Source organism: Glycine soja, chromosome 17 (assembly GCF_004193775.1).
Source record: "Glycine soja cultivar W05 chromosome 17, ASM419377v2, whole genome shotgun sequence".
In the NCBI taxonomy this organism is placed as follows: domain Eukaryota; kingdom Viridiplantae; phylum Streptophyta; class Magnoliopsida; order Fabales; family Fabaceae; genus Glycine; species Glycine soja.
The window spans coordinates 40,154,498-40,370,078 of NC_041018.1; the positions used below are offsets into that span (position 1 = coordinate 40,154,498).

At 31.3% G+C, this 215,581-nt stretch overlaps 17 protein-coding genes, 1 long non-coding RNA gene, 1 other non-coding gene and 4 pseudogenes across 29 annotated transcripts; 12 read left to right on the forward strand and 11 right to left on the reverse strand.

The window, feature by feature from the left end:
- The first annotated feature begins 1,704 nt into the window (after window positions 1-1,704).
- Window positions 1,705-4,673, forward strand: LOC114391978 (peroxisomal multifunctional enzyme type 2-like). Its single transcript, XM_028353001.1, has 4 exons — window positions 1,705-2,142; window positions 2,228-2,288; window positions 4,084-4,186; window positions 4,288-4,673. Exons 1-4 carry the CDS (start codon window positions 2,011-2,013, stop codon window positions 4,367-4,369), a joined length of 378 nt encoding a protein of 125 aa, XP_028208802.1. The 5' UTR covers window positions 1,705-2,010; the 3' UTR covers window positions 4,370-4,673.
- Window positions 4,674-10,574: 5,901 nt separating this feature from the next.
- Window positions 10,575-13,194, forward strand: LOC114391883 (alpha-amylase). The gene is made up of 4 exons (XM_028352882.1): window positions 10,575-10,747; window positions 10,990-11,119; window positions 11,557-12,341; window positions 12,787-13,194. Exons 1-4 carry the CDS (start codon window positions 10,664-10,666, stop codon window positions 13,030-13,032), a joined length of 1,245 nt encoding a protein of 414 aa, XP_028208683.1. The 5' UTR covers window positions 10,575-10,663; the 3' UTR covers window positions 13,033-13,194.
- Window positions 13,195-17,048: 3,854 nt separating this feature from the next.
- LOC114392223 (UDP-glucuronate:xylan alpha-glucuronosyltransferase 2-like) lies at window positions 17,049-22,454 on the reverse strand. 2 transcript variants are annotated; one of them, XM_028353273.1, is made up of 5 exons: window positions 21,963-22,454; window positions 20,965-21,350; window positions 20,478-20,719; window positions 18,111-18,633; window positions 17,049-17,714 (listed from the first exon to the last, which is right to left on the reverse strand). In XM_028353273.1, the coding sequence occupies exons 1-5, from the start codon at window positions 22,152-22,154 to the stop codon at window positions 17,279-17,281; spliced, it is 1,779 nt and encodes a 592-aa protein (XP_028209074.1). In that variant the 5' UTR covers window positions 22,155-22,454; the 3' UTR covers window positions 17,049-17,278. The 2 variants fall into 2 exon arrangements, with proteins under 2 accessions (XP_028209074.1, XP_028209075.1); XM_028353274.1 differs by having other exon boundaries at window positions 21,958-22,077.
- Window positions 20,168-20,240, forward strand: TRNAR-CCU. The gene has a single exon. It is a non-coding gene; the product is annotated as a tRNA-Arg (tRNA).
- Window positions 22,455-37,520: 15,066 nt separating the features above from the next.
- LOC114391959 lies at window positions 37,521-47,147 on the forward strand. Its single transcript, XR_003662216.1, has 2 exons — window positions 37,521-38,110; window positions 46,635-47,147. It is a non-coding gene; the product is annotated as an uncharacterized LOC114391959 (long non-coding RNA).
- Window positions 47,148-70,470: 23,323 nt separating this feature from the next.
- On the reverse strand, window positions 70,471-76,094 carry LOC114392375 (phosphatidate phosphatase PAH2-like). 2 transcript variants are annotated; one of them, XM_028353494.1, is made up of 11 exons: window positions 74,934-76,094; window positions 74,212-74,286; window positions 74,017-74,090; window positions 72,534-72,618; window positions 72,114-72,200; window positions 71,938-72,010; window positions 71,683-71,726; window positions 71,463-71,591; window positions 71,262-71,363; window positions 71,027-71,153; window positions 70,471-70,834 (listed from the first exon to the last, which is right to left on the reverse strand). In XM_028353494.1, the coding sequence occupies exons 1-10, from the start codon at window positions 75,777-75,779 to the stop codon at window positions 71,091-71,093; spliced, it is 1,578 nt and encodes a 525-aa protein (XP_028209295.1). In that variant the 5' UTR covers window positions 75,780-76,094; the 3' UTR covers window positions 70,471-70,834; window positions 71,027-71,090. The 2 variants fall into 2 exon arrangements, with proteins under 2 accessions (XP_028209295.1, XP_028209294.1); XM_028353493.1 differs by having other exon boundaries at window positions 74,212-74,505.
- A 4,784-nt stretch (window positions 76,095-80,878) lies between these two features.
- Window positions 80,879-82,444, reverse strand: LOC114391869 (BRI1 kinase inhibitor 1-like). Its single transcript, XM_028352859.1, has one exon. The coding sequence runs from the start codon at window positions 82,247-82,249 to the stop codon at window positions 81,287-81,289; it is 963 nt and encodes a 320-aa protein (XP_028208660.1). The 5' UTR covers window positions 82,250-82,444; the 3' UTR covers window positions 80,879-81,286.
- Window positions 82,445-94,626: 12,182 nt separating this feature from the next.
- Window positions 94,627-100,254, reverse strand: LOC114394206 (probable protein phosphatase 2C 12). The gene is made up of 10 exons (XM_028355860.1): window positions 100,065-100,254; window positions 99,317-99,647; window positions 98,607-98,778; window positions 97,284-97,437; window positions 97,136-97,199; window positions 96,650-96,757; window positions 96,180-96,305; window positions 95,748-95,983; window positions 95,461-95,660; window positions 94,627-95,368 (listed from the first exon to the last, which is right to left on the reverse strand). Exons 2-10 carry the CDS (start codon window positions 99,512-99,514, stop codon window positions 95,340-95,342), a joined length of 1,287 nt encoding a protein of 428 aa, XP_028211661.1. The 5' UTR covers window positions 99,515-99,647; window positions 100,065-100,254; the 3' UTR covers window positions 94,627-95,339.
- A 5,106-nt stretch (window positions 100,255-105,360) lies between these two features.
- Window positions 105,361-108,913, reverse strand: LOC114394084 (annotated as a pseudogene).
- On the forward strand, window positions 106,238-115,735 carry LOC114394085. Of its 2 annotated transcripts, none has more exons than XM_028355652.1 (7): window positions 106,238-106,413; window positions 111,305-111,393; window positions 111,483-111,642; window positions 113,359-113,454; window positions 113,873-113,995; window positions 114,214-114,476; window positions 115,049-115,735. In XM_028355652.1, the coding sequence occupies exons 2-7, from the start codon at window positions 111,337-111,339 to the stop codon at window positions 115,157-115,159; spliced, it is 810 nt and encodes a 269-aa protein (XP_028211453.1). In that variant the 5' UTR covers window positions 106,238-106,413; window positions 111,305-111,336; the 3' UTR covers window positions 115,160-115,735. The 2 variants fall into 2 exon arrangements, with proteins under 2 accessions (XP_028211453.1, XP_028211451.1); XM_028355650.1 differs by lacking the exon at window positions 106,238-106,413 and adding an exon at window positions 110,422-110,936.
- A 5,208-nt stretch (window positions 115,736-120,943) lies between these two features.
- On the forward strand, window positions 120,944-122,468 carry LOC114393164. The gene is made up of 2 exons (XM_028354430.1): window positions 120,944-121,444; window positions 121,778-122,468. The coding sequence occupies exons 1-2, from the start codon at window positions 121,211-121,213 to the stop codon at window positions 122,240-122,242; spliced, it is 699 nt and encodes a 232-aa protein (XP_028210231.1). The 5' UTR covers window positions 120,944-121,210; the 3' UTR covers window positions 122,243-122,468.
- A 208-nt stretch (window positions 122,469-122,676) lies between these two features.
- LOC114393166 (succinate dehydrogenase subunit 5, mitochondrial-like) lies at window positions 122,677-125,271 on the reverse strand. Its single transcript, XM_028354431.1, has 4 exons — window positions 125,078-125,271; window positions 124,055-124,365; window positions 123,785-123,970; window positions 122,677-123,046 (listed from the first exon to the last, which is right to left on the reverse strand). The coding sequence occupies exons 1-4, from the start codon at window positions 125,199-125,201 to the stop codon at window positions 122,990-122,992; spliced, it is 678 nt and encodes a 225-aa protein (XP_028210232.1). The 5' UTR covers window positions 125,202-125,271; the 3' UTR covers window positions 122,677-122,989.
- Window positions 125,272-127,784: 2,513 nt separating this feature from the next.
- Window positions 127,785-129,213, forward strand: LOC114393162 (probable carboxylesterase 13). The gene has a single exon (XM_028354428.1). The coding sequence runs from the start codon at window positions 127,936-127,938 to the stop codon at window positions 128,947-128,949; it is 1,014 nt and encodes a 337-aa protein (XP_028210229.1). The 5' UTR covers window positions 127,785-127,935; the 3' UTR covers window positions 128,950-129,213.
- A 140-nt stretch (window positions 129,214-129,353) lies between these two features.
- LOC114393163 (26S proteasome non-ATPase regulatory subunit 14 homolog) lies at window positions 129,354-133,692 on the reverse strand. The gene is made up of 6 exons (XM_028354429.1): window positions 133,366-133,692; window positions 133,077-133,254; window positions 132,859-132,940; window positions 131,504-131,680; window positions 131,239-131,406; window positions 129,354-129,862 (listed from the first exon to the last, which is right to left on the reverse strand). The coding sequence occupies exons 1-6, from the start codon at window positions 133,505-133,507 to the stop codon at window positions 129,671-129,673; spliced, it is 939 nt and encodes a 312-aa protein (XP_028210230.1). The 5' UTR covers window positions 133,508-133,692; the 3' UTR covers window positions 129,354-129,670.
- Window positions 133,693-135,422: 1,730 nt separating this feature from the next.
- Window positions 135,423-138,201, reverse strand: LOC114392339 (annotated as a pseudogene).
- A 3,319-nt stretch (window positions 138,202-141,520) lies between these two features.
- LOC114392002 (patatin-like protein 2) lies at window positions 141,521-144,618 on the forward strand. The gene is made up of 7 exons (XM_028353038.1): window positions 141,521-141,830; window positions 142,103-142,284; window positions 142,464-142,656; window positions 143,283-143,444; window positions 143,568-143,870; window positions 144,032-144,207; window positions 144,313-144,618. The coding sequence occupies exons 1-7, from the start codon at window positions 141,690-141,692 to the stop codon at window positions 144,383-144,385; spliced, it is 1,230 nt and encodes a 409-aa protein (XP_028208839.1). The 5' UTR covers window positions 141,521-141,689; the 3' UTR covers window positions 144,386-144,618.
- A 1,073-nt stretch (window positions 144,619-145,691) lies between these two features.
- Window positions 145,692-148,317, reverse strand: LOC114392789 (annotated as a pseudogene).
- A 3,444-nt stretch (window positions 148,318-151,761) lies between these two features.
- On the reverse strand, window positions 151,762-155,896 carry LOC114392788 (patatin-like protein 2). The gene is made up of 7 exons (XM_028354013.1): window positions 155,614-155,896; window positions 154,958-155,139; window positions 154,475-154,661; window positions 153,426-153,584; window positions 152,815-153,123; window positions 152,398-152,573; window positions 151,762-152,134 (listed from the first exon to the last, which is right to left on the reverse strand). The coding sequence occupies exons 1-7, from the start codon at window positions 155,755-155,757 to the stop codon at window positions 152,065-152,067; spliced, it is 1,227 nt and encodes a 408-aa protein (XP_028209814.1). The 5' UTR covers window positions 155,758-155,896; the 3' UTR covers window positions 151,762-152,064.
- A 7,518-nt stretch (window positions 155,897-163,414) lies between these two features.
- LOC114392801 lies at window positions 163,415-172,038 on the forward strand. Of its 4 annotated transcripts, XM_028354027.1 has the most exons (11): window positions 164,356-164,462; window positions 164,886-164,952; window positions 165,103-166,239; window positions 166,355-167,506; window positions 167,672-167,713; window positions 168,316-168,392; window positions 169,373-169,457; window positions 169,528-169,611; window positions 169,703-169,804; window positions 169,887-169,985; window positions 170,971-171,500. In XM_028354027.1, the coding sequence occupies exons 2-11, from the start codon at window positions 164,923-164,925 to the stop codon at window positions 171,079-171,081; spliced, it is 2,919 nt and encodes a 972-aa protein (XP_028209828.1). In that variant the 5' UTR covers window positions 164,356-164,462; window positions 164,886-164,922; the 3' UTR covers window positions 171,082-171,500. The 4 variants fall into 4 exon arrangements, with proteins under 4 accessions (XP_028209827.1, XP_028209825.1, XP_028209826.1 ...); XM_028354024.1 differs by lacking the exon at window positions 164,886-164,952 and having other exon boundaries at window positions 163,417-164,462; window positions 165,100-166,239; XM_028354025.1 differs by lacking the exon at window positions 164,886-164,952 and having other exon boundaries at window positions 163,418-164,462.
- LOC114391759 lies at window positions 171,569-176,603 on the forward strand (annotated as a pseudogene).
- Window positions 176,604-177,442: 839 nt separating this feature from the next.
- Window positions 177,443-180,411, forward strand: LOC114392561. The gene is made up of 6 exons (XM_028353744.1): window positions 177,443-177,657; window positions 177,802-178,037; window positions 178,273-178,531; window positions 178,781-178,960; window positions 179,503-179,658; window positions 180,088-180,411. The coding sequence occupies exons 1-6, from the start codon at window positions 177,628-177,630 to the stop codon at window positions 180,250-180,252; spliced, it is 1,026 nt and encodes a 341-aa protein (XP_028209545.1). The 5' UTR covers window positions 177,443-177,627; the 3' UTR covers window positions 180,253-180,411.
- An 896-nt stretch (window positions 180,412-181,307) lies between these two features.
- Window positions 181,308-192,085, reverse strand: LOC114392560. 5 transcript variants are annotated; one of them, XM_028353738.1, is made up of 16 exons: window positions 191,959-192,085; window positions 190,216-190,612; window positions 189,886-190,111; window positions 189,466-189,711; window positions 189,235-189,350; window positions 188,516-188,614; window positions 188,319-188,406; window positions 187,343-187,572; window positions 185,805-185,986; window positions 185,365-185,564; window positions 184,206-184,538; window positions 183,973-184,074; window positions 183,477-183,774; window positions 182,242-182,390; window positions 181,874-182,158; window positions 181,308-181,745 (listed from the first exon to the last, which is right to left on the reverse strand). In XM_028353738.1, the coding sequence occupies exons 2-16, from the start codon at window positions 190,512-190,514 to the stop codon at window positions 181,533-181,535; spliced, it is 3,066 nt and encodes a 1,021-aa protein (XP_028209539.1). In that variant the 5' UTR covers window positions 190,515-190,612; window positions 191,959-192,085; the 3' UTR covers window positions 181,308-181,532. The 5 variants fall into 5 exon arrangements, with proteins under 5 accessions (XP_028209539.1, XP_028209542.1, XP_028209541.1 ...); XM_028353741.1 differs by having other exon boundaries at window positions 191,994-192,077; XM_028353740.1 differs by having other exon boundaries at window positions 191,951-192,069.
- A 10,209-nt stretch (window positions 192,086-202,294) lies between these two features.
- LOC114391899 (precursor of CEP5-like) lies at window positions 202,295-202,814 on the forward strand. The gene has a single exon (XM_028352902.1). It carries the CDS (start codon window positions 202,369-202,371, stop codon window positions 202,693-202,695), a length of 327 nt encoding a protein of 108 aa, XP_028208703.1. The 5' UTR covers window positions 202,295-202,368; the 3' UTR covers window positions 202,696-202,814.
- The last annotated feature ends 12,767 nt before the right edge of the window (window positions 202,815-215,581 follow it).

Sequence of the window (215,581 nt, forward strand, 5' to 3'; positions counted from 1 at the left end):
TTTATAACTTTTGTATTTAAGTTTTTGCTATAATACTTTATTTGTGACTTTGTGTACATACTGAAATATATTAAATCAAACTTTTGCTCCTTTCTCCTTTCGTCTATGTTTTTTTTTTATTTATTTATTGATATTATAGGGTTTTTGAAGGAGAGAAAAAGAATCAGTGTCTAATTGTGAGAGAAAAACTAGTAAGAATCCCCCTCAAAAAACTTTGAAACATATTGACATTCACATTTTTTTACCTCCACTTCTTATATTTAAAGGGAAGAAGTCTCATTTATTGGTTACGATAATCATGACCTATCTAAAAGCTCAAAGTTTATGAAATATAGTAAATAATGGAAGCAACTCACCTCTTCTACCGAACGACCCAAAGATCAAATAAGGAATCTCAATGATGAAGTGGCAAAGGAAGTTTGAGTACTTGCCATTATATAGGTAGGTTATGTTGTGCAAGACAATTAAGTTATATTTTAATTTTTTTTATTAGATGAAAAACTTATTTAATTATTTAGTAAGTAAGTTTTTTTTTTAGTTTTTATTTATTTTTTTAAAACACAATTTAAAGTAAATATTTTTTAAAATGTTAATTTCTTTTTTTAAATTTTATTTTATTTTTATCCTTGATATATTTATTAATTTTCTTATTTTCCTTTTAAAATAAATCATAATATTATGTTTTTGTCATTTTATATATAGTTAAATAACTAATTTTATCGAATATTTTTAATATAATAAGTTAATTTTTCAGTTTTCAATTATCAACTAATTTTTCAATTAATTTTATCAAATATAATCTTAATATCTTGAATCTTGAGACTAAAAAAGAAAAAAAGAAGTTAGAGATAAGTTGAAGGAGGAGTTCTAATGGATTGAAAGAATTAAAAAAAGAATGCAAGTTATGAATAAATAATTTGAATTATAATAAGATTGATTTTAAATTGAGATGAATAAATAATTAAAAGAAATAAACATATAAATAATAAAAAAAAAGAATGACAATTTAAGATGTTTGCATCAGAGATAACTCAAGCAGTTTTATTCTTGCTAAATCCTCTTAGATGTTCCCATTCTTACCTGTTTTTGAAGGCGAAGCTTATGGTCTGCTCCAACCCCTCCTTTAGGTGGAAGAATTAGACATCTCAGACGTTATCTTTGAATCTGTTTGCAAAATCATTGTCGACAAGATAAGCGATCCAAAGCCAGGTTACTCCGAAGTTAACTCCACCCTTAAAGGTTGTTGTTGCATTCTTTTTCACAATCTAGACTTTTGTGTTAAATTTGTTAAAAGACAAATTGCTCATATTCTTGGTAGGACAACCACAAATAATGCTAGTTCTAGTTTATATTATGTTACACCCCATTGTGTTTCTGATTTCATTCTCCATGAAATAATGAGTTACTGTAAAAAGAGAAAGATGTTTGAGATATGTTTCTATTATTTATGAGAATGATGTGCATAAAATGTACCTCCTTATAATAATAACAATAGATAGTGTTGAGAATTTCAAACTAAGAAAGTGAAGAGAGTAAGAATTTTTAATTTAGAGTAAAAAAATAAAATAATATATATTAACACAGATCATTGTTTACTAATATTTCAGTTTATAATTAAAAATATTGAATAAAAAACTATACTTTAGTCTATGCATATCTTTGACTCCAGTTAGTAACCCATGTTCTTCTATGTCAATGAGAAAGGAGAAGCCATATAAAACACATACTAGTCTGTTTTAAAACAGAGTATGGGTCTGATCTGATCCACATTGAGACGCGTGCGGCAGATGGGCCTGAACCCAATCTTATCCTATTCTCACAAGCATTAAATACATCACTCTTCTAATCAAACGCTTTCAATGCACAAAACTGTAACGTGACGAAACAGAGGGATTATAAAAAGAGAAGTTACTCGATAGTTCAAATCAGAAGATGGTTCCTGTCACACCAACTCAATAACAGATCAAACCAAACCCAAACTGTTAGGTTTCCTTTGTTTGGTGTGAAGCCATGGCTGATTCTTCTTCCAACCTGAAATCCGACGCGATAATGGAGCAGATGAAGCAACACCTCGCCACCGACGCTGGCAAACAAGTCACCAATAAAATTGGACTCGTTTATCAGTTTCACATTGCTCCTAAGGTAATTAGTTTTCATTATTCGTTTAACCTAATTAATTAATTACTTTATCATTATTTCGGTCTCATTGAATGAGTTGGATTTCTAGAAACTTGGATTCGACGAGGTCGTCTACACCGTTGATCTCAAGAAAGGAGAGGTCACCAAAGGTTAGCTTTGCCTTCTCACTTCTCAATTCTTTTCTCGCTCTCTCTTTTGTTTAATTTGTTCTTAGGTCTTCAATGTAAAATTGCTATCAAAGACACGCATCTCGATCTTAACCTTTTAATTCACTCTGCGACCTAAATTAAAATGCTGAATTCTGTGATAAGCAATATATTTATATGGTATTCTATGCAGGGATGATGGTGAAATTATGCATTATAGAGATAGATCAGGATTTCAAAATTTTCTCTTACTTTTTTGGTGTTTGGTTGCTGACTTGCTGTCAAATATTTTGTTATTAGTAACAACTAGCAAGAGCAGAGAAAGCTTTCATACGCGATCTTAACTTGCCGGGGAATTAAAATTACAATTAAGATAAGATTAAAATTTTATTGTAACAATTACTACTGAACTTTTATATTAACTTTTAGTTAGATCCTGATTAGATAAACTTCTACTCCACAAGTACGTGACAAGATTAGTCATGTGTGGATTAAAGTTTGCAAACTTAAAAACTCAATTTGGTATTGCTTTCAACTGAAACTGGGTTTCAGGCCAAATGTAGTGTGTTGATGTACTTTTAGAAGGTGTTTGGTAGGAGAATTTTTTTTTCATATTCGGGAATCATGTTTCCTGGGAATGAAGACAATTTGTTTGGTTGACCATTGAGAATTTTTAAATAAGGTTTTTAGGAATCAAAGAGTTACTTGATATTTTAACTATTAACTTTGATAATTCACCACATTAAATAATTTGATAAGAGTAATATGATGTTTTTACTATAGTAAAACAAAAATTAAACTTGGGAAAGTATGATTCCCACCCTTCGATGGGAATACTTTTTAGGGAATGTGAACTAAAAACGATTTGCAGGAATCATAGTTTTCCAGGAATGTTTCTTAAAAATGTGTACCAAATGGCGCTTGGTTTGAGCATTTATTTTCATTTTCTGAAAATGGTTTTCATTTTCAAATTTTCAAGATTTAAAAAACATGTATTGATAAGTATTATTCTAAGGTGTCATCGCAGTTTAACTTCTTCAAAAAAGGATGAAAATGTTGATGTGTTGTTTTCAGTTTTGGGCCTGTTTTTAAAAATATTTTCAGAGAAAATGTTTTATAAATTTTTTGCAAATGTATTTTCACTCTTATTTTTTGTTTTCTTTGAGAATGAAAATAGAAAACACTCAAATGAAGTGCCACTGTTTGCCAAGTTAGGATTCTTGGGAAAGTGAAAAAAATTTCCATTCCAATAGCCATCTTAAGGGAAACCAAGCATATTACCAAAATGAGTTTACTAGAGTAACTAAACAAAAAGTTGGAAGAGTCCAAACAGCAAACCAAATGTAGCCTAAGAAAGCAAAATGAATTGAGATTTTCTCAAGCTAAAATCAACTCATACATCTCTTAATTTATTTCATATTCTTAATTTCTTCTCAAGTTAGAAGAAGGAGTTTGTTCAAACAAGACTGGGTAAATTATTGACATTAAACTTTAATTTTAATGAAGGAATAACATTAAGGATATTTGAAATACTACATTTGAATTGTCTAAGGCTAACTAAATAGCTTCTCTACACCAGCCTCTTGAACACATGATAAATGGTTTTAATCTTTTTTAATATAGGTTGTTGTTTTGGCAGCCAGAGATTAATCAACAAATTTTGCAGTTTTGCTACGTTAGATGTTTCCTACAATCTTATTTCCATGATTCTACTCAATTTGGCCAATTTTATTGGGTTCTCTGACAATGCTATCGTGTCATGTATGAGTAATGATTATTTGGGTTTGCATGTATTTAGGGTCATATGAAGGAGGAAAGCCTGATGCATCTTTTTCATTTAAGGATGAGGACTTTGTTAAGGTTGCCTTAGGGAAGATGAATCCGCAGATTGCTTTCATGAGGTTCGACCTTTCAATGGACTTTTTTCTTCCTAAATGTCTTCTTTGTTTATGCGTTCATGTGTTGATGTGCTTGCATTTGATGTGGTGGTTAATGGATGTAGGGGTGCGATGAAGATTAAGGGAAGTTTGAGTGCTGCTCAGAAATTTACTCCGGATATCTTCCCAAAGCCTTCTAAGCTGTGAGCTGAGATGTCTGCAACTACCTGCACAAGGTTGCTAGAATTATCGTTTGGCTGCAGTCAAACAAAATAGATAGCAATCATAGTAGCATCAAAAGCTGAGGATTATAATTATATCTTTAGTTAATGCATGGATCATCATTCCTAAGGTTGTTGGTGGTTCATGATTTTAATATATCTCTGAACACTGAAGGATATTTTTAGATACTCTTCTGCAAATCTGTCATAGGTTTTTATTCTACTGTGACTGGATGTTTCAAGTTTGAAAATAGTTAGTTCATCGTGCATTATTTAGAGCTACTTTTCCATTCTTTTGTCATAAATTCTCACCGAGCCAATAATTGTGGGATGGATGTTAGGAATCGTGTTTTCTGACTAAATGCATTTTCAATATACATGAAATCGCTCTGGCTGATCGAGTTTTTTTTTTATCAATAAATATTAATTGTTAATATGTTAGTTTTTGTTAATTGGACCGATGGAGATGGGTATTTTGACCAAGTAGTGGTTAAGGTTGTTGATTGTGCATACCTTTGTTATTATACATGCCATTATAGGTGTGCATGGACTGGATTTTTTCAATCCATTTAAATGGGTTGGATTTAAAATCCAAATGGATATGGATTTCAATATATGGTTTGAATTTTTTAAATCTGGCTTGAAATTGGTTTTGAACCATAAAAACTAGTTTTAAAGTCGATTCATGGTTTAAAACAGGTTTAGAATTTGATCAAGTCCAAAATCAGTTGGTTTAAAATTGAATATAAAATCGATTAAGTCCAAAATTGTTATACAATCAATTTTATGCATCAAATTTCACTTTGCAGGGTAGGCATTTTTGTAGGGTGAGCATATTTTAAATGGATTGAATTTAAATTCCCATCCATGTTTTCTAAAAAAAATACTCTAAATTTGTTGAAATTGATTTAAAATTGGTTATTGGTATATAAAAAAAAAACAATTCGGTTTTAAAATTGATTTGAAACAATAAATCAATTCCAACCCACATAGTTTCTTCACACGGGCCTCGTAATTTTACCTTGACCTTGGATACAATTACTTCTTGAAAACGGTTTAGAATTAACTATATCCTAACAAAATTATTAAAACTCCAAAATAGTCTTTATTAACATGATTAGTTGCACAAATAATATCAATTCACATTAAGTTATTTTAACTTAATTAGTAATCTCAAACAAGAATTGTGTTATACAGAAGAAAAAGTTACTTTAAGGGGAAAAAAGTTACATTAATAAAATTAATATTAGGATCAAAGATTTGACTCCTTCGATTTATATACCATTCGAAAAAAAAAACCGGTAAAAAAATATTTGATAAAAGACATTCAATGATGTAAAAACAATCCTTTATTGATACACTTTTATAAGATAATTTGACAATATTCGGTAAAACTAGTTGGAAAGCTAATTGGAAGTTGAAATATTAATTGGTAATAGGAAATTGAAAAATTAGTTTATTAAATTAAAAATATTTAATAAAATTAATTGTTGAAGTAGCTGAAAAATATAAAATGATAAAATTTAATAATATCATGATTTATTTAAAAAGTAACAAGAAAATCAATAAATATATCAAAGATAACAATGAAAAGAAAATATAGAAAGTTAGAAGCTAGTATTTTAAAAAATATTATTTCAAGTAACGTTTTAAAAAACGTTAAAAATTACAAAAAAATTATTAAAAAAATTTGTTTACCAAATAATTAAATGAATTTTTCAGTTAATAAAAAAAAGTTAAGACCTAATTGAAATGTTTTGTACAACATAACAAACATCATTCTTATTTACTTTAATAGCTTTTTAATAGAAAATTTAGTTTATTATAAGCTAATTTTTTCTATCATATAGATCACGTACATTTCTTAAATTTTATACTAATATAAATTATTTAGTGTTTCATTGGTATACGTTAGCAATACAAAAAAGGGGTTTGTTGAAAGAGGAAAGAAATATTTATCTTTATGCTTTGAAAGGATTAATCTTATTATGATAAATTCTTGGTGTAAAAAATGATTATTGTATATGCTTTTGAAAAATATAAAAAAAATATTTGATTGTATTTTAACTATCATTTATGTTTCTTTAGAAAATTTGATAAAAGACAAAATCATAAATAATTATAATTCAGCGTTACATTGCTAAAAAAAATTTAGTAAAATTATTAATTAGTATGAAAGTGTTGTTTCTTAAAATAATATAAACCGTTCCTTATTGATAGACATTATATAGTGTAAGAGATCATTTGTGCGAATGGAATTGTGAATTGAATTGGGTAACTAATCTTGTGAATATTGCTCAAGGGGAATCATAGGGTAATATGAAAATATGAACACTATTTGATAGTGTAAGAGATTTGTGTGAAGGGAATTGTGATTGCATAAGGGAAAATCAAAGAGCAATATGAAAAGATGAACACTTGGTCTTGCCGCCACTGTGAAAAGGAGTGTTGTCTGAGCTACGGAAGATTTTGATAAAGCCACATTTGTCTTTCTCACCCCATCCCTGTCATTTCATTTTATTGTCAATTCATTCATAACCTTATTCCATTTGTTTCTTTCTTTATTCTTCATAATTTTTTGTTTATATTCATACTAGCTACTATATATGTTTCCGTCGATCGACAGTTAACAAAGGGTATTAATAAAATAGGTTAAAATGGATTTAATTAATTTTGTACTTATTTGATTTAAAATTATTTACTAAATTCAAATTCATTCCAATTAAGATTTGATATTTCATGGAATGAAATTGAACAATCTAATTTTATTGATGTTATAATATATATAATACTAAGATGAATAAGTAATAAGGACATTCTCTCATATCTACAATGTATTTCTTTACATTTTCTGGTAATTTTCTATAAAGATAGGTTATTATTAAAATACACCTAATTTCTTTTTCATCTCATTTTATTACTTTTTTTTTATCTCCCTGTTTATTTTATTTATTACATTTTCATTTATTTTTCTTTCTTCATTTTATTTTCTCCATCTTTCCCACTCATACACCCCCCAAAAAATAATTTACATTGATAATTTTTCCATCTGGATATTATTGTACATCAATCCTCCATCGTGCTAGCCCGTAATTAAAGGTATCATTCTTCGATCTGTCCTATAACTTGTTTGGTTACACATCAGTTTAGACAATATGCGTATCATACTCTCACGTCTAATTAATGTAGAAACAAATCTATAATATAGAAAACTCAGTACAAATGTTTTAGAAATGCCTCAATATTTTCTGGTTTGGTTCCTTACTTGCTGTCCCAATGCCTAATACCTAAGTCGTAAGTTCTAAGTCCTAGCTTTCATATTTCATATTTCTGATGGTCAAACTTATAAATCTCTATGGAAAGGTTCTTTGAAAAATCAAGGTACCCCAAGGCCTAGGGCATATATACCAGCTGCAACATACAAAAATAAATACAAACAATTGCTTTCTTTAATTTTACATATAGCATCAGCGGATTTACTACGGCATGCACAAGCTCTTTGCTGACGGTTGATGTATGGACATATCACTTGTTCTCTTGGCCTTATCTTCTAATTAATTAAAAAAATAGCATGTGGTTAAAATATCCTTTTCTTCCTGTGAAGAACCATGAATGCAACACAGAGAATGGAGAACTTTTAATTTGGGTATTGAAATTGAAAGTGATTACTAATTTCACAGGAGTTTGTTATAGCTAAAGATCTAACTAGCTGGAAAATGGTAGGGAAATAAACCAACGAAGCTCACTATCCCTCTATCGATCTCATTATAATTATCACTTAAATTATTTCCCACTTTAAAATATCAACACCAAATTAGGTTTTCTTAGTCGATAATACTTTCAAGTTTCAACAAATAAATACAATAATAAATGTATAGTTTATAACTAGTAACTGTATAGTACAGTTAATCATTTTTTAATAAGGATATTTTATTTGAATAATATTATTTTGTTATGAAATTGGCATAGTATAATAAATTATTTCTTCAAGACATGCATAAATTGAGTCTCTTTTTCTTAAATTTATTTGTTAAAAAATGATTATTTTAAATAAAATAAGTAATTTTTGTTTTTAGTATGTTTGTGTAAACAGTCTTTTATTTTTAAAAAATAGTTATTTATTTTTTTAATAAGTAAATTAAATCCGCTTAAAAAATATAATTTTTTTTAAAAAAAAATTCACGATTATTTTTTTGAGTTTAGAAAAGTTGGGCAAATAATTACCTTAAAGGATAATTAAAGTAAGATGAAGGGAGTGATAAATTAGCTTCCAGCTTAATAACGAGCATCTTCAGTGAGTCAGTCACATTTCTGGTGAGGCTCTTGAGTCAAGATCACCATTGGAGGAGGCTGACATGACTTGCCGTTTTAAGAAACGGTTCTTTTATAAGAATTAATTATTATCATTAAATTATTTTGTGAGGTAATCAGTGGGATTCATTTTAACTTATTAAATGCTTGTATCATTGAAGTAAATTATTAGTATTAAAGTTGTTAAATTTGATTTTGCATGATGATAGAACTCACAAAATTAAGAACCTTAATTTGAAATAAGTTATTATTATTAAGAATTTTTTTAATGCATAGTTGATTAGACGAGTTGTTTATTTTAATTTTATGGGTAGTTTGATTTCACATAACTTTAAATATTATATGAAAATTCATTCCAATGTTAAATTTTTTAAAATGGGCGTTTAACCTAATTTTACGTGTTTTATAATACTAAAAAATATGTTATTTATAGTATAAACTTGTTAAATAATAATTATTTATATAAGCAACAATGCTTATATTAGCAACGTCATTAAAAAAATTAAGCAACATCAGTTAAAGTTAAAGAATTCATGTAAGTATTTCTATTAAAGATGTCTCTAATTCATATAGCATCCATGCAATGAAATTTGTAATACTTTTTTTTTGTCATGTAATTCTGTCTAAATTATAGATCACTTTTATCATTTATCTTAAATTCAAAGGTGAGTTTTGAATTGAGACAGAACATCAATATTATTACTCACAATCTTGTAAGTACATCAATTTTTCATGTTCATGATTTTTATTATATTCTCTCATGTATTTTCTTATCTATTAATATTATGAAGTAAGCTTCTTTCCGTAAAAAAAAAAAAAGAACACTTTTTTTAATTCCTTTTTTCTCATTTTATTTGTCCTTTAAAATAATGCACCGAGGTCTTAAAAATGATTTTTATATCATTCTCTCTCTCGTTTATTTATAAATACAAAACAGTATTCTCTTTATTGTTTATTGGGCTATATTCTATATTCACTAAAAATTGATTATACGCTTTATAAGAGAGAAAACACAAAATGAATTTTTTTGAAGTTCTATTATAATGAAAAGTCAAAATACACACTAATGATTTTTCATTTTTTTAGAGACGTCATTTTTCTATTAAATGAGTTTCACAAGGTCATCTTTGGTACTAACAATGCCTAACTTTGACTCTCTGGAATCTGTTTTCCACTACGCCAAGACTTCCCAATTTTCCAAATGATGCGTGTTTGGAAACGCATTCTTACCCCCAAACAATTAGGCTCCAAACATAAACATTTTCGGTGGGAACGTCATAAACATAAACTACGTCAAACCTATTTCCCAAACAGTTTCCAAACACGGCAGACATCAGTTTTTCTTTCTTTTAAAAAAAAATCTCATACTTTTTCACTACAAAAATAAAAACTTTCAAAAGTGGTATGTATGTGTATATCTTTATGTTCATCATGACATTCCTGCATAAGAATTTAATTAGTTCTAGTGAGATTTTTTTAAAATATTTATTTTTTCAACGATAAACCTTGAATCAAAGATCTTATTTAAACAAAAAGACTGACTCAATATTATTTGGAACAATGACTTTGGTATATACATCATATTTGAGATATTTTTGTGATTCTTGTCCAAATTTAGTATCTTACTATTAACTATAATTCATGATGTCTCTTCTTCTTTAGATCTTATCTCTAATTATTCTAAATTTTCTATTCCATATTCACACTGTCCTGATTTCCACTAGCTCATGAGTCATGAAACTTCTCAATTTAAGTGTCAGTACCTTAATCATCTTCATTTGTCATTATTATCATCACCTTATCTTGTGTGATATATCTTGATGACATAAATTTCACCCTTTTAAGTTTTAATTTACCTCACTCAAGACTCAACCATGATTCTTTTGAAATGCAAAATGAAGTAATGGTTGCCTCTATATAAGGCACAGCTAACAGCAGAAACACTCAACACCAAAACAGAACCAAAGTTATGGATACCCTCTCTCAGCTTAGCCTTCTTTGCCTTTGCCTTTCCTTCTTTCCCCTTTTCGCTTCCCCTGCTTTGCTGTTTCAGGTTTCACATTCTCCCCTCCCAATTCTTTGATTTTGACCCACACAAATGCACACAACACACTTAACAAGCAACCACCTTACATTAATAGTTATCTTAAAAGTATTGCATCTTATATTTTTCAAGAAATTGACATAGAATTGCATCGAATACGTGTCATATCCGATATTTGTATCGTATCTGTACATCATAGACCTTATACATTTCTAACTAAATATGCATGAATATAATAAATGTTGTCACAGGGGTTCAACTGGGAATCAAGTAAGAAAGGTGGTTGGTACAACTCGCTGAAGAACACTATTCCTGACCTTGCAAATGCTGGAATTACACATGTTTGGCTCCCTCCTCCCTCTCAATCTGTTTCACCTGAAGGTTCATCTTTCTACCTGCTTCACTCAAAATAATATATTAACGGACGACAATCAGCATTTGTCATTAAATTTCCTGATAAATGATTAAGTTTCTGGCAGAATTTTGTCCATATAGTTTAAGGTTGCCGTATGCAAAAACATGGTTGACATGTGTCAATTTGAGATATAGTTTGCAAAACATGATTTGGCTAAAAGAAAAGTAATTTTTGAGTTTAATTTTCATCCATAGTCAATCAATCAGAAAATATCTTTAAGTAAATTAGTTATTTAGTTATGATAAAAGTGAACAAAACTTACTATGTATGACAATGATAGTGTAAAAATTCTTTATAATACATTCTAATTGATTGTTTTTGAAAAACATGTTATTTGTGTACCATAAATTGTACCAATCATGTTCAAATAAACTGATTAGTCTTTTGTAACTTCTGAATCTAGGTTATCTTCCAGGAAGGCTATATGATCTTGATGCATCAAAGTATGGAACAAAGGATCAATTGAAGTCCTTAATTGCTGCTTTCCATGACAAGGGAATAAAATGCCTAGCTGACATAGTGATCAACCACAGAACTGCAGAAAGAAAGGATGGAAGAGGCATATATTGCATCTTTGAAGGTGGTACTCCAGATGCACGTCTTGATTGGGGTCCATCTTTCATTTGCAAAGATGACAATACTTATTCTGATGGCACCGGAAACCTTGACAGTGGTGAGCCCTATGATCCTGCTCCTGATATTGACCACCTCAATCCACAAGTGCAAAGAGAGTTATCTGAATGGATGAATTGGCTCAAAACTGAAATTGGTTTTGATGGATGGAGGTTTGATTATGTGAAGGGCTATGCCCCTAGCATTACCAAAATTTACATGGAACAAACTAGGCCAGATTTTGCAGTAGGAGAGAAATGGGATTCTCTTTCTATTGATAACTATGACGGTCATCGTGGGGCACTGGTGAATTGGGTTGAATCTGCTGGTGGGGCTATCACTGCCTTTGATTTCACAACAAAAGGAATTCTTCAAGCTGCTGTGCAAGGCCAACTTTGGAGGTTGAAGGATTCAAATGGCAAGCCTTCTGGAATGATTGGTGTGAAACCAGAAAATGCAGTAACCTTTATTGACAACCATGATACTGGTTCCACTCAGAGAATTTGGCCATTCCCATCTGATAAAGTCATGCAAGGATATGCTTACATTCTAACACATCCTGGCACCCCATCAATAGTACTATTCTCCAACCCCTCTAAAATAAAATTAAAACTTTCAATATATTTTTGTTTGACTAAATTACACACTAACACCTATAAAGTTTTGTCAAATTTCTCCTGATACTTTCATGTTTTTTATCCGGACACTGACCCCTTATTTGTTTAAAATACATTACACACCTCGTAAATATCATATTGACAGTCTACTACTTACAAAACACGCATTATGCCGTGTACTCTTACAAGAAGGTTACTGTAAACATTAGGAAACAGGAAATCATGTACGATCTTAAGAAATCTTAAGGGGTGTTAGTATAATTTGCTTTATTTTTTAAAATTTAAAAAGATGTTGGTATCATTGAGTAGGAATAGCATGGTTTGCTACTTTGCTTTGCTTGTTGGATGAGTTTCTTTTTCTTTAATTGTTCCTCTTATTGTTGTTATTCTTTCTTGTTATGCAGTTCTACGATCATTTCTTTGATTGGGGCTTGAAGGAGCAGATAGCCAAATTGAGTAGCATAAGGGTGAAGCATGGGATCAATGAGAAAAGCAGTGTGAATATTCTGGCAGCTGAAGCTGACCTTTATGTTGCAAAGATAGACAACAAGATCTTTTTGAAGATAGGGCCAAAGATGGACCTTGGAAACCTTATTCCCCCAAATTTCCACGTTGCTACCTCTGGCCAAGACTATGCCGTGTGGGAGTGACTCAATTTATTACATTACAATAAGTTACCATTGGAATAAGATCATCTTGTAAAAAATAATTTCAAAGCTTGTAATCCATTATCGGTTTAAATATGTTTTTAATCTCTATAAAACGAGTGGATTTTGATTTTAGTTGAAATTATTTCTTTTGGTCAATAATTATGTGACACTTGTTAATTCTCAAGGCTTCATGCCTTCACTTCCTCTTTACATTTCATCTTCTCTGGTGATGAGCATCACTTATCAAATAACAAAGAAACTAGATCACAAGAATTTTCTTGTCTAGAAACATGTTGAACATGTTCTTAAGGCACATCGCTTGCATCAATTTGTTATAAGTCCTCAAATTCCTCTAATATTTTTTGTCAGCAATCAGATTGTGATACTGGTATTGAGAATCCTGCATTCTTACTTTAGGAGCAATTGGACCAAATCTTACTCTATTGGCTCCAATCTTCTTAATCTAGTACAGTAGCACTATTCTCTCCAAAGTCATACATAGGTTGCAGTGTTATTGGCATCTTTGGGAGAAAGTAGGCAATCATTTTCATGCCAAAACAAAGGCCAAAGCTCGCCATCTGCGCATTGGACTTCGAAATATGAAGAAAAGATACTGTTCAATTGCTGAGATTTTTATGTGAATTGATTACTTTCCAAGGAACAATGGGATGCCATTTCTAAAGGTTTACCTATATGGAGTACGAGTCTTTGATGATTTAGATAAATAGTACATCTGAACTGTTTGATTTTGAAGAAATTGACTCATTTTTGCTAGCACAAGAACAAAGAATTTAGAAATATAGAAAACTTGGTGTTACTCAGTAATTGACGATTTGATGAATTAGCCTCCAAAATAGTCCACTTCTAAAATTTCATATTTTTATTTATTATCTTTAAAAAATAAATTAAGGATTAAACTCTCAACCAATTCTATTATTATTGGCTAAAAATAAAATAGCATGACAATTCTAACAAAGATAAAAGAAATGCTAGTTTTCAATTTTATATATATTTTTTAAAATTAATTTTACTACAAATTGTGAAGACAATAGTAAGATGAAGCATAATATATATATAAAAAATATATTAGAATAAGAAAAATTGAATATTTTTTAAAATATATAATCTTCCATCTTATATACATCAAAACTAATAAAAATAATTAAATTAATTCATTTTAATTAATGAATTAAATTGTAATTTTAATCTCTTAGCTTCAAAAATCAATGATTATGACCTCTTCAGAATTTAATGGATACATCTGGTTTCTCTTATTTTTAAAAATTTAGGATTTTGGTTCATGCATTATTTTTCATGCATCGACTGATAAAATCAAACTTTGGTGAATGTTATTTGCTTCCTTGCGTCTTTCAAAAGGGATTTTTTTTACTACTCTGCTTCACCACTCCTCCTTGGCCTTTCTTAGTTCTTGCTCTATCCATTGCCATCTTCAGAGATTCCCTTCTCTCTATTCACATCATTCAGCTTCTCCAAGGTTTTCAATTCACACTCCTTAGCTATCTCAATTTCACAATTAGCAGCTTCAACCCTTGTGTTCGCTTGCTCTTCTGCTTGGTCTGCTTCTTTGCTCAGATTGTAGTACTCCTCCACCCAAGAGGATGATGAATCCAATTCATTGTTTCCAATGCCTCCTTTGTGGCAATCAGCTCAATAGTCAAGTCTTCCCCTGTATTTGTTAGAGTCTCACATCGGATGGTTAACGAACATCATAAGTGTTTATATAACTTTAACTCTATTAATAATTTCATCTTTTTCTACAACTAAAGAAGCATATTCCCCACGCAATCCTTCCAATGATTGCATCATAGAAAAAGTAGTAAAATGATAATTTTGATTTACATATGTCATTTACTTCATTGAAAAGTTATATGAAATTAGATCAAGGTTTATGCAAATTGCCTGAAACACTAATTCACAAGGCAAAATAGAATTCTAAAGCTACAGTAATTATATAGTGCCTAAACATCAATCAATTAAAGAAATGTTAGTGTTTAAGAAAACTTAAAAATGGTTAATAAAATAAAATAGATATCTAATGAATGATAAGACGCATGGATCATTAAAAATGATAATAACTTAAATTAAATTATTAAAATCAAATTAAAGTTCTATTATCAAACTGAATTGTTCTCTTTGGTTCTAAGTAAGACACAAGTATAGGTGGCCATCATCAATCATCACCAATTCACCGAACGATACAATTAACGACCTCTTCAAAACACTTTTGGTTCCAGACATTTAGGGGAAAACCCCCTATCCTGATCCACAATAACCTGTTGTTACTATGTGTATCAATAGACTCAAACATACCACTTAGCCATTCCTCCTCTCACTTCAACATTTCCTGCAGCTCATCCCCTTTTTGTTGTGTCAACAATAGCTAGGTGCCTCGTTTACTGTTTTAAGGCCTTCCATGAACAACAACTCTTTGATGTTTTGTATCATTTTGAGACCGTTAGGTTATGCAAAAACTAGTTTGATAAAAAAAAGTTAAATCGAATTAGTTTTAAACTGTTTTAACTGATTGAATTTTATTAAAATAGTCAAACTAATTTAAAAATTGATTTAAAATCGAATTACTTTTAAAAAGCTGATTCTGAAATAGTTTTAAACTAATTTTAAGTGTACAACTATTTTTGACATTCCTAACGGTTGCCACCATACTCCCCCTGCTTAACCATTCCATGTGACTTTCTTCAAACATTTATACACTGCCCTTGAACTTGCGTTGTGTTTCTAATGTTCTTTCTTTGCCACCCACACTATTATGCATTTCGTTTCTCCTTAGTAATGTGTCATTATGCTCCTTCCTCTTGTCTCTGTAATCAGTCTTAGAAACTTAGGTTGGTTTGGGAAAACCCATTATCCAACTCTACTAAAAAATCTCATGTTGGATTCGGTCAGGTTCTAATAATTTTACTATTAAATTCAATCCAACTCAATCCAATAATAATTGGATCATCAAATTTAAAAATTAAAAACCATAATTAATGATCCCTCTCCTTCAAATCTCTTGTATGCAGATTGTCTGGAAAACGAGTGAAGTAGTAGCTTGTTATGTTTTCCGATCGTCCTCCCTGACCTCCTCCCCTCTCACCACCATCAACATAGTGGCCACTCTCCTTCCCTTCTGGCTCCTCTCTCCTCTCATTTTTCCAAAAGAAGCTAAAACAAGATGTCCTTGTTATCTCACCGCAATATTGGGTCAAGCTACCTCTACGGCTCTACGCAATGCAACTGGCCCTAGTTCTTCTAGCTAACTTCACTTCCAAAATTTCCCACACATTCTGTTCATACCTCGTTAATTTCTTTCCAAATACATACCCTAATTTGCTTGTATATAGCTAGCCAATACCTTTAGTGTGAGATTCCAACCACTTTAACTGAAAAAGTAATTAATAATAAAAGTTAAAATTTAGTAGTTAAAAAGTTAACTTATTAGATTATAAGTTGAGTGTGTAAAATAATTAAAAAATAATAAAATCATGATTTATTTAAAAAAAGATAACAAAAATAAATAAATAAATATGTTAAGAATAAAATGAAAAGAAAATACAAAAACTAGAAATTAGAAATTAATATTTAAAAAAATATTATTTTAAGTAACGACTAAAAAATATTAGAAATTATTAAAAATTTATTTATTAAATAATCAAACAAATTTTTTAATTAATAAAAAAGTTAAAAACGAAGTAAAATATCTTATTATCAAACATACCATAATTAATCTTTAATGCATGGTTATTTAAGTGGAAAAAAAGGGATTAATTTGAAAGTTTCTCAGGTAAAAAAATTGATAGAAAGACATAATAACAACTAACCGCATGTTAATTTATATGTCTATCGAATGCAACTTATAGCTTTTACGTCTTTTTCTCCTTTTGACACAATTAATTTTAGTGTGAAAACGAGCTTGTTGAACGTGATCCAAACACATGCTAAAAGAATTGATCAATTAAATTTGATGGAAAAAAAATTATATTGAAGAATCAAGATCGACAAAAACTGTAATGAATTTCTTTTTATTATTCCCGTTTCCTTAATTGACTAACCATCTAATGCTCTACCCTATTCACAGAAATAAATAAACCGCATGGAAAGCCCCTCCACAAATGTCTCAGTACGTAAAATCATGAATTAAAACAAAAACAAATACCCCAAATCCAAAAAAAAAAAAAGAAAAAAGAATGTGGTGTAATTGTACAACAACTAGAACCTAATTAACCTAACCAATCAACATCGAGCCAGCTCTTCTGGGATCCGTGACATTGATCTTCCAATGCATATCTGGCAACCCTAATTTCCCAGCCTTTCTCCTTTCCCAGTTCAACTCCATTCTTCGTTGCCTCGTTAACCTACACAGCTTTTGCAAGTTCTCGTCCATAGCATCGTGCACCTTCCACCACCGTCGATGTGCCACGTCGCTCGCGTACACTCTCTGATCCTCCACATCCCAGTTGCAGTCGTAGTCCCTATAACAATGCCATGGCTTTAGCCCTAGATAGTGAATCGCGTAGAGCTTCGGCGGCTCCGCCCCGAACATTGCATTTTTCCTACCTGCCTCTATTGTCGTGTTGGCCCAAAAGTTCTTTAAGTAGTTCACCCGTCGCGGAAGCCTGTGCCACCACATGAAGATCTCATTCAGGAAACCCTGGTCGCCACTACAACAAATCAAAACGAAAATTAGTGATGTAGAATAATAAGGTGGTGCTTGATTTAAATGTTCTGTTTTTTTATTCTTTCAAGATTTAGAAAATATGTATGATGGTGTTATCATGTTTTTTTTTTCAGAAAAAGTTAAAAACTTTGATTTATTAATGTTTTCAATTTTAGATCTATTTTTAAAAATATTTTTTAAATTTCAAACAACCTTAGTTTTATTCTTATTTTTTTATTTTCTTTGAAAATAAAATAAAAAAAAAACAACAAAATCTAAATTTTAATAATCCTAAAATGAACAACTTTTTATGTTTCAGCCTATATGCTACATCTTATAATATAACGTAACATCTTTTTATGTATATATATAGAAGAAATATGACGGAAAGTTTTTGTACCCGTTGTAGGAGATGACATCGTGGCGGCGCGACATGAGAACGTGGAATGTGCAGTTGGAGGGCTCGAGTACCATGATGCCGGAGTTGAAGATGGACTGGTCGTTACCAGTAGCGGACATCTGTGGGAAGTGGAAGAGAATATCAAGGTTGCGGAGGACGATGATGTCAGCATCAATGAAGATCACTCTCTCATAATCCGTGAGCTGCCAGAGTCGGAACTTGCTGTAGTTGTACTCGTTGTAGGTGCCATTCTCGGCCCGCGGATTTCGGATCCGGGTTATGAGTCGGATCTTCCAGCCGGAGAGTTCGAGGGCGCGGCGTTTCGCGACGGAGATGGAGGTGTCCAGGAGGAGGATTAGGTCACGCTTGGTTCCGGTTTGGAGCAGGGTTTGTGCTAGCGTTATTGCGCCGCACACGTAGCCTTCTGAGGAGTGGAGCACTGTTGCATAGGCCTCACGTTTTGCTCGCGCTTCGCTTTTAACGCTTTGTTCCAGGTTCCACGTGTCGTACACCTTGTCGATTCCTGAAACATTAAACAAAATTTAAATTAACATATTAATTAGCTACTTTTTAAACATTTTTTGTAGGTTTAGTTACATATTGATCCACCAAATAATTTATTATTATAATATTATTGTTATATTTAAGCAGATTTTCTCCTCCTATCACATTTTTTTATCCTTTTGAATCAATTTAATGTTACTCAAATATCATAAGTTGTAATTGTTTCAATTGAATATCTAGATATCACAAATGTATTCTTTTTAATTAAATTTTTCATATTTCAAGTGTGTCAGTCGGATCTTCAAGTATTACAATTATGGGAATTTAGTTTCTCAAATTTCATAATTGTGTTTGAAACTAATTTTTTAGGGACACAAATTTCACAATTTCAGATTTTTAGTTCCTCAATATTCACGTAATATACGTAGTTTGCTTATACGAAAATAGCTAGTGTAGAAAAAAATAATGTATATGTAGGCCATTTAATTTCCTTATTTCCTACGAGAGAATGCATGATTGAGCCTTTGATACGGTCATAAGTAAAATCTTATTATGATTTTATAAAATACTCAGTGCAGGAAAAGTTGAAAGCTAAATGGTAACTAACTTTGATTGTAATGCAAGGCAAGGGTTTCTTAAAACACGATACTTCTGGTACACAAGGAAATTGAAGATATTATAACAAGCATGCATTGAGAAAAATAAAAAACAAGATTCATGCTAAACTAGAAGTAAACTATTATTATGACAAGTCAATATATAGACAACTAACATTACTTTTTAGGAGAAGAAAGACTGAGGTAGCCATCCAAGTGGTTAGTTCACGTCTATTAAAATTATGTAGTGGTTATCAATTGATATGCAAAAAAAAAATTCTAAAATTAAGAAGCTTGTACTATAATTTTGACCGTTCTTTACTCTCTCTCAAACAGAATAACTTGTGGACATGCAATCAACAAAAACTTCCTCAGTAAACTGAATACAATATGATTAACGGTTAGTACATGTTTCGTTTATCGTTTGCACAACTCTAAACATTAGTTCATGTGTTTCAGAGTAACAAACGAAGAAATAACTACACTGTTTGATTGGATATATTTCACCGGACAATTGCTAATGATGATCAAAATTTAAGATTAAAAGAATGGATAACTTTGCTTAACGTACGGGAAAATTGAGTATGAAATTTTGTCAAACATATATATTAATTAGAAAAGAAATACTATATAGAAAAAATAAAATAAAAGAAAGACGTAAAAGAAAATAAATATATAATAATTTATAAATACTCTAACCCTTATCTTCATTTGAACAGAAATGCTACCTAAAAGGCTAAAAAACCTTGCTTCATGGGGAAGATATATATTAAAATATTTGGTAAAGATCTACCTGATGGTCTGCGTTGATATTCATGTCTTGTGAAACAATTTTAAAAAGTTGTTAGCTATGCTTGATGTGAGGTATCAACTAATTCACAAACTTTACCTACAACACAAGACTACTTACAATATTACATATAAATAATAAATTATTTGTCTTGAAACAATATATGGGCGCCTGTAGCTCAGTGGATAGAGCGTCTGTTTCCTAAGCAGAAAGTCGTAGGTTCGACCCCTACCTGGCGCGCGAAGCAATGTGTCTAGTCTTTTTATGTTTGCGAATGTATGCTTTAACGTGTTACAATGCGCAAAACTTTTATGGAAAAACCAGAAACAGAAAGAGAAGAAGTTTGTTTGCTAAGCAATTATTTTAATGTTCATTAATTAATAATTACTAGTCACATGATGTCACCTTTGCTTGATTCAAGTAAGGCAAAAATAACATAAAACATAAACATTTGAATGTGCAAGCAACTAAGCATACCTTGTTCCCATAGAGGCAGAGCCAAATTGCAGGACCCAACAGGCAAAGAAACTTTCTGCTCCAACCTCATTGCATCAACCTCATAATACCACCACTCATTTTCCTGCTTAACCAAATCGTTGCATCGAAACAGCTCCAGCATTGGCCTACACTTGCTCCACAAAACCACTTTCGTCTTCCAATTCCAATCCCTCTTCCCCTTCTTCACTGCCAAATTTGCCACAATAAGATGAACTTGTAACCTGAAAAAAAATAAAAAATGATCATGCATGAACACCTATGCGCTATTAGACATCTAAAGATACATCATAAAGATGGAAGAGAGAAAGAAGTGTATATACAATGAGTGATTCGATGTGAAAGAAACACATAGATAGAGAAAAATGAAAAGTATCAACTAAGTGTTGATGTGATACAATGTGAAAGGAATGAATAGATAGAGAGAAATGAAAAATATCAATTAAGTGTTGACGTATCATTACTCGACCTGAAAACGTTTCTTCCCCACCCTTCCTTTGGGTAATTGCAAGGCAACTTGGCCACGATCACGTCCATGCCTTCATATGCTGTGAATTCCGGCATTGGTATCTCGGGGCACGATGGAACATCGGTCTCTTCCTCTTCATCTATCCATTCGGGAAATAAATCTGTCCAATTGAAAAACTGTGACACTTTCTCGAAATAAACGTGGCTTGTTTCTCCAAGGGTGCTCCATTCACTCACATCATCTTCTTGCATGTTCACCATTCCTATCTTCATTCCTTTCCCCATTTCGCCAAAGAAACTAGGCACTTCTATCTTACTCGCGTTCTGCTTTGCCCTCCTATCTTCATTCCTCTCCAACACTGCTTTCATCTTTATGCTTTTTTCTCCCTACAAGTTTGAAGATCATATACAAGTTATACAATACACATACATACACATCTATGATGTATATAACTTATCAAAACACTACAAACAAATATTTATATGAATTTTTGTTGTTGTTGTTCAGAGGAATAATGAATAATGTCGTGTGATCCATGTAATCAATTTCATTCAATGAGATAAAACTTTTGTTGAAAAATGTAGTTTAGTATATGATACTTCCACCTGATAGGTCAATCTCATTCGGCTAAAGTGAGCAATTCAGTTTTTTTTTTTATGTGTATAAAATGGTAGAATGAGGAGACACTCTAAAATTACTCGCCAAAGCCAATGATACGTTCAAACTATTGGCATAAACCTAGCTACTTAAGAGGATTATTGAACAGGCATAAACAAATATAACTACTGGCATAAACCTAGCTACATTAGAGGATTATTGAAAAGGTATAAACTAGGAGATCATCCTAAGGAGGATTTGTAATTTTCTATGTACTCTCTTTAATATAGATTTTGTCTAAGAAAAATTAAACACAGTAAATTATACCATAAGCAAATCACACAAAGAGAAGAAGAGGAACAAGAATAGAATGCCATTACATTAGAGTAGGCTCACCTTACCTTGTGATGGCACTCACGCAAGGAGCACCGGACAAGGGAGGCTGCATTCTCGAAATAGACGGATGAAGATGGACGGAGAAGAAAGGTTGCATAGACGACCAGAAAGATGGCAAGACAGACCAAGTTGATTCTGATGACCAATGCTTTAGATGGTGCTGTCTTCACCAACTTTTGAAGACTCCAAACATCCATATCCCTTGAGTAATAACGTTAGGAAAAAACAACAATGCCTGAAATGGAGAGGGTACCTGAACTATGTAAGTACAAAAATGAATTCCCCACTAGGAAATTTAGATCAAGTAGTGGTTAAATATGATGATTAGTTCGAGTGGCAATGGATTTGGAAGGAGTTGTTAGAAAATTATGAGTAAATCTCAAAGCAAGAAAGGCCATTTATGTAGCTCCATTTTTCCCTTCCTTGAGGATCAATTTCCTTTTGCAAGAGATTATAAAGAATGGAAGCAAAAATTGTTTTGCTTATATTTTTAGGTTTAGTTGACAGTGGGCACCTATAAATATTTCAAGACAAAATTTTCAGATGACAAAATGGTCACATAGTACTTTTTCTCTTGTCCCTTAATCATTTCTGAACCAGAAGGAAGGGATAGAGTAGTAAAACAGCAATCTCAATAATTCATTGGAGCATAGAAATATAAAATTGGAAAAAAAATTTAGGGCAGTTGAGCAGGCTCACCAACACCTAATCGGTTGCCCTGTCAATTTTGATTCCTAAATGCAAAGAAAGTTCAAAGAGTTATATTTGGTCACAAACTACACTGTGAAACTAGCTCCACTAATTTCTGATATATAATTATATATAAAGTCCTTTTTGGTTATTATGTTGATTGTTGTTGGTACATAAAACATGTTTATAGGTTTCACGTCAGAACATCATAACTGTCCAAATTAAACTATTTGAGAACACAATTTTTGCACGGGTACAACAACAATGAGAATGGTAGACCATCACATTTTGGTTCCCACGTAATCCTTTTGACGATTGGACTAACTCAAGTGGGTCCAGGCCAGCCAAATGGACACTAACCTTCGTTCCTTGCCAATCTCAACAACAAAATAGAATACGCTATGAATTTTTATTGGACCATGATACATTACTTTACTCTCCTAGCAAGGAGGTGTTCATTTTTTCCCCCATATAAAACATGCAAGGAATGCAGTAATCCATCGATGACCCAATACTTTTGAAAGGGAGGTGAATCATTTACAATAATCGTTCTTCAACCATTAAACCCTGCCAAACCCAACCATCCCCCGAAAAGAAAGGAAAAAATTATATGGCTCAAATACATTTTAATGCAAATATATCAGTCCCTGTAAAAAAAAAAATTGTTAATAACATTTGTAATATTTAAACCTTTCATTTTTTATTCCTCTCGTTAGGGATGAAAATAACTGGATTAAGCTAGTTAGTAAGGTCTTATCAAAACCTGATTTGATTTACTTTATAATTCCATAGCCTAAGCTTGGACATGTTAGGCCTTTTGTTAAGGCTCGACTTACTTTTTACATAATTATGATCACTTTAGCCCACTATTATTTATCAAAAGATTTAACTCATTTAGTTAAATATGATGTATGAATACGATAAATTTCTGATATTATGATTTGTTTCTCCAGGTAAAAAAAAAATTAAGCTACAATTATTATTTTAGAATGACAAGTGATTTTGAACTCGAGTTCTGAATGTATAATTATTTAAAATATTTATAATAAAAAATTTATTACCTATAATAATAATCTTATTTAACTAATTTTCTCTTAAAAAATACATGTAATTTGTAGTCAAAAAAGTAAATATCTACAATAGTTTAGGAAACAACTTCTTTCCAACAACAAATTTGGAAAAGTACATAAATTTCTAATATAGCCTATATGCAACAAAGTAAACTATATAGAAGAGTGCCAAGTTAGCCCTGTGTAATTCATCAAACAAATTTGGTAAAGAGCACTATCTTAACTCGGTTCCATTGGCAAGCAAACAGTAATAGACAAATTCCCACGTGCAATAATAACAATTTTAAAAAATTTAAAGAATATTTCCAGTATAAAAACGCTTATGTGACTCCATCTTATTATATATTTATGCATAAATTTTCTATAAAAAATTTAAACCAATTATATATTTATGCAACGATAAATAGTAGTGGTTTATCTTCCTATAAATCATGATGTGAATCTTCATAGTACTTTATAAAAATAGTATTAAATATAACTTCCAAATATAGTGATAACTATAGAAGTAGGATTCAAGAAGAAGGATACGGCTATTAATTTCCAAAATAAAGAAACTTCACATAGAAGAGTAGGATTGTAGGAACGCCCACATTTTACTTACTGATACACTCCATAATGAAATTCCATCACTCACTTTAATTGAAATGGATGTTAGCGGTTAATGGTTATGTCCTCTTACCTATGCCTACATCTAAACTTGCATCCATTGAGGATCTTAAAGCACAATCTGTGATTCTGTATAGAAAACAGTTCTATCGAGTGGACAAGGAAAAGGAATACACAACAACTATAAGGCACAGTTCCTGACATCTTACCATTTATTGACTTAAATGTTACAACAACATCATCATCAAAATTTCTTGAGGGAAACCACATAAAAAACATGGTAGCTTGACTTTGAATCCTGGGAATCTAGCATTAATTAATTTATTTTCTTGTGTGTTGAAAGTGAACTTTTCCTTGGGGAATGAAAATAAATTCTCCCATCCAACCAAATTGGATATCCCCAAATTTAATGCATCTGATCCAATCAACTTGCTGTTTAAAGCAAAATCAGGATTTTGATTATAAATTATGAATATTCCTTATGTTCAACGTGTAGTGATTATTTTAGTTCAGAAGGAGAGTGATATAATATTATAATCCCCTGGTTTCAAATGCTAAATGAATAGAGCCAATTTTCCACCTGGCATGCCAATTTTAGTTCAGAAAGGACTTACTTTAAAGATAATAAGAGATAATTTTGAAAGAAAAAGAATGAGACTTTTTTCTTATTCAACAAGCACAGCACAGCTACACTCCCTTCTTTTACAATTTTAATCAATGGCTATAATTAAACATAGTACCCTGACCAATGGATTGAAATTTAGAAGTGGTGTGTAAATTGTAATGGCTTCCAAATTGGTCCAACGCATATCAAGAAAACAAGCAGCAGTAAGAATGGGTCGATTCAAGCTATCCGAAAGGGGTGCTGCTATTCCCACCAAGAAAATTGCTTTTCCCACCAGATATATTTGGAATTCTGCTAATACCCTTGATAGAGACGAAAATCCGGTTTTGATACATATTGGGAGTGCAGCCCAAAGACACACCCAAAATGCTATTTTGCTGTGTATTTAAAGTCACATAATTGCATTTCCATAATATTTTTTGAAAAAATAAAATAGTAGAAATACACTTATGTTGCTTTTTTTGATAAAAAAAAAAAAATGAAACCACATGTTGTGGATTGTTTTAAAAAACACATACAATGAAAACCTGTTTTTATTATGTTGTTTGGAAAATTCAGAATAAAAATGTGATTTATTATGTATTTTTTATAAGCACAACAAAAGCTTATTTTTGTTGTATTATTTTATTTAACTTTTAATGATTGATTGACGTGTAAATAGTATCCTTGACATTCATGCCAAGGCTTTTTTTATTTAAAATAATAAAAGTACTTTTAAGTTCTAACACAACTAAATTAGATACGGCTACTATCACAATAACTATAACTTAATTTGAATATTTAATTACATTATTATAAAAAAAACTAACTAAAAAAACTAAAATACAATTTCTAGCATTAACTAACTAAATAAATATTCACATAATTAAAACATATACTACTAAGACTTAATTTTAAAAAATTACCAAAATTAAAATTAATTAAATTAACTAAAAAGCAAATATCTAGTATTAAAGAAACAAACAAAGAAATAAACAAAATGATACACATACATGATGGAATCTCGTTTATGTTGTGTTTTTAGTTTTAAATACACAACAAAATTACATTTTTGTTGTGTATGTGAAACTAGATACATTGTATTTTGTTGTGTATCTATTTTTAAATATATAATAGAAATGTAATTTTGTTGTGTATCTCAAACTAAATACATTGAAAAAAAATGTAATTTCGTTGTTGTAGGGGAAAAACTTATCTTTTGTATCAATTGTTTTCGTGCAGGAGGGGGTGATTGACTTCTTGATGCGGTGGCAATGTGACGGAAATGGGGTCAAGGGAGGCAAAAAGTGAAGCTAAGGGGGTAAGGGTGCTAGAATAGGAAAGTGGAGAGTGAGAATGGGTGGGGAAAGGCAAGGGAGAAGGGGAATAGGAAATTAGTGATAGAGGTATAAATGTCTTGCTATTTGTTTTTTTAGAAGTTATGGGACCTCGCCTTCGCTTCCGTTGCAACGAGCACCCACCATTTGTTGGTCACGCACCAAGCCCAAGAAGTGTTGTGCGTGAGGGGGTGTGTTGGGAAATATCCAAGTCCCACATCGGCTGCCTCACTCATTGGAGTGCAGCTTATATACCTGTTGGGCAACTTCACTTAATGCCAATTGGTTTTAAGATGAAATCTAACAGTAACCCTCTTTCTCTCGCACAGTTCTCACACACTGTGGTTGTTCACTTGTTTTGGACGTCATACCTGTTGGGCAACTTCACTTAATGCCAATTGGCTTATTGATGTGATTAAGAATTATTAATTTTTGTGTTCTATTCTGTGAATTATAGTAATGTAGGAAAAGGCGTCAACACACCTCTTGACTGAGAGTGTGTTAATACTTAGAGTCGGAGTATGGTGTTTGATTAAGTTTTTTTATAAAAAGGTCTTCTCAACTAAATAGGTATTCAATCTTCAATTGTATGAAATATCTAAATTTGGGAAAGAGATAAAAAGAAAATTGAAAATGTGTTCTCAATTATGATTGATTACCTTTAATGACTAACAAAAACTCACTGTATTGTTAAATTAAAAAATTCCTATGAAGTTCTTTGATAACTGCAAAATTTGAGTTAAATTGATAGTCAATTTTGGCTAAGAATGATTACAATTTCTTCACTTTAACGTTATTTTTAATGAAATAATGAAGAAATTGATATCATTGTAATTTTTTACCAGTAGGATTCAAAAGAAGAAAATTTCAAGTACTTTGGAGGAAAATTGATGCAAAAACATGAAGAAAAAGTTGAAGATTAGACAGGCCCAACATGTCTCATCACTCAGGAGTCAGCTCAGGCTTAGCACGAAGAATGTCAATGAAGAAGCCTAAAGGCGCACTCAGCGCGAACTTTGTACTAAGCATGTGATCAGCGTCATACTCGCTAAGCCAAGAAGACCCGCTTAGCACAAGGTAGTGTGAATTTTAAGCTACCTTAGGCCTATAAAAGGAGTAGGAAGCATAGGAGAAACATCGATACACTGAGACTCAGAGCTCTCTAATGAATACATCCTAAGTCTGAGCATCTCTAATAGGAGAAACTCTTTTTCTATGTCCAATATTCCCTTCTCTTCCTTTATTCATCCCTCTTCTTCTATCCACATCAGCCCCTAAAGTGTAAAGTCTCTCATGACAATGAGAGGCTAAAACCTCATTGTTAGGAGACTAGCAGCCAATGCCCTTGTAATGTAATTTTTTCTTACCATCTATTAAATACAATGCCAATTTTTATTGTTTCTTTCCTACGCTTTATTGTTATTATATGGCATGATCATCCATGCATTTGTTCAGGGATTATACATTGGAAAATGATAATTTCTAAAGAACTGGAAAATAACATCTAAACAATTCATTGCTAGGGTATACTGATCTTGTTTTGCCTATGTATATATCTCCAAATTTCATGCAATTTACTGTTTTACCTCTGCAAAGGGATTTGAGAGAGAGAATAGATAAATTAGACTCTTCATCGTGAGGAATCATGATTGAGTTTCTTAGTAGATGTGGGTGGGAATTGAAAAAACATTAAATAAAGAAACACATTAACATTGCATCAAGGGTAATTAGGCATGGCCCCAACATATTTTCATTACGAATTCATCTTTTTATCGTCATCTTTATCTTTTACATTAAAATTTCTTATATATTTTATCTTCTATTTTTTTTCTTTAAATCTTTATCTTATCTTTTACCTCTCTTTATCTTCTATTTTAAATTATTTATCTCTTGCTTGTAAATTGGGTTTGCATCAATCTAAGTACAAACAAGTCCTTATGGATTGAAAACTCGAACTTTTGAGTACTTTACTACTTTAGACAATTTGGTGCACTTGCCAAAACAAGTTAACAGTCTTCAATTTTCAATTAGGACTATTGTTAAGTTAAAAAGGTACATTATGTTCTTTTAATTTAATTGAATTCAATAAGTGTATGCATTATCATTCTACACAACTAATAGGCATATAATTCACTCTTTTTTATTTTATTAACTTATCCTCAATAAATCAGTTTTCATTTATTGTGTGGCTACTAATAGGTACATTATGTCTACTCCCATGGTTGGTGATGAATGCAATGAACATGTACCTCTAACAACTAATAAACTTGATGGTAACAAGAATACAAATCAAGAAGGAGAGGAGAATGTTATTAAGAAAAAAAGGAAGAAAACATCAAGTGTGTGGAAGGATTTTGATGAAGTTGAAATAGTTGGAGTAGGAAAGAAGGCAATATGTAAGCATTTCAAAGTTAGATTATCTACTAGTGGGCCATGGGGTAGCACAAGTCATCTAAGAAGGCATTCAAAAAAATGCAATGAAAAGAAGTTGCACATGGCTAAAGAAAAGAACCAATCTGTCATTCCTTTTAAGTCTTTTAATCCATCAAACCCATTCCTAATTCCTGGGGATAAATACTCCAATGAGAGGATGAGAGAAATAATTGCTACTACTGTGATGGTTAATGAATACCCTTTTAGCATTGTTGAGAATGAAGTTTGGATGTGGGCTTTCCAATATGAAAATCTTGACTTTCAAAAAGTAAGTCGTAAAACAGTGAGAAGCGATTGTTTAGCAATATATAATGCAGAAAAGAATTGAATGAAGACTTTGTTGAAAACTATCAACAAAATTTGCTTAACAACTGACATGTGGAAGTCAAGTCACCAAGTGCTTAAGTATATGGTTGTCACCAATCATTTCATTGATGTGGAGTGGAAACTTTAAAAGAGAGTTTTAAGTTTTGTGAAGGTGCTTGCTCCAAGGCGAGGAATTGATGTAGCAGATGCCATCTTTAAGTGCTTGAAGGCATGGGGGATTGAAGAAAAGGCGTTGTCTGTGTCGTTGACAATGCTTCTTACAATGACTCATGTTTGAAGAATTTGAAAGAGAACTTATCACTTAGCACAAAATTAGTTCTAAATGGAGATTTGTTTCGTGTTAGATCTTGCGCACATATATTGAACTTGTTGGTACAAGATGGGCTTGGTAAGATAAAAGATATCATTCAAAATGTTCGTGAAAATGTGAAGTATATTAACCATAATGATGTGAGATTGAAGACCTTTAATGATGTTGTTGAACAAAAGCATCTAAAAGAAAGAAAGTTCATCCTTGATTGTCCAACTAGGTGGAATTCTACATTCTAAATGCTGTCAACTGCATTGAAATTCAAAGTTGTCTTTTCAGCTTATGGAGAACAAGATCCTCTTTATACTTATGCACTTTCAAATGAAGATTGAGAAAAAGTGTTGAAAATATGTAAACTTTTAGAAATATTTAACTTAGCTACACATATAATATCAAGCAGTATGTATCATACTGCTAATTTGTATCTTGTAGAAGTTTGGAAGGTCAAGCAAGTAATTGACAATGCATCAAAGGATGAAGATTTTTTCATAAGAGATATAGCAGCCCCAATGAAACAAAAATTTGACAAATATTGGGGGCAATGTAATTTGTTGATGTCCATTGCTAGTGTTTTAGATCCTAGGTGCAAGTTTCGTATAATTGGCATTTGCTTCCATCTGTTGTACAAGCCTAAAGAAATTGCTAAGGAAAATATGGAGAATGTATGAAGTGCTCTTCAACAATTATATGATGAGTATGTGGCTTTAAGCAATGAAGAGTCATCCTCAAATTAAAGGAATGTTGGTGGCATAAATTCCTCAAATATCCATTCGCTTAATACATCTTCTATGACTGGGTTTGATTAATTAATGAGCCTTGTGCATGAAAAGGAAGCAGTCCCACCAATGAAATTAGAACTAGATGCTTATCTTGAGGAGAAAAATACTTATATTCCTAATAATGGAAACTCCTCTTTTAGTGCCTTGGAGTGATGGACGAATAACAACTTCAAATATAAGATTTTATCAAAGATGGCAAGAGATATACTAGTTGTTCCAATATCAACCAATGCATTAGAATCTTCATTTAGTATTGGAGGTAGAGTAATTGATGAGTATCGTTCTAGATTGAATGAAGAATCTCTTGAAGCTCTCATATGCGATGGGGATTGGATTCGCCATAATTACAATTTGAAGCGAAAAACAAAGGAACACAAATTTTATTTTTAATTGACTCTTTTGTAATATATTATTTTTCTAATAACATTTTTCCTCATTATGAAGGTGGATGATCAACCGCTTGAAGAAATCACCTTGAGAATCTCATAAAAATAATTATGATTTATTTGGAAATATAAGTAAGATGTTGAGACATTTTCTGTTTAAAAAATGTTTCTTTAACTTTCCTAAACTAATTTAAAGTGTTTTGTAAAATTACTTTATATTCTAATAACATTTTCCCCCTCAAAATGAAGGTGGATGAACAATTTCAAGAAATTACATTGAAGATTTGATGATATGCTACCTTGTTGCTTCATGTTTGGGAGATGACTTGGGAATTAAAAATTTCCTTCTTTTTTTGTATTTAACTTGCCTTGGTTATTATTTCTTATTTATTTTAGTATTTGACATTAAGATTAGATTATCAAATGGAACTTATGGTATTTTACTTAGCTTGCTTATTTTGTTTATAATATTTTGTTAAATACTTAAAGTGCTCTGATTATAATTCTTACTTGGATCATTGTGATTAGGAAATTTTAATCTCATATTAGAGAGCTCGAATTAATTTTAACTTGATTTTTTTTCGCACAAATTAAAAGAGAATTATTTTTTTTCTTTAGATTAAATTTTAAAAAATATCATATGAATTATCAAAGTTTCACTGTATAGTCATATATAATATTTATTGTATAATAAAATTTTTAATAGATTTGTATTTTAAGTCAGACTTTTAAATAGGTCAGACTAAGCCTAAAAAAGCCTATGATGAGTAAATAAGTCAAATCAAGCTTTAAATTTTTAATTCAAGCCAAAATCAGACCTAATTAAGCTTGACCTGACTTGTTCTATTTTCACCCTAAACACGATGTCAATATATGGCTTTGGAAACATGGGCTCTTGGTTTTCCTCTATTAAATCAGCCTATAACTTTTTAATGAACCATATATAGATGTTAATTAATGGCAACAATTTTTAACAATTGGTGGTCTTTACTTACTTTTGGAAGCGTAAAGCTCATTTAAAAACACTGATCTTATCATGGGGGTTCCTTCTTAGGGTTTGTCTACGGTGAAGCATAATTTCTTTCCTTCTTAAAAGAAACATCATGTTACCAACCTGGCAAATCTAATGCATGTATATAGAAACATCATCATAAATCTAAAGGGGGTAGCATATGTTCTTTGCTTCTAGGAAACTGAGGTTGTAAATCATTTGTTTTTTTCCGTCCGATATCTCAACAGATTTGGTCTAGTGTCTATGCATGGATGGTAATCTCTACGATTCTTCTTGTTGAAGCTTTAACTCAATAGTTTAATATGAATTTAATAAAGTTTTATATTCTTTTCAACTTTTGATTATATATTTTGAAAAATTGAAAAAAAAATACATGAAAAGGGGAGTTTTTTTTTATATTTTCTTGTCAAAATTTTCCTTTCATTTTTATTAATATCTTACCTTATTATTTTTCAAATTTATTAATGTTTTATAAATGTAAAGGTTCACTATTTTTTTCTACCTATATCCATGTTTAATAGTTATTACTAATACAATGAATGACATAATATTAAATAAAATATTCTTAGTTTAAATTACAATAATATAATATTTTGCATTCGTTAAATTTTGCTTAATTTCTATGTATTAATTTTGCTTAATTTCATCAGATGATTCAGGTTTGAATCCTCTTTTATCCTTAATCAATACAATGTTAAAAAAATCTATAAATATAGAATGTAAGAAGCAGTAAATAACAATAATTAATCACTTACGTTTCACTTTAAATTATTCCTATTACAGATCGTTATTTTAAAGCACGGATTCTACTTTATATCGGGAAAAAAACAGGGATTCTACAATGATATAGCAGCATTAACTATCACAACTTTCACTCAGTTAGTTCCGTAATTGTTTACGGACTTTAACTCAATTTTCATTAATTATTCTATTTCTTGAAAACTAATTAAAGTATAGATACAAAAAATATACGGGAGAATAAGAATGCATACTTATGGTTAAAAAGTATCATTACTTTATGGTTAAAGTAGGATCATAATAAAGATCTTTTCATTAATAACGAAAATATCAGTTTTAGATAAGTTTCAACGTTGCTTAAAAAAAGAAGGTAAGTTTCAACATTGCTTAAAAAAAAAGGTAAGTTTCAACACACTTTCACTATTTGACTAAACTAACCTTGTGGAGTATTTTTTTTTTTATTTCTTTTATTCTCTAGGGAATATTATTTTCGTTTCTTTTTATTTTAGAAAGCAACAGACAGGATAAGAAATTTAATTAATATCTTAATATTTTTGCTTATATTATATTTTTTATTTTTAATATGATTTTTTATTTATGATAAATATATAATTTTTAAAAGTTAAATTAATAATTAATATTATTTAAACTTTTAAATGAATAAAACAAAAATATCGTCCAAAAAGAGACAAAATTTTGAGTAAATGGATCACACATTAACAATATAAAAAAATTCCTTAAAAATAAATAATTTTATACACTTATTTAATTATAAATTTATATATATATATAAGTTTGTAAATTTTTATAATATTTATTTTAATATTAAATAATATAAAATGATTATAAACTATCATTTTATATAATAATTAAACTCTAAAATTTTATCTAGCTCCATCTCGATGTCAATTTATTTCTCCTATATTATATATTAAATAAATGTTCCGTTCAAGGCAAAATTCTTATGGTCTTGTTCACTTTTGTTATTCAATCTTCATAATCACTAAAGCGGCGAAACCAGAAAGAGAGTAATTTTTTTTCTCAAAAATTACTATAGATGGGTGGTGACCGTTTGGTAAGTTTATCAAAATGTTCCAGTAGTAAAGATTCAAAGGTGTTAATTTTTATAGAGATTTTGTTTTATATTTATATTGAATAATTTTCAATTTATAAAAAAAGAAGATGAGATGAGGTCTAAAAGATGAGTTTAAAAGAACAGGATATAAAATAATAGCTATTAATAGAAGACAAAGAAAATAATAGGAAAGTCAACGAGATGAGAATATTAGGATTTAGCATGTTTTATTTGCTTAAGATGCATTATTTTATATTTTTTTCTACTAATTAGGTGAATTTTTTCTACTCACATGTATTAGAATATTTGTCTCTGATGTCTTACGATGACCAATCTATTTTACCTATTTATCTCCCAAATGTCTTTGCAAAGACTTAATAGATAAAATACATGAACTCTTAATTCTAGATGTTTGTTTTCATGCATGGGCATAACGCAATCATTCTATGTCTAGCAATGATTTTATTAAGGTATCTTTTCCTTTTAATTCTATTAGAAACTATCCTTTATCGAGCATGAACTCTTAATTCTAGATGTTTGCTTTCATGCATGGGCATAATGCAATCATTCTATGTCTAGCAATGATTTTATTAAGGTATCTTTTCCTTTTAATTCTATTAGAAACTAATCCCTAAAATTGATGCATGTAAGACCTTTATTGTATTTCTATTAAGGATTATCCTCTATCGAGCACTTAATCCCTAAAGATGATGCAAGGATGAATGATACATGAAATTAAAGTAAGAAAGGATAATAGAAAAGAAAACACCTATTTGCATTGATAGATATGAAGCATACAATACATCTTTTGATTTTTTAGGCCTGTCAGACCGTAACTAAGGGTTTAGTCTCTCATAGCCATAAGAGGTCTTACACTTGAAAAGAGGTATAGAAACTGATAAAGGAGAAGGGATGAAAAAAGGAAATAGAAAATAATGGAAGAGAAGAAAGAATTTCCTAAGGGAGACTTCTCAGGCTTTAGGTGTGTATTAGAGTGCTTTGATATGTGTCTCTTCCCCTTGGCTTGACTTCCTTTTTATAGTTGTGGAGTGGACTTGGGCATGTGCACTCGCGCTAAGCCTGCGCTACTCGCTTAGCGTCAATGCGTGTTTTCGCGCTGAGCGCGTCTTGAGTCGAACCTTCCTTTTTTATATTTTGATATTTTCTGCATCTTTTTTACTTTTAATCCCTCCTTTTTCATATTTGCAAGTCATCAATAAGAAAAACATCAATTCTTAACTATTAAGTATAAATAACTGCTAAATAAATATTTTTAAGATTATTTTCATTATAAAAAATAGCTCATATTTAATTGTTATCAAAATTCCCCAAATTAAAAATTTTGTTTGTCCTCAAGTAAAAAATAAGAATAAGAGTAGACTTCGAATGCTCCAACAATTTCAATAACTGCAATATTTTCAAATTTCCTTAGTTGGACCTTCTTGCATTTGTCATGATCTTGCAATGGAAGCATGAACAAAGATTGAAATAGAAATAGTTAGTAATAGAAGTTAATCAAATTGATTTATCTCACTTTTTTCTCACAAGGCTTTAGTGTTTATCTTTGTACACAAGTATCTTGAATGAGTGTTTATAATTTCTACGACATGCAATTAAAAATTATTTATGATTTTGAAGTCCTAAATAATTTAGGACTTAAAAGAAACTCCCTTATGACTTTAAATTCGCGTGGCAAAAAAAAATTAAAGTCACAAAATATTTTACAATTTCAATGAAAAAAAGAAAAAAAAATAGAATGAAATTTACGATTTTTAACTCAGAAATAATAGATTATCCTGGTACTCAATCTTTTCTAAAAACTAATTTAAATTTTACACCATTTAATAACCGTTTTCATCATTTCCCCTGCTAAGGCCAATGTATCCTTCGAGCCGGTCTTTTGTGCCCAACAAGATTAATATTCTCTTACACGTGGAGTTAGAGACTCTGTTTGATTCTGTTTAATTTTAAGGTTACTTCTTTTCATTTCATTTTGTCTGGATCACATAATTTTCGAGTTATATATAATTATTATAAGTAGAGAGAAAATTTTCTCACTAAATATTTAATGCAACTTAAGCCTTAAATATAAATTTTTTAGTTAAACTGAAATAATTAATCTCATCTCAATTAATTCACACACTTAGTAATGGATTATTCTTTTTCTACTGTTGGGAGAACTTCACGTTTAAACCTTTAATCATTTTAAGAAAAAAAAAGCTTCTATATCTTTTTTCCTTCTATATTTCTTTTCCTCTTGCACATAAAAAATGATTCTAATTTTCTTTTTCCAACGTAGCATTTTTATTAACTAAAATTGTGAATCGATCCGGAACTAAAAAACAACCATTTTCCAGATTTATTTTTGAAGAATTTATAGATTTTATTGTCAATATTGTGTAAAAAAAATGCATCCCAAACTGAAAAAAAAAATTTACTTTTAAATTAACTAAGAATATATTCATTCTTATTTTCCACTTCAGATATTTTTTTTATTATAGTAAAACTAAAAGTCTGTGCTAATTGGTCGGATATTCGCAAAATTGATTTTAATTTTGAAATGAATGATTTATAGTTGAATTATTTTAGCTTAAATTAAATCTTATATTTAAAGAACCTATTTTGTAATTGTAACATCAATAATAATAATAATAATAATAATAATAATAATAATAATAATAATAATAATAATAATAACTAAATAAATAAATAAACCTGTTGTACATTTCTATTGAAAATTAATGAATTGATGATTAAATTCAGTGACAATTTTTCTGATAAAATCTTTAAAAATTATATTTGAAATATTCTATCACAGATTTCAATTTTCTTTTAGAAATGTTTGATTGAAAGTGAAAGAGGTATTTTCTTTTTTAATTTTTTGTTCAATACTTAGTTTCAGGATAGAATCATTCAAAGTTTTTTCCACCGCAAAACAAATGTCGAACCAGCTCTTTTTTTTTTTTCACAGCAAAAAAGGTATATATATATATATATATATATATATAAAAGAAAGTTTGTAATTTGTCACAAGGAGTGAACAAATTGCCAAACACACAGAACATTGAGGAATCAGCAAACATACGAACCCAGCAGAAGTCATGAACCTAATCATGAACTTCTGATACAGCAACTAGGGTTCCAGACTTCCAGCCCCACCCCAATATAACACTATCATTGAGCAGATCAAATCCTATGATGATGGCCGCGATCAAGAAATAAAGAAAACTATAAAATTAGATGGCCTTTAACTAATAAAAGCATCTCTAATGAGAGTACTTCTTAAGTTGCTTAAAATTAAACAACATTGCTTATTAAATTTTTATTTTTGGAACAAATGATTTGGTAGTATGTTACTTAAGTGAATTACTTATATAAAAAACTATTGTTTAATCGATTTTAATTATTTAAAGAATTATTTTTCAATTAAAAAATTTAATATGATTTAAATTAAATACTCGTCCTAACAACTTTAATATTATTTCACATTATAGAACTTATAAATATAAGATAATCAACTCATTTAAATAATCATCCATAAACATGCTATTGAGGACAAAATTTGAGCATTTCCTCAATTTGTCAAGCATGCACGGTCATCTTGTCGCACACACACTCAAATACCTCTGCCAAGCTCATTTAAAACAGAGAAATCATTTTGTTTCCAATATTGTAATCGCAAGATGAGTGAATAAGACCATTTCCATCAATTGTTATGTATTTTAATTTTAATAATTCATAATAAGATTTTTTTTTATCTAATTTCATATATATTGAGATTTTTTCTCTTCTTAATTATCCTTCATCTTCCCTTTGAAGATTTTAGGAATAAAAGATAAGGATATGTATGATGCATTATGAAAGGGCGACGGATCCCAATGACCAGAGAATCATATACTACGTACATTTGACCCAAGAATCTGATTTGGACAGGGTGAGAATAATAAATAATGCAACTTTAGAAAAACAAAAATAATTACATAACTATAAAATCTTTTGCTACGAGAATGTTTTTTTTATATAAATAAAAACAGTTACTTTAATTAGCTAGAATCGATCATATCTACCAGGTGTCATTAATATATATATATATATATATATATGAAAGCATGTCTACCATACCAAATAATACTAAATAATAATAATAGATTTATGACTAGACCCATGAGACTCTTGCTAGCTATATAAATACTTTCATCTTGACATTTCTAAAACCATAGCCCACTCATATCCATAAACACAAATAAGCACTGGTGACCTTGGAGAGAAAAAAAAATTAAGATCAAAATGCCTGTGTTCATCCCTAGGATTGAGTACAAGACTCTGGGTCCGAATACAATCGTCACCGAAAATCAAATAAGGGAAATATTGAGAAAAGCAGATAGTAATGGAGACGGTCGTTTGAGCAAAGAAGAACTTAAGAAAGCTTTCAAAGAATTTGGATCCAAGATGCCCGGATGGAGAGCATGTCGTCTTCTAAGGAAAGCTGACACCAACCACGACGGAGTACTCACCATGGAAGAACTTGACACCATTGTTGATTTTGCTCTTGCTAGGTACACATTCAGGAAGTAAATATATATGCATGATATGATATCATCACGCCCATATGCCTTAATCCCAAAGCATCTAAATGAGGCGCATGTACGTCTATAACTAATTATTTATGGTAGAATAATATGAGCTAGCAGGCTATATGATCGGCCTCTACTTTGTATAATCAAAACTAGGATATAATGGAAGCATGTTTGCTTCTTGGTCGGGTAGATATCTTTACCAGTATTAGGTTTAGGTCATGTCTGATCGATCAAGTTTAGTCTTATTTACTATGGGTGCATTTGGAAGTTGGATCAAGTTAAGTCTAACTTATGCACACTTTATTTGAGCTTCTCTTATCATAAAACACTCGTACGTGTAAGTGTTTATTTGTGATTATATTAATAAGTTATTTTCAGTTGTTTTTTTATTCATATATTTGTTTCTTTTAATTTTTATATTTTAATTAATTAAAATATTTCTTTGATACCTTAAATAAATCTTAAGTCTAGAGTTCAATTGAATTAAAATAAAATAAATCAAATGTATGTGAAATTAAAAGATTAAATTAAAATTATAAATTTTTTAAAATTAAAGACTAAAATCATACAAAAATAGTAATAAAAAGATCAAAATTACGTATTAGAAACAATAAAAAAATCAAAATTGTAATTTACACTTTTAAGATTTTATTCCTATTACATGTGGTTATTATTTTGAGCCAACAAAAGCACAAATTCTACAATGATATAGCAGCATTAACACTGCAATTCCACTCATTAGTTTTGTAATTGTTTACGGACTTTAACTCCATTTTCATTATTTTATTTCTTTAAAACTAAATTAGTTTATTGACAAAAAATACACGGGAGAATAAGAATAATTTCGTTACTTTATGGTTAGAGTAAGGCCACAAAGAACATTTCGTTAAGTTTTAGATAAGTTTCAACACATCTTCACTATTTGACTAAACTTTTTGGTCACCACATGTTGCATTATATCTAATAGCTTTGTCAATGATCATTTTTTTAAAAAAAAAATTAATTGATATCAATAATTTTTAATAGAATCTTTCTTGTTAATTATGTTTTCATTGCATATGCTTAAATCCGAAGTCTTGTTAATTTAAGGAATTCAAACTATGAACTCAATTTCACTAGGATGAACACATGTTGATTTTACTATTTAATTTGACTAATTGACAAATCTGGTGGAGTATTATTTTATTCTTCTTTGAAACACTACTGTCGTTTCTTTTTATTTAGAAACCAACACACAGATTAAAAGTTTTAATTCATATCTTAATATACCTTTGTTTATATTTAAAAAATTAATATTTTTTATAATAACTATATAATTAAAAAAATTAAAAATAGATAAAATTTAGTTGAGGCGCCCCCCCCCCCCCCCCCCTCCCCCCCAATTTATGTAAATTTATTTCTACTATATAATATCCTTATATATACATAAATCAGAATAACTATCATAAGCACAAACATTTTTAGTTGCTTTTCTTTTGATAAAAGAATTTTTCTTAATATCTTAACTCTTTTACTCTATCATTTTAATACTTTTAGTTGTAACTTAAGTTTTAATATTTTTAAAAAATGAATTATCAATAATTAAAATTAACATTGGATCACAATTATTTCTCATAAATCTAAATTATAATTTAAATGTTAAAATAATATTTATTTAAAATAAATCTAATTATAATATATTTATATATTTAAAATATTTATTTATTACAAGTTTTACTTACATAAAATAAATGTTTATTGTATGTAATGCAGAACCTAAAATACTAATAGTAAATAAATGTCCCATTCATATATAACAAATTCTTATAGTCTTCTATCACGAAGATTTAACTCAATTAGATACGTGAATTAGTGTAAACTTTTAATACTTGTGCTGGTCATGAATTCTTAAGAAAAAAATAAATATTCTTATGGTCTTCTTGTAATTTCATTTACTTTAATTTGGTTATTCTTATTCCATATATCTTCACAACCACTAAAGTAATAAATGATTACTGGAATCTCAGTCATGGGAAGAAGAATATATATCTTTTGGGCCGGTCTTATGTGCTCAAGATTACAATGCTCCTACACGTTAGAGATTCTGTTTGATTTTGAGATTACTCCTTGTGTCTGAAGCTGGAAGAGCAGAATGTGGTGTACGTCCATACAGGTGTGGATAGAATCGTACGTGTATGTCAAGGATGGATAAATTTGCTTTGAGTATGGATTTTTGTTATTCTGTGGGCAATTTGGCAGGGACGTAATGAATGGCTATAACAAGTAAAACAACTAACCAGATATTGCTATATCACTCTTGATATCCTATAATCCAGAATTTTTGAAGGTGAACTGAATATTGATGCATCAGTGAAAGAAGGAGTTGGCACTGGCCGGTCTTATATATTCGTGATCACTTTGGTCAGGATTCTTACGCAAAGGAGAAAAGGATACACAGAGAATGTGTAATGTATATCAGAAATATAAAACAGGCCAGGCAACAAAAATGGAAATAGGTGATTGTATCATAAAAGGACACTGATAATTTTCATAGTATTGCAGAATTCGTTACAGCAAAATGATTAAAAAGGGAACTAGTAGCAGAAAAGTATGGACAGAAAATGAACCAACAAGAGAGAGAAAAGGTTCTTAATTCGTTACATCCTCCTCTCTACTATTCTCATGCTTAGCTAATTATACTACTACCTCACACCCAATATCCCTTCAGACGTGTGTTTTCCCTTTTGTTGTGGGCCCCTCTTTCCCAACCATGTAACTAATTCATTTTGTGTCAAATTATTTCCCTCTTTTGTCCCTTCAACTTTATCCTTGCTGCTAGCACTTGTTACAATTCCCCCTCCATCAAAATTAACCTTGTCCTCAAGGTTAAAATCTGGAAAAGCCTCACTTAGAATTGACTGATCTTCCCATGTGGCATTAGAAGAATCCAATCCCTCCCACAAGATGAGATGTTGTTTGACCTGTTGATTTCCCCTGATAATGGTTCTTGTTTGCAATATGGAAACTGGTTGGATCATTGGTCTGGAATCAGTAGTTGTCATAGGCAATGGTATGTATGGTTGAGCATGGTTACCATGGCAAAGTTTCAGTTGTGAAATGTGAAAAACAGGATGAATTTTGGTGTTCTCTGGTAAGTCTAACTTGTAGGCCACTTTCCCAATCTTTTTAACAATTGTAAAAGGACCAAAGTAATGGAGGCTAAGTTTTTTATTCTTCCTCAGAGCAAGGGAATGTTGCCTATATGGTTGAAGCTTCACTAGAGCCTTGTCACCAATCTGAAATTCAACATGTTTTCTTTTCAAATCAGCATTCTTCTTTTGAATTTGTTGTGCCCTGAGTAAATGAGTCTTAAGCTGAGCCAAAATTTGATCTCTAAGCAGCAGTTGTTCTTGTACAGAGACTGGTTCATCATTAATAGGTGCATACCGAAGCAATTTTGGTGGGTCCCTTCCATAGACAGCTTTAAAGGGAGACATACCAGTGCTAGTATGGTAAGCAGTGTTATACCAATACTCAGCCCAGGGTAATAGCTTGACCCATTCCTTGGGGTTGTCAAAAGTGAAACATCTGGGATACATTTCAAGGCATTTGTTGAGTGCCTCAGAGTGACCATCTGTTTGTGGGTGGTAAGCTGTGGACATGGTCAAAGTTGTACCACTTAATTTCAGAAGATGTTGCCAAAATTGACTTGTAAATACCTTATCCCTATTAGAAACTATAGTCTTAGGGATACCATGTAGTTTGACTACCATGTTCATGAAGGTTTCTGCAACTTGCTTACTGTTATAGTCACTTTTTAGTGTTGCAAAGTGAGCATATTTAGATAATCTGTCCACAACTACATAGATCACTGTATAGCCATGAGATGGAGGTAACCCTGTAATGAAGTCCATAGCCAAATCCTCCCAGATTTGGTTGGGTATTGGCAACGGCTGTAGGAGTCCTGAGGGAAGAACAATAGCTGTTTTGGCTTGTTGGCAGACCAAACATTGTTGAACAAAGTCCTTGATGTCACCATGCATTCCAGACCAATAAAATTGGGAGGCAATTCTAGCCAAAGTTCTGGTATAACCAGCGTGTCCACCCATAGTAGAACTATGAAATTCCTTTAGTATTTGTTGGATCATATCATGGTTTTTGGGAACAACAAGTTTACCCTTCCACAGTAGTAGCTTGTCTTGGACTGAATAGTGTGAATTGACTGACCCCTTTTAAGTGCAAGATGAAATAATAACTGCTAGGTCAGGGTCTGCAGCTTGTGCTTTCCGCAAGACCTCTATAAAGTGTATTTTTGTAGCTGACCAAGCCATGAAAAATGACCTGGATAGTGCATCAGCAGGGATATTCTCTTTCCCTGGTTTGTATTCAATAGTAAAATCATATCCAAGGAGCTTAGGTAGCCATGACTGTTGTTCAGGAGTTTGCAAGGCTTGTTCAGTGAGTGTTTTCAGGCTCTTTTGATCAGTTTGAATAATGAATTTATGGCCCAGCAAGTAATGTCTAAATTTGGAGATAGCCTCAGTGATAGCAAAAGATTCTCTAGAATAAGCAGATTGTTTCTGCATTCATGATGAGAGTTTCCTAGAGAAGAATGCAATGGGGCGTCCTTCTTGACTTAGGACAACTCCAATGCCATTTCCTGATGCATCAGTTTCCAAAATGAAAGGCTTTGCAAAATTAGGCAAGGCTAATTAATACAGGAGCCTTAGTAATTGCCTGTTTTAATGCTGTAAAAGCTACAGTAGCAGTGGGGTCCCATGTAAAACTGTCTTTCTTAAGAAGATTTGTGAGTACAGAAGCTGTGGATGCATAACCCTTTATGAACCTTCTATAATAACCAGTAAGTCCCAAGAAGCCTCTTAATTGTTTTAGATTCTGAGGAACTGGCCAATCAATTACAGCTTGCACTTTGTCTTTATCCATAGCCACACCTTCACCAGAAACAGTATGGCCTAGATATTCAACTTCAGTTAAACCAAATGCACATTTAGACAGCTTAGCAAATAATTGGTTATACTGCAGCACCTGTAAAACTGATTCTAGATGTTGCAGATGAGAATTCCAAGTAGGGTTGTATACTAGTATGTCATTAAAGAAGACAAGAACATATTTCCTCAATAAACCCCGGAACACATCATTCATCAAACTTTGAAAAGTTGCAGGGGAATTAGTGAGCCCAAAGGGCATCACGAGCCACTCATAATGGCCTTGATGAGTCCTAAAAGCAGTCTTGTATCTGTCCTCTTTGTTCATCAAAATCTGATGAAAGCCAGATCTAAGATCCAATTTGGAGAAAAATCTAGCTCCATACAACTCATCTATCAATTCATCTACAGTAGGTATAGGAAAACTATCTTTGATGATGATAGCATTTAAAGTCCTATAATCAGTGCAAAACCTCCATGTCCCATCTTTCTTTTTCACTAAAATGATAGGTGAGGAAAAAGGGCTTGTGCTGGGTGAAATAATACCTTCATTGAGCATGTCCTGAACCATCTTTTCAATTTGTTCCTTCTGACTATGGGGGTATCTGTATGGTTTGACTTTGACAGGTTGGGATCCTTGCATCAAGGGAATAGAGTGATTTTGAATTCTAGGAGGTGGTAATCCAACAGGAACAACAAAAACATCTTTGTAAGTGTGTAACAGAGTGGTTAGTGCAGGGTCCATATTTGGTGGAAGCTCCAGTAAGTGATCCTGAGGACCATGAAATCGTGTAAAGCAAAGGGAGTATAGTTCTGCAATTGAATGTGTATGCTGCAATCTCCTCAATTGATGGCATTGAGCTACGCTTGGTAACTGTAATTGATCTCCTTGCAACGTAATGAAGTGGTTGTTACTGAAGAATTTTAGAGTTAATTTGCTATAGTCTGAGATGTGTGGACCCAATGTAGACAGCCATGATGCACCCAGTACCACATCTGCTCCAGCTACTGGCAATAAGTAAGCAGGTAAAACCACGGAATGGCCTTGAATCTTAACCTCCAATTCTCTTATAAGTCCTTCCACAGTAAGAGCATTGCCATTCCCCACCAACACCTTGAACTCAGGGATAGGTTCAATTGGTAATTTCAGACAATGTGCAATTATGGGTTGTAAGGAGTTATCTGAACTTCCACTATCCAGCAAGATCTGTACCTGCATTCCATTAATCAATCCAGTGAATCGCATTGTTCCCAAACCTGATGATCCTTTTAAATTAAAGGATAAGTGCGGTTCAGTTTGTTGAGGCCGCTCCAGAGTAACCTCATCCAATTTCTCAATGGCACTTTCATCAAAAACTTCATCATCTTCTACTTGTAAGAGGAGATATTGTTTGTTAGGACATCGGTGAGCAGGAGTAAACTTGTCATCACAAGTGAAATAGAGTCCTTTCTCGCGCCTAAGCTACATTTCAGCGGCTGACATTTTCTTAATTTGGCTAGAGGTTGGGGGACTAGGGAGTAATGGTGGTAAACTTGAGGATTTCAGGGATTGAGAGACATTTTGGTTTGTGGTTGGATTTGGTTTTTGGTATGTGTATGGGCTTGTAGGTTGGTTATGGTTAAAATTGGTATGATAGTTCCTGACTTTATAAGAGTATTTTTCTTCATACAATTTTGCTAATGACACACATCTCAGCAATATAACAGAATTTTGAGCAATCACATCTCTTTTAATGTTAGGTTTGAGTCCTCCAACAAAACAATCCAGCAAGGCTTCCATCGTAACACCTTGAACCCGATTAGCCAATGCTGTAAATTTCACATAATAATCTTGAACCATAGTTTCTTGCTGTAATTTGAACAAGTCAGATCTAGCACATTCATATGGTGAAGGGCCATATTCCAATTTCAGAACTCTAGTGAATGTAGTCCAAGAAGGAAAAGCATTATCGCGGGATTGCATTTGAAAACAAGGAACAACTTCCTTATCAAGATGAACAGCAACAATAATCAAACGTTGCTCATCCGGAGTATGGTAGTAATTAAAAAATTGCTCAGCCTTGAATATCCATTGTAAAACATCAGATCCATCAAATCTAGGAAAATCTAGTTTGACATTTTGAACCTGAAGTGGTGGATTCGAAGGTCCTGAATTGTTCCTAAGCAAGGAGGTGATGTGTGATTCAATTGTTTCAAATCTAGTATCCTGATCATTTTCTCTCATTGTTAAATGCTCAAGGAGTGATTTCAACTCTTGGTCACGCGATTCCATCATCTCTGCAAGTTTCTTGATGTCCACCAGAAGATCTTTGAGGCGAGCTACCTCTGCCGTGAGTTTCTTCATGTGTGTGTTCTCCGCCATGAAGAGATAAAAGCACCAATTGTAATGTATATTAGAAATATAAAACAGGCCAAGCAACAAAAATGGAAATAGGAGATTGTATCATAAAAGGACACTGATAATTTTCTTAGTATTGCAGAATTCGTTACAGCAAAATGATTAAAAATAAACTGCATCCCAAACTGAATAAAATATTTACTTTTAAATTAGTTAAGAATTTATTCAATCTTATTTTCTAGACATCATGCTTAAATTCAGGGACAAAAATTACTATTGAGATTTTTTTCTCTTTTTAACTATTCTTTGTCTTCCCTTTGAAGATTTTACGAATAAAAAAAAAGGATACATATATCTATATACATGCATTATGCAAAAGGATAACGGATCCCATCGACCAGAGAATCAGAATCATATTCTCCATAAGAATCATAGTCAAAAGGACCCAAGAATCTAATTAATTTGGACTGGGTGAGAATAAGAATTAATGCAACTTTAGAAGAAAAAAAGTAGTTGCATACTTACATATAACTATAAAATCATTTTCTACAAGAATGTTATTATAACAGTTTCTTTAGAATCATATCTAGCGCGCTAATAGCTACCAGGTGTCATTACTCATTACTATGTGATATAGCTTCTTCAAGAAGTTGTTATATATCTTAGCCGAAATACAGAAGAAAAAAAGAAATGAAAAACAAAGAACAATATCTAAAAGACAAAAAAACATCTAGCATACCTAATAATAATAATTAAGATTTATGACTAGATAGACCCCGTGAGACTCTTGCTAGCTAGCTATATAAATCTTTTCGTCTTGGCATTTTAAAAAACATAGCCCACTCATCTCCATAAACACACTTAATTAGCATCGGTGACCTTAGAGAAATAACACAGATAAGATCAAAATGCCAATATTCATCCCTGCCATGACTGAGCACAAGGCCCTACCTCCGAATAACACATATAAGCATGTGTTTATCCCGCCCGTGCCTGGGTACAGGCACCTACCTCCGAATATAATCGTCACCGAAAATCAAATAAGGGAAATATTGAGAAAAGCAGATAGTAATGGAGACGGTCGTTTGAGCAAAGAAGAACTTAAGAAAGCTTTCATAGAATTTGGATCCAAGATGCCCGGATGGAGAGCATGTCGTCTTCTAAGGAAAGCTGACACCAACCACGACGGAGTACTCACCATGGAAGAACTTGACACCATTGTTGATTTTGCTCTTGCTAGGTACACATTCAGGAAGTAAATATATATGCATGATATGATATCATCGCGCCCATATGCCTTAATCCCAAAGCATCTAAATGAGGCGCATGTACGTCTATAACTAATTATTTATGGTAGAATAATATGAGCTAGCAGGCTATATGATCGGCCTCTACTTTGTATAATCAAAACTAGGATATAATGGAAGCATGTTTGCTTCTTGGTCGGGTAGATATCTTTACCAGTATTAGGTTTAGGTCATGTCAGATGGAATTGGTGTACAGTGCACTTGTCAATCCATCAATAAGAGCATGTCGTCTTCTAAGGAGAGCAGACGCCAACCACGATGGAGTACTCACCATCGAAGAACTTGACACCATTGTTGATTTTGCTCTTGCTAGGTACAAGTTCAGGAAGTAAAAATGCATGATATAATATCATCACGCCCATATGCAAGCAATAATCGGGTTTTACTACACCCGAAAGCATCTAAATGAGGCGCATGCATGTTTATATATGTACATATAAGCTAATAATAATGGTAAAAGATGAGCTACCTATGATGGAGAATCATGTTTGGTTGTTCCTCGGGTTGATAACTTAATCCGTATTTAGGTTTAGGTCAAGTCTGATCAAGTGAATCTGACTTATTTACTAAGGATGCTTTTAGAAGTTGGATCAAGTTAAGTTTCAGCTTATCTTATGAGATAGTATTTGTATAAGTGTTTTCTTGTCGTAATTTTTCAGAACTTATTTTCAGGTTATTTCAATATTTTCTCTAGCTTACAAATATAAAAATAATTTAACAATATTTCTGCCTCAAATATTATAGAAACAACTTAACATAAGAATTTACATGATAAATATTTTTTAAAATTTATTAAATTAAAAAAGTCATACTTCAGTTATTTAAAGTCTTTTAAATATTACAAACCGACCTATTTATGTAAACACATGTAGTATAATAAAAGTTTAGTTTATAGATATTATCAATATTATAATTTTTTACAAACATTTGATAAAATTTACTTTATTTCCACAATATTATATATATTAATAAATAAGATGATATGACAGAATAATATAATAAATTTTATTCGATATGTTTTTTATTAGCCAAAATAATATTATAAAAACAAGGGTCCGGTATAAGCGATATGATTTCCTACCAAAAGAGTACACAAACCAAAGAACTCCGAAAGAGTTTCTCACTTTAATCTCTCATATTTATTCATTCTATTTTATTTTTTTTACTCTACACAAACTGATAGAGAGACAGCCTTTTATAGGCAAAACAAAACAATAAAATAAAAACACTTAATAAGTAACCAGTCTGATTAGCTTTAGAAATATTGTAGGTCGTTCAGTTAGGTGGTGAAGGAAATTTCCAACATTTACAGTATTCTTGAATCTACTTTAAAGTAAATTATTTTAATGATAATTAACTAAGATTAATGGGCAGTGCAGCACCTGTAATGTTTGAATTTAACTTTTCAAACTTCTCCAAACTTCTAGTAAAGCAACGATTTTTATTTTTTTTAGCTTGATTTAATTAACAGGACAAATTGTATTTATTAGAGTAAATTACAATAATTTCTCAAAGTCTGAAATTTATTTTGATTACACATACATCTCCTTTTTCATCTTATATAAAACCTTTTAACTTTTTCATTTTTATTACAGTGACACCTAGCTTCAATTCTTGCTTTGCTAATTAATCTTTGCGAATCAAGAATACTTGATCATTCAGTCTTGAGTCTTGTAGATCTAATTTCCTTTCAGGTTTTTCATCTCTCTCGTGATTGTTCAATTCTTAACATCATTCATACCATGGAGGAGAAAAACACTAAATAGTAAATAATATATTACTTGATATATATATATATATATATGGTTTGTCATTGAAAGGGGCGCCAAGTGGAAGAAGGACATCTTGTTGGTGACATAAATGCTACTGGAAATGCTATATATTAATAACTTTACCTGTTTGTTTTATTATGAGCATTGGCCACTTGGAGATTTATTGCAGTGACTAAGTTTCTTATTTCTTTTTTTCCAATAGATATGGCAGTGTATTGGTGGCCTTGTGGGGATGGCTTATTGGACTCGGTTATATATGTTATATTAACATGGTGAATTGTGTTAATATTGGGTAACCTTGTTTCTTTAGCATTGGATGTTGTTGGATTTGGCATCCATCGTGCCTTTTTTTGCTGATTAAATATAATTTTGCTGATTAAAAAAAGTACTTGATATGTCAAACACCTACTTCAGCAAGCTAAGGTTTTATAATTAAGGAAGAAACAGTACTACGGGAAGAGGGAGAGGGATCATTTGTGAACACAACCGCTATGATCTTAAGTAATTGGAACCTGATTCCCTTTCAATATTTGCAATAATTAAAATATTCTTGGTTTGAAAATTTGACCAACAGGAACAAGAATTTGGAGAAGCTTGGTGCTTAATTCATATATGTGACCAAATGTGCGTGACGCCAAGGCTTTTTACAAGCATTGACGTGTTGATACCATAATTTGATCCTTTTATAAAATTAGAATAAAGTCGTTAATAAATTGGTTTGGGAAGTTGGTGCGGTTCAAATAATTGGATTTTGACTTTAATAACGTGACTCTCTTCAGTGGGACTCCGGGTGGTTTGTAAGAATTTTGGGGCTTAAGTGTTGTACAGAAATTTACTATAATATTAAGTATTCATCTTTATATTAATTTTCTATTTTTAAAGTCGTAAAATTAATTATTCATATTTTATGATTAGGTAATTCTAGTATTAATTTATTCTCAATGGCGTTAATTCAATCAATTTATTTCATAATATTGTTGATATTATATAGATAAAAATTTATGTAAGTTTAATTTCGGAAAACTTCTTTGACTATGACAATTGTTACGTGTATACATTTGAAAAAAATCATTTGATATATTTTAATTTTTTTTAATTAATATCTTTCTCAATATTTTTTATTTTGAAAATAGATCAAGACAGTTAGAATATTTACTAAATCTATAAGATGTTTAAAGTTTATTATAATATTTTTCAATTCATCCTCACTTAAAATTTAACTTTTTCGAATTCAAATTAAAAATGATTTCATACGGTAAAAGTTGTTCAGATCGAATTGCAAAAGAAGAATTTTCTCGCATTAAAATTATTGGTGTCAGTTTAAATCATCTACAAATATGTCCAGTTTTTTTATAGAACAGTTTTAAAAACTGATTAATTTGTATAAAATTGAATTTAGAATCAATTTATGGCTTATAATTGAAGATTATGATTTAAAATCATTTTTAAAATTAATTTATAGTTGAAGGATTTAATTGATGTGAACCAACAATATAAAAAAATGCACCATTAATTAATTATGAAAAGGTCACATATTTAAAAAGTTTAAATTTTATATATATTAACTATCATAAAAATCATAGTGTAAAACAATTAAACTCATAATTTAAAATTAGTTTTAGAACTGAGGCCCCACATGCGCCCATGAAATTGAACTTCCCAAATTTTGGCAAAATATTCTTGCACCTAATTAAAAATTTATATTTTTAGCCGAGGCTGATTCTGTAGCTAACCTATAAGTAATGTGTTGGCTAAGATTTATTTTTTAAAATATATAGAAATTCTTTCTTATCCTGTGCTCTTGGTAAAGTTACTTTCCTATATTAATGAACAAAAGCTAATAATAACCCAAATGGGCGACTCGTCCCATCAAAGAATCATATGCCACAATTGTCACAAACGTCCTATTTGCACTAGGTGATGAGAATAATTAACTAATTCAGCTTTAGAAGAATAAAAATATTATATAATTAGACAAGTTACAGATTTATACGTATAATATATCAATGATGAACTCCCTTTTAATTTTGATTTTAATAATTATAAGATCATTATCCTCTATTTTAATGAAGATCTTTTTGCTGATTAAAAAAATATATTCGAAAAACAAGACTGCCTAAAGCAAGGGAAATTTAAACCTAACCTTGAAGTTATAAGTTAATAGCCTTAGTTTAGGATTTATTGTAAGTTTTTTTAGAAACGTTTCTAAGATAAGTAAATATAAAAAACTGAATAAGATAAATTTTTACCGCAGGCTAAAATAAATTTCTCATTAATTTATAGAAACTTACTCATAATTTTGAATCTTTTTTTACCGAGAGTAGGCTTTTTTTACATTTTTTTAATTGGGGATCACTTTTAAATAATTTTCCCAGACTTAGAAATCGTGACGTTTGTTATGATTTTTTTTAACTAAAATTATAAATAATTTTACGACTTCAAAATTTTTATGATTTTAAAGTCGTAACAATTTCTTTTTCATTTTGAAGTTGTGAATTTACAAATGACTTCACTGTTCATGATCTTCAAAGTTGTTGAAATTGATACCACTTTGCTATTTAATATTTAAATATTATATTTTATAATATTGTATGCTAGGTGCACTAGTTAGTGTTCATTATCCGTGTTAAATTAATTTTGTTTTAGTGTTTTACAAATTAAAATAATTCATTACATAATAATATTTTAGGATTTAATCGTTTAATAAATTATAATTGTTAAGTTAATATTAATTTAGGGTTTTAAAATTTTAATCAGTTATATACTGTATTATTTTATGGTAGCTATTATTATTTGTATTGACGTGAATGCAGTAGTAGTTAGTATTCATACTATTTTTATTGTTTTAGTGTTTAGTTATTATTAATTTTTAAATTAAAGTGTTTTAGAATTTTAGTATGTATTTTTATTAAAAGATTATCTAAATTTTAAATAAAAAAATTTAAATAAAACAATATTAAAAAGATATAATATAAAAAAATATATAACATATATTATATCTTTTATCAACATATATGATTTTTTTTGTTAATACATGAGACTTTTTAGGTTTATAAAGATTGTTTTTGGTTGCACATCTGAAAGACAAGACGACGCCCAGCAGTTACATGAAAATCAGAGGCTTGAAATACTAACTTCCATGTTAAAAGCAGCTCAAATTTGACGCGCAACCAAACGAGTTGAAATACTAACTTCCTTTGCTGATAAGATTAACATGGCAGTAAACTAAATTAAATGCACTTGATATGCAAACAACTACATTAGCAAAGGTTTTTTAAGGAAGAAAAAATATGAGGAGAGGTAGAGGGGATCAATGTGTGCACACACCCACTATGATTATCAGAACCCAATTCCCTTCAACATTTGCAACATTTAAAATATTAATAATGTGCGTGAAAATTCGACCAAGAACCAACGGGAACAAGAATTTGGGGAAGGTTGTTGCTTCATATATATGTCATATACGTGACCAAATGTGCGTGACGTCACGAGTTTATTACAACTATTGACGTGCTCGTATACAATTGGGATGCTAAAAGAATATATTCTATGGTAGTTTTTTATTAATGAAGAAAAGGAAAGTAGAATCATAAGGGTACAAAAACTATATCAAATGAATCAGCAGTCATACAAGGTAAAATATATAACATTGGGATAAAGTTTTAGTGTGACTAATGACACACTAATGGAAATTTTCTTTTTTCAGAAAAAATATCAGTTTAATCATATGCTTTCCAAGTGTGAATGATACAAATTTTTCATTGGAGGATAAAAATGAATTAATAAATATAATTATCGTCACAAATTAATAAAACAAAGTGATTACTCTGAATCATATCAACAACAACTAAGGAATCTACATTCTATCACAGTTTACATTTATGCTAGCTAGTTCTTATAAGTTGATATATTGTAATTGATTCCTTTTATAAAAAGTCGCTGATAAATAGGTTTAATTTGGAGAAATATTGGTGATGTTCAAATCATTGGATTCTGGCTGTACGTACTCGTGGCTCTCTTCAATGTGGTGGTTTGGACAAATTTTTAGATAAATTTAATATAATATAAAGTATTAATCTTTATATTAATTAATTTTCCATTTGTTAAGTTGTAAAATTATTTATTAATAATTTATAATAAAGGGTTCTAGCATTTTATTTTAAATGGATAATTCATTTTTTTACATAAGTGCTAATTCATTTAATTTATCTTATAATATTATAGATCTTAAATAAAATTTAAATAATTTTAATTCTAAGAAAACTTCTTTTGAAGATGACAACTGTTAATCAGTAATATTCTATAAATAATACATATATTTGAAAACTAATTTAATCTTTTGATATATTTTAACATTAATATTTCTATTAAAGTGTTATTTTCTTGTGTTAATATTTTTCTGAATATTTTAAATTTTGAAAACAGATCAGGACTTAGAATACTACTAAATCTTTAAAAAGTTTAAAGTTTAATATAATATATTTTTTGAATTAACCTCAAGTTTAATGTTTTTGTTCTCATAAAAAATAAAAAATGGTTTCATATTATGTAAAAGTTGTTTAAAATAATCTCAAAATTAGAAATATATAGATTGATCTACTATGCATAGGAAATATTTAATATGAAAAGTGTCCTGTTGTATTAAATTTAAACTAAAACTATTAAATTTTATATTATATCATTTATATAGAGAGAGAGAGAGAGAGAGAAAATAAAATAAAACAACCATTAAGGAAGTGTTTTGCTGCACCTCCATAGCCCTACATCTTCTAATTATACTATCAATCAATTATTTTTCTCACCAACTATTAAAACATTGAAGCATAACACAAATTTCAATTGAAATACTCAATTATTAAAAATACCAATATTGCATTTCCAATGGTCTTGCACTTTTTTAAACCCCGGTGGAATCTTTTATAAACCTTTTTTGTTTTTATCAGCCAATGTTAGTTATTATTTTTTTGTTAAAATAATCTATCCTTATACCAACTTTCTACGAATGACATACACATGTTCCTAAAGGATTCAACGCTAACTAATAGATAGAGAGCATGCAGGACCTTAGAAAGTTTAGCCACCTAATTCCTACTTAGGCTTGTAATTAATAAGATATATATATATATATATATATATATATATATATATATATATATATATATAAAGCTTAGAGTGTAAAAGTATCACAATAGGGAAAAGAATCCCAATTAACTATTGGCTTGTAATAAAATATTGGCTGTTTTCCCTTTCACTTCACCTATATGCAGGATAGAGATTTTACGGTTTCCTTGCTGCGACTTCAACTTACAACTTACAAGGCACTCCAAGCCCAATCTCACAATATGCAATATGAAAAATTGAAAATCCTTCCTTTAGAGAGCTATCTGGAATTAGTATGGATCCAACGCGCTTGAAGTTGAAGTCACTCTTTAGAAAGCTAATTGTGATATAATTCTCACAATTTATTTCTCTTCGAAAGAAATATATCAAATAACATTAGTTGTCCTTTTTGTAATGCCTAGCTGAAAATTATACTGCACACCCTTCGAGATTGTATCAACGCCAAAAGCCTTTGGAGTGTTATATCTAAAAGAAATTATATATTATATGATTTAAGATTATCACCTATTCTTAGTCCCAATCATTTTTTACATGACATATATATATATATATAAGTTTTAAAATTTATGAGCAAAATTTTCCTTGGAATATTACCTTTTACTTCACATTGATTTGCATACGGTAAAAGACAAACAAATTTATTTATTCTATGAAATTGCCTTCCATTAAGGATGGAGTCAACAGGATAAAAGGATCAAATTTCCAAATGTGTAGTCCTCATGGCATACCCTTGTGAATGATACTGTCAAATTCAGTAAACATCAAATGGCTTATTGTGAAAAGGGCTCTTGCGTAATCTTGATGGTGTCTTCATAGTATTTGCTTCAAGTCTCGGTAGTTGTTTTTTATGGTAAAGAATTCAGTGTGGGTGGGAGCTCTAGCTAGGGGACACATGGATAAGATTTGTTGGTGCCAAAGATTTAACTATATATGGACCAATTATGATTTCTTTACCTTTCTACGTATTATTGAGCAGATTTCTTTTTATAAGAAGAGTTCATTGTAATTATTCTTCCTCCACTCTCTTAGATTATTTCAGCCCCTCCCCCCGACAAGAAGCATATGTGAAAAGATTAAATGTCATGTATACCATATCATAGCGATTTTTTTTATGACAGAGAGATTCTTTCTTATCCTCTGTACTTTTGGTAAAGTTATTTTGGATATTTATAAACAAGCTAATAATAATGAAAATGGGTGCATGACTCGCCCCCATCAAAGAATCATATGCCACATTTGACACAATCGTCCTATTTGGACTATATAGGTGATGAGAATAATTAACTAATGCAACTTTAGAGAAGAATAAAAATATTATATAATAAATTGAAGATTTATACGTGCAATATATCAATGATAAACTCCTTTCTAATTTTGATTTTAATATTTATCGAAAATTTGATTTTAATAATTTTTTGGTTACTCGATTAACAAGACTGTCTAAAGAGGGAGATGTAAACCAAGCTAGAACCCTTGAAGTTATACGTTAATAACCTTATATAGCTCACTGCTGACAAAGTAATCCAATGGGGTTTGATTTAATGATGATCGTCAAACTTGGCTGTAGCTGTAGGAAAAGATCGAGTGTGTACAGGAATATATTCTCAAATGGGAGGTCCCTGATTATTCAAACTTGCATCACCTCATTTTTTGCTAGTCAACAGTACCACAGGGCACGTTATCGAACATTTTTGTTCATATATAACTCAGCTAATTAATAACAACCTTGTGTAAGTTTTCTGTCATATCATCAAGAAGAATACAACCACTTGTTCTTCTCGTGATCTTTAGCTTCCCAAGTGTGCATGATATCACTCATACATTTGGCAGGTTTTTAGTCAATGTTATCTTTTTTTGGAGCAACTCACTTTCTTCAACATATAGGTCTTCTTAAAGTAAAAAAAATGTTAAGAAGGCTTTGGTTATCCGTAAGAATTGAAAATAGGATAAAGAGATTTATAATATTTATACCCTCTTAATCAATTGAAGTAGACTTTTTGATTATAAAGTTATAATACAATCATTTAATTATAAGATTTTTTTTTTAAATCAAGATATCATCATAATCGAAAGTAATAAGATTAACTTTCAAAATATAAAAGATTACTAAAATAAATTTTATCTCTTTCAACAAAAAAAATTCATACCCACCGGACAATAAAAAAATCATATATTTAATTATTATTTTAATCCAAAATCTTTAAGTTTAGATTTATAAAAATTTTCTTCAACAATATACGTACTCTCTTATATTCAGTAGCCAACAAATTCTATTAGTGCTCCAACCAATTCTGTTATTGGTGCTGATTGGCAATAGCCATTCCAGTACCTGTAGTTCCTTATAAATTCGATACTTGAAATGAGAAAAAGGGGACAGAATTGCTATTTCAATTTACTTCCATTTCCTGTTAATTAAGTAGCTTAGACTCATAACAATTTAACTCCCGTCGTCCTGGCTCTTGGTGACAAAATAATGAAAATATTGAGAAAAGCAGACAGAGACAACGACGGTTGCTATAACAAGGATGAACTGCAGAATGCTCTGAAGGAATTAGGATCCTGTGGGTATTGATTTATGCATGCAAAATTATCACCCCCTACATATATATTATGTGTGTGTGTGAATAACTATACAACATATGTTCTAATTAATGTCAAGGATTGGAGATATCAAAAGTGAAGATTGCAAATCTGAATATTTGTAGGTGTAGGTGGTCTCATAATTATCTGTTTGTGGATGATATGCTCAAATTTTACCTTTCACCACCTCACATTGGATTGCATATATGTGGCAAAAGACAAACAGATTTATATAAAAGATGATTTATGTATACTAAGACATTGAATTATTTATAATGTAAGTGTTGGTTAATTTTGAAAATCGAGATAATCCTGGATAAATCTGAAGTCGTGTATAAACACTTTCAGATTGAATCAAATTTCGGGGTTCAACCAAAATTGTTCAATCGGATAAAATCAGAAGATTATAATTCAAGAGTTTTGTTTTTGGTCTTGTATGTTTTTCACATGTTATGCTTTCTGAACCAGGATGATTATTTATAATCAAAGAACAGGTGGTTTTTGGCGGTTGATGGAAGTTATTTATTTTTAAAAATTGCCGTTGATGGAAGTTTTAGTAACTTCCATGTAACTTCCAACCGTTGATGGAAGTTTTAGTAACTTCCATGTAACTTCCAACCTTTGCCTAAACCGAACATCTCGTTATTATATTAAAACAAACGTGCACTCTTATTTTAACATAATAAAGAGATCAATTACACTAAAATGTCCAACAAACTTCCCCCATTTTAGTGTAATTACCGATCAAATCACCAAAGTCATAACATACAACAAACTACTGCATAGATGAAATATCGTGACGATTGAATTTCATCTTAGCAAATTACACGTTTCAAATATTCGAATATCAGGGTGTCACTAAGGATTGAACCCTTTCTATTCATAATGAATACATGAAGATAATCTGCACAATAGTTTATAGCATTACTCTTGCTCGACACTAGTTTTACTAGCCTGTGTCCCTATCCTTCATAAGCATATCAAAGCCAAGTCCCAGCTTCTTGAAGCGGCTAAACTTCATGCTTATATAGGTAGTCCTTTTCTTTCTTGCACCTGTAAATGCAATTTTTCAAAAGAACCATTGAGAAGTTATACTTCAACCTCCTTAACTTACAGAACCGAACACATTCCTTTTGGGATACTTTCGATGATGTGTTCCAATCTCTACATGTTAAGCTTTCCACATTGAATTCAGCACCTAATGTCATATTAGATGGGAATTGAGTATCTTAACATAAGAGATTTCATATGGACTTTAATCCTAATCCCACAGCCGACCTTTTCACGAGATCTCTACTTAACCCTTTGGTTAAATGATCGGCCAAATTATGCTGAGTTCTCACAAACTCCACTGATATCACACCATACATGATTAACTCCCGAACCATGTTGTGTCTAACACCCAAGTGTCTAGACTTCCCATTATACACTTGACTATATGCCTTAGCCAAAGTTGCCTGACTATCACACCTGATAGACATGGGAGGTATAGGTTTGGGTCACAATGGAATCTCATAGATCAGATTTCTTAGTCACTCAGCTTCTTTACCAGCTGCTGCTAAAGCTACAAATTCAGATTCCATTGTTGAATTTGTAATGCAGGTCTGTTTCTTGGATGTCCAAGAGATAGCACCTCCTCCAAGGAGGAATACCCAACCACTTGTGGATGAATAATCCTCCATATTGGTTATCCAACTTGCATCAGAGTAACCTTCAATAACCGAAGGAAATCCAGTATATGTCAAACCATAGTCAATGGTTCCCTTTAAGTACTTGAATACTCTATTCATAGCTTACCAATGATGAGAACTAGGATTACTTGTAAACCTACTGAGTTTAGCAACAGCATAAGCTATATTAGGCCTAGTACTAATCATTGCATACATGAGTGATCCTATCGCCCTTGAGTATTCAAGTTGAGACACTGCTACACCTTTATTAGGTAATAGCTTCAAGTTAGGATCAATGGGAGTACTTACCGGAGAACAATCTTTAAAATTAAATTTCTCCAATATCTTCTCAATATAATGTGATTGAGAGATGGAAATACCATTGTTTCCACGTTTGATCTTTATTCCTAAGATCACATTCGCCTCCCCCATATCTTTCATATCAAACTTAGAAGACAAAAATGCCTTAGTTTCATCAACTTGATCTTGGTCGGTACCAAAGATCAACATGTCGTCTACATACAGACAAATGATAACTCCTTTGCCATGAGTATCAAACTTGCTGTATAGATATTTATCTGCTTGGTTTATAACAAAACCACTAGACAACACAACCTCATCAAATTTTTGATGCCATTGCTTAGGCGCTTGTTTCAAGCCATAAAGAGATTTCATCAGTTTACACACCTTATTTTCATTTCCTGGCATAACAAACCCTTCAGGTTGTTTTATGTATATCTCTTCATCCAATTCACCATTTAAGAATGTAGTTTTCACATCCATTTGGTGAATCATCAGATTGTGGATAGCAGCAAGTGCTAACAACAGTCTAATAGTGGATATCCTAGCAACAGGAGCATATGTATCGAAAAAATCAATACCCTCCTTTTGCCTAAAGCCTTGGATAACCAATCTGGCTTTGTACTTGTCAACAGTACCATCCACTTTCATCTTTCTCCTAAAGATCATCTTACATCCTAATGGCTTACATCCAGGAGGTAAGTCAACCAATTTCCAGGTATTATTTTGCATGATGGAATCCATCTCACTTTGGATTGCTTCTTTCCAGAATACAGCATCCCTTGAAGCCATTGCTTCACTAAAAGTCTTTGGGTCTTCCTCAACATTAAGGCAATATTGATATTGAAATTCAATATCATTCCTTGACCCTTCAACCAAATAGAGTTGAAAGTCATCACCAAATGACTTAGCCTTTCTTACTCTCGTACTCTTTCTAGTTTCAGTACTAGTTGAAGGTATATCCTCAATATTAACTGAGACTTTCGACATGGAATTCATGTCCTTTGGCCTAGGTATAGATGTAAACCTTTGTTCATCAAAGATAGCATCTCGTGACTCTATAACCGAGTTCACAGCAACAGAATCATTAGATTCTAGCACATAGAATCTATATGCTTTAGAATGTTCAGCATATCCAATAAATATGCAATCTATACCTCTTTCACCTATGGTTTTCCTTTTAGGTTCTGTAAGCCTGACTACAGCCCTACATCCCCAAATTTTGAGATAACTCAAATTTGGTGTCTTTTTGTGCCAAAGTTCATATGGGGTAACCTTATTCCTTTTGTTAGGAATTCGGTTCAACAAGTAACAGGCTGTCAACATAGCCTCACCCCAAAATCCTTCACTTAAACCCGAATAGGATAACATGGAATTCACCATTTCTTTCAAGGTTCTATTCTTCCTTTCGGCTACACCATTCTGTTGTGGTGTATAGGGAGCTGTAGTTTGATGTATTATTCCAGTAGATCGAAAATAAACTGGATCATAATACTCACCTCCCCTATCCGTACGAAGAGTTTTGATTAACCCATTTTGATGAAGTTCTACCTCTTTCTTATAAATTTTAAATTTATCAAGAGCTTCATCTTTTGTATTTAATAAATATACATAACAATACCTTGATGCATCATCAATAAAAGTAACAAGATATTTTTTATGACCTAATGATGGAGTAGCATGCAAATCACACAAATCACTATGAATAAGGTCTAAGACTTTAGTCTCACTTTTAACATCCTTAAAAGGTTTCCTAGTGATCTTGGTCAACATGCAAGTTTTGCATTTTTCAATGTTCATATCAAAAGGAGGAATCATACTTGTTTTTGACATATCTTTTAATCTTTTGTAATGAACATGTCCTAATCTAGCATGCCAAATTTCTTATTTTGTCATATTAGTTATAGAACTACATGAGGCCATACAAACAGATTCATGAACAAAAGGAACATCAATGTTTAATTTAAACATTCCATTACAACGATAACCAAATCCAACAAACGAACCATGTCTTGACAAGATGTACTTGTCACTTTCAAGTACTTGCTTGAAACCACAATTATTTAAAACCATACCAGACAATAAGTTCTTACGAATACCAGGTACAAATAAGACATTATCCAAATACAAACTTTTTTCCAGAAGTAAAAACTAAATTCACACAACCTAATCCTAGGATTGGTTCAGTTGCAACATTGCCCATCTTCATAATAGAGCCATCATCGATTGGTCTAAATTCCTTGAACCAACGACGATCTTTGCACACATGGCTTGTTGCTCCCGAATCAAACCACCAAGCAACGTCATCATCCTGCACATAGAATGCATCAGATATTAGTGATACATAATTTGAATTCGTATTCGAATTAAAATTATTCACTACAATCTGACCTTGTTGCTTTTCAGGATCATTAGACCCACTTGGACCAGCCTTGTTCTTTCCTTTGAACACCCGGCAATCCCTCTTTAAATGACCAGGTTTCCCACACTTCCAACATGACAATTTTGTCTGTTTGTTTGGACCTTTGTTCTTATTTCCTTGAAATTTTCGTTTGTTACCTTTAGCATTGTAATTTTGCTTAACTGTTCCACTTTCCTCTACCATATTAACGGAAGAGGAACCTGCTACGGTTTTATTATTGACTTTGTCAATTTCCTAAGCCCTCAACGACTCCTCAATCATGAAATGACTACCGAGTTGAACCAAAGTCAACTCTTCCTTCATATGTTTCAAGGTATGCTTGAAGTCTTTCCAAGAAGAAGGCAGTTTATCAATTATAGATGAAACTGCAATGGATTCATCCATTTTCAAATCATGTTGAGTAAACTGACCCAAAATCCGCAACAGTTCATTATATTGCTCCATAACAGGCCTCGAATCAATCATTTTGTAATTAAAGAAATTACTAACTAAGAATTTGTTACTTGAGGCATCTTCTGCCATATACTTGGATTCAAGAGAGTCCCATAATTCTTTAGCAGACTCAACATTTTGATAAATATCAAAGAGAGAGTCAGACATACCATTCAGAATGTGTCCACGACAAATGTAATCGTCGTTCTCCCATTTCGAACGCTTCCTTGTTTGATCCAGAGTTTCGTCTTCCATATACACTGGCATCGGTGTACTCAGCACATACACCACATTCAATGTTGTCAAGAGAAAGTGCATCTTCTTCTGCCATCTTCTGAAATCCTGCCCTTCAAACTTGTCCAACTTCGCAAACTTGCTTGTCATCTTCGAACTATCGTTCGTCATCTCGAAAGATTTGATTCAATCTTTTGTTGGTTAATTTTGAAAATCGAGATAATCCTGGATAAATCTGAAGTCGTGTATAAACACTTTCAGATTGAATCAAATTTCGGGGTTCAACCAAAATTGTTCAATCGGATAAAATCAGAAGATTATAATTCAAGAGTTTTGTTTTTGGTCTTGTATGTTTTTCACATGTTATGCTTTCTGAACCAGGATGATTATTTATAATCAAAGAACAGGTGGTTTTTCGCGGTTGATGGAAGTTATTTATTTTTAAAAATTGCCGTTGATGGAAGTTTTAGTAATTTTCATGTAACTTCTAACCGTTGATGGAAGTTTTAGTAACTTCCATGTAACTTCCAACATTTGCCTAAACCGAACATCTCATTATTATATTAAAATAAGCGTGCACTCTTATTTTAACATAATAAAGAAATCAATTACACTAAAATGTCCAACACTAAGCATTATAAAAAGAAACATATACGAGATTAAATAAAACATTAAACATTTTAAATAAAATATCAAAGTCTTAACATATCAAGGCTTTCACATTCTAACTAAAACATCAAAGTATTAATGTCTTAACAACTTAAAGTCCAAATAAACCTACCAAATATCAAATTCTTAATGTCTTGACAACAAAACATGAAAAAATATTTTAAGTCCAAATACACCAAAAAATTCTTAGCTGAAAGAAAAATAATTAATTGCAAGATATTGGAAGTGCCCATCGAATAGTAACTTTTAATTTTTAATCTTTACAGGCTAAACTGCGAGCTTCGCCAATTTAGTCTTAAGTCACTAACTTAATGGTTTGGACTAAAAATTCACAATAATATTAGACAATGTAAAAAATTTTAAGCCTATTAGCCACATAGTCTACAGGTTTATTCATCCGGCTAATTAAAAATTAACTAAATTACAATTGTAGTCTACTTTAATTCTTAATTTGTAATTTTGATATTCTTTTTTTATTTGTAGTTATTAAATTTTAGAAGATTTATAATTTTTTTTTAATTCTCAATTTTACGTATGTTTATTTCTTTTATTTATATATATATATATATATATATATATATATATATATATATATATATATATATATATATATATATATACTAATGAATTAAATTATTTTTTATTGTTAAAAGTTAATTTCAACCTCATCACAATACTGACACAACATTATTATAGTCAATTGATAAGTGAAATGATCAATGTATCTTAAACTAAGAATAAGATGAAAATTGTATATTTTTTAAAACTTTGAGGACTAAACTTGTAGAAGAAGAAAAAAAATAAAATAAAAATAAAAATTGCAATATAAAAATTAAAAATGAATTACAATTGTAATTTGACCTATTAAAAGTTTATATTTTTAGCTCAGGCTAATTCTGTAGTACTTAATCTAAAACTAATGTGTTTAGCTAAGATTTTTTTTGTAATTAATGAGCATATTTCTTATTGTAAAAAGAGTTCACTTTAATTATTTTTGTATTTTTTTCCCCGGCAAGAAGCATATATATATGAAGAGATTAAATGTCACGTAAACCACATGATAGAAATTAAATATTATCCAGGAGACTACTCTACAATATTAATTTGCTTTCTCTGCATAGTTCAGCTCTTGAAGAAATGCGCACACATCTTGCTTTTGACTTCCCAAGGCTTGATTCATCCACTACTAATAAGAAACCAAAATGAGAACCAAAAGAGATTCCCAAACACAACCAGTATATAACAAGATAGTGAAGAACATGTCTTACCTATGGAAACATCCTTGGGACACAAAAGATATCCTATCCCAATACAAGAAACACAATAGCATACAAATCACTTGAATAAGAGAAAAATAAAATGAACAAAACTAGATCATAAGATTCAAAACTCAACACCATCACACAGAGAAAGCATCTTTTGGTGTCAATTAAACATTGAAACCATTTCAATGTAATTGAATTCGACAAAAATAAACCTAGAAAAAGTAGCAAATCGAATTTACCATTATTAACTGACAAGGTGATCGATCGTGAAGCTTTCAAGTCTTTGTAAGAGCTCTTTTAATGTAGACTTCTAGTGTTCGAAATTCGAATCCTATCCCGATAGTCTTTGTAAGATCTTACCCTTACTTCAATCAGATTTGTCGACAAAAACGCTTAGATATAATGATAATAAAATGAATAAAATCAATTTTTTATTATGTTTAAAATTAAATATTTTGTTCCGTATTCACGATTAAGCTAAAATTTATTAACTTTATTAATTAATTATAATGGAACTTCTTCTTTTTTAATAAATTATATACTTGAACTTCTGAAGCAACAAGGTTACCAAAAGGGTTTACAACAATATTTGTTTTCATATACAACAACAACGCCTTATCCCACTAGGTGGGGTCGGCTACATGGATCAACTTCCGCCATAATGTTCTATCAAGTATCATACTTCTATCCAAACCATTAATTTCGAGATCATTTTTTATAACCTCTCTTATAGTCTTTTTGGGTTTTCCTCTGCCTCGAATTGTTTGTCTTCTCTCCATCTGGTCTACTCTCCTCACTACAGAGTCTACCGGTCTTCTCTCTACATGCCCAAACCACCTAAGTCTATTTTTCACCATCTTCTCTACAATAGGCGCTACTCCAACCCTCTCTCTAATAGCTTCGTTTCTAATTTTATCCTGTCGAGTCTTACCACACATCCACCGCAACATCCTCATCTCCGCTACACCTACTTTATTCTCATGTTGGCTCTTGACCGCCCAACATTCTGTTCCGTACAAAATCGCCGGTCTTACCGCAGTCCGATAAAACTTTCCCTTTAGCTTGATCGGTACCTTTGCATCACATAACACCCCCGATGCTTTTCTCCATTTCATCCATCCTGCTTGAATGCGATGATTCACATCCCCTTCAATTTCCCCATCATCCTGTATTACAGACCCAAGATATTTAAACCGTGTGACTTGATGGATAATATGGTCTCCTATTTTCACCTCTGAGTTAGAAACCCTCCTTCTTTTGTTGAACTTACATTCCATATACTCCGATTTGCTTCTGCTTAGGCGAAAGCCATGTGTTTCTAGAGCTCGTCTCCAAGTTTCCAACCTCTCATTCAACTCCTCCCTCGACTCTCCAAGGAGGACTATGTCATCTGCAAAAAGCATGCATCTCGGCGCTATCTCTTGGATTTGTTCCGTGAGGACATCCAGAATTAAGGTAAAAAGATAGGGGCTAAGGGTTGACCCTTGATGTAAACCAATTGTGATGGGAAAATCGTCTGACTCTCCACCCTGTGTCCTAACACTAGTCGATACCCTATCATACATATCTTGGATAGCTCGAATATATGCAACCCTAACCCCTTTCTTCTCTAAAGCTTTCCACAAAATCTCTCTAGGCACTCTATCATACGCTTTCTCCAAGTCAATAAAAATCAAGTGCAAGTCTTGTTGGGCCATGCGATATTGCTCCATCACCCGCCGTAATAAATAAATTGCTTCCATGGTCGACCTTCCCGACATGAAACCAAATTGATTCTCAGTAACTTGAGTCTCCCAGTCATATAATTGATTTTATTTCCCGCTATGATCTTAATCAGAACCCGCTTCCCTTTCAATCTTTTCAATAATTAAAATATTCCTGAGCATGAAAATTAGATCAAAGGGAACAAGAAATCAGGGAAGCTTGGTGTCATGGCTTAATAAGCATTAACGTGTTGGTTTATAGTTGGGCTAGCTCAAAGAATATTAGAATACATTATATAGTGGTTTGTATTAATTTCTGCTATAGTGTCGCTCGTACATTAAAAGTATTTTAATATGAAAAGTAATGTATTGTTGTTATGGTAAAGTAAAAAACAGAAAAAGTAATTGTTACAATATCGTGCAAATTTGTTATGATATGGTGAAGATTTGTTAATATATTATTCAGATTTATAGATACTGCAATTAGATATTTTACAGATTTGTTTAATACCATAATTAAATTTAGAATCAGTCCTGATTTTTTTTAAATATATTTTTATTCAATTTAGAATCAGTTAGCTTTCCAACAGCTTGGGGCCAAATTCCCTGTGTTGACCACGATGGCAAGGTCAAATACGCTCTTGAAAAATAGGGTTACACAGTGGGAAATTAATTAAGGGGAGTGTTCATAATTCCCCACTCCTTTTGTTTCTTGATTTTTCTCTGTCCCGAATCGATATTCTAATAATAAATGGAATTCTTCCTCCTTAGAATGAATGTGTAAGGTGATCTCATTTTTATTAATTAATCCATGCTGCCAAGTGAAATTTATTTTATTTAATTTTGGCCTTGTTGGGCTGCTTGGCATTGTTGTTGTTAGAAACATATATAAGAATTATTGAATACCCTCTATTCCGGTTCAAATTAAAGTTTCAATTTTATGTTATGCATGCAATTGAAGATGAGATCGTGGAGTTGGTTGACGGGTAAAATGAACTCTTTCTCTTGTTCTATGTATGAGTGGACTGTATTACTGGATTTATGCTTGAAAAGCTTATAACTTGGAGGATGTAATTCATATAGTAATGGTAGACCTCGCAGGAAGATAGTTATTGTTGGATCCAATGTTACAACAATTCTAAAGGGATGATGGATGGACTTGTAATTCGGTTTTTCTTGTGAGGTGTCTTTGTTTTGTTTTTCTGGAAGTGTAGTTTATTTCCATGACTACATGTTCTCTTTCTTTTTTCTAGCTTTGGCCTGGGAGGAATATATCTTATAGCTTCCTAGTGTGGCTTTTATCATTAATAACGATGTTTTTTTTTTTGCCCATAAAAAAAATATGTCTAACTTTTTGTTTTTATGACAACATGTCTAGCTTGTATGTTTGCTGTTGTTGTTGATTGAGATATTATACGGGAGATAAATATTTCAGTTGAGTGTTTTTATTCTCTTAGCTAGCAACGTTTTTTTACTTCAATTACTTGTATTATTTCTGCATATTTTAACAACGTTTTAGAGATTAAAAGTTTGCATAGTCTAAGACGGAATAAACTTTTTGTCGTGTATTAAAAGTTTGAAATTTTAAAATTAATTTTAAAAAGTTATGGGTTGTTACTTGAGTTAACGTTCCTCACAAGATCACATGAATTTATTAACAAACCGAGTACAGAGAGTACTCAGCTCTAACACAACATATTCCAAAGTAAGGTCTAACACAACATATTCCAAAGTATTAGCATGCATCGATCAAATCTAATCTAAATCAAACCTTTCCCTTTCATATATGCTCGCAGAAGAAAGTGTATACATGATCTGAGTATCAGCTTAAGCAGTACTTAAACGTGGTCAATTTGCCTTTCATTCAAGCCCAAGATCTCTGTTCTTACTAACTCTAGGATTCTGTCCACATTCAAAAAAAATAAACTGAAATAAAAATTACCTAATTCCTGACCTTATATTCATGAAGATTACATTATAGTGTAACGAATGAGTTGCCCAGGAACTTTATTTTCAGTTATATATAGTTGCAACAAAAATAAATTCCTAACCAACACAAAAATTGTGTTCACATCTTAGTGAAAATTTTGCATTCAATGAATATATATTGCAATGTTTACTTATTCCTAGCCGCAACAAGGATACCTAATCTCGTCTATTTGAATTATGCCTTGCTTTGCCAAATTTTTCTTTGCCGGTGTTAGATTGTGAGTACAACCTTCCAAGTAAAAGCATTTGCACCTTCAATATTAGCATATATATCTCCCAGACTGATCGAACACTAACATAAGTAATCACTCTATTACTACTTCCTACATTTAATGAAGACAAATTAACTCATCTCGCATTCAAATAATATTCTCCATCCATTCTCCTTAACCTTCCATTTTTGCCTCCTTAATTGTTTAGAAGCTACGTTACAAAATCTATATGAATTGATTACATAATATATAAAGGAGGACTAAAACACAAGTCTTATTATTCTTATATGTTCCTGTCAAATATATATATATATATATATATATATATATATATATATATATATATATATATATATATATATATATATATATATATATATATTCTTATCTGTTAGTAACATTTATTTACTTAAAAAATTCTACAGATATTTCCAAATATTTTTGTTTATAGTTAATATGTTTCGGATTTTGCTAAAAATCATCTAAAAAACTTATTAATTAGATCGATATGATGTTCTACTGGAATATATTCTATTTTTTTTTCGTCAGTCACTCATTAACCTACTATTCAATAGTCAATGACCTATACTAATTATATATAACTGTAAGACAAGAGAAAACAGCAACCCAAAACAAAGTTCACTGTCTCACCGCCGGTTGTTAAATAGCCTAACAGAATATATAAAATAAAGATGCAGCCATGCATGAAGGAGAGAAAGGAGAAGATGCTCCTCAAATTTGACGGATTAAATTATTATTAATTGCTTATGATGTGCTGGATTTGTTGGTATACAGCTAGTAACCTAGTAGCATATAATGTGCTGCCAAATTTATTAAAACATACTTTGAACAACAAAAATGAGTATTAATTTTGTTCTCTCTTTTTCTTATTTTTATCTTTCTCACTATTTGTAAGAAAATAACTTTCGATTTATATTTTGTTAAGATGATCCAACCATTGGATAATCTTTCATACATTTAATTTAATATTTGATACCAACTAGAGTCCTCCACTCTACCAATTGAGCTAAGGTCAAAACATTTAATTTAATATTGGAAAAAATCAGTAACTAATTTATATTTATAATTTTTGACTTGCATAATAAGATATCAATTTTATCGCAGATCATATCCTTCAATTTTAGTAACTCCTTGTCACCTGTACAAGTTAATAAAAATTTGTCTTGTACTTACCTCATACCTGTACGAGTATTTATTAAGTAAATATCTACGAATTATATAAATTTTGGCAAATATCCACAAGTATATATGTAAGTATTTGTTAAAAAATAAATTTAAAATAGTTTTAAAATGCATATTTATATTTAAAATATTTTTTAAATTTTGAAACATATATTTATGTTAAAAATAAATAAATTTAAAATATATTTATAATAAAATTAAAAACAAATTATTTTGTATAATTTTGATCATTTAAGTCGCTATAGAGACGGATATTTCTGTCTCTAAGAACAACTTCCAGAAAAAATTTATTTAGAGACGGATGTTTCTGTCCCATCTTTACATGAGACAGATTGATCACCCCTTATTAAATTGATAACTAGAGACAGAGTTAGAGATGAATTACTTAAAATTTGTCAATGAATTCTTTTGTTTCGAACATCCATCTTCACTAATGTTTCAAACATTTAGAGACGGACATAGAGACGAAAGCAGATAGAGACGAGTTTTCTGTGTCTAAAAAAATAACTTTTAACTTCTCCGCTGGTTAAACTTTGTCTCTGACTCAGGAAACTATTTCGTCTCTAAATTCGGTCTTTATATCAAACTTTCCTGGTAGTAAGTAATTCTATATTACAAATTCCCATAAATACGAGTACCGTACTATCCATTAACATATTTATTTTGAATCGGTAGCAAGTTCTATTTGCATTTGTCATCTATGCTTTCATTTATCTCTTCTCTTTCTGTATCTCACTATGTGTATGAATATTTTTTCAAAACAAAAAGTGTAAAAGGGATCCTTATTCTCCCCTAAAGAAAACCAATGAATAAGTTTATATACTTCACGTACATGCCCATTGGAAACACTATTATATTTGCTGCTTGTTTATCATACTCAATGAAACTATATATTATCTTGCCGCATGTTTATCATACTCAATGAGACGGAGCAATGGAGCAACATATATAAATTCAAAACCCACTAGATGAATGAACGTCCACAGATTCAACAACGTACACGATCACACAGCAAAATTCATTGACGCTGGTGGTGAGAACATGGCATTTATGGATCGTAATGTAACGAGTGATGGGAAGCGCGTGATGAATCTGAAGCAGTTCAAGCAGTGGCTGAAGACATCATTTGACACAAACAAAGATGGTCGAATCAGCAAAGACGAATTGCATGAAGCTTTCAAGCTCACTGTTGGTCTCTTTGCTTCGTGGAAGAGCCACAAGGTGTTGAAGTATGCAGACACCGACCACGACGGTTTCATTGATGAAAACGAATTCATAAACCTTGTACAGTTTGCAGAGAACCACTTCAACGTCAGAATCACAAAGTAGATAGTTATCTGGCTTTTGGAACTTTGTTTTGGCTTTTGAATCATTATCAATCGATAGATGTTTTTTTTTAAAAAAAAATATTGTAGTGATATAATTTACATTTATTAAATTATCAATTAATAGATGTTTTTTTAATATTATTATTATTATCATAATAAGCTCACGAGTCATGTGAAAACTATATATAGATGTAGATGATTCCCATCATCGATCCCATTCAGGAATTAAAGATGCACAGAATTCAAAATGTAATATCAATAGAGAAATTACATCTTTTTTATAAAAAAAATGCACACTAAAAAAAATAAGAAAAAGAATGGAAAAGTGCGTGATAATATGAAAATTAAAAGATAAAAAAAATAAATGATACTATAAAATATTATATAAATAATATAATTACTACATTATCAATAATATCAAAGACAATGCGTTTTTTGATAATAATGACGAATAAAAAGTCGATTTGTATACTAATTATAAGCTGTTATATACTAAATAATATTTATTGGAAACTAGTATATATAATTATATATAACAACAACAGCTTATAATATTTATGCCACGAAATTAATTGGCATTTAGTTTGATTGGAAGGTTGGAGGTAAAATTAAACTCAAAGAGAGGAAAACCAAATCTGGATGAAGAATCAAATTGTTATCAAAACAAATTAATCCGATACCATTAGTAACTGCCACTATCCTCAATGTCAACTATAATACTAGAACTCTAATCACATCCACCTATCTCATTCTCCTCCATCCTATTATGTTGTTACTCTGTTAAAATTTTCACTAACTTGAGCCTCAAAGTTTCTACAAGTATCATCTGAGACCTACAGTCAAGTGTGGGTCAGACATATCGGATCTTAAATCAATTATTATGATTAGTTGATTCTTACATATTTTTCTATCAATAATCATACTATTGTTGGATTTTCAAAATAGAAAGATATTTTTCATTTAATGCTTTAAGCATACAACCTTAGTTCCTTTATTGAATTTTTACATGAGCATATGCTCATTCGTTTACATGTTGAGAAAATGAAATTGTAGAGAGAATCATTCAAGATTACATACATGCAAGGTGAAGCCACTCATATTGATAATGAGAAGAGAAAGATGTTAAAAAAACTTATGGGATTCTCATCATACGATTTTTTTATTGCAATATCCATGACAATCGAGTGAAATTAATCACTACAACAAACCGTACAAATAAGAAAACAATATTGGTATCTGATGTCACACCATGGACTAGGAAGAAGTTGTAATTCTGAAGCAGGAAGCACGCGTGCAAAATGTATTATGTACATCGAATTCCACAGATTGATGCTGTTGTCATTGAGCTTAGTTACACAGTGCTAATCGGTTACATGAAGAGGTCCAGGACATTAGGACTTGAAAACCATCTTCAATGATCTAAGTTCTAAATTTGTTGCATTGCATCTTCAACACTAGTCATACTACACAGTACACACCAAACAGAAATATCAAACAGATTATTCTAGATAAGTTTAAAGACATATTTTCCTAGTCAACTTCGAAAATCTGATTAATAAAAGGAAGAACTCAAGTTAATAACCATAGGAAAGATATCATGTATATTATCACTCAAATTAAAAATCCTACTGAAGACTAAACATATTCAAGTTTACCTATATAATTCTAGGAGCAGCACATCCATTCGCACCAGAACAAGATAAATGCCAAAAGACCCTTTCAAATATTTGTAGCAGAAGAGGTCTCAGGTAACTTCCAGTAATTCCATGAATTAAAATCCTCCTGCACCAATATTCAGCATGAACAAGGCCAAAAAATAAGGTACATCACAGACAAATCCTTAGGAGTTTGTAGGGAATTTTTTTAGAGAAAGTTCCTTCAGAATTAAACCTGTTCAGATGAGTTTGTAGGGGGGAACATTCCATTCACCAGAGAATGCAGAGAAGTATATGATTTTGTGTCAAAACAACGACGGTTTACAGCAATCTCTCCCTGAAAAGTGAAAACTCAGAAATGAGAATAGAAGTTTTGCAAACTATAAACAATTCAGGTACTTTTATCATTTATTTGTTTCAAAATACTAATACATACCCTGGGATTAATGATGAATATTTTTCCTTTTGGGATTCCAACCTTAAGGTAACTGACTTCATCGGTATCCCTATTTCCAAAACCAGCATAGAACGGATTCCAATCTGGAGGAAAAAGTGCCTTAATGTCCTGGAAGCATTAAAATTCCACTTATGTTTAATAATATGACCATAGTGGAAAAAAATAAATTTTGTCAATTTTAGTTTAGTGGGAACCTAACCTCTAAACATGCAATCTTGAACTCATGAGGAGCCCTCCGGATAACTGGAAAACAAAGAAGAAATTTGTCATAGTCCCAAATATTATAAAAGCATCATGATCAAGGTGTTCCAGACTCAAAGCATTGGCTACACATAAAACTATCACTACTGTAAACCTATCACTAACGCTTATAGTATGTCATGAACTTGAAATGGGGTAGCCTCTTCTCATCCGCAACCATTTTCATACAATAAATAAATAAAAACTAAGTTACCTTCTCGATATAGAGAAGGAAAGAGTCCATCAGGGGATATAACAACAGGGCCATCTGGTAAAAGTTTCCCATCCTGCATCATAACAAAAGGAATAAGAGGATGTAAACTGCTTTCTTTTTTTTTTCGTCTTGTTTAGTCCATAACAATTAATATTGATTTGAAACTTATTTATCACCTGCTTAAGGTTGCATAGAAATTGTCTGGTATGATAGGCCTGAGATATTGCACGAGCACTGAGAAAAAGTAGCTGGTAGCCATTTCCCTGTACAGTGTGTATTAGACAAGAGAAAATTCCATACCACTCACACAAAAGATAGTTGCTATAGGCAGGGTAATGGACAGTTTATATCCTAAAACTCTCGAGACAATTAATTGATCATTAGAATGAATGAGCGCGTAAAATAGAATTCATGAATTTTGTGGCCTTAACAGAAAAAGCAATTGATTATTAGTTTTGTGGCCACCTGTCCAAAAACAATGCTGATATAAAAACAGTGATGTGTAATCAATGTATTCAAGATTTAACTACAGAACATTCTATTTTCATGTTGTAGTAATCTCAAAACACCTAAACACACGCGCAAGGTGGACAAACCTTGATATCTGAGAATAAATGAGCAACTCCTGTCTGTGACCAATCGATTCCTACTAAAGGCATGAATTGACCTAGAACATCTGACCTGTAAGGCATAAAATAAAACGAAGAGTTTAACATTATCAAACCATCGAGTAGAATTAAATCAAGAGCAAAAATGAAAAGAAAAGGTGTGGAAACTAATAGGCAAATATCTAGATGTTATAATTATAAATGTTTGCAGCTAGGAGAAATGAAATTCAAACTTCTACAGGTATACTATTGTACTCCATCCTCTGCCTAGTTACTTTCTTGCTTACTATTATTTATGCAGTTTGAATTCTGCTCAGCTAAAATTTAACCAAGATGACACTACAAGTCTACAGCCATCAAATTTCCATAATAACATGTCATAAATTGTCAATCAATTTAACCCTACAGGTATACTAATAATAATAGTGAAAGTAGTAGATTATATTTACCAACTTTACATCCATCACGACTATAATGGATTAATACAACGATGATTCTTTATCTGCTTATAATAAATTCACATCCATCACATTCTTTATCTGGTTTGTCTAGCCCAATTAACAGTTTAACAAACAATCAATCCGAATATCCCTCACAATGAATGACAGTTAAGGTATATATATATATATATATATATAAGGGTTAAATATATTCCTTCTACAAAGTCCTATTATACATTAGAGTGTGCCTCACAAAGTTCATCTTGAGAAGAAATTAATAGGAACTCTAACTTTTGCGTGTCTAACTTGCCTTCAAACATAAGTTTATTAAACAGAAAACTTAGCATGCAAGTGAATGAGTCCACGCCCTAGGTAAACAAATATACCTACAAGCCTGATCACTAAGAAGGAAACATTTAAGGAACATGTAAGCCAAAGTTTGGTGACCAAAGTGAAAAATACACAGGCAAGTGCATTTTAAAAAAATACTAATATATAACATTAAAAAAATACTAATATATACCAAGTTCATGCTTGTACTGTGTTTACCTTATATATTTTGTAATGAACATGCCAAGTTTGAATAAGTCATAGGACAGGACGTAAAACAAAATGGCAACCAAAAGGAAAAAAAATGGAATAAGATTTGTATGGTCTTTGAACACAGCAGCAAACAACAGAACAAACATATGGCCCTGATCTTGGTATACCATCGGTACTATAAACTAAACATGCACTTCAGAGAGAGACAGAGTCCCTCTTGTCTAGTTTTCTTTCAGTGATAACAGGACACAAAAAGTACGGTTGATTGAGGTTGAGCCGTTGATTCACTCAGTGTTGGTACTTCAGCAAGATTGCTGAGTAGCACTTTTTGGTAGATACCAAGTATGAAGTATCTTTATTTGCTAGATCAAATTAGCAATGAAAAAAGCAAGACACTATTAACAGAATAAATATTGACCATAACTCTGTCATAGTAGTACAATATGTATTTGGAAAACAGTTTCCTTTTCAGTAAGATGTGTCCTCACCTTGTAATTGTCCCATCTACATCTGATATCACTATACGAGTGTTCCATTTCCACAAATACATGTGAGCATCAACCTGATAGTAAGACAAATAAAAAAAAAATTAAAAGTATCAATAAAAGAAACAGAATAAATGTAAATGGAAAGTAAGCCTTGCGCACTTGAAATAAAATTGAAGAAATTTATTGATTGCTAACCTGCTGCTTCCCCTTAACCGTAGGGAAACTGAAGGTTATTGTGTTCCTCCCTTCCTTCAGATTCAAGGATGCTAGCTGTTCAGACGTTGGAGTATTAGCACTAACCTTCTTAACTAAATCTCTTCGACCAAGATTGATAGTTTGAGATTTTCGAAACTTTGGTGTTTTTACAACATCCCCGGCATCACTCCTACCAGAATGGGAACAATCTCTTTGCTGAGAATGTAACTCAGAGGCCTTTATTGCTGGCCTCCCAATGTCAGAATTCTTAGTGAGTTCCTCACTTTGTGCAACCTAAACTAGAACTATACCATATCAGTTTCAAACAAAACTAAAAACACCCTTCACACTTTTCCTTGTTACATTTAGACTCATGATCAGCATCTAGCTTACAAGAGCTTTTCGATAGTGAAACCCTATTGTTAAGAATTTTATAAGACAAGAAAATGTCGACCTTTATTAAGTTCATAAATGCTAACAGAAAAGGCAAATAAGGCAAAAGTTGAGTTACATAAATTGATTTTAATTTTTTTATTAAAAATTCAATTCATTTTCCCTCAGATAATTCATTTTTATGTTATTTTGTAGTAAGTACTTAAAGAGAAATTTATTCAAAGTAGACAAATATAACCGACCTCGGCTAGTGAAATAATACTTTTGTTATTATTGCCATGTAAAAGCTCTAATAACAAAATTAGCAAAAAGAATTTAGCATCATTTACCTCAGGTAGCATTAGAGTTGCAGCATGCAAGACCTCCTGAGCATGGACACGAACATCTCCACATCCTGCACTTGCAGGGCACAACATCTCATTAAACACAGGCTTGGAACTGATGCCATCTTGATCACTGCAAGAACGAGCTTCCTCCTTCATTTTACGCGGTGGTAAAGGCAAACCGTTGTCCAAGGCATCACCCCTAGTCTTCTTCCTATCCCTACAAGGTAGTTTATGATCAAAATTGAGATTGGTGGACCACTTCAGCTCCAACAACTTGGCTGCAATCTCGGCACGCTCCCTCAAATCCACCCCATTCACATCACCATCTCCACCTTCCCCTCTCAAAGACCTTGACACAAGCCCAAGAATTCGGGCACGGCGAGACTTAGTCCTTCCCACAACAACCTTAGCATCTGAATTTGACTTGTCTGGTGAATCAAAGTTCCAACTTTTGGACTTGAAATGCCTCCTACCACTCGGTGATGTGATATCATCAGTTTCACTTTCACCACCAAAAAGCGTAGATTCCTCCTCCTCCTCTTCTTCTTCTTCTTCTTCTTGTGTATCTGCATGATGGAGGAAAATAGCTTCCCCATTACGGTTCAAATACATGTTGAAATCAGGTTCTACACCGTTGACACTGACATGAACCTCTATCTTTTCCTTCTCCTCTTCCTTAAAAACCTTGTGGTATTTCCCAAATCTTACATACCATGGAGAGGATTTGAAGCTCCCATCCTTCTGCTGAACCACAACAATATCCACCGCGCCACCGAAAGGGAGGAACGTCCCTGAAACGGTGTTGACACCGCGGCTGATGAAGCTGCCAAGCCTCCCCACCGCTTGCATATTAATATCTTCTACTAGAGACAATCCTGATCGAGCCTACAAAAATTTACCATACAAATAAAGTTCTCTTCTACCTCAAGCAATCCGAGAAGAATTACTATTACTATACAATAAAATCTGTCTCCGAGCATTTAAAACATCAAAACTTGCAAGTTAATGTTGATCCAATTTATGTCACAAACGTTCAAATTATGATCCAATCTATAAGGTATGTCTTGTTTTCTTAATTTCGGAAAAATTGATGAAAGAGATATGGTAGCTATGAATTTTCCCGAAACATTCTTAAATAGAGATCTGAGTCTGGCACGTTAAGGAATAAGTACATGTTGGGTACCGACTTATGAAACTTAAAATAAAGAGCCGCCAATACGAGAATATTCGATTGGAATGTGCGGAGGCAATTATGATGAATTTTTGAGAATATTCTTTCTAATCTAATTCTAATCCGAACACATTTGAATAAATAAAAATAATAATTGATTGAAAGTTTCAGACGTGGTTATGGCCTATGGGGTTTGAGAGAGAAGGACCCACTGCGTCCCACGTTATGAGAATTCAGGGTGAACGCAACGCAACGCAACACAAACAAAACTTGATGAAAATTTCCAATTGCGGCTTCTTTCTATGCTACCACAATTGCAGATTCCAAAGACAACACCAAGGTTCGTGATTGAGGCATTGAAGATGAAGATAACAGTTTATTTATTATGACCTAAGAAAAGTTTAGAAATAGTATTTAGTACCCTCGCTCTCGATTTCCTCCCTACCGTAGCAATCACTTCTATATATTTCATAGTCAAAATTTAATTATAATTAGAATTTAACTCTCACACAATTATTATGTTATCATTTATCCGCAAATTATCATTATTTGTTGATATAAGTTTTTTAAGTAAAATATTATAAAAGTTAATAAATTTATCCTATAATAATAATAATATCTTTTATTTTAAAACAAAAAACTAACAATATCTTTTTGTTTTTTTTATTTTTAATTAAAAATAATTAAAAGATGTAAACTTTTTTATATTCTTATATCAAGATCAATGTTGCTAAAACTTGAAAAAAGATAGTTCTTTTATTTGATGTTGCTTCATTATTTTTATAAAGTAGTTATTTAGAATAAAATTTATAATTTTTTTAATTACATCAATCAAAGAATTAGAATAATCTAACGATTTTATTTGTTAAATATTACAAAATGAGTATAATAAAATAAAAAAAGAAATAGGTTCATTTTATCCTACTTAAACTTTGCAACATCAGGATTGTTTAGGTTGATGCATATCTTTGTACTTCAAATTGAGTTGATCGAATACTCATATGAAAATTAATTATTAAAATATAATTGTTAGTGAATTAAAATTATTATAGTAAATAAAATATAAAAAAATATTTTAAGCAAATAGTATGATATACACTTAATTGAATTAAAATTATTTCTTTATTAAATAAGTTGAATTGAAAACAATACTTAAGATGGTAAAGAAATGTCCCAAATAAATAAATAAATATCAAATTAAATAAACATATTAATATAAAAATAAAGAGATAGAAAATTATGGATCAATTTTTATTTAAATGTTATTTAAAGATTATATATATATATATATATAAAAATTAAATTTAGAAAAATAATTTCAATTTCTATACTAAAATGACATATGACAATCATGTAAACATTAAGTACAATTTAATCATCTATTTATCTAGTTATCCATATTTTTTTGACTAAATTATTTATATATATATATATATATATAAAGAAAAGAAAATAGTAGTAAGAAAAGAAAAGATATATTTTTTGAGGATATGTTTGTGCGCAAAGTAACTTTAATAACGTTATTTTTAAAAATAATCGATTAAAAAGGAAGATGTGAAAATATAATATTTTATATTATATTTTATTGTGTATAGAAAAATATATATTAGTGAATTATACAAAATTATTATTTAAACAAAATTTACAATTAATGATAAATACATGACTTTGTTATGTTAGGAGTAACATTAAAGAATAATAACATTAAAGAAGACAATAAGAAAAGAGAAGTGATAGACATAAAAAGAAATATATTCTTCTTCCTCCAAATCATCCATTGCTGACTTGACAACCTAATAATAAGGGGTTCAACTTTTATATATTATAAATAGATTAGAGTTTAACTCATTCAATTATGTTATCATCTATCCACAATTTATCATTATTGTTGATATGCTCTTTTTAAGTAAAATATTATAAAAGTTAATAAATTTATCATACAAAACTAACAATATCTTTTATTTTAAAACAAAAAACTAACCATATCTTTTTATTTTTTATTTTTAAATAAAAATAATTAAAAGATGTAAATTAATAACTATCATATTTGAGAATAATTTTTTTTTAAAAAAATGTCATATTTGATGAATTATCTATTATAATAACTGTGTGATTTAGAAATAATTTTCACAATTAATTAGAGAGTAAATCTGTCAAATAAAAATGTGTACACGAAATAAAATAATTGTGATTATAACAGTTATAGATAATATATGATTAATATAAAATTATTTTATATTATTAAGGTATGATATTTTTTCTCGTATATTTATTCATATATCTCGTTAAAAATATTTTATTAATTGGTAACTTCTTTTTTAGTTTAAAATAATTATTAAATGGTAATACATTTTTTAACACATATTCTATTATTAATTAAAATTTATCAAAAATTAAAAGTACACTCATTAAATGATCATTTATGCATATTTCTATTATTATTTTAAAACTTGATGTAATGATTTTATTTAATGTTATTCTTTTAATAAGTTAGTGCTAGACTTTGAACAAAACAAATGGCTAATAATATAAATATAAATGCGTGAACTATCATTTTTTTTGCTATTGACTATTGAATGGTTTGGTTATTGTCTTGGTGTCCTTTCCCTTGTCGAAGAGGATACGTGATCTTGCTAATGTAATGGGCTTTAACTTCAATTGGGCTTTTAGACAATTTAGAAAGGAAAAAAGTTTGTGATTATCCCAGCCCGTGTAGACTTTATGATTATGTTCATTCTTTATCATCATTAGTATGATGATATGATCTTTGTGACTTTCACCAGCATTTGTCTATCATGAAAGTTACACATTTGAAATGTCAAGATTGGCAAAGTCAATATATTATCTTGTGCATCATATATAGCTCTAATATAATTGTCGTACTAAGTACTTTATTAACTTCCCTAATTTGTTCTGCACCATCCCGTCCCCATCCATTCATGTCTTTCCCTTAATTTCCCAAATAATTATTTTGATTAAAATATACCCCCACTTTCTAGTTCATCTTCATAGCCATTATGGGTGGGGTCTATAACTAAATATATTGTATTTTATGTTTAACTTTATTTCTGGTTAAATCAACTCTACCAAAGTTGAGAATTGATTCAATGTTAGGGGAGAAATTAAATCACACAACACAAGGATAAAAAAAAATACCACAAACTACATCATTAAAAAATAACAAATTTAACTTGATCTAATATTTCTTACATACGATTGTAAAAACAATCTAACAAAAGTATTTATTTATTACATAGATTAATTTATTTTCTTTTTTTATCATACTCTCATAATTTTCATATTTGTTTGGATATAAAACTCTTTTGACTTGAGATACTTCTTTCTTATATTAGTTGGGAATAACTTCTTTTTCATTCTATATTAAAAAAAGAAAATCTTTTTCAGTATTTATGTTATTAAAATAAAATATTTATTATTTTTGTCCATAACTAATCTTGTTTAAAAGAATTTGAATTTATTTTTATTTAAACTAATTAATGAATAACAAAAAGATAAAAATAGACATGGACCTTCAAAATAGTTTGAGCCAAAATTACAACTAAAAAAATATAAATAAAAAAGAATATATTTGACATGGGTCTTCAAATTCGTCTAAACCTTCAGCAATAATTAATAGTGTTGGTAGTGTGATTCTCTCTGTACATTCCTTCTTCACTTGGACCTTCATCTTTTTCTAGTTGGGGCCTTCGTCCTTCTCCAAGCCTTCTCTTTTTCCACTTGAGCCTTTAACTGTATTTGCATGATTCTCATCAAAGAATAACTTCTTCAATAAACACCAATTAATTACTTAGATTTTCAAGAGTCATCTTTAAAAAAAATACTATCATCACACACATACTAGTATCTCCATTTGAATTCCCAATAAAATAATAGTCTAACTTGTCTTAAATCGCAATTCTTTGAATTCGATGAGTTAAAACTTGCTTTAGATTCAACGAGTTAGGTTTAAATTTGACTCTCTAGTTCACTAAGTACGAAACTTACTTTCAAGTTCTCGATAAATAGTCCAAGCACCATGGAACATCCCTTTCTCATTTCACTTGTTTCCCTTTCCTTCCTTGCTTATGTCCTAGTAAGATATAGTCCCAGTTCCAGTACCAGTACCATTATTATTAGGTATTGTAATTAATAGTCTTTGAAACTATAATCACATAATGATGATATTCCTTATGTTTCTAGGCAAATAATTTTGTTGGTGTGTGTAGATTTTAGCTTTCGTGATTGTTAAGTATGTCAGGAACCTGTTCACACCCTTTAAGCATATATATGATACATCATATATATGTACCTTGTGATTTGTCACCAACAGTTGTAAACTGTAACCCTTACCCTTCACAAATCCATAAAACCTTTCTTGACATGATTGTGACAGGGTAGAACAGATTATTTGGCAAGGGGATTTAATCAATAATAAGGTATATCTGGTCCAAACACGTCTCAATTGGATATGATTTTGAAAGAAAACAAAACACCAACGCAAGGGAAAATGAAAGAAGAAGAAATAGGTCATCATTATGGATCCTGCAAGGACAATGCAGAGATAACATTGGCCCTCAAAGATGATAAAATCTGACACATCTCAGCCTGCTAGGTGCATATTCATGTCAAAAAGGCCACATAGAGAATCGGTACCATTTTTCTTTAAAAAAGATAATATGAAAATTGTGTCGTGTTGGTATCTCTCTTATCAACCCGTGTATTCTGGATACATATCAATTATTCTATCATTGATCTAAAAAGAAACAGAACCGGCCACTAGCTGAAGCTTCCAAAAATTCATACATACTATAATAATATAATACAAGTTGCTCTAGATTCTATAACTTAATCTGATAATAATATTTGAGATATTATTTCCAATTGTGGTTTTTTTAATCACATTATTATGGTACATTTTTTTTTATGTACACAATTACGTAAATACCACATACAAAATCAAAGGTAGGAAATAAAACTCAAGGGGAAAAAAAAAATCTTCTCCTATCCATGAATCAGCACTTGATTTTGCGTTTTAACCAACAGAATTTGGATCTAGTAAAAGTAACTAGTCCTTCACAACAAGCTGGCAGATCATGGTTCATTGAGAGAGACGTACACATTAAGTGTCGGACATGTCTTGAACAAGATTGTCTCTGAAACAAGATATGCAGGGAAACACAAAAAATCAGCACTTGAGATTCTCTTCTTTTGCAATTGAATTTTTGCAGTGAGCAATTGCAGCTTGAATGGCTGCTTGCAACTCTTCCATGGTACTGTCACTAGCAGGAGGAAGAGGCGTGGTTGCAATCAATAAACCACTGTTTGTAGGAGAAGTCCTCATTGATGCCGGTGCTGAATATTGTCCTCTCCAATCCTGCAGCTTATAATTCTTCGGAGTTACATTTCCTGAATAAGAATAGCACTGTCCCCGGGGCCTAATTTTCTCTCTTTGTCCTTTGAAAAGCATCCTAGGCTGGACCATTCTCAAGTACTTTTTTATTGCATGGATCACATCAAACCTCACCTTGTTCTTGTGCTTCACTTTATCTTCCTTATCTTGGTACCCTTTGTGGCCCTTGGTTAATCCAAATAATGAAAAAGAAAATTTGGACTTACCTTGTACCTTTTTTCCTATGTTGTTGTTGTTGTCTTGGTCTCTTTTGCTGCTGTTATTGCTGTCTGAGGTGCTATTGTTGCTGCTGCCACTAGTGTCCTTAATGGAGTGATTTTCATCTTCTAATAACTCTCTGATGGGGAGGGGGAAGCTGTCCATGGAATTGGTCGAAGAGCGAGGCGGCGAAGAAGGAAGGTGTGAAAGGAGTTGTAGAGGGAGCAAGTGACCATGGAAGAAAATGTCATCAGCAGGAGATAAATCAAGTGCAAGAGATGATGAATTAGGTGGGTTTTTGGAGTTATCAGATGGGAATAATGTGGAGTGGTGAAGAGAGATTGTGAAGGAAAACTCTTGAGAAGGGGAAGAGGGTGTTGAAGATTGTGGTGATGATGATGCTATTTGGTCTAGTTCTGTATTTTCTTGTTGCCTTAACTGTGGTGGTGGTGGTGCTACTTCTTCTTCAATTTGATGTTGTTGCTTTTGTACATCGTTTTCTGTGTTCTTTTGGTGCTGATGATGATGATGAGTTTCCATAACAGTGAGGTTGCCTTGAAGGCTAACAAGATTTGATGCAATATCTGAAATTCTTGGTGTTTAGTCTTTTCTTTTTGGTATAGCCACTGAGCAAAAAGCTTTGTAATGTTCCTTGTATGAATGTCAAATAAACCTTTAGAGAGGGATAAAGGAATAAAAAAAGAAAGAGAGTGAGTCTTTGTCAAAGTGCATTTGATCTTTTTCGGTAACTTTATTTTAAGAAAAACTAACCATATGTATATACTAAAAAAAAAAACTGGTTCTCATGTTTTTACGGTACATATTTATATTTACTTGTGTGCCTACGCATGATGCACGCATGTCGTAAATATATGCGACCAAATTCCTTTTTATGTTGAATATTTTCTCTGTTTTTAAGTCATTTAATTATTAATTTACGAATAAATTATTGACTCAAGTGATAATAAATTAAGTTTATTTTAAATAATGTAAAAAATATGATAGAGAGGTGAGACTTTATTTCAGTGATGTGTTGAAAAAAAAGGTTGGCTCTTTTGTTGAATCCTTGTCAGGTCGACCAGCAATTGCGCTGGTACGGGAAATAAGGTCACAAACATCCAAATTTGGCCACCAAAACAAGATGGGATTGGCATTTCACACATTTTGGAATTGTTTATAAAATTTCTATGTATGAGTAACGATCATATAGGAGTACTTGTTAAAGTATGTATATTTAATTGTCACTGTTTATTCTTTTATATTATAATCATCTATCACATTTATATTACTCTTTTTAATATTATTAAAAGTGTAGATTAGTGCAACATGTGCATGAATATTTTTCAATTTATATTAGAGGTAATAATGGATAGAGTTTTAAGAATTATAAACTCGCAGGTAATAGTTTTAATATTTGTTCTTATATCTAATCAATATTTACGTATTTATATTTAGACTCGATCATTGTTGTATTTTTGTTAAATAAAAAAGTAAATTACCTTAATTCTCTATGAAGTTTCGTCAAACTTTTCTAAATATCTCCCTTTTTTTAACCTTGTATTATTTCCTTTATTTTTAAATAATTACCGTAACATTTTTTTAATTTGTTTTAAAAGCTTTACATAATATACCCTTGCATGAGAGTTACTATAAATGTTGGTAAAACAAGTGATTTCCAACAAAATTTTACATACAATGAGTATTCAATACACATTTTCTTGTTAAATAAATTGTTCTCACTCAAACTTAATAGTCTTGTGTAATTTTTTCTAAAAAAAATTGTAATTCATGGAAAGAAATTTATTTTTTTTATATAAATATCCATTAACCCAGCTTTTCATTTTCATTCTTAATTCTTACCAATTAGTGTAAATTAACAATATTCATAAACAAAGGAATAAGAAGTTCTATTTTAGATTTGTTTTATCTTATTTGAATTCAAGCCGAATAATTAAGATCATTTAGAGTAATAATTTCTTATATTGACTAATCTATGCATTCGGTAGCGTGCAGCTCTATAAAATGAAAATAAATATTATATAGTAATTTTATTCATGTAAATGTGTACAAGATTTGATGATCCTAGGTGTAAGTCATACTTTGATTATTCAAAGACAATTTTTCTTTTACTAAGATAAACACAAACATAATCTAACTACCATTATTGACTAAAATTAGTTTCAACACAGTAGAGAATTACGAATAAAAGATACATGATATGACAGCTTTATGTTTATTAATTAGAATTTTAATAATGAGTTATTGAAGTGAAAAATTAAATAATGATGCATTTGTTTTATTTTATTTTATTTATTACTTTCTTCTTACAATTTTAGATATATGAACGGAACAACTATAATAGAATTATCATTTTTACGGTTTTATTTATATCTTAAATAATGAAATAAATTAGACACTTTTATTATAAAATATTTAAAACAATGGTATTGTAATTTTATAATATTTTTTAAATTTTAAGACATTCCTTAATTAGTACTCCCTCGCTGGACCAAATTATAAATTAGAAAAAAGAAAATTTGATAGACCCAAATATAAGTAAATTTTAACTGATATTATTCTATTTAATGATATAATTCTAAAAATATCCTTTAATTAATTGAGATTTTATTTAATGATATAATTAGATTAGTAGTTTCTCTCTGGTCAATTTTTTTATTTTTATATCAAGTTTTAATAAAACACACTTTAAAAAATATTTTTTAAATATGATTAGTTAATATCAATTAAATTTCTTAATTAACACAAAAATTAGTTAATTTTACTTATATATGAGTTTAAAGGGAGAATGGTCTCTTTTTATTTCTAAAAAAAAATTTAAATATCTTCATAAAAAAAAATTAAATATCTAACAATTAATAACTTCCCCTTACACTTCTCCCTGTCGATGCAGACAAAACCTTTTAATGCATTCCCGAAAAATTCCTCATCTATGAGTGAGTCTCTTGAAAAGGAAATCTCCATTCCATTTACACGAAGAACTTGAAAATTACACCGCTTATTTTAATATAGTAAAATGATGTGTACGTGGACCAACGAGTAATTAATATTAGACTCAATTTGCTTAAGACTCGAGATGCAAGTTTACTTAAACATGATTGAAATGAAAAAATTATATTAAGTGATCAGTTGAGTTCTCTGATGATAAATATTAATTATCGGAATAATATGTTCTTAAATTTAAATATTTAGAGAAAAAATTATAAGTATAATAAATGATATAATGCAATAAGAATTAAGAAAATGGATAAAATTCAAAAAATGTCAAGTATATATACTGTGCAGCACTTTGCTTCTCTATCTGCACTACTTTGCCCCCTGACATTGAGTTTCCCACGTGCACTCAAACGTGCTCAGTATTTACAGAGCAAATGCCTAACAAACAGTCAAAGGACTAACCGAACATGTATACGTCTCCAAATTGTAATGTTGATTTTATGTCAACTAGTGAATGGCATTTTCCCATTGTAATTGAAGATGCTCTTCCTATCATTTTCTTGATCATTTATTTTGCATTTTGTTTCATACGTTCGTGTAATTATTATTCATTTCAAGTAACAATCTCCTAGTTACACCTTTTCAGCTGTTACTACTTAACTTCAGTGTAGTTACGTATAATGACGCAAATAACATCTAAATAGTATATTACTAGTTCATCCGCTAGAAAATATTATCAAGTACAGTCACACGTTGCGTTGACCAAATAATGTACAATCATATAAATGAGTGATAAATAATTTGTTGCGAAAGAGGATGAGATCACCCCCATATAATTGGTGGGACTTGAGAGTGAATAATTCATATTGAGTGTAAAGCAACAAATAATCACGGTATCACCATAATTTTGTAAGGTAAATTAATTTTTGTGTGTTATCTAAACACACTATCAGTTTAGATTTCCTTTTTTCTCACGTATTTTATTTTAGAGACAATCAAGTTGAAAACAATCAAATATTAAACATAAATACCTCTTTTGATCGGAATTAAAACCTCATGTGAGAAACTAATACCTTTTAGTGTATGTCTGGTTACCCGTTCAGTGGAAATTACACTTTACAATGCAAGAACATAGAAGTAATAACACACTTTGGATTCAACCCGTGAACGTTAAAACAAACAGGTTTATAAACAAAATCGCCTTTGTTTTAAATCTCAATATTTACAAAAATATCACCCACATGTATTTTAAGATGAATTTATGGCAACTGTCGTCTAAATGGTGTCATAAAAAATAATTTTTTTAGTAGTATTAATAGAACTAACTGCTTATATTTTTGCCCTTTATTAATGAACGGTGTCTTTTAGAAAAGAGCGACCATGTGAATGAGCCTCAATTTTCTGTGTACGTGTGTGTCCATGGGCCTACATTGACCAAGAAGGACACGGAAAGATAGGGAAAATTAAAATGAAAGTAAAAAAAAAAAAAAAAACTTATGTGGTGTGGACCCAGACACACGTGTATATGGTTAAGGTGGTCCATGAGGCAAACATAAAGGAATTTTGTAAGCATGGTTTAGGTCAACATCTTAATCATGGAGGCATTATTTGGTCCACACCCTTTTCACCACTCAAAATCATGTTCTAAATTGATTTTATTTCTCTTTTTCAAGATAAGAGAGTACGAGCTGTCAAAAAACTTTGCATAAAAGAATTAAATAGTAAGAAAATGGAGCATAAGACAATTAAATGCTTAACCTTCGAACAACACACGGGGACACAGATCTCTATGAGGGGAAAAGTTTTCCTTCATTTTCTTATTAATTCGATGATGGAATTTTTGGCATATTATATTTTGGTAATAGGAAAGAAGAACAAAGAAAAACAGCAAAAAAAAAAAATTAAATAATGAAGACTATTCACACGCTGAAACAAAGTCGTCCCAGTCACGTTAATTAGCTAGCTATCGAAAGCGAAACGAGGCTATGAGGAGAAGAGAATCCAAGATTTGGGTACCCTGTTGAGATAAGCACCAATGTTTCACCAAGTAATTAGCACGCTGATTCGCTTTTGTGAACGTGTGATGTATCATCACTGACCAAGATCACAGAAGTTTGTCTCTATTACTGTTAATAATACTAGCATATCTGTGTCGAGTAGAGAAGTCACTTGTGACAACCCTAAGTCAGCGTTCATGTATTAGCTTTTGTTATATATATATAGAGAGAGAGAGAGAGTCTAAAAGGCATGTTAAAGAGTGGCAACCTTTATTCCAAGCTAGATCAAGGCCATGAAAAATAGATAAAAGTTATACAGTAGCTTTGTTTGAGATTCCAAAAGAATCATAAAAACCATAAAGAGTCATCAATATTTATGAGAAGGTCACCAAAACCAGTAAGACCAGGGTTGCAAAGACAACTACACTCTACATTCAAGGTATATAGTTTGAATCATAAGAGTGTTTCCTGACAGTTATAAGAAAGTGTTTCAAACACTTGCACCAAAATAAAAGAATCTATTTTACATTCAAAATAATAATAATAAATAAATAAAAACTTTAAAATTGTGTATTTAATTATGTATTTTTTAATCAATAATTTTTTCTTGAATTGTTTAAAGACTCTATACATATTCACATCAAAATAAATTTCTACTACCAAAACTCTTTGATAAGTGAATATGTCATCATTCAAAATATGTTAGCTGAAATTGATTAGCCGATGAGATAAACTAAGGCAAAATAATAGTGGATATTGCTGGAAAAGAAGATAGATAAGGATGGAATAGATAATTTTGTGGACGGATTTGAATTCGATTTCGATTAAGTTATTGAGATTTGGCGAGTAGAGGATCAATTGAATTCAAATAAAATGTGCCTCTAAGCTGGATCCAAAAAAACAAGAAAGCAGAACAAGAGTAGCTAGAGCAACAGTTTTAGTAGAATCCCACGAGCAATAGTTGCACTTGGAAAATAGGAGCTGAAGATGGAACGTGTTGAAGGTGAAAGCAGGAAGCCCTAGCCAGCAATATGTTAGCCAATATGGTAGTTAGGGAGCCAATAGTGGCCGAATGTTGTAAAACACAATCATAAACAGTTATATATAGGTGTTTTGTATAAATATGGATTCAAGAAACGTTTGAAAGGACCTCAGACCAATCAATGCAATTATATTTTTCCAAAGTTATTTTCATAGTGAATTTATTGCTTTTAATTAGTTTTAAATTCCATTTTCTTTATCTTTGTTCGAGTTATTTTGAATTCCTTTTGCTTTCACCTTCAACCAATTACGTGCTTCCTAGTGACTTGAGACATATTTTTCCTTTCGACATTCAAATCTCTTGATTCAAATTTTGAGATTGTGTTGAAAAAAAGTTAATTGAATCACATTCGGCTAACCATTGAATATTAACGCAACAATAGAACCCGAAGAAGAGCAAACTTTTTTCTACTTCTCAAGTATGCACATCAAACCTTGTTGAGTTTTTCTAGTTTGTAATGATGCATAGCTTCTTGGAATAATTAATCCATAACACATTTAAAAATCCTTTATTAGTATTCCGGAACAAACATTCCAAAACATAATAGAATCAATTTTGGAATCCGTAATCCATAATGCATGAGAAAGTAGTGTGAATTAACGGATTTGGTTATCCGAACCTACAAATTCATTATTATGGATTATGTTGTCTGGAATACAATAATTGTATTTCGGAAATGTAATCCGAAATAATAAAAATATTATAGCTCTGGATTAGACAACATGTTAATTCACAAATAATTTTCAATCCAGAATCCAGATTCGGTATACCTGTAATATTAGCAGATAAAAAGGGTAATTCTGGGATTTAAAATGACAAAAGAATAAGCGGGTGCATGGTGAAATTTATGAGGTGATGGAACTAACACCCAATTTAAATGGCTTGAAATTTAAAAAGGTGATATTGGGTAAGACATTTGGGTTCGTGGGCCCGTTTACTGCGTCATAGGTCACATACAACTTAATTGCACGTATTCATTTTAAAAAAAAAGTTTAAACCAATTAAAAAGGAACCTTCTTCTATTGGTCCAGAATTCACAAAAAATACTTGAATGAAGAGGGATATGCTAGGTGCACCCAGCAATATTGCTGGTGCACCCAGCAATTCAATGAAAGGTCAATTTTGCCCTTCAGTTAAAAATATAAAAAGCATTTCTTTTCTTCCCGGAAGCATTCTCTCTTTTTCTCACTGTGGCTCTTCCGCAAAAAGCTTCTTCTCTTCTCTCTTCCCCGACAAGCTTCTTCTCCGCGAGCTTCTCCGACAGCCCTTGGACCCATTTGCTTCGAGGTAGGTGGCCTTCTTCTTAGCTTTGGTTTTGTTATGCACTACATTAGGGTAGGTTAGTGTAACGTTAGGTTAGTGGAACCTTAGGGTAGAAGACGAAACCTAGGGTAGAAGACGAGAGGGGAGAAGACGAGAGGACGCCGGAAAAAATGGCGGAAATCGCTGACGGAGGAGTCTTCCGGAAGACCCCTTAGGGGTTCTTCCGGAAGTTCCGGAAGAACGTTTTCCGGAAAGTTTCCGGAAGAAGTGTTCTTCCGGAAGTAACCAAACGTCTTCCGGAAGAACACTTCTTCCGGAAGACTTCCGGAAAACGTCTTCCGGGAACTTTCCGGAAGAAGTGGTTCATCCGGAAGAATTCCGGAAGACTCGCACTTCCGGAAGAAGTTTCAAACTTCCGGAAGACCTTTCCGGAAGAACCCTTCTTCCGGAGTGTTTCCGGAAGAACCACTTCTTCCGGAAGTGGTTTTTTTGTTTTTTTTTTGTTTTTTTTTTTAAATTTTTTTTAAACAGAAATTGTTTTGTTTTTTTTAAATGAATTATTTTATTTATTTTGGTTATTTTGTTTTTTAGATTTTATGAACAATGAAGTTTGGGTTTTTGATGTCATATTTTTTTTATAATTTAAATTGTGTATTTTTACTAAATATTAATTTGTAAATTAATTTTTTTTTATAAAAGTAGTTGTGTTTGTTTTTGTTTATTGTTTTTTTTTAAATTAGTGTTTTTTCTTTAAAAATGAAGTTGTCTATTTTTATAATTAAAGTTGTGTGTTTTGGAAGTTTTATAAAAATACTAATTTTTTATAATTAATTAGTTTATTTTATTATAAATGAAGTATTTTATTTACTAAAAAAATTGTGGATGTTTACTAAATAATTTTTTTTTTACATTAGTTGTTTAATTTTTTTTAAAAATTAAGTTGTGGATGTTTAGTAATGAATTATTTTTATATTAGTTGTGTTTTTTTTTTTTTTTATAAATGAAGTTGTTTAATTTTTTTTTAAAAAAATTAAGTTGTGCATGTTTATTAATAATTTTATTTTACATTAGTTGTTTTTTTTTTATATAAATGAAGTTGTTTATTTTTTTTTAAAAAAAATTAAGTTGTGCATGTTTATTAATAATTTTATTTTACATTAGTTGTTTTTTTTATATAAATGAAGTTGTTTAATTTTTTTTTTTAAAATTAGGTCGTGTATGTGTGAAAATGATTTGATTTAAGTTAGTCTTATTTGTTTATAAATAAAGTTGATTTTTTATAAAGAAAATTGTGTATATTTTGACCGAAAAAAAAAACGTGTTCGACATGATTTACAGATCATGGCCAGAACACGAGGTTTAGGTCGTGCCATAGGTAGATTTGTAGGCAGAGATAGAGCTGCTGGCGAGGATGCTGGCGATGTTCCCGAGAGGCGTAGGCCTACTGCCTCAGCCCGTAGGCTACGCGTTCATCAGATGACTACGGAGGGACGTGATATGGCTGAGGACGTCGCTAACATGACTGATGATGTCCCTGAGCAGCCTACGGAGGCACCTGAGATGCGTGCGGACGCACAGGGTGCTGATAGTGGTGAGGGGTCAGATGGTGATGATGCTGCAGAGGGATTCCCTGGTGGTCCACGTGACCCGTCAGTGCTCACATCATTTGCCGAGCATGTTGCACATGCCGTGTGGAGTGGACAGGTATTTTAATTTGTTAATTATTTGTCATTGTTTATTTATTTGTTTATGATTAATTTTTTTTTAATAATTGTATAATTTGTACTTCAAATCAGGAACGTCCTGATTTGAAGTTAGTGTCACATGGGAGGAAGCTGACACTGATTGGGAGGCCAGTGCCTGAGATTGAAGGCCTGGTGGCTGCCACAGGATTAAGTCCACTGATAGATTGTTCAGTTATTACTGGCGATCCTGGACTTATATCCGCATTTGTGGAGAGGTGGCACAGTGAGACTAGCACCTTCCACCTTCCAGTAGGAGAGCTGACGATCACATTGGATGATGTGTCGTCCATTCTACATTTGCCCATCACTGGCGCCTTGCACAGTTTCCACGCTCTTTCTACGGAGGAGGCCAGATTCTTGCTCACGGAGTTGCTGGAAGTGTCTGCGGAGGAGGCCAGAGCCGAGACAGCGCTCACACGTGGAGCATATGTACGATTAGGATGGGTTCGTGACATTTATGAGACCAGATGTCAGGCCCGGCGGTGGATTGTCGCAGCTCGCGCTTATTTGCTGCACCTTGTCGGTTGCACTCTTTTTGCTAATAAGAGTGCAACATACGTGCATGTGGTCCATCTTGACGCTTTCCGGGACCTCGCTCATAGTGGTGGTTACGCTTGGGGGGTTGCCGCGCTGGTTCATATGTACGACCAGTTAGATGAGGCTTGTAGGACCACCACCAGACAGCTTGCGGGGTACTTGACGCTATTTCAGGTAAATTTTGTAGGACCATCGACCAGTGGGAGTCTGTACCTGTTTGTTTTGTAGGTACTGTCTATAAAAAACACCAGATGACATGCATTGCATAACTTTACTGCATCTGGGTGACACCAAAACAGATCACGCACCACAACTTCATCCTTCAATCTATGCCAATGAATGTATTGATCACGTTCGAGAAGCTTCATCAGATGCTGCATTTCGGTATCAGCTCCTCTTATTGAAGAACGATATGCACTTCTTGCATTGTAAATTTGCTTTATCGTGGTGTAACTGTCGGCATTGTGTTCCTTCAACGTTAGCAAGATGTTTTTCGGTTTCACCATCGACTTTGTCATATCAGCAATAATTTTCTTTTCTTCCTTAGTCAATCGCCCGGCGTATGGATGTCCAACTAAGGACTTCGCCAATTCATGATTATGAATCCCACAGATCAACTTCACCATCCAACCTTCCCCTCCACGCACTGGTTTCCCACGAAGCCTGAAGGGACAACCACATTTCCTACTCCCGGTGTCTTTTCTAACGAATTCTTTATTTCTACACTTGTACGTACCACTCCTTTCACACCCAATTAACACAAATGAACTTCTTCCTCTGCTACCGGTCTCTGTGTCAGATCTCATAATCACTGCAACAAATCCATTTTCATGGGCAACTGTTCGAGCCCATTGCAAAACATCATCTCGAGTAGTGAATACCTACAACGCAACCCTAACACATTAATTTTCGTACAAACCATCAATTCAACCAATGACTCAAATTATCTATGATTACCTGAGATGTATTAAAAGCATTTGAACAATCGACATGTCGTTCATTCACTCCACATTCTTCTTGATTATCATAATCATAATCCATATCAACTTCGTGTGACATCGCAAAGTCATACCTCCATTGATCTTCGTCCATCTTAAGGACATATGCATCATACACAAGTACATTCAAATTATCATATAACCACATCCAAAAATTTACTACACCTTAAATAACAAACATATTAATAGGACATATGCATCATACACGACTATATTAAAATTATCACTATATTCTAAATTTATAACTACATTATTTACTTAAACTAAACTTATCACTATAATAAACAACTAATAAAACATTTTTGTACCATTATACATTTAAGTTACCTAAATCATTTAATATTATACCATTATACCTAATTAAATCAATAATCCACAACATATATAAACCAGAAATAAAAAAAAATTATAAAACAGAAATATATATACCATTATAAAACAAAAAAAATTATAATCCACAATATATATCATTATACCTAATTAAACCAATAATTCATTATTAACTAACAGAAATATATATAAAACAGAAATTAAAAAAATTATAAAACAGAAATTAAAAAAATTATAAAACAGAAATTAATAAATTAGTAATAATTTAACATTCCGGAAGAAGGTCTTCCGGAAGTTACGAAGCCCAATTCCGGAAGAAGTTCTTCCGGAAACTACTTCCGGAAGCACTTCTTCCGGAATTGGGCTTCGTAACTTCCGGAAGACCTTCTTCCGGAAGTTAAGAAGCCCAATTCCGGAAGAAGGTCTTCCGGAAATAGTTTCCGGAAGCACTTCTTCCGGAATTGGCCTTCGTAACTTCCGGAAGACCTTCATCCGGAAGTGGTCATTCCGGACCTTCCTCCTTCTGTGCCTAAAATTTCTTCCGGATACATTTTTTACTGTTTTTCTTCTCTAAAAGCTAACCGGAAAACGAAATAAACGCGTACCTCCGACAAAATAGGAACAACAGCCACTAATAAAACTTCAACCACCAAATCTTCAAATACTTCACTTCACTGGACCACCAACAGACTGCTGAAGGGACCACCACCGAAACAACAGCAAACGGAAGAAGAAACAAAGCAAACGGAAGAAGAAACAAAGCAAACGGAAGAAGAAAGAAAGAAAGCGCAGTAAAACACAGTCTGAAGACGTTAATTTAAAGAAATTTACACAAGGGCAAAATCGTCATTACGTACGCATTAAAAAAAAAAATAACTTCCGGAAGAAGCTTCTTCCGGAAGACACTGGAATTCTTCCGGAAGAAGCTTCTTCCGGAAACATTCCGGATGACGTTCTTCCGGAAGTTGTCTGTGAGTTTTTCCGGAAGACACAAATTATTCTTCCGGAAGAAGGTTCTTCCGAAAACTTTCCGGAAAAATTATTTCCGGAAACTTTCCGGAAGAACCTTCTTCCGGAAGAATAATTGCTGAAGGGCAGTTTCGCCACTTCACTGTTTGCTGGGTGCCCCAGCAATAATGCTGGGTGCACGTAGCAACTCCCGAATGAAGATCATAGGGAATGAAATATCAGACTCATCGGAGTGTTGAACCAAAACGGTATAAAATACTAATTGAAAACAACATGTTGAGATTCTTTTTGGGTTTCTTTCTAGCTTTATTTTTATTTTCTTCTTTTAACAAGTCCTAAATGGCATCATTTCCAGTTCCACCCATACCTGATATCTAGCGTACTAACAGGACTATGAATGGGGAGGGGGGGTGTTAATTCAACAAGTTGGGGGACTAATTTGAAACTTTGATAAAGCATAAGAAAATTTTGATTTTTTTTTTAAAAGACGTCGAGGGAAGAATATATACTTTTTTTTTTCATTTTGACTTTCATGTAGTGAAGTCTGTTTCTCGTCAGAATTCTACAAGAAATTTGATCATGGTTTCTTCTTTGATTGGACATATTACAATAACTAGTAACAAGTTAAATTGAGTTAGATTAATTGGAAATTTTCAATATTTTCGAAACAAAATATTTTTCGGCAATTAGCTTTTGGAAGACGTTTAACACTTGCATCTGATTTTATCCACTGCCAAAATCTAAAAAATTGACAGATAGTGCCAATACATTTACTTCCAATATCAAATTCAGTAATTAGTATCAATATTATTGAAAGATGGTGTTCTAGTTGACTTGCTGAACGATTCTGTCAATAGTCGCTTGTCGGACAACAGCTTTCGTTCAATAATTCTTGATACTAATTAGTAATTAGTAGAGAAAGTAACTCCTAAATTTCCATTTAGTGTGCGAACCCACGCAATAGAATAACAGTAATCATAATGCTCTTATGTCCCCTTCCTATGGATAACATCTTATTTTTTATTCTTGAATTCTGGTCCAATTCTCCAAGAAGGAATAGTTGTAAAAAAAAATACAGTAATAAAAACAAAGACATTACAGCATGCATTTTGGGTGAAACGGTTCAGCAATTTTCAAGGGTGGGGTGTAATTTACAAATAACATACGGAAAAACAGCAAAGTTAGGTGGGATGTAAATGTGTAATAAACTACTATGTATTTTTTTCCCCTCTTTTTTCTGTGAGACTTTTGAGACGGGGTGCGGGGGATAATTCCACCTAACATCTTTTACAAAAGACCTAATGCTCGTATGGCAAAAGGAATTGTCAAAATCGAATGTTAGAGGAAAAAATCATTCAGAAGGCTTAACACACATCTAACCTACAGTAGAATTGATTCTATGAATTCTAATTAAACTCCCTATATTACATTACAATAACAAAGACCACTTTCATTAAAGGTCTATAGTGATTCCAAATGACCCGTATACAAATGAACGGATCCCACAAAAAAAAGTATATAAAAAGAATGCATTACCTCTGATATCTTGTTGTGTACTTCCACATTTAACACAACCCTTCACAATACTTGTTGCTATTTCATACTTCCAAGTCAGAAATCTTCTAACAGGCTGCTATTGGTTTACTTTTCATATGTCTTTTCATGTGGAATTCAAAATTATATCCATAAAGCCCCAGTGAAAATTAGAAGGGAGTCTTTGTTGATTGAATTGTTTGACTTTCCCATCATATGAACAATTTTTATCACTCTCAAAATGCAAATTTACACGAGAGTTCATTCATCACTTCCACTGCTAATTCTACCTGAAGTCAGAAGATCAAAATAGCAGGTTATATTATGGATACATATCTCTCAAAGGAAGATGGGCAGCAGAAACTAAAGCTTATCAAAACACCTGATGATCTTTTCCCTTCCATGGCTTCTTTCTTCTCTTGGCAACTTGAGCACAGGAAAGGTCCGTCCCAGGGACGAAATTTTCGAGAGTCGGGTGCACCCTCGTGTATTGAAATACCCTCTCCAGGTTTTATCTCTACTTGACATACTGCACACATAAACAACTTGAACATGTTGCAGACTGGATATTTAGTATCTAACCTGCATTTCAGACAAACATATTTTATTGTCAAGAGAAAAAACTAGAGAGCATGTGGTTAACTTCGGCAAGCTGCTACAAAACTAAACCTCTCTGAAAGCATGGCAGATCCTTCCTCGTACAATTCTTCTACTACATCTGGCTCCATGTACTCTTTGTCAATATAAGAAGATGATTCAGAAGATTTTTTACGAAACATGGACTTGAGCATTCCCTTTACTGGCCTCTTTGTTTGTGGCGCAGAAACAGGTGGTTTCTCCTGAGGTAATATATCAACTACAATGCAGGTTGTATCATCTCTAAGTCCCTTTGCTTGTACAGCTTCCTGAAGATAGAAAGAGACAGGGGAACAAACAAGACAAAAACATAATTAATGGCACCAAATGACAGTTATCAGGAGAAACTAATTCAAAGTTGCAAACAAGGTAGCTTATGATGCTTAAGTCAGGATTACTACTAACATTAAAATGGGTCCAGTAAAAAAAATTCACAATGATTCAAAATATGCACATTAATCTCACTTTAACAATATGTGGTGCAGCAGCATCGGCTGGCATTCCACGACAACAATCAAGGGCTACTTCTGCAGGTAGAGAATCCCAAACACCATCACTGCAGATAACAAGCCGGCCTCCAGCAGTGGACATCTAAGTAAAGAGAAAAAAATGGGGAGGGAAGGGAAGAAATCAAATTCTTCATTTAAAAAAGAAAAAAGAAAGAGACATATATTTACATAGAAAACAGAAGATAAATTCACAACCAAAGAATCCAATCATTTGATCCACATAATATCCTGAACCATCATGCAGTTGGCAGAAATACTTGCTTAGAAGAGATGAACAAAATTAAAATCCGTGTAGGATCAAACAGAAGAAGACAAAGGAACTATGTAAACTAAGTAGCCTTTTCAGCAAAAAAGTGTACAAGAGAAAGGTTACTGATTAACATAAGCCCAACACTGCTTTAAGTGAAAGATAGAGTAGAGACCAACCTTCACTTGCTTTACATACGGGACAGGTACAATAAATTCACCAATATCCATATCTCCAATAGATCGTGAGAGACACAAACCACCAGGCCAACATCTCAAAGGACCAACCTTTGATACAAATTAATCTAGTCAGGCATATTAATATCATAAACACTTTTTCAATAATATTGGTAAACAAAACATGAGTACAAAACCTAAACAAAAGTGTACCCAAAAGATTGTAAAAGTTTTAAAGAAACACAGAGAACTATGCCTATTAGTTTCCTCTAGTTTTGCAGGATGTGATTCACCCAGTTTACTTCTTAATCTCTGAATATGCAGTGTAATAGGGAAAGCATCGAAAAATATAAGTATCATAAGGAATCAGATACAAGAACAAGCAGTTCTCTTTCTTATTCTGTAGTGGTGGGGAGTGGGTGTGTTGAAGCTAGTTATGGAGGAAACACTATTTAAGTTAAAAGGGATCATGATTAAAAGGGAATGTACCTCTGCACCTCCCCCTGTATTTAGCCGACCAACTTCACCACCGCTAGAGGTGATCCGCACCCTCCTGATGAAAGTAAAAGAAGGGGTAAGTCTATGTTATAACAGTGAAATTCCAAACAGTGTTACAAAAAACATTTAATTAACTTACTCTTCTTCATTCGTTTCTAGCCTGTGATCTGCGGACAAGTAATAAAGCTCACCATCAGAAGATTCAAGGACGCAACGGGAATCACCAACTGATGCAACTGTTACAACCCATCCTTCTATAATGACAAAGGTGACAGTTGTTCCAGATTTTTGGCCTGTAACAAAAAAATATTAATTCAGAAGTATAAAAACTATCAATCACAAGTCAGTTACACCATTAACTTCCATTAGTAATTGATATTCTTCATCATGTTTTAAATCTAGGTTGCAGTGCAATCGTAGTCACAACCATTTTGCAGTTTGATGCAAATCAATGCGGTCAGAAGTGCAATGCAACAGTGGCAGTTGCTGCAATCCAGAGGTAGCAATTGCATCATGTAATGCTATCTATAATTTAACTCCTAAGCCAACTCTACGGTCCATATAAATAAACATAAATAATATTAAACAAATAACAGTCACCATGCACTATGTGTTACCATTACCAACCTTAATGGTCAAGCTTAAGTAAATTTAGTACTAATAAACTTTACTGGCATGGCCAATTAACCCCCCAACAAGAGCTAGGGGTCTATGGGAAAATGCTACAAAAAGAAGTGAATCCAGTATGTTTTATTTCTAGAATCTCTGGCTGAAACTAAGCAAAATTCATTAAAATTCCAGAAAGGAGTAAGCACATAAATAATTTTTAGAAAGGAACCTACAAACTCAACTAGCTCTAATCAAGGAAACATGAAACCGCACTATGGGGATATTTTAAGAAAGAATTTCCTGTTAAGAAATTTGCACACTCAAGTCAAAGCAATGTCAAACTGGTAAAAGGTAGTTGGAGCTGATACCTGGAAGAAGTTTAAAAAACCTCATCCTTAAACCAATTCCTATATGGAGTTTCACAAAGCCTTACAGACATGGTGATTAAAAAAACTGCCTTTCCCACTTTATATAGTAGTTTCTCATCAAACATTTACAATCGAGATGTTTAAAAATCAGAAGAACTATGATAAGAGGCAAGATTATTATAACTTTGTTTTCTAACAGAGCCAGTACCAATCCTTCTAAAAAAGGTTAGAAATGTGAAGTTTATAGCAAGAATTCAAAATATGCAGCATGTTCAGCTTACATATCGGAAAAGTTTTTCTTTATCTTTTTATTATTTAACATTCTAACTTTGAGAAGCCTTTGAGTGATAGATGACAATACAAATTAGAAATATGTATAAATATTTTTGGTGATATTGACATGAAGATTTAAGTTAATGTACATGAATTCCATCGTAAACAAAAAATTGACAGAGCAAACACCAAAAGGAATGAACTATCCATACCTTTCTCTTGAAAATCTTTATCAGTTTTTACAAAACCAGCAACCAAAGCCCTGGGCAAGGCTGCTATCCACTCATCTCTGTTAAGATCTGGAGGAATCGCGCTTAAAACATTATTTAGAAGATTCTCCTTAGAATAAATAGCAGCAGCAGATCCATTGTGTCCATCAAATAGCTGTAAAAACTCTATATCAGAAAATGAAACAAGGGAAAACGCCCAAAAAAAGGAAAAGAAAAATAGTGCATTGTGTTATAAGCATTCAGTGCTTAAGAACAAAATGACTATAGTCTTTCCTCTGATCCAACTAAAATGACTGCATAAGAACAAAGTCTTAACAATAAAACCAAAAAAGTGGCACCTTGACAACAGAGCTATAAAGTCAATAATATGTAACTTTCTAAAGACTTTTTCACAGTCTAGCTCAGCCATGAAGTCAAGTACATCAAATATAAGCATAAAAACAACACATTAAAATCTAAGTAAATCTATGAAAGTAGCCAATCCACAAGCCTGAAATCATTATCATTCCCCAAATTTTCAATAAGATAGTCAAGTGACAAGGAAGATAACATGTAAAAAAACATCACATTAAAATCCGTTGACAAGTTTCAAGTTTCAACACATTAAATCCGAAAAGAAAAAAAAAACAAGAAAGCAATGTTATGTTATGTTATTCAATCTGGAAAAAGCAAGCTGTGAGAAAAAAACATACCCCAAAAACTGAGTATGTAGAGACCCCATCGCCCACCACCCTCTGGCATTCCGTCTTGAGCAGCGTCAAATCCTCGCCTTTCTTGCTCTGGCACGCTTGACCATGAGCAATCTCAGGCTTCTCAATTTTCTCGTTCGCCAATTCGCGCCTCAGGAGCACCGAAAGAGGAACCGTTTGGTGATCACTCCTGGCAGCCATTTTTCACACACCCCACTCAATCCTCAATTTCCAAATACTACCACTGCCGCCACAACAACAACAATTATACGAACAACAACAACAACACGTGCTGCGAAGCTTTAAACCTCCTTTACGTGCAATTAATCCAATCCTAAATAAGGAAACAAAACAAAAACGCGTTAATTAATGGAAATGGAAAAAAAAACACGCATTAATTAACAACCAAATAAATCACAATCTTAACACCGCTTTCCATGTTCTCCAATTAATCCAGCATTTTCACGCAAATTGACAGTTAAGATCGTAATGTACACAAAACGACGACGGTAATAAATGAAATTGCATCATTACCGTTTGCCACGATTTGGAAAAACATAAATAAATAAATAAATTAAAAAAAAAACTCTGAATGTTCGTTGTTGATCGATCAGATAAAGACAAACGCAATAAAGAGATTCAATTCAAGCCAGAGAAATACGGCAATGAGAGAGAAGGAAATTCGCGAAACTATTACAAATCGGAGGCGAGAGAAAAAGAAAAACGCGAGAATGTGGAGAAATTTATTTACAGTGAAGAAGAAGAAGAAGAAGAGGGAAAATGGCGATGAGGTTTCACGCGCGAAAATGTGGAGACACGCTGATGAATTGAATTGTTCTGTGTGATCGAGAAACGCGGATCCCAGCGTCCTGCAAATATTCCATTGTTGTTTTTCGTTGATAGAAAGAAAGAGAATGGAAGAAGAATAAAAGCGCAAAATGAACCAATTTCATTTTCTTTCCGAAAAAAAAAAATTAAAGACACAAAGCATGATGCGCTGACGTGGCAAAAACGCATCGTTTTCAACTTCGCTCGGCTCTGTGAGCCATTTATGAGCCAGCGAGGCACCCAGCGTATACTCTAAACCGGTTCAACGTCACTCTTTGACTTCCTTTCTCTTTCGTGAAGCATCCGGTTAACATATTCACTCGCATTTCCTGTTGCTTCCTTGTGTTTTTTTTTTTAAAATTAACTTTCGTGATCTTATTTTCTTAAATATGTATTTTTATTTTTTTTATTTTTTTTAATTTATACAAATTAATTTTATTTTTTAAAATTTTTATAATTTTAATCTCTTTTTTTAATTGAAACATTTTGTCTCTTAATTTTAAAAAATTCACAATTTAATCTTTATAGTTAATTTCAAATGTTAATATATGTATTTTACACATGTCTATTTATTATTAATATAATGATTTTAAAAAAATATTTAATTACTAACAAGTTTAATTTACTAAAAAAATAAATAATCAAGTTTGAAATTGATAAATGAAATTAAAATTATAGAATTTTTCTAAAAGTAAGAAATGAAATATCTTAATAAGGTGAATTTTTTAAAAGTAGAAGACAAAATATTTCAATTATAAAAATAAATAGACTAAAATCATGAATTTGAAAAAAATAAAAAGACAAAAATTATATTTTAACTTTTTTATCATGATATTTTTTTCTAATACTATTTATCTCATACCAAAGAAGAATCAAAATTCTAACTCTAAATCACTTAATTAATGTTATCACTTATGTCAATCATTCTTTTTTTTTTCATCCTATTCTTATTGACAACACGTTTATTTGAGGGATTATTTTCCGAGAATATGATATTGAATTTTTTTTTATATTTGTTATGAGTTAATAAAATAATTATTATTGAATGTGTCATGCATTTTTTTAAAATAAAATTTCTATATTATATTTCTAAAATTAAAGAAATAATTCATGAAATAAATGTCTCCTAAATATAATATATTATTATTATGTCCCAAATTGGAAATTAAGGAGTGAAATCCTCTTTTATTTGATCCTGTCTATGAGCATGATTTCTCTTAAAATTAAGAAATAATTCTTGATATGCTTACTGAATTAATTCTGTAGGTGGGAGGTCATCCATATTCTCTCACTAAAAAAAACTTTTTTTTTCTCAATTAATCCTTGATATGCTTACTAAATTAATGTCATAGTCTTATATATAAATTAAATCCACCCACAACATAAAAGACGGGAGTGCAACCATGAATAATGAAGTATCAAACTTTGAGACCAAGCTGGTACCTAAAACTAGGCAACAAACAATTAGTAAAGCAATTTTAATGAAAAATCTACGTGGAAAAGAAATTTGTGTAAGTACGTGTCGATAGTTGTAATACCAATTCTTAGACAGTTGAATGTTTAACTGGTCTTAAGTTTGTTTTTGAGGTGATTGGCTCATCATCATCAATTCAGACGGAAAAAATTACTTAAAACGTGCTTTTGATTGCTTTTGTTTGTTTACTTTATTTGAATTGGCGCCATTTAAGGCCCCGAAGGACCCAGTTAGTGCCACTGGTCAACTATGAAATACTACAATTCCATTTGACATAAGGTGTCATGCAAGACACAACCTTCTTGAAAAAGTATGTATTAATATATGGAAAGTTTATTTTGTCATATTAAAATATAAGTTTCTTGAGAAATAATCATAATTGCTACGTTGACAGAAGTGCTGGTGTGCTAGTGTTATCCGTGATACTAATTGGTACAAGTTATTATTAAAAAAATTAAAATTAATCTTTCCACTCTTTATAAGATATATATATATATATATATATATATATATATATATATATATATAATATTATCTTTTTTTATTAGTATTGATGTGAAATAATTTTTATTAAAAATAGTTATGATTAATCTTAAATCATTTCGTTGCTACTATTTCTATTTGTGTTGACAGTGTTGATATATATATAATATGGGATTAGTTTGTATAAAAAACACTTATTTTAATTTTTTTTTTAAATTTAAACAAATTCCCCGCATTATCTGATTAAATAGAATGATTTTCTGTGGAAGACAATGTGACGCAATGACGCGTAAAAAAAATGTTTAACAATTATTCTTGATACCTATTAGGGTTTTCCCCGTGTGTGTGTGTCTTGTTTTTTTTTTTTTTTTTACTTTTTGTTAATGTTAATTTGAAGTGAAGGCGTGGCTGATGGTGAATTTGCATGAGGCATGGGCCCATTGCAGGAGAAGTAGTACGGATGAGTTTGTTTTGATTTTCATTGAACGAACCAAAAACCTTTGAAAGCAATTTGGAGGACCCGCAATTATCGCCGCCAGTTATCGTTATCACCAATCAACCAACCAGTGCCGGCCTCATCCCTGCGCGTGCTTATCACTGCCAATAGCAAATCCTCAATTAAGAAGGTTAATTAAGATATGTTCTTTTTTCGGGAATTAGTAAGGGGATTTATTTCATGTGATTTTCTTTTACATGATTATGTCCTGTGACCTAATCTTTGTAGTATTTAACTTTTTGTGCACCATCTTGTTGCATCCAAAGCTTAATTTAAATCTGATATGGACCTAGCTTGATTAATTCATTGAATTGGATCGGAGCAATTCATAAATATACATCGTTCTGCAGGCGCGTGACGGCTCAAAATGTTGTGTACTCAACACACTCCTTGTGAAAGAATCAAATCAACTATTCATAATCAGTTGCAAGACTTTATCTTATTTATATGCGCAATGTGTCATTTTCCCAGAGTTAGCCTTCAGAAATTCAATCAAAATCATGGCTAAACTTTTCATGAATTGATACAAGTAATCAAGAATTTAAAATTATTTTTTTAGATGCAAATTTGATTATTTTATACATTATCAAATTTTTTGTTTGTTGAATAATTTCTTTAAAAACAATTTTAGATATTTTTTATCCATAAGAATTTACAAAAATTCATATGTATCTAAGGGTTAATTAAATAGTTACAAATTGGTAAAATTGTTTGCAAGTTAAGTATGTAAAGTACTAATCTTTTGGATAAATCTTTGGTTTTTATCTCAATATATTATTATCGCTATATGATTATATTAAGAAGCTGTCTAACATAATAATGTGATATAATTGATATATAATTTTATCTCAATATGTTATTATCGTTATGTTTGATCATATTAAAAAGGTGTCTAACATAATATAACATGATTAATATATAATTTTATCTCTTAAACATATAATCATAGATTTAATTCTTAATCTTATTTATAAAAAAATATTTATTAGAAAATATCAAAAATCTTAGAATTTCATAGAATTACTCTTTGACTTTCATATTCTAGTTTTAAAAAAAAGGAACTTTTGATGGCTCATCTAATGATTCATCATAGTGGTGGCTAAGCTTGAGTGGGCTACCCCTGTAACGCATTATAATGAGGATGATATGAAGAGAGTAGACCCAATGTTATGATATTCTTCTTTTTTATTACTTTTAGGCGTATAAGATGCTCAACCAACTAGTCAAGCCAGAAGGACTTAGACTTGTGCATGCTTTTTGCAAGCTGTAAACATCCACCTTCTCAAGCGAGTGTTGCCATCAAATATATATATATATCAAACTTAAAATACGCGTATTGGGTACAGCTCACTACACCCCATTAATTATAAGCCAAAATCAAAAGGGTTAAGTGATGTTTTTTCTGCGTATTAATATGCGAAACTAGAGTTTGGTAATACATGTCTTCCATGAAAATCCAGTGATTAAGTTGCCATGCAGGGTATTGGTGCGACCGTGTCAAAACCACGTATTAATAATTCATTAATGATTACATCCACCCACGTTATATGTGATTTGGATTGGAAAACACATGGTTCTCTACTCTCTTGACATGTTTGCCCATCATACCAGGTTCAGAATGGGACGCGTGTGATGTTTTCCCTTCCCTTCTATTTTTCTTGTTCAATTTCAATTTTCATGTCTTGTTACCAGAACAGATCGAGGAAGTGGCTACATGTCTGATTTTCTTTTTCAAGAAAAAATAAGGATTTATTTTTTTTTAAAGTAAGAAAATTTGTTAAATAAACAAATGAAAGTATATGCACGACAAATGTTAGTGTCACTCTCTTTTTAAAAGCTTTCTATTATCAATTTTGGTAGGATTTTTTTTTTCAATTAATATAAATTAAAGAAAAAAAATCATTAAATGAAAAACAAAACCTACCAAAAAATAATAATTTTTTAATAAATTTTAACCCATCACAAAAAAAAATCTTAAGAAACTATAAAAATGAATGTAGTTAGTATTTCTCTATTAGAAGACTATTAATTTCAAATAAGAGGAATTCATAACTTTATAATTAAGATCATCATCCTAAAAGTATCCCCTTATTCTCTACACTTAAAACTTGGAACTTGCCTAAAAATCCCAATCCTCAATTTGAGAACACAAACATATTTGACCCTGATCTCCATGCACATGCACCTTGATCGATGCTTGGAAGGCTTGATAGATAGATCATTTCGTAGACAGCCAACAGATTATCCTATGTAATTAATTGGAGACTCGGTGTAGAAAAATCAGGAGAAAATTGACACTGTATTTAAAGATAATTTTGCCACACGGGATAATTTTAAGATGTCATTTCCTTGTATAGAAAAAAAATCATTTAAGAGATTCTATTATTTGATTGAAGAAAAAATGAAGAGAATTTTTTTTAAAAAAAAATCAACAAAATTTCAAACTTCTAAATTTTCTCTCTTCTCTTGTTTTCTTTACTCATAATCTAGACAATGTTAGTGTTTTAGGCACAAATGCTATGTAAGTCATTAAGCAATTGGACTAGTGTTGTTTTTGGGGATACTAAATGCTCATCAGAACTTCAAACGACAATATTTTGTTCGATTTTCATGTTCTTTTGTTTTTGTGGTCTAGTATCCATGTGGATTTAGAATTAGCCATCAAAGAGAAAAGTATATTTTAAAAGAAAATCCATTTGTGTTTTCATTTTTCATACTACATGCACACAACTCAATTGGAAAAATTATTAAATGCTACACAATCAATGCATATGGACGATAAAGACCCAAAGACTGTCCATTGGGTTGTTTGCTTGATGGATTTCATTACCGCAAACAGCCCAACCTATGATTTCACTTGGATTGGGTCTAATTGTATATCCTGTAAAGGTGACTGATTGACTTGCTTTTATGCCTTTTATCAAACAAAAGTGATTAAAACAATACCTCAGTTGAGGGGGGTGGGGGGGCTAACCTAAATGATTATAAATTTCTTCATAAAACTAGTTTGTAAACTCAAATATTAGGCTCCCATCAAGAACGAGCTTCAGATAATTGGATTTTCATTCAATAAAAAGTGCCTGCTTATCATCCAATTTTGGAAAATTTCCATGAACTAATTCGCTTTCCCATTCAATTCCATTTGAATCTACTAAATGATCTCGAGCACAACTTTCTGAAGTGCTTCGGCTGTCAGAGGGATGTGCAAGCAATCTTGACCATCAGAATGCTTCTTAATCTTGACCAGTTCATGGTCTTTAAATTCAGTCAAATGGGAATTCAGCGTAATCTGACTGCTAACAAGGAAACGTTCTCGACAGACTGAGTAGAGATCACTGATTGGCATTCCTATAAAAAAAAAGGAAAATATTTAACAAACCTTAGATACGAAAAGAACATATCAAAGTAAATGATAGAAACTTGCCTTCGTCAGGGTGAGAGAGTTGATGTTCGGCAAGAACTTTGAATACACTCTGAGCATTGCGTGTCAAACTTGACAGAACTATTGTAGCTGTTTTGACAGTTTGGCTGGCACTACCATGTGCAAGAATCATAGGATAAAACATGCCTTCCACCTTGTAAGGAGCAAAAGTAGGAACGTGATACCAGCACCAATTGAACTGTGTATGAGCCATATTCTTGTCCCAAACTGCCAACAGAAGATAAAATTGTTAAGCAATAGACAGAGATCACAAAGAACCTTTGACACAGCCACATATCCTTCATTTCTTTACCTACAGCAACAGCATAAAGGCATTTCTCACTGCCTTGTCAGAAGTCAGAACCAAGTCTTCATAGAGGCCATTTAGATCTAAGTCGGTAAGTTCTCTTTTATATTTTTATTTAGAGTTTTGCTTGGTCTTCCCCCTACCTCTAATTCTAACTATTGGACTGTTCTCCACTTGATCAACTTTTCTTAGCACTTCTCGAGGTCTTCTCTTCTTCTCACGATACCAAACCCTGTCATATGTGATTTTACTATATTTTCCTCCATATGTGGACTCTTACTTTCACTAGCACGGAATTTCTGAAATTACTGTTCAATCTTTTACTCCTACGAACAACTTCAAAGAAGTGCACATGTTATTAGCAATTTTAAGGCTCAAAGACCAAAAAGAGTCTCGATTCTTTAACTTTCTGAAAGGGTGAGATACCACTTAGTCCTATTGTCCAGTTAATCAGAGATAAGAGCATATGATCAGAACCTCAGGACCTCTAATAATGTGCTGCATAGATCAAACAAAAATTTTAAACAACATTTCATTTTATAAAGGCATTTATACTTTTTGTTATTGTACATTAATATCGCACCATTCAAGCTTCTATTCAAACACTCAATAAATCTCAAATAGATAATAAGGTAGAACTATTCAAACCTTGGAGAATTAATATAACCAGACATATCACATATGTTTAAGGCATATACAAAGATGGCACTTACAACTTAAAAGAACAAAACATTTTGCAGAAGATAAAGTAATGGTATTAACTAAACTTACACAGAGGAGCATTAACATGGTCAATAGAGGCAACAACACGAATCTGGGCACATGCAGCTAGTCGAGCAAGATATTGTTGGGTTTCAGAGTCCCTTAATCCGGATCCATCAATATTGTGAATAACAACACAAACAAAAAAAGCACCCGCCTCTATTTCCGCTTGATCCAAAAATGTAAGAAGATCTTCCATGGATTTTGAATTGAATGACTGTTGGCTCTTGGGTAAGTCCCGATAGGAAACCCTTTGCTTTGTTTTCACTTGTTCCCACAGAATTTCAGCTAAAGCTATAACAACCTAATATATTTTAAAATGTATTGTATTAGTGATGGTATGATGAGGAGAACATGCTTATTTATTAGAACATATCACACTCATAATCCTTCATACAAAAATTTACTTTTGGACAAAACTTAGACGCAATTCCTTAGGTGTTTTAAGTGTTGTTCACCTGTCTAAATTAGAGTTTTACCTTGGTAACCTATGTTAATTTTTATTGCAAACTTTTATATACAAGTTACTGAGGTGAAAGTGAAAGTCAAATTCTAATTGAGGAACTGTTCTAAAAACACTTAAAGAACTGCATCTCAAAGCCTGTTTGATTCTCTTCTCACTTTTTTTTAAGAAAATGTTTTCTATAACAATTACACACTACTTAGCAATTAATTTTTCATCCAAAGTGTATTAAGTTTTGAAAATCATTTAAAAAAACAAGTGTTTTAAAAACCAAAAAACAGAACGGAGAGATATTTTTCTCATCCTCTTCTTCTCTTTTCTTCAGATGTTCAACTCAAAATGCTCAGAAGACAGACTATTAGAAAACAAAAATGTGCTAAGGGGACAAACACTTGCAAATGTGCTGTGGACACAAACAAATTTTAGAAAGCAGAAAACTGTTTTTGAAAACAATAAACAAACAAGGCCTAAGTTTTATTTTTTACTTTTCTCCTCTCTTTTGCCACAATAAACAAACAGCAGAGGAACATACCTGCTTCAAGTTAATGGTTTGAAGATATCCATTAATGACAACTACAGAATACTCGGTCAGTGCCGTTGAAGCAAAATCTTCAATCAGAACCTTCTTGGATCCAAAGCCATACATCAGAAGCCCAAAACCATTTCTGAATTATCCAAGTAACCAAAAATAAACATCACACAATGAAAGCACTTCAGAAGAAAAAAAAAATCACATCTTTTCGAACCTTAGCGCAAAAAACCATTCAGGATACATGGTTTTATACGAATGCAACAAGAGAGTGATCTCGTTTTCATGCTAGGGTTCAATTCGCGACGCGGCATCCCTCAATTCCTAGTCAATTACAAATCGCAGAGAAAATATAACGTTGGTTGGGTGGTTAAGAAAGAAAGGAGAGAAAGCTCACGGTTCAATCCCTTCTACTAAAAAAAAAAACTAACAAATTAACATTTGCCGATAAAAAAAAAAAAAAACGAAATCACAGAGTGATTGGACAGAATGAAGGGGAATGGAACAAGAACAACGTTGTTGTGAATCACAAATTACGAGTGAAACCTGTTCATCAACGACGTCGATGTCGGTGATCTTGTGTTTCGATTTCTTGGCGGAGGAGGAGGCGAGTTCCTTGGCCAGAAAATAGTTCCGTGAGAACTCGAACTCTTCGTCCTCGTCCTCGTCCTCGTCCTCTTCCCAATTGCCATTGGCGTCCATCGTTGTTCAATCAGCGAAGGAGAGAGAAACAGTGTTTGTTTTTTTCACGGAAACACGATTCTATCTTTCTTTCTCTATGCACTTGTGTGCCATAGACGATTTTCCCGCCAAATTCCATCTAATTCGCGGGACTGATGGGGTCGGGTTTTCTTAGATCGTTTATGGTTCGTGAATACCCTGTCCGAGTACACAATTGACCTATAAAAAATTATAATAAATATAACTTTCAAAATAATTATTAAATTTACAAATTTAGTATTTTGCAATGCTTTAATAATATTTTTATGTTATTTTATGTCCTTTAAAAAATGTCATTTTACGTGGAATTTAAATTTATAAACTTTTAATCTGATTTTTATTCTTATTTGTCTCATCATAATTTTTTTTGTCATTTCATATTTTCTTTTATCACCATGTTATAAATGTGAAGTATTTACTTAATTGGTAACTAATATTTTTTAAAAAAACTTAATTGATCATCTTTAATAAAATCATTTTTTCAATAATATTTTTTTTTCATAAAATCCAAACTTATAATATGGTAATTACTAGAATCTTTCATATAAAATATGAATATGTTAGTGAGTGATATCATGTTATTTTCTATTTAACAACTAGTTTATCAATTATTTTAAATTGAATAAGCTAACATATCCTTAACAAATAAAAAAAGCTAACATATCTATTGTTTTTTTTTTCTCAAAACAACCCTTTAGAGCTTGTCAACCTCTTAACTTTAGTTAGCTTATATATTTTTCCTTTCATTTTTAACTTTTATTATTTTAATACACTTTTTTTTACCTTTCTTTTTTATTATTTTATCAATCCTTTGTAAATATTTTAATATACTTTCTTACTGTTTTTACTTTTAATAAAATATATTTGGTGTTTCAAATAAGTTAATAATAATTTAAAATTCATTGGTCTGATGAGCTGATGATCACGTACTACAAGACCTTGACACTTGTTAAAATTGTGATCCTCTTTTTGACTTTCAAAAGTTAACAATGATGAAGGGTTACCTACAAAAAGACTCTTTATTATTCAAGTCCATAAAAGCAAAAATCAAGTTAATTTGAAAGGAGGGAGAGGCCAGTGCTATAACACTTGCCTCACTGATCAAAACTTTAGAGACAAATATTCAAATATACAAATTTAGAGGAGATAATATATATATATATATATATATATATATATATATATATATATATATATATATATATATATATATATATATATATATATATATAATTTTTATGTAATTTTAAAAAAATAGGGAGTGTAAATGCATCCTTTGGCTGTAACGAAATAAATTTTTTTTTTAGAAGTACGTTAATAGAGTTATTTTATTTTTGATAAATTATTTATATAACTTATTTATTTATTAATTTTTTATTTAGTAATCATTATATTAATATAGACACAAAATGTTAATATTACCCAAAAAAAGATACAAAATGTTAACCGTATCGAATAAAAATTATATTAATCATTAAATACAAATATAGAAACTTATTTTTAAAACTAATAATAATCAAAAATATTTTTCTTACAGTTATTTAATTTTGGGTAAAAATTAGAAAATCATGAAAGAAAACATTACGTCATTTTTCTTTTTCTGAGAGCGGCGCACGTTAGCTGGTATGAACAGAGAACACAGTCGTGTGAATCAGAAGCGCATTTTAGTAGGAGCAGCAGGTCCACCATCAATGATGAGAGGAAGGAACCATCGAAATGATTAGCTGATCCAACCAATTCCCACCATTCTCAGATGACAAGCGTACGTTAGCAGCACCCGACTGGTTCTGTTTCTTCTAATGTTCCACACCCCACAACAAAACTAGTTAGTAGTTACCCACGATCTATTTCCATATTGGGTCGCAATATCTCACCTTAAATTCACCAAAGTCGCATCCTTTTCCAGAAAGAGAGAGTGGGCAATGGTGGAATGAGGATAAAAGGGGAAGAGAAGAAGAAGAAGGGAGGGAAATGGCGAGAGAGGAGTGGAGGCTTCAACTTCACCAAAGAGCGAACTCGATTTGTTCCTACAAGAAAATCACTCTTCTGATTTGCTTTCTCAACATTGTTGTTGCTCTCTACTCTCTTCGCTCTCTCTATGCTTCTCTCTCTATTTACTCTGGCAGCGTTGCACGAAACAGTAAGTTTTTTGTCAATCTTTTAAGGATGTTAAGAAGATGCGTTTTTCTTTCTGTCCTGTCTCTGTTTCCTTTTCCCCTAATAACACAAACAAAAGGGTAACAAAAAGTTTATGCTTTATGGTAAATTTTGAACCCCCTAGAAAAGGGTCTTGTAATCTTGATTGAGACTAGGAAAGTTAATTTTTTTTTAAACCCTTTTTGATTTGGTTTGGTTTGTGAATTTTTGTTTTCTTTTTATTCAGAAATGTTAGTTGTTAATCGTGAGTTTTTTTTGTTAGCGGGAGAATTATGACCTTTCCCTCCTTTCCTTCTCCTTTTACCACCAAACCAACTTTATAAATCCTGTGACTTTGTGTTGTGTTTTCAGTTGTGGTGTATAGGCCAGATCAGATCCGGAAGATGGAAGAGTCTAACCGAATCCGGAAGGCATACAAACCAGTGGAGTTGATGAAATTGGTATGAACTGTTATTTTTTGTATCTGGCTCGAGCAAACACTTCTTGGGAAGTTAACTGATAGTTGTTGTTGTGAAACTTGTGCAAATAGGTGAAGGAATTTGAAGGTGAGTTTTCAAGAGAAAATGTGGTGGTTGAGTTGCCGCGGCATTTGAAACAGAAAATAAGTGATGAGGTCTCGCAGAGACTAGGGAGCTTGAATGAAAGTAGCAAAAACATCTTTCACCCCCAGGTCATGGCTAAGGAGCGAGGTGAGTGTATGCTTGTAGTTGTGCTGATAAGAATCTGTTGTTTGTTATTCCTTCAATAATTAAGTGAGAAGCTTTTTTGTATAAATCATATTCTTTATGCTTAAATCTGGATTAGCAAAAAGGGTGGTCGGAGGTATCATCTTTACCTGGTCAATTTCATGTTTAGCAGTGCGTTTTTTTTATACAAATTGAACTACCTCAGGCACATGAATTCTCCTCCCACGTTAACAAGAATACAAACACAACCTGGGAGATGGGGGAGTGTTTTACTGTTGCTTGTTGATCAAGTTTTATCTATTTTCTAAGAAAATTAATACTAATTTTACATGGCCAACTTGATTTTTATCTTGAAGTATACATGAAATATGTCAATTGTGAACTTGATGGAATCTGGTTTATTTTAATTGGTGTTAGAATTAATGCTGTCACTATATGACAAGAGGACCAGGATCTCATATTAATAAGACCATTGACACTAAGATTTGACCTTTCACTGTCCTTAAGAGCATACCCTTTTTTGTTGCCTCCGCACTGCTGCACAGTTAAAAATTCTTCAGCAAACATGAGTTTGTTTAGATATGATGCGTTACCTGTTTTCTATTCCAATGTTTTTGTTGCTTGCCAGCTAGTCATTTAGTGTATTATTTGTTCAATGAGGAAACTACTTGTTTGATGTTTCAAATGTAAATGTTTGATGTTTTGAATGTAGATTGGGCTGTGCAGTTGCTTTCTGTGAATCTTAGGGCAATTCACAATTAGAAGACACACTTGCCAGTCTTTTTTCTGTCTTGAAATTGCTTTGATATGTTCATTCACTATCCTTTCACTCTCTCTCTCTCTTCAATCTTAAACTTAGAAACATGTTACAATTGGATGACATTGCCATGGTAGTTTGTTGCATGATTGACTCTTATTCTTGTTAATCAAAATATACTTTGTGATTTGTTTCCTGTTATTCTCTAATTTGCTTCCTATTTATTTTGTATAAATTAGGATCTGATTTTATAATTATTGTATTCCTGATTAGGGTTGTATAAATCAGGAATTAGAATATTTGTCATTAATGATTGTAAATATATCTTCTTTATTTATAGAGAAATCCAGAATGAAAAAAAGGCATCAAAGCCAAGTCGTCTGACAATTGTTACCTAAAGGGACAATAGCTTTCAATGTTTTACAAACATGCAATGATAACATAATGCATGAAGTTGCCAATCGCTCTTCTTTGAAGATAATTTTAAATAACCTTGAGAGTTGAGACTAAAAGTTTAAATATTTAATAAGAAAATGGATTTATTCATTTGGATAGTATGCAAAATCAAATTATTTAAAAATTTAGGCTTTCTTTATGTTTTAGTTGAACAGTGGAAATATTATTCATATGTTTTCTTCTTGAAGTAGGAATTAATATAAGTGAGGATTAGTCTAAATAAAATTGAACCGAGAGAAGGGAATTTAAGGAGAAGTAGTTGTGGGATTATGGAACTTCCTAACTTTCACATTTAGTTTGAAAACATATTTTTATTGTAAAAGTAGCATATTTACCCTGGCATGAGTAATTGATGGTATCACATTTCATTTTTTTCCCCTCATGTGGAGAATGGGGACTGATAGTCATTTTATTTTAGACAACAAAACTGATAGCTGTTATGTATGTATATGATAATTTTGTAAAATTTTGCTGATATATTTTTAACGTTGACCCTTTCTATACAGAAGCAATTGAAAATTGGCGCAAGGAAAAATTGGAGGAGGTTAAGTTGGCTGTTGTCAGAGGGACTTCCAACTCAACCATTCCCCATGAAGAGGCAGGCATGAACAAATTTCTCTGCTTTGTTTCTGACATTTGAATTGTTGTGTTACGCTTTTAGATGAAGTTTGTTAGATATTTCTCTTTATAGCCTTAAAAAAAAGATATTTCTCTTTATACTTTATTCTCTTTATTCTTTTACTTTGTTTACTTTTTACTGTAGGTTGCTTACTTTCAGTTAGACAGTTATAACTCACAGCTCAGTGTTGATCCTCTACCTATATATATTGCTTTTAACAGAGAATCAACTCCTTTGTACATTTTCAGTTAGATCAATAATATCAGAGTTCAATCTCTCTTTCTCTCTTTCCTTTCTCTATATCCAAATCTTAATAAAGTTTGTCTCTTTGTGCCCGAACAATGAATGCTTTGCATGTCTTTGGCACCTTGTTGTGTCTAATGTTTATTTCAATTTCTTAGGAATGCTAGTAAGAGCTTTGGAGTCTGATTGGGATGTGCTTTCTGAAGAAATTGGCCTTTGGATACCTATTCAGGTTGCTAATGAAGAACATAATGACAAACCTGAGAGCACAACAGAGATAGGTAATAATTTCTCCTGTCAAAACATTTCTCCCCATCTATTGTAATCTGACTCTCTCCCTATAACCCCTATACAGTAGAAAACTCACCACCAAAGTTGGTTGCTGGAATCTGTTAATAACCTATTATGCATTGACCATTGTGTTAGAATCTGGAAGTGTGCACATATTTTCCATGTAGAAAGTTAATGTTTGTCTTTACTAAGTATATATTCTATCCAGAGGAGGAAGTTCTTCCCGGCAGGCCCCTTCAACCTGAATGCAATCCTGAACTTCATACGGACTATGATGGCACTGCAGTAAGATGGGGTCTTACTCATCACAAAGATAGTGCAGCTGATTGCTGTCAGGCTTGCTTAGACCAGGCCAAACATGCCAAAGAAGGTGAAAATAAATGCAATATTTGGGTTTATTGCCCATCACAATTTGGGTGTCATTCACCAGATATCTATCAACACAAACATCGGGAATGCTGGCTGAAATATGTAAGATGCACCCCATGAACGTGATTCACTACTTTGCCCCTTCTCTGTGTAGAATGCTTAATAGCCTTTGATTCTATATTCCCTGTGAGATCTTACAAAATACTCGGAAACTTTCAAATAGAAGTTTAATTTCTAACATTGTCAGTGTAAATTTTTTTAACATTGACGACTAATCAGAAATCATGGTATGACTTTTAAAGTAGCTAATGTAAAAATTAACAAACTTATCTTACATAGCAATTTGTGATTGAATGACAGGGTAAAAACGCTTTACACTGTCAGTGCATAGACTATTTACTCTTCAACTTGTGATTGAATTTAAGTAAAATACACTAACATTGTAGAAGTTTTTATTCTCCCATCCAATCATAGATCTCCATGTATGCTAAGTTTGCTGACTTTTATAATAATTAAGAAGTTGTCTCAAAGGTAATTTTTGATTGGTTGATAGTGTAAAAAGTTTTAACTAACAATGCATGACAATTAAATTCTTCTAAAGTCTTCTTCCTAGTCATGCATATTTTAACTTTTGCCTTCTGGCTAATATACTCTTCTTGGTATTCTGAACACAGGCTGAGAAATCCAAACTAAATTTTAAGGATAGATATCCTGAATGGTATCGAAATTCACACCCATCTGCACCGGTGATCGTTCCATGGGCATCTGGAGTTGTCAGTGCATGAGATAAACAACCAATGCCACAGATAACATGATCAACCCGAGTCCAGACCTACCTTGTAGATTGCAGGCACGCAAAGCTCGCTTTGGCAAAGCCTTTGTCATGCTTTGTGGGTTATACTGTTGTTCTTCAACATGTTTTTGCCTTTGCGATGAATGGTTGAAATGGGGAGCAAAGAATTCCTCCTAATGGTCATTTACTCATTTAAGACTTGGTTTCCATCCAAGTGCCAAGGATTTTTCCCTCAAGACCGGTCTAAGACTGAGGTGAGGTGAATTAGATTTGTTTGTTTTAAATTCTTAGATGATGATGTAATGGGACGTTTAACCACAAAAGGCTGAGTTGGTTTCACGTTTGGGAAGCCAAGTGGTTTGGAAGATGAATTGTAGATTGTTAGTCAAATATTTGCTTCCTTTAAAGATGCGCTGGGAAGTGTTGTTTCCTGTTAGTCTTCTCCAAAATGTGAAACTATCATGCACTAACTGATGAGGAAATTATTTAGTTGTGATGTAGCTGAAATCATAATTCATTGTATCTGTGGGATTTATTATGTTATTGATGTTGATTTTTATCATCAAAATCGTTTGTCTATTCTTCCTTTTAATACATCATAATCATACCTCGACAAAATTGAATATATCACTTACAGATAGGTAATACATAGTCCAATTAATTTTGTCGAACAGATTTTGAAAATGCAATTATCCTTTAGAATGAACAGTGTTTTTTTTTTTTTTCATTTTCGCTTAAATTATATTTCATTCTCATTTTCCCCTCATAGTTTGAGGGCTTTGAGCTTCTCCATAGCCTTGCAACTCAAAGTCGAACCTGGATCTCCGGATATTCACTTCAATCACCCATAAGAAATAGAAAGGGGTGAACATTTTTCAACTTGTTTTGATTTTACGTGTTCCATTTCAAAGAAGATTTTTTTAAAAAAAAATGGACAAGTAATAAAGAAATAGTTTTTATGACTTTCACAAAGTTCATAAAAGAATAACTATTTTGTTAAAATAAATAAATTCAAACACCATCCATATACACTTTAGTTTTTACTAAAACAAATTCTTATAAAGTAAATTATATATATGTATTGTACTACATGGGGCCCACGAGAGCTCGGACGTGGGGTAATCGGCCTCCACGACTTGCTATCTGGTAGTAACCAGTCTCCATAACCTGGTATTGTCCGTAGTGGATGTCGTGGACGGTTATCTCATTCGAACTCGATCCTACTATTTATATAGGAGGGTGCTATTTATATAAGAGGAGACATCAGCAGAAGATAAGTAACATTTTATCCCTATCATACTCCTGACTCACATATTGACTTGAGCATCAGAGTCCCTTTCAGGTACTCACTCACACCATCAGTAAAGAAGTCTATACACTCAAATATAAGGAAAGAGATAGATCGGATTAGGTCACGAGAGTCACAACCTGGTAAAAACATGTATATAATATCTTTTATGAGTAAAGTTATATCTTATCTTATTTTTTTACAAATTCTCTTAATACTATATAAAGAAAATATTTAATAAAGACATATAGTACATTTTATATCTTAAATTTTAAAAATATATTTTAATTTATTTCATTTAATAATGAGGTACTTAAAAGAATAACTATTTTTTTATTAATTTTTTAGGCTTAAATATATTTTTGATCATTGATATATACTTGGATTTTGCATTTGGTTCCTAATATATTTTTGTTTTGTGATGGATTCCTAATATTTGAAATTTTTTGTGCAAGGTCCCTACTGTTAGAATGAATCCGTTAACTGCTGATGTGACTGTTAACTTGACACGTCGATAAGTTACGTATGATGCCACGTTAGATAAAATGTGACATGTAAGTTGACCATGTGTTATTTGACATGACATCATATTTTAATTAAATTAAAACGAAAAAACATGCTCATTCATCCCTTCCTTGCAAGCAATTGCACTAAAAGGGTCAAAAAACTCAACTCAATAATACCCCTTTGACTTCCCACTTGTCTTCTCATTGAAAAACTTCACCACTTTCACCGGCCCGTACTTACTAAGCTCAACATCAGTAGTCCACCAATGCGAATCACCCACAAACAATATAGTACCACCAAAACCAACAGTAGTACCACCACCACCACCACCACCTCTAACTCCTCCAATATTAACACTACTAATAGCACTCACACTGTTCCCAACACCATTTCCACCAACCCTATTAACATTCCCTCCTCTTCCACCACCACCAACACTCCCTTGACCTTGTCTCACCAAACCCTCATTTCCCACAATCCCACCATGTGGTTATTGTCCAATCCTCTACACCGCAGCACCATCATTCCCACCCTGATCCTTAATTTCACTCAAATTCTCACATTGGTTCCCTAATTCAACCTTAATCCCACCTTGTTCCCCCTAAACCCTTGATTTTGAAACCCTAGATTCCACAACCCTGCTTCCTCCACCACCACCACCCTCTCCACCGCCATCGACACCTGGAATCGAAACCCTAACGACATTTGAAACTAGTGGTGGCGGTGGAGGTTTCTTTTCTTCGACATCGCCGCTTTGGAACCCTCAATCGTCGTTCTTGAGCAACGATTGAAGGAACCCTTCGCCGAAGTTAACGTTGTTGTAAAGATCCTCATAATTGTCATCTTCTTCCTCGCCCAAGAAACCCTCGTCGGCGACGATGGATATAGCTTCGTTATGGTAGAACTAACCATGGGATCGCTGCTCTCACTATATCCTACCTCACCTTGGTCCATTTTGGCGAATATAACTTCTATTTTTTTGTTTTAATTTAATTAAAATATGATGTCATGTCATGATCAACTTACATATCATATTTAATCTGACGTAACATCACAAGTAGTTTGCTGACATGTTGAGTTAAAAGTCATATTAGTAGTTAATGGATTCCTTTCAATAGCGAGGACATCGTACAAAACTTTTCAAGTATTAGAAACTCATTACAAAACAAAAATTTATTAGGAATCAAATACAAAATTCGAATATATATTAGAGATAAAAACATATTTAAATCATTTTTTTATTATTAAGTTTTGATGGTTAAAATAAGGATGCAATTTAAATTTAATAAACTCACTTTGAAATTTGAATAACTATTTAAATAAATTTTTACAATCAAATTATACGAAAAACGGTAGTTGGTGGTAGTTTGGTACACAACTTCACATGTTCTTACAGTTTGCGTCCGCAAACCAAAAAGGCTAGCTAGGGTTTGAGATCAGATCAGGGTGTAAGAAAAATCAGTAATCAGCAATCACTTATTAACCTAGAAATTGTTATCCGTTTGTTTCCGATGCAAGAAATGTTACACAGCAACACATTCATCATTCACCTCCTTTCGTGACAAATCGCTCTTACCGATTAACAAAATCTCGTGTACCAGAGTCACCACCGACATGGGTTCGGGTTCGGTCCACTGGAACGTATTCGACGGCGTGAAGATAATCACGGCGACGCCGGAGGCGCTCATGGCGGAGATCGACTCCGCGATCTCGAATCTGGAATACTCACGTGCCACCGCTCTCCTGGAGGCCGACGAGGGATACGACGCGCACATGGCCGACGAAGCCTACAAGGCGGGCTGCGCCGCCCTGGCCGCCGGCAAGCTCGACGAGGCTCTCCGATCTCTGAACCTCTCTCTCTCGAAGTGCCCCCCCGATAAGACCGCCGCTCTCTCTAAACTCAACTCGCTCATCACCCTCACTTCTCACCACCTTCTTCAAGTCTCTTCCAAATGACACCGCGTGGTTACTTTCGTTGCGTTCTCGTGAATCTTCTTCAAGTGTAAAAATTCTATCAAGTTGATAATGTTTTTCTATGCCACCAATGTTCTGATTCTGCATCAATCTCTGTTTTTTGCAGTCTACTGTTAATTGATCTTGTTTTTATTACTCTTTCCAACATTAAGAATACGGTTCAATTAAAGAGAAAGAAAACAAAAATATAATGTCAAATTCACCATAATTAAATCAAGATCCACGAATTATGTTTAAAAAATTGCATGAAGGAGAAATGTGGATAATAAATGTGAGCTAGTTTTTTTTTTTTTTTTTTTTTAATAAAAATGATAGAAGAGGAAGACACTTTCAATGCTATCCGAACAGGGTGCCAATGGTATGTTGAATCTGCAAGCAGAGGATTATCGTACACTCTCGAAATATAAGTAGTTTCATCCAGTTACAGTTATTTAATTAGTCCCTAGATGTCAATGGGTCCCCTTGAAGGAGGAGGATTCGAACCCACACTCGTGGAGAAGATGAAAGTTTGTTTAGAATTCTTAATCACCTGTGTTAACTTGCATTGAAAATATGAACAAGGATTTATTCTCAGTATTTGAAATTGCAGGAAATTGTGTCAACTTGCATTGAAAACATGAGCAAGGATTTATTACCAATATTTGATATTGCAGGAAATGGTAGATAAATGCAGTTCACAATTGTAAGAAACTGAGGCTGTGGTCAAAATTACAGCCACAAACAGTTTGCTAAACTGATAAATCTAATTGATGTGGCTACAATATTAATCACATTGTGACCAAAATTACAGTCACACCGATTTTTAAAACCTTAGAATCTAATTATGAGGTAAAGATCAAATAACAAATTAGGTGGGAACGTTAGTCTTTAACAGAAAATTATCATCATAACATCACTAGGAATTTACAGTATGAGCTACATTGGTTATAATTCTCATTTGGACTATGTTATACTTAATGGACATTTGGCTCGTTAAGCTGCATGCTTAGTTTGGAATGACACGACAAATGATGTGTTCCATTATTAGCCTTCCCATTAAAAGGATCTGGTTAAGTGGTTCCCTCAATCTTCCAAAGATTTTACCACTGTAGCAATCATTTCTCTCTATTTCCATTTCACTATCACAACTTATTGCACGATTGAGAAAAAAATGAATCATCATGGTTGTTTAGTTAATAGTTGCATAATTCTCTCAATAACCCTTAACCCTATGTATATTAGCATGTCAATTTCACTGTACTGCATACTGAATCACAGTATCACATCATTTTTTTTTTTTAAAAATGGCTTGTAATAATAATGTAAAAAGTGTGAACCACATAATTGGTAATTATGTTTTGTTTTTCTTCTTCTGCCTTGCTTCCAAACTGTAAAATCTGCCTTATTTTGACGTGAAGACCAGGGTATAGTTACATCATTATTAACCAACCAACCACCTTAGCGGTCTTCACATGTCGAACCTGATTCATGAATCATGGTGCAACTTGTTTGGGAAACTCGTGATGAGTTTGTATTTTTTAGACTTGTTCTCCTAAGTTTTTGTCTGAAACTAATTCAGATCTTTATTCAACAAATATGAGATATTGGTGATGGGAGAAAAAAAAGTGTTAAGTGGAGACCCTAGAATATGGTGGTCTCACTTTTACTTTTTTTCTTTTTCGATCAACAGAAGTTTTCTTCTTTTTTCCTCAAAAAATCTTTTTGCACGTACAACAGAATCCCCTTCCATGCCATCGAGTCTATTTCAACTTTCAAAACGATGCAATAGGGCCACTTAGGCCAAAACGTAGCGATGCTCTTGTCCCTTTCTGGATTATTTTTCGCACGAAATAACTTCCATTGGACGGTAACCATTAACCAATTAATACAAAATATAAACTTATCAGATATAGCAGTATCTTTTTGTTGGGTCGCACGTCTTGTTAAGCATGACTTTAGCTTCAAGTGTAACTCTGAACAAGCACCACTACTAACAAAGAGAGATAATTAGATAAAACAAATCGACCAAAGTTACCAAAGGATTTTTTTTTTATCCGTGAGAATCAAAGGGTGAAGGGATTTACAACTCAGGCATCCCTTGACTTACCAAAGGGGTTTGCTATTTGAAGTAGTCAAACAAGCATTTGATTTTCTTGCCATTCATTGAAAGTGTTTGTTTTGTAGCCCATTTTAACTTGCCTTTACCTTAAAGAACGGAAAGCTTATTAGTGGGGGTTTCAGTACCGGGCCACTATCAATGAAGCATATCAATTTGAGCATCAACACAAAGTGTTTATGTTTCTAGTTGTTTCAATATATATCCTCTCATGTGAAAAAGTTGATCAAGGGATTCACACCATGGGTGGTGTCTTCTACCATGAAGAAGAGCCAATAAACCATACCAAGAGATGCAAATTCCTTGCAGGGACTTTGAAAGAAGTATTTTCCCACTGTCAAACTTTAAGTTGTCGGAGGCTTTCAACTGCAAGCCTTGAGGAGGAGTGCCCCATCATTGATGATGTTGATGAGGTACAGGATCTACTTTCATCAAACCCTTTGGAAAAGTTCTTCACTTTGATAAGTTGTGTGTTCTCGGATTATGAACGTTTGTAAAATTGATTTTCATGTAATGTGATTTATGTATTAATCGAATGTGAAAACTGCTTAAGTTAATTCAATTCAAAATCAATTTTGTAATATGAACTAAACATGTTAACATTTACCTAAAACCATGTTAGCTGATATTCCAACTTGATTTTGGATCATCTAACATGAATCCAAACATGCTATGAAGGTGAATTCCATGTTGAACTTTGAAGTAACCTCAGTTGTTGTCATTGTTCTTTTGTGCTGCTTCCTTAGGTGGTTGTTTCAGCGGTTAGAAGTCGAGTTATGGAGAAACAAAAGCACAAGCCAAGCCCATTGAGAGAAGGCTTTTCCATGGCATATTCTCCTGCAACAAGGGAACTGTATGTCACTCACAGTCACACAATGGCACCACAAGCAAAGGTGGTAGTAGGTGATGAAGAACACAACGAAAGAGAAGAGTTCTTTTCGGTTAAAAGTTGTCTCTCGTGCTGTTCTTCTTCGAGTGCTGTGAGTGACCAAGCATTTTATTCTGTGAAGACAAACCTGTCTAGATGTTCAAGCATGAATGAGGTTGACATCTCAGAATGTTGGCGGCGTTCGATAATTCAAGAGTTTTGTCACTGCGAGGGATGGCCTTTTGGTCTGTGCCGTAAAGCTGTGTTACTTCCACCACTGCCTAAGTCGCCGTCTGAGTCATGGTTGTCACGCAAAATACAACGAAGTACCAAAGTTACCTGAACTTGTTAAGCTTTTACTTGTTCAGTTTTTTTTTTTTTTTTTTTTTTTTTTCATGTTTCAGTTATCTCTTGACTTGTAAGAGAGCTTGGTCGAAGATTGTTGAATAATGGATGGGTCAAGCTTCATATATAGACTACAGTTTCTTTCTTTTGTCTAATACAAATGCCTTCGCATTCATTGATAAATATGCATTTCAATAAATTAACGCGGCTGCTGCCATTTATCATTTTTTTTTGTTTGTTCGAGACTTGCTAGCAATCCCCTCTCTAGCACTATTATTAATTAAAGTTTATTATAAAATACAAAATAATAAACAGAACTCTTTGAAAAAGTTAAACTCATAAAATTTTGTGTTTTCAATCAATTTTAGTCAATTCTAAAAATGTGTGGCTAGTTTTTCTTGTTCTGTTACATACATGCTTGCAGAGACTGGATTCAGATACAATTGAGTAGCTCAATATAATTAACTTCTTGACTTGTCATTTACATATTGGTAATATACAAGTCCTTAAAACTTGACCAGCATTGCTACTTGTTAACTTTGGAAAATGACATTGAGAACGAAAGAGAAATGCTGTTTAAGGATAATCCCAGCTAACAAAGTCAAGCGCTCTTATTTCCATGCTATCAAACGCTTGGGAACAAAAAGGTCAGGCAAAAACAAATCAAAGAGTCTACAGGCATCCTCAAAAGCATGATATAAAACAGAGACAAACAATTACATGCACTGTTTCTAAAATATTGCTTTTATGCTCTTTGCTCAACATATGAACCTGCAAGTCCAGAAGTTCCAAGAACCGTAACCTACAACAGAAACATCACATTAGATAAGGGAATGGGAATTGGTCTACAATTCTTAATGTAAATGCTATTTCCTATGAAAGTGTTTTTACAAAAACTATCACGAATGGTGAACAAGTAATAATCAATCATGGTGGGAAAGAGAAAGGCGAAGTTGAAAAATAAAAATCACAATTGACAGAACACACCAATTTTCCTTACATTTTTCTCCTTTCCAGAGTTATTTTACGAAAGCACATCCATACTACTTAAGATTTTTCTTATTAGTAGCAATACAGGATAAACTACCAACCAAAAAATGCAACGAAGAATTTAAGAAAGCACAGGCAAAAAAGTTACAATGATATTCCAGCAAATGTGTCAATAACATTTAACTACATATTTTCCAAGGACCTAAAAAATACACCATGTTGAAAACTTGCAAGTGCACACATAAATTGGAAATTAGAGTTGTTGATGATGGCTGCAGTGCTGTGGTATCAGCCAAAGGGAGTGGGAGATTTTTTTGTATGTCTCACCTCATATTTCTCATTCAGTCAATGGGAGTGACATTTAAAGTGTACGCATTTGAGTGAAAAAGAAAAAAGAGAGAGAGACAGAGAGAAACAGCACAGAGAATTATGAAAGCCAACACACAACACTGCATCTAAGGAGCTCATTTATAAACTTGCCTCCATTGGCCGCCATACACAAATTACTAGATAAATAGGCAATAATAAGTGGAAATATACGATGATATACCTTTCCCCACTCGGCACCAAGGCCACTGCATCTCATTTTTAAGTGAATCATCTTTGCACCCAACTCTGTCTCCACCTTCTTCCGTAGATAGCTCTCGTCGGGTCCAAAGGAATTCAAATAGGTGGAGTAGCGATCAAAAATGGTATGCAGAGCATTTTTTATATGATCAGGCAATGGCTTTACATCCTACAAAAGAAATCAAATCATCAGCCTAATAATGTGATGGGTGATTGAGAATAATTTCACAGACACGAGTCTAAATCGAAATACCTCGCCACTCATTCCAATGCTGTCATCAAATTCCAATTTCAAGGAGATTAGAATCCCGCCAAACTCCTCAATAGCCTTGGCTGCACAGAACACATTTTCCACAACCTCCTTGCCAGCTTTGTCATCAGTGTTTTTAGACAGTGCATTCTTAACATCAGATATGACAGAATCCGGAAGCTCACTCCAACTTACCGCCATCAAATCCTTGAAAGCATTGTAAAGCACAGGGTCCTTAATATTGGGCATGTGGGTCACATCTTCACTATAGAATCTCATACTCCCTAAACCCATTGAGAGAGGAGACCTGCATTCTGTACATGTTTTTTCATGCAAAACTAATTCAGAATATAACACCCATCCTTAAGTACAACACACTAGCTCAAAACCAAATCAACATATATATGGCTCTGTTTGGATAAACTTCTCTCAAGTACTTTTGGAGTAGAAATCAAGATAAAGTGAATTGAGAGCTTCTCCCATAAGCTAAAATCAACTTACGAACTTAATTTTTTATAAAACCTCTCTCACTTAATTTGTCCAAAAAGTTGAGATGCAATTGATTTTAGTTTAAGGGAGAAGCTTCCTTCCTTTTGCTTTCCTATTAAAAGCATGTCCAGAGTGAATTACATACAACACCCTTTTTCAATGTAGAGGTTTTGAAGTTGTGATATAAATAATCCATTTCATTATTGAAGAGTGAAGACAACGTTGCCACTAACAACACGAAAATTACTGTCCACACTACACCAGTCTTGAAAAACCAGAATACAAAGTCAATAGAAATCGATTGATTCAGCTCTGGAGTTAGTTAGCAATCGAAGTCACGAAAATAACGAAGAAATGTTATTCCAGCAAAATAAATGGAATACGAACACTAGCTTCCTGTTCCTATAACAATTACATTGAATATTGATTCAATCAATCAGAGACGTGATGAAATGAGATTAATTGGATCGAGTGTTGCGGGAGAAAGTGCGATAAAAGTGATCCGAAGGAAAAACCTAATAGAAGAGAAAAGAGTACCTGAGGGTGAAGGAGAAGGAAGAGGATTGGGAGAGCGAGAGAGAAGAGAAGGACGAAGAACGAAATGATAAGATCTGCAACTCAGTGATCGGAACAATGGTCTCAGTCGCATCATTTTCTCCATCTTCGAACACTGTTCTTCTGTTTTTTCCTTTTCGTCTCCTTTTTTTTCATACACAAGTAAGAAACAAGGAGAGTAGAGTAGTATAAAATTTAGGGGTTTTTTTTTTTGTTTGTTGATGTAAGTTAGATTTTTTTTTCCTGTGAATTCATTTTTTAATTTTATTACTTATTATTTTTTAATTTTGGTTTTTTGGTTGCTGTAAGTTTTTTTTAGTTCTTATAGTTATATGTTTATATTTTTTAATTTTAGTCTATTTTATTTTTTCATTTATATTTTTTATAAGTTTGTATTTGTGGGGACAAAATTAAAAAAACATAAATTTATAGAAATTAAAAGTTAACAAAATATATTATAAAGATTAAAATTTTAAAAAAATTAACTTACAATAACCAAAAACATAAAACAAATGTTAGTTTATAAAATCCAAAAACATATTTAAGTATATAAGTTGTTGTTTCCGTTTTGTTTTAATAAGATTGTTGTGAGATTTCATATTTTATTCTATTTTATTTTCTCTTCAATAAATAAGTATTTAAATTAATTAAAGATTAAGAAGCAAGTAAGAATAGTAATCGATAAAAGAATAATTAATTTAATTTTGAATGAATATTGTTAGTGTAATTTTTTATATTATTAATAATATAATCAGTGAAAAAATATTTTTAATATTACATTCGTTTCTATTTATAAGATTTGAATTAAAAGTGATGTTTGTTTTTGATTATATGTAATTTATAATGTTTATTAAATTAGTTATTTTTAAATTAAAATATTCATAACTAAAATAAGAGAGAGGTTGTATTGGAAAATATTTAAAACGGAGAGAAAAACATTAATACAAATAATAATTTTGAAAAAATATATAAATTTAGGATAAATTTATTGTTATCAATTAATTAATACTAGTTTTTTTAACCCTGATTAATTAAATAATTAAATTTTATAAATAGGTTTTTTAAAAGTAAAAAATTTATACACTATTCTTGTATGTATTATTTTAGCTGACCTTCTTGCTTCCGCCACTACTCATGCGGGTTCTTCCCTATAAGGCGAAACACTCTCCTATCATTCATTTTTACATTTAAATTGTAAATTTCATCTTCTTATTTTTTTTTCCTCCCTCTTTTTCTCAAGTTTCAATTAATTAAATTATTTTTTATAATACATTAAATAAATATGATAGGCCTAAGATTAAATTGAACCAAAATAAAAGAAATAAACGATACATAAATTTTGCAAACGTGAATTTGATTGATTAAAGTATAGATAACTTTTTCTTGAGAGAAAAAATATATATAACTATTCGTCGAACTTCATTTAACTGCTTGATAGGACCTAATTTAATTTGTGATTCTTTTAATTAACTCAATAGTTCTTTTCATGAATCTCGGGTGGTTTTACCAGTTTATGAAGTTAATTTTGATTATTTTTTTTATAAGGATGAGTGGGAAAGAAGTGAGACAGATAATTTGTCAGTGGTGAAGGATAGTTGATTTGATAAAACAGGAAAGGAAACGACACAATCTATTGTAGAAGTTTAGTTGGTTGGACAAATGAATGAATTACTAATTCAGTTACAATTCTCATCTATACATTATATTCGACACTCTGAAATGGTTTCAAGGATAATACAGTAGAATTGGTTAAAAACAGGTCTTGTCGTTTCTCTATAACATCAGTCTTCTCTGAGTCATCCATTGTTTTATAAAGAGCCAGTGTCTCAAAGCCTTAATCACTCAGAATCTGTTGTAGAGGGGACAACATAATCAGAAACATGAAAAACAAACTAGAGTTTTGGGGTCTGGATTTTCTTTTAGAAGCTTTAGCAGCCGTTCTACCTTCTTTTTTTTTTTCCTTTTTCTGAATGGCAACTATTCTACCTTGTTGTAGCTTTGGAGTTAGACTTCTTAACAATGAAGCACTCACATAATCAATTAACCTTATAAAAGACAAGCTTAATAATTAAATTACTTTTTTCCTAATGTAAAAATGTCTCACTCCATGAACACAAATCTTAACAACGACATCATTTTTATAATATTTGTTAATTATCCTTGCATTGATAATCGATATAAAAATAGCTTTTTTTTTTTCATGATTGCATTAACATGATGTATAAATACTTAATTTTTTTAATCAAACTAACATAATTGACAATATTGGTTTGATTATAGTATTTTAATTATTAAAAGATATGATTAAACTTTTTAATCATTAAGAACCCCAATTGAATTTTTAATTATAATTAAAGGATTAATTATATAATTAAGCATAAAAGATACCATATAAAAGTTGTCTTTTTAATATATAAAATCTAATATGATAATTATACAAGAGTGATGATATTTTAAGAGAATCAACGTTCATTTATTTTAAATATTTCATCAATCTATCACATCATATCACTTCTTTTTATTTTTCTCTTTTTTCACTCTCTCCCTGGCATTCAAATAGCTTTTGGGCTAAAATGTTTCCATTATATAACTAAGCAAGCCATGTAACAACAACAACAAAAAAAAAAACCAAGCAAGCCCTCGTTTCATGTTATATAAGAACTTAATTTTAAATTTTTTTATTAATCCTGGTCCAAACAAATTTTGCATGATGAAACCTTATCGTATTTGTGGCAGCAAGTGACCACAAAACACAAGTGGAGGATGATAGTCCTCGATCATAACATACCTACATTCATAAAATAGTTATCTATCTATCTATCTCCATCTTCATCACTCCCATGGACAACGACACAAACACAACACCAACCACCACCTCAGAACCACAAATAGCACACGATTTTCCCGGTCTCATCCGTGTCTTCACCGATGGTCGCGTCCAACGCTTCACCGGAACCGACGTCGTTCCACCCTCCACCACTCCCCACATTACATCCAAAGACATCACACTCCTCCACCCTCACTCCGCTACTCTCTCCGCACGCCTCTTCCTCCCAACACCACAAACCACCAGCCGCCGCAACAACAACCTCCCTCTCTTAATCTACTTCCACGGCGGCGCCTTCTGCGCCTCCTCCCCCTTCACCGCAAACTACCACAACTACGTCGCCACAATCGTCGCCGAAGCCAAAGTCGTCGCTGTCTCCGTTGACTACCGGCTAGCCCCGGAGCACCCTATTCCGGCAGCGTACGAGGATTCATGGGCTGCACTACAGTGGGTGGCGTCACACCGTAACAAAAATGGACAAGAGCCTTGGTTGAATGAGCATGCAGACTTCGGTAGGGTTTTTTTGGCTGGGGACAGTGCTGGTGCTAACATAGTGCATAACCTAACTATGCTCCTTGGTGACCCTGATTGGGACATTGGCATGGACATCCTCGGAGTGTGTCTTGTCCACCCGTATTTTTGGGGCTCAGTTCCGGTTGGATCGGAGGAGGCAGTGGACCCGGAGAGGAAGGCAGTGGTGGACCGGCTGTGGCGGTTTGTGAGTCCGGAGATGGCGGACAAGGATGACCCGCGGGTTAACCCGGTGGCAGAGGGGGCACCGAGCTTGGGGTGGCTGGGGTGTAGGAGGGTGCTGGTGTGTGTGGCGGAGAAGGATGTGCTGAGGGATAGAGGGTGGCTTTACTATAATGCTTTGAGTAGGAGTGGGTGGATGGGTGTGGTGGAAGTTGAAGAGACTCTTGGGGAGGGTCATGCGTTTCATCTCTATGATTTGGCGAGTCATAAGGCTCAGTGTTTGATCAAACGCTTGGCTCTTTTCTTCAACAGAGACCAGCCTCCTTCAATTTGATACACATGTTTGGTCTTTCTTCTATTCTCTCTAAATTATGTGGTGTGGATCATGCACGATATCATTCAATGATGATTTGTGTAATTCGTTTTGTTTACACAATTCGAAGATTCAAGATGCTCAAAAGTGACATGTGTCAATTAATCATTTCATTATTAGTTAAGTAGATGACTGATGGTGAACTAGATAAACAATTGTCACGTCACAAAGACAAGAAATGGATTAATATTTTGATTTATCCGATAAAAGGTACTTCCATAGTAACCCCTAAGACCAAATTGTGTGAAACATGCATAAAGACTGACATCGATTATCAGAGGGAAGAAATGGATTAATAGTTTACAAATTCAGTAACTATAATTTTACTTATTTTCAGAGACCAATTTAACTGATCCTCTTAACAGTTTCAGGGATAATAATTCACATGCAGTTTTAATTGCTCCGTGTTTCTACTTACAACTGAATCAACACTTTGTTTATATGTAAAATCCTAATGCGGAATAAAACTAGCGCACGATCACGAAGATCTCCATTACATTTAGAGAGATTAAAATTAAAATATGATTCTCATCCTCTAACATGTAACTTCGCTCCTGCATTCGTAAGAACACACAAAATGCAAAAACTCATGATAAAACAACTTCTGTTAACAAACATGTCAAGAGTATTAATGAAATGTTGCTGACTATAGTAAGGAATAATACATTGGACGATGCTAACTCTAGAAAACAACCGTGTCAAGCATCATTCCCAAAGTCTGAACAATGTTTGATGACATCAAATTGGAAACATGCTCTTCAAGGTGCTTCTTAGCATCTTGCCTCCCCACATTAGCAATTGCAAGTTTTTCTGGCGGCAGCTCATCTTCCTCCTGCACTGCCTTGTTGTACTTGGCTGCTAAACTTAGCATTTCCTGCATTACCCAGCAAAAATAAATAAATTATCTCCCGAATTTGTGTCTTTCAACTTGTTTTAAAAAATGCTCGCTATTTTCCCATTTTTCCAAGAAAATCTTCAAAATATAAGCAATTATTTCTCTAAAAATAATCCCATTACACCGCTATGGCAATAACTATGTGCCCTTGTGCCGAGTATGGAGCATTTAATACCAAATAACCAAACAGCTAAATTCAATCACTAAATATCCCATTCCAAACTCTGGAGTCTTGTTGTGTTTTTGGAAGGCCCAAACTCAGCCTAAATGGAGAAAAGTATATGGACTCTTGTCCCAAATCTATCTCTTCACAATATTATGAGCATCAATTTGGTTTTAATACCCGGAAGGAATCACACAACAACTACATTCTCACCACAAAGCTAGACTTGTAGGACATTCATTAACACTTTAGCATTGGCTTTCAAAACACCTTTAGTCCAGTCATTCAATCTCAAACTATTGAAATAGTGCATTGAATTGCTTTCTCAGAAGAATTGCATTAAACAAGCCCTAAAAGACTACCTATTTTCTTCTTGGTTATGACTTGTGGCATCACAAACACCACTCTTAAATCTACATATTTATCAAAATGATCTAAAGACTACCTATTTTCTTGAATATGTTGACAATCTTCTTCTGACATGAAATAATTCTACTTTTCTTTACCACTTTAAACAAGCCCTAAAAGTTTTCTCTAAAAGATCTAGGCCACCCAGGGTCAATTTTAGGTGTGGAAATTATTCTCACTTCCAAAGGATTCTTTCTCTCAACATTATATTAGCAACATTCCTCCATGAGTGAATCCAAGCCCACCACTACACTCATGTCCACAACTCATTCCCTTCTACCGTAATCTAATGTTTCTGCATGACTGATGGTGCCACTCATTCCCTTTTATCCACAACTCATTCTCTTGAACTAATTTTGTATTCTTATGTTTGTAAATGTCTTCTACAGATACCATGTACGTTCATACTACAATAATTAGTAAAAACCATTTCACTTTAAATCTCTTAAGGAGGGAGGGAGAAGTTGTGTAAGACAAGAAAATGACAGAAAGTAACAAGAAAAAACCAATTATAGTATGTTTCTGAAATTTACTAAACCAAGTCAGCAGAATCTCCAATTGAGTACCATATCAATCATTAATTGTTGCTGTGCAATAAGTCAGGAATGTGTGCAGTAACATTTAAACTGTACTTTGCCTTGTATTATTCATGCAAGTCTCATATATGCAATAAATTTGGCCAAGAAAAAGTTTGAAAACAAGTTGAAGTGGGGAGAAGAGAACAGGATTTAAAAGGTTGAATCATCTATACATCTATATTTCACATTGAAAAATTTCAACTGACCTGAACAGTCTGTTCATTAGTTTTAGAATGTGAATCAAAATGCCTGAGTGTCAAACCATCAGTCCACTTCTTTTTGTGAAGGTTAAGTAACATCTTCTCTTCAAGTTCATTCTTTCTGTAATTAATCGCTATCGAGTAATAATGTCTATTCAAGCCATGGATCAGAGCCTAAAGAGGAGATTACAAAGGCAAAATAAGTAAATGAAAAAAAGAAAAGAAAACAGAGTAGCAGCTATGCTTTTGAATGAAAAATCAGAACACTCACTTGGATAGATGGCTTGTTTAGGTGGCCCAGGTTGGAAGTTGTCTGTCGTGGTTCCTGACCCAGCATCATAGTTTGTGGATTAATCAGCCGGAAAGCATCAATTACCACTTTGCCTTTAACACTCTGAATAGGGTCCACCACCACAGCCACTGCCCGTTGATTTAAAGCCTCAAAACTCTGCATCAAATAAAAGTACATAAATATTATATACAATTTTCGAAAACCAACATCCCTTTGGGAATAAGGGTTTGTCATGGCTCAACTAAATTCCACATCTAACATTTCTCAACCTAAAGTGGATTCTAACCACTAATTGTCCCATTGATCCCTTCTACCAACATTTCTTAATCCAATTGCAGCTACTTAAATCACTGATGAAAATACTCAAACTTTCTTTTACCAATATTCAATAGTACAGTACAATTTTATTATGACTCAAGCAGTATTACTTCTCAAGTTTCCATCCCTCATCCAGCAAGCTTATAGCTCACAACTATAACAAGCCCCAATCTAAGATTGGTATGCAATGATGATTACAAACACTCAATCCTACACCAGGCAACCCATCACCCTCAACTTTTGCACTTCCCAGTCTACCTAATAAAAAATTGTTTTCATCGATAGATGCTTCTTTCAAATGAAATTTGGAACAGACAATCATCATAAGTAAGGATATCACTTTGTCTATACATCCGTATTACCAATAACAAGGGAATTTTCCATCCTCACTTTTGCCTCATAAGTTCCACAGAGATCATGTTACATATTACAATTTGTATGATTGAATTTGATAATAAAAAATGAGGTTATAACTGTAAATGAAAAGTTAAAATAAAATAAATTGTATAACTCTCTCTCACCCCCTCTCGTTCTCTCTCCCTCTTTCAATCTGCAGTAATATTTAAGAGATGAATCCAAGGTTTTAAAAAGCTCCGCAACCACAATACCAGCTGCATTGTCTAGGTTTGGGGGTCTCTAAAACCATAACATGACCACAATCGTGGCCACATTTGTTTGCGATACCCTCTAAATAAAAAGGATCATGATAAAACCACAACTGCAATTGCAATTTAAAATATTGGATGTATCACTTGGTGCGTGACTCTTTTTTTGTTTAAAAAGAAGAAGAACAACAACAAAGCCTTATCCCACTAGGTGAAGCCGGTTACATGGACCAAACAATGTCATTAAGCTCAACTAAAAACTTTTCATTTTAAAAAAGAAAACAACTGTTATACTCATCTAGGAATTTTCCACTTAGTTTCAATTTTGAAACACAAAACAGTGCAAAATATCACGAACAAATGCCGCCACATTGAAACCAAAAACCAAAAACCAAATAAGCAGCCAAAAACCTGTTGTGTATTAATGTCCACTCCAGAAAGCCAACACCCAAATCCAGGATGCGAGTGATACCACCCCACAACCATCTCCGGCCTGCAACGACAAAACGCCAACGTTTCAACTATCATACAACAAAAAACAACCCACACATGTATAAACCACGCAGCAAAAAACGGCAACCAAACCCTCCTTCACTAAAAAAAACAACAAAACAAACCCAAAAAAGTACCTTCCAGTCTGCTTCAACATATCAAGCATATTAGTCTGAAAAACATGATCAACAGCTTCAACGCTAACACCGGTCCCACTCTGAGGCATCGCAAACACATCCACAACGCGAACGGTGTACTCATCCACGAACTCCCCCAACATCAGACCCATCACTTCCATCGGTACTCCAGCTCTTCCTACACACAAATTAGGGTTTTCAAAATTATAAGATGAACAATAAAAAAAACATGGGAAAGTGAAACGAAGAAGGGGATCGAGAAGAGAAAATAAGAATTCTAATAGCATACCGTGTTTGAGCATTTTGAGAAGGGCGAGGGAGGAGATGTAGACCTGCTCGGAGGAATCGAGGGTGGGAGAATCCGGTGGGGGATGACCCAGCGCTCCACCTGCACCAGCGAACATCCTCTGAAGCCTCTCCATGCCCGACATGAAAACCTAATTTCAGTTTTCTTTTGTTTCACGAAAAGAATGAAGAAAGATTGTGTGCTCCCTCTGTTCTGTTGTGCTCTTGTTAATGTTGCAGGGAACTGGGAAGAGGAAGAAACGTTGCTTCGCTTATGGCTCCCGGAGACGGTTAAATACGACGTCGCAGACGTTGACGTTTCGATCAAGAAACTACGATATTCAGAAAGAAATAAAATAAAAAGGTTTCCTACATTGTTTCGGGCCTTCACATAAAAAACGGCCCACTAATATATTTTTGTTTTTTAACTTGACTAATATGTTTTTGTTAGTCTAAGAATATTCAATGATTTTTTGGTTATCCTATTTATCAATTTTGTTGATATTTAGTCTGTTTTTTGACAAATTTGATTGATTATCTTTTGTGAGATTATTCTCTCTCAATTATGCTTTTTTTATTCACAAGACTTAAATTTAAAACTTTACTTAATATTCAATTATTAATAATTAACAATATATTAGTGTCAGAATATTTAATAATTGTTAATTAATAAGACATATAATGTATTTCTATCTTTTATTTTTTATAAATATTAATAAATTGTCAACTTATTTTTATTTTATTTCTCAAAATTAACTAGAATTTTAATTTAATTAAAATGCATTACCAGTATAAATATTTTATATGCTATTATTTAATTATGAATTTTTATGTATGATAAAACTGTGGAGTTTTTTTAATAATTGATTTCCAAATAGTTGACCATATTAAATATTTTACACAAACAATCTATTGAAATTAAACTCTAAGAACTTACTTATTTATTGTTTTAGGACACACATGCACGGTCCAAACAGTATAAGATGGCTATGCATAATAACTTTCCTAGCTTACTGAAGACTAACCATGTATTAATCCAATGGCGATGGCTATTTAATTAGTAGTATTTTTAATAGTATTTATGAAGAACCTGAATTGCATGGGAGAAACTGTAGACGTAGCCACCTAGCTAGGATGTGATATATATATATAGGATCAATAGTAAGAAGTGAATTTTCATTGTTTGTAAAAATTATAAAAATGTACAATGTTATAAAATGAGAATATATATACTATAGCAAAAGGTAGATCAGCTTCACGGGTGCAGCTCCTGTCCAAGTATGATTTTTTATTTTTGGTAAACTATTTTTAATTTAGACCAGCTAATAATGAGCAAGTGTGTTACCCGCAAATGATCGTGGGAAAATGAAATTGAAACAATTAGTCAATCAGAATAGTGATAATAAGGACAATATACACTTTTTTAAAATTAGTTTGTGGTTTTTTGATAGTTTAAGATATAGTATTTAATAGAAGGCAAGCTATGCAAGTTGCTACCATGATTGATCAAGAAAACACTAGTAGCACTTTTGATTTTCAAGCCGTCATTGTCTTTGTTGAAGATCCTCCTTGAGGTATAGTTAGAGTGATATGCAAACCTCAACCACCCAATAAAAGGACTTTATTGTGAGAGATAATTCAAAATTTCTAACAACATAAAATAATGTAATAAATATAGTGATAAATTTAAGTCCGTAATAAATTTATTCTTTTTTGGTCGTAATTTGATTAAAAAACTATCTATATAGTGATTTCCCCCCCTCTAATTTGAATTTGTATCTAATTGAGACAAAATACAGTCCCTCTCCAAATTATATCGGTGTAATTGATATATTTCATAATAACATTCAAATCAAGATAAGAATTTATACTATTGCAGTTGATTTACAACTGATGCACTTAAGCTAAGAAAATAAAAATAAAAATATAAAGCAAAAACAAACTATTCTGTGAGTTGCATTCAAATGATTATGAGTAAGAATTTATATTGCAGTTGATTTACATCTGATACCCATAAACTAAGAAAAAAGCAAAATTAAAAATAAAAAAATTATTCCCTGAAGTCACATTTTTTTCATAAGCGTTTGAATTTTAGACCTCTATCTAAACCACGTTCTATTCTTGTGATCACTGACGTTGATGTAATCGAATGCGCCTGCATAAAATAAATGGAACTAGAAGGTCTTTTTAGTGTTTGGGGATCTCATTTCTCGGAGTCTCCTCTCTTGTGAAAGTATTTTTGCAAACCTGAATGCATTAAAATTAAATGTGTTATTATAACTGCATTGCAATCGTAATTAATGAAACTACTATACTAGTAATATGAAAAAAGCCCTTTTTTAGCTAACCTTTTGAGAGCATGTTCATTGGTTTCCCCATTTTTCAGTGGTTGAAAGAGACCATTCTCTAAATTGACCCTAGAGACCGGTTTCTTTAATAGATTTTCTCCAATTTGGTAAAGTTTTTCCAAGTTCTCCTTTGTAGCAATGTCAACCGAAGAATCCGTCCCAGTCAATGTGTCATCCTACAATATAATGTTGTTGTTCAACAAATTTGATCATTTATGAAATATTATGCTTATAATATTTGACTTGTATAGAAAGAAAGAGCTATATATATAGACAGAGTTTTATATATTTGTTTAGGAAATCACCTGAATTCGAAGGTAATTATCTTGTGAATTAAGTGCTTGAGTCACAGCAGATAAATGAAAATCCACCATATCTGCACTGGATTGAGAGAAAACATCAATTAAAGGATTACTACCACTTTGGGTTAGCCAATCCAATAATCCCCATTTGGCTGCCATTTGTGCATTGAATTTTTCCTCAGTTTTTGATGTTCCGGTCCCTATTGAAATTATAAGGAATCGACCATATTCCATAGGCTTGATTGGAAAGAAATCAGAATTTTGCTTAATGATTTGCTTTGTAACTTCGTTCATGGCAACTAAGGTCTGGATCATGAAAATTCAAAAAAAAAAAAAAGAAACAGAATAAAAAGTTAGTGATGCTTTCGATATGATATGATTAATCATTTACTATATAGTACGTAACTAATTAAATAATAATTTCAAATATAACATGCAATTAATTAGTGATATATAATTACACATACCGGGTTATTTGCACAAACGCCACCATCAATGAGGTTGAATTCGTGAACGTTCCCTTTTGAATCATGGTTGTTGAAATTGTGAGCAGGGAGATAAGTAGGTGCAGCAGACGTGCTGATGCATATGTCTGAGAGCTTAGCATCCATGCAAGGCCACATCTTAATCTGCATGAATTCAAATCATTTTAGGCTATATATGCTAGCTTTATCACTAACTTGATTTTGTTAAATTAAATTAGTGACAGCTCTTCCAATTTAACTGTTTTTTTCTCCTTCAGTCAATCACAATCATTTATTTTTATTCTCTTTATTATAAGTTTAATTTTTTTTTAAAGAAAAAGCAAAATATATAACTAGTTTAAGAACATTGTTATATAATTTTAATTTAATTAGCAATAACTGAAAAAATAGAAAATAAAAATAAACGAATTGGTCTACTTTTTTCCTTTAATTGGTGTTATTATACTAAAACAAAAAATTATCTATATGCATGGACGAATTTGGCTGGTTTTAACCAACAGATAGTATTTTATCGTATTAATTCTAGTTAGAAAAAAACACTTTGTCTGTCTTATTAGTCAACAATTACTGTTTGAGATACTAAGTCTTGGATGCAGCATTCATTTGCACTTTGGAGTCATAATTTCAACCCGAGAGTCAAAGTTGAACCATAAAACAAATTAATAAATATAGGTCCCAACCTCCCACACCTGGAAGGTGCATGGGAAAGAATATTCATTTTTCGTTTGAAAGTGAAAAGAAGAGAGAGGAAAGTTAACCTGCTAAGATGAGAAAATAATGGGTTGCAAAGTCTTGATGTCGAAGGTGGGAATGACAACGTTGGTGAGGGTTTCATGCAAGTGAATGTCCCCGAGTTTCTCTCTCACGACCTCATGCAGGTATTTCCCGTCGTATTTGGGTCCTCCCAGAGATCTTATATATTATCTTTGCTAATATCGTTCCACCAAGGCCACTGCAATGCAAAGCATGCCAAATATTAATTAATTTCTATCTCAATTCTTACTAATGAAAAGTACATTTAATTAAACAGACAAATTAATAAAGAAAGATAGAGATGCATGCATTAATTCATCTAGCTAGCTACTACAATATTAATTAATTACCTATGTTGTGGGAAAATTTTAGGACAGTGGTCCATGTAAAAAGGCTTAATATCTTTGGCAGCAAAAAGAGGTCGATTATTGTTGTCTGGAGCAGTTATCATAGCGGTTACAAGACCTCCTGTGCTTGTTCCTGATATCACATCAAAATAGTCTGCGAGCCTTGCTTCTGGACCATCCAATTCCTGCATCATATCATTCCCCGAAATTGATCAATATATAATGTAATTATTCTTTCAATACTAGATGTATTCAAAATGTTGTCATTTTGGTTCAATATGAATGGCATATGGCATATGGGTTCAGACTAATTAGGATTAGTATGGTTTTGTTAATGAAAAAATAGCTAAATGATGATTAATTAATTAGAAGAGGAACAACAATACTTAGTAATTAATTAGGTGTAGGTGTTCATACCTGAAGCTGAGATTCAAGGAAATCAATAATGGTAGCGGGGATGATGCCTCTAATACCACCCCCATCGATGCTAAGAATGGTTACTAGGTTTCCATAAGTTGGAGGCTGAATTTGTTCAATCGATGACTTTGCTCTCTCCATGGATATATATATATATATATATTGGAAATTAAGACGAATTGGAGGTTTGTTTGTACCCAAAATATTCTCTATGAGACTATGAGTAAGGATTAATGTTAATTAAGAGAATGTGTTGAAAGCAAAGGTTGTAGTTTCTTTATGGACAGAAAGCAATGTGCAACAACAAGGGATTTTCGCTAACTTAGAAAAGATTCATGGTAGATAACTAGGCATGCTCATGGTGGTATTTATAGTGTCTCACGACCCTTTAAAATTTTGTTAGAGAACAGAAAGAGAGGACAAATGAATTAGTCAGAGATCGAGTGCAGAATGGTAAAAAAGAGTACCTGATCTCCCTAATGAATAGGCACACGGTCTTTGAAGAATGCTATATTGACCAAACAGTAAAAGACGACTGCATAACTTTCCTAGCTTACCCAAGACTAATTAACCATTAATGGGGATGGCTTTTGAGTATATTATTTATGAAGAGCGTGAATTGCACGTTGGCATATGAAATCCCCTGAAACTGTATATGTACGTAGCCACCTAGCTAGGATTTGATAGGATCAATAGGAAGTGAATCTTCACATTGTTTATATAAATTATAAAAATGTCACATTTTAATATATAAAGTGAAAGATATACTAATGGCAAAAACCAAAAAATTAACCTCCTTGGGTGCAGTCGTGTTACCTGCAACAAAACAATTTCTTCATTTTTAATTCAACAAATCAGTTAGTGCGTGCTTCTTTTAATATATATATTTAGGAATTAGGAGGCTGCAACTTGATGCTATGATTGATCAAGTAACACTAGCACTTGATTTCCTCATAGTCCTTGTTGCTCAAAATAGCCGCGGAGCATTGAAGGAGCAGAGGGGTCATGGTCCCCTAAACTTTTCTACAGTTTTTTCTTTTTATAATGTATGTATATATATATATATATATATATATATATATATATTAAAATGTATTACAGTAGACAAAGCTTTCAACAATTTTGTCTAGTGTAATGTAATTGCACTCATTGTTATATATTTATTAATTTAGTTAAAAATAACAAATATATATACATACATTATAATTTATATATCCTTGCGTATTTATCATATTATAATTATGTATATGTATGATAGTTACAAATAGATAAATAATAATACTTTATAACATGGTTATTACAATGGAGTCTGTCTGTGTAATTACCTTAATATTATTCTTTATATATTTGTATGTATTTGAATTTTTATAATTATCCTATATATAATATTTTGAAAAATTGCATTACAGTGACTAAAACTTACTATAATATAAATTTTTAATTTATTGCATATTTATTAATTTATAAAATTATATATATATATATATATATATATATATATATATATATATATATATATATATATATATATATATTCTTTTATATAATATTATATTTTCATATTTGTACGTATTTATGTTTTGTAATATTATGTATTTACTTATATTTATAAAAAAAATGCTTTAACAGTGAGAAAAGGCCTGATATCATGGTTTCCTCCCCGAGGATCCGGACATGGTTGCGAATTAGAGAGAGGGTGTTGCCCACTACTGTAATAATTAAAAATGATGTTACCCATACTTTAAAAATTTCTAAGTGGTCACCAATAAAAAAAAAATGTAGATTTATGATAGCTGTTTATCCTTTTTTTTCATAACTCGGTCTAATTTGTTTGAAAAACTTGATTATGTGATCGAAGGGAATAATTTCGATTGAAATTGTTAATTTCGAAAATTTCATTCACGTGAGATTAGAAGGTGATGGAGGGTAAAATATTTTTTAACAAATCAGAATATCAGTCGGTACGATTTTGAAGAAGTTATACGAAGACAATTACTAATATTAGATCAATGTAATTAGGAATATTTTTATATACATGTCAAAATTATATAATTCAACCATTAATAGTTTGAATTTATAAATAAAATTGCTGACAGTCAATTTCAAGGGTTGATACACAATCATTTAATTCTTCAAAACACCAACATGCTTATTATCAAAATTAGCAAAGGTTCAATAGGTCATCGTGTATGTATTTAAATTCTCACTTTTATGAATTTATGTCTGTTTAATTTAGTACACATTTCTAAACACTTGACTTCTTTCAAAATTTTACTTTTTCAATTCCTATTTTATATTATTATCAAAATTAGTTACAAAGTAATTACTAAATTGAAAATACTTTTATCAAAAGTTATTTTATTATCTTATGAATTATAATCTTATTATAACTAAAATTGATATATTTATCAAAATTATTGTTGTAATTTTGCATTAAATATCAAAAAATTCTCTATTAAATTAAAGACTATGAACTTACTTGTTTAATAAAAAGAACTCATAATCAAAAATAGATTATATATCTCATTTTTAAATATTTATTTGCTAATAGAACCATTCATTGAAAATTCTTTTTCTATATTAAAAATATTTTTCTTTTGAAGAATAGATACAATTTTCACTATTAATAATTACATATTTAACTAATATACTTAATTTAATATTTAAGAAATATTTTTCGACCCTTTTATAAATTTCTAGAACAGTCCCAGCCTTGAGAGCAACGGCGGCTTGAAAATCAAAGTTCACGGCCTCCTAAATAACATATCCCTTATTTATTAAATAGTCAAATAATAAGTTTTCAATTTGTAAAAAAATTAAAAGCCAACTTATATTTGGCGAATATAACCTTAAATAACATATTGCTTATTATTAGTATAACTATTCTAATTGTATAATCTCATTTTTCCAGGTCCATTTGACAGGTAACACGCTTGCTCATTAGGTATTGGCCCGTCTAACTAAATCATGCTTAGAAGGGAGATGAACTCATGGAGATGACTCTTTGATCACTTGAGAGAGAAAAAAATGCCACGCCTATGTATAGATAGATTGTCTTATTTTAAAAAATAATACTTCGTATTAAATAGATTGTCTTATTTTATTTTATTTTTTTAAAAAAAAATAGCTTGGGTGACGTGTGTAATCTTGACAAGTCTCCGTCTTGAATCTAAGCAAAACAAGGATGATTCACTTGGTATTGGTCCTAGCTAACTTGATAAATATTATACTAAATAGCCATCGCCATCGGGTCCATGCAAGGAAAGTATGCAGTCGTCTTATACTTTTTGGACAGTAGCACATTTCAAACAACATGAGCGTGTCCTATTAGCCTCATCAGTTCTTCATTTTTTACCATTGACTATGTCTTCCTTCAATATTAAATTATTTCTCCTAGCTCTTTTGAATTCAACTATATGCACTAATTCAAATCTATATGGCCGTGACACTACTATAAATGCATGCCTAGTTAGCTACCAACAAACCCACTCAAGCAGCATCAATCTTTCCTTAATTAGTTAGCAATAGTTCCTTGTTGCATATTGATTTAATTTCTACCCATAAATTAAGAAACTACAGCCTTTTCTTTCAGCATATCCTCTCAACGTTAATCCTTACTCAAAGAGAGAATATTTTGTGCACACACAAATTAACCTCCAATTTGCCTAAATTTCCAATGGAAAGAGCAAAGTCATCGATTGAACAAATTCAGCCTCCTACTTATGGAAACTTGGTAACCATTCTTAGCATCGATGGGGGTGGCATTAGGGGCATCATCCCCGCTACCATTATTGATTTCCTTGAATCTCAGCTTCAGGTATATCATCTAATGCTCCTATACGCCTAATTAACTAGCTAGCTACACAAGTATTGTTATTCATCTTCTAATTAATCATCACTGATGAGCTATATTTTTTTTAATTAACAAAGCCATGCATGTCATAATACTAATCCTATATATTAAGTATGCCATTCATGTGGAACCATAATATATGTCAACATGTGGAACCATAATACTAATCCTATACATAGTATTGAAAGAATAATTACATTATATATTGATCCATTCGGGGGCATGATATGATGCAGGAATTGGATGGTCCAGATGCAAGGCTTGCAGACTATTTTGACGTGATATCAGGAACAAGCACAGGAGGTCTTGTAACCGCTATGATAACTGCTCCAGACAACAATAATCGACCTCTTTTTGCTGCCAAAGATATTAAGCCTTTTTACATGGACCATAGTCCTAAAATTTTCCCACAACATAGGTAATTAATTAATTAATTAATATATTGTAGTAGGCTACTAGGCTAGTAGCTAGCTAGATGAATTAATGCATGCATCTCTATCTTCTTCTTTTTTATTACTTTCTGTATAACTAAACTACATATAATTAGTAATAATTGAGAAATTAATTAATATTTGGCATGCATTAATATTATTGCAGTGGCCTTGGTGGGACGATATTAGCAAAAGTAGTAAAATCTCTGCTGGGAGGACCCAAATATGACGGGAAATATCTGCATGGTGTCGTCAGAGAGAAACTTGGAGACATTCGGTTGCATGAGACACTCACCAATGTTGTCATTCCCACCTTCGACATCAAGTCTTTGCAACCCATCATTTTCTCATCTTATCAGGTTAACTTTTGAAATGAATTTTCTTCCCACTTTCGGGGTATAGTGTTGGAGACTTGGAGGTTGGGGCATATATATTTGTTTAATTATGGTTTTACTCGACTTTCAGGGGTTGAAATTTTGATACTAAACAATGTCTCAAACCGTATTATTGACTATTAAGATAAAAATATTTGTCTTTAATTTCTAGAATAAGACTATATTTTTGTTTGTTTATAGCCAGCCATGTACTCATCAATATAGATAATTTTAAATTTTATGTACGTAATTAAAGGAAAATTAAAGTAAAACAAAAATAATTCCTCTATTTTTATTTTCTGTTTTCAGTTACTAAATTAGAATTGTATATATGTCAATGTTTATAAACTAGTTATATATTATGCTTTTCTTTAAAATAATTAACTCATTAGAGAATTAACATAAATAAAAAGGTGAGAAAAATTCTAGCAGGAAGGTTTGTCACGAAATTAATTTTTTAAAAAAAGTGACTGGTAAAACATATATAGCCTAAGATCTAGCTTAATTGATTGGAAGATGTGTGTGTGAGTGTAAATTTTTTTATAGTATGTTCGGTTTTCACCTATTGATAAAAAAGAAACATATCCTAAAAAGATTTGAAATTCATGCAGATTAAGAATTCCCCTTCCTTGGATGCTAAGCTCTCAGACATATGCATTAGCACGTCCGCTGCACCTACTTATCTCCCTGCCCACAATTTCAACAACCAAGATTCAAATGGGAAGGTACACGAATTCAACCTCATTGATGGTGGTGTTTGTGCAAATAACCCGGTATGTGAAGTTATATATTCACTAATTAATTGTTATTCAAAGTTTTATATCAATTAAATATTATATAATGATTAATCATATGGGAAGCACTAACTTTTTTATTTTTGGAATTTTATGATCCAGACCTTAGTTGCCATGAACGAAGTAACAAAGCAAATCATTAAGCAAAATTCTGATTTATTTCCAATAAAGCCTCTGGAATATGGTCGCTTCCTAATAATTTCAATAGGCACCGGGACAGCAAAAAATGAGGAAAAATTCAATGCACAAATGGCAGCCAAATGGGGATTATTGGATTGGCTAACCCAAAGTGGGAGTACTCCCTTAATTGACGTTTTCACTCAATCCAGTGCAGATATGGTGGATTTCCATTTATCTGCTGTGACTCAAGCACTTCATTCACAAGATAATTACCTTCGAATTCAGGTAATTCCTAAACATGAATGTAAACATAAGTGTTTCTTCATATATATATATATATATATATATATATATATATATATATATATATATATATTTCTCTGTATATAAAGTCAAATATTTTAGTTAAGCATATTCATGACCAAATTTGTTGAACAACATTGTAGGATGACACATTAACTGGAACGGATTCTTCAGTTGACATTGCTACAAAGGAGAATTTGGAGAAACTTAGCCAAATTGGAGAAAAACTCTTAAAGAAACCGGTCTCTAGGGTCAATTTAGAGAATGGTCTCTTTGAGCCACTAAAAAACAGGGAAACCAATGAAGATGCTCTCAAAAGGTTAGTTAAAAAAGGACATTTTTACATTAGTGTTGTATTCATTCAATTACACAATTTTACAATTTTATTAAATTATAATAACATATTTGATTCTAATGTATTCAGGTTTGCAAAAATACTTTCACAAGAGAGGAGACTCCGTGAAATGAAATCCCCACACACTAAAAAGTCATTCTAGTTTATACATGGTGCTTTCGATTCCATCAGCTTCAGTGATTTAATTACTGTCTGTATTTGTTGCTCTCACAGAAGAAAAATCTCTAAAATATTGTAGTAGAACATGTTTAAGATAGAGATCAAAAATTGAGTTGGTTATTGATAAAATGTAACTGTAGGGGCTAGTTTGTTATATTTTTTTATTTTTTACTTAGATTCTCTGCACCAGTTGTAAATCAACTGAATTAATATAAATTCTTACTCTAAATTTTATTGTTATTCTCAAATTCTTTGATCGACTAGAAGAAATTTTTGTGAGAAAAATTAGACACGGAAAATATTTATTCTCTATCTATTAGAAGAGACTCTCAATCAAATAGTAGTTTAGAGATAGAGCCTCCTTCATTCCTTGTATCCTTATATCCGATCGACAAAATTTAGGGCATGAGCATATATAAGAATGAAAAAATGAGGGTGATGGCGCCACACCCAAGAGTGTGTGACTACGAAAAAGAAAGGAGGGAGTACCCATTTGTATATTACCTGTGGATTTTTTTTATATATGTGGGGATCCATGTCCATGAATACTTCTTAAAAAAAACCACTTTAATTTTTTTAATTATTCTTCCAATTTTTCTCAAAGAAAAAATAGTTTAAAAGCGAACAAATTTTTATCATTTCCCCCCTATAACATAAGTGTACAAGATTTATCATATTTCGGGAAAAAATATTAATTATTTTTGTTTGTTACTTAACAACATTATTTTTAAAATCAGATTGGAATCGATCGAATCCGATCTAGTAACCAATTCAACCATACCAAAAAAATCAATTGTTTTAGAACCAATGAGAAGCAGTAATGAACCAGTCAAACTAGTGTCTAAAATATTTTTATGATATAAATACATATTTAAATATTTCATGTAAGTATCACTTATTTTTAATTTTTATCTTATAAAATATATAATCTAGTCATTTATGTAGTATTAATTTATAATTTTATAGATCCTGAATTTTTATAATTTTGTTACTTAAAGTATTATGTAATATTAAAAAGAAATAACTAATTTTTTAGTCCTTAAATTTTTCAAAATTTTAATTTTAATTCTTAAATTTTTATTTGACTAATTAAAGTTCTACAACTTTTTCTCGTTAAGATTTTTATAAGTTCTAGTGGGTACGATGAATCAATGATATATGTTAATTTCTTAAATTAATAACCTTCTGGATATATATATATATATATATATATATATATATATATATATATATATATATATATATATATATATATATATATATATATATATATATATATATGGGATTTTAATATACCTCTTCAAGGCTTCTTCGTTAGTTTGATAAGATTTAACAGGTTCGTAAACGCCAGTCTTCAAGTTAATCTTTGAAACTGGTTTCTTTAACAATGATTCCCCAACTTTGACGAGATCATCCAAATTCTTCATCGTGGCCTTGTCAACCCCAGTTAATGTATCGTCCTACAAAATATGAATAAATTTAACATAAGAATTTATTTCTAAATGTGACAAACATTATATATATTTGTTGAATTATGAACATAGGGAATAAATGAGAACTTGAATTCGAAGGTAGTTGTGCTCAGAATTGAGAGCTCGAACGACGGAGGAGATGTGAAAGTCAACCATGTCAGCACTGGCTTGACTAAATGCATCAATCAAAGGGGTGCCACCATTGGTTGTGCTTACCCAACTCAAGGGGCCATTGAGCTGCTTCATCAGCCTATATTTCATTTCTTGTTTTTGAGAACCTGTTCCCAATGATAACACCAAAAACCTGTCGTATTGCATTGGTTCCACATTTAAGCAATCACACGGCCCTTCATGGAATATTTGGTTCGTCACTTCTGCCATGACCACCAATGCCTGGAAGTCCAAATTAACATAGTATATATCATGTCCTTAATTATATGATCAATTAATTAAATGCCTAAGCTAGTACTTAATTGATTAAATTGTTAAAGCTAAACTATATCAATCCAATATATAGTTTATTTTAATTAATTGCAACAATACATTTGTGATTTTATAACGGTTTCAAATAATGTCTATAAACAACAAGGGTATGAGGGGTGCTCACTTCATTATATATATGTACGTATGTACAATCATCATATAATTAATATCATTCACGAATCAGAACGCTTGAGATTGTTTTAATTGGTTTTAACCTTAGTCATTCATTTGAAGTATATGGTTGAAATTTACTCCTTTCATGTGAGTTATAAGATTGCGTACCGGGTTATTTGCAGCAATGCCACCGTCTATGAGGTCGAATTTCCCAATGACATGACCATGGTGGGTTTTGGTTTCAAAGGAATGAGCTGGAAGATATGTTGGATCGAGCTGCCGAAGTTGAAATGCATATATCCGACAACGATGCATTCAAATCTGGTCTCTTCTTCAGCTGTGATATATATCATAGCACGTTAGTTATATTTGAGATTAATATTTCATACGTGAGAAAGACACAAGTGATAATATATTTTGATTTTCTCTTATTATACATATGCTATTAATTATAGTCCTTTTATTTATGAAATTTCTGCAAATTTTATATAAAAATCTGAAAGAAAAAAACTTTCTGTAAGTGTTTCTGTAATTTTGATTTTCAAAGAAAACTTCCTTGTATAACTAATTTCTTGTGAATATGAATTTTTTCCATATATAATAAATGAGTGATATATATAAATTAAGAGAAGAGGCTAGGGATGAACCTGGAAGCTGGAAAAGATGGTAGGTTGAAGGCGCTTGATGTCAAATCCTGGGATGACGACATTGGTCAATGTTTGGTGCAATTTTGTTTCTCCTAGTTTTTCCCTAATAAGGTTGTGCAAATACTTGCCGTTGTATTGTGGTCCAAACAGAGTTCTTGTCAACTTCACCATAGATGACAATAAATTCCAGCACCTATATATATTCAGGACCATTAATTACACTGTAAATTAGTTCATGCATATTGATAGATAGAATATATATACTTTGGTTGATTTGGAATTAATGAAGTTTAATTATGGTAAAGTACGTGCTACTTACTTATTTTGTGGGAAGATTTTTGGGGTATGGTCAAGGTAGAAATTCTTAATATCTTTGGCTGCATACAAGGGTCGGTTATTTTCATTTGGAGCAGTAAGTATTGCAGTCACTAATCCTCCAGTACTTGTTCCCGCAATCACATCAAAATAATCTGCCAATCTTACATGATTCCCATCTAACTTCTGCATGCATGCACCATAGTTGACATTAATTAAAATGTTAATTAAGCTAGAAGGCCTAGACTAAATTTAAGTTAATTTATATAGTACTAGCTACATTTATAAAATAAATTGCACACACATAAAATAAGCATACTACGTGCTACATAAACTTCCAGAAGGTAATTATAATCAATAAAATTATCGTTTTCATGATGTGATCTTTATTATATTATATCGATCTTTAGCGATATATATATTTTGATGCACGAGGTTAACCAGTATAGTGGACTTTATTTAGCATTAGGGAAGGATGGAAGGGATCAAACTCCCTCAAAAAATAAAGTTTTAATAAGAATAATTATAATCTTATAATAGAGTATATATAAAAATTTATTTACTTTAAACACTCTAGTAGATGATATTGTTGCTTTTTTTTTTTAATTTTAATTTGTACCTATTTGGTTAGCAAATTACCTGAAGCTCTGATTCGAGGAAACCAAGTATAATTCCTGGAATGATTCCTCGAATGCCGCCACCATCAATACTAAGCACGGTAACTAGGTGTCCATCATCGCATGGAGTTGAAGATACAAGTGCTTTCGTTGCTTCCATTGAGTTGAATTGATGGGTTGCTAATTAAGAGAGAGCAAGAGAGAGAGCTTATTAGTGATTAAATGACAAAGAAAACTCCTATACCCTTCAACAAGCTTATTGCTAGTCAGAAGATCTAGTTTTCATGGCTTAATTTGATGAGGATGAGCTCTATATATAGATCAACAAACTGAATAAACATGAAATCCTTCTAATTATTGCCTTGTTTTAAGCGTGTCAAATTAATCTCCAAAATAACATGGATAATATCATTTTCAACAAGACATAGATTACTTCTACAGTAATTTATTTATTTTATCATTTTCGGCAAGAGGTATTGATTACTTCTACACCTTATTTTTTTACCAGTTATATATTCTTCACATGGTAATCATGTTTTTTGATAGTGACGGACCAATCAAAAGATGAATGGATTTATGGGAGACGAATTTAATATTCAAACGATTCAGCGTAGGGTAGATCACAACACTAAAAACAGCACTATCTTTTTGTTTCTCCACCACACAGCAAGCTTGAATAATTTTAAACACATATACAGTAACCTCTTATGTTGCCTTGTATTTACAATACAATATATATATATATATATATATATATATATATATATATATATATATAGTAATTAATTCTTCACATGTTAATCATGTCTTCGATACGGCGAAGGGCATGCATGGAGACAGAATATCAAACAATCAAACCCTAGACACAAACTGTAGTAATTTTTAAAATCTGTTTGCTATTGTTTTACGGGAAATACTAAAACTTCGCACATTTTTGGCATGCGCTTGTTTAAACTCGATCGGCATTTCACTTTGATATTTTCAGTTTTTCCTCCATGTTAGTGTGTTTTGGAACAGCAAATTTGAAGCATTGATTTTACATTCACACTCTGAGTTTATATATTGAATTTTACATATAAGAGTTTGAATTGTCAAACTTCCACAACCATTTTAGAAAATTCTAAACAAGATATTGTGCTCCCAAACAAAGAAAGTCCATCTCCAATTAAACCCATCTTCCCATGCCATTTCAACAATATATACCCATTTTGCCTTTTAATAAACACCCCTTTCCTACCTGTTTTACCAACATCCTAAATAAACCAATCGTTTACCTTCACCTATTAAACAAATATCCTTCCACTATAAAGAAGAGAGTTCAGTCAAATCATCATTTCAAATTAGGATTAATTGTTATCAAACACAGGAAAACAAAAAAAGAAAATTTGAATTGTGTTTTCAACAAATTTTCACAAATCTATTTACTTAAGATACCTCTTATGTAGAGCGATATACTTAGCTAGTTTGAAAAGACAATATAATTAATATAACTCGAAGTTTCTTTTTAAACATGAATATAGTCAGGGGTGAAGCCAGACCAGAATTACATGGGGCCAAGTATCAATAATAAATTTAAAATTCAACAAGTAAATATATCAATATTAAATTTTATAAAATATTTATAATTATATATTTATCAAAATAATAAAGGAAATAATAATAAAAAACCTCCAAACATGTGAATTAACTAGAACAAAATTGTTTCAGATTAATAAATAATCTAGTTTCAAGTCTTAAATTAATATACAATTGCGTTAAATTTATTATTACTTGAAGGATACATTTAGTTTTCAACAACAAAAAAATACAATAAAAGATATATTTAATAAGAAAACAAACTAAACATATTCTTTTAAAAAAAAACTCATGATTGAAAATATCAATAATCACTTCACATGTCACCGATTATCTTTATGAATTTATAATAAAAATTTGTATATACTTTAACCATAACTTTTTTTTTCCAAAAAATATCTTAATTATGTTCTAAAAATCTAATAAATTAGAATAAACTATGGTTGTCACAAACAAATAACAAGAACAAAGGGGAGAATTAGAAAAACAAAAGGAATATAGAAAAAATAGTAATAGGAAGAATTTTTTGTATTTCAAAATTCAACCTATAACAATCTCTTAACATAATTTTGTAAGTTTGTCCCATTCATAGTTTTTAAAATAAAAATAACATATTATAAAAGAAAAATACCATTAAAAAATAAATAATACTTAAATATTTTATCCAAAAAAAATTATCATCACAATTAAAAACTATAAAAAGGGGATAAAATATTTTGTCAAAAGATTAAAGGGTAAGACATCACAAGTCTTCTTTAACTTGTTTTCCCAAGCAATCATCCAAGTATTATTTGCAACAAATCTTTCTAGACTCACGCCTGATCAAGTATTCTTTAAATCAATACTCTTGGGCCTCTATTGTTTTCACTTAAAAAAGATTAAAGGGTAAGACTCACTAACTACTTTATCTTAACTCAAGATGAATATATAAGCAAAGTTAAAGTCTTAAACTTTTTAAATTAAGAGACTTTACATCATATAAAAAGAATTAAAATTGAAGTTGAAGACCAATAAAGATAATTTAGTCATAAGGATGTGATTTCAAATCTCGTTATCAATTTGAAAATCTTATTAATAGATGATCTTTAAATATTTTTATAAATACTTTTTGTGTCTTGAGTCATGTCCTATCCTTGATTATGTAAAGTTAGATGAAGAATAATCATTCCTTTTATTTTTATATGTAAGACTTAATTATCTAATTTATTAAAATTAAGAAAAATGATTAATTTAGTTGATAGTAATAAATTTATCTTAAATTTTATGATTTTTTTAGTAATTTTCATTATATAAAACACTTTTGTAGTTTTATCCAAACATCACTTGTCTTATAAACTCTTTTATATAAGCATTTAAATATGTATCATTCAACACCTAATTAACTTATCTAAAAGGAGCTAGCTTTTCACAATAGAGCTTCTAGATAAACTTTTCTACTAGAAGTCCTTCCAGAACACCTGAACGAAACAATAGTTGTAGACGTAGAAACCTGTAACAGTAGCCTATACTCGCTCCCACTCAAACCAGAATAAACAGCACCGAAAAAAGCAACGAAACGTAATGATCAAAAGATGCTGCACAAATGTTAGTTTCCCTTTTGTTGACCCTTGTATAGATGCAATGATTAGCAGGTTGCTTTGTGCAATCATTAATTTTGTATAATGTTGTTTGCTAATTTAATAATGTTATAGGATATAAGTCCATAACATAACTTGACTGTGAGATCATCTTACCACAATTGTTAGATATCTATAGTGAAGTATTGTGAATTAAAATAACTTAAATAAAAAAAATTTAACATGTGTGCAAAGACATCTCACAAGAATATAAATATCTAATATTTGTATATGAACATAATATATATAACAACATTATAAAAATATGAGAAATCAAGTTATTTCAAAGAATTAATTACTAAACACTCTTTATCTTTATCTTTTTTTTTTTTTATAATCTAACGGTTAAAGGTACATTGGTCTTTATCCTTCCTTGTATATGTGTTTCTTTAATTTTATATCATATATAATTTCTTGTAAATTGTTTTTTTTTTTAAGGCATGCATGCTTTTAAAATTAAATTGTACGCATTTTTATAATTTAAAAAGGCTAATAATTATTATACATAATGGAACATCTGTACTTAGAAGTGACCTTAATTAAAAAGTATATAGTGTAACCCAAATGAAATACACTTTCAGTGATACAAACCAAAAAGATTAAATTACAAAGCATTTTGTAACATAAAAACAAACACACAGCGTTTACATCACATGATGTAAGTTTGTAGGGACACTCAATTTATTATGATCAGTACAAAGACATAAGGATGACTACAATGGAAATTTTGACCCAGCAGCACATGCACCATAATTAGGCTTTAAATTACATATTTATCACAACACCAATCATATTTATCACACGATTCTTATCCTTTCGACTTCTAAAGATTCCCATTGGCAGACATTTGAGATTTACGAAATCTCCTCTGTTTGGATAGTCGTTCCGCAAACCTGATGAAACAAAATTAAATAGTTAAGCGTGAAATTGTGACTTAAAATAAGACACAATAAGATAATCATAAAAAAGATTTAATCGTCAACAATGTTCCCATGGTATGGAGTTGTAAAATAAAAAATAGATTGTTAGTTTAAATATTATAAGTATATACTAGTGATTTTATCATGATCATAATATGAGGATATATGATGAATCAATTAATTATATATATATATATATATATAGTTATATAGTTATATATATGCGATTTTAATACCTCTTCAAGGCTTCTCCATTTGTTTCATGAGAGTTAACAGGTTCGTGAACGCCAGTCTGCAAGTTAATCTTTGAAACTGGTTTCTTTAACAATGACTCCCCAACTTTCACGAGATCATTCAAATTCTTCTCCGTGGCCAAGTCTACCGAAGACATGTCCCCATTTAATGAATCGTCCTACAAAAAATTTCATAGACTTTATATTAGAATAACATATATTGAAGTAGGATTCATATCATGAAAAATGCTTACAACACTTTCTCCGATAGTCTTTTTCTAACATCATACCTAATTGGTTGTTGAAATTTATTGAAAATTATCAATTTTTATAAATCTCAGTTATCATTAATTATTTAGTAAATTTCTCTTGGTCCCATAAATGAATTATTTACATAAGAAAAATACATGGAATGAGAACCTGGATACGGAGATAGTTATGTTCAGAATTGAGTGCTTGGAAAAGGGAGGTGATGTGAAAGTCAACCATGTCTGAACTTGCATGGCTAAAGGCATCAATTAAAGGGGTGCCACCATTGGTTGTAGTTACCCAACTAAAGATGCCCCATTGAGCTGCCTCATCTGCACTGTATTTCATTTCCTTTTGCTGAGAACCTGTTCCCAACGATATCACCAAAAATCGATCGTATTGCATTGGTTTCACATTTAAGCTATTACATTGCCCTTCATGGCTAATTCGATTCGTCACTTCCGCCATGGCTACCAAAGCCTGCAAGGCCAAATTATATGATCAATTAAGTAGCTTAAGCTAGCTAGTTAATTAATTAATTTGTTTTTTCTTTATAAGCATCAATTAATTTTTAAAATCTATATCCAGTAGGTTATTTTAATTAATCGTCGCAAAGCACCGATACTTTAATTTGTTTGTTTCACGTATCTGATACCAATATATATCCTTGGATGTTTAATCGATTCGTATCCATGAAGCTAGGGTTCAAGTTTTAGTATGCGTGATTTAGTTAATTATGTCTTATAATTAGAGAATGAGAGAATATAAGATTAATTGTGTACCGGATTATTTGCAGCGACGCCACCGTCTATAAGGTCGAATTTGCTGACACCGTGGTGAGTCTTGGTTTCAAAGGAATGAGCTGGAAGATATGTTGGAGCAGCTGAAGTTGAAATGCATATATCCGACAAAGATGCATTCAAATCGGGTCTCTTTTTCAGCTGTGAGATCACATCACATAAGAGAATATCAATTTCATGAAAAAGACAAACCCACATTTATATTTGATATTAATATTTTGATTTTCTATTGGAATACTTATATTAGTAATTAGAATCATGTTGTTTATGAATTTTCAGCGGATTTTAAATAAAAATTTGAAGGAAAAAAAGGAAAACTTAATGTAAATTTTTCTGAAATTTTGATTTTCAAATAATGTTTTTTAGGTTTAATTACTATTTTAATTCTTGAATTTGGAGTGTGTTTTTTCTTTTAGTTTTTTAAATTTAAAAATATTTTTTTAATTCTTGAATTTTTTATAAATTATTTTTTAGTCCCTAACATAATAAATTAATATTTTGTTATGGTTTTTAATTATCATAAATTAATTTTTATTTGATTAAAATATATTTTTCATCCTTATAAATATAAAAATATTTAAAATTTGTTCTTACAAAATTTTTAATATATTTTCTATTCTTGCAAAATTTTTATTACTCAAATCTACCTTTGAACCAAAAATCAACACATTTTAAATTTATGAGAACGAAAAATATATTAAAAATTTTATAAAAATATTTTTTTTTATTTTATTACTTTTTACCTGCTTGAATTTGTATTTTAAAATTATCAGAAAATGCTAAAAAATCATCATAAAATAATAATTTATTATATTAGAAACTAAAAAAGTAATTTATCAAAATTTAAGAATTAAAAAAAATTAAATTTCAGAGACTAAAATAACATATCCTCCAAATTTAGGGACTGAAATAGTAATTAAAAATATTTTTTTTAACATGGATATGTTTTTTTTTCTCACAACAATTAAGTGTGGTATATTTTATTTTATATAATAAATTAAATCTTAGAATTGAAGATCGAGGGGATGAACCTGGAAGCTGGAAAAGATGGCGGGTTGAAGGTGCTTGATGTCAAATGCTGGGATGACGACATTGGTCAATGTTTGGTGCAATTTTGTGTCTCCCAGTTTCTCCCTGATAAGCTTGTGTAAGTACTTGCCGTTGTACTGTGGTCCAAACAGGGTTCTGCCCAACTTCAGGATAGGTGAGAATAAATTGCTGCACCAATTACACTGCATATTAGTACATATACTGGTAGAATTTTTTTTTATGACAAAGATTAATAATTAGTTTAATTATATTAATTTTGTTATTGAAATACATTAGAATTCACAAGTTTTTTTTCTCCATTTAATCACTAAGTTAAATAAAAAATATAGTTCATACATTATTTAATCAACTGAAGGAGATGGATTCCATTGACACAAGCAAACCAACCTTAATCATAACAATATATATTTTGATTGATTATTTGATTTGGTGAAGTTTATGGTTAAAGTATATATGCTACTTACTTATTTTGTGGGAAGATTTTAGGGGTATGATCAAGGTAGAAATCCTTAATATCCTTGGCTGCATACAAGGGTCGGTTATTTTCATCTGGAGCAGTGAGCATTGCAGTCACTAATCCTCCAGTACTTGTTCCCGCAATCACATCAAAGTAATCTGCCAATCTTACATGATCACCATCAAGCTTCTGCATATATATGCACCAATATTAGTTGGCAACAGTTAAAAATTGCAACTAAAATCAGCATATATACTACCATATAAACTTTCAGAAATAATCAATAAAATTACCCGCTTTCGTGATGTGATCTTAATTATATCAATATAGTGTACTTTATGTAGAATTAGGGACGGATAGAAGAGATGAAACCCTTCTCAATAATTAATTAATTAATTAAATAAAATATTTTTATAAAAGAATTATAATCTTATGAACTAATATAAGTATATAACACAATTTATTTACTTGATGCTATGCATCATTCCTGTAACTTCTGTTGTTTGCTAATTTACTCACAGCTTGTGATGAATTACAAATATATATATATATATATATATATATATATCTTTATTGCAGTGAAAAAAAAAACAATTTATTTATTTATAAACTATCTCTTAGATGATTATTTATAATCTGTACCCTATTTGGTTAGCATTTTACCTGAAGTTCTGATTCGAGGAAACCAAGTATAATTCCTGGAATGATTCCCCGAATGCCGCCACCATCAATACTAAGCACGGTAACTAGGTGTCCATCATCACATTTGCATGAAGTTGGAGATACAAATCCTTTCGTTGCTTCCATTGAGTTTAATTGACGAGTTGCTAAGAGAGATGGAATAATGTCTAGCTAGCTTTAGAAAGGGCAAAGAAGAAACTTAATTGAACTCTTTAACAAAGCTTATACTATATTGGTATTCAGAAATGCCTAGTTTGGTGGCTTAATTTGGTGATGACTGAGGAGAAGCTGTATATATATATATATATATAGATAGATAAACCATATACAGAATAAACATGCAGTGTAATTAATTGTTTATGGCGTGTTAATTAAGTTAATTTCCAGGAAACATGCATGGATAATATCATTTTCAACAAGAGCTATTGTGTACTTTGAGACACTGTATTCTAATCAGCTTTCACATGTTAATCGTTTTTCTGATAGTGACGGACCAACTAAGAGTCAAGTCTATCTATTTTGTGGGAGACGAAATTAATATTCAAACGACTAAAAAAACTTATTCATGAAACGATTCAAATATTCAATTTAGAGTAACATTATATCCTTTTATAAATTTTATTATTTATTAAAAAAATATTAAATAAAAAATACATAAAAATATGAATCACGTTTATTAATACAAAAAAGAAAAGCTTAATTGAAAGATACTAGTATTATAGAGTGATTTAGAATTATTTTTCAGGCAAAAGAGAAATACTTTATTAATAATCCCAGCTATAAATCAAAATATTAATAAGTCATCCATTGAGTAGTATTAAATTTGATTTTATTGAGTAAAATTTGAAATTCAAATTTAGTATTTGAAAAAAAAATATGATTTTGAGAAAAAAAATTCAATTGATCAATCAAGTTTATGGATAAAGATCAATAAATCTTTGGTGTCAATAATATAATTAAAAAAAAATACACCGACCAAAGTTCATTTACAGAAAACGAGATGGTAAAAAATTAACCTCATGGCTCCCGAAATCCATCTCCACACAGGTAAAAAATATTTTTCATTTCACACACACATAAAAGAATATTTAAATTATTATATTCAACTTATGATAGGCAAAACAGTAACTTTATTCTTTCCAACAACCTTTGTGCTGCTGTCTTTTTTATACTCACATGGTAGTCGTGTCTTCGTTAATTAAGGCCATTCTAGAGGAGACGCATGGTGACAACAGACAGCATATATCTAACAACAAAACTATGGACCGACCTAAATGATGGTAGGTAGGGGGGCTTGGCCCCCAATTTATTTTAATTCTAATTTCTTTAATATATATGTATAATATCTTAATATTAGAAAAATATTTTATTTGAGGATTTAATTATATGAATAATAGTATTTAAATATTAATAATTATTTTTTATTTTTGAAAAAAACATTTCGTTTCCTTTTTTATAATATTCATTTTAAAAATAAAATGATATTCTTTTTTATCTCTTTAGACAATGTACTATTTTATTTTTTTATAGTCTTCCTTGTAGGAATAAGTCATTTTTTTTATCTTTTAAAACAAAATGTTCAAGTGTTATATTATTTATTTTAATTATTTTTCCTTTTATAATCTATTATTGTTATTTTAAAGGCTATAATATAAATATTTATATTTGCAATCAAATAATCTTATTATCCTTTATTTTATATTAATTTGAGGAATTAAATGTTTTTTATTATTAACTTTTGTCTATAGAATAAGCTTACAAACACTACATAAGAAAAAATATTGAGAACTTGAATTTTAAGATATATCAACGACCATTTCCCCCTTCTTGTTTATTATTTTTTATATATTATTTTTTATTCCTGTCATTAATTATCTCATTAATTTATTTTTTGTAATTGTTTGTGAACCTCCAATGTGTTTTCTGACTTTGAGTGTATGAGCGTAGTTAGTTTTGAATTTATGAGTCTAAACATTATTATATAAATTTTGGAGAAGTAAAATTAAAACTAAACTCAAAATAATTATATTTAATTAGATCGGTTTTGTTTGGAATTTAACAAATTTTATGGTCAATTTGAACTAAATAATCTTAACCCATCCAATTAAAATCATTTTCTTGTCATGGGTAAAAGATTATGAATATCTCCTAACTTACTCAGTTAGAGATTATTTTCACTCATAATATATGATTATTATTGGCTCAAAAAAAAAAAAAAGGTTAAACACAGACAGAACATCTCATCGTTTAATAGACTATTATTTTGTATGTGAACATAATAAAATCTTATATCATTATGTTAATTCTTTGGATGAATTAAAATCAATTTAATGCGGTTCAAATCATCAAGTTATGATGATATTATTATATTTTTTTAAGTTTTTATCTAATTATCAATTATGTTCTTACTAGTTTCTTAATCTTTAATTAATTTGCACATGTATTAAATGTAGAGGGGAAACAAGGAAATAAAATAAGAAATCTCATAACTATTTTATTAGAATAAAGAAAAATTATTGTATTTTTTTATTTATATATGTAATAACCTTAAAAGATAGATAAAATCAAAAGAAGATAATAATAAAGAGTTAATGTAATATATTAGTATAAGGAGTGTCAATGTAATTTTTTAAAAATCAATTAAAAGGGTAGTGTAGGTATAAAAAATGAGAGGAATAAAAAAAATGACAAAATCTTACAAAATATTAGTATAATTTACTCTAATTTAATAATTTTTGTAACAAAAAATAAATAAAATTGTAACAAAAAAAATAACACGAGTAATTTTTTCATGAGGCAATGATATAGGTTAGCGACTTTTGTTTATTTTTCTGACTTGTTTAGTTAATAATTTATCCGGTTCTTAAGAGTTAAGGGTTAAGACTATTATGAGTCTTTCTGTTTGGTGCAGAGACTGTTACGAGTCTTTTTACTAATCTTTTTTTAGTTATGTTTCCTTGTTTAAACAATACAATTGTTATAAAAAAATATTTAATGAATTAAGATTTTAAAATAAAAAAGGTTTACGCACAAATTATTTTAACTAATCAATTACTATTCATGTCAAATTTATTAATTTTTAAAATAATTTAACTACTTTTAAAATTTGCTCCATTAGCTATCGACCACCATTAATTTATCACACGTGTTTAAATATTAATAATTAATGTCATTAGTGGGTACTATTAATTTCTTTTTAATTATCAAATTTTTGAAGATTTTTTTATATATTTATCAATCATTTATAAAGTTTAAAATCATATTGATTATTTTTTTTATCAACTATATCCTTACTTCTTTCCTAATATTTAATTAATTTTATATACACATTTACTATGGAATGAAAAGAGAAGGAGATAAAATAAGAAATTAAAAAATTATCATTAAAATTAATAAAATTTATTATATTTTTATTTTTACAAAACAATATTAAAAGACAGATGAAAAAAATACATGAAAGTACTTTTGTTATGAAAAAACATTTAATTAATTAATAGTTTTTAAAATAAATTTGATTAAAAAGATATATACTTTAAAGAGAGGAAATAATGTCCTAGTGGTCTAATGCAAGAAAAATCTCTTACTCAAAAAACATTTTTCTAGCGAATGTGGGAGTTCATCATATTCAGAGCAACCCTATATTGTTTTAGACTCTCCTAGCCCCCAACTTAGCTCAATCCTTCTTGAGGATTGTCTTGCTCTTTGTTTATTTCCAATGAATAATATATATATATATATATATATATATATATATATATATATATATATATATATATATATATATATATATCACTTCAAATAAACGGGTGGAACCTCAAATCCCATTTTTTAACTTTGAAAATTTTCTGTTGAGATATTGTTCCCACTTGCCTACTTTGTTTATACACAATAATTGTGAGTTGAAAAAAGAGGGCGAACCCTGATGCAACGGTAAAGTTGTTTCTTGGTGACTTGTTGGTCAATTTAAGAGATAACTGTTACTTAAATAATTAGTAAATACATATTTTAAAAATTCAGGTTCAATTGTAATGTTTTTTATATTTATTTATTTAGATGATTTAAAAGGTAATATATAATTTAGAAATGTATTTAATACCATTATGTATATTGGAATTATTTTTAATTAAATTATTAAGTTAACCTCTACTGTTATTTATTTCTCATTTATGTATAACGTATAAAGTATTTAAAAATTAGATAAGTAAAAATGAATAAAGTAAAAATTACGATAAGAATACATTCACAATATTTTTTAATAAATTTCTCTTACTTTTTAATTTCTTAAGAAGTATCTTAAAAAATTAATAAGATTCTAAATTTTTAATTTCAAGGAAGACACTATTGAATAAACCATTTTAATTTTAATTTAAGAAATTACATATTTAAACTTACCTAATCGTTGAAATATTTTTTACTGTCACTAACTATCCCACATCTTTAATTATGTACTTTGAGAAGCAACAGAATTAACTTTGGTCATAGATTCTAACACAGAACTTAAATGTATCAAAGGATTTTTCACATTTCACACTCAAATGAAAATGAAAGAACATATTTTTTATTAATATATATTAATTATTAGTTTGTTAATTTTTATTAATAAAAAATTTGAATTTCATGATTTCTTAATTTTTTATTTTAATTATCAAGTCAACCTTATAATTTTAAATTGATAATTATCTTTTTCATTTTATCACCATCCTATACACCTATATAAATATTATATCCCTTTCACAATCAAGTAATTTATTCTTTATTCTAATACATATTACTCTATTTAATCTATTGTAATTTAAGCATCCGAATTGTAAGTATTACCACCTCAATACAAAATCCAAGAAACGTACATAAGCTTGGGGCTCTTGTCTATATTCACCTTGTGTTAAAGTAAAAACATAAGATATTCCCAAAACCACCTTTTCATCAGCTTAATTCCACCTTTTTCCATTGGCTTTTGCAATTGTTATTCTTAATGTTCCTCAAAAAGCAAAATTATGGCACTAAAACAGCATCACTTGGGGGTGCTGCTCATTTGACTAGCTCCTCAATTGGGCCACCAAAAGACTAGTGTACTACTGTTCTTAATGAAACTGAAATCTGAAGTGATAGGTTATATTATAATACAAAATATCACGTGATGTTTTGCAAAAAACTAAAAATAATACAATATTAAATTGAAAAAAAACCTAAATTAATATATTATTAAACCCTCTAAATTATTGGCTCAAGTAGCAATGATAATGGAAAATGAACTTAATGGGTACAAAAATTACTTACGATGGATAGAATGTAGTTTAATTACAGCTGCAAGTCAAATGTGCATGTGTTTGCCTCAGTTGATTAATAATTTAATAGTACAAGTCTCTTTCCCTTAAAAAAAAGCTTGAGTTTTAAACATTTTTAACAACGAAGAACGTTTTCGTCTAAACAATCCTTTATATATTATCGTCTTACAACGATTTCGAAAATATTTGTGAAAGTTTTTCAAAACAGAATCTAACCCTCTCTTTTGAGTTTTCATATGCTCTACAAAATTGATTATATGAGGTTCTCGGGAGACCTTGATGCCCATGTACTACAAAATCGCTTCTAAAAGTTTGTTAGTCATTTCTCTGAATAACTGCACAGCCCTAGTTCATAATTGATTTCCCTTATTTTTAGGATTTTCGCAACAAAAAAAATGAAATTAGGGAAAATTAATGAACTTGCAGTTTAATTTGTCAGAATTAGATGTGGTAGTATACCCTGCTTTAATTTAAGTAGACAAAAATGATGGTTTTATTGGTTGCACAATCAAGATCTTCTAAAGCTTCACAAAGTGTTACACTCGAAGTAATTAACGTACAATTTGAAACCATTTCAAGTTTCAATTTCTAAGTTATTGATTTTTCAGCAACACATCAGTTTCAGATCAACTCGTGACTTTCCTACAGCTTGGATGAAACCTGATGCTGGCTTGGCTTCATAAAGTGCAACACTGATGCCTCAATGTTTCTGGTATGTGTTTGAGAAACAGTCATGGAGACTATTTTTTTCGGCTAAAACATATATCTTGGAGATCTATGGATCCCCACCAGCACTTGAAGCAGAAGGTACAGCTCTGCTGGATGCTATTATTTGGATCAGACATATGAATTTGCAGCAACCACATTGTTGACTGCTTAGCCAATGACAGTACAAATTTCACTGAACTTGGATCCATTTTGCTTTATCAATCTCAAAACGTTGTGGTTTATTTCATCAACTCCTTCATATACTCCAGAAAAGTGTTATCTAACCCCCTTAGCGAGCAAAAATGATGCATTTTTTAAAATTAGAGGAACAAAAACCAAACAAATTTTTTAAGAGAGACTCAACTAAAATGCACTTCAAAAATTTAAGAGGAACCAAAAAATATTTTAACCGTATAAAAATAGAATAAGATGTCCAACTGAATAACATGAAATAAAACATAAGGAATAAACTAGTCAATAATTGATAAAAATGACAACTTAAGAATTAAAGATATGAGATCAAGGCTAAATTGTTAACCAATGCTCTTAGAGCATTAGTTAAGAAATCAAAAGTAATTTTTTCTCTCTCTAATGTGATTTTCATAATAAATAATTTTTCATTTTAATTTCTAAATTAGTGCATTTGAGACATTGATCAGTAAGACACTTATAAATATAAGATGGATAAAAAAATAACAATATTAGATATATCCATGTATTTTTTTTCTTGTCAAAGTAAGCATATACATTTGTACTCACTTGATACAATTTAGGTTCAGCAAGAGTTAATGGCATGTATAGTGATGGTAGTGGTGATATACAATAGTGTGATGGAGACAATGATAAAGATGGAGAAAACATCTCTAATGATGATAAAGATCATCATTATAATGGCGATGACAATAATAACGATAATAATCAATATTTTTTTAATCATATTGTCTTTCAGTAAGTAAGTGTAAATTAACTATTTAATTGTTAATATTTTTTCATGTTTATTTAATTGTTTTTGTCTACTGAATCCAATCCCTTATTATAGTCATTGCCTTATGACAATTACCGTGGAGACCAAGACTAACAGTTGATGAATATATACTTGAACAACGTAACCAAACTTCAATTCCTAAAATTAAGCTTCTGATTATCCTAGAAAACTTAAAAAAAGAAGTTTCCCATGAAGAATGCCTAGTATAATAAACATGCTAATCTAAAACAATGATTATTTCTTATAATTAAGGTTATGTTTGAAGTGTCGTTCATTATGCCACGACATGGTTCCTGTACTGATCCAACGATTATTTGCAAAAGATATCTCACAAATTCTTCTAGTAAGCTAGTTTTGAGGACCCCTAGCAACAACACAAACATACACTAACTAGCTTAAACACCTTAATGCAGAAAATTAGGAGTGTGTAAAAATTAGTTTGGGTAAAAAAATCAAACTAAACTGGTTTTGAATTATTTTAATTGGTCTAATTTTATATTCAAATTATTAAACTGATTTAAAATCGAACTGATTTTAAAAAATTAATTTTGAACTGAATTAATTTTTAATTGATTTTCAAATTAATTTTTGAATTATTTTTTTCATAAAAAAACATTTAAATGAAAGCCAATTCAATTAACCAAATTCCTGATTTTATAAAATAGTACTAGCTCTCCAGGAGGCATATATATCCGGCTTTTGCTGCTTGGCTGTACAAGGTGATATATTGAACATATTTATTTATTTCAGGGATTCAAAATGTCAAAGTCCATTATATATTTTTAAAAGAAAACATCAAATTCCATATCAAATTTCCGGGCGAAACAAAGCTCATTATTTCTCCATCTTCAATTCCCATGAGACTCTCTAACATCCTCTCCAGAGAATGCATTTTTACACTTCTGCACAATTTCAACTGAGAAGCATTACGATGATGCTAGTTGAATAATATGGGGAGGTCCGAAATAATTTTATTTGAAAAAAGTTCCATGGCATATTCGTGAAATTGAATTGCTTTATATAGAAACTGCATATGATGGATGTAGCTTTACGAACAAGAGCGAGATATGCTCTCTCCCGCCATATTCTGAAACAAGACAACAATTGCATTAGCATTTCTCATTTCATTTCAATATTACTAATAAAAATTCAAAATGTATCGGTTCTGTTTCAGAACCCGACCCCTTCTTCGCAACTTTTCTTCTTCAAGAAAACCTATCATCAATTCAACTTTAGAAAATTCCCAAATTGCCCCTCCGCCAATCCTCGATAACCGCCGCACGCTCTCTCCCGTTCATTCCAAATCTCTCTCTCGCACCTCTGTCGTCGCTCTCTCCGCTGCCGCTATCTCCGCCGTAGTCGCCTCCGCCGCGCTCCTCTCCGATTCCGATCGCGGCGGAGGAGGCACGAATCCTCTGCACGAGGGCGCGGAGCGCGCCGCGCGCAAGGCGGCGGACTCCTTCGACCGGATTTTCCACCACGCGAAGCGCACCGGCGTCGCCGCCGCGGTCCTCTGGCAGTCGCTGCGCTCGGTGCTATCCTCGGCGAACCACGAGGTCCGCTCCGGCTTCGAGATTCGCGTCGCGGCGCTTCTCGCTGACATCGCCGCCGCGAACTCCGCCCGCAGGGCCGCGATCGTCGGGGCAGGAGGCGGCGCCGTCGTGGACTGGCTGCTGGAGTCGGTGGCGGCGGCGAAGGACGGCGGCGGCACCCAGGCGGAGTACGCGAGGGCGCTGGCGTATCTGATTGCGGACCCTAACGTGTCTGCGGCGGTTCTTGGGAGACCTCACGCGGTTCCGAGTCTTCTGAGGTTCATCTTCTCGTGCCAGCCTCGGCGTTCTAAGAATACGAAGGTAAATGATTCTTTATATTGCCTTTTCTGTGTGAATTGTTATAATCGTTTTAGGTTAGTGTCGGCATTGGCAAACTGAGCAATCAATTGGACTTTATCTATTGTGTTGTTTGATTCTAGAGCTTTTTATCTCATAAATAGGGTTTTATCTGTTAAATGAGATTATAGATTATGCCGGAATCTTAAGCAAAATGGAAACCATTAAATGAAAAGTAAAACTATTCTAGGTTCTGAATATATAAAATGTTGTACTTCTCATTAAGTTATGTTTGGATTACCGTTTGAATTCCATTGGAGGGTGCTAAAGTACCATTCGAGAAAGAACTTCTTTGTATCCTTTACTTTCAAAGTACTTTTGGAGGGTGAAGCATGCACTTAGTATGTTTATTCCTTGAGGTTCTGAAGTGATATATATATCCTATAGGTGATGCGATAGGAAATAAAGAGAGAGATGGAAGGAAATGGGGGTGGAAAATGGGATGGAAGACAAAGTGAGTGTATGAGTATAATTATGGTTTTCTTAGTACTGTGGCTATTCTAGATTTATAATATAAATGCAAGCTTCACTCAAGATGCTGAGAATATTGTCTTTTCTGATTTTGACATTGGTGGTGAAATAATGGAAATTTTTGTGGCAGCAGCATTCAAGACGTGGTGCATTTGATATTTCGGATTCTTTGAAAGGCAGGAGCATGCTTGTTGCTGCCATTATGGATATCGTTACGTCCAGCTGTGAAAATGCAGAAGAGGTATCTTTTAAGCCATCATTGCCTGAAAATGCTGAAACCAGAGACATTGCTGCAGCCCTAGAAGTTATTGAGGAAGGAGGTTTGCACTTGGATGAGCCACCTGAAGGTGAAGATGATGGTGGTGGGTCGGGAAGGAAAGGGATTGGAATCAAGATACTTGATGGTAAACCTGTTTTAGGGCTTTCAAGGACCAGCAATGATGCCTGTCACGAAGAACTAAAGCACCAATCTCCTAAAACTCTCATATATCAAAATAAGTATGACAATTCGCTGGAACAAAAGAATGTGTCTGCTGCTGTTGTTCCTGGTCTCTGGGATGATTTGCACTGTGAACATGTTGCTGTTCCTTTTGCCACCTGGGCATTGGCAAATTGGGCAACGGCATCACAGTTGAATAGATCTCATATTCAGGAACTGGATCGAGATGGAAATGCTATCATGTCTGCTTTAATAGCACCTGAGAGGTCTGTAAAATGGCATGCAAGTTTGGTGGTGCGGTTGCTATTAGAAGATCGCAATACACCTTTGAATGAATCTGTTTCTGATTGGGCTTCCAGTCTTCTTTCTACTATATCTCAAGCATGCAAGCATGAAGATATTTCTTTGGCTCAGGTAGCCTTGTCTGCCTTTCTCTTATCTGTTGAAAGGAGCCCTGGAGTCCAGAAGGTAGTGATGGAGAAGGGTCTCAATCCAATGAGAGACATCGCCAAGCAGATGACAAAGCATAAGCAGGTGCAAGAACCAATGGCAAAGGCATTGGAGCTACTTTGTACTGGGGAGCTGCATTTGTCACTTGAAGAGAGTCAAAAATGGTCAGGCATTCTTCTTCCTTGGGTTTTTGGAACATTTTCCTCCGATACTATACGATCTTCAGCCATAAAGATTCTTTCTCAGATCTTGGAAGACTATGGACCAACATGTGTACCACTTTCTCAAGGATGGTTAGCCATGATGCTGTCTGAAGTACAAAGTTCTATAAAGAAATCAAATGATAAAGGAACCAGTCAACCTAAGAGTGATAATGTAAAGGTATGAAATATTTTTCTCTCTCTTTCTGTCAAAATGGCCTTTCATTTTATCCGATCATGTTACTTCATTCCAAGTCAACTTTTGATGAACATTTTAGCCGTGTTAACTTTTGCAGACATTGATCAATAATGCAAATATTGCTTCTGCTGCACAAGTTGCCAATCAACTCTCTAGTGCCGTTGTTAATCTGGCAGCTAAACAATTGAGAAATGCATCTAATTCTGGGGATGCATCCCCACTGGCAGATTTTCTGTCTATGGAACCTTTAGCAGGACCATTTAAAAGTTTAAAAAGAGATAATCTTCCTAAATTGGATGCTGCAGATTCTGCCTTGGCAACCCTGAAAGGAATTAAAGCTTTGACTGAAGTTTGTGCTGAAGATTCTGTGTGTCAGGACATGATAGTTGACTTTGGGATTTTATGTTTGCTGAGGCGCTTTTTGCTGAGTGATGATTATGAGAAACTGGCTGCTATTGAGGCTTATGATGCATCATCTAGAGCACATGAGGGGAAGGAACGGATATCAAATGTAGATGGGGAACCGGCTACACCAAATGTAAATGATCCAGCCAGTGTCCGAGTTCCTCCTACTGCTCATATCCGCAAGCATGCAGCTCGGTTGTTGACCATCCTCTCACTGCTTCCCAGAGTCAAGAAGGTAATCACAGCTGATGAAACTTGGTGCAAATGGCTTGATGATTGTGCTAATGGGCGGATTCCAGGTTGCAGTGACCTTAAAATGCAAAGCTATGCCAGGGCAGCACTTTTAAATATGTTTTGCAATGACCAGCCTAATCGAAAATCTGAAAGTGGAAGTGGAGGCCCTTCTGATGGTGGTGTACCAAATTATAGGAACTCTTGTCCTCGTTATGATGACATGATATTCTTGATAAATTCTCATCTTCCCCACTGGAAATGTCCCAAAGAAACAGATCAACAAGAAGCTTTCTCAGAGGAGATATCTCTGTTTACTTCTACTGAAATGGGGGATGGAACAGAATCTGTGAATGACAGCAACGGTTCTATTTCTAATGATTCAACTAAAAGCAGCCCAGATGCAGATTGTCCTCCACTAGACATAGTTTTTGTCCATGGACTACGAGGTGGGCCTTACAAAACTTGGCGTATAGCTGAGGAGAAATCCTCAACTTTATCACCTTTGGTGGAGAAGATTGATGAGGAAGCAGGAAAGCTTGGAACCTTTTGGCCTGGTGAATGGCTTTCCGGTGATTTTCCTGAGGCTCGGATGTTTACCCTAAAATACAAGGTTGGCCTTGGTAAAGTTAGGACATGTTTGCCTTAGTAAGATGAGAGGTTTAGCTTATGAATTTTGCATTCTTTTTGCTGTTAGTTCCAATATCTGTTTTAGAGCTTGCCTCATGGGTGATCTCAATTGCCTCCATCTAACCCTTAGGTTAAATGCTTTATGCAGACTAATCTCACACAATGGTCTGGAGCTAGCTTGCCTCTTCAGGTTAAAACTTTTCCACACACCATTATTTTTTTTTAATCTAGAAACAGCATCAGATTTTATTCTCTGCCATTAGCTTGGTTTGTTAGTCATCTGGGAAGTTGCTGCCGATACTTGGATGTGTAAAAACTGATATTGAGTCTTTATCCTCTATGAGCCTTGTTAAGGGTTAAAGAAAGCTGATATTGTGGATGAAGATCAAAATAATTTTACTGTGATTTGAGCTGAGGGGTTGTGAGCAAGTTTCTTTCTTTTTTACATCTTCTAGTTTCTTCATTATTGGTTTGTTCTTCTTCATTTTTCTGGTTTTCATATTACAGGCATGCATGACAGACCACTAAATACTTCCTGATTTTTGACAATTTTAATCAAGCTTATCTTTCTTTGTACTAATTCCACAGCTAACTTCTCTAAAATTATATATTCTCATCTCTACTGTCAAATCCTTAAAATTTTAAATTTATCCATTTCCTCCCTGCACATGGTTGCAGTAGGCAGTTTCTTTCGTATCCTTACCTATGCTTTCCTTGCACTTTCCTACTGTTGGCTTCTTTTTTTTCTTATTACATTCTAGTTCATATACTTGTTTATTTTGAAATTTGCAGGAAGTTAGCTCTATGCTGTTGGAGAAGCTTCTTGCTGCAGGAATTGGGAATCGACCTGTTGTTTTTGTTACTCACAGGTTAGTCTAGCTGCCCAAGAGTGTACAAATTACATGCATGCAGTGGAAATTGGACTTCTGTGTACTCACCAGTTTACTTATTCATTTTTTATGATTGACATGCATCTTTTGAAAGTGCATGTGATTCATGCTTCAAAGTATATTTTATTTACTTTTACATAGATATGCTTCTAAACAATTATGAATTATTGCACGAGGGAATTCATGCAGAAGACTTGACTATTCTTGCTTGGTTTCATGTACAACTTAAATGTTTTTAGACTTAAATATGGTTAATCCGTGTAATATACTCACTTTTTTTTATAGTTATTTATAAAAACATTAAAATAGTCCTTGCAATATTCAATATTTTGGCATTGGTCCTTGTTGTTACTTAATTTTCATTAACTGTTTGCTGCTCACGCCTGTCATGTGATAACACGTTACTTAATACAATTTTTAATTTAGTCTATGTGATTCATCTTTTGAAAGTGCAGCGCCATTTCAAAGGATATTTTATTGACTTATAGATAGATATGATTCTAAACAATCATGAATTGTTAGAACTTAGAATTGCACAAGGGAATTCATGCAGACAGAAGACTTTACTGTTTTTGCTTGGTTTCATGTACAACTTAATGTTTTTAGGCTTAAATATGTTTAATCCATACTCACTTTTTTTTATAGTTGTTTTAATTTATTTTTTTAAATAATCCTTGACTCCTTGTAATATTCAATTTTTTGGCATTAGTCCTCATTATGTTACTTAACTTTCATTAACAGTTGCTTTTGCCTGTCATTCAATGACAAGTCACTTAATACAACTCTTGATTTGGTCCATGTAAATTTGCCCGTCTAATTTTAGTTCCGCTAATATACCTTGTTATTTATTTGTGTTTTGTCTAAATTGCATTTTCCAAATGTCTTGGGCACCAAGTTGTTTGTTTAATCAAATTGTACCTCACTTTGTTCTGTCTCTTGTGCCTTTCTATTGTGTGCAGTATGGGTGGCCTGGTTGTGAAGCAGATTCTTCATAAAGCAAAGGAAGAAAGATTTGATAATCTCGTGAAAAATACAATAGGAATTGTAAGTATTGACTCCTTATTAAATACATGCTTTAAAAATTGCAGGGTTTTTAATGTTATTTTGGTTGTAGATTTTTTATAGCTGCCCACATTTTGGTAGCAAACTTGCAGATATGCCTTGGCGAATGGGCTTTGTTCTTCGTCCTGCTCCAACAGTTAGTATTTAAAGTTACCTTCTTCTATTTTCTATTCTAATAATTGCTACATTTGAAAGATTTTTTAGCACTTGGTCCTTAATGTTTATAGATAGGAGAGCTAAGAAGTGGATCTTCAAGACTGATAGAGCTTAATGACTATATTCGTCACCTTCATAAGAAAGGGTTGCTTGATGTCCTCAGCTTTTGTGAGGTAATCAGCAGTGAAGTTATTTGTCAATATCTATAGTACTGTCTTTTCATGAGTTTGAGTTGTTAGTGACTGCTTTTTGTAGACCAAGGTAACTCCAATAGTTGAAGGTTATGGTGGATGGGCCTTTCGAACTGAAATTGTACCAATTGAGTCAGCATATCCTGGATTTGGGGAATTAGTTGTAAGTATATTGTGAAATTCTATCTCATTTGATAATAAAAAGAATGAAATGAGAAGAAAAAAGGAATTTAGTCCAAATAATTCTTTTTTCACCCAAGCTGTTGCCCTACCAATGGTGGAGATCATCTGGGCTTTAAGCCCCCAACCCTTCCCAACTTCCCAGTTACAAAGGAAGCCCTCCTACTAACTACGCCTAACAAAAAAGCTCCCTTTTCCTTTAAAGGAAAATATAATGCAGTAACTAATGTCATGGGCATGGCCACTTATGATAATGAGTTGATTGTGACATTGTGCTTTTTCTCATCTTAACCTGCTTGAACGACCCTTTTGGAATTGATTTACGATTGTACACTGTTTACTTCATAGATTTCTACCTTCATTTTATTGATTTTTCATGTGGCCTATTATGTGTGTGTTATTCATTCCTTTATGTACGGTGTTTTGTGAATGTTTTATAAGCCTATAGCTGCATTATGTAGCAAAATTTATTTACAGTCATCAGTCATCCCAAAAGAAAAAAAGCAGTATGCTGTGCCCTTCTATAAATTTTCAGTCCACAGTACAATGAAATAATTGTTGGACAACATTCATCTGCATGTTAGATGCAAGCTTTTAGCCTACATGCTACAGTTAGATCTGCCCAGTACCTAGAAAGTTTTATCAGTTTTATTTATTTGTTCTTTTCGGGTGTGGGCTCTAGGGAGGTCCTTTACCCTATTGTCCTATTGGACAGAGTATGTGGGGATCGTACCCTTGGGCTCCTGATTTACTGTGATTTTCGGCATATCCATTATAATTAAACTCGAATGGGGAAGTTAATACAAGTTGATAGATGTGTTTTCGGCGGGACTGGATTTGAATTTTTTTTACCGAGTATTTATGCAACACTGTTGCAATGGGCAATAATATTTGAAGTGACCCTTTTCTTTTTGTAGTATTCTGTTTAAGTGCTTGATTTCCTGATTTATCTTCAAATTTTGAAACAGGTATTGGAGTCAACAGATCATATAAATTCTTGTAAACCAGTGAGCCGTTTAGACCCTTCTTATACGGAGACATTAAAGTTCTTGCAGAAATTAAAAGCATGTCATGCCTGAATTTGTTTCAGCGGAAAATATGTAAATACCTCTAGAAGAGTTAGATAGGTGTTCCGGAGTGGAATTTATATTTCAAAAGCATGGGAAGTCTATAGATCTTGTGGGTTCGTTCAACTTGATATAGCAACTAAAACCTTATCTTGCTAGGTGAAATCGACTACATGCATAGAAGTTTTAACATACTTAATGAAACTTAAAGGTGGACTAACATGTGCAAGCCTTCTATTAGATTTTGGCTTTCATAAGCTGGACATTTTTCCATTCATCAATCATTCATTTGGGTCAGGTGGCCCTTAGGGATTGTAATCAGTGTCCCTTGTACATAAATAGGAAACACAAATATAAGCCATGTATATATATATTCTTCATTTTAAATATATCTTGTTCTCATCTGCGGTCCTCAGTAAAGATGTTTGATATGATGTCTTGTTTCAAAATAACTGTAAAATTTCAAACATTTTGTTTTGGGCACATCACTATAATAATGATGGGTAAATTTAAATGTTCAATGTGAGTTAAATATATGTTGGAATATGTAGTGTGACATCATCATTCAAATACCAACATGTTTAATCATAGTTATTATAACCCGGGAAAAGAGAGACAATTGATGTATCTCTATTTAAATAAATAAAAAAGTGAGGTTAAATAAAAATAAGGGTGACAGGAAAAAAAAATGACAACATAAGAATAGTAGAGTAATTACCGTAATTTAAAAGAGAATAATAAAAGGTTAAAGAGTAGCTAAAGAATAAAATTATCTAATAAAGTATATATACACTATTTCTTCTATTAGTAGAATAGATGATTTAATAAAAATACACTAAGATTTTTATAGTATGTTTTATCAAGTTATAAATACGGAACAGAGAAGAGCACTCTGGGAAGAAGGAAGTGGTTAGCAGCGAAACCCATCCAAGAAATATGAGTATGGTTCCCAGTCCCAAACAAAAACAAGTTGTGCAATTGCAGCATATCCAGAACACCAAGAAGCTCTCTTACTCATTCTCACATTCCTACTCCCAAGCCTAAGAGGTACCGGAGAGACCACCGGCATCATCCAAGGGATGAACATTCCGACGCGTGGCAGGCCAACTCGTCGACAGCCACCTCATCTTCGCCACTCTCCAACGCATCGTCGACGAGTCCGACAACGTTTCCTGTCAGTCATTCCATTCCTTCCTTCCTTTATTTCTTACAAATGTAATTAATTTATAGTTTTAGTGAAAATGGGCTATAAAGTGATGTCACTGCAAAATCTGTCATCCAATCAGAAACCATTCTCTATGATAAGTTTGTTCACTTTAACAAAATTATCTTCAAAATGTATCGCCGTTAAACTCATACTTTTTTTAATATTAAAATTACCATTTTCGACTTTCTAATATACTAACTAGTTATCTCTCCTTAGTTATACGTGGATATAGCTTAGAAACTGTTAGTTAGGTGCTTTTGACACTGTTTTTAGACAAAATTGGAGTTTTAACTCTTGTTGACTGATAATGCACAAGTCATTGAGATACTTCAATTTTGATAGACATTCAAGGAACAATATCTAAATTTTGTCTATAAAACACTTAAAATTAGGTACCGATACAAGTGTAATTCAAAGGATAAAATTGTCTATAATATCTCTAGTGCACTAGTTTAACCACTGAACGCATAAATCAACTGGCATGGAGTTTGGTCTCAAGTCAGAGCTTTGGGTATGTAGATGTGTTAAATATTCGTAAGGTGAGCTTTCCTGCTCACAGTAATCATACATTGCTCAAGTAGGGTTGCCTCCAACAGAGGATACCTATGGTCTATATAATAAAACCATGAAAAGTTTTGACAAAATAAGTGTTATCAATACAATCTCGTTGTGACTTCTAATTAAAACCATGGGTTTAATTTCTATTAACTCTGTCAATCAGTCAAAATACATTCATGATAGGAATGATTTTTAAAGTAGTTATTGTAAAAATCAATAAACTTACCATATATAGCAATTTGTTATTGGATAACAGTCGAAATCAATGCATAGATATATTTCTCTAGTTACGTATTTAATGATTCCTTAATCAGTGCCCTTAGGATACTCGATAGCAAGACTTTTGATATTATTCTCTAATCAATATTGAAGTTTCATATCAACAACATGTGCAACAAAGGTCAGGATTAAAAGTCAGTCCTAGTTATCAAGATGAAATTTCAATTTTGATTTGGAAAACAATACCAAAAATATTTGATCCTAATTAAACTGATAATTAATGGTGTCCTAGACTTTTAAATGAACTAATAAATAGTAACAAGTTATGTCTTTTCAAGTAGACAAATAAAAATTGTGAAAGTAGCAGTAGTTGAAGTGAAACATCTGTGGTTTACTTTTTCATTTTAATTTTACATGGAGAAAAATAATTCTTTAATTTGTTATGATGAGAATTTTGTGAATTTGCAGATGCATACATGAGGAAAACTGGATTGGAAAGATCAGAAGGGCTTTTGAAGGATCTGAAATGGTTTTAGGAAGAAGGAAATGTGATTCCGACTCCCGGTTCTCCAGGGCTTACATATGTCAAATATTTGGAGGAACTTGTGGAGATAAGCGCACCCTTGTTTCTCTCCCATTTCTACAATATCTATTTTTCTCATATAGCTGCTGGTCAGGTCATTGGAAAGAAGGTAGGTTCTCACTCCCCTTTCCCCTGTATTAAAAATTGTCTTATGTATGAGGGAATACTATGACATGTTCCCTTTTAATGTAGTTCCTTTCCCTGTTTATCCAATTGAAAAAATAATGCTTCAGCAAAATGCATTGTCGTTTATTAAAAGAAAAATGGTTTTTCTCAGCTATCATTTTTCAATTAGAAAGACAAGAGACAAATAAAGGATATTAGGTCAGGTGACCTTGTGTGTGATGGATGTAATTAGTGGATAATTTAATAATCATTTGCTTGTATTTTCTCATTCAAAGTGAAAGGAGTGTTTGAAAGTTGATGACATAAAGCAGGCCACATAAGAGAGATCTACTGCAGAATAGATCATTATCAAATCATAACTCAAATTTTAGATGTTGAAGTCATATAGTGGAGCTGAGGAGAAATTTGAAAGAACATTTTTATTTATTAATAAAAACTACACGTGAAAGTACTAGTAGTTACTTTTAACTCTCCAATCTCTCTCACCTACTCAAATGCCCAGCACCTTAACTCACTCTTTATTTCTCTCCTACATCTTGAAACTCACATTGATACAGAACTCCCATACAAGGAGCAGGCCTTTTATGGGCAAAACATATCTATACAATAATATTAGAAATTAAATCATAGGTGGTGACAATAACCAAGCTTGATCCAATTAGATTTATTGAAACTTGCCTGAATAGGACTGCACTAATTATCTTATAGGTTCTCAGCTTATCCAATTGTTTCTTCACTTCATTGCCACCTAATCTAGGATATTATAGAGCTGCTGCCAACTTGATATAATAATTGGTACTTTTAACATTAGATTTCGTCTAAACTTGAAATTCCATTTGAAAATGTTTGGAAAAGAAGACTCTGATTGCAAATATTATGTAGGTATTTAAGTATCAATTCCATATTCAGAATAATGGCCCTTGAAAGGGATGTTGGACTTCGAATGATAGGCCATCAAGCCATTATGGACAATATGGTGTGGTGTGGAGGAAGGACCTCGTCCCTTTAATTTCAGCAGTTATATTGAATGGTAGCTCGGTATTGAATTGGACTCATAAAAATATGCTTATAGACTTCTACAAACTCATGCAACCTTGTAGAGTTGAATATGTATTTTAACTTTATGGTATTAATTGGTGTTGAAGTCCTCTAGTCAACATAGAATCAGAACTGAGGAATTCCTTATTTAAAGAATTCAATTATGTACTTATTGTGAAACCATCAGGGTTTGCTTGTCCTTCTATTATTGTTGCTTTTAGGTTTCTGAAGAGCTCTTGGAAGGCAAGGAGTTGGAGTTTTACAAATGGGAAGGAGATGTACCTGAATTGTTGAAAGATGTTCATGATAAGCTCAACATGCTTTCAGAGGTTGATTACTAAGAATTCTATAAATTGTGGCTTTAGCATTATGTTTAGATGCTATGCCGTCTTATTATTAATGTACGATTGTGGTTTGGGCAGCATTGGTCTCGAGATGACAAGAATAGATGTTTAAAAGAAACTACAAAGGCATTCCGTTATATGGGACAAATTGTTCGTCTAATTGTCTCATAAATAGACATTTGTTCTCCTTTTTTGTTGTTGACCTTCTTTGATGGTAAGCTTTCTAATACTTCCTTTAGCTTCTCTAATTTGTTGTTTTTAATTGATGGAGGAGGGGTCACCCCAACTTTGTAAAGTTATACAATTTTTTAGACAATGTATTCCATTCTATTGAGAGAAATATTTGTTTGATTCACTTTTAATGATTAATCAGAGAAATGATACATCTCGTCCAGTGCTGCTGCTCTCAAGTATCCCACTTATTATACTTCATTGCTTTTACAAATTGTGGCCATAGACTCATAGTATATGCCATGTAGGTTTGTCAGATATTGGGTTTGTTGGAGGGCTTTTAGTCAACTGTAACTTGGGAATCATCAACCATTTTTACTCAGCAGCAAATGTTTCTAATAATACACTAAATTGTTCCTTAATTATATGCCCCGATCAATTTAGTCCCTGATAGAAAATCAAATTTAGTCCCTCACTTTTATAACTATTATTCAATTTAGTCCTTGAAATTAACACCATCTATCATTTTAGTCATAATATTACAAAATCAATTTAGTCATTGAATTTGACAATTATTATCAATCCGGTCCCTAAATTTGACAATCTTATTGTTAAGGGATTATATTAAGAACTAATTTGACTGATGCACAACAAAGTTAGGAACTAATTTGACTGATGTGCACCAAATGTAAGCAACCAAAGATTAGTAGTTATCACTGTTTGGGATTAAATTGATAGATCCTTAACATTAGGGGCTAAAATGATTTATAGTTAATTTCAAGGACTATTTTTTTTCTTTCATAATTTGATGGTTTTCTCCAAATATTACTATTAACACGCCTCATGTTTATGCTAGTTTCAATGTTTTGTAGCTGCCTGGCCAAGGTGCCTTACATCTGTGATAGATCTGCACAATCTTATTGATAAGGATATTAAGGGCATAGCACAACCGAGAAAGACACAATTTTTTTAATAGAGATATAGCTTAGCTGGAACTACTTCAGACTCATGATTCTTCAGTATTACACTGTTACTGAATACTGATGTTTTCCCTCGGATTGAGGCCATAATTTCATACTTGCACTCTGTTCTGTGCCTATTAGTCAATACTTTTGAGATCAATGCTCGAATCTATTGTAATTTAAATACTCGTATCATTTTAGACATTCATTATGCTACCGTTAGGTGGGGACTTGGGAATCCGTGAAAATTTCCTCTGTAGTCTGTACTGTGTAAAATTGGTAAGTTGTGTATACGAGGAATGACCTTTGCGGAGGTGCATTTTTTCTTTTCCCCGTTTTATCTGCAAAACCTTTGTCTTCGCTCTATTTCAGTAATTAGTAATTTGTTTTTTTTATATAAATTTCAGTAATTTGTGTTGCTAATATATGATCTTCACATCAAGTAAATTAACAATGAACCTTTTGTAGAGGAAAATAATGAAAACTTGGAAGCTTTGCGCTTTTACGCGCTGCAGTTGACTTATTCGAGTTCCATTATTAGGGGATTTTATTCAGTCCATCACGTACGTCTTTCCCTGAAAAGAAATAATGGACTTAGAGGAACTTTGGCATATTGGACGACTTTAAAAGCTAAAACCAATATTTTTTTAAAATGGATTGTCTAAATGTGTATATATTTTTTGTTAAAAGTGTACAAGATTTAGATTTCATGTAAAGAAGTCCCCACTTAAAGTGAGAATACATAATTGTTTAAGGAATAAGACTTGTATAATTCTGTCGATAAAAGTTAAACATAAAGTATCACGAGTTTATAATAAATTATGAGTCCACTTCAATCAACTGAATTAGATTTTTGTTGATTTTTTTAAAAAAATAGTTTAAAAATTATAATATTAATTCCTTCTACATGGAAAAACATAGGTTGGTTCCCGATAAATGGCTTGGTAAGTACTTGTCCATTATCTCGTGTAACTCAAATCAAAGTGAAATTCCAAAGAAAGAACTGTGGACCCACCACCTCGTATACTTTTCCTCTGTCGTCTTCGACAAAAAAAAAGTATTACATTTTAAGATACGATACACTGACACATACTTTAACATAAATATATATATCATATACTATATATTTTGTATGCCGTGTAATTTAAGTTGTAGTTGGAAAAAAAAAAACATGGAGAAGGGAACCACAGCAAGACCAAATTGCTTGAACAACGCTGAATTTCACGTGGAAACCTCGAAACTCTGAATTTAAACTCCAAAAACATAGAGAAGATGAACAAAGGGGGTGGACATAAAAACAGTGAAGGGGAAGAAGAGGGTCTTTGTCGTTGTCCTTCATTCCCCTGAAACATGATTGAACAAATATTTATCCTCAAGAAGGTGAGATAAGTACTATCATCATTCGTTGCTACTATGTTTTTTCTTTTCTTTTCTTTTTCTTGTTTGCTGCTTTGTATTAAATCTTAATCACATTAATGTACAATATTAGCTAGAGTGTGACATGCGGTAACTCTCTCATTTCAGGACTCCATGGACATTAAATCTATAAAGAAATTTCCATCAACATTGAGGTTGGTAGTTTTAGCCATGGCTGCAACTTGTGGACTATACATTTGCTCAGTTAATTTAGAGAAACCAACAAGAATTCGCACAAATAGCAAGTTGTTGGAACTAAGAGTCATCAACCAGTCATGTCATCCTTCTAGTGTGGAAGAATGGGAAGTACCCTTGCATTATCCACAACCCAAAACTTACAACAGGTATATATTCTATTTAATTATATACATACATGCATGTATCTTGAATTTGGTCTTTAACTGAGTCAAATAATGTTGTGTGATCCATGTAACTGACTTCACCTGGTAGGATAAGGATTTTGTCGATGTTTATATAAATGCATATGCTTTGAGGAAGAATTTTTTTTTAATTTTCCATGAACATTAATTCATGTGCGTTTGATTAATTAGTTATATTGAATGATTGGTGAATGAGCAGAGAGGAGTGTGCTTGCAATCCTGTACGGTTTTTTGTCATATTGACAATGCAAAGATCGGGGAGTGGATGGTTTGAGACGTTGTTGAACAGTCATATGAATGTAAGTTCCAATGGAGAGATATTTAGTGTGGCCAAAAGAAGGGAGAATGTATCTTCAATTTTGATGACAATGGATGAAGTGTTCAATCTTGATTGGTTCAGTGGTGCTTCCAAGAACGAGTGTTCCGCAGCTGTGGGCTACAAGTGGATGCTTAATCAGGTAACTGAAGGGTGTTTCAATTTCATGAACCATCATGGGGTTTTTTTTTTTTTTTTAATCCACAGATATTAGTTGTTAGTATTTTTTGCAGTGGAAGGATTCAAATCCACGAGCTCTCCAACCTTTCTTCTCCTTTCACCACTAAATCAATCTTATAATGTCTATCATGGGTTGGTTATGTTATGTGACTTGTGTCTATACTCTATAGGATGATGTTGTTGCTAAAAGAATAGATGCATATATTGGCAGGGTTTGATGGAGCATCATAAGGAGATAGGGGAATACTTTGAACGGAGGAGAGTTTCTACAATATTCCTTTTCAGAAGGAATTTGCTTCGTAGAATGGTATCTGTGCTAGCAAATTCTTATGACAAAAAGGCAAAGCCATTGAATGGAACACATAAATCTCATGTCCACTCCACATTAGAGGTCTCCCACACTCTCTCTATTGCCCTTTCTTCCTTACTAATAATATTGTGTCTTTGTGTTTGGATTACATGGTTGGATTAGGCTTATTGCATGTTGAGAAAAGCTTATAACTGGATTTGATTAAATTGAGTGAAGATAAAGTAAATATTTCTAGTCAATGATAAGGAAACCAATTGTTGATATTTTAATACACTTATAATTTGTTATGTATGTGCACATATTGTTAATTTTAATACACTTACTTTATGGCAAATGCTAACAATTAGTTAATCAACTAAAAAAAGAGATTTTTATTGAAAAACATAAAATTGTATTGCTCATAATTTTTATTTTGCTCTTTTAGTTAATCAACTAAATATTTTATTTTTAGTTTCTTAACCAAATCCTAAGCACACTGGATAGCAACACCATCAGTTTATAATCAAATGCAACATGATGCTGAGGTTTTGATTGCAAAGTAACTTTTATAATAGAATTAATTAAAGCTAAACATGTGCATTGATTGCAAAAATGAAATAGTTGAATTAGTTTTTCTTGGGCAGGCTGGAATTCTCGCAAAATACAGGCCATGGATCAATACCACGTTGTTGATGACAGAGCTAAATCAAACAGAGGAGACAGCTGCAAAAGCCATTGAATACTTTAAGAACACTCGCCACATTGTTCTCTACTATGAAGATCTCATAAAAAATGCCACGGTAAGTTTACCAATGCTAAAAGCATGTGCTGTGCCTGTACCATCACAATTCTTAAACTATTATTTATTTAATTAATTAATTCTATAGTTTAGTTTTGATTCACTGCCTCCATAAGTTTTTATATTTTAATCTGATCATGAAATAATGATAGTATGTTAATTAAAAAATTTGGTTTTTGAGTTAGTGGTTTTCATAGTGAAATGTGTAACTGTGTAAGTACATAATTAAATCACAGGGCAAAACCAGGTGTTAGTTGTTAGTTGTTAGTAGTGAGAGAGAATTGAACTTACGACTTTTCTTTCCTCTCTTGTTTCTTCAACCATCAAGTCAATCATAAAACTCAGTACAAAATATGTTTAGGTAGCCATGGATCAAAATTCGACCATATTAGCATATAATTCAATGTTGATTTTTTTTTTTCATCTACAGAAGCTGAAAGATGTACAAGAATTTCTGAGATTGCCTTTCAGAGATATGCACAGCAGGCAGGTCAAGATTCACACTGCCCCATTATTGAAGCAAATTGAAAACTGGGATGATGTGTATAAAACGCTGAGAGGCACATCATATCAGAATTTTCTCTTCTCAGACTAACCAAATATAATACGACACAATAACTGATTTTGACACCAATAGACAAAACAAAGATTGCTTCTTCTTTGACTAGCATAGGATTATTCTATGTACTTGGGTGCCACTTCTTGGAAACTTTAATTTAAAGTAATCAAGCATTTAATGTTGTTACCAGGGCAATGGTTTAGTCAACATCATAAAAAGAAAAGTTGGTTTTTATAATTGAAGTTGATATTTTATGCAAGAAAAATGCATATGAATGTAAGTTAGAAGTTTCAACTCTCTCCCTCCTCAGGTACAACGACCTGTGCATTGGAGCTTTTGTTTCTCTGGGTGTCACGGACATGATTAAATGCATTCTCATATCAAATTAATATCAACCATCTAAAAAAGTAAAAATACAAATAGTATGTCATGATCAATAAATCATTTTCACGAAGACTAATAAACAAATAAATCCTTACGTTAACAAGATTTTATCCGCAAGTTCTTTCCTGCTTCCACTCAACAGTCTTGTGTTTATTGCAATTAGTTGATATCAAGAAATCGAAATACAAATACTAGTTCTTCTATAGTCTTAAATGTCACGGTTATTTTACACTTAGAATAGCCTATCCGTATATTCCCTATTAAGTTGGACTTAACATAGCCGAACTTTAAACAATTCCAATCCTACATATTTTACACTTGGCTGGTTCCACTGTTACGTAAACATGAATCTTCAAATTTTCAAATTATTTTCCCTGATATAAAGAAGAATAGGGTTAGGATACCATTTGAAATTTTATAATACTATACTATCATTTTTTTTTGTCTTAGGTCAAAAATCATCCCTCACTTGCAATATGTAACTGTCATTCTCTCAAAGAAATATTACACAAAAAAAATATCAAACATAAATTTTTCATTAAATAATCATTCTCTCACTTATAAATACAACAAAATTTTACATCACTACAACAATCCTATGAATTATACTATACTATCATTTTAACATTAATTCAGCTTTTTCTAATTTTACTGATTTTTTTTTTCCAATTTAGACAAACAATGCGTTTAATTCACCAACTCAGATATTGATTGAATTAAATTAGCCATTTTCGGATTCACCATTAAATTCAACCGAGGTTTGACTTGTCAGGGACTTGCATTAAAGACCATGGAATTCGCACTAGTCCAACTATCTCACCTTGCAGAAATAGAAAAAAGAAACAAAAATATGTGGAAACTACTATTTTTTTTTTCTTCAAATTGCTTCCTAAATAATGTTACAAACAGGATAACCAAACCAAATCAACAAATCATTGAACTGGCCCGTTAGGTGCAGTAGTAGCACAGTCATTCTTATCTGTGCGTCCAATAACGAAATGGTCAACAATTTTAACCGTATGAACTGGATCCAGGTGGGCAATGGCTGCCCTCCATTTGCTGGGAAACCTTCTTAAATGACTCAACTCATGTGGATGTTTTGTCTCTCCATCCCAATCAGGATCAAGCTTCCACTCCTTTGGAACCTGCACATTCAAAATGTTAGACAATGATTCAATACTTACCGCTAAAGTGTATCAGTTATCTAACCTGAACCAATTCAATACTTCACTTTACATAAAACAAATAGTTGAATTGAGTGTTGGCTTCCTACCTTATCAACAGCCAAAGTATAAACTTCAAGATCACCATCCGAATTGATGTGAAACCGTGTGAATGATTTGTAATTAGCTATTCGAAGAGATGAAAAGGCTTCATCAAAGTGTAAGTGAAGCCAGTTGATGCAAATGTATAAGTAGCTCCCAAACACCAAGGAAACAACAGGGGTCGAGAAGACCCAAAAATAAAGGAAGACAGAAGCATAATATATTACAGCACCCCCTCGGGAAATAGATTCTAATCCATTCTGGCAAATATTGTTCCGGGAGACTGCCATGACCTGAGAAAAATAGAAAACCATCTCCGTGACAGGATCCATTATAAGAAAAGTCAAAAATAAAATAATTCAAAGAATTTACTCACCTCTGGCACATCAAAAGCAGACATTAAATACTTGATACATGCCGGATAAAGTCCAAATGTCCATTGTTCGATACGAGCTCTGAGTCCAGTTGGATCAGGAAAGTGCTCACTTTCCACTGATCTATACCACTGATATAAAGTGTGATACCCTGGATTACACCCCCCCAAAAAAAAACCAGACATTATAAACCAAATATCATCATCACACACACACAATCCCACTTTACAAAGTGCTGAAATCTTTTTCTCTAATTTATTTGTGATGAGTAATGGCAAATTAGTCAAAGGACCTTGTGCCAAAATTCACCAGATCAGGAGTCATATCAATATCACCAAAGCTAAGTTCCAGCAGGTCATTGTGAACCTATTGAATCTAGCTTCCAACAAAATAAAGATACAACAATAGAAATATAATTTCCAACAAGATAATTATAAAGATGGAAGTCTATCCTTTATAAGCAACGTAACAATGAACATGTCCTTATGGATATGTCAATATGGTGTGACTTGTAAAATCTGGAATGCAGGATTACACACAATAAAAATCTGAAATTATGCATCTCGTCTTCCTCATTTAACTGAAGCTCTATTTAGTTCCATTCACTGCAATAGTCACAATTTTATCCTCATAATAGTAGTGTGTTGTTTCTAGCATCCCCCCAAACCCCCATGCAATACCACTTTTGCTTTAAAATATGGACTATGCAAATGGCCATTTTACCTTCAACTGAAATCTAACTTAATTATGAAAATGAGAACACCTAACAACTTGATCGTACAAACTCTTAATACCATGTCAATGGTCAATTCACCCCAAAGCTTACAATGTTTGGTGGAAGCCCAACAATTTTATATTTCTAACCATTTTCAAATTCATGAAGTTAAGTACCCTCAGATTAGTGCTGATGTGGCAGTCAGCTGACATGCCAATATTATTTTCAATAAAATGGATGATAAGATTCTATTTGCTGGACTTTTGGAAATGGCATGGCATAACACCACATCAGCAAAAGAATGCTAAGTCAATGTCAATCTGACAAGGGGACTTCATTGTGTTGATTTCAAAACTTCAAGTTGCAATTAAAAGTGGGGACGAAAATAGGAATTTCGTGAAACTAAAAGGATCAAAAGTGTAATTTAAAATTAAGCTAAGATATATTATTTATCAACTTGAGCAAAACTAGTTACAAAACGTTGTATCAATACAAATTGTTCAACATATAGAAAAACCAAACCTGAAGTTGCTAGCAACTTATGCTGGATGCATATTTCAACACCTATTTCAAGAAGCAACATAAGTATCAGTGCTGCTGCAAGGTGAGCAGAAACATGAAGAACTCCAATTATTGCTCGTTTCTTCCGTGACAATTTGGGTGGAACAAAAGAATATGCCGCAATTAGTAATAGTATAGCTCCCACTAGTGACACACAAGAGTGCTGCAGAATATATATAAATCCATTCCACACAGTACCAAGGAAACTCTTTATGTGACCAGAAAATGTATCATCTTGGAGGATGTGATTCAGCTCACACTAGAAACCAAGTACACAAAACAATTGCATCTTAGCAAATAGCAACAGATGATAGTATCTTAACAGATAAGCAAAATGCTAATCTCTGCTTATCTCTATGGGCCAAAAGGAAAGAACAAGAATCCAACAGCTCAAAAACCATAATTGACACTGAAAGCATACAAAATAAAACTAAAAATAAGATATGGAGGAACTCACTTGTGGAAACATTGAAAAGACTAATACAAAATATATAATGCCACCAATAAAATCAAATTGCCAGTTCTTTTTCCGAAATTTTAGGATATTTCCCAATGCAATCTGCATCAAATTTAAAAATATGTTACAACCATAACGTGCTAGTAAAATATTTTTTTAAAAAAAAAGCGATTTTGTGCTTACAAGTAAGAGAAGGAGAACTATAATAAGCAATTAATTGACACTCTACATACCCTGCTCGAATCCTCAAAGGAAGGATATGCAGCTTTGCATTCATAGGAAACTTCATCAAGTTTGTTGAATTTACTGAAAACATGGGTAGGATGTAGAAATGCACCACCACAACCATTAACAAGAAGATGGTGAATATGTACAGGCCCATCTGACTTTACATGAGAGTGACGCATGTAATGATGCAAGTCCCCAGCCATTCGAAGCTTACATCTTCCTCTTAAATAATCAGAAATAAGGTGTGAAATATTCTTTCCAGTAACATCATTCCAATACCAGTCAGTGAGCCAATTAGGTTCATGAGTAATAATGATCACAGAGTCATCGTCTTGAACCTGGATAAAAGATGGCCATGGTAAAAGTTGTGGACAATCAATCAGTATATAGGTCAAATAATATGAGTTATAAGGACTCAGGTTAGAGCCAGTAATAAATAGAAAAAGTAAAAAAAAAAAAAACAATATGTTAAATATCTACTGATCAAAGCTTGCTTTGTCAAACAGGACATTGCATAAGCAACAAGTTCATAAGTGAAACATAGCATCTAGAAAGGGTACTCAAACTATAAAAAATGGATTTACTAAAAACATTACAACAGAACCAAATTTCATTAGCCCCTTAATGGACAAGATGTTCCAAATTTCACTAGCAGGGATAAAACAAGCAAGTTAATCACAAAGAATGCCTGTATTGTTGGTCAGGAGCAATCCTAGAATAATAAGATTGAAATAGCCCTACACAAAATTAATTGTGTAATACTATGTTGGAATCCATCAATGAATACGACTAATTTGATTTTATCATTGTAAAAATTCTATTTTATTGAATCAGAGTGTGAATATCCCGTAAATTACAAGCTAGATAATTTGTAGTTTCTATTTTTTAGAGATTATGATGAATTATTTCTCCGTCCATCTACAGTACAACTCTAGAAAATATTTTCCAAGTTACTATACTGTTTTCATCATCCCTCTCCCACCTCTCACATTAAGTATTTTACTATTAAATGTTACATACATCAATCATTATTTTATATGAAATCAATGGCAACAAAAGAATGAGTAGAAATAAAAAATAATAATAATAAAAAGGTGAACAAACAGTGCTGTACTTCATTTCATAGAAATGAAAAGACAAAAGGTAAACAGGCAGAATATTTACTTTCTCTGTTATCAGTTCCGAAAAGAACTTGAATTGGTACACATCAATATCACCATGAAGAGCTAGATCAAGCCCAAAAACCCACCACCGTTTTGGGAGTTGCAAAGCAAAATAACTCTTCTTCTGGGGCATGAGCCATCCACCTAACCAGCTTCTATGACATATATACCTCATAAAGGTCTGGAGTCCATCAAACCAGTCTGTGAAGAAAATAATTATATTAATTAGTAACCATAGTGTTAGGCATAAATACACAGTTTTAAATTTAAAAAAAAAAGTTAGATGAGGTAAAATGACCAAAACAAATATGATAATCAATTGAAAAAAAAAAAGTAGCAAGATGATAAATAAAAAGGGGGGGGGGGACTGGTTATTTAATGAACACCATGAAAAATAACACATTTAATTTGGTAAGGCTTGATCCAGGAGCTAAAACTAACCATGGTTTCCAGGAATAACAAAACATTGAGGTCCATTGTACTGTTTTAATTGAGCCCCAAAGGGTACCTCCGGCTTGTTCACAGCAATCTGCTCTGCTTTATACCAAGGAGGAGGTTGAAGAGCATATTCAAAAGGAACAAAAAGACGCCTTTCATATGTGAATGCTGATGGATTTGGATACCTGCAACAGAACATAAATAAGTCATTGAAGGAAAAAATATATATATATATATATCTACAGAACATTGAGAGAGACGGTTGAAACTTGAATTTTCCGGATGAAAAAGCAGTTTTGGAGTCCCAGAATAAGCTGACATTTCAAACAAGTTCAGTAAAGCTAATTTTCTGGATGTAAATGAGTTAAACTATGTATGAATTATTTGAGCTCAACTTTTTAAATGTTCAATCAAGCTCGTTTGATTAGCTAAACAAACAAGCTCAAGCTTAAAGTTATGTTTGATTATTTAAATGAGCCAATTGTCATTAACAGCCCACAAATAGCTCAATGATGTATGTATACCTAGATGATTGTGAATTTGTGATGTCATTTATTGTATTAACTTGAAAATTTGTAATTTTATTTATTATTCACGTATGCATATCATTTACCTTACTTCAATTATCAAGAGTCATTTTTAATGGGTATCCATAAACTTAAAAAAAAGTTGTCATTGTCATTTTCATTTCCAATCTCAAGTCAGTTATTTTGAATATAAAATTATATTTTATTTCTCTTTTTTACTTCACCTAGCATGAAGGTGTCTACTAAATACTACATTAATAAACAAACATTTGTTTCATAGAAAAATAAAAATAATTATGCCACAAATGAGTCAAATAAGCCAAGCACAATCTTTAAATTTGGCTCGTTTGGACAATCTTTAAATTTGGTTTGTTTGGACAATCTTTAAATTTGGCTTGTTTGGGTAAAAGAGCCAAACTTAACAATCTCTTTCTTCACAAGTCAAGCTCAAACTTCAAATATTTGGCTTGACAACTCATTTACACCTTTACACTAGTCAACTACCTGGTCCATGAAGAAGCCTAGAAGGGGTGAAGCAGAAAATCAGTAATCAATATCAAAGCATGCCTGAAACTAGTAGTAACCATGCCAGAGTATTTCAAAAGGAAAAAAAACACAACACTTGTTAAATACTCTCAATTTCCTAAAATTGAAGTTGAAAAATTGATCTACACAGATAACTCTACAAAATGCAAAACCCAGTTATAAGATACGTTTTGCCTTTAATCACACTGTTTACTGAAGCAAAAAGAAGTTGATGGGTAATATAAATGGTATATGATGTGGCATCTGGTTAGTAGCCCTCCACATAAATGTACAAAACTATGTACAGAAGACTCAGAATTCCTTGTTTCATGATTTGATTTTAGACCTAAGTATTCAAAATTCTCAATCAAGAACCATGGCATTAAATGGTGTCAACTTATCATTCTGAAACTCACAAATAATAAATAACAATTGACCAAATCGTGTGATAATAGCCACAATTCGCAATAGTAAATGCAGACAGCTTACGCAAGATCACCCCCAATAATTAGCAAGTTTCCACGTGGCAAGGTAAGCTCAGAATCATCTTTCAGTGTCCGAATAAAAGGCTTAGCAAGTAGCCGTGCAACAGCATAAGATGAGTTCCCACCATCACCGGTATCAGCCATAAAGTCAAACCAAAAATCATCCTTCTCACTAAAATGATCATATAGAAGATCATCTTGATGATTTCCATCACTAACCCTACTCATTGCTGCCTGTTAATGAAAATAAGACTTGTTAATGCTGGCATACCAGCAAAATGAGGATGAACAAAAAGCAAACTTATTCACATCATAGAATAATGCACGTTTTAACAGTCTGACTTTGTTTGCTTTTTAATTAGTGTAAATCATTCCAATATTAGGATAGTTGATTAATTTGGGTCTAATGCTAGGAAAGTTGGCAATTACCGTTTACTTGGTTTTGCCTATACAGTGTACTTTCAACACACAGCCTACTAATTTTCTCATTCATTCAGAAATATTCTTTTCAACTTGACATCTCATCATAAAAAATATAAAGCCTCAAAAATTATTTTATAAATAATACAGATAAAAAAATAGTTCAATTTTGGCATGCTAAATAAAAAGTCAAAAGCTGCACAAAACAATAGAAATCTAAATCTGGAGACTAGATATTACAAAACGCTCAATTTTACAAGCATAATGTGCACATCCACATTTCAGGCTTTGATTTTGTTTTATTGCTCTTAAAGAAAAAAGACCAGATTCAAGGTCATAGGCACGTGGCAACAATACAGAAAACTACGATCCTTTTAAGTTTTAACATTGCCCAACTCCAGATTTAGATTAACTGAAAATTCCTTTCAAAGGTATGCAAATACTTGCAACGATGGCAATACAGAGGGTATAATATAGTCAGCTAAGTACTTCACATTATAAAAAAAACATACTTACAGAATAGTATAAATAATGGGCATGGAGAAAATAAAAAAAGTTACCTGCATCATACGCATGTCAAAACGCCCAACGAAGACAGTCACTGATACCAGGAGGTCAAAAACTGTTTTGAATAAATCAGCAGATGTTCTGCATTATTTAGTAAGTGTAACCACACATTCAAGACAACCTTCAACACCCCTTGAAATAAAATTTTAAAAAAAAACTAGGAAACAAAATATTTTATATGCATACATACCCAGAGTACCAAGGAACCATGTCTAAAAAATCAGGCTTCATTTGTTTCTTCTTCAACTTCTCATATTCTTTAACAGATAATGGGTGAGTGAGAGCCCATCTGTTGATTTTTCAGACATAAAAACAAAGATATCAAGTGAAATAAAAAAACTTCGTACCCCATTGCCCGGAGGCTCTTCGCTATGCGAAGGTATCAAGTGAAATAATGAGAAAAAAAATGGTTGATACTCAATACTATGTAATTTGAAAATGCAATACCAGCCATAATAATTTATTACTCATTCAGCACTGTTGCACCAAGGGCTCAAGGCACCATTGCACATTGCTTTGTGCAGGGAAATGAATAACAGTATTACAAAAAATAAAGTAACTAACATACATTACCAAAACAGACTAATATACATATGAAAACTTAAGCCGTGTTGTTCTTTCTGAAAAATCTGTTGGGATGACCGGAAAAAAGAAAATGGACATTTGCACAAGTGAAAAATATTACAACAAACATAGATGCAAAATTTCGAAAACAAGAATAAAAACTGACATCATTTATTGATTTGGGTAGTCAAAGGAAACTATGCTTTTAATGTCAGTAATTTCCATTGAAATCTTATTATCAGAAAAATTTTATACTTTGAACAATTAAAAACAATTACTCATATTACAAGCAGGAAGATAACAAAGTTTAGCACATAATAAAATCAACTATAAAGTACTACTCACCCTGTTGACCTCTCCACCACATAATTTGCAATGTAAAGCCCAATAAATGTAGCCCAAAGTGAGTAGATGGGAGAAATTTCATCTGATGAACCAGGACATGATCCATTGCAAGCTATCTAATACATAAAAATAATTTTGGCATCAAACCATGTAAAGAACCAAAATGGACATAGATATGAATTACGACAGCTGACTGCATAAATCAAATAATTATATCATTATATTAAGTACCTCGCCATAAATAACCCACTTCGACAAGAGAGGATAATCACTTGCAGATCCAACTGGTGCAAACCAAGATGAGCAAACCTGGTCTTTCAATTCGTTCATCCGAAGAAACTTTGCAAGCCATGTGTTCCTCTCCTCTTTTTTCCAGAAAGAAAACCAGTTAGAATTTCTTCGGTCAAGTGGTCTCTCTCTTAACATGGCACGGTTACCACAATGACTATAAAATACACAGCATGCCACGCTAAGTACCTATTATTTATTTTACAAAAAACACCATCAGAACAATATTGCATCTTCTAAGTACCACAATGACTATAAAATACACAGCATGCCACGCTAAGTACCTATTATTATTTTACAAAAAACACCATCAGAACAATATTGCATCTTCTAAGTACACAAACAATCATCTTCCAAACTTACCGCACAGTTTTGAAGAATGGTCAAGATTTCTGGTCTCTTTCCCGCCACACGTGAAACAAAGCCAATATACCAGAGACCAAGAAATATGATGTGAAAAACAAGAAGAAACAAGATGGAAGATAGATATATAGTCAAAAATAAAGATAGATTCATCCTCATATCCACTCCCATTGACTGAAAGCTAGGAAGATGATACACAGCTGCCACTAAAATCCAAGCTATGTACCTGCAAAATGGATGCTTAATTATTTCTAATCCCATAAAATATTTCATAAATATATATATTAGCATAGACACATATATGGCAATACAGTTGTCTAAGAAACTCACCATCGACTGAAATTTGAATAGCTTGGTTTGAAAGTCTTTCCTATAAATGGTGATGAAAAGAAATAAAAGAACCCAAACAAGCAGGCATACATAGACCACCATTTAACATTTTTGTCTAATTTTTCTACAAGGGTATGTATATTGTCAGATGAGATGAAAAAGAGGCAACCCACAACAACAGCAATTACAGCATGGCGGGAATGTTCATGAGGGTAAGGATAAGTGTGGGTTAGAATAGTTCTAACCCTCTCCATTTTCAGCGTATCAAGAATACCAGCAGACTGCTTACTAGAGCCCATTCCAATTAAAAAAAATCTAATATAATGTATCAAATTTCTGGCAATGAAGTTCACTTTAGGAGCTCCAGAAAACTATAGAGAGCAGCACTAGCAGAATCCTGCAGAAGATTATTGAAACAATAATATCAGTATTATTTGCAATAAGATAACCTCATCATTGACATTTGACAACAAGAGGAACAATAAAACTACACAATAAGCAATTTAATGTTCATTTAAGTAATGGCATAATGGCAAAGGGCACGAAACACACACAAAAACAAAAAAAAAATAATGAAAAGATTAAAAACACTAACAGAATCCTGCACAAGATTAAGAAAACAATAATATCAGTATTTTTTTTTTGTCCTAAGTCAGAGACCACAAGTTAGAGACTAATCTCACTCATGATGCGTGACTGCTATTAGCCCAAGAAAATTTTGCACACAATGGGAATCAAACACGGGTTCTCCCGTTAAATAGATCGTTTTCACTCATGTAAACGCAACGGGACCTTGCACCACTGCGCCAACCCTTTGGGTTAATAATAATTGCAATAAGATAACCTCATCATTGACATTTGACAACAAGAAGAACAGTAAAACTACATGATAAGCAATTCAATGTTCATTTAGTAATGGCATAATCGCCAAGAGCACGAAACACACACAAAAACAATAAAAATTTAATGAAAAGATCAAAAACAATTTCTTAGAATTGTAACTGAATTAGTATTTCCTTTGTCCAATCAACTAAGTTCTACAACAGATTGTCGTTTTCCTGTTGTAACAAACCAATTCTCCTTCGCCACTGTGATAAACTCCCCCTCACTTTATTGCCACTCATCCTTGTTCTTTATCCCTCCTTTGATTCTGCTAATAATTGAATTTCACCACACTTCCATATCCAAACATCCTCACACGTGCATGAACTTTACCTTTCTCATTTCATCACACATGCGCAGAAGAGAATCAACAGAAGTCATTATTATAAAAAAAAAAAAAAAAATAACTATACGAACCCGTAAAATCAAAAGTGCAAGTGATTCATGAAAAAAGAACTGAGCTAAGCGAATCACAAAATTAGGCTCTATGAAGAAGTTAAATGAACTTCGAGAAATAGTTATATATAATCAAATTTGGTAAGAAAACAAAGCCCTAACCTGAATCTCTCCCTCCATTGTTTGTTTCTTCTTATTTCGGTTTTCATTTTCCTTACCGTACAAGATTATGGCAACGCAACCAAATAAAGCAACATAACAGGAAAACAGAATATTCAAGGCACAAAGATGCGACGCAAAGCAAAAGTTCATCGAGGAAAAAGCAACAATACATAACAAACACAACGAAAACAACACGAACGAAAGAGAAGTTGCAGAGAGAGACAGCAATCACAAACGACGCTCCCAATGTTAAAACGACGAAAAAATTATAATCAGAGAGAGAAGAAGCACGCACGCACGCACCTGGTATCGTGAGAGAAAGAAAAAATATCACTCACATGAGAAGTGCGTGCGATATAAAGAAGAGGAAGAGAAGGAAACTTAACACTCAGACCCACTTTCCATCTCAGAATGTCTGCGAGGAACATAACAACGGCATATTCTTTCTTTATAAAAACCGTTTATTGCACCTTCACCCCAAACACGCCGCGAGAAAAACCAACTTACTTTTTCAATTTTACATCCGGTAATTTTGTTTAAACTTTAAAATAAGTATTTTTCTTTTATAAAAGTGCTTATATAAGATTTATTTCTTAAAATAAGAAAAAAATACTTTTTTAAGCAAAAGCACAAACAAACTAAAAGTAAGCGTTTATTTCAACAAATAAATTTAAATAAATTGTTTCATATTCTACCCACCACATGATCATTAATTAATTAATTTTATTGATAAATAATCAAACTCCTTCTTGAAAGGCAATGTCATGATAAATTAACTTCTAAAAAATAAAAAATATAAATTTAGTTTTTAACATACATGTCCAAAAAAAATATTAATTCAAAAAAAAACTCAGAAAAATTCTAAATTTTCAAAAGTTCATGTGCCTTAAAAATTAATAGAAACATTATCCTATCATTTTATTTTAACATACATTATACTAATTAAAATATAAATAAATAACTATTTCATTACATATAATTATATTATGAGATTATTTTATTATTAAATTATAATATTTAAGGATTAATTTGATTGTAATTTTATTTTTAAATATCAGTTTAATATTAAGTTATAAAATTAAAAATAAATAAATTATTAAATTATTTACAAGATTAATTTATCACACTTTTATATTTTTATATATTAAACTTAAATTTTTCATGACAAATTTGTGAGTATCTTACATTTTCATCAAAAATAAATTTTACTATTTATAGTATAATTTTTTATTTTCCAACAGCGGATAAGATAGACACATAATAAATACTAGTAACACATTGTCTGTTTGGTTGTGTTGTTTTGTTTCCGAAAAATGAACCACGCTTTTAATTCAAATCTCGTTCAAAGTTTTTGCGACTTCCTTCCGCGTCTCTCTCACAACATGTGTATTGCGTATTGCGTATTGCGTTTTCCTTCCACCACCGTCCATATTCACTCACTCTTTCCACGACGGTTATCATAATAATAGCATTGGACTCGCGGCCATTTATTATTGCTTCGGCCTTTTGGGCATGGGCCCTTCTTGTTTCAGAAGGCCTGCAGACCAAAACCCACCAAGCAGGCTTTTCTATTCACATTCTATTTTTGAAAAGTCTACTCCCAACTTTTTCAAAAAAATAACCTTGACGCAAACACGTTTTCATTGTCTCAATGCAATGCAAAATAAAATCGTATTTTCATTGGATATTTTGACAAAATTTATATATATATATATATATATATATATATATATATATATATATATATATAAATAATTGAAACATGTTTCTGATATATTATTAGAAGTTGTAAATCTTGTTGATATACACAACATAAGAGATTTCTGTCAAGGATAATTTTGTTAAAAAAGGTTGAAAAGGTTGAGGGTAAACTCAGAAAAAATAAAAGAATGAAAATAGCAAAGCCAACTAAAGGCCGTAATTTTCAGTTTGATCTCGTCCTGGCCCATGTCATTCATAGGTTTTCAATAACGCCCAAGCCCATATCAGTTGAGGCAATATCTGAAAAAGCCCATGGATGAATATAAGGGGAAATTGCATCCGCTTAATATTTTTGAAAGAAAATCAATTTTAGTTTTTTATAAATAAAAAATTGTAGCATAGTATGCATAATCATGTGCATGTACATTTTCTTCTAACAAAATGTGCATGTACATTTAATAGGTAGGTGTAATGAAATAAATTAATAAATATTGAATATCTTCTATTTTTTATGTACATTTAATAGGTGTAATAAATATTTTTTAAGTACACAGGCTCCTATCACTTGTGTTAATAGTTGTTGTTGGTTAGGTGTAATGGATTTAATGTATTCATATATTTTTTCTGGTACATAATGTATTCATAGTATACTTTTTTGTTTATTTTTTTATTCCTTTTTAATTTATGTCTATAATTCTAATGTAATATGGATGAGTAAAAATTAATTATATATATATGATACTAAACATTGGCAGTCCAATAATCGATTTTTTCTGTCTAAATAGAGAACATTTTAGATATTTTGTTCTTAAATATTTATTTCATTTTTTAATTATTATTAATTATTGTACATGCTTGAGGAAGAGTAGCTAAATAAAATGTATTAATGAATTTTCAATTGATGGTTTGTTTGGCCTAATTTTTCTCCTACTTAAAAGCCACTTTTAAGTTAAATTTAGAAATAAAAAATAAAAATAAAAAGTAGAAGTTGTTTGTTAGATTTCATTTTTTTAATTAAAAATTCCTTTTGAATTAATATATATATATATATATATAGCATTAATAAAAAAATATTCCCCGAAAAAAGAATTAATTATAAATAATAAAATGCTTAAGTTATTATATATAGTTGGTCAATAATATTTTTAAAGGGATGAATAAAACATGTATGATTTCGTGAAGGTATTTGACGACGGAAAACATTTTAAATATAATAACGAACATAAAATATATGTAAATAATGTCAGTTTATTTTTAGGGTAATAAAAAAGTTTATTTGATGAGGGAGAAGTTCAGCGCCCATAGGCAAAAATGTCTTACCCTTGGGTGAGAACATTTCAACTATTTCACATGACAAAAAAAATGTAAAATATAGGCAAATAGAATTGTTAGACATTCGTAGTGAGTTCCTAAGAGAAAACTCCAAAAAGATTAATTTTATCATGGTTTTTCTTAAAACTCCCTTTTCATGATTTCTTCACAAAAATTAAGCTCTTTATTTTTTAAGAGCTTTTATAAAAAACAAAAAATACTGTTTGGTTCAACTTTTTCTTTTAAAAGAAAAAAGTTAAAAATAAGTTGAGTCAAACTTTATATGTAAGATATATGTCTAATGAATTTAATGTACCTATAAAATATAACATTGCTTTCGTAGTTTTAATTTTAATTTTTTTTAATTAGGTATTAGTTGGTGTACATATAATGGAAAAGTAAATTAATAAATAGAGTAGATTAATAAATATTTAATTACTACTATTTACAGTGTATATTTGACATGTTTAATGAATCTGCATGTATTCGAAATATATTACTTTATTTTATGATATACAGTACAGTGGAAATTGTATTTTCTTAGAAATTTTGAAAGAAAATAAAAAATGGTAGTTCACATATAAAAAAACTAACTATGCATTAATTGATGTTCTTCTAGCTATCTAATTTCATTAACGTTGTTGGTATCAATTTGGACGAGGACAACATTGGATTTTATTTTATAATTAGATAACCAAATTAAACATTTTTAAAATAGAACCAAAATGAATAATGTAAATAAAAGAGGAAAAAACAATTTAATTTCTTATTTATTACTTTTTCATGTAACTGATTTATTATTTTTTGTATTTAAATTTTCTTTTACCTACTTAATATTTTCTTTTATTGCATAACCATTTCTTTTTCCTTTTATGATCATTTTTTTTATTCCAGGTACTTAATAAATTTGTCGTACGTCGTGATCTTTTTAAGATAATTAATTTTTTTTATGACTCCTTTTCAATTTTAATCATTGTACGTATTAAAAACTAGACTATACGTACCGACAGTCTGAAAAAATCAATCCCATTAATGAAGGGATTTTGATTACAAGATAATTACAGCAGAATATCTCAAGATATTTGTTCCATATTTGTATGGGTAAGATTTGATTGGATATACTAATGTATAAAAAAAATACTGAAAATGCAACTGTATAAAAAATTCTTAATAAGTTTAAAATATTTGCTTATTTATTTATATATTGCATTTTTTTTAACGCGCATTTAATAATTATACTTTTTTCGTACATACAAGAAACTCCATTTGGTACGTGTTTCAAACTTTCAATTAATCCCACTGCCGTTGTTTTCCATTTGGGCATAACATCTCTCCCAACATGAATATTAAACATCATTTATCTTTTTGTAAAATGATTTGACACCATAAACATCAACTTAATAGTGCTCTTTGCTGGCACCCACGTCCATTAATTCTTTATTTGGTGGTTTAAGAACTTCCCCAGCTTGAGGAGCCAACCCCAAGTTTCCATCAACGTCTCATGTTTCCTTTAATGGGCAGAGAAATGAGTTTCAAAGCATATTGAAATCATTATATTTATTTGACTATGCATAATTTTGAATTTTCCTTCAGGGAGAAAAATTATTTTATTTTGATACTAATATAAAGCATGAGGATCCACAGGGATCCTAGTGGGGTTCAGAAGTGTATATACCTTCCTTTTGCTAGCAATTTGTTTTAGGTTTTTCAGTGCGCATTTTGGTCAAGATCGCTTACACTTTTAATAACATATCTTGACACTAGGGGGACTGGGGAAACAATATGCTATGAAAATAGTATCTGTCTATTTATTTAAGGAATTTAATTAAAATATATTAATAGTGTGTTTCTAATATTTTCATCTAATCATGAATTATGAATTGATATGTAGGATAAGATTAATTATCAGCAGTTTTCAGAAAACGTAATATATATTTATTTTACAAAAATGCTTTAGCAATGTTGATCATTGTTAATATACCCCCGATTTCATTTCCCTTCATTTGGCTTCTCTAAAAGCTTTTTTTTTTATGAAAAAGGGTTAAAATAAATGCATACATTTTCTAGGTACATGTTATAATCGAGTTGCCTGTTTAATTTTAATAACAAAAAAAATAATGTCTATAACAACAACCAAAAACTTTCCTTTCAAAAAAAAATATAACAATATTAGTGGGACAAAAAATAAATAAGATGAATTAAAAGACGACTTTATTACGAATTCAAGAGCACCAATCTCTTTAGATTGAATATTTCATGGGAAGAACTACCAAAGAAGAAAAAAAAAAACTTGCTATGTATTTGTGTTGGACTTAAGTTAGGATAATATTACTTATTGGTATCTTGTCTGATATGTTATCATTTAACAGAAAAAAAAAATAAATACCAAAGATAAAAATCTGGAAAAATCAGATAGCAAAATAAAATAATAATAATTTTAGGTAACAATAAAAAAAGAGTATATTTTAAATATGAAAAATATATTTAATTCATGTTATTTATAACTTCTCAAGGAAATCTAGGTGACGAGTTTTACTAATTAATAACTTCTGTACAAAGCTAGAGCTGTATGGGGTCATAGAAGAAGGTGCTTTGGTCAAAATGGTTCCCCCCAATTCTTTAGCTTGATCCTCGTCATAATTACGTAATAAGGTAATTATATAAGTAAAGTCAAATAGAGCAGAATACTTATTTCATCAGAATTAATAACCATAATGTTGATAATCATAGAAATGAATTATGACCACCAATCCGATGAGCACCAACAAATATAAACTACTAATAGAGTAGTTAGTCAAATTAAGTAAAAGCACATTCATTTTCCTCAAATTCTAAAAGAATCTAGGATGTGCATATACTCTAAAGAGAAAGTAAAAGGGTAATATAAAATAATCTAAAAATAAATATTATAATTTGTATAACATTATTAAAATAGTTAAAATATTCATCTAACTCCCCTGTAGTTATTAACTGATATGTTATTGATTCATTAAAAAAAAAAAAAGCACTGATATGTTCATGTGAACATGTGCTCGAATGATCGAGTTTAGCTCCAAAATGTACACGCCACGTTTTCCTCCCAATACAAATGGAACAAGAAAATTAATACTTAAAAGGTCTTGGGTTCGAGGTCGTTGCTAATTTTCGTTTTTTTTTTAAATGGAAATGTGTTCAATAAAAACGAGGTTGAATTGATGTTTTTTTTTTAAAAAAATAATTTTTATCCCATTTTAAAAATAATAAAAATAGATTTGTGGATTTATGTTGTTTGTTTTACTTTATGTCTCTCCCCTCAAGCTACTCTTTCTCACTTCCCTGGTCGCTAATCACAGTCACAGTTGTTGATTATTGATAATGGTGCAATCGTTGATCATCGATAATGGTGGAGTTGTTGGTTGCGGTCGCCGTTTATCGGCCGTCGATCTTTAGTACAGTTACAGTCGCTAATTGTTGGTCGTTAGTCTCTTAGATTGACTTTTTTGGGATTATAAAATTTTGATGTCAAAGATACATAGAAGAAATTTTGAAATGATTTGTTGATTATGAAATTCATTTTCTATTTTGTAATAATTTTTAAAATCAAAGTTAAAAATAAAAATTCAAAACGAAAATAGAATTTGATTTTTAAATATTTTAAAATTAAAAATGGAAAACTACCCCGAATGGATCTAAATTAATAAGAATTTTATACTTAATTTTAGTAGAATTATACCATTATTTCAATGATTTTTTGTGAACACCTACAACTTATTAGTTCAATGTATTTATATCGTGATTATTTGGATAAGAGATTAGATAACGTGCAAGACTTAATTTTCATAAGAAATATGTTAACAAAATATATCCTGAAGTATTTAAAAAATTTATAAATAGTTTGTTTACATACCTCTCTCTAAAATAAAAGTGGGAGTAGGTTAACAAATTTTACAAATATTTATAATAGGTATTTTACTTTTTTTAAAAAGAAGTTTGCTAATCAATAATAATTATTATAAGGTATAACAGGTATTTTACTTTTTTTAAAAAGAAGTTTGCTAATTAATAATAATTATTATAAGGTATAACAGTTTGTGTCTCTTAATCAAATAACGTAAAATTTGAATCTTGATCGATCATTGAATATATTATGTTAAGAGAATAATATTCATCTTTTATGCGATCAGAATTTTTTATGAATATTTGTTATTATTTTTAATAGGAATAATTTCATATCAATGATTACTAATATTTAAGGTTTTTTTACACACAAAATAGATGTTTTCATATCTTATTGTAAAGTAAAAATATCAGCGAACTTGAAATTTTTTAAAGACTAAAATTGTAGTATTTTGGGATGGAGGGAGTAAGTGTGAGTATACATTAGTAAATCCATGGCCTGTTAAATAAAAGTGACTTATTTAATTATTTTTTTACGATGGGAGGGAGAGCTGAGAGAGATGTCATTCTGTCTCAAACATGTGAAATCCACCATGCAATTTGGTTGAAAAGATTGGCACAGGAATTCCCATATTGGCTTCTAGCTCTGTGTGGGCAATTTTTTTTTAAAGAAAAATTGTTGATTGCAAATTGTTCAGTTACTGTTGTTTATGCATTCTTTTTCTCCATTAAAATATCTTCTACATAAGACAAATTTAACTTAAGATTCAACATTAAACGTGAACGCCTATTCCAATAAAGACTTGAACTATGTATGATTCATGATTTTACTAGAATTAATCCCAACTCTCTCATTTTGCATTGGTTGCTTGTTATTGCTGTTTTCTTTTTTTTCTTAATATTGGGTTGGCGCAGTCGAGGGAGTGGAGGAAGAGAATTTAGATGGGGAATTCATCAAGCCACTGAACATATACAAAATTAATAAGAATATTCCATTATTGAGAGACTTAGAAGACCATGATATTACCATTTCCAGTTAACAAGCAAAATTAATGGAAATGGGGGTTGAACTAAACTTGTTCAAAGTTTAAGTGTGTAGGACACTAACACTTGTTCTACTTCACCAGAGTGGCAGTAACACGTGAACTGTGATGAATGGCATAGTTACTTCCAATAACAACTTAATTGACTCTCTCAGTGTCTGGAATCTAGCTATGGCTGCCAACAATTTGAAGAATCAAGTTGGATTCGCACCAGAAACGTCTCATCGGACTAGACCATAGTGGGAGTGTGTGGTTGTACGCATAGTCAAAAAATCTAGCTATGTGTCACATATTCATGGTGAATGAATTTTTGCTAACTGCACAAGTCATATTTTTTTTATGAAAGTAAAATATTTTAATAATTGAAAGTTATGAGACTAACTCTTAAAATACAGAAATCATTAAAATGAATTTTTCTTTTCAAAATAATTTTTTTTCCATATACATAATCAAAAAATAAAATTCATATGAACATATTTTAAAAACTTAATCGTCTATCAACCGTATGGAAACTTGTTGGTTCACACAACTCATTCATAATACCAATAGAGCACGACATGCAAAAGAAAAATTCAAAAGCAAACACTAGAAGATACTCTCACAGTTGCATGCACCAAAGACTTGCACCAAAAAGAGAAAAGTACTTCCTATTGGACTTTGTAGTCAAATAAAGTATATTCTTCTTACATTCCTAATTATTATGCGGGCTTAATAATTTTTTTTTTTTTGTTTTGGTAATTTTGGTCTCTTGATTTTTTTTTCAAGTGAACTAAGTCTTTATTTGTTTTTGCAAAGTATATTTAGTCTTTTGTGAATTCTCTTTTATGTAGAATCCTTAAATTCTTTTATTAATTGGTTCTTGCCAAATTCTCTCTAGATTTATTTAGAATCCATTTTTGATCTTGGTTTCTTGTCAAAATTGGGGTTTAAAATCTTTCATTCTCTAATTGATAAAGTTTCTCCATTAAATGTATTAGATCTGCTAGCTAATTGAATCTTGATATGCTTTTGTTGCTTAATTAGAAAGGTTGAAGTAGCTCTTGTATATATCCTCCATAATATATTTTTTACTTGCCAACAAAATTATTAAATTCTTATGTTCTATGTAAATATTTGGAAATTTATGATAAATTTAATATATGAAATTATTTTAAAAGTTTGGAGATTGAAAATTTAGTAAAAAAAAACATAGATAAAATTAAACTCATCCTCCTATATACAGTTTCTTGAGATTCTATACGATAATTAACTTTGTCTTTTTAATCCTTACAACAATCTCCTTCTTTAATTATTTGAAATACATCATTGACATCTCCTGTTGCCTAAAAAAACAAATTATACAATATACTCCTATAAAAGAGTTATTGTAAATGTTAAAAAAATAGGAGTATATATTGTCTGAAATCTCAAGAAACCATAGTCCCTAGATGAATGTAATTTGCTCTAAAGTTTAAAAGATGTTGTAAGTAGTTAGATTAGAGTGAAATTTGAGATTTTAGATGAAATTTGATATTTGATTCATTTTCATAAGATGACGATAAAATAATTTATTAATTCAATTTATCAAAATTTAAAGGTTATATATAGAAAAAAATCATAGAAAGATTAAATTTACTTAACTTTAAAAATTAAGAAACTTAATTGACTCAAAATAAACTTGAAAATAAAAAATAGCACGTAGTCCATTAAAAAGACTGAAAGTAGAATTAAACTTATTAAAAAATAATTCTCATTCTTAAAAATGAGAAATTTCTACCATTTTTTTTTTATTTTGATGCTATTACAGCATCTCTCTCTCTTTTTTTTTTTTTTTGTCAGGGCAAAGCTTTTCATATTGAATTTTATCATTGCTGCATTCTTGGAACTTAAAGTTGATACTATATATGGTTAAGTTAGAATAGTTCCTCCACTAGCTAATCTACCCACCTTATAGCTATGAGTATGACATATATTTTTTTAAAAAAAATTATAACATTATGTTAATATTTCTTTTTTATTAGGTAGTGAATTAAAAAAAAAGTAACTTTTTAAATTTAATTATTTAATATTCTACTTATCAATTAATATTAAATATAATAAAAATATTTAAGTTTTATTAAATTAAGTATGTTTAATTGGTTCAACTAATAATGAAAATTTTAATATATAATTGGATAACAACACAGTAACGGTAACGGTATAAAATAATTTTGCAACATCTGTCAATTATAAATTATTGATGTGATTTTTAATATAATCAGTATAATAGTAATATTAAAATTATAAAATATTATATTCTTAAAATAAGGTCTCACATATCTTTTTTACATTTTTATAAACTAGGTGACTATTTATAACGAAATGTGTCTCAAACCTTAAAAAAATTAGACTTAATTGCATTCACACTAACAATATTGTTAGTAATTGAATAGTTTAATGGATGAAAATAAATTGAATATTTTAAATATATAGATATGCTCACATACATATACATATGTTGCAGAAATTGGGGTACGTGGTCCCATAGTTCCTGGAAGATCCGCGGTTGCAAAAGAGAAAAGAGAATCTTGAGGGAGCATAATGATGTACAAGTTTACATTCACCATTTTCAGTATATTTCCCCACGTTCTCATTATAAATTAGATTACTAATTAACATTGTAATAACTTAATTTCGAATCCCTCAAGGGCCTATATATACCCTCCACACAAACAATATTTTGCAACCACACATTCAACTCTGAAATTCTCTAACACTTCTCTAGATCGTAGAACTGCTACACCTTTCACTCTCTAATTACACAATGACCAATTTGAAGCTTGTGTTCACGATCAGTTCCATTCTTCTAGCCTTGGTGTTTATCAATGGAATTTCTTCAGTTATGGGGAGGCCACTGAAAAAGGAGCACATCATAACAACAACCTACGAAAACAGTGTCAAAGAAATGGGCACAGTGGAAGACAACAATATTCTCCTGTGGCGCCGAAGCATCATAGAAAATGCAGCAAATGATGGTGGTGTTGATAAATGGATCGACGATTTCCGACCAACGGATCCTGGTCATAGTCCCGGTGCTGGCCATTCCTCCCCAACCCCAAAGGACGCTAGTAACGGGGCCCCAAGGCCATAGGTGTACATCATTCTTCTGCATATAATAATAATGATGTTTCGTTACTTGATGCATTATTTTTTATTCGTAGAAATCAAATAATATTAAAAGATTTAAGATAACTTAAATATCATGCTCAATCAAGTGAGTTGAATTTCCTTGATACTTGGTACATTAGTTAATCTATTATATTATTTATTAGTATTATGAAATATGGCTAATTAATTAGCCATATCATAGAACATATATAGCATATAGTTGGTCATGCTTTGTGTGTACCCTAGCTTTCAAGTCTTTTAATTTGTGTATTTGTAAATTATATCCTTAGTTATAGCTAGCTAGCATCTTGGAAATTAAGGCGGCGGTATTGCTGCTTAATTAGTTGTCACTTTTGTTGTTTTGTCTTCTGCTGAATATTGATGTAAACATGTTGTCATAAATAATAATTAGTGTTGGTTAAGTAATGATGATGGTGTTTAAGCAATTTTTTTATGATTATAATTTTTTGTCTTTAATTATAAGATATTGTTAATTAATTTACGCGTATTAAAAATGTTGATTAATTTTGTTAATGGAGGCCAAGATGGGAGACTATAAAGTCTAAACAGTTAGATTTCTTAAAATCTAACGGCTTGGTTTTTTTGTTTTTGCTCTTTTTTTCGACTTCTGCCTCTTCCTTCTTCCCTCTTACAATTAATCATAGAAGCCCCAATAGCCCCTCTCGTCGGAATAACTGCTTGAACCACACCATATATTCATGCTCAACAAACCCATTTCAGTAACAACAATAACAAACTAACACACCTTACCTCGCCACATTAATTTTATTTTGAAATCGATGAGGTGAATTATTTTAGTTATCTTACTCTCATTTTTTTTGGGCTCAACTCTGGCAACAGTTTCAAAAACTGTCTGAGACATTAAACACATCATGAGAAGGGCATTAAATCATGAATCTGTTCAAGGGCAAATAATAAGTAACATATAAAATCCCTCATAAATAAGATTTTTTTTTTTTTACAAAATTAGAAGTAACCAAGACACAGGTTCCCATCTGAGTAACAAATAAACACGAGAAAAGCTTTACAACTCCAGGTTTCAGACCTAAACCAAGGATGATCTGCACTGGCTCATTGACATATAAATTCATAAACTAAGAGGAGTTGGGATCATTGGCTTCCTGCACTTCAGAAAGAGACAACAATTGTTTCTCAAAAATCTTTTATATTTATATCAAATATAAAAAATAAGTTGCACATTGTAGCTAGCTATAGTTTTATTGAAACTTCTGATGATGCAATAATCCTCCTACTAACCCCTTCCAACATGCATACAGGGGGAAACTGACATATAGAAACATACTAGCTAGCTTAGTTTCCCGTACAAGATTAAATTCATATTTTATAATTTATACAGGTAATTTTTTTATATTATTTTAATTTTTAAAATATTGTTAGTTATTTAGTTTAAATTTTAATAAATATATGTTAGTAAATATGTCAGTAAATATTTAAATATATTTTTATATACATGCTTTAGAAAATTATTATTATTGGAAGTGTTGTTTTAAGTAGAATATCTTTCACTTTAGTAATATCTTGCATGTGTGTTTAATTAAGTGAAATTGTTTAATTTAGAATTTCATGTCTTGTTGACTAAATATATTTACTATGATTTAGATGCATGTTTTTATATTTTATTACACTTGGAGTTAATTGTATAGTTTCAATTAATGTTTTAAATATATCACAACTTATAAATAAAATATTTTATTTATTATTTTGATCACATGATAAATAATTATTATAATAATAAAAAATATTCCACAAAAACTAATAAATTAATTAAGTTATTATATAAAATAAAAATCCATATAAGATTTAGTGATTCAATTAAACCAAATATAAAGTCATGGTAATTTTCTTAATTGTTTATATAATTTTGTCAAATATTTTATAGATAATTTTTTGTTGAAAAGTAATTTAAACTGAAAAATAAAAAAGAAAAAAAAATCACAAGTAGAATGATAAAAAATTTGTTTGATTTCATTAACCTAACAAAAATGAAAGTGTGTCTTTTGTTAAATAAATTTTGAAATTAAATATACTTAATAAATTAATTAATTATCAATCAAACACTATTATTAAGTAATTAAATATGTCTAATTAAGACAATCAAATATTTAATATATTAACCAAATTTCAATATACTATAATTAACATGAAAATTATTATTTAATGGTATATTTATATTTAGTACTAATCTTTTATTCTAACTAGTACATTAAAATAATTTTTATTATATATTACTATACAAATAATTATTTTGAAACTTAAAATTTGTAAACTAAACTTATTAACGCAACTGAAACAAATAATAAAGGATAAATAAGAATGTACATTTACGTTTATCTATTAAAAACCCAATTTAATTAATAAAATTGATTTTTTTTGTAACATAACAAAATTGAATTTAAAAAATACAAAATTACTCATTCTCGCCTCATAATCCTATAAAATATTTAAAAAAATAGAGACATGTAAAATAGAATATAAAACACAATTTTAATTGTGACCCTTATATACCATAATTCTATAAAATATACATGTAATTAGATATTTTTATATTTTTAATTTGATTAATAAAAAATATATCATATCAATTTGTATGATTCTTAAGTCTATTTATAAAATTAAAAAATATAGAATAACTATAAAAACTAAATACTCAAATTTATACGATTTATATGTAATAATTGAATTAAGATTCTATAATTAATTTAAGATTATATTTGAAATATTTTTGTTTAGAAAAACAAGTGCCTAACTAAAGGTTGCTAATTCACCCAATTCCATCTCTTCTCATTCAAGCATGTCTCGCAAAATTGAATAATTACTAGAAAATATACTTTTAACATCGATTATTAAGGACTTTCGACATTGGTTATTAACCGGTGTTGAAATTATCGACGTTAATTTATCAATATTAACATCAGTTGTTTAAAAATCGATGTTATTGTAGCAAAAAACAACATCAGTTTTTTCAATGACTGATGTTGTTTTATTCTTACTAACATTAGTTTTTATGTCGTCATTGATCCCTCAACAAACTCAGTCTAAAAGAGTTGCATTAAGTCTACAGCACAATATGAACTAGATCACTACACTCCATTCCTAGACATACAATTTTCTAGCTTGCTCTACCAAGTTCTAAGGTTTTAAAACACTTTCCAATGCTAAAAATCCTAACTATACATACAAATGAGTGACCAAGTCACAAGCATGTAAAAATAAGCAAGGATAGAAACAATGAACATAGAAAAATAACATTAAATAGATAGTGAAAAAGTATTACATCAAGGGTTCAACAAAACTTTTCAACCAAGAGGTTTAGTCTTCAATTACAAGAAATAAGCTTACAATACAAGGAAGAACAGAGTTTTAGTGAAAGAAAATGGCAAAGAAGGGTTGAGGATGTCACCTTCAACCTCTAAAACCCTAATCTCACTCCTCTAACCTAAGCTCTCTTGGTGACTTGAATTTTGCCGCTTCAGCTTCTCCCTTGGCTCTGTTTTCGACTACTCTCCTTTGTTTTCACCAACTTCCGTGTTTTAAAGGCTACTTGGATGTTTTAGCTTATGAAGGCTCACTTAGCGAGATTGGCTCGCTAAGTGAGAGTAAGTGAAATTTGGCTTAGCGAGTTGGGCGCGCTGAGCGCGAGAAGAGACAAACGACTCGCTGGGCAAGCTTGCGGCGAGCTGGGCGAACACATCTTTGACTGATCCTCTTCTAGGGTTTTCTAGCACGCTAAGCGAGCTGCATGTCTCACTTTGCGGATGTCACTCGCTAAGCGAGACATCAACTGCTTGAACCTTCTCTCTTTTTAGCCTGAAATTGAAGTGGTTTTAACATTAATTCACAAAATGAGAGTATATACTCTATAAAATCAAACTAAACATGAAAATATGTATAATTCCTACAAAAAGAACCATAAATTGGAGAAAAGATGATAATTTTTTGTAATTATTCAATGCAAAAGTTAGTCGTAAATAACGACTAACACAACCTATAGTAATTAATTCAGATAACAACGTATCATTCAAAGTTGTATAAAAACACATAAATTAGTCACACACCAAAAGTTATAAACAAAGTATATCAATATATCACGCATCAAAGGTAGTTATAAATATTTCTAAACAAAATACCATATTATAAACACAAATTTACAAATTGATAATATATTAGAGTAGTAATGTACTTTAATTACAAACAAAGTCAGAATAACAAAGTTGGAAGTTGCATCTAGGAACTCAAATATAATTTGAGTTCCAAGAAGCAAATTCTGTGTTTGTGCAAAAGTCCTCCATCCATTTCCAATTTTTGCGGTCTTCCTATCATGATTATAAACTATTCTACACTATGTCCATTCCAAGTTAAGATGAGTGAATCTTGCAGCTTTCATAAATGAGTACATGATACTTGACACATCCTGAAATACAAAAAAAAATTCATATTAGATAACTATATGATATCAAAATTTGACATATAAAGAGGAGTGTTTCATTACTCACAAAACTGTTGCAAGTCACTTTATACTCAGTGAGTAAGACTTTAAAAGTGATCAAGTTAAGAACTTGGTGGTACAAAGAGTGTCATTTAGGAAAAACTTTTGGTTTAGAATTGCTTTTAAAAATGGTGAAGAGAAAAACACTTTGTCCATAATGGGTTAAGGTGACCTGATGATTTCCATTGAGCCTATGGAACTCTCTAAGTTCCATCCATCCAGCAAGTAGAGTTGGGCTCACCAAATATTGGTTATATGTGACAGAGTGCATGTTGCCACTAGAGTGTAGCAAATGCCACGTAGGCTCTAGTTCATCTTTACATCTTATAACAAATAACCTACTCACTTCACCGTAAGTCTACATTTAACAAAAAAATTAATATAAGCAAGAGTACTATTATATATCAAGTCATGTTTATTTTAGAATAGTCTTGAAATAATTTCTAATCTAATCAATAACATGAGCAGTGTTGAACATTTTATCTGATTCTTTGTTAATCTCCATCATTATGTTAGTCATTTCCTTCTAGTTTTGTTGATGTTCATCCATGATTTCTAAACTCCATTTATAATATAAACATGACATTAATATGCATGATACATTTGACATACCAATATGATATTCCTATTTTGGGGGCCTAAGGCTGTGACAAAATAAGACTTATTTGTCGTGAGGTATAGAGAAGACGAAATGGGGCTAAGATGGTGACGACAAAATGTTGGAATGCAAGGAAGAGGAGGCACAAGAAAGATGATGTGCTGATGAACTTACCTGCTAACGGAGTAAACACAATGGAGAGGCGAAGAGGCAAAGAAGCGCGAGGAGGAGAACAAACAAGAAGGCAAACAGACAAGAAGATGAGAAAGAATGCGCGCGAGAAAAAATATGATTTGTAAAGACAATTCAAATATTTTTAAATGTAACTAAGATGTCCGCAAATGGTTGTTGACGGCATTCCTTCTGTCTCACATGTCAAGCTTGGGAAGGTTCATGGCCACTTACCCCGTATGAGGAATTGCAAAGGTACATACTCCGTAACAATTATCCTCAAGGCATGAATTAGGAATAAAACGTTAATTTAGTTCGTTCTTGAGAATTAATTTATCAGGAATTTTAAAGATACATATATGCTTTTTTTATTTTCTAATAGTCAATCCCATATATTTTAATGTTGATTCTAGTAATATAATTCCTCGAAATTGAAGAAAAAATTGATGGTCCTAATCCCTCAGTTGATATGATAGCAACTTTATCATATGTTGTACCTAACACATTGGCACGTAGCAAAACTTTCACCTGCATTCCTTACTGCAAATAAAAAAAAATGAAACATGCCAAGGAATTTTCATAGTTCATAAAAGAGGCAGGTCCAATCACACAAAGAATAAACGTATATATAAGTGTAATAATCACCGCATCTGTGAAAGGCATCCAAAATATTGCAGACCGGGAAGTGTCTGCACAAGACATTCTCATAGGCTTTGGTTAGGCACATCTTTAACTTTAATATACTTGATTTGCTTATAATTTTTTTAATCATTTAATTTTGATTAAATTATGATATTTAAGTCACTTTCTTTCTATATCTACAACTATTATGTTTTTTTTACTAAATAAATCTACAGTTATTAGACATTATGTAAATTAATTTTTGTATCCACAATGCTTTCTTATTTGTTTTTTATGATGTATCTATAAGTGTTTATCAAATTTATTTTTTAATAAAAAGCATGCGAAAATAGTGTTGTGAAAACTGGATGGGTCCGATCAGATCGGACCCAGACTCCTAATTAGACTGATTGAGTTATTGGATCAGATATGTATGACCAGACTTCCAATTAGGTCGAATGAGTTATTGGATCAAAGATGCATGATCGAGACTCCCAATTGGATTAAGTGAGTTATTGGATTAGAGATGCATCTGAACCGATTTGCTCTCCTGTGAACCGGTTGGTTTTGGCAAAAATCATTGATATGATGGGATTTGAAAAATCGCTAAGGGTTTAACATGTTTATTAAAAAAAAAATGTAAAACAACATTGTTGTCATGGAATGTTGCGGTTTGTCTATGGATGCTTGTTTCATTTTCAGTTTTCACTTTCCCCTCCCTTAGTTCCCATGCATGACCTCGACAGAACCGTCACCCCACCATTTCATCGACGAACAAACCTAGAGATGAAGTCTTTTGAATCTCGTCGGTGCACGAAACTTGCCTCATCATTTTGCTGGCATCTGAATCTCGCCTGCCGCACCTGACTCTGTTGCTCCCATTTTGTGTTTTATGTGTACTTTCTTCTGCGTGGCTAATGTTTATTCTCACTTTCTGCTTTCTATTGTGGCTTGGGTCTAGTCGAGCTCGCATAAGTTCATAATTTCTCGTGAATTTGATGTTTTTAACACTATTGTCTCTACCAAAGCCCACTTCTATTAAATACTTGTTTTTCACTTAATCTTTTTTATTTTATCGTATTTAGAAAATAGGGAAAAAAATATAGAGGTTGAAATGCAAATACATGCAATATTCAATTTTCATCTTCTCAAAACCCTTTTAATTATCTTTTTCAATGCCTTTTAATTTGTGAGTTTAGCCCAAATAAGCTAAATAGCATATTGTGCTTGGCAAATTTTTTAAAAAAAAATCTTGTAAAATTTGATCATTTTTTCATATTTGTAACAAAATATATTAAACTATTAAAACGCTTGTGTGAAGCACGTGTTTAAAACTAGTTAAGTTAAATTCTCAACAATATATTATTATGTTTTTAACAAAGGTATTTATATAAGTATGTATTCTTATTTTATTAATGAAATAAATCAAGTGCAAAATCCTAGCATTAATCCTAGGTTGTACAAAGTCTACCACGACCCTACCAAATAAACCACAACCGTGATAAAGTTTGCTCGACACTTATTTCTTTTTCATGGTTAGTTGATTTTTACGGTCTAGTCGTAGAAAATCTTGACACTGTTTTTTTTTTTCCTCAATAGTAGGAGGTCCTCCATCTACTGACAAAAAAATCAGTCTTTTAAGTTGCAAATGTTTGAAGAATAAAAAATTTCTTTCATTCAATGAGCAACAAATTTCATCATCTTCCTCCAAGGGGAAGAACTACTTCTTTCCAAAACTGTCAATGACCAATGAAAAAATGATAAAGACTTTTTGGTTCTTTTTTTTTGTTTCTTAGTTAACTATCCATTAATCTCTTTATGTGTTTATATCTGGTTTTTGTATTATTTGTTGTCTAATGTAAAAGGGGAGTTGGGCTATGCCTTGCAATGGAAGGAATTATGTCAATTGTTGATTCACGTTACTTTGAACTGAGATTCACATTTTCGTTTCAATTTTCAAACGTAGAACCAAATATATTCTACATTGATTATCGATGTGTCACGTGACGTATACTTATATGTTTCGGACAACATGACATCATGTTGATATATACAGTGGTTGTAACTTAATCCCTTACTTGAATATGTTATTTTAGTCCTTTAGATTTTATAATTATGTGATTTTAATTTCATAAATTTCTTAATTTTTTTTTATTTTAGTCTCCATAATATATTTAATAATAAACATGAATAATATTATATTACATTGAATATTTATAATAAATATTAAATGCTTATATTTAATACAAATAATAAATATTTACCATTATTATTATTATTATTATTATTATTATTATTGAAGATTATTCATCTATTTATTTTATGATTATTTTCAAGTTTGTGATTTCTTTCTATATTTAATTTTTTTAATATTTTTTATGTTTTAAAAAATGAATTATAAAAAATTATGAATTGCTTAGGTTTAAGATAAATAAATAGTTAAAATTTATTTTTTATTAGTGATGTAGTAATACATTAATTTACAAAGGAGACCATTTGTCAAAGGACTAATACGTAAAAGATAAATTAATACACATTAGAGTTGATCCATTTCTCAAACTCATTGTGAGAGACAAAACACTCTCTACAAATACTTAATACAATTCTATATATACTCAACGCTTAACTAAGTCTCCATTTGAGTTGATCCACCTACTCAGTAGTAGAATTACTACTTCTAAGATTAATAAAGTTTAATGGTCATTAAAAATAAAATTAAAGTTTAGGAATTTAAATTAATTCCAAAAGGGATAGATTGTTTAATTATCTAGTTTAAAGTGTCTACATACAAAGGGTAAAATTTAGAAAAATTGAGTATTTTTTTTCCTTTTATTTATTTAACACAAGAAGGTCAATTACTTCGTATACAAGTATCTAATCAAGAAAATACATCTCTAAAAAAATAACGTAAAACTTACAAGGCACAAATTTTAGTGGTGATATAACAAACTATTTTCAGAAACAAAATCTCACCACAAATCGAATGATGTAGTTAATAAAGCTTAATCAATATCTCATTTTTGAACAGAATGCATGCCCTGCACATAAGATAAAACACCTGGCCATTTCAATTTGTCAGTCTCTCTTTTTCTTTAATTAGTTTTCTATCGTAACGCTATAACTTTTGAGGAAAATCTACATATTTCTCGTGGCTCTGTTATGACGCCAAATAAACTGTTTTGTGATTCATTCTACTTTTCTAAAAAATATGGTGTTTAGGGTCGGAGGCTATGCATGTGTTTTTTATTTTTCTGGGTCTTCATCTCTTGTTGGGCTTTTCCAAGTTAATTGATTGCCAATTGCTTGTTGCACTTCCAATGTTGCTTCATGCACTTTTTTAAGCTTCTGAAACACCTATTTTGTAATTATAATATTTCAAAATAGTCTTTTTAGAAATTATTCTGGGTAATTTTATATTCTAAGATAGATGCAGAAAGTAATTATAAGGTGTAAGAAGTAATTGCCTATTGATTTATATTACACACTAAGAAGAAAAAAAAATGAGGTAGCAGGAAATAAGGGGGTTTGTTGTTTACATCTCTTTTTACTCTTCATACTTCCATTTTTTAAACATCTCAATTTTTTAAAAATTATTATATACTATAAATTGAACTAAAGATGTGTTTCTCTTACAATACATAAATGAAAACTAATTTTTATTGTGTATCGTAAAATGGACACCTCTTTTTTTGAATTTATAATGAAAAAAATAATAATTAATTTCTACAATATATTATTTTAAAAATAATCATGTTATTAATACGAAATTCTCATTCATTTCACATATGAGTAATCTCCAAAACTTTCTATGTTGATACAAAGACTAGCTAGTTTTTGTATGATTTCATGTTTAAGGAACTAATATCTGTGAACCGCATTTGCATAAAAAATAACTATATATATATATATATATATATATATATATATATATATATATATATATATATATATATATATATATATATATATATATATATATATATAACTATCTCCGGAAAAATGTTAATAAATTGAAGAAAAAATGCAATTAAGCCAAACCTATTTAAGCTGAATTTATTTTAATAAATATTTATTATATTTAATATTCATAACAAATACTTGTATTTTAATGAGTATATTTAAAAATATTATATTATATATAAAAATATAATTCTTGTACTAATTAGGTTTTTTTTAGGTATGATAAATGTATGATTTTAGTCCGAATTTGAATTATATCAATTAGATCTTTAAATATCATAATTATATAATTTTAATCTCATTATTCAATATTTTTTTATGTTACATTGACAGATGATAATTGCTTTGACACACTTAGTTGGTCTCTCATTTAGCATGTTAGTTCTTTAGGTTTAATAATCGTGTGATTTTAGTTTTCAAAATATATTTAGTAATAAATATAATATTAATATGATAAATATTTACTATAATTGTTAAATTTATTTATTAAAATATACTTCTTATAAATATTTATTATAAATATTAAATAAAAATATTTATTATACTTAATATATAAGTACATTTTAATAAATATATTTAATTATGATAAATAGTTGTCTACAACGTGAACAAACCAAATTGGAATCAAGGTAAAGTTGCAAAATTGAATGGACTCAAACCATACATGTGGAATTAGTACCACTTAAGCATTCCAAATCAAGTAACATGTCAACACAATGTTATGTTAATTTCATCATACAAGTGTTATGTCACTTACACAACATTAGTCAATATTATATCAACATATTTTAATTAATAGAGGGACTAAAATGATACAATTGCAAAAACTTGATATCTTGAGAATTCCTTTGACGCAATAAAAACTTTGATGACTAAAATATAATTTTTGCATGACACAATTGGAATTAAAAAAGACTAAAATTATAAATTTGTAATACCTAAAGGACTATAAGTACAATTAAATTTAACTATAAATAGCAAACATGTAAACAAGAATTTATTCACACTTTTAATTTATTAGAGTAATTAATAAGAACACACTGATAATATAAATATCTTTAAATTATTGTTTAATTATAAATTATTATGTATGATAATTTACTAACTTTCATAATAAATATTTAAAAAATTATATTTAAGATAATATTTAATTGATTGAGAGTGTAAAAATTTTATATTAACAAGTATATAAATTATACTATTTTAGAAAGAAAAAAATAGCTCTTCTACAAATGTAATAAACCCTGATTAAAATGTTCCTCAGCTACATAAGAATTTTTTTTTTATCTATACCTATAATAAAAGAAATAATCCTATTAGGTATTTACATTTCATTGGATAATTTTATCCATAAACTATTTTTTAAATTTTTAATTTTTTTCTAATCTACATTAACTTTTCATTACTTTTATATTGTAATTTTTTTTATTTTATCGTTTTTTATTAACTTCATTTAACTTTTATTTTTTTACTATTTAAGAAATTTAGAGTCCTTCCCCTAGTATTTAATAATAATAATAATGTATTAACAATGAAGTCAAAAGAATATATCAATAATGTATTAAATACTTATATTTAATACATATAATGAATACTTATCATAAATTTAATTATTATTAAATATTTATTATAAATATTGATTATACTTAATATATTTATATTTTTTTTAGTTATTGTATTATTGGTATGAAATACTTAGTGACTTTATTGATTATTAATCTTAGTTGAAGAATTTAATTGGACACCTTTGTTGAAATTCTTCCCTCCTAACCCAATTTTTTCCTCCATCAAGCTTAAAATTGAAATTTTGTTTAAAAATACTGAGTTTATTAACATTCAAACCAATAATGTGTTGGTATATAATTTTACTTATACATTAAATACAATTAATATGGAGTAATGAAATATATTACATTTTATGTTTATACTTTGGTACTTATTATAAAGTCCAATTATCTAATACACTAGAATTGAATTCTTTGATTAATTTAGTTGAAAATGTTAAATTTGTCTTAAATTAATATTCTCCTCTCAAAACTATTCATGTAAAAAAAAAACTAACAATTAAAAAATTATGTTTCTTTCACTCTCATGTTATTTTAGAACTAATTTTAAGGAAGAATATTTTTGTGGAAAAAATAATTAATGTACCTATGAGATATTTTAGATTGTACATTATAAAAAGAATATTTAAATACCTTTTTGGTCTTTACAATTTTGTGTTTTTATTTTTTGTTCTTACAAAATTATTTTTTTTGATTTTGTCTTTTCAAATTATTTTTATTTTTTTTTAATCCTTAAAAATTTTTAGATAATGTTTTGAATAGTGGAAAAAACGTTATTTAAAGCACTATGAAGACAAAAAAATAAAACAAATATAATTTGTAAGAACTAAAAACAAAAAATATATTTAGAAAGACGAAAAACAAAAAATACTAAATTACAAAAATTAGAAATATATTTAAAGTTAAAAAAACGAGTCACGCTTTTTTTTTTAATCTTATATTAAGGACAATAGGTTGTAATTAATACCTATATTTCATGTCTATAAGTATTAATTATAAACATTAAATATAATATATATTTTATTTTTATCATAAACTTTAAATACTTGTATTTATAATTTATATTTAATATATAATAAATATTTATCATAAATATAATAATTATTGAATTTAATAAAAAATTATTATATTTAATATAAAAGTATATTTTTAATAAACATATTTAATAATGAAAAATATTGTCTAAAATGTTAGGCCCTCCAACTTGAAATCTGATAAACTAAAATTGCATCATTATAAAACTCGAAAAACTAAAAACACCCATGTTAAATTAGAAACCATCCAAGCATTCCAAATTAACTGCCATGTCAAGATGACAGCAAGCTTATCTATACGAGATTGATTGTTTTAGTGTTTGCATATTTAAACATTGAAAAAGAAAATGATTTTAGGATTGTATAAAACAGTGGTTTATTTTTAAAAACTT

Bases quoted from the DNA above. Each gene is read 5' to 3' on its own strand.
- LOC114391978 (XM_028353001.1), top strand. From the start codon at position 2,011: ATGGCTGATTCTTCTTCCAACCTGAAATCCGACGCGATAATGGAGCAG. The intron at 2,143-2,227 runs GTAATTAGTTTT...TTGGATTTCTAG, and splicing joins AGTTTCACATTGCTCCTAAG to AAACTTGGATTCGACGAGGT. The intron at 2,289-4,083 runs GTTAGCTTTGCC...GCATGTATTTAG, and splicing joins GAAAGGAGAGGTCACCAAAG to GGTCATATGAAGGAGGAAAG.
- LOC114391883 (XM_028352882.1), top strand. From the start codon at position 10,664: ATGGATACCCTCTCTCAGCTTAGCCTTCTTTGCCTTTGCCTTTCCTTC. The intron at 11,120-11,556 runs GTTCATCTTTCT...TTCTGAATCTAG, and splicing joins TCAATCTGTTTCACCTGAAG to GTTATCTTCCAGGAAGGCTA. The intron at 12,342-12,786 runs GTACTATTCTCC...CTTGTTATGCAG, and splicing joins ATCCTGGCACCCCATCAATA to TTCTACGATCATTTCTTTGA.
- LOC114392223 (XM_028353273.1), bottom strand. From the start codon at position 22,154: ATGGATGTTTGGAGTCTTCAAAAGTTGGTGAAGACAGCACCATCTAAA. The intron at 20,720-20,964 runs GTCGAGTAATGA...ATTTTTTTTCAG, and splicing joins TGGGGAAGAAACGTTTTCAG to GTTACAAGTTCATCTTATTG. The intron at 18,634-20,477 runs GTATGCTTAGTT...TTAATGTTTCAG, and splicing joins TCTGCCTCTATGGGAACAAG to GAATCGACAAGGTGTACGAC.
- LOC114392375 (XM_028353493.1), bottom strand. From the start codon at position 75,779: ATGCAAGCGGTGGGGAGGCTTGGCAGCTTCATCAGCCGCGGTGTCAAC. The intron at 71,592-71,682 runs GTTAGGTTCCCA...TAATGCTTCCAG, and splicing joins TCAAGATTGCATGTTTAGAG to GACATTAAGGCACTTTTTCC. The intron at 71,154-71,261 runs GTTTAATTCTGA...ATATTGGTGCAG, and splicing joins CTACAAACTCATCTGAACAG to GAGGATTTTAATTCATGGAA.
- LOC114391869 (XM_028352859.1), bottom strand. From the start codon at position 82,249: ATGGAAACTCATCATCATCATCAGCACCAAAAGAACACAGAAAACGAT.
- LOC114394206 (XM_028355860.1), bottom strand. From the start codon at position 99,514: ATGGCTGCCAGGAGTGATCACCAAACGGTTCCTCTTTCGGTGCTCCTG. The intron at 97,438-98,606 runs GTATGGATAGTT...TTTTTGTTACAG, and splicing joins TAAAGATTTTCAAGAGAAAG to GCCAAAAATCTGGAACAACT. The intron at 97,200-97,283 runs GTAAGTTAATTA...TACTTTCATCAG, and splicing joins CTAGAAACGAATGAAGAAGA to GAGGGTGCGGATCACCTCTA.
- LOC114394085 (XM_028355650.1), top strand. From the start codon at position 110,768: ATGGCGAGAGAGGAGTGGAGGCTTCAACTTCACCAAAGAGCGAACTCG. The intron at 111,643-113,358 runs GTGAGTGTATGC...CTTTCTATACAG, and splicing joins GGTCATGGCTAAGGAGCGAG to AAGCAATTGAAAATTGGCGC. The intron at 114,477-115,048 runs GTAAGATGCACC...TTCTGAACACAG, and splicing joins GGGAATGCTGGCTGAAATAT to GCTGAGAAATCCAAACTAAA.
- LOC114393164 (XM_028354430.1), top strand. From the start codon at position 121,211: ATGTTTCTAGTTGTTTCAATATATATCCTCTCATGTGAAAAAGTTGAT. The intron at 121,445-121,777 runs GTACAGGATCTA...CTGCTTCCTTAG, and splicing joins TCATTGATGATGTTGATGAG to GTGGTTGTTTCAGCGGTTAG.
- LOC114393166 (XM_028354431.1), bottom strand. From the start codon at position 125,201: ATGGAGAAAATGATGCGACTGAGACCATTGTTCCGATCACTGAGTTGC. The intron at 123,971-124,054 runs GTATTTCGATTT...TTTCTTTTGTAG, and splicing joins GCATTGGAATGAGTGGCGAG to GATGTAAAGCCATTGCCTGA. The intron at 123,047-123,784 runs GTATATCATCGT...TTTCTGTTGTAG, and splicing joins TTGGTGCCGAGTGGGGAAAG to GTTACGGTTCTTGGAACTTC.
- LOC114393162 (XM_028354428.1), top strand. From the start codon at position 127,936: ATGGACAACGACACAAACACAACACCAACCACCACCTCAGAACCACAA.
- LOC114393163 (XM_028354429.1), bottom strand. From the start codon at position 133,507: ATGTCGGGCATGGAGAGGCTTCAGAGGATGTTCGCTGGTGCAGGTGGA. The intron at 131,681-132,858 runs GTTTTTGGCTGC...TATTTGATGCAG, and splicing joins TGGACATTAATACACAACAG to AGTTTTGAGGCTTTAAATCA. The intron at 129,863-131,238 runs GTCAGTTGAAAT...TGGGTAATGCAG, and splicing joins CTAATGAACAGACTGTTCAG to GAAATGCTAAGTTTAGCAGC.
- LOC114392002 (XM_028353038.1), top strand. From the start codon at position 141,690: ATGGAAAGAGCAAAGTCATCGATTGAACAAATTCAGCCTCCTACTTAT. The intron at 142,657-143,282 runs GTTAACTTTTGA...AAATTCATGCAG, and splicing joins TCATTTTCTCATCTTATCAG to ATTAAGAATTCCCCTTCCTT. The intron at 143,871-144,031 runs GTAATTCCTAAA...ACAACATTGTAG, and splicing joins ATAATTACCTTCGAATTCAG to GATGACACATTAACTGGAAC.
- LOC114392788 (XM_028354013.1), bottom strand. From the start codon at position 155,757: ATGGAAGCAACGAAAGGATTTGTATCTCCAACTTCATGCAAATGTGAT. The intron at 155,140-155,613 runs GTAAAATGCTAA...ATATATATGCAG, and splicing joins TCCTCGAATCAGAACTTCAG to AAGCTTGATGGTGATCATGT. The intron at 154,662-154,957 runs GTAAGTAGCATA...TAATTGGTGCAG, and splicing joins AAAATCTTCCCACAAAATAA to CAATTTATTCTCACCTATCC.
- LOC114392801 (XM_028354024.1), top strand. From the start codon at position 163,764: ATGTATCGGTTCTGTTTCAGAACCCGACCCCTTCTTCGCAACTTTTCT. The intron at 169,805-169,886 runs GTAATCAGCAGT...TGCTTTTTGTAG, and splicing joins ATGTCCTCAGCTTTTGTGAG to ACCAAGGTAACTCCAATAGT. The intron at 169,986-170,970 runs GTAAGTATATTG...ATTTTGAAACAG, and splicing joins CTGGATTTGGGGAATTAGTT to GTATTGGAGTCAACAGATCA.
- LOC114392561 (XM_028353744.1), top strand. From the start codon at position 177,628: ATGATTGAACAAATATTTATCCTCAAGAAG. The intron at 177,658-177,801 runs GTGAGATAAGTA...CTCTCATTTCAG, and splicing joins AAATATTTATCCTCAAGAAG to GACTCCATGGACATTAAATC. The intron at 178,532-178,780 runs GTAACTGAAGGG...ATATATTGGCAG, and splicing joins ACAAGTGGATGCTTAATCAG to GGTTTGATGGAGCATCATAA.
- LOC114392560 (XM_028353738.1), bottom strand. From the start codon at position 190,514: ATGGGCTCTAGTAAGCAGTCTGCTGGTATTCTTGATACGCTGAAAATG. The intron at 187,573-188,318 runs GTAACTTTTTTT...TTTCATTAACAG, and splicing joins TTGACATGCGTATGATGCAG to GCAGCAATGAGTAGGGTTAG. The intron at 184,075-184,205 runs GTATGTAGAGTG...AATTTGATGCAG, and splicing joins CCTTTGAGGATTCGAGCAGG to ATTGCATTGGGAAATATCCT.
- LOC114391899 (XM_028352902.1), top strand. From the start codon at position 202,369: ATGACCAATTTGAAGCTTGTGTTCACGATCAGTTCCATTCTTCTAGCC.